Here is a 264,633-nt window from a genome sequence, read left to right as displayed (position 1 = left end):
GCATGCTGGAGGCCTTGTTGAGAAACTCCAGAGTGTGGGAGAAAATTCCTACAAAGTTTTGAGGATCCACCACTTCAATGAAATTTAGAGATTTGGGGATCCAAGGGAATACTTTTTGGTGTCTTGTTTAAGAAAGATCGCCGTATTTCCAAAATATTTTTTTTTAGATATTATTTTATTGCCATATTTAGAGCTGTGATCCATCTGGAGTTTGTGAGATTTTTGTTTTGTTTTATATCTGTGAGGCAGGGGATCAGTCTCCGTTGCTTGTATAGTGTTAACCGCTGTCCATAGGATGATTTTATTGGGAGGAAAAAAATGTCACTCCATTGCACCTTTCAAATCTTAAATTAGCTTATCTCTGTGAATCTCTTTAAGTCTGTCTCTTCTGACCCCTGTGCCTATTTTCTATTCTTGTGCCAACAGAACATTGACTTAATAACTATAACTTTATTGCAGTTTTTAATATTAATAGTCCAGCTTCTACAAAATTGTCTTGGCTATACTCACTGTTTGCATTTCCACGTAGATTTTTAGAATCTGTTTATCAATTTCCACTCAAAAATCTTCTGGGGCATTACTAAATTTGCATTGAATATATAAAGCAATTTTGGGAGAAACTATATCACAATAGCCCATAAACATGAACTATTATCTTTGCATTTATTGAGGACTTTAAAACTTTTCTGGCAATAATGTTTTGTATCACATCTTTTTTTAATGCAGGGCCTTCCTTATACTACATTCCCAGCACTACATCACATCTTTTGAAGGATTTATTGCTAAATATTTGATCATTTTTGATGCTACTATAATTATCTATTTTATATATCACTTTCTATTCTAGAATGAAGGTACACGATTCAATTTTGTATCTAGTGATCCTATCAAAGTCAATTAATTCAAATACTTTGCCAGTAGATACTTTCAGATTTTTAATGTACACAATTGTGTCATTTGTAAATAATGACTTATTTTTTTTCCTTTCCAATCTGTATCTTTCGTGTTTTTTCTACTTTATTGTGTTAGCCATAGCCTCCAATTGCATACTGAAAATACGTGGTAAGAATACATGGTTCTTCTTTCATTCTTGATCTCATGGGGAAAGTCAATAATTTACCTTATGTAATCCAAGCTCTAGTTTTTTTCATAGATTTTTTTTTTAATCAGATCAGGATGTTCCTATTTTACAGAGATGTTATCATAAATGGGTGTTTAATTTTATCAAACGCCTCTTCTTTGTAACTATTAAGATCATAGGACTTTTCACCTTTAAAAAAATTCTGGTGGATTCGATTGTTTTTCCTAGAGTTAACCCACCCTTTAAAAGTCTCACTTAGTTGTAACTGTTTCTTTTATAATACCACTTGATTCAGTTTGCTAATCTCGTGTTTAAGATTTTTGCCTTAACGGAGATGGCTAAGCCAGCCTTTTACAGTGAGAATATTTTTTACATGATCAGAGTGCGCTCTCAGGTGTTCACTTGGCAGGGTGCAGGCAGTGTGTGAGAGGTAAGTGGTGACTGCTAGGGTATTAAGAGGATAGGTGGAAATGGATAGTAGACTGACCATCATTTTAATGTATTTAATTAGAAATTTTCCTTAAGGTGATTTGGATATAATTTTTGAAGTTCTTTTCATTCACAATAAGAAAAAAGTAGACAGATAACCTTACATTCTCTGAACACCTCAAAATGAGATGGGTATTTCACACGCGCTGCTCCCTTTCCAGCCACCAGATGGCACCCAAGCTCCCACGACGCACTCAGGCCGCTCCCCCGGCTTCCCGGGGACTCGCACGGTTCCTGGGAGCGCGCACGTCCGTACCCGCGCGAATTGCAGAAGCCGTGGCCTTCCACATAGGGTACGTGCTGCACGGCCGCGCAGGTCCTGAGAAGCCGGACCCATGTGGAAGCTGCTACCTGTCGCGGGACCGGCTCGAGGTAAGGGTGGGAGAGAGATGTCGGGGTCCCGTTTTCCCGGAGCCCGAGCCGCGGGAAAGTCCCCTGAGCGGCGCTTCCGGTCCGTTCTGGCCGACTTCCGGCGCCTCCTTCATTTCCGCCCTGGGGTCTGGACGCGGGTTGCGGGAGCCGGGGGCTGGCGGGCGAGCCCGGTGTTCTTCCGGGGCGGCGCGGGGATTTGAACCTGGCTGTGGAGGGGCGGTGGGGCGGGCGCTTTCCCCGGCCCGCCACAGGCAGCCCTGGCCGTGAGCTGTCGCGGGCCGGACCCCGGGACCGCCGCACCTCACCCTGTCTGGAGCGCAGGGTTTATTTTTGGAAAGAAACACGCGGCAGTCACAGAAATGCGTACTTTGTTTTGTTTCAGACCCTTTCCCCATGACATCAGTAGAACAGGAAAAGTTGATTTCCCCCCTTCTTTGCACTTCAAGCAGTAGAAAATGTTTATCACATGTTCAGTAGGTTTCCTTTTGTATGGTCATTATGGGTTAAACGGGTACCTACGACTGGGTCATGTTCCCAGGAAGTTTACATTATGATTGGGAAAAAAAAGACCAGTGAAAAAAGGGGAAAACGCAAGAAGAAATGCATCCCTGTGGCTTGTAGCACCACAGAGGTAGGGCACAGATTTTGTTAGTGAGCAAGTAAGATTGAGTTCAAGAAACAGCTTAAGTTTTCCCCTTGGGTTTCCTGTAGTTGTAAAAGAAAGAAAAAAACTTTAAGACAAATTAAGTTGAGCAGTCTGTTTGAGGAAAGGAGGGTTCATGAGTCATGCATCACCCTGAACCACTAGCGATTCAGAGCGCTCCCACCCAGCACCTTGGCCAGGTAATATTGACATACAGGAAGTGACGTTACAGAAACATTGATTGGTTCCACCTTAGCATTTACCTTATTTTCCGGAATAGTGTGATGAAGTATTTACTGTATATGGGTGTGGTCTGATCACTGAATCCATTTAATCAGGTTTCAACTATAGCATTGCGATTTATTTGGTAGTACATGAAATTTATAAGTTATTTTCAGGGAGTACTGACTCCTCGAAAAATATTTTTCCCCTCTAGAAAAATGGTATAACTTTCCATCTATTTAAATGGTATCCTTCAGTGAGGCTTTGCTAGAAAACACAACTTTAATATGAAGTTGACTAATATTTAAGTAGTGAAATAAGTGTTTTATTTAAATATTTGTCATACCTATGTCATGGATATTGTACACATAGATATTTATTTGTATATTTCTGTGTGTTCAGTGTGCACTTTAAAAATTTTATATTTTTGCTTTCTCTTAGGAGAACCATGTAGACTTTTGACTGGTGTTGAGTATGTTGTTGGAAGGAAAAACTGTACCATTTTAATTGACAATGATCAGTCCATCAGTCGAAATCATGCTGTGTTAACCGCTAACTTTTCTGTAACTAACTTGGTATGTTTCTGATTTTATTTCTCTAGTTCACAGTAGGGGAGTTGAAATCACAAATGATTATCTCTAAGCAAATGTGAGAGAGTTCATAGGACCTTTTATGTCATGAAACTGTTTAGATTTCTTGTAGTGTTAACAAAATCAAATACTTGTGTTTGGGGCTGGAGTTGTGGCTCAGTGGTAGAACATGTACATAGTGTGTGTGAGACCCTGTTTGATCTCCAGCACCCCCCAAAACAAAAAAAAAGACATAACTGGCAGTGTTTCATGTGGTATTTGTTTATTTTGGTATTTGAATTTTCTCTTTTAGTATTATACACCTAAAGATTTAGAAACTCAGCGCAAGTAGGGGATACTTACTTTTAGTTACTTAGCGCTTGATGTTAGTCACTTTCCCTCAAAGTGATGGAATACCTACGATAAACAACCCGAAGGAGGGGAGGTTTATTTTGGCTCACAGTCTCAGTGGGTGGTTGCTTTGCCATGTTTGCTGTGGGCCTGTGGCAGCATCACACACCATGACAGGAACACTTGGAGGAGGCTGCTTACTTCATGGCAGCCAAGAAGCAAAGAGTGAGACAGGTCCCATTAACCCCTTTAAGGGTGTATTCCCAATACCTAATTTCCTTCCACTGGGCTCCATCTCTTAAGGGTCTGTTGTCTCTCAGTAGTACCATAAGCCTTTAGGAGAGACTACAGATCCAAGCCAAAGCACATTTGTGAATGGTTATTGTGTATCAGTCATTGTGCCAAGTCTGAGAATAGAAGAGTGAAGGGACCTTCGTGATTCCTGGTCATAGAGGTTATGTAGCTCCATGTGGACCGAGCCATTTCCCATAAAACATATGTTTGTTTCCACAGTAGGAATTGATATGTTTCACTAGGAAAAATAACTCTGTGTATGCCATGCTGCTCCTTTGAATTGCTTTGAAGTTGTTTCAATTAAGTATGAGTAATAAAAATATATAAAAATTTCTGCTTATAATAATACTTATGAAAAAAGGTTTATGGTACTAAAGAAAGAAAAGCCGTTATTTAGAACAGATTGTATATATGCAAAGGCTGGATTTGTTCAGTAATATTTTGGTTTTGTGTCTTTTTTTAGGCATAAAAAAACATTATTCAAATTGCTACACAGAAAGTAAACTACTATAAGACAGAAACTCTAACCAAAATTTATTCTTGTTGGACTAGTACTTACAATGTCACATTCATGATTTAAAGAGGAAAAGGCATTTTTTTAGAAATGCAATTGACATCTTATACCTGAAATAGATGGTATCAAAGCAAAAATTGACCAAATGTATGAAATTGAGGGGTCAGAAAAATCCCCATTGACTTATAAAAATAAAAAAAAAATTATGTTCTGAGAGGATTAATCCTGGATTAAGAAATTTCCTTAAGGGAAAGTTTAATTGCTGGTTGAGTAATCATTCCCTGAAGGCAACCAAAGAAGTAGCTATTGTCTGCCTAACTATTCCCCATTCAGAAAGTTAACTAATCATTTGTGAGCTTTTCCCCTGGAAATGATATTACTGAGTGATAAAAGACTTTACATTATTTATTGATTTTTTTTTTTCAGCAGCAAACAGGTGAAATTCCTACTTTAACAATAAAAGATAATTCTAAGTATGGTACCTTTGTTAATGAGGAAAAAATGCAGAATGGCCTTTCTCAGACTTTGAAGACAGGGGATAGAGTTACCTTTGGAGTGTTTGAAAGTAAATTCAGGTAAGGACTTCTTATATTAAAATGGATATCTTTATTTGACATCAACCAAATTCTAAAGGAAAAGTATATGGATAATGAATTGAAAACAATCCAGTTTTGTTCCTACTTGGCAAAGTAGTGAACTCGGTGCCCCATGGGGTTAGAGCATTTATCAGTCACAGGTAGTGATGAGGTTGAATGAGAGGTGAATGGTCCCTGAGAGCCTTTGTGGGACCTCAGTTGCTTGATTCCTCATAAGTGAAAATGTAATATTAACTTTGGTCTTTTTTTTTTCCTATTCATTGGAGCTCAAAACTTAGGAAGTAATAAGTTCATAGGTTAGGAAGTTTAATAACAAAAACTAACTATATGTATTGTGAGTGTAAAGATTGTCATCCCTACAATAATACAACTTTATGGAACTTATTTTCATTTACAGAGTAGAATATGAGCCTTTGGTTGCATGTTCCTCTTGTTTAGATGTCTCTGGGAAAACTGCTTTGAGTCAAGCTATATTACAACTTGGAGGACTTACAGTAAACAGCTGGACAGAAGAATGTACTCACCTTGTTATGGTATCAGTTAAAGTTACCATTAAAGTAGGTTGAATTTCTTTTTCTGTTAAATTCTGTAAACTTAAGCTTATCCACTGTAGACAGACTTTTAAAAAATTTTACTTTGAGACTATCAGAACTGTTACAGATTTCTGTCTTTCTTCTGCCTTTTTTAGTCCCTTTTCTTCTTTAGTCTGCCTTTTTCTTCTTCCTTTTTTAGGCTTTTCAGATAAACTGTTTATGTAAGATAAGAAGAAGCACATAAAATTATTTTCAGATTTTAATTAAACATTTTCAGAAAGGAATCATATCCTTTTACCAAGAAGTTTATTAGAGTTCATATTTTGTCTAAAAACAAAGAGACTAAAGATTAACTCCCCCCCTCCCATCTTCAAAGTTAGCATTTTGTGTCTCCTGTCAGGTTGTCTTCCTCCAGTTTGTTACCATTTTATGATCTCATGCTCTCTATTTAGTTTTTGATTTAAGTCCTTGTTCACAAAGATTTAAGTTCTTATAGTTTAATATTACCTTAACCTGCACAGTCTAGAGAAATGTGTCTGCCATTAGAAGATGCTATTATTTATTAAAACAGTGCTATTATTTTGATATATTTTCAGGTTTTGCATCTTTCTCAAATTTGTTTATGTCCAAAGCTAATTGAAGAATGACATTGGGAAGTGACTCATCTCCTTTTATGTAGGATGATTATAGATACATGGGATTCTTTGGGGTTAATATCTATATAGAAATGATTCAAAACTTTTAGTATTTGATATAATTAATTGAATGGAATATATGTATCATGCTAACGAGCGCCACAGAAGCTCTTGCTGCTCAGATTGAACCTTAAGTTAAATTTTTCCCTTGGTGGGATTATACCTGGACAAGAGTTTAATCTTTGCAAGTTTATGAAATTGATTTTATATATTCAGTGCCTGATTAGCCCCTGTAATATTAACATATGCTAATAAACCCAGAGATAGTAGATTCATAAATCAAAATGCCCATTGTTAATTTACAGTAGGGATACACCTTTCCAGTGATCAGAGTGTTTTGAGTGTGGGTTTCAGGAAATCCCTTTTATGATATTAAAGTAATTAAGAAATGGAGCAGTTATACACTTGGTTTGGTGGGTGTGAAACAAGATCAAAGGCAGGTAGATCATCCTGAGAGTTTTTACCAAGTCTGTGATAGACCTGGACATTATTCTAGTGACTGAGATGCTGGTGGCTGTTTGTGGATCTCTCCACTAGAGATAACAACATGACTTGGGGAATTTTTCATCCTTTTTCAGTCTTATTAGTATTTCTGATCTACTAATATGATATACCAAAAAAGAAAACTTTGTCATTTTTTTTGGTGAATTTTTTTTAAATGTTACTTTATGTCTTTAAAAACCACTGAATATTAGAACCAAAAGAGAACTTAGAACAAACTGAGGCAGACAAAAATTAAATAGCTTTCCCAGAGTCACCTGTGCACTAAGTCCATTGTTGAATTGCATATTTGGTAAAGGTAAAGATTTCTTTATACTAGAAGTTTACATCTCAAGTTGTGTTCTTGAGACATACCCTAAATCTGCTCCTGTTAGGCAATACCTTTTGTTACTAAAATCATATAGATATAAAGTCTTTAGTTGGATTATTTTCTAGTTATGACAAATCTTTAATTTTCATTTCCCACTGTAATATTTTCTAATCTTTTTAGATTTTGTGGTTGCATTTTGAGGCTCATAGCTTATTTACATAGTTTTCCTTTATATATTTAATACTGTATTGTTTTCTCATGCAGTAGATGTTAATGTTCTCCTTTCTACTGTATATTTTAATATTTTAAAATGTTTTTATAATTGGAATGCATTCTAAAATTCATTTATATTTTGTTAGGTTATTCCATCCTCTCCCAAAAGCAGTTTTTAAATTAATACTGTGATTTGTAACTTAAACTTAAGTGATTATATAGTACTTGTTTTCTAACCCTAAATAACAGTGACCAAATACTGTCTTCTATTTTATAAATTGTGCCGTTGTTATAAATTTAGAAGTATGAAAAGGAAAAAAGTGTAGAACAACCTTTTTGTAATTTATAACTTAAAACTTCTTTTTTAAGCTAAGGTATGAATATAAATTTACTAGTATTTTCTTTATTTTAGACAATATGTGCACTCATTTGTGAACGTCCGATTGTAAAGCCAGAATATTTTACTGAATTTGTTAAAGCAGTTCAGTCCAAGAAACAGCCTCCACAAATTGAAAGGTATATTGTATATTTTAAATGTAGTAATATATGACACATTGCTTTTATTTAGATTAATTCCCTCTTTAATGTCTCTTTCAGGATGTAGTAGTTGCTTTGATGGTGTAGTGTTATTAATGACAGGTTGTTTTCATTTTGTCAGCATATGGAGAAAGTATTCCCCAAATTCTTTGTTGGTTGTTTCTTATTTCCATGAGACAAGTGTTAAATAAATGCTAATGTTTAAGGAAAAAATTGAAGGACAACAAATGGCCCTGAAATGTGGCCAAAAGAGTTCATGTTTCAGTGCTAGGCATCTTGCAAGAGTAACCCCGGCACTGCACTGTACAGTAACTCTCTTCAGGAACCACCCCATCCAGGGCCTGGAATGTTAACAGCGCCATGGCCTTGAGTGTGGAGCCTCTTTCTTCTAAACATCAGCTGCCTCATTTTAAAAATGAGACTAATACTTGTTCAGGTTTTTTTTAAGTATTGAAATACAGTATTAAATACAGTATTTAAAGTCTGAGCATATCGTTTGGTATCATAATAAATGCTTGGCTTGCTAAAAAAAAAAAATTCATTGTTGCCCATTGTGGCAGCACACACCTGTGATCCCAGCACTGTGGGAGGTTGAGGCAAGAGGATCGCAAGTTCTTGATTACTGAGACTCTGTTTCAAAAACATTTTTTTTAATTCTCTTATTGGTACATTTTAGGTATACATTACGTTTGCATTTATCATTGGGTGCTGGTACCTGTACATGATGTATCTTGGTTCTTACTGTTTCCCCATTATCTGTGTGCCCTTCACCCCCTCCACCCTTCCCCATTTAGATAGACTTCATTTCCTTTTTTTTTTTCTTTTCTCATAATTTTTGCTTTCCCTTCTTTCCTTTCCCCTTCCCCTCCCACCACCCCTACTCCTTTGGACCTTTTCTTCCTATTTCAAATTATCAATTGTTCATTTTAATCATTTTAACCCTTATTTACACTTTCAGTTTCTTACACTAGAGAAACCAGTATTTACACTTGTGTGTCCTATTTATTTCACTTAAGAGTATGGCCTCAATATGCATCCATTTAGCTATAAATGTCTCTAGTTTCTCATTCTTTATGGCTGAGTAGTACTCCGTTTTATAAAAAAAAACACATCTTCTTTATCCAGTTTCCAGTGTATGGGCACTTGGGCTGTTTCCAAGCTTTAGCTATTACAAACTGTGCCGCTATAAACATGGGTGCACATATATCACTGTGGTATGCTCATTTAACTCTTTGGGGAAGATACCCAGCAGGGCAATAGCTGGGTCAAATGGGACCTGTAGTCCTAGTTCTTTGAGGTATCTCCATACTGATTTCCACAGTGGTTGTACCAGTCTGCACTCCCACCAGCAATGGAGAAGGGTTCCTTTCTCCCCACACCCCCGCCAGCATTTGTTATTGGTTGATTTCTTGATAGCAGCCATTCTTTCTGGAATGAGGTATAATCTCAGTGTTGTTTTCATCTACATCTCTCAAATGACCAGTGATATCGAACATTTTTTCATGTGTTTATTTGCTGTTTCTACTTCTTTGTGTGAGAAATGTCTGTTCATTTCAGATGCCCATTTTTGGATTGGGTCTTTCAATTTGGAAGGTCTGATTTTTTTTCAGTTCTTTATAGATTCTAGATAGTAGACCTTTGTCTGAGGAACAGCAGGTGAAAATATTTTCCCAGAGTATAGGTTGTTTCTTAGCTCTTGCAGTGGTTTCTCTTGCAGTACAGAAGCTTCTTAATAAGATGAGATCCCAGTTGTTGATTCTTTGTGCTAGTTCCCGTGCTACTGAGGTTTTGTTCATAAAGTCTTTTCCTGTGCCAGTGTCTTCAAGAGTTCTACCTAACTTACCTTCCAGCAAGTTTAGTGTTTCTGTTTTAATATTTAGATCTTTAATCTACTTCGATCTTAGTTTAGTGCGCGGTGATAGATATGGGTCTAGTTTTAATCTTTGGCAGGTTGAAATATAGTTTTTCCAGCACCATTTATTAAATAGGCTATCTTTCCTCCAATCAGGATGGTTGGCTCCTTTGTCAAAGATGAGGTGGCTGAGTATGTCTGGAGTTGTTTCTGCATTTTCTAACCTATTCCACTGATCCTCAGGTCTGTTCTTTTGCCAGTACCATGCTGTTTTTATTACAGTAGCTTTGTAGTATAGTTTCAAGTTGGGGATTGTGATACCCCCTGCCCTGTCTCTCTTGCTTAGAAATGCTTTTGCTATTCTGTATGGAACAGGGAAAGGGGACGTTACTAGAACCTCTGCAGTAAGTCCTAGTCTCCTGCGAGCCACGGCAGCACACAGTGAATTACAGGAAAGGTAGAAAAATGAGACTTTGAGAAGAAGCTGAGCTTTGAGTCTGATCAGTGCTGCTGTGAGCAGCAAAGACAAAACCCCCTAGCTTGCAGCACCTTTTATTCAGTACATGGGAGAAACAAATGTAACAAATGAATATGTAGAGTTCAGTACTTCACCTTGGGATAAACAAGGTGTAACAAAAGACTGGGGGGGCGGTGGAAATCTAAGAACAATGAGGAACTATGCAGATGAAGATTTGCTTCTTCCCAGGGTGCCTCCTGCAGGTGTGGTCTTGCCCAGGAGCATCACAGCATCACCTGATCACTAAGGCATCAGTTACGACAAGAGCCCAAAATGCAATTATGTCTCTGAATGCCATAGCTGGCCTATAGGTTTAAGAACTAGGCCTAATCAAATGATTTTTCCCTAGAACGTAGCATTGCTCCCAACACTATTCTAGGTCTCTTCTGGTTCCAAATGAATTTTTGAATTGTTTTTTCTAGCTCTGTGAAGTATATTGTTGGAATTTCAGTTGGTATTACATTAAATCTATATAGAAGTTTTGGGAATATGGCCATTTTCACTGTATTGGTTCTTCCCACGCAGGAGCAAGGGATGTCTTTCCATTTTCTTATATCCTCTTCAGTCTCTTTTTTCAGAGTGCTGTAGTTTTCAGTGTAGAGGTCTTTTGCTTCCTTTGTTAGGTTGATGCCTAGATATTTCATTTTTTTGGATGCTATTGTAAAAGGATTTGTTTCCCTAATTTCTCTCTCATTCAGTCTGTTATTTGTGTATAAGAAGGCTATTGTTTTTTGAGTGTTGACCTTGTATCCAGCTACTGTACTGAATCTGTCAGTTAAGTCTAGAAGTCTTTTGGTGGAGTTTTTTGGGTCTTCTATGTAAAGTATCATATCATCAGCAAATAATAACAGTTTTAACTTCTTCCTTTCTTATCTTTATTCCTTTTATTTCTTTCTCTTTTCTAATTGCTGTGGCTAATGTTTCCAGAACTATATTGAACAGGAGTGGTGATAGTGAGCATCCTTGTCTTGTTCCTGATTTTAGCATGAAAGTTTTCAGTTTTTGACCATTTAGTATGATATTGGCTGTTGGTTTTTCATAGATAGCCTTAATCAGGTGGAGATAAAGACCTATTCCAATTTTCTGTAGGGTTTTTATCATGAATGGGTTTTGGATTTTGTCCAATGCTTTTTCTTCATCTGTTGAGATGATCATATGGTTTTTGTCCTTGGTTCTGTTAATATAGAGTATTACATTTATTGATTTACTTATGTTGAACCATCCTTGCATCCCTGGGATGAATCGTACTTGGTCAGGGTGTATGATCTTCTTGATAACCCTCTGTATTCTGTTTGCCAGTATCTTGTTGAGGATTTTTGCATCTATGTTCATTAGGGAGATTGGTCTGTAGTTCTCTTTTTGGGCTGGTCTTGGAATCAAAGTAACACTTGCTTCCAGGAATGAATTTGGAAGCCTTGCTTCCCTTTCAATTTCCTTGATAAGTTTAAAGAGTAATGGCGTTAGTTCTTTAAATGTCTTGTAGAATTCCCCAGTGAAGCCATCACGACCTGGCCTTTTCTTTGTTGGTAAATTTTTTATTACATTTTCCATTTCGCTCATTGTAATTGGGGTATTTAGAATTTCTGTCTTCTTCATTTAACTTTGGCAATTCATATGTATCTAGGAATCTGTCCATTTCTTCTGTGTTTTCCATTTTACAGTACAGGTTCTTGAAGTAGGTATTGATCCTCTGGATTTCTACTGGGTCTGTTGTGACTTCACCTTTTTCATTCTTAATTGAATGGATTTGAGCCTTTTCTTTCCTTTTTTGATAAGGTTGGCTAAAGGTTTATCAATTTTATTTATTCTTTCAAAAAACCAACTCTTTGATTCATTGATTTTTTTGTATTCTTCTCGTAGTCTCCATTGCATTGATTTCTGTTCTGATCTTTATAATTTCCTATCTTGTACGAGCTTTGGGTTTGTTATGCTCTTCTTTTTCTAGCAGCTTGAGGTTCTGCATTAGGTTATTTATTTGACTTCTCTGTTTTCCTAATATGGGCATTCACTGCTGTGAATTTCCCATGTAGAACTGCTTTCATCGTGTCCCATAGATTCCTGTATGTTGTACTGCCATTTTCATTTCCTTATAGAAACTGTCTAATTTCTTCATTAATTTCCTGTGTGACCCGTTGTTTGTTCAGGAGGGTGTTACTCAGTTTCCATGTGTTTGTGGGGGTTTTGCCATTTCTTATGTTATTGATTTCCAATTTTACTGCATTATGGTCTGATAATATACAGGAGGTAACTTCAGTTCTTTTACATTTACTTAGACATGTCCTCTGAGCTAGCATGTGGTCTATTTTGGAGAATGACCCTTTTGCAGCCAAAAAGAATGTGTATTCTTATTTTTGGGGGTGGAACACTCTGTAAACATCTATTAAGTCCATTTGTTCAATAGCTTGGTTCAGTTCTAGAATTTCATTGTTAATTTTTTGTCTAGATAATCTGTCTTTTTGTGATAGTGGGGTATTGAGGTCCCCCACTACAATTGTATTAGTGCTTATTTTGTTTTTCCTGTCCATTAATATTTGTTTTATATAGTTGGGGGCATTCATATTTGGTACATATATATTTAGAATTGTCATCTCTTTCTCTTGGATGGTTCCCTTCACAAGGATGTAGTGACCATCTTTGTCTCTCTTAGTTTTGGTTTGAAATCTGCTTTCTCTGCAAATAAGATGGTTACCCCTGCTTTTTTCTGGGTTCCTATGGCATGGAGAACTGTTTTCCATCCTTTTACTTTTAGTCTATGAATTTCGTTTTGAGTTAGGTGTGTTTCTTCTATACAGAATACTGTTGCATTTTGCTTCTTAATTCTGCCAGTCTGTTGCTTTTGATTGGTGAATTGAGGCCATTAACATTGATGGTTATAATTCATAAATATTGACTCATCCTTGTCGTGATGTTTTACTTTTGTTGGCTCTTTTATTATTTTTTCCCCCTTTCCCTTTAGTTTCTTACCTTGCCTGGTGGCTTCCCTCTGTTGGGCCTCATGGAGTTGTGACCTTCATTGTTTTTTTCTAGGATATTGTTTAGAATTGCTTGTAGTGCTGGTTTGGTGTTCTTGAAATTTCTCAGGTGTTCTTTGTTGTGGAAGTATCTAATTTCCCCATCAATTCTGAAAGATAATTTTGCAGGATATAACAGTCTAGGTTGGAAGTTATTTTCTTTTAGGGCTTGAAATACTTCACTCCAGGCTGTCCTTGGTTTGAAGGTTTGTGTTGAGAAGTCTGCCATGATTCTGATGGGCTTTCCTTTGTGGGTGATTTGTTTCTTTTCTCTAACTGCTTATAGGATTTTGTTCTTCTGTTGGGTTTCTGGGATCTTAACTATTGTATGTCCAGGTGTAGATCTTTCTTCATCGTGATTAGTTGGAGTTCTGTATGCCTCACTTATCTGTATGTTCAATTCTCTGCCTCTGTCTAGGACATTTTCAGCTATTCTGTGAACAGTTTTTCTATGTCAATTGTACTTTCTCCTTTTTTTTCATGGACTCTTATCAGTCTTATGTTATTCTTCTTTGCATCAACTAGCAGCTGCTGGATTGATTTCTCATGGTCCCTTACTGTTTTTAAGAAATCTCTGTTTTCATGGTCCTTAACTGCAATCCTGACTTCTATATCTGATATTCTGTCTTCAGATTCCCTTAATCTGCTGTGCATACTTTCAGTGGAATTTTTAATCTCCTGAATATCTGTTTAAATCTGTTTCACAGATTCCATTTCTTTCTTTTTTTTTTTTTTTTTTTTTGGCACTGGGGATTGAACTCTGGTCCTTGTGCATGCGCAGAAGGCGGCAAAACCATTGAGCTAAATTCCCGGCCCTCCATTTCTTTCTTTCTTTCTTTCTTTCTTTCTTTCTTTCTTTCTTTCTTTTTTTTTTTTTGGTGCCTGGGATTGAACTCGGGACCTTGCACTTGTGAGGCAGGCGGTGGAACCATTGAGCTAAATCCCTGGCCCTCCATTTCTTTCTTAGGTCGGGCGATCATGGTTTCCATTTCTTTCTTATTACTGGGCATTCATAGCTTCTAGATGTTTCTGCTTGTCTATTTTTTCTTAATCTGTTTCTGTTCTAGAGCCTCTAATCATGTCTTTCACTCTGCCCACCATCTCTGTAGTTATCTGGGAACTTATTTCTGCTTTAAATTTTTCTAGAGCCTCATTCATCTGTTTTGTTACTTCCTGTGCTATCATTTCAGGGTGTCCAGGTTGTTGATTATCAGATTTTTCTACCTCCTTTTCCCCAGAATTTACCCTTGGTGGGGTGGAAGTCTGAGTTTGTGGTTTGCTCAGATGTCTTCTCATTTTTGTTTTTGGTACTGTCCTTGGTTTAATTCCTGGGTTGATACTTCGAAATTGCTTGTTGTAAGTATCTTTGTTGCTTGTAATTACAACCCCGTATAGAATGATTGCTTCTCAGAGGTGTCTTCCGGATATAGCTGGTCTTTAGGTTTTGAGTCTCTAATGACTCTGAGGCTGTCTCATTTTCATTATACCAGGAAGGACCACTGACTTCCATTGACTGGTCAATCACAACACCTTAACCCAGGTGATACAATCAGCAACACAATAGCATCAAGTACCTCTTAGAAAAATGACAGTTTGTGAAAGTTATTAATCTGTCACCTTTAACTGTTTGAATTAAATCAAAATCAAGGACCCACCCAACATATGTTGTTTATAGTGAATAAACTCTTCAGTATAGCAGCTTTACCCTTCGGGATGGGGAGTTAGAAGGAGTTGGGGAGGGAGGGATAGGTAGAAGGATAGGGGAAGGTTAACAGTGAGGCCAGAGAAGGAAAAAGAGAATCAAAGAAAAATAAGAAATCTGAATTAGGGCCAGAATAGGAACAAAATGGGAGATGAAGAACAGTGTGGGAGAACAAGAGAGTGAGTGAGAAAGGAAAGAGAAAAGAAAGAAAAAAAATAAGAGAAAAATAAAAATTTGAAAAGAGTAGGAAAAAAATTAAAAATAAGCAAAAAAGCCCAATAATAATAATTTTGGAAATAAAAAATGAAAATGAAGGGCCTCCTTCAGGGTCTGTCTCTGCTGTCACAGTAGATAACGTGGGCAGCAGTGTGCAGATATAAGTCAATGAGTCTCAGCAAGCTAGTCACAGCCTCGTGGGATTCAGGCAGATTTCTGGCGGCAAGTCCCAAGTTCAGCTCCCTGTCCTCCTGCAGGGTTGAACTCTGCAGGGTTATACTGCAGGTTCCAATTGCCCTTTCCCCGAAGGTAGTCCAGGTTCTGATGGGAGGTGATGATGCCTCCAACTTACCCAGTACGGTGGTCTGGTGTCCCCTTTGTCTTTGTAGTGTGGAACCAGGTAGCGGTGCAGCCAAGGGAGCGGGGGCGGGGGGGGGCGGTTAAGTGGATCACCGCCATGGGCGTGGCCAGTGGCTAGGGGTCCTCACCTTCTGGCTGGTCATCGCCAGTGTGCTTGGCATGGGCTGGATGGGGTGGGGCTCCTGGCAATCCTGGACCTCTCTCTCCAGCACCCCGCCGGTGTGCTTGGCGCGGGCTGGATCCTCTGTTTCAAAATTTAAGAAAAATTAAAAAGGGGATGGAATTTAACTGAGTGCAGACACTCTGGGTTTAATCCCCAGTACTGTCCAAAAAAATGTTGCTAATTGCAACAACATTTGGGAAAATTTGTAGTAGTTTTTTTTGTTGTCAACACTGTCAAATTGGTGAACCATCAGACTAGGGGATCTCTCTACTGTATATATTATGTTAGTGATGGTTTGAGGTAATATTAATTATGGTTGAAGAGGAAAATATTTGATACTTTTTTCAGATTGCATGATGAAAATGCTGGAGGCTTTAATGGTAGATATTTGTAGTTAATTTAATAGCAGGTGAACTTAAAAAATGTCAATAGAGTATAATCAGTATATCATAACAGATTGTGTATTTGTAAGCTCATCTTTATAGGACAATTTTTAGTATTTGAAAAGGTTTAAAAATTAACATGTTTTATAAGATCAGAGTTTTATGACCAGTTTTAAACTATTACTAGCTGTAATAAGCTATTTTTCCCAGTGCACAGTTTTTTAGGGACTATTTATAATTATATTGATAGTGGATATCTGCTTTTAACAGTAGCCAAAAATCAGATTTTTCTCTTGATAGGTTTGATCTGGGAGATTTCTTATATTTTATAACCTGGTTAACAGATAATTAATATTTTTTTAACTCTGGAAAACAATTCTTCAATTTTTAAATGGATTATTTCCATCTTGAGTCTTATATCCTGTGAAAATATGAAAACATGGGTCTCTCCTCAAGAAACTTTATTTATGTACTATAGACTTGCACTATTTCAACATGACATTTTGCCCAGAAGCATACTGATGGACCTGTCTGGGAGAGTCCATAATTAGTCTAAATAATAATCCCAGCTACAGATATAAGCCATTGTTAATTCTAGATTACTTGAAGGTGTAGGGTCTGATAAGTTTTTACTTAGACATAATGTCTTTACAAAGATGTAATGTCTTTTATGATCTTGGAAATTTTAGAATTTGTCATTGAGTCCACCCCTTTTTTTTTCAGATTTTCAGGTCTGTTTAACTTGAAGCTGTTTTTGACTATAAGTTCAGCGTAGTTTCTTTTGATTCAATTTCTGACACCACTGACGTACATTACTATAATAAAACATCTCTACTATAAAATTGTTCAGTAAGTTTTATTTGACTGTTGACCAAGAAAGACTATTACATTAGCCCATATTTGATTATGGCAATTGAGAATCAAATTTTCAGTATTATTTTAAAATACATAATCACTTGTCTTAATAGATTCCTATACCTATGTGGTTCCATTTCGGTATACTTGTTGAAGACTTATTTGACTGAGTGCTTCATTATTAATAGAAAAATAATTATTTTAAGTATTAACTGTAATGAGTTACAAAAAGGAAATAAATTGCAGTGACTCTTATTACACAAACACCTCCCCTTTTTATTCGGAAAAGGCATAATCACTAGTCCTGAATTTAAATTAGGATGCATACTATAATATCTTTATCCAGCAAAAAATACATACTGATTCAGTACAAGTATCTCTCTATCTCTACATGTTTGCACTGTCATCAAGCAATAGGGTAAGCCAGGGCCAGTGATTTAGCTCAGTGGTTCCACTGCCTGCTGTGCAAGGTCCCGAGTTCGATCCCTGGTACCAGAAAAAAAAAAAAAGAAAGAAAGAAACAGGGTAAGCCAAATTTACAGCTTCAGATACCTGGCATGATTTGTGATATCTCATTGTTGTAAACCATCCTGGTGTAGATGGCTATTCTGACTCCATTTAAAAGAAGTATTTACTTTAGATCATGTATACTCTAATAGGGGAAGTTTATTAAAGATATATGTTGGGCCAGGGATTTAGCTCAGTGGTTCCACCGCCTGCCTGGAAAGTGCAAGGTCCAGAGTTCGGTCCCCAGTACCAAAAAAACAAAAGATGTATGTATCTGAATGTGAGAAAATTACCACTTAGAAAAAAGGAGTTTGCTTTTAATTTTACAAAGTACCGCGTATCATGATGTGCTCTCTCAATTTATTTTGAACAAATGTTCTAGACCCTTCTCTGGGTCTCTTGCAGTCATAAACAACTTGCTGCATATGCCAGAATACACAGGCCCCACAGCCCTTTGAGCAGGCCATTTCTCAGAGTTAACTTCTGGATTAACAAATCTTGAAAGGTAAGGTAATGATTCCCTCCAGAGCCAAAGAACAGGCTGGCTTGTAGGTCACTATGAAACTTGCTGGTTCCCAAGTTCAGTGTTCCCTGTTCCTGTAACACAAACCACTGTGTGCATCTTTTATGTCTTCTGCGTGAAACTTGGTCCCAAGAGGAGACCTAGCACAACCTTTCAACCTTTTGTAATTTAGATAACTTTTGATTCATATGCATTTAGTATGTGTTATGATTGTCACCTTGGATTATTTTGAGAAAAACCAGTTCTGTCACGTATGGCTTCTGTCTCCATATTTCTAGAAAATACATTTAGATGCTTGTTATCTTTTTGTCCCAGATAACACTATTAAAAAACAACTTAGAGGGCTGGGGATATAGCTCAGTGATGCTGCACCTGCCTGGCAAATGCAAGGTTCTGAGTTCAATTCCTGGTACCATCCTATAACCCAGTACCTGGGAGGCTGAGGCAGGAGGATTGATGTGAGTTTGAGGCCAAACTGGGCTACATAATGAGTTCAAGGCCAGCCTGAACTGTAGTGAGACCCTGTCTCAAAAACAAAAATAAAAACTTCAAAATGGTATTATGTAAATTAATCTTTTATATTATGATATAATTGCTCCATTTATGAATTTAGTAAACATACAGAATAGTATATAATTACAGTATACTTTAATTATTTTTACAGTTTTTACCCACCTGTTGATGAACCAGCCATTGGAAGTAAAAATATTGATCTGTCAGGACGACAGGAAAGAAAACAAATCTTCAAAGGGAAAACATTTGTATTTTTAAATGCCAAACAGGTAATATTATAAGCTAAATTTTCCTAAAGACAACATTACAAACTCAGATGCATTAATACTCAGTGATAGTTGTTAATGCATTTTGTTTGGGGATTTCTTGTAGAAGTAGAAGAAAAACTGCCCAGGAACTAGAACCTACCTAGTTAGATCATATGTATTTGAGGTTTATGTAAATACATAAATGGAGAGGACACAAAACTTTTAAGTCCTAACTTCTTCAGTTAGTAAATTTCTATGGAATGCCTCCTGTGTGTCTTTTGTAGGAAAAAAAATCACGCATGTAATCCCACATTTTGAGAGCTGAGTCACAAATGTGATGAGGAAGGGCAACAGTGTCGTGGTTTGGCTCCAAAGGGTACAGGGACACTACTGACCTAGGGATTTTTCTCCTCAGTATAGAAGCTCATATTACCCAGTCAGGAAATAGAATGAATTCCTCTATTTATATTCCTTTTTTCTTATATAAGAATGGACTTGAAAAATTGTGACTATTACATTACCTTTAAAAAAAAGTTTCTTTCCATTTTCAGCATAAGAAATTAAGTTCAGCAGTTGTTTTTGGAGGTGGAGAAGCTAGGTTGATAACCGAAGAAAATGAAGAAGAAGATAGTTTTTTTTCAGCTCCTGGAACTTGTGTTGTTGACATAGGAATAACAAATACACAGATCTTAATTCCTGACTCCCAGAAAAAATGGATTCACTCAATTATGGATATACTCCAAAGGTACAGAATTATACTTTATTAGTTAAAAAAATGCAGTTAGTGGGGCCGGGGATTTAGCTCAGTGGTTCCGCCACCAGCTTCGCAAGCTCAAGGTCCCGAGTTCGATCCCTGGTACCAAAAAAAGAAGTGCAATTAGTAGATTTTATACATAATTAATTTTGTTAGATTCTGCTTATCAATATAAATGTAGATGCAGGAATTACTACTATAAGGGTTTTATCACATAGTTTACTTAAGAATTGACTGTGACTTGTATGCCAGAAAAGAGTATTTTTATACATAATAGTTTTATCTAAATATATTTTTGTTACTTGAATAGAATTTGAGGAAGTCATCAATTAATAAAGTAATACAAAGGTTTTCTGCAGAAAATGTTGAGGTTAAGACTCAAACTAAAATTTTTGAAATTACCTAGAACTGAAATGTTGATTATTACCCATTAAAAAATACATATATTGGGGCCGGGAATTTAGCTCAGTGGTTTTGCCACCTGCTGTGCAAGCACAAGGACCCGAGTTGGATCCCAGGTACCAAAAAAAGTGAAAAAAATATATATATTGCCAGGCGTGGTGGTGTAGACTTGCAGTTCCAGCACTCTGGGAGGCCCAGGCAGGAGGTTTGCAAGTTTAAGGCCAACCTGGGCAACTTAGTGACTTAGCAAGACCCTATCTTTTTTTTTTTGGTACGGGGAATCGAACTTGGGTCCTTGTGCTTGCGCAGCAGGCGGCAAAATCACTGAGCTAAATCCCTGGCCCACAAGACCCTATCTTAAAATTAAAAATTTTCAAAATAGATGGGATGGAGGCTGGGGATTTAGCTCAGTGGTTCCACTGCCTACTTTGCAAGCGCAAGGTCTCAAGTTCGATCCCTGGTACTAAATAAATAAATGGGATGTAGCTCACTGTGTAGACCCTGGGTTTAGTCCCCAGTAGTACTACAGGAGGAAAAAAAAACACGTAAAGATTTCTGTCGTTACATGGGTTACTATAGGAAAGCAAAGGAAAAAATATCAGATAACTTAGAATAGTGTTTGTAGTAGGGAGACTTACGTAAAAGAGCTACATCAAAGGTTTATTTTCTTAAACTATATTAGTATTCAATAGTCTTAGCATTTTTGAAACAAAAAAGTATTGTACAAATACCAGACTTGGACACTCAGATAACTAAATTTCTGTTCACCTAGCAAAAAGTAGTTGGGACCTAGAGTTTTATATGTCTGAAACACTCATGGTCAGTTCCCTGCCAAAGATTGATTTTTCCTAGCTGGACTTCTGACTATGGAATTCCTTTTTTTTTTTTTTTTTTTCCTTTTACAGATTTCTTGAAAGAAAAGTAAAATTTTAATCACGTGTTCTGTATGTTATTACTTAATAAAGATATATTAACTAATATTTTTTAAAATCTATAACAAAAATACAACAAAATGTACTATATTATTCTAGTGTCTTAGATCAAATTTGAGATTGGAATAAACTAATAAAAGATTAAGATCTGTGTACACAAAGTATAAAACTATAGAAGGAAATTTTAAGAGCCTAAATAAATGGTGAGAGATGCCATGCTTGTGAAGAGAAAATGATTAAAATTACGTAAATTACTCATTTTCCGCAAGTAAATTTACAGAGTCAGTGGAATTCCTAATCCAACAAGGCTTTTGAAAAGATAATACTAAACATGTACGAAAAAATAAAGGACCAAGAATAGTCAGGATTCTTTTGAAGAAGGGCAGAAAAAGACCTGTCACCAGCCATGAGAACTTAATCAAATTTACAGTAATTAAGACAATATAGTAAATACTTGGATACAAAGATACACAGATTTATCCAAGGAACAAAGCTAAAAACAAAGCCATGTGTATATGAACTTTGGCATAAAGTAGAATCTCAGATATATTTAAAACATTTCAACTCAGAATGTCAAAATACTAGTAAAAATTAGAACTATAGATATCTTTTTAAATCTATCAATAGGAAGAATTAAAATACAAAAAGTGACTGTAAAAAGGATAATAATTTTCACTGTATTAAAATTAAGACCTTTTTTTCTGGCAGTACAGTACTGGGGATCAAACACGGTACTTTTATACTCAGCCCTTTTTATATGTTTTTTTTAAATTCTCAGATTGGATCTTGCTAAGACACCCAGGCTGGCCCTGTGCTTGCAATCTTCCTGCTTTAGTCTCTGTAAATTCTGGAATTACAGGAATGGGCCATTATGCTCAGCTACAGGTTTTTTTTGTTTGTTTTTTGGGTTTTTTTGGTACCGGGGATTGAACTCGGGACCTTGTGGTTGCAAGGCAGGCAGCAGAACCACTGAGCTAAATCCCCGGTCCTACAGTTTTTATTTTTTAACACATTAAACAGGTTAAATTATAAAGTGTTAATAGATTTCCTAATGCACATAAGTGAAAAAAAGATTAACATTGAGAAAATACAGGTAATTTCTACAAGTCAAAAAGAATAATACACAAATATGTAATTAAAATATGTCCAACAACTGCACTCTTGGGTATTTATTCCAGTGAAATAAAAACTTATGTAAAAGAATGTTCATAACAGCTAAGTCACTAAGGTGACCACAGGATTCAGGATGACAGTTATTCCATTAAGTGGGACACAAGGCTAGTGGTACCATGTACAATGATTAGTGGTAGGTTACTTTCAGTTATCTACCTTGTATTCTGGATGGCAGATTGTTATTTTTGTACAATGCCGAGGGACTAGGAGAGGAGAGGAGACGATAAAAAATAACTATCTTAATAACAGGAAAAGCCTAAGGTAGTACGTATTCTCTGACACTATTACATGTGAATGACATTGTCTTTTTAATTACATTTTCTAGGTGTTTGTAGCATGTATTAATTCATCTCATATTCATCTTATATTCAGCCATTTTGCTAGACTTCTGATTATCTGTAATCTTTTAAAAAATAAATTATGTATATGTAATAGCTCTGTCTTCCTTTGTAATCTTTTTGCTTCTGATACCTCTTTCATTTTTATTGAGTTCCACCTCAGACCTCTAGAACAGTGTTGAATAGAAGATGAAATAGTAGCTGTGATTATCTTATTATTGACTTTAAAGAAATCCTTCCCATGTTTCCCCATTTGGTGGTATAATTTCTGTGTAGCATTATTATCCAGTATATGTTAAAATTTTTATTTTTATAACTAATATACATCAAATAAGAGTTTCAAGACAGGGAATGGGGAAAAAATGAGAACCAAGATACATCATGTACAGGTACAATCACCCAATGATAAATGTAAACGTATTTATACCTAAAATGTACCAATAAAAGAATTTACGCAAAAAAAAAGTTTCAAAAAAATCAGTAGGTTAATAAAATACTAGTTTAAATTGCTTGAATTATAAATACAGTAGGTAGGTCCATTCCGTTACTTGACTATAATGCTTTTTAAAAGTCTTATTCTTTTTAATATAAATGTTATAATTGTACATATAGTTGGACCCTATTTAAATTAATTCAGCCCACAAACACATACTAAGAATTTTACATTAATACAACCACTTAAGACATCTTTGGACTAATTATTAAAAGTTTTTTTTATAGGGCCTGGGATTTAGCTCAGTGGTTCTGGCACCTGCCTTGCAAGTGCAAGGTCATGAGTTCGATCCCTGGTACCAAAAAAAAAAAGTTTTTTTATAGCTCTTTAAAATTTGAGGTGTAGTTTCTATGTAGCATTGTATGTGTTACATTAAATGTTCTTTGTTTTATAGTCAATCATATTACAAAATATAGACTCTTAATAAGATTCCTTTAATAAAATACCTTAATATATGTAAACTTGATAAAAGGACTTGTGTACTAAACATACGCACACGTATAGATACAGCTTATGTAAGGTGATTTCTCCCTTCTTCCCCACTCCCTTCTTCTTTTAAGTTTTATCTTGGATCATAGTAATCATAGATTTGTTTGTAAAAGTCTATTTTATTGTTTCTGTTAGATAATACTGTTTTCTTATTCTGAAAATTATGAAATTATAGAATGTTAGAACTGGAAAGATCTGTATTCTTTCCCCTAGTATCCTTTGCTCATCTCATTTTATAGATGAAGTTAATTGAAGTATTTAAAAGTATGGACTTGTCCCAAGGTAACATTGCTCCAGTGAGTAAGCTAATACTCTATGCATTTTAAATTCTATCCATATCATAAAATTCAGATATCCTTGAAATAGGATAAAAAGGGGAAGGGTAGGAGATTTGGAAAGAAAGTGAGAAAAGAATTAAGATGTGTTATGTACATCTTGCAACTCCCCACAAAAATGGTAATCATGTACTACAAACATGTATTAATAAATACAAAAAAGATTGATTCAGCTTGATATCATTTTAATAAAAGTGATTATCTTTAATATATTGTCTCTTTTGTTTTGTTTTGTTTTGTTTTTGCGGTACTGGGGATCAAACTCAGGACCTTGCACTTGTGAGGCAGGTGTCACTGAGCTAAATCCCCAGTCCTTTAATGTATTGTCATACTTAAATTATTTTTCTAACAGGCAGGGTCTTAGACCTATTCCTGAAGCAGAAATTGGATTGGCAGTTATATTCATGACTACAGAGAGTTATTGTGATCCACAGGGCCAGCCAAACACAGGTAATTAAAGCATTATTTCGTTGATTCTTTAGCAACTTTGTTACGTAAATTGATAATAGACTGTAAGCACTTTACTGTTTTGTCAAATGTGACCATGTTTACTTTCTTTCATAACTCTATTTATACATTTACTTATTCAAGAAATATTTCTACCACATACAGTAGAAGTGGACCCTTGTGTTACAACTGGTCTGATGTACGAACATCTTTGGTTATGACCAGAATTTTAGTTTTAACTTACAACCAGTCTTGAGTTCTGACCTGAATGCCGGCCGCTTGTGCTTCCAGATGGTCTCAGATATAGATTTAACCCTTAAAGAGTTTTGGAAGGAACATTACAACATCCCTTTCCTGTGTGTGGTTAATTGAGAAATCCTGGACCAATGTCTCTCTGAGGACACTGAGATCTGCCTGTACACAGGAGAGAGACTTTGAAGGCTGTGTTGAGGAGCCTGAACCTTCAGTTGACCAACCAGCCCTCACCAACAAATTGAGTTAGTAAGTTAAGGATCCACTGTACTGGGAATTATTCTAGATAGTGAACATTCATTGGTGAATAAAATAAACAAGATCCCAAATCTTGTGAACTTTATGTTCTGATGCTCAAGATTCAAGCAATAAGCACACACACACATACATGTATTTGGGTACAAATACAAAAGGAAAGGAAAGCAAGGTGAAGCAGTAGTGTCAGGAAGTAGACTCTGCCAGGTAGCCAGGGAAGGTTTCATTAAAGATGTGATATTTAAGCTTCGTGCATCCTGAATGAGGGGGAAAGGCAGACCTGTGTGGATCTGCCATTGTTTCTGGTAGAAGGAGACCTGTGGTGTGGAGAATAGATTCTAGGGGTCCAAATTGGAAGTGGAGATATGAGTAGAAGGCTATTTTGGAAGTACTCAGAGAGACAGCCACTATTACCCTTCTATTGTGTTCGGTTCTTTGTATCCACAGGTTCCACATTCAAAAATTCAACTAAAATTGCTCAAAAATATTTAGGGGAAATGGATCTATATTGAATACACAAATTATTTTTTTGTATTTTCTAAATAATATAACAACTATTTAGCATTTATATGGTGTATTGGGTAGTGTAAGTAGTGAGGAGTTATATGTGTAAGTTATTTCCAAATACACCGTTTTATATAAGGGACTGGAGCACATAAGATTTTAGTAGCTAAATGGAGGTGAGGGTACTTTTGGAACCAATCCTCTGGATACATAGGGATGCTATATTCCTTTACCCTTTTTTTGGAAATAAGTTGATACTGCTAATATAAAAGGTGGTTTATTTTTTCTTTTCTTGCCTATCATTATTACTATTATTTTTCAATACTAGAGACCAAATCCAAAGCCTGGAGCATGCTAGGCAAGTGCTCTACCGCTGAGCTACATCCTCACCTGTTTTTAATTTTTTTTTTAGCTTTGAGACAAGATCTCACTAAATTGCCTGGGCTAGCCTTGAACTTGTGTTCCTCTTGCCTCAACAGGCACATCCACCATGCTTGACTTCTTTTCTTTCTTCACATCAGAGAGTTTTACATTTGTTTTTCATAGCAACTTTTCTCTTTCTTTGCATAGCTACCAAAGCATTCACTCTAGTTCTGTGCACATTTATTTGCTTCCTTGATTCTTTAGTTATTTCTTAGCATTTTCTGGACTTTGGTTAACAGAGAGAACATCACTACCTCATTTTACCTCTGCAGTCTAGCAGTGTACCGTTTGAGGGCTGTGCAGCCTTGAGTTAAATGGATGAGGAATATATTAAGCTAGATGTTAGGAGTGAGTCATTTAGAGCCTAGTGACCAGAAATTGATTAGGTATGTAGATCATTAAAATCATTATAATTTAATTTGCAACACAATCTGTTTAAGAGATCATATGCATTTATTTTATAAAGGAGAGAACTGATGTACAGAGAGATTAAGAAATTTGCCAGAGCTCACATAGCAAGTAAGTGATTCACATTGACTCTTTAAGTCAAAGCCATTGTGATATTACATTGCATCGCAGGTGGCTTATCCTGTATTTTGATGCTTGCAGTTTTGAGAAGTGATAATCTGGGATGATTGGGAGCACATAGAAATAGATGGCTATCTGATAATAAAATGTTTATACACCTAGCAGTATAGCTCACTGGTAAAGTGCTTGCCTAGCATGCATGAGTCCATGGGTTTGATCCCCAGCTCCACAAAGGCGGGGGGAAAAAAAAGAGGTGAAAATTAAAGTACAATAAAAAAATTTTTAATGGTACCAAGGTTGAGAAGAGTTAGGGATTTATAACTACTTCATAGCCAAGCAAATCATAAAATTTGGCTTTCTGACTACCGAACCAGCACTTTTTCTAATGTGTTATTTCATATAGAAGCAAAGTCATGAGGGTGAATGACATTGTAATTGATAGTATTATTTCTTTCACATATTCATAGGTAGATTTATGTGGGTTCCAAATTATGAGCCTCTGACTTAACAATTTTATAACAACCAGTTTTGGGAGAACATAATGAATGTGTGCCTCCCCCCTCCCCTTATTTCCTTTTTACTTTCCATATTCATTCCTTCAGTCAATAATTATTGAACATTTGTTACATAACAGTAATCATGCTAGGAATAAGGACGTGAGTAGATCATGTCAAATTTCTATGTTTGTGATATTTTTAGGAAAGAGAACATTATGTAAATAATCTTGTTAACAAACATTACACTAGTCATTCTGGGTCTGCTTCTTTTTAATGATTATTTAAACATAATTTTTATTCTCTACAAACTTCTGTCCAAGCTAAAATGAATTCCTAGAGGTAATGTTCCTTTAGCTTTCTAAGGAAGTTACTGTCAGGATTGTGGGAAAAGTCATTTAAATATCTGAATTTAGAATCAGTTAATAAACAGTTATTATCTTCTATATCATTACTACCTAATAATGTGGCATAAATACTTGGTGGATGTCAAATTTTAAAATTTTTCAGCTAACAATTTAATTTCTTTATTTATGTATACCAAATGTTGGCTGTAGGCACTAGAGATATAAAAATGAGAAATAATCTTTATTCTTAAGGAATTCCAGTCTAATAAAGGCAAATAGGGCCCGGGATTTAGCTCAGTGGTTTCACTGCCTGCTGCGCAAGCACAAGAACCCAAATTCGATCCCCGGTACCAAAAAAATAAATAAATAAAGGCAAATAATATAAAGTGAAGATAATGGTAAGAGCTGACACTGGCAAAGTGCTTGCTATATTCCAGGCTTTTTTCTGAGTGCTATCCATATATCAGTTTATTTTACTCTTAAAACAACTTTGTTGGAGGAAGCTATTACAATTATTCCCGCTTTATAGGTGAGGAAACTAAGGCATAGAGAAGTTAAATGTTATAGGTAACAGAGTTAGTGATAAATGAATTGTTACTACCGTTACTGGCAGAGTACTATGCAAGCAGAAACGAGGAGCACCTAATTCAATGAACTAGTGTACCTGTTGGTTTTCCCATCTCCGGCACAAAATACCTTAAGGAGCTCAGGTTTCATTTGGCTCACAGTTTCAAGGGTTTCAGTCCATGGTCAGCTGGCTCCAAGACAGTAACATCATGGCAGAAGAAAGTGATGGAGCAAGGCTGCTCACCTCATGGTGTCCAGGAAGCAGAGCAGGGGAACAGTGCCAGAGAGGTATGGACCAGGGACCAGATATAGTACCCATGGTCATGTAGCCATGAGTCACTCAGACACATCCAGAAATGTGCTTTACTGTCCCCTAGGTGCCCCCCGTAATTAAGTTGAAAATCCAGCTTAACGGTCACAGGGAAGCTCAAAAAATGTATACCAAAAGAGAAGTGCTTGAACTAGGTTGTTATTCTAGTAACTAAATGATGAAGTAACCATTGTAATTTGCTAGAATAGTAAAAAATGTCTAAATTGATGCAATATGCCTTCATTTCAAATTATGTGTTCCTTTGCAAAATAAAAGTCCTTTGGTTGTGATTTGTGTAGATGTAAGGTAGATGTACTTTCTGTGGGGAATAAATGTGAGCTTTTGGTCTGTTGCCTTGAAACATCATTTGAATTAGAATTTAAGTGGATTTTATTTTATTAAGCTGGTAATACTTCATAGCAAATATTTGATGTATCTTTAAAATAATTTTGTTTAGACAAATCCATCATAGATGCCAACATGCTAACAGGATACTGTAGATGATTTTGTTAAGTATTTATTAGCTCTGCTGACTGGAGACAGCCACAAGCTATATTACTTAGCATGCTATGGATGCTATAATCCCCTCAGCATGGCATAACCTGAACAGTTTTCAGTGATCAAATGTCCATTTGTGTTGAGCTGTTGTGATTTTTTTCTTTTCACTTATATGATTTGCAGGATTAAAGACAAAGACTCCAGGGCCGAGCCTTTCACAAGACTCGTCAGTCAGTGAAAAACTCACGTCAAGTGCTCCTGAGAACACTGCAACATATGTAGCTGACACAGAATCAGACCAGGCACATACATGGTAAAGCCCTTTGTTTACAAAATGTTGTTATTATTTTATCAACAAATTAGTACTATTTTCAAAAAGAAAAGTTAGTGTCTTTATCCACTCATCTCAGGAGATAAAGTGTGGATGAAAAGGACACCAGGAAAAGTATCTTAGGAGAGGGATTAGCAGATTTTCTGTAAAGAACCAGTGAGTAAATACCATGGTATTGTGGGCTCTTTGTCTCTGTCATCACTACTTAACTCTGCCATTGTAGCATGGAGATAGCCATAAACAGCTTTATTGAATAAGTATGGTTGTGTTCCAGTAAAACTTTATTTACAAAAACAAGTGACATATTTGATTTGGTTTGCAGGCTGTAGTTATCCAACTCTTAGGATTTTTTTTTTTTTTGGTACTTTGTAAATATACATGGAAGACTAAAAAGAATTGTAGTACTTCATGTGTGACTGGTGAAATAAGTTTGAAATACAATAGATTCCAATCATTTGCAGTTCACTTTCTGTAGTTTTAGTTACAATAAACCATAGTCCAACAACATTAAATAAAAAATTCCTGAAATAAGCAATTCATAAGTTTCAAATTGTGCTATGTATCATGATGAAATCTCTTGCCGTCATCCCTTTGTCATGTCCAGGCTGTATATGCTACCTGCCTGTTCGTCACTAATAGCTATTGCAGTTATCAGATCAACTATCTGGTATTGTGGTGTATACGTTCAGGTAATCCGTAGAGGTATCCTAACACTACGTCAGAGTGTCTATGTAATTCACCCTACTACCTTTCATCACTTCTGCCTAATATTGTTTCATATGGCAAGAAAAATGAGTATAGTACAGTAAGGTAATTTGAGAAACAGACCAGAATCACATAACTTTTATTATGCTATAATTGTTCTATTGTTAGTTATTGTTGTTAATCTCTTATTTGCTTAATTTATATGTTAAACTTTATGGTTGATATGTACATATAGGAAAAATTGTAATATATAGACAGCTAAGGACTATCATTGTTTCAAGCATCCTCTGGGGTTCTTGGAACAGATCTCTCACAGTTGGGGAAAGGGTCTACTGTAAATATTTTTTATATAGGGCCAGGGATTTAGCTCAGTGGTGCCACCGCCTGCCTCCCAAGTGCTGCAAGGTCCTGAGTTTGATCCCCGGTACCAAAAATATTTTTTTATATGATGCTGTCTGTATTTAAATATTATTTATAATTTTGGCAATGCTTTATAGGCTCTGCCTAGCTATCTAAATAGTTAATATTTGTCCATAAGTATAGTTTTTTAGTGGTTCTCTTATTTTGAGAGGGGTTTTATATTTCTTTGTTTCTCTTTTTGTTTTTAATGGAAAGGGTTAACTCCTTTGCATTTAATGATATTTTTTTACTTAAAGCAGTACATTTTATTTTAGTCCATAGTGAAGTATTCATACTAAATTACTAAATAATATCACTATCTTAGACTATTTATTTTAATATTTACCACATTCATGTTTTATATTGTAGCCAAATTTAACTTTAAAGAGAAACTCTTAATGTTTTGGAAGTTACTTGAACAACTTTATCCCTGTGATTTTTTTCTTTGTTGTGTGTGTGTTTAGTCATTTGGGTTTTTAAAAGCAGTATTTGTTCAAACGTATTGTCAAAGTCTGTGTGGAGGTTTAAAATTTTTTTTTTCTGGTAGTCTAGAGCTTTATACTAGAAACTGCTCTCTGGCTAGATAAATCAATTCGTCCAAAATGATGTAAATATTCTATTATATAGGATATTGGAATAACAGGAATTTATTTTTATTTTTTATTTTTATTACTGTACTTTTACATACATGAGAATAATTTAAAATTTTAAAATAAAAACAAAAATTGCATAGGATTATCACCTAATTTATTATAGGATAATCAGTTGATATTACATGTATGCTTGACAGTTGTTTGTAGGTGATAAAAATGTACTATAGGGGATGAAGAAGGGTAAGATATTCTTTGGGGCATGTAGATGACAAAGGATCTTCTTGGAATGGTAAAATCTATTTACTGAATTATTATCTAAAGATGATCTTCTAAAGTTATGTTACATTAGAACTATTGTTTCTAGATAAAAAGTGTTGCTAACCTGATGGTTTACCTTCTGTTCTTTTCTTTTGTTATAGTATGTATTCGAGTGAAAAGCCAAAAGAAACAAAAATCTCCAAAATGGAACAAAAATGTGGATCATCTTCACAAGAAATACCCATTATAAAAGAAGCCCCCAAAACAAGTTCCAGTAATAACTTAGCATCAAATACTCTGGTTAGGGCAAATATCCAAAACTATCAACTTTCACCAACTAAATTCCCAAGTGTAAATAAAAGTAGAGATCGTGCTTCTCAGCAACAGACAAATACCATTAGAAACTACTTTCAGCCATCTCCCAAAAAAAGGTATTTTTTAAGTAACTGTACTGTGTCTCTGAAAAACTTAGTATTTTTTATATTGTTGTACAGTTGTCTCCTTAGTCTTTCTGTTAAATATGCTTCTGTGGAAAGTTGTGGCCCTTGGGCTCATTCTCAGAAATGTACCAATCTCCTCCTCCACTGAGACCATTAGACAGCTTTTCCTTTTTTTTTCAACTTACCTGTTGTTTTATTTACCCACACACGAGTTCCCAAATCACCTTTCTGCCTTTTATCCTTGATCACCTTTCTCTTGAGGTAAAGAGAGTTATCTTATTACTTTTCCTCTATCACCCCAGGTTCTGATTGTCAGGGTCTTGTCAGTCCCTTGCTTGCCATCTATTTCTGTTGCCAGCTCCTTACTTCAAACTGATTACCTGAATTATTACAAACGTTTCTCAGTTGGTCTTTCTGTCCAGTACCCTGTTATTAGAACATCACCTTTCCTGTTCCAATTCAGCATGAATCCAGTAAATCCTAGAAAAAAGAGCCTCAAGCCTGTCTCCTACGGGCCTTGATACAATCCACTTAAATAGTGTTCAGTAGGTACAATATTGAGTAAATGATAGTGTTGTTTAAAATACTCTTAGTGATATATGCACATAACATTTGCAGTATACAGCTGGTGCTATATTCCAGATTTAGTCATCTTGTTTATTATCTTATTCCAGCTCTCATTAATCCATTAGGTTATATTTCTAAGTTAATTTTCTACGTTATAAAGTAAACTGCTGTCTCTTGGCAATAGGTCCTTTGTATTTTTCTCCTTTTTCCTCCACATTGATTTATCAACTAACCCTACTTCAGAGAAGGTAGAGTTCTCTATACTGTTTTAAACCAAAGGGGTGCTCGGTCCTATCCAAACAGCCGAATATATGAATTTTGTACTGTTTCAAATGTTTATTTTTTAATTGTTTTGATTTTTTTTTTTTTTTTTGGTACCAAGGATTAAACTCAGGACCTTGCACTTGCAAGGCAGGCGGTGGAACCACTGAGCTAAATCCCCGGCCCCAGTTGTTTGATATTTTGAGTTGAAGTCTCCATGTAGTTCACTCTGGTTTTGAACTCACTGTGTAGCCAGGCTGACCTCAGCGTCACAGTGATCCTCTTTCCTCAGCCTGCTGCGTGCTGGGATTGCAAGTGTGCACCACCATGCCTGGCTCAAATGTTTGTTGATTGCCAGTGTAATTAATTAATAAATCTGGAGCACATTAAAAATTAAATGGAGGGGGTCATAAATATTGCCAACTAAAAAAATTACTTAGCTGTATTCATTTTCTGGTTTTGTTTTGTTTTTTAAATTTAAGGGAAAGGAATGAAGAAAACCAAGAAATGTCTTCATCCAAATCAGCAAGAATGGAAATGTCTTGTTCTCTTTTAGAACAAACACAACCTGCTATAACTTCACTATGGAAAAACAAAGAGCAAAATCTATCTCAGAATGAACCTATGGACGTAAAATCAGAAAACTTACTTACAGATGATGAAGATTTAAAATCCAGTGTGAAAAACTCTGATAGTAAATCTGTTTCTACAGAAAGTCTAAGATCAAAAAAAAGAAAAGAAATTGATTTGGCCATAGAAGATGAACTGTTGGAGCAGTTATTCAAGAACACAAGAACAGAGTCAGAAATTGAAGTGAAAGTTGAAAAACAAGAAGATGTCAACATTAGAAAAAAGCCAAGATTGGATATAGAAACAAATAACAATTTTGATGATAAAATAATACCAGAAAGTGACAAAATACCTGTAAGTAACATTTTTAATAAGAAGTAATATAAATAGAAACTTAGAATGATAAAAAGCCTTTGAATTTTTTATTGAGAGTATGAGCATCCATTTTGTCTATTTGAGGAAAAAAGTCAACAACTACTGTTAAGTGTAAGAATTTATTGATAGATAAGGTAAATGTTTAAAATACAGTAATTCTTTTTATTTATAACTGTTCCAGGGGAACAGTGATTCTTTTATCAGTGTAAAATAAAATGACATCACATAAAACTATTATACATGAGTAGTATATATTTTCATAGACTTCTACATTAGTCTGTACAATTATAAAAGATATTTGACCATCATAATAATGACAGTAGATGCTTTAATAGAATAAATAGGCAAAAAGGGTGAAGAAGTTAGTATAACAACTACTGTTTCTGCTAAATAAATTTTTAGGATAAAGTAGATACAGTAGCAGTAGGAATTTTTTCTTTAATGTCCTATTTTCATAAATGTTGATAATTTATCTTACCCACTTTGGCTAAGAAAACTATTTGCTTTGTTTCCTATTTTCTGTATCAGTAAATTGGCATACTATGTCTAGACTGGTTAGCTCATTAGATGAGAGCAAAGATAAGATGAGATCACATTTTTCTGATCTTCCATCTGGGTATGGTGGTCCATGCCTGTTAATTCCAGCACTGCGGGAGGCTCAGGCAGGAGAATTGCAAGTTTGAGCCCAACTTGGGCAACTAACTTCTTCTTTAAAGAGACCCTATCACAAAAAATAAAAAGAGGAAGGCTAGAGATAATAGCCCAGTGCAAAGGTCCTGTGTTTGGTCCCCAGTATTGCAAAGAATAAAACGTCTGATCTCTTACATGGGTGCACTCTCATTCATGACACTGGTCATTCCTTCCTATGACAGCTACAGAAAAGGACAGAAGTAGGTGAAAGGGTAAAGACTAAATGATTAGAAATCAAAATTGATTTCCTAAAGCAGTTGAGAATCTAGTGTGTATCAAGCACTATGTAAATCTGTAAGTGTTGTTGAAAAAGGCTATGACCTATCTTACCTATATGTTGGTATACAAGCAAACCTTCATTATTTGTTACTTATGAGTGAATCCAAAATGCGTTTCTGTGCACCAGCTGCATTAGAGTCATCTGGTGACCTTTTTAAAAAGCTAGAGTCCCAGAGATTCAGTACAGTGAGTTTTCTCATTGTGTTAAGAATTCCTTTGATTTTTAAAACTCTATAACCAAGGGCTCAAGTAAGGGAGAGTTGGGGTTTTTTCCACCTATAAAAGAAACCTGAAAGTAGGTAATCAAGTTGCTATCCTAGATGTTTGTCTCTCTGCTCTTTGAGATTACACTTCTAGCTGTCAAGTCTGCCTTCCAAGTGCCTTAGTCCATTTTCTATTACCATAAAAGAAACTTGAGATGGGGTAACTTACAAAGCAAAGCATTTTAATTCAGTTTCAGAAGCTAGAACTCCAAGATCAGGCAACTTCCTCAGAGAAAGGCCTCATACTATATCATAACATGGTGGAAAAGTGGGAGGGCAAGTGGGTGCGTATGGAAGGGACAGAACACAAGGGTGGCCTTGCTTTATAACAACTCACTCTCTTATTAATCCAGTTCTAAGAAAGGGCTGTGAATCCCTCTTAGTGCGCTGGTCACCTTTTAAAGGTACCACCTCCCTAGACTGCCATAGTAGTAATCAAATTTCAACATGAGTTTCTGTGGAGTTTTTTGGAGGGTTGGGGGTTAGGTAGGGCCAGAACATACCATCTTTAAACTATAGTGCTAGGAAAGAGGAACATGGTAGGGATAGAAAAAAGGGCTGTCCACCTGAATCCTGCCCACTTTCTGAGGTGCGTTCTCAGAAGCCATACTTACTAAGTTCTGCTATTGGCCAGAAGGTAGTCATGTTCTATACTACTCCCCATTTTTCACCCCAGTCTAAAAGAATCTGGGAAATGTTTTAAAAGCTTGGCACATTGTTATTCCCAACAAAATTAAGAGTTATATTAGGAGGGAAGAAAGAGAGAACAGATGTTGAGATACCCAGTTCCATCTTGGAGCCAGTGTGGGAACCTCAGAGACAGTCATTCTATGGATGGTTGTTTAAGGGTTGTCTTATCCTTTTACAGAAGAGTTGATTGAATCAAGCAGATCTTGTATCTTATAACTCAGCTTCTGTAGCAATTTCTCCTATAGCAGAAAGCTAGGTAATTTAGTTTAATGGATGAATTGGTGCAATCCAAAGATGATTTGATATTTAATACACTTATATCTCTTCATAAAGCTATGTTTATTCTACTTACATTATGAATTTACATTTTCAGTTTATCTCCAAACTATATTATATTCTCTTCTCAGGTTATTTGATGTAAACATTTAGTCTAAAAATTTTGGCTTTTGCCCAGGTTTTTTTTTTTGGTTTTTTTTTTTGTATTAAATTCTTTTATTGGTACATTGTAGGTATACAACACAATTACATTTCTCATTGGGAATTGTACCTTTACATAATACATCTTGGTTCTTATTTTTTCCCCATTCCTAGCCCTCCCTTCACGCCCTCCACCCTTCCCTATTTACAAAGACTTTATTTCCATGTTTTCCATTTCTCAGCATTTTTCCTTTCCCTTCTTTCCTTTACCCTGCCCCTCCCACTACCCCTACCCCTTTGGACCTTTTCTTCCTATTTTACATTATCGATTATCCATTCTAATCATTGGTACATTTGAGGTATACAATATAATGACATTCATCATTGGAAATTTGCACCTTTACATAGTCTCTCTTGGTTCTTATTTTTTCACCCTTGCCCAGCCCTCCCTTCCACCCCCCCAGTCCTCCCTATTTACAAAGATTTTGTTCCTGTTTTTCCACTTTCTCATATTAATCCCATTCCCTTCTATCCTTTCCCCTAGCCCTCCCACTTCCTTCCCCTTTGTCCCTTTTCTTCCTATTTCACATTACCTGTTATACATTTAGTCCTTATTTACACTTTCAGTTTCTCACACAAGAGAAACTATTCGGTATTTATTCATGTGTGTCCTATTTATTTCACTTAAGAGTATCGCCTCAATGTGCATCCACTTAACTATAAATGTCTCTAATTTCTAATTTTTGATGGGTGAGTAGTACTCCATTTTATAAAAAAACCCATTTTCTTTATCCAGTCTCCAGTTGATGGGCATTTGGGCTGTTTCCAAGTTTTAGCTATTACAAATTGTGCTGCTGTGAACATGGGTGCACATATATCACTGTGGTATGATTCTTTTAATTCTTTGGGGAAGATCCCCAGCAGTGGAATAGCGGGGTCAAATGGGACTTCCAGACCTAGTTCTTTGAGGTATCTCCATACTGATTTCCACAGTGCTTGCACCAGTCTACACTCCCACCAGCAGTGGAGCAGGGTTCCTCTTTCCCCACAGCCCTACCAGCATTTGTTATTGGTTGATTTCATGATAGCAGCCATTCTTTCTGGAGTGAGGTGGAATCTCAGCATTGTTTTCATTTGCATCTCTCGAATGACCAGTGATGTTGAACATTTTTTCATGTATTTCTTTGCTATTTCTACTTCTTTGTGTGAGAAATGTCTGTTCATTTCAGATGCCCATTTTTGGATTGGGTCTTTAAATTTGGGAGGTCTGATCTTTTTAAGTTCTTTATAGATTCGAGATAGTAGACCTTTGTCTGAGGAAGAGCAGGTGAAGATTTTTTTCCCACATTGTGGGTTGTCTCTTCACACTGCTGGTGGTTTCTCTTGCTGTGCAGAAGTAATAAGAAGAGATCCCACTTGTTGATTGTTTGTGCTAGTTCGTGGGCAACTGAGGTTTTGTTCATAAAATCTTTTCCTACACCATTGTCTTCAAGGGTTCTACCTAACCTCTGTTCCAACTGGTTCAGAGTTTCTATTTTAATATTTAGATCTTTAATCCATTTTGATTTTAGTTTAGTGCATGGTGAGAGATACAGGTCTAGTTTTAATCTTTTTGCCCAGGTTTTTAAAAAATAATTTCTTTTGTGGTACCTTTTTCTCTAATGTTTATTTCTAATTTTACAGTCATTTTTTATTTTCTTCCTTTAGTCTCATCCTGTTACATACTTCAACCATTTTTAGTAGCCTTTTTTATTTTCCTTAAATGTTCTTCCAGGTTGGTCCACTTTTCCTAGTGAATACAGATCTGTGTGGCAGTGATTTGTGGTTTTGGAAACAGAACTCTTTGCTCCATCCTATATAGCTCCTAATTGATGTTCCTAAGTAGTGGACATTCTCCCAAAGCTCATGTCACCCAGGTGTTGATCATTGGCAAGTTAGGGAGCTGGGGATTAAGCTCAGTGGTTCCACCGCCTGTCTCGAAAGCACAAGGTCCCGAGTTTGAGCTCTGATACAAAAAAAAAAGGAAACCCGAAGTATAAATAAAGAGCAAAATAAAAGATAAATAATAGGAAACAGGGAGAAAAAAAAAAAGAAAGCAAGTTAGGGAAAGACAAGAACTGAACACCACATACCTTTGACATAGGCTCCACTAAACAGCCTTTCGTGGTCCATAAAAGAACTATCATTTAAAATCTATGGTTTACATGATGTATAATAATATCAGACAATATGAGTATTTTATTTTTACAGCATAATTTCCTTTTTACTTCTTATTTCAAAACTCATGACATTCTAAATGAAAAATTCAGTACGAACTAAAGTACTTTACTAGATGTTTGGAGAGTGATAGCAATTTGATTATAATAAACTTGAAGGTGTGTTAAAAGTGAAATCACTATTCCAGCACTAAATGTTTTTAATAAGACTCTAGTTACAGGTGTTTTGCTTTTAGTCTAAGAGATTCTTTTTTTGGTACCAGGGATCAAACTCGGGTCCTTGCGCTTGCACAGCAGGCAACGAAACCACTGAGCTAAATCCCTGGCCCTAGCCTAAGAGATTCTTAAATTTTTTTTTTTTTAATTTTGAGATAATTACTGATTCACATGTAAAAAGTGATACCCTTTATCTGATTTCCCGTAATTATTAGGACAGCTTGACTATCTATAGCGTAATATTATAACCAGGAAATTGACACTATATAGTTAATCAACATTTTCAGTGTTTTATTTTTATCATTATAAAATGTATCTGGAAATCATCATGAATACTCATGAGTATAGGAAAATAGACCAACAATTTGCTGATAGTTATACCTCCTTAAACAACCATGATTAATATTTTTGTGAGTTTTTTGGGGTTTTTAAAAAAATCTTATATTGTAGACCTTGAATCATGGTTATTACAATATTGTAGCCATTTTAAATTCATATTATTTCATATTGTTAGATATTAAATATATAAGTGTATGAATTTAGATGGCTTCTAATTCTTTGTTCTTATACTTTTTACTGGAATATCTTTTTCTGCATGTATTTTTATTTTCATATCATTTCCTTTTTTTTTTTTTTTTTTTTCTTTTTGGTACTGGGGATCGAGCTCCGGTCCTTGCACCTGCACAGCAGGCAGCGAAACCACTGAGCTAAATCCCCAGCCCTTCATATCATTTCTTTAGGAAAGATAGTTCTTAAGGAAGTCAGATATCTAGGTCAGAGGATAAATATCTGAGTTTCATAGAAGAGTTGGTTATTAGTAACTCCTGTGAGCAGTGTTTTTTATTTTATTTTTTTTAGCAAGAAAGTGAAGTTGGGAAGAAATGTGAGTTCAAGAAAGAATCACTGTGGTCAACTAAAGAAATATCTGTGAGGAAATTCTTACTTATTTGATTAAATTTTTATAAAGATTTGACTTATAATGATCATCTCATTAATTTCTGTCATTGTTTTCATTCCTAAATAGTTCTTTGCTAATTCTGGTCTGTTTCATTCATGTGCCTCTTCTAAATGGATAGATCATATTATAATCATTATGCAGTAGAAAGAGTGGAGAGAGAAGCCTGAGTGTAATTCCCTGCTCTCTCCTGCATAGATCGGTGACCATGAGCAAGTCACTTTCACATTAATGAACCTCAAAGTCTTTGTTTATAAAACAGTGTGGACACTTTTCCAACAGTGTGGTTGTTTATGTCAAATACAGTAATGGATATTAAATATTTGGAAAGAATTAGGCCATTTTTACTTTACTTGATTCTTAATTGTATTCTATCACTGTCAGATGAATATTTTCTTCTGGCTTTTCCCTTTTTCCTTTTCTTCCAGTCTGCATTTATCTTAGAAGTGTTAACAACTCCCTGGTGAACACAGTTCAATACTTAAAAGAATTAGAGGGCCTTGAGTAATTGAATGATAGATGAGAAGGTAAACTGCTTATTGGAATAATGTCTACTAGACCAAGCTATAAAATTAAAAATACAATACTGAATGGTTTTTAGCCTTTTATTACAAATCAGTGTATTATAAATGTTTTCAGAGATACAGAGCCACCTCAGTTACTGATTTTCTAGTTTTATGAAACATAGATGATTTGATTCTAAATACAAACTTCATGTACTAGAAATAAACCCTTTTAACTGTTCTTTTTAAGTATTTGAACTTTTTTCTGATAGATCCCTAAATAATAAGTAATTTTCCTTTTCTTACTTCTCCTTATCTATCCCTTTGAACTCCCTTTAAGAATAATGATGAACTTCAGGACAGCAGTGAGATGCTTCCAAAAAAGTTGTTAATGACTGAATTTAGATCACTGGTGGTTAATAACTCCACTTACAGAAATCTGTGTGGGATAAATAATGATCGTGGTCATCAACTCAAGAATTTCAAGAAATTCAAAAAGGTAGGTAGTTCTTTAACTGTATCACAAGAGGGCAGTGTTTGAAATGGTTTTAGACCTAATCCTGGCTCAAAACAGTAATAAAAGTATGTTGAAAACTGATGTTATTTCTTTTGCTTAAAATGGTTTTAAAAAATTACTCTAGGAAGGTCATGAACTGATAGATAATGAATATATTGAACATCTATATAGATGAAACAGATTTTACCAAGACTGAATTCTGTATAGGTAGCCATTTGCCTGGTTTTCCCCACCCTGAACATTGGATTTAAGACCATATGACAGGGTCTTTTCTTTCTGATGTTGATCTGTGACTTCCTCAACAGGTTCTTTAACTCCAGACTTCATAAAGAGAAAAGATTTGTGAAGTAACAGCACATGTAATATTGAAAACTATAGGTATTTTATGATTGCTTGTATATATAAAACAAAATATACATTGTACTCTGAGCATTATTGTTAGACCTGAGTTTCTCCTCATTAAGAAAATGCTCGGATATTATTTTATCAGTATGGCTAAAAGAATATATCTGACCTAACTGTATTCTTTTTAGTTTTCTCTGGGATATTGACTTCTTGCCCCAGACTACTGTTAACTACTAGTCTTTGCCTATGCATTTGATCCAAGTACAATTATTATTTCAAAATTGATTTTTTGTGGAATACTACTTTCAACATAATATATGTGTAAATTTTTGCTGTGACTATTAGGTAGTATAGCTTTTCCCTCTACTATGAACATTCACTGTTGATATTTCTCAGTTAAACTCAGTTTTCTACCTATCATGACACCCTTCCGTGGCATCATGATACTTTTTTAACACTGCTTTTGTACTTCACATCTATGACTCATGAATCACAACAGGACTGTTCTTACTGCATTATTACTTCATGTGTAATAATGTGTTAGAAAATGTCTTTATTTTTTAAAAAAATTAGGATTCAAAAGACATGCTGTTTTTTTATTGGTTAAGTTACTAAAGAAAAAGCAGTAATACCATTCGCACTGAAGTGGTATATTAATTATGAAGAAATGTAAAGTACTACAGACTTGTAGAAAATGGTTTAAAAAGATTTAAAACCTTCAAAACTATAGATACTCTTACCTAGAAATTTGTTTTCAAGCTATGTAAGAAATTCATTCTAAAATTTATATAGAAAAAAATTTAAGATTATCCCAAAGGAATTTGAATTTTTCTTTAAATTTCCAAGTTAGAGACTTGGCTCTTTTTATACTATTAAAATACCGATACCTGGTACCAAAAAAAAAAAAAAAAAAAAATATTGCTTAATGTTGAAAACTAATTTGAAATTCCCTTTCCACTTCACATATTGAAATTTCAAAAGCATGACAGGGTTTATTACTCCCTAAGTATGGTAATACTGGTGTGCTTAATATAAATCTTTACATAGAAGTTTCTTTTTTTGGTACCTCTTTATTTGTGAAAAAATTAAAATGTCAGTTAAAAGTATAAATTTTTGCTATCTCAACATCTGCTAAGAATCCTGTAAACTAGAAAGTTTAAAAAAACTTTAAATTTTCGTCAGTACTAGAAAGAGCTTGAGCTTTGAAATCTTTAGAACAAAATGCAGTGCTTTGGATTATAATGTGTGTGCTCACATTGAGTTACTTTAATTGCTAAAAGATAATCTGAGGCCATTTTAAAATAAAAAACTACAAAGTAAAACTCTTAAATTCTTCTTAGTATATAAATGTCAGTGACATGTCTAAATGTTGACCTTAATAGCTAGAGAAGAAAAGAGCAAAAACAGATTGTCTTAATCTGTTAATATGTTTAACCTCACTACTTTTATTATTTAACAGGTCACCTTTCCTGGAGCAGGTAAACTTCCGCACATCATTGGAGGATCAGATCTAATAGCTCATCGTGCTCGGAAGAATGCAGAATTAGAGGACTGGTTGAGACAGGAAATGGAGGTGAGTAAGAAGTGAGGCCCCACACTTGTGTGAATTGCACTTTGCCTCTTTGTGATTTCCCTAAAGCAAATTATCCTTACAACCAAACTCATGATAAATGACCTAAGGTCATTCATTCAGAAAAATTTGAGTTCCAAAACATTAAGATTAATTTATACCTTGCCATACATTTCTTTAAGGGAATTCTAGATTTATAGTATTAAAGAAATGTGTGCTTAAACAGATGAATTATGTGTATATCTTTTTCTTTTTTTTTTTTTTGGTACTGGGGATCGATCTTGGGACCTTGCCCTTGCAAGGCAGGCGCTGGAACTGCTGATCTAAATCCCCGGCCCCTGTGTGTATATCTTAATTGGGGGGAAGGGAGTTAATTCTCAGAAATGTTAAAGGAAACTAAAAAATTGCAATTAAAAGGATGGCTATATAATCACGTGGAAAATACTACAGATATATCAAGTGATATTCTGTAGTAATGAACAGGCCTTTCTCAGTCTAGGAATTATGTTTAACAATTCTAAATATTTCTCATTATTTACTTGAACATTTACCCTTTCCTGTTTTCTCTATTATCTCTTACTGGAATTCCAATTTGACATAAGTTAAATTTTCTCACTTTCTTTATCTCTTTGTTTCTCTGTGCTGTATTTTAGGTAGTTTCTTCAGATAGTCTTCTAGTTTACTACTTGTTTTCAACTCTGCTTAGTACTGCATTTATCCAGTGAGATTCTAATTTAACCTATTCTAATTTTTTTATTACTAAAATCTGTTTTATTCTCCTAAATCTTATTCCCTACTTGTAATTTAGCTTAATGATACTAGTCCCTACAGTACTTTATGGTCTTTAAATGTGAACTCTGTTTTCCTTGGAACATAATCTGTAGGATTTCCTTGAGTCTTAAGTTCGTATTTACTGTCAAAATGAAAGACTGAAGTCACATTCTCTTTTCTGTTTTGAAAGAATAATTGGTTTTATTACTTTATAAGTATACATTCCAAAAAATTGTGACAATACACAAAAGAATGAAGAAGGCCCAAAAGTATCTGTTTAAACATTGAGTGAATGATTTTCCAATGAAATTAAAACATCTCTATTGAGGAAGGACCTGAGGCCAAGACAGGCTTGGAAGAGAAGGAGTGAGATTGATAGAAGGAAGTTAAACTGAAGCTATTGCTGGATTGTGTAAATGTTTCTTTCCTCCAAGATACTTTATTTCCTGAGATCCCTCTTAAGATGAAGGGTGAAAATATGAAAAACACTGTGTAGCTGGAATCAGTTTTTATTTTAAATGGTATGTTTAAATTTTACATACTGTTTGTTGTTTGCCTTCCATGAAGAGTAAGGACATTATTTGCCCTTCCTCTCCTCCCTCACCTTACAACAGTCCTGTTTTTCCCATTTTTAGAGGACTTACATTGACAATATATGAGGTATGATGAAAAATATGGTGACTTTAATTATTTTCATTTATTACAGTAAAAGACACATAGACAATAACTCCCCTCAAAATATTCTCCCACACTTTAAACACATTTATCATTCCTGCCTTTTTCTGAAACACTCTAGAAATCCTTTTTCATGTCTTTAGTTGTTACTGTCATGGCCGCCTTGATATTCTGAAACAATTCAAAACATTTACTTTTCGTGGTCATTTTGACTTTTTGTTATGATCCAGAAGTTACATGCTACCAGATCCATTGAATAAGGTGATTGATGACAACACTGTGATCAAAAAACACAGTGAATGTTTAAATTAATTAATGTTTAAAAAATTTTCTATAGTAAAAGACATTGTCATTAATCCCCTTAAGAATACTCAAGGGCAGGGGATTTAGCTCAGTGGTTCTGTTTCCTGCCTTGCAAGCGCAAGGACCTGAGTTTGATCCCCGATACCAAAAAAAAAAAATACTCAAAATACTTCTACCCCTTGCTTTAGACACACCTTGTCATTCTTGGCGATGTCTTTTGCTGTAAATTTTTTTTTTAATTTAAGCATTCAGCGTATTTTTTTGGTCATACCTTGTATATCAGTCTTGTGATTATTCCCATTATTCAGTTTTTTCTGAAATCCTAAAGCTATTTTGACTGGCAGGTGCAGTTCTTTATCATTTCAAGAAACTTCTCCATGATGTTTTTAAACTTTTTTTCCTTTCTTGAGTTTCTGCTTGTGAGGCACGGCCATCTTTCTATTGGCTCACCTTTGCCCTCCTAAAGACACTGAGGAAAAGGAAGGGTTCTGCTAGAGCTGTGCACATATCTTACTGAAAAGCTGGACCAGCTCTCTTCTGGGATTCAAATTAAAGATTCTGTACCAACGAGTGTATCCTCGGCAGAAGAGAATAACAGCATTTTCGATTGCTCACCTCACTTGTCAGGCACCCCTGGGGCCTATGCCTTCAGTCAGTGTCCATCCCACTTCAACTCCTGTGCCATTCGTCCCTTTCCAGCAGACCACTAGTAGTTGTCTTCCCTGCTTGGGCTACTTCTTTCCCATACTTGGGACATTAAGTGAGAATTTTCCGGTTTTGCCAGTTTTGTAGCACTTTTTAATAGGTTGAGGTAGTTTTACAGATCAGGTGCATCAGAATCTTTCAGTTCTTTACTTAGCTCCATCTTTGAAGTCTGTGGTATGGAGTTAACTCTTCTTGGTCAATTACTGCTGTTGGGTCTTACTCCTTGGTTTTGGGTGGGAGAGGAGCTGGAAGAATGAGGCAGCTGCTGACTTGTTTATTAGGAATTAGAGGTGCACACTGTGTTCTAGATTTGTACTACCAAATCTCTTATTTTTTATTAAAAGCAGTTTAGGAACAGTGTAGATAGGATTTATTTGGTAAAGCAGACTTGGTCCTGCTGCATGGCTACTGCTTATAACCATAAATGTAGATTGTATTGACATCTCTATTCCTTGGGTTTGCCCTCATTACTCTTTTCCCAAACTCCCTGCCTTTTGTTCTTTTCTGGCACTCCTTTGTCTACTTCTGATGCAGACTAGTGTTAGTTTTCTTAGTTAGTGTGCCACTTCCTGAAATTTTCTTAAATTTAGGATATTTTCATTTTGGGGTTTGGGTATATAGTTCAGTGAGAGAACACTTACCTAGCAAGCATGAGGCCCTGGGTTCAATCCCCAGCACCAAAAAAAAACAAGCAAAAATGAGAATATTTTCATTTTGCACATAAAACATTCTTTTTATTCTTTTGAATGTTAAAAGACTGTGAGATGTGACTTTTAAAACCTTGAAAAGTTCAAAATATGAGGCAGTTCTATTTCTTAATACTGTCTTAATGTTTTTATTAAAATATCTGAAATAAAACTGATTTTTTTTCTCATTGATTTGTCTTTAATGTGCTGCACCTTTAAAATTAGCATCCCCGGGCCGGGGATTTAGTTCAGTGGTTCCAGCACCTGCCTTGCAAGCGCAAGGTCCTGAGTTCCATTCCCGGTACCAAAAAAATAAAATAAAATACAGTGTCCCCCATCAAGCCTCTAAGAATATTTAAAATAATACTAGCAGCTTTTCTGACAACTACTTTATGAAAATCATATATCTAACTGTTTATATTCTGCTATCTACTATCCCAATTAGAAAATATAAAAAGAAAATAGGCAATTTCATTTTGACGTTTTACAACATGAATAGAAAATCAGTGTATATAACTGAGTCACTTTGAGAAATCTCAGAAGCAGTGTGACAGCCTAAGAGCAGATGCTCTTAACAAGAGCCAGGAAGTTACATGAAGACTGCACGAGGTTTTTTAAGTGAAGAGTTTAAGGTCATACCAGGAAATATGTGCACTCAATTATTAGCAGTAAAAATATGCAGTGATTACATTTTTATTAACACATTAATTGTACATTTTAATAGGATTTAGTGTGATATTTCTATACATGCATTGATCATATCCAACCAGTAGGGATTATATTCTAAAGTCAGTTTGTGAGGCAAAAATAGACTTTAATAGGAGTTAGTCTTAACCATCTTAAGTACCTGTATTTAATGAATGTATGATGTTTCCATGAGGATAAAATATATATGTAAATAATTACAACAGAAGGTAAAAGTTGATAAACATCCTGGGAGTTGTGCAGCTGAAGGTTTTGTGGAGCTCTTCATAATAGGCATTGTATTTAAAAGAAGCTTTTATTAAGGAGTTGAAAAACATGTTCTCTGACACATACCAGTATTAGGCACTAAATATTTCTGGGCAAAGAGAATTGTGAACAAAAAGAAATGGAAGGCGGGAGGATGGAAGGGGAAGGAAGATGACATAAAAAGAATTAATGTGTGTTATGTACATGTACAACTTCCTGACGAATATAATCATTCTGTGCTCCAGACATGTACTAAAAAAAAAGTAAAAGTCACAAGTTAAGCAGTGAAATCAGGTTTTGGTTTGCTTTTTGTTTTTGCAATTAACAAAACAAGCATACAGAGTCTATGAAAAGGAAGGGAAGAGTGACTGGCAAAGTAACATGGAGCCAGATTACGGAGAGCTTTGCATATTTTAAGGGTCAAACTCAAGAGTTTGTGTTTTCTTTGGTAGACAGAAGTCATCAAAGGCTTTTGAATGGCAAATGATAGGATCCCAGTTGAACTTTAGGAAGATACATTTAGCATAAAGTTTCTCTGATCCTCTCTAAGGTACTGTAGGAGTCTGTTGGATTTGTGTTTAAAGTTATTTGTAGGTGAGGTAATTCAGCAGCAGCCTCTAAGCCCCACTTTGGAAGCAAGAGGAAGGGCACCTGTTGGCCTGCAGAACTGCTCTGGTTGAAGGTGGGGTGCATATTGGCATTTCTGTTTCATCAGCTTTCTGATCTCAGAGGACTGAACTTTGATTTAATAAAAGGATTCTGCTGAAAAGGATGTTTAAAAACCCAACAAGTGGGCCTGGGATGCAGCCCAGTAGCACCGCGCCTGCCAGGCAAGCATGAGGCTCTGAGTTGGATTCTTGGTTCAAAAAAAAAACCCAACAAGCTAGCAATATATATCAGTTCCCTTTGAGAGACTGGCTGGAGAAAGTTGTTTAATTAGAACACTTTGCAGTAATCTTAGTGTAATATGATAATAAAATCTGAATAGGATAGTGTAGAGGCAAGAACTTACAGACTTAGTAATGTGGATGTGACAGTCTCAGCGATGATTGTAAAACCTATCAGTAGAAGCACTTCATTACATATTCACTACTAAGCAAATGTTTGAATTTATCTTAATTTTGACAGGTACAAAAGCAACATGCAAAGGAAGAGTCTCTTGCTGATGATCTCTTTAGGTAAAGTTTGACTTCATCTTTTTCACATGCCTTTGAGAGATGTGTAGATAATTCAGATTCTGTTCATATGTACTAGATATTTGTTTCTTCTGTTTTATAATATATACCTAGTCCTTCACCAAAAGAATTTGTTTTTAATATATGTTTCTTTTTATTACTTGAGCACCTCTTAACTGGGTTTCCTGCATATAGCTTCAAGGTTTAAGGTTTGATTCAGTTGTATCATATAAGATACTTAAAATTTGGAAAGAAAATTTGGAAAGGATTTAGGCAAAAAAAAAGTTCCTAAACTGGGTGAATTTGACTGGCACACTGTGAGATTTTCAGTTCTGAGTAGAATTATGAATTGATTTTTTAATTCAGACAAGTAAAATGCCAGACCATTTGTTTATATTTAATTAATACATGACAAAAACAAAAATCTAGATTAAAGTTTCAAAGCAGGTTTTTGTGAGAGATTTTAGAGGAATTGTAGTGCGTAATTATGATTTAATTATAATTTAGCACATTTTCAGCATTCCAGCCCAGTTTAAAACCTATAATTGTCTCTCAAATATCAATAAATTTTTAAAAATTAGTAAATAAAACACCAGTACTAAAGAATAGTAATATTTTTCCAAACTTAAATATTTTCCAGCCAAATTTTTGTTCTCTAATTTAATAATTAACAATGTAAATCACTGTTGAAAATCTTGAAGAAAATATTGATTTTTTTTTTTTTTTTTTTTTTTGTACCAGGGATTGAACTCGGGTCCTTGCGCTTGTGCAGCAGGCAGCAAAACCACTGAGCTAAATCTCTGGCCCCCTGATTTTTTATATGTAGCCAAATGAGACTCTCTGGCTGCCCACCTATATTTGTTTAATTGCTATAGGAGAAAATTTTGTAAATCAGAGTTAGTAAATTAGGGTTTCTAAATTTTGTAAATTCTTGTCTTTTATGTGAATGGTATACTTTAATTTGAGGTTTAAGATGACACTAGGCCTATTTAGCCACACTCAAATTTTTAAGCTGTTGTTTTACTTATTTTGATATGTTATGCAATTTTTATTGATCATGTTTTGTTTTTACCAGATATTCATAAAAGTAACATTGAGGGAGTACAATGGTAGCTTGGTTCATGAACTTAATTTGTTCTACAATTTTGGAAAAGATGGCCATGTTTGTGTTTGTGTAGGAAAGATGTCTATGGTCCTACGTCAAGTCTAGAAACCTGATCTAGAGTTTGCAAACAAAAACAAAATTTTGCCAGACACTTCTGTTTACAAACCAAATTATTTGCAAAGAAAAGTGTTCATGTACCAAGGTACCACTGTAAATGAAAATACAGAATTGTCAGTGTTTATTATCTGATTCTGAGGACAAAATTTGCGTTCTCAGTTTCCCAAAGTGTGAATTTTATAAATAAAAGAAATAGAATCTGTTCTCGAAATGTTATTTAACCCCATTTCTTTATTTGCAGGTATAATCCTAATGTTAAAAGAAGAAGATAATTGAGAACTTTAAAAAGCAATTATGAGGGCCGGGGATTTAGCTCAGTGGTTCCGCCGCCTGCCTCGAAAGCAGAAGGACCTGAGTTCGATCCCTGGTGCCAAAAAAGAGAAAAAGAAATTATGAGTCGTCGCCTGCCTCACAAGCGCAAGGTCCCAAGTTCGATCCCTGGTACCAAAAAAAAAAAAAGGAAATTATGAAAACAAGCTTCCCAGCAAGCATTTACTTCAGGCCAAGATACATGAATACAGTGTATGGAAGAGATTTAAGCTTTTGTGGCCCAAATTTGTTAAATAAAGTGTATAATACTCTTTATTTCTTTTGTGTGTGGTAATGAATACCTTTGCCCTGGTTTGTCTTTGTCACATCATCTCTCATGATTAGGCTTTTTTCATTTTTAATTAAGTCTCCCCTTTACCACTCTCCTGTTTTATTCCCCTCAGAAAAAAATGTACACTTATTTCTTGTTAGTCTTTCCAGATTTTTAATTCCTATTCCAATTCTTATACATACCATTTTTCAGTAACTCCTAATACAAATGATAGCATAACATATGCAGTGTTCTGCACCTTCTTTTTCATGTGATAGGAAGTTCATAGGCATATTAACATTTTTTTCTATTGTGTTATAGTCTGTCTAAACTGATGTGTTCCAAGTGTTCAGTTATGAACATGTCAGGTATTCTAATGTTAGAAAGTGAAAACAGTATGGAACACTTCATTAAACTTGTAATTGGATCTCATCAGAGATGAGTAACAGAAAATTAGTCATTTTTCAGATTTATTAATATAACTCTAGCTGTATGTTAGAATTACGCTGAAGTTGTATTATCAACTCTACAGGCTGATGATACATCTGTGAAAGTACAGTAAGTCTTTTATAAAGACTAAAAGCATCTTGGTCCATATAAATTCTGCCACCTTTTTTAGGTGGTTACTATTTTTATAACCATATTTTTTTTAGGTGGTTAGACCATGACATGAAAAAGCATAGCATAAGTTAATTATACAGTTGCTAGATCTTCACGGAAGATTCAGTGTTCCATACGTAATCAAAAAAGTTCACTACATTTAAGTATCTGGCTAAGATACTTTGAACCTTTACCTAACCTCAAAACACACTATTTCTGTGGAGATAGTCAGCAAATGGCATAGGCTTTTGTTTCCTTGTTTTATTCACACTATTATAGTTTGAAATTCTTTAAGCAACATTATTATATAGAGTGGACCCTCAAGTTAGGACCAACCTAACATACAAACAACTTGGGTTAGTGCTAGCTTCAGCAGCACGTATACAAACAACTTGGGTTAATGGAAGATTCATTTGCCTCTTGTTATCTATAGTGTGTACCCAGGTAAACATCCAGCTCTCAGCTATATTGACTTGCAACCATCTTGAGTTACAGCTAGCCCTTGGGAACTGATTGAGTTTGTAGGCCAAGGGTCCTGTGTGTGTGTGTGTGTGTGTGTGTGTGTGTGTATGTACACACACAAAGCATTGTCCTCCACAACACTGAAGGAATGCATAGATTGATGAATAAAGGTCTCTACTGTGGGAACTGACTGTTGTAAAAATTCCCTCTCAAGTTTTATATAGCATCCAATATATTGTGTTTTCATTTGTTTGTTTCATTACTGGGGATTGAACTTGGCCCCACACATGCTAGCAAACATTCTAGCACTGAACTACACCGCCAGCCCTTTTTAAAATTTTATTTTGAGGAGAGCTATTAGACATGTGGGCAGGAAGGGAGTGAGCCACCCACATCCAGAGAAAATCCAAGCTATAGGTGAGACAGATCCAGAGACCCTGAAATTTATCAGATACATGGTCCCAGCCAACTCCGCATGCATGGATTCTATGCCCTGCTTGCAGCTACCTGCCAACTAAGCCTACTTTGTGTTTTGTTTCCCCTTGGCACAGGGGAGCAGAGGTGCCAGCCAATCTGATCATAGATGAAGCCAACATGTGGAGAGAGAAGGTAAGCCCAGAGAATTGGCAGCTCCAGGGAAAAATAACCAACAGAGCCAGCAGTACTATACCAAGAAAAGTCTATGGCTAGTGTAAAAAAGTGTGGGCTTTTATTCCAAAAATGACTCCTTATACACAGCAGGCTAAAGTTGGAAAAGAATTCCAGTACAGTGCCTGCCATATTTGAGAGGGTTTAATCAGGAGCCATTTGGGGAATAGGTTAAGAGAGCCACAGAACAACTTCACTTCAGGGTTTCCAGTGTTACCCTGCCACAGTGACTATGTAAGAGACAGTCATGAAGAGGATGCAGTCTAGATGTAGACCCCATGAGAAGTTTAAATTTGGGCTGAGAAGAGGGTGGCCTCCTCCCTTCATGATGAGAATCCAGGTCAAGCATGTGTGACTTTCCAGGGGAACTGAATCTTAAAGTGCTGGCATTAAGTTCACCGGTCTGCTTGAACCCTCACCCTATTGCTTCATTCCACACAAAGTAATCTGCTTTCTCCATCTATCAGTATGAGGAAGGACATGCCTCAGCTTGGTTTATTGTTGCAGCCTAGGGTGTATGGACAGAGGAGCCTCTAGAGCAGAGGGCCAACTCACAAACCCACAGCCATTAAGCTAGGTAGAAGAAAACATTAATTTGCTGAATACCAAAACTACAGATCCTGGAATGCAATCATTCATTCAAAAATGCAGAGGAATTGTTTTTGACTCACTTTTTCTTTCCTTTATTGTTTTTTTTGAGGGAAGGTGGGTTTTTTTCCTCCTTTTTTCTTTATTTACCTGTTACACCCAGCGAGAGAGAACCAACCAGAGACCAATATTAAATCCACACAGTTTATTACCGGCTGGGACCCGAGCCAAGCATCGGACTCGAGCCCCAACTGGGGGGAGACAAACATGTTTTATACACCTTTGAGGCCAACAGTTTCTAGGCCCCTCTATGGGATAGAACTAGCAAAGCAAGCAAAAGGTACAGAAGCGGAACGTCCTGCCCTTAGAACATTTGTAAAGCAATAGTTGATTAGTTGTTATTTCTAAAGGGACCTTTTAAGGGGAGGAGGTTTCTAAGCTTCTTCCTTCTGAGTTCATCTAAAGGACAGGCAGGTAGGTCAAGCAGCAATATGGAGTTTGTCTTGCTAACTAGGGTCCTTCATTCCTTTTAATTTTTTCTTTTTCTTATTTTTCTTTTTCTTGTTTGTTCTTTTCTATTACTTTTATCTAATATTTAATCTCCTTATTATGATCCTGTATCTCACTTTTCTCCTTGTCTTCCATTGCTTAATTTTTCAATTTTACTTTATTCATGGTCCCATTTCCCACCTCTATCTATATATCTATTAAACTTTATTAATCGTTAGTTAACTATGCTATTATGGTGGAATTATTTTCTATTTTTAGTGGAGGTATAGTTGTTAAATATAGTAGATCTTTACTGTATGTCAATATTTGCTTATACTGTAACTATAGATCTCTTTTCTACAATTAAGGATGGTACATTATTGGTACTTAATATCATCTGTCTTTGATGCTATTATTGTTTCTGATTTTGTTGCTATTGCTAGGGTGGCCTAGATGTTGCTATAATTGGTTACCTCGATGTGCTAATATCTGAACTGTCTTTGTCGTTAAAAATACTGCAGCCAATTTGAGTAAGAACTGCCTAGCATATTTGTAAATTCTGGGTTTGTTTGTAGATGACTGAGATGTAGGCATGAAGACTGAGCAGGGGAAGACCCACCCTGAATGTAGATGGCAGCAACCAAAATAGGCTTGTCACTTGGACAGAATGAAAAAGGAAAGAAGTATTTCCCTTTTCTTCAAAAGAGCTCTGGTCTTCCCCATTGCCTTTGGAAGTTGGTCTCCTGTTCCTTCAGAGTTCCACAGCAGACTCTCTAGCCTTCCAAAGCATAATCTTAGATTTTCTAACACAAACTCATACCAATGACTCTACAGTGAGCTTCCTGGCCTTCACACTTTGGCTGCTACTAGATCCTCCAGCTTTCCAGTGCACAGGTGGTCATTTTAGTCTCTCCTGGTTCTGATCTAGTAGTCATAAGGACTCTTCTGATTCTGATCTTATAATCTTACCTAAATCCCCTTGTATAATCATACGTACATTTTAGTAGATGTGCTGCCGAAGCAAGCACCCATATGTATATTTTATACAGAATCTGTTCTGCTAGAGAGCCCTAGTACTGATTTGGTCTTGGAAGGTATTGGAATTGGGGCCATTACTTTGACTCTTCCAGACCATGTGGCTCAGAAGCTTTTGGAACTGGTTTGTGGGAGTAGTTTAGAAATGTGTGGAGATGCTGGCTATAGAAGGCACACGGTGCTGTGAGCCAAGCTTGACAGGAGATTCTGGTTAGAGCTCAGAAGACCAGAATATTGGCAGAAATGCAGAGAGTAAAGACAGGGCTCAGGCTCAGGTTTCAGTTGGGAACATGAACTCCATTGGCAATTAGACTTGAAACTGTGTTACACTGCCAGAAAATTTGTCTTCCTTTTGCTCATGTCCTGAGACTTTGTGGGAGACTGAGATTAAGGGAGACAGACTAAATTAATCTAATTGAGGGAATTTCAAGACAATAGGCTATGGCATGGGTACTGTTGTTGGCTTTCAGCCAGGTCTACATTGAGAATGAAGAACAGACAACACAGATGAATGATTTAAAAGTTTTGAGTTTGACCAAAAAGGAAATGGCTGCAAAATTGGTGCCTTGGAGAGCAAAATTGCTGAAAAGATTAAAAAATGAAGCCAAGTACTTTCAATAAAAACAATAAAATACCTTGAGGGTATCTCAGGAATCAGCACCACTCCACCCTTCACTGGCTTGGGTATAAAAGGGTAAAAGTAAACTTTTAAAGAAAACTTTTCTTTGAGAAGAGAGCCCCAGGACACCCTGCTCCAGAAGGGCCACCTAAAGAATTGGTTCCCCAGAATTCAGTTCATAGTGCTCAGCCATCCAGATACTTGGAGGCCCTACAGCCATGATCCAAGGGGACCTGGGTACTGCAGCTGGCAGCAAATCTTGGTGTTATCCATGTGGTGCTAGTTTTACAGAAGTGCAGAATGCAAGAGTTGTGAATCGGGGAGGCCTCCACCCAGAGTTGAGAAGAAGGCCTGGAAGGCCAGGCAGTGTGCCCCTAAAACAGCAGTCCATGACGCTCTGAGGGTAAAGCTGAAAGTGCAGCGGAGACCCCAGGAATTTGGAGGATGAAGGAAGGTGGAACATTCATGAAAAAAGTCATAGGCAGTGAGCAGAGCCAACCCAAGAGTGAGGCTGTGACAGCTGCAACTCACCATGGCCTAGAAGTGGGGCTGCCCAAGCTGTTTGAAGCTCATATCTCACTGAAAGTTTGCCCCATGTGCTGAATACAGACCTACAGGATTTAATGCTTGCCCTTCTAGGTTTTGGTCTTATTTTGGTTCCATTCCTTTCTACCCTATTTCTCCCTTTTGGAATGGGAATGTTATCCTGTACCATTATATGTCAGCAGTATTTAACTTTTTTATTTTTACAGTAGCTTACAGATGAGTTTGTCTTGAGTCTTAGAGGAGACTTTGGACTTTGCAGTAATGCTGGAACTGTTAAAAATTTGTCAAATCTTAGAGATGGACTAAATGGATTTCACATAGAGATGTGTGTGTCGTTTTGGGGCCAGGGGTGGAATCTTGTGGTTTATATGTAGAAATATCTCCCAAAGGCCTTGGGTTCAGTTTGGCCTTTAAGAAAACGATTGGATTTTGGGGACTAGATTATAGGTGAGTATTCTCTTGGGAGGTAGAGCCTGGTTTGAAGAGGTGGGTCATTGGGAGTGTGACCTGCAAGGGTACATCTCTGTCCCTGGCTCCTCCCTTTGAGCACTGCTTCCCGACATGAGCAGCTTTTTCTCAGGCCCTTTCACCATGTCATCTTTTTCCATTTGAGCCTACTGAACATGGACTGGAACTTCGGAAACTAGGAGCCAAAATAAATGTTGTGTCGGTGTTTTGTCTTAGTGACAAAGAAAGTGACTAAGACAGTTCTCTTCCACTATCCTCCATTGTTTTCATCAGTGTCGATTTGTTCAGTTATTTATATGAGACAGGGTCTCACTGTGTAGTCCAGGGTGGCCTTGAACTCACTATGTAGTCTGGGCTGCCCTCAAACTTGTGGTGATCCTTCTACATCAGCCTGCTGAGTGCTAGGATTATAGATATGTACCATCATGCCCAGCTTCAGTGTTCTTTATGCTGTTAAAATTATTCAATGAAGTTTTCATTTAAGAATATATTTTCAGCTATAGAATGTTTTAAAATTTTTCTTTTCAGATTTCACTCATTCGCCAATTGTCAACTTTTTGGAATGTATATTAACTGTTTAAAAGTAATTGGTGCTGGGGATTTATCTCAGGGGTTCCACCACCTGCCTCACAAGCACAAGGTCCTGAGTTTGATCCCCGGTACCAAAAAAAGTAATTGGTCATTCCAACATTTATGATTTCCAGTTCTGCTTTGCTTTTTCTTTCTCCTGGTTGCCCTACTGTCTGCACATCTATTTTATTATTGCTGAACATTGTGGCTGTTTTTGTTGGGTCTAGATATTGTCCTTCTTTAAAAAGCAGGGCCAGGGATTTAGCTGAGTGGTTCTGCTGCCTGCCTCACAAGTGCAAGGTTCTGATTAAGATTCCTTGGTACCAAAAAAAAAAAAAAAAAAAAAGCATCATTTTGTGTGGGCAGGTAGTTGATTTATTGGAGAGTCTTGCTCCATTGGGTGGCCAAAACTCCAATGTCTTCCAGAACTGTATACCTCTCTTATTTGGTCCCTATTTTATACTTGCTGATCTCTGCCAGCCTCTGGATTTGTCACCCTGAACTATTTGTCATTGAGCCAGACTTAAGGAAATCCTTATGCTAACTTCTGGAGGGGTTTCTGTGCAACTTCCTCCTCTGTAATACCCTGCCTTACAAATTCCAGCCAGAATCTTTAACTGTGAGGTCTTCTCCTACCCAGACTCTTCCATTAGTTTGCATGGTGCTCTGAAGCAGAGAGGGGCAGGATGATTACAGAGATCCCTGAATAACCTGCATGAAGGGTAATTCAAAATCAGAACAACTGTTTAATCCTTTTTCCACATCTCTCTTCAAACTAACCCTGGGTACCTTGGCCCTTTTCCCTTCTAGAAGTATATTCAATGGAGTTAAAAAAGAATCATGATCTGATATGATCAAAATGGCTTTACAAAACAAGGCATCCTGTAACCAAGTTAAATTTTTAAATGACACATAAATTCAGTCTAACTTTATTTAATTCTGAGCTCCTCAGTGCTCCAGAAATGCAAATGAAATAGGACTTGCTTTTTATTTAATTGCAGGATTTATTTAGAATTTTGCACCACTTCCAATTGACTACATAATATTTTTTGTTTGTTTTGGTACCGGGGATCGAACTCGGGTCCTTCTGCTTGTGAGACAGGCAGCGGAACCACTGAGTTAAATCCCCAGCCCAACTACATAATATTTTAAAATACCTTTCAAGGTTTTAAAAAAATCTGTTACTAAAATTTGATGCTATGGAAACATATTACATAAAGTTTCTTTGATTTTGAAAATAAAGTTGGGTGAGGGTCAATACTTAGGCTGCAAAAAACACAAAGTACTGTAAATCAGATTTTATTGTATTTTTTAAAAAAATCCCCAATAGATTGTGCTTTATAAATATGCTTTTAACAAATATTAAGTATGATTTGCATATGCCAAGCTAGGAGGAATAGGAAGATGTTTGCTTACCCTATGAATAGTCAAGTATTTAGTAATTTTCCTGTCTTTTAAATAGCTAGTCGATTCTTAAAAGTATGAGAAATCTGGAATTATAGGGTAGAAAATAAGACTAACGCATACAGGAATATAGTACTGTACATCAGAGAAATGCCTTGCATGTTACATGCTACACAAGATAGCTAGGACTGATGAAGACTTGGAAAATTTGAGATTATCAAAGAGGAAGTTATCTACCAGGCTTATTTAGGACTTTACTGATTCCCTAAAGTAGTTTTTAAAAACGAATACTCATAAAAATGTTATTGGTTGTTAAAGCAGACTTTTGAGATATACAGAGACGTCAATAGGTCTTATCCTTCTCTAGAAACCATCTTTATAATGATGTCATTTTCAATTTAGAAGTGACATACTAAGTATCCAATCCAACTGATTCAGAGTTCAAAAACAGGCAAGCAAGAGTACTGGGTCAAGTGCAGTAAGAAAATGTCATACCATTTCAATTAAGATGTGAGATCAGTTTGAAAATTATATAAAAGGAAACTAAAAGTGGATTGGTTTATAAAATCACATTAATCAGGCCTGACAGTTACCGAGATTCCTAGAATTCACCTAAGTGATTAGTTGATAGAAATAAATAATTCTAAACAATTATATTTAAAGTGAATTATGATCCTAGTAAGCCAGCATATAGCATTGCAAGATAATGGACAGAAAAATACTGACATGTTTGTCCAGTTTTTAGTTCTAAGAAGAACAGAACTAGAAGATTAAGATGAGGGGGCTGAAAATTTGTTTCCAAGGCAAACTCGGAAGACTGTTTTTGAGACAGGGTCTCGCTATGCAATTCAGGCTGGCCTCAAATTCAACACATAGCCAAGGCTAGCCTCAAACTCTCAGTGATCCTCCTGCCTCAGCCTCCCAAGTGCTGAACTACAGGTGTGTGCCACCATTTCGAACATTAATATTTCTAGAGTTGTGTGGAAATACAGATATTAAGCACAATAAATATAAATGAAGATTAGAGCAAATAAAACCAATAAAAACCACAGTATGAGCTGTTGCCATCTTCGATAAACAAATACTATTAGAGATCTCAAAGTAATAAACACCCTAGAATGGAAAAGAAAATTTTAATTTGACATTCCACATTAAGCTTTAATTCTGACAATACCCAAATAGGGTTACAATTTTAGAAATACTTTCCATGCCCAAATCTTAGTTTCAGTGACATTAGCTCAATATTCACACAGTGGTTAGTAGTTTCATCCACAATGTATTGAACTGCAAATCAGATTAATTAGATGTTATGATGGTTAAGGGGAGAATAAACCTCTGAAAAATATCTTGGTGGGTTCTTGGATGTCACAGCATGTAACATTATTGGAATGTTTAAATTATTGGAAGTTACAAATATGAAGCACCTGTCAAGGTTTCAACAATAAAAATATTTTTAAAAGACCATCATATTTGGTAATAAGTTAGATTTATACAAGTGATAATTTCAAAATAAATAAAACCTGAGTTGAAAATGCCTACCCTTATCCCACCCCAGCATACTTTATAACCCATTATCATTTAGATCAGCATGTCTCTGAAACTTTAATACACAAACCTACCCCTGAGGGATCTTTTAAGAATGCAGTTTCTGATTATTCTGTGGGGCCCGCAGAGTGCCTACACTTCTAACAAACTACAGATGAAGCTGATGCTGCTAGTCCTTAGGGTCATTTTTTGAGAAGCAAGGTGGCCTAGTATGTAAGAACAATTTCTGCCTTACATAATAACTATGGTTTTTATTGATTTCACATTGCACTATTTTAGAATAAAAAATAAAAAATAACCAAAAATGATCACAAAAAATGACTTGGAAGAAAAAGAATGCTTTAGTTAAGAGAAAGCTTTAAGTATACCAAGTTGGCCAAGTTGGCAGTGTTTCTATTTGTTTGACAGTGACACTTTTGATACATTACAATATAAATCAGGACACTAAGTTCTGATAACCATAAAAAATGAAGTTACTATAGCTTGAGGCTCTCCAGTTAATACAAGTCCAGAAAATTCAAGCTAGTACACTGCAAAACAACTATTAAAAATCTTTAGTTAACTGTCCATTTAAATTACTTGTAAACTTCAAGCTATTCCATCTCCTCCTCCTCTTTCAACAAATAAATGCTTTTTCTTCTGTCTTATAGCTAAACAGCGTGTAACACCTAATGCTCCTCCCTTTAAAAATCGAACAAAATTGTCTCCAACCAGAGGACCCAATGCAAAAAGGTTGGCTTCTTTAACACATTCATAGGTATACGCATCTATTTCCACAGGATTATTCTTACATGTGATCGGCTGGCTTGAGTTATGGCCAAGGTAACACCCTTGTTCTTTCAGAAAAGACAGATTAGGATGAGAACCTATCAATACTACTGCTGCAGACAGTTTAAATATTTTCTTCAATCCAGAGACATTTTGAAGAACACATTTCATGTCCGACTTAAAGGAAAGCACATGGTGCTCAGGAAAACTAGTATAATCAGATGAAACATTTGAGTCTGTAGAATATGACTGAGTACACATCATATGATAGACTTTATGATATTCAGGATAGAGCTTTTTGGGAAGCTGTTTGAAAATTAAGCTTGCATCAGTTACTCGCCTGCGAAATACATGGATCACAGGAATATTATTGTTATAAGCACATAGTACTGCATCAGCTGCAGTAAGCCCAGAACCTACAATTAACACCGGATCCACTTTGCCATGCAATTTTCCTTTGCTTATAGCAGCTCCAAATTCAGACATTGAATGAAACACAAAAGGAAAATCTTCCCCTTCAATTTCCAGATGGGCCGGAGAATCCAATGTTCCAGTTGCTAGAGCTACATTTTCAGCAAAGAGGCAAAAGGGAACATGAGAACCATCCGCTATTTGCTGATAACCTCTGATTTCCCAGTTTCTCTTGACAAATTTTAACTTCTCGATTTGTAAATGTTCTGTTGAAATATCTCTGTCTTGACCATCACTGTCATCTTGATCTCTGTACAGTCTTGATACAGAGGTTATGTAAGTATTTTCTCTGAAATTCTTCTGAAGTCCCATGACTTTTACATAATGTTTATAGTAGCGAGCTATTTCCTCTGGCATAACTCGATCCCCTTTTAGGTTCCTATTAAAAGAAAAAGTATACTATAAAGATAGTACTTTCAGTTCCATGATTACTAATCCTCCATTTGATAAACATTTATAACTTTTAAATTCCTCTGGAGCACCTTACATAAATATCATTCTAACACTTTACAAAGGAAGTCTGATATTTTTTATTTAAGAAAATATCAATAACTTAGTTTTAGCAACAGAGAGAGTCCCTATGAGGGCAAAGACTGTACTTAATACATTTTGTCATTCACATTATATGCTCAAATAAGTGCTTGATGATTTTTATTAAATGAATAAAGGGATTAAATGCAGATATCTAAAAACTATAGACTTTTTAACCTTATAATTATTTAGAAAATAATCACATTCATATTTAGATAATAATCACTAAGAAATTACAGATCTAACTGGAATATTCTAAATGTATATTAGTACATTTTTCATTTTATTTTTTTCCGTTTGAATTTTAAAGCAAAAGTCAGAAATCTCCCTAAAACCCATTTTTAATTAGAAGTACGTTGCAATAAAATCAAACCTAATTGGGCTGGGTATTTAGCTCAGTGGCGCTGTGCCTGCATCCTAAGTCCAAGGTCCTGAGTTCAATCCCCAGTGTACACACACACACACACAAAATCAAACCTAATCATTTGACATAATTTGTTATAACTTGTAACTAAAGTCTGTAAAAATTTTTCTCTTTAAGGCTTTTCTTAAGAATTTGAAGATAAAATATTAATTCTCAGTATTTACAGAAAATCTCTGTAGTAGTTACTATTATGATCTCCATTTTGTAGACTAGGATACTGACAACTAGTTTACTTGCCCATGGTCACAATATGGGAAGTTAGGCAGGACTCAGGACCTACCACTCTCCAAGAGACAAGAGTCTGCTCTTAACACTATGCAAAGGCAGGAACTAAAGCTAGTATTTATCACGATTCATTTTCACATATTATTCAAGACACAATATGCACAATTTAGGAAGATGACTTCTGTTGCAAAAACCACAAAGCTTTCCCATTTCTTATTCATTTTACAGAGGGAAGAACATGCTGAGCAATTTTACTTGCTTAATTATAAAAATCAAGAACTTGTACAACTTTCCTTTACAAACTGTAAGTTTCAAACCTATATATAAATCCTTTTTTAAAACCTAAAAAGATTTTTTGGGGGCCAGGGATTTAGCTCAGTGGCACAGAGCCTGCCTCCCAAGGGCAAGGTCCTGAGTTCGATCTCCGGTACAAAAAGAAAAATTTTTTTTGAAGGTTTAATCTCTACTCATGATGCTCTCATTTGCTCTCCTATCCCAAGTAAAAGAAAATCTCTTTGAATTAACATGGCTTCTATTTAGCAGGAAGTCAAATACTCAAATGTTACATCCCTGTCCTTAAAAGGTTACTTAATTAACTCCACCAATTAATTTCCTGCTTTTATCTTGTTTCCTTTAATGGTCAATTAGAGTTGATTCTCTGCATTAGTAATTCCTATCTAATTTCTATTTACTATTCTTGGAAATGATAGGGATTTTTATAATCTCTTTTTAAATTTTTGGGTTCTTTCTCCCCAAATAAATAAAACTCATTTTTTCTCAAGATGATATTTCTTTTGTTACTCCTATTTCATATTTTTAATGAAAATACTTACCTTCATATCCAAGTTAACTATTAACTATAAATTAACCATACTGGAGATTCTAGTTTATGTCATCATTCTAAGTTATCAACCATATAATAATACACTCTTTTTTTTTTGGTACCAGGGATCAAACTCGGGACCTTGTGCTCGCGAGGCAGGTGGTGGAACCACTGAGCTAAATCCCTGGCCCTAATAACACACTCTTTAACCTGAAAGTCAAGCACTGTAGATATATATACATGAGATAAGCCTAAGTGAAGTTACATATCCATTCATAAAAATAAGTAGATAAAAGTGTCAAAAATGATATGTGGGTAGTCAAGAAAGTAGAGAAAGTAATTTAACAGAACAGACATAAAGCCATAGTTAACAAAGTCATAGGAAACCAATCTGTAAATAATCCTCTGCACTTAAGTTTTATAACATCTTTAAATGAAAACCATCTCATTATAATCAGTTTCAAGGAAGCATTTTTATTTGAAAGACACGTACATTCATATTTTTCATTCAAGTCAGGATCACAATTATTGTGAAATTTCCAACAGTCTCTGTTTCATCATGCACCAAAGAATTTTAATAACGTTTGATCTTTACCTTCGTTTGCTAGACACCCAATCTTTAAATTTCAGTCCAGGTAGCTCCATCCAATTTCCAAAGCTGATTGTCAACATGGAGCCTTCCATATTCTATCAGAATTAAAAAGTAGAGTTAAAAAAATGCAACTAGGCGTAACATGAATTCTTTGTAAGTCAAATACATCCTATTTATAATTAAGACTCTGGATCAAGTGTGCTTAAAGCAGTCTAACTGGTTGTACAAATTACTTTTAAAACTTTATTCCAATAAACTTTTATACCCTTCCATCATTTGGTATTACCCATGTGTATTTCTTTCATATAGTTACACAATGATAAACAAATTTATATTATTATTCAATGCCTACACAGTGCTCATAGCTTTGGCCTGTGATCAACATGGTAATTCAGATGTATATGTTAAGAACAAATTTAACATTTCCACTTTATAAACAAAAGGAAAAATGTTCATTTCTAAAGCCCTGAATGATTTCCCACTTTAATATTATTTACAAATTTTCAAAAATTAAAAGAAATGGATTTTTTTTTCATCAATTATAATTCTCAAGTCTTGGGTGATTGGATATAGCAGCATTTCTTCCTAAGAACAGAAAAATAAGCAGTGGTTGACTGAGAAATAGATTCACTGTTGGGCTAATGTGATCAAAGTGAGTCCTTCAAGCTCCCCTGATCTCCTTATTTCTGCTTTGCTAAAAAAAAAAGCGGGGGGTGGGGGGTGGGGTGGAGAAAAGCCCAGGGCTGAAGGTACCTATCCCAATGACGTATTAACCAACTCTTCTAGACAATAGCTTCTTTTCACAAAACTCTTCTTGCTCTATTTCTGTATGGCCCAGGATCGGGAAATGGGGCATATTAGTCCTTACTTCTTATTAAGCTCAGAGAGATATTATTTGTGTCAGAACACAGATAATCCCAGGGAAAGAATCCAGCAAGGAGCCAATGCTTAGAGGCAGACTAGCCCTGAAAACTGGATCAGAATCTAGAAGCTCAATCACTAAGAGGAACTGTTAAGAATTTTATATATCTGACATTTTTTGAACCATAACAGTCTTATCTAGAACTCTAAAACCTTCATGCACAACTCCACTTTTTGCTATCAGTCTCTTTATCACCTCTGCATCAGTTCTTCCAAGTGGTTGAGAGCCCTAGTCCCTTGAACTCTTCATTTTGCTCCCAAATGGCCCCTTTTCCCCTATGCCAACCTATATGCCATGTCTGCTGTCATGGAGACTGTAGTATAATAAGAGAAGCAAACCAGAAAGAAGTACTACAGGGACATGCAAATATCTGTTTCTTCAAGGATAATAATGGACATTAAGGAGAATACCATTAGAAAGGAAGAATACTGGGATTGGGAATGTGGCTCAGTGTAAGAGCATTTGCCTAGAAGAGTACTTGCCTAGAAAGGGAGACTATTGCAGGCCAAAATAAAAATTAGTATGACAGCTTCATAATGTGAAAGAACACTGCATGTCCTACAAGGCATTAAGATACTGAGCTCCATGTAAGAAAGGATAAAGTCAGCAGGCCTGGGTTACTCTAATGGTTCACTTTACTAAGAAAGGCTTGTCTTTGGGAGTAAGCCTTGTTCACTGGCTCATAGGAGATAATCTCAGAGCCAAGCCTTTGGGATACTCTACCTGATGAGTGTAATTTTTGTATGTCTGAGGTCCTGGCCATGCTGCACGAGTGCAACCATGTACATTTATCTTAACAATATGATTTGTGGTGAATACCAATTTTTGCTTGAGAGGTAGAGGTCTGAGTGGCTGATGTTAGCCGCATAGGCACTACTGACCTATGACTACAGGCCCACACAAATCCCTGTGCACCAGGCATGAGTGGGGTTCCCTGTTCCATGGTTGTCAACTCTACACAGCATTCTCATAGACTGTCCACGGCTGGGAGATTAAAGCACTTCCCTACTTGGTTTCTCCTTGATTGTTTCCCAGGAGGCTTTTCCTATTGCTAATCTGTATCCATTTATTCTAACAAATTGTAAACGAGTATACCATCTTTTCTGAGCCCTGTGAATATCAGCCAAGCATTGAGCTTAAGAATGAACTTGGTCTCCTTAATACAAGCCTGCTAGAGCACAGAATGTATGAGAGAGAAGGAGAGGGAGGGAGGAAGGGAGAAAAGGGTAAAGCTAAGCAGGGGTTAAATCATGCCAAGTATAGTGAAATAATATTAGGGAGTTTGCATATTATACATTAGTCAAATGAGGACTAATTCAAACGGTTTAATGCATGCATACAACATTTCAGATGTGTGTCTTAGACAATTATGGCTTTGGTATGTAGAGAGACTGAAAGAAAAAGTGAGTGAGAGACTCATTTGGAAAAATTTTACAAATTGGGTAAAAGGAGTAGATGGACTAAAAATATATTTATAAAAAAAAAGGATGGGCTGAAGGTCCAGCTCTATGATAAGAGCATGTACTTAGTACTGGATCCAAAGGCCAACAAAAAGAACAGGACAGGAAAAGAAAGAACAAATATAAAAGGAAAGAAACCCCTCTAGGAAGCTAAGGCAGGAGGATTACAAGTTCAAATCCAGGCTGGCAATTTAGTATCTTAGTGAAACCCTATCTCCAAAAAAAAAAGAATAAAAAAGATCAGAAAAGTGAGAGCTGAAGACAGAGAAACCAAGATTCTCAGAATTCTTGACTTGAATAACCATGTAAGAGTGCCATTTAATGATAAAAGAATTAGATGACAAGATCAGTTTTAGACATGCTGAGTTTCTGGATACTTTTGCAATTATTAAGGGAATACATCTAGTTAAGATATATGAGAAAGAGTGATAGGAATCACAAAGTTCTATTTGGGAATCAATCAGCATACATACCGAAGTCACTGCAACAGATGAGATGACCCAAAGTATGAAAAGATGACATTGGGTTGGGATAGTGTCAGTAGAGCAATGTTTTACTTTTATTTATTTTTTGAGACAGGGTCTGAGTATGTAGTTCAGACTAGCCTTGAATTCACTACTGTAGCCCAGGCTTGTCTTGAACTACTGGCAATCCTCCTGCCTCAGCCTCCCAGGCAGGTACCATCAGGCCCAGCTGTAGAAGCAATGTTTTAAAGTGCAAAGGCAAACAAAGGTTAATTGAAAAGGAGTGGCCAAAGAGGAAGAAAATCAAGGTGGCTGAAGGATCAGAGAACCTGACACAGCCATTAACAATGTCAAATGCTGTACAGCTCAGAAGTTTTGAAACTCCACATCTAATTAATCAAAAATAGGACTTACTGACCTTTAAAAAGAATAGTTCCTATGGAAAACCAGCGACAGGCTAGAGTGAGCAAGCTAAGGAGTGGGAGGCAGAGGCATGGAGACAATGTGGACAGGTGATCTCAAGAAGCTGCCTCTAAAGGAAAGGATACAGATAGAGTGACACCTTAAAAAGTTTAAGAAGAAATAATTTTAGCATATTTACATACTGACCAGTAACAGCTGGCAGAGAAACTGAAGATGTAAGAAGAGAAATAAACAATGTCCTTAAGAAGACTGGGATCCAGAATATAGCTGGAAGGTGAGCCTCTTCCATTGTAACAAGAAACTAAATACCATGAATACAGATAAGTTCCTAGGTTTGACTGTGAAACTGTGGAAGTTCTATCTTGATCAATTCTATGTTCTCTGCAAAATGAGAATTAAGAGTATTTCTAAACACAAAAGAGAAAAAGAGGTTTGAGAAGAACTTACTAAGGAAACAGAGAAGGTTGTCAAGTACTGTTTAGGGCCCAATTGAGGCTTCTTATCTTGTATTGGTGGTTTCTCTGTTAGAGATGTTTGTCATGACTCATCAAATCATACATTTGAAACAGATGCCACTTTTTGCACTAATATAGAAACAGTCAACTGAAGTTTGTACTAAAATTTTGACATCAAATATGTTAAAGTTCCCATGAAGTATATATTTCATAACACTGCAAATTAAATTAACATTTGTACAACATATGAACACCCACTACACAGTGACAATGATAGATACAGTGTTAACTGCTAAGGACATAGGAATGAAGAGTATTTATTAGTTACTGGCCTCCTACCTAGTGAAGTACTGGATGAATCTTTATTTGTTCTCTCCTCTGCTGTGGACTAAATTGTGTTGCCCTGCCTCCTGAATTCTTATGTTGAAGTCTCAATTCTCAATTTGATTTCATTTGGAGATAGAGACTTGGGAAATAATTAGGGTCAGGTAAAGTCATCAGGGTCGGTCCTTATGAGGGAATTAATGGCTTTATAAGAAGAAAACCTGGGTGTGGTGGCACATGCCTGTAATCCTGGCTATTTAGGAGGTGCAAACTCCTAGTAGGATGCTCTCACAATAAAAAATAAAAAGGGCTGGAGATGTAGTTCAGTGGTAGAGTGCTTGCACAACACATATGAGGTCCCAGGTTCAAGTCCCAATACTGCAAAAAGAAAAAACAAATACTATAGGGAAATGTCTATTCTAAGACTATACCTGTAATAAAATTTGGCTTAGCTACTATAGACAATAGACCTACACTTAACTAAACTGTACAGCATTAAAATTCTCAGATAAAAATGTACTATGGATCACATATAATGGTATTATCATACTTAAGAATGTTAAAATGAAGTTGGTTTTATCAAGACAAGTAAAATAATTCACATACAATTAAAATACTAAGAAAAATATACTCACATGCCAAGCCCCACCAGGTGGACCTTTACCAAGAACTAAGTGAGGGATATAATGATGTTGCTCTAATTTCCAATGCAAAATGGATGGACAGTCATACCCAAAGTCAGCATCTGGATGAAGAAGTGTATCAAAAAGTACTGCAACTGGATTGCATGATCGGCCCTCAAGGCCCTCAGCCAGGTATTCCAAGTTCTAAATGGGGAAAAAAACAAGGTTTGAAAAAGGCCGAAACAACTGGTACATTAGTAAACAACATGAGAACAACTGTTACATTAGTAAACACCATGACTCCAATTCAGTACTTTCCATAGAAGGTGTCACAGAATATTGATGTTCCTTGAGATCTTTAACAGATTTTCTGGTCAAATAAACAGAAGAAGTGGTGGAGTGCACAAGCGCAAGGAACCGAGTTCAATCCTCGGTACCAAAAAAAAAAAAGTGGTGGAGAACCTATGGCACGTATGCCACAGCTGGCTGTTTATGACCACTGAAAGCTCTAAAAGGTTCGCCATCACTGGTATAAGGTAACCAATCCTTCTGTGAACTGCAAAGGCAAAAGATGATGTTTGTATGCAAATGTCAGTTGTGATGCTCAAATAATAAAAAGTGGCACACTTCCCAAACTTATTTGAGCATAGAGCACCAATTAAAACTCCACCAGAAAATAATATGGGAAATTCTGTGCTGATAACTTCAAGAAAATAAATCAATATTCCCTGGCAGAATATATTTATGAATTTAAAATGACAGTAAGTTTTATTTAAAAGAAAGCATTTCTAAGAAATCATGTTTATAATGTTCATTAAAAACTTTTTATTTCAGCATAAAACAAATTTTAAAAATTGACATGTAATAAATTTACCTGATCCACAATGGAGAGATGTCTTGCTTCTTCTAATTTACTATGCAAGATTGTATTTGGGTGTATTGCTTCTGATGATAAATATGGTCGGTAGCCTGATAACATATATGAAAGGCATATTCCTGAGGGTCCGTTTCCTATTTTTTTAAAGAGTGGAAAGGATACATTAATATTCTTGTTGCTTGGCTTTACACCTACTTTGAAGGGGGGTTTTCTTCCCCATCTATTTTTTTCTTCTCTCACAAGATTCTGACCTTTTTTAAAATTTTCTTTTGAGAATCTCATCTACTCAAGGCTTCAACTATCTCAAAATTAATTCTGTTGTCTAACTGCTTTTTTAAGAATATAACTCACATTTTATATGCAAATATTTCACTCCACCTGACTGGCCCTCTAATAACAAACATCATGTGATCAAAAACTCATATATCCTTTCTTTTAGTGCCTTTTTAAAACTTAAATCCCATTCCATCTCAAAGTATGGTTCTAATTAAATTCTGGATCTAAACCTATTCTGCCACTTATATCCAGTCAGCTGTCTTTGGTATGCTCACTTCTGTACACTCACTCAGAAAGAAACAAAAGGTCTTCTGTTTCTCCTTTCTCAGACTCACCCACTCACAAATCATCTCCCATACTGCCTTCAGATGAGTCTGGGTTCCCACCATCCTCATCATGTCATCCTCTAAAAGGCAAACTGCTTGTTTCTTCTTCAGTTTTCTCCATGTTCTTTCTGATCTCAACCATCTTCCCCATTCCAACACCTAATACTGCCTTCCCATAAGTATGTATCCTTTAACTAAAGTCAAACTGGATTTCTTGTTAAACCTTGTTGAACTACTTTCATTTATGTAATTCTTTAGTCTGGGTTGCCCTACACTTTATTATCTCTATCAAAAATTGAATCCAACTGAGACAACTGCTAGCTATGAGTGTTCTCCCAAATCCTTTTCCTTGCCCTATATATCAGCCCAAATAAACTATGCACAAAAATATAAACAAAAAAATTAAAACCATAAGAATACTAGAAAAGAGGCAATATTTCTATCTTCTTATAATACTAGTGTAGGAAAGCTTTGACCATGACAGAAAAGCCAAAAGACAGAATAGAAATTAAATCACTAACTTGATAAAAATTGAAAACAAATATCATATGGGAGTTAGGATCTGAGACAAAGAGTTAATCTCTTTGAATAAATAAAAGAAAACTCAGATGTTAATATCAATACATGCAAAAAAAGCATGTAATAAAATCCAATTTATCCATGACTTTAAAAAAAAGCTCTCAACAAATCAGAAAGAGGGGGAACTGCCTCAACATGATAAAGAGCATATATTAGACACTTACAACAAACATCATGCTTAATGGTGAGACACTAAATGCTTTCCCTCTAAGGTCAAGAACAAGACAAGGGTGCTGCTTCTCACCCCTTCTACAACTCAACTAAACAAATGTTCTAGTTAATGCAGTAAGGAAGGAAAATAAAAGATACAAAGATTGAGAAGACCCATCTTTGTTTACAAATGCCACGATTATATATAGCAGATATGCAGACAGTGAATTCGAATGTAACTGCAGATTTTAGTTAATAATAATATACTAATATTGATTCATCAACTAGAGCAAACATACCACACCAATGAAAGACACCAATTTTAATAACAGGAAAGTGAGGCAGGGAGAAGTACAGTATATGAGAACTTTGTACTTCATCTTCCTATAAACTATTTTTTATGTATATTAATTAAATAATTAAACAAGCAAATAACCAAAAGAGGGATTTAGGATCTGAGGCAAAGAGCTGAATTCCTTGAAATAAAAAGATACAGTACTTAAAAGACAATAGGTAAAAAATACAAACAGGCAGTTTACAGAGAAATAGGTTTGTGGTAGGCAGAATGCTCCCTCTTCCACGGTCCTAACCCCAGATCTTGAGAATGTTACCTCAGAGAGCAAAAAGATTCTGTAGATATAAGGACCTGAGATGGAGAGTAGCCTCGATTATCCAGGAAGGCCTGTTGTAATCACAAGATCCTTAAAACAGAGACCAACAGAAACCCTTTCTTGCTGTGCTGAGAGGGAGGGATGATTGAAAAAGTTTAAGAAAAGTTACTGGATTTGAAGATGCAGAAGGAAGCCTGGAGCAAGGAATGTGACTAGTCTCTACTAAGCAGAAAAGGCAAGGAAATAAATTCTTCCCCAGAGCCTTCAAAAACTTAGCTCTGATACCTTGATTTTAGCACAGTAAAACCAATATTGAACTTCTGACTACTGAACAATAAGATAACACATTTATGTTGTTTAAAGCCACTACATCTATGGTAATGTGTTATAACAGCAACAAAAAAATACATATATAAGAAAATTAGTTTTTTTGCTCAGGCTGGTGGGACATCTGCCACAATAATGGTCCTCTATACTTCAGGTTAATCTCCTAATGGGCGAGATAAGGCAAAATAGGGGTGGACTTTTGACAGGAGTGGGATGGACAGGTGTAGATGAAGGTAGCTTTTCTTTTCTGAAAGAAGATAGGGTTCCTTTACTCATTCCTAGACAGCGTGGAAGGATAGCCAGGGTTGGACATCAAGGCGGAAATGAAACATGACATTTGGTTCCTGAGATGTAACTTGGACGAAAACTACTATAAAAATTAGGGGCCAGGGATTTAGCTCAGTGGTTCCACTGCCTGCCTTGCAAGTGCAAGGTCCTGAGTTTGATCTCCAGTACCAAAAAAAAAAAAAAATCATCTCTCATTCCCTAGAGGGGAATCTAGTAAGAGAAGTCTTGATCTCCTCACTCTCCCCTCCTTCCTGGTCACATGCTAGTCAGAGGGCTTAACTTTAATTTCCTTCCTACTAACTTTTTTTTTGGTACAAGAGATCGAACTCGGGTCCTTGCACTTGCGCAGCAGGTGGCGAAACCACTGAGCTAAATAACCAGCCCTCCTTCCTACTAACTTTGAAACAAGCTATGAAAGAGCCTCAGTAAGTTGTACACTACTAAGGCATTCATGTTTCTTTTGGCTTGGCCTCATATTATAGTACTTATCTGACTTCCTTGAGTTTGAATATTATATGGAAAATATACATGACAGGTAATTAAATGCATAAAATTACAGAAAGTTTCGTACTTCTGCAATAAATTTTATTAATATTTTATGTAGCCAGGCATGGTTCCTAGCACGCTGGGAGACTGAGGTAGGAGGAACACGAATTTGAGCCTAGCCTGGGCAACTTTGTGAGATCTTGTCTCAAAATAAAAAAAATTTTTAAAAGGGGTAGGTATTTAGCTCAATACAAAAGCTCTGGATTCAACCCCCATTACTGCACCCCCCAAATTCACTATTTTATATGCCTATATGTTGAGGTGGTACAAAGGATATGTAATAGTAATTTTATGATTAAGGTAATTACAAGCATGACTGCAGAGTACTACAATATTGTTGCCAGTTGAACATTAATTACTAGTGGCACAAGTCATTCAATAATATACATAAATGTTCTATACAGAGCTCCAGTATTATCATGGCACTGTCTTACAGTTAATACAATGGATATTATCAGTTCTTCAGTAATAGATATTACATTCTAACACAGATGCTAACATCAAATAATCTAATTACTGTCTCCAAAGATTTGGTTATTAGTTATTTTAACTAATAATTTAATATTTTTCTTTTAAAATTATAACTAATTTCTTTATTATCCTTCCTCATCCATGGAAGCTTCTTCTTTATACATTATTTTTAACCTTAAAAATTGTTTTTTAATTGACACATGGGGTACAGTGTGACAATTCAACACATGTATACAATGTATACTGAATACAGCATCCTACATGGCTTATCTATCATCTGAGACGACCTCGTATATCACTTCTTTGTCTTGGCAACATTCAAAATCCTCTTTATGAGCTATTTTAAAGAGTAGTTTTCAATACAATCCTAAGAACTTTGATTACCTAACTGTAGATTTATAAAAGCATTAAGGGCAGTAACTAATTTTCAGAAACAAAAAGCAATAACTTACCTATTATCACCACAGGCAAAGTCACTGATGAATCTTCAAGTAAAGAAGTTTCTTCAACTAATGGCATCGCTTTAACTTTTCGCACCAAATTATCATCAAAATATTGCACTAAGGAACTAAAAATCTCTCCTTCAGTTTCGGTGTCACTGTAATTTCTTTAAAGAAAGAGAGAGAGTCAATAGTCTTTAGAAAAATCAATCTTTATTCATTTTATCTAGGCTATAAAATACTCAATAGTTTCATACTGCCTTCAAATTACTGGTGCGGTGTATGTCAATTACATCACTTTAATGGCCATAAATCCTCAGTAAGTGTTTATCTCTCATTGCTATCTTGTAGGCAAGTTCCTACTAGTATAAAGTTCTCTTTAATGGTCAAAAGACAGCATTATACTGGAGAGATTTTATAATTCTGAGATCTCTTAGAAAGGCAAGTTTTTTCTTTACTTTTTCCTTATTAAAAGTTGACTGTATTAAAGAAAAGTCTTGTATATTTCAAGGAAAATTTACTGTACTTATTACAAATTGGGCATTTTGGTAAAAGAAATGAGGTTTATATATTTTTATGGTCAACATTTTAACATAAGCTCTTCAGGTTGATTTCCAATCTTTATTTCCCAACTGCCTCTCTACAAACTAGTTTTAACATTTTAACACATTCGTGGAATAAACAGAATATCCCTGAACATGGTTAATGCTGTTATTTTTATAGATTACTTCAGAATAGAGTAAGTGAATTATTTTTCATCTTCATATAGTCAGCACCAGCCAGAACGTCTGGAAGAATGACACTTAGTAACTACTAGTAAATGTATCTATTACTCTTCTCCAACTGATAAACATGAGAGGAGTCAACTCACTAATCCCAGAGGCTGACAAATGGAATTTGGCAGAGACAGAAATTTCTGCTTTCCTGTAACCTTCGGACATCCCAATCTACCTTAGGATGTAGGACGAGTTCCTTAAGATACAGAGTATTCCTATACCAGAAGATTCCTTTCCATTCATGGTCATGTTATGAGTAATGACAGATTTTCTAAGAAATGCGCCAAACCATTCCAGCACTGCACTAATGTCACAAAGTATATTTTATGCAAACTAAGACAGCTATAATGTCACTAGGCAATTAATCTTATGGGACCACTATCCCACTTCAGTTTGTCACTAAAACATTATGCAGTACATGATTATATTTAGGCCTTTTTAACTTTTTTTTTTTTTTTTGAGGTAGGCTCTCCCTGCTAGCCAGCTGGTCTCAAACTCAAGATCCTCCCTTAATCCCAGCACTTGGGAGACTGAAGCAGGAGGATCACTGGGAGTTAGAGGCCAGCCTAAGCTATATAGTGAGTCTGAGGCCAGCCTGAACTACAGCGAGACCCTGTCTCAACATTCATATCGCCCCCCCCAAAAAAACATTCTCCTGTCTCAGCCTCCACTGTGCTGGGATTACAGGTGTGTACCACTATGCCCAGGTTATTTAGGCCTTCTTTAATTTTTTGCAACATTTCCTAGTTTTTCAAGATACATAGTCTTGCATTTATTAAATTTATTTCTAAGCATGACATTATTATTGTTTTGTTTTTTTTTTTTGGTACCGGGATACTACCATAAATGGAATTATTTTGTTAATTTTATTTTCAGATTGTTCATTGTTAGTATCTAGAAATACAATTTACTTCTGTACAATGATCTTGGATCCTGCAATACTACTGAATTCATTTATTGTTTAGGAGGTTTTTTGTGTGTAGACCTCAAGAAATGTGACTCTAGTATGTCCCAAGAGTCAAACAGTGTTAGAAGAGCCAAGTTTTAACATATTTAAAAATCACTACAAACTGGCTTACCTAAATTTATATAGTATAAGTAATCTGTTTTAATTTTTTGGTACCGTGGTCACTAGTGCAATCTGTTTGTGTGGCAAACTATTTGTAATAAACTTATACACTGTATGGTAATTTAATAGTGGTTTTACAGAAATATGAAAAACCCTGAATCAACAGAACAAAAAAAACCAAAACTATGTTAACTGGTTTTACATAAAGCAATAGTAAAACAAGGCCTACCAGTAACTTTGTAAAAAATTCAAAGGTTAAGGTCTGTATTTAGCATTGCTGTATGTTTTAGAGTATCAGACTACAGTGTTAACTCACACTCAGATTCGTATTCTGAACATTCTATTTAAGACAGGAACTTATTTTGAGTAACAGAAATCAACTTTTCCTTTCTTTGGAAATTAAATTGGAAAATATGTCTAATTTAGGAAACAGTAAAGAACCGCACCACACACATGCAGAAAATAGTTATGATAATGTCAGGCTTCAATCAAGGTAGCAGACATCTGAGATGACTTTAGAAGCCTTCCTTTTTTTCTCTTTTGAAACACTACACCCTCAGTTTTCAAAACACATTTTTAAAAATGGTGCAGACTTCATATCTGGAGAACAAAAAGACTTTTTCCATATCATAGCAATACTTCTTTAAATGGTCAGTCGAACTAAAACAAAATGCTTTATTACCTTAATTATATTTTATAATCTCTGGAAGCAGGATTTTAAATTTCACTAAACTGATAATGCCACAAGAAGGTGCTAAGGTCATAAACAAAGTCAGTCACACTTTCATCTTTCAGAATAGAAGTATGAGGTTTGCTCTCTTGGAAAGTTGGTGGACAGCTCTTGCATAATTCTTATCAATTCAGATATTACACAAATCCTAAAATGTAGAAGTTGTCATAATCTGTTTTAAACTATGTGTTTCTAATAGAACTGCACAAAGAACTGCATTACTAAATTAGAAATACATTCCTAAAGGAGCTGGCAAACAAAAAAAATTTAGACACAACAAAACTATTTTTACAGTGATAATGTAGCAGGCTTGTTTTCCTTTCTCTCAAAACCAAAATACGGGAAGTACTTTTGTTTCCACCCCCAACTCCAAATTTTTGTGCAGAGATATGCAGACTATTTACCACCCAGGATTAGTGGAAAGAATGAGTCCCAAACTGGCCCCTTAGTGTTCAACTGTATACCGAAGGTATCAAAAGGCTTTTGGACAGTATTTTCTATAAGGGTTGTTAATTTCTCAGAAGCTTAACTTAACACATTTTTACAAGAGGAACCGGATTTCTAAAACTCTTCAGCGAATCTAATACTCTCAAACCGCAGTTAACAATTTGTCAGAAGCTATAACTCAGCAGTCTATTACATAAGACCTTTTTCTTTCTTGGTTACTTGTGGTGGAACCCAAGGGTGCTCTAGGCCTGACTACTCCTGGGCCACACACCCCCCCTTTTCTTGAGAAAAGGTCTCACTTTTGTTCAGGCGGGACTTGAACTTGTGATCCTCCTGCCTCGACTCCCCAACTGCTGGAATTACAAGCATGCACCACCTCATCCTGTTCAACATGGCCTTCTGTAACATTCAGAATTTAGCGACTCATAAAAAAACTCACTGGGAAGCCTAGTTTGTTGCTATTACAACAGGAGTCCTGAACGTTTTCTGTGCCTTACATCTCTTTGGTAAAGCCTGTGGACCTCTTCTCTGAATAGTGTTATTAAACATATATGGAACTTAAAAGGAAACCACTAAAATATACTTATTTTAAAAACCCTCTAGACATACGTGCATATAGGCTTCTCTACTGCACTGCAAGTTCAGTGAAGTGTAATACTGTAATTTTAAAGAAACTATTAACAAATAGCATTTCTGGATACCTGCAACTACAGTGATAGAAAATATGATTTCTATTGATGACAGCCACAAATACTTTCATTTGTTGCTTGTATTCATAACTGATGAAAATGTTAGTTTCTGGAATTTAGTGAAAATAATCTTTCTTTCTATTCTGCATTTTATCAATTAACTGCCTCCATTCTATCCAGTTCATTAAAGAACTCTTGAGGAGAGTCGCCAGTTTTACCAAAAAAAGGTAAGTGTTACACGCCATTATTTTGGAACATTCATACATGGAAAGCAAGGATTTAAGTCTACACAGTATTAAACTCAACATTTCTTTACCCCAGGATTAAAAAAGTTTCTGGTATCTCTCCTCTTTTTCCTTTTCATTGAAGTACAGCACAATACTCCTCGATCTAGAAAACACCTTCACTTTTATTTTAGAACTACATTAACTTTATCACCCCTAAAAACTTTCCCTATCATTTGAATGTAAAATTGCCATCTTTCCTATTTCTACACCGTAACATGGCTTACACTGATTGGCAAACTTAAAACTAGTCAGGACCTATTTGTAACGAGATCGTGACACCAAGACGTACTTCCCTACCTTCCTTCAACCCAGTAACTTAGATTTTCTTTTTTTAAGTAATAAAAATGTAAAGGAGGCCCTTCGTAGAGCCCAACCCTAAAACTTGGTACTACTTGGAGGTTTGGGCTTGCCGGGACCCACTACCCGGCCTAGCGGTCTCACAGTCCCGTGACCGGCGCGGCCCAGAGCGGGGACGGGGACCGCGGAGCGGGGATCCCCGAGGAGGACCCCACCCACAGGGCGGCGGGAGCGGGGATACCTGCGGCCGGGGCTCGGCCCCCACCCGGCCCGGCTCGGAACTCGAACACCCTCGCCGCGCCCCGTCCCCGCGCAGGAGTCACCTGAAATGCCCGGCCAGGGAGCAGCGGCAGCACCACACCGGCATGAGGCGCGGCGCAAGGGGCGCCCGAGCGCGGTCGCTACCGCGGCGGCTACCGCCGCCCCTCCCCGTAGGGATGCCTGCCCCGGGCGCCCGCTCGCTCGAGGCTGCAGGGTCTGCCGGGCGCCCCCGCCGCGCCTCGCCGTGTGCGCGGGGCCCGCCGGAGCTCGGTCTCGCTGGAGTTCGGCTCAGAGCTGCAGCTTCCGCTCCTCGCCCGCGGAGCCCGGCGCGGCAGCGGGGCCTTGGCGCGCCGCGAGGGGGCGGGGCGGGGCGGGCCGCGGCGGCGCGCGGGCTCCTCCTCGCAGGTGCGGCGTGCGCGAGGCTGGTGATTGGTGGAGCGCGACCGCGGCGGGGGCGTGGTCTAGCGGACGGGGCGGGGCCTCGCGGGGCTGGGCTGCGCAGCCTGGTACTTCGGGGCCTGTACCCCAAGACGGGCGCGGGGCTCGGTTTGGCTCCGAGTGGGAGTTCTCAGCCTCTGGGCCCGCGGGGCCCCGGCAGCGGGACGCCCTGCGCCCGAGACTCCGCCGAGGTTCCCAGGAAGCCCGAACTTCCCGCCCCTGGGAGCCCAGCGTACCGCAGCTCCCCGCGATGGCCCTGGACCCTGCATCTCAGCAAACCACAGGCGGCCGGGCCCCACTCAGGTTCAGATTGTGGAAGTCCGGCTTCCTGGGAGGGCTCAGCTGCCCTCTTTTAAGTAAGTGGCTCTCAGACGTCCACCTCGCAGCCAGCTCCCGCGGACCTCCCGAGTCCCTGAGGGGAGGGGAGGGAAAGGGGAAGAGGGAGGGCAGGAAGGCAGGTGGGAGCCCAGGGCGCTCCAGGTGATTGTGATGCAACTGGGAGTTAGAAGGATTGTGATAGGGAGTGTCCCTATTTGTCAGAAATTAAAAGGAGCACTGGAGCGGAAGGGGACGGACCACTGGGAGGGATTGATTGCATGCTCTTCTACCGACCTCTTTCCACCTTTCCGAAGACCTTTCCACCCCATTGTTGGGAGGGGTGGGGAGGTGCTAAAAATAAAAGCTAGGTATGTTTATAATATGTGGGGTGGGATTTCTTCCTTTCTTTCCCTTCCTTTCTCCATTTCTTTCTTTCTTCCTTTCTTCCTTTTTGTGTTTTTGGTTTTGTTTTGCTTTTGTTTTAGGAGACAAGGTCTCCCTAAATTGCCCAGGCAGGCTGGTCTGGAACTTGCCTGCCTCAGCCTCCCAGAGTGCTGGGATTATAGAAGCACACCACCGCGCCCAGCTTTTAAATATAGTTTTAAAAACAACAGCTCCGGAGGTGTGTTTGCTGAGTGTTGTTGAATACACTTGGCATTTGCAGGTATTTTAAATTCTGGGGCACTTGCAGAGAACTCTAGGATTATCCAATCTAAGAGTACTGTATATTCACCAGGTTTTTAAAAATCTGTTTTTCTGCTTAGGGTTACTAGAGAACATAGAGATATAGATGATATTTAAAGAATTTACAAGGTAGGCTCACAGTGGCAGCTTGCAGAGTCAGGTGTGGAAGAGTGCAAAGGGTTGTCTGAGCGCTGAAGAGCTGCAGAATCCAGTCAGAAGTCAAGTCTGTAACTCACTGTAGAGTCCCTTCAGAGTCGAGTCAGGAGGAAGTCTGCGTGGGAAGGCTGGAGAGGTACATCCAAAGGCAACAGGAAGACTGGTGCTTCTCCAAAGATGCAGAAGCCAGACTTCTTGCTTCCCTTTTTATTCCATCCAGACCACAAGCCTATTGGACTGTGCCACCCACACCCAGAGTAGGTCTTCCCTCTTCGGTAAGTCCCTCATCTGTGGGGAGAACTGTGCTAAACTAATCCTCTAGGCATTTCTTATTCAAGTGGACACCACAATTAACTATCACACTCCTCTTGAACTACAGACAGCCTGACAAGTTTATTTTATTTTAATGTAGGTTCTGAGAGTGAATCAGGGAGTAACTTTTCCCTTAGTATTCGTACAATCATTTTAAAGGTCAGATATGCCAACCTAATACGGGGAAGAATTTAATAACTGACACTATAAGAATGTTTACAAGTGTTCTGTTATACATTTTTTCTTTACAGCTTTGTTTTCATTTTGAGTTTTCTTGCAGTATTTTCAGAACAGATAATAAAGTGGGTGGAGTCACATTTTGGGGTTCATGTGGTTTGTATTTAACCTTGTGAACGTGCTATCATAATTTACATTTGATAAAGGCATTTGATTAAACTAGGTCAAGATAACTGTACAGGATATTTCTAATGGTAAATGGGACATACCAGAATTCTCATATTTTTATTTTGAATTAGTAGGTAAAGTCTTATTTAAATTTAAAAAGCCAAGGTCACTGAGATGATAAGGAAACAGTGCGAGTGTAAATTGGTGTGTAATAATCCCAAGCTCTCTTCTCCCTTACACTTCAGGAACTCAGTCCTCCTTTCACGAAGTGTGCACGATACAGTATATATTTAGGATGGTGCTTATAGCACCATTAATGGTACCATCTGAGTCTGCAGTGTCACCTGGTTGTAGAATTCTTACCTAACACCCTTCTTAATATTCTATAATGTGCCAGCATTTTATATATTAAATTGTAATGTGGGGGCTAACAGGATGGCTGTCCTGGAATCTTCACTATGCCAGCTATGTGACCTGGACACATTACTTAGTATCTCTGACCATTGCTTCCTGGTCTGTAACATGAGGATAATAGACCTTACCTCATTGGTTGTGAGGATGAGGTAAGAAAATGTTTAAAAACATCACCATGCCTGGCTCAAGCTAGTTGACAAATAAATGTTATTTTTGTTATTATCACCAATATTGTAAAATATGTTTTTGTTTCCTAAGAGCAAAATCTAGAAAATATGTGCTATGAACTAAATTGTGTTCCCCTAGATTTGTATGTTGAAGCCTTAACCTCCAATGTGACTGTATTTGGAGATACAGCCCATAAGAAAGTAATTAAGTGAAATTAGTACAGACAGGAAGGATATTAGGGATTGAGGAATTCACTCTCCTCTGCCCACTTGAGCTCCATTGTTGCCTTAGCAGCATTCCATATAAGCCCAAACCAAAGCATGTGCAAGCTCTTTTTTCCCCTCCTACTCTTGAGCCCAGGATCCTCATTGTCTCCATGACCTGCATTGTTCCTTTTCTGTCATTCATTTGTTTCTGGCCTTCAATAAAAGTTGCTGCTTTTTCTTCACCCCTGAGTGTACGCTTTGCAATTCATTTCTTGCCATACACAGGAACCTGGAACCTGCCTGTCGGATCCACCATACAGTAACAAAATGAGGCTGTGAAGTTGGGGCCCTAATCAGTTATGATTGGTGCCTTCTAAGAAGAGGAAGAGAAACCAGAGCTCACTCTCACCAGTGGAGGGCACAGGATAAGAATGGGGCAAGCTGGGAATAGAGTCCTCACTGGGACCCAAATCAGCTGGCACTCTAATCTTAGACTTCCAGCCTTCAGAACTGAGAAAGCAAATTTATATTGTTTAAGTTAACTAGTCTATGGTAGTTTGTTATGGTAACCCAAGCTAAGATACTATATTTTTGCATTTTCTAGAAGCAAACAAATTATGAGTGCATGTGAGTATGTACGGTATGTGTGATACTGGGTATCGAACCCAAGGCCTTCAAACTACATCTACAGCCTTTTTAAAAAAATTCTTTTTGTATTTTGAGACAGGATCTCACTAAGTTGGTAAATGCTCAGGCTGGCCTGGAACTTGCGATCCTCCTATCTCAGCCTCCCAGGGTGCTGGGATTACAGGTTTGTGCCACCACACCTGGCAAACATAATTTTAATGTCAGCCACTCAGAATAAACTGTTGTGTTGCATAAACTCTACACAAATCTGTCAATGGGCCATGTCATAAAAGCCAGTAATTTGGTAGTATAACATGAGGCTTCTAGAAATCATTCTAGAGAAAGTTACATCTTTGTTAGCTTGAAACTTTGGGAAGCTCAGATATCTTTCAGGGTCATTTCCCACAAGTCCATTGATACTTGCTGATTACAGTATAATACCTCTGGTTAGCTGTGAGCTTGAAATTCTCATTGTATCAGTTCTCTACCTAGATGAAAAATAGAAATGCTTCCCTGTGTGTGTACAAAATTGGGGATGGTAGCAATGTTGGGCTCTTAAAATGAGGTTTGCTGCTGTAGTTTGATCTTAGGGGACAAAGAAAACTACCAAGAGGGCTTTCCACTAAAAAAAATTATAATTTATTTTGGTGAATATTGTAGCAGATTCAGTTGCAGAGAACAATTCATAGAATTTACTTTAGCTAATCTAAAGAATAATTTCTTTGGGATATTATGTGTTCTGCAGAATCATAGGAGGGCTGAAGAAACATAGTAAAGGAAGGACTCAGAAAAATTTCTAAAGTTGTATTGCAACTCAGAAGGGAGCTGCTGCCCATCTGTGAACAAGAAGTCCCCTTCCAAGTCAGAAAGCTGCAACTGCAGCTGCCGACTCCAGAACTCTGCCTGACATGCACTATTTTAATTTTATAAAATTTTGCTTCCGTTTACTACAAAGTAAGGAACTTCTCTGTTCACTGCTGTATACTTGTCATGGTTTATATCTAGATGCTCTCTCTCCAAAGCCTCATGAGCTCATAGGTGGAGCTTTTGGGAGGCAATTGGATCATGGGAGCGTGACACCGATCAGTGGATGAGTCTGCTGATGAGTTTATAGCTAAATGTGATTTGGGAGGTGAAGCATGGTCAGAGGAGGTGGGTCACAGGGGATGTGGCCTGGAAGCATCTATCCTCTTTCCTCTCAATCTCTACTTCCTGACTGCTCTGCTTTGGAGCCAGCTGACTCTACAAACTGCCAAAATACACCTTTCCTCCTTTAAGTTATGAGTGTTATGTATTGTGTTTCAGTGACAAAGTAACTAAGACAATACCAAACACTAAAAACATCTTGCTTTGTGGTAGGAGTGAATCCAAGCAATCACATAACACTCAGAAATCCAGGAGGACTAACATAGGGTAAGCCTTGAACTAAGTAGAAGAGATGAACATTAGTTATGAGAGATTTTTCTGTCTTACTGCCTATAAGGTCAATTTGTAGGCACTGTTGCATTACAGCAAGATTAGAGATAAGAGGGAAGTAGAGAAAAACAACATAGGACAAAAGATGCCATAAGAAGTAATCTAGGTTTTTACTGTTAGAATAAAAGTCCCAGAAACAGAAAGATGATAGTTGGATGAATCCTATTTAGCAAGAAAACAGTTTGTTGACTTGTAGACAATTTAGGGAGATATGGGTCTACAGGTGTACTGAGTGCTGAGCAGGAAAAAGGAAGACATGCACATGTATATATATATTATGAAATATACGGATAGCAAGAATGAAGAGATGATTCTAAAAGTTTCCCAAGCACACATTCAGGTCCTATATAAAAGAATGAGTCAGGTTGGCAACAGATTTCTCATGAACAGGACTGAGTATTAAGAGTTTAAAACTTCCAAAGGTATATTGCTTTAAACCTGGAGTTCTCTCCCAACTCAAGCATATCAACAACATGGAGGCAGAATAAAAAAGGAAAATATAAACCTAGAAAGCTTTACCTCCTGAATATTATTATCTTAAGATGTTATTTAAGAATCAAACTAAGGGAATTGTCGAAGAAACTGGAGCAGGTTAGATCTATGAAGCAGTAGAACTAATTCAGAAAAAGCAATGATGGCAAGATTCGGGTGATGGTTTTATAGCAGGGGGCCTGGCCTATCCAGATTGAAAGGCTGCAGGGCTAGAAGAAAGAACTGCCTGTAGGGGAAAAAGTTACTGATTTTCAAGTTTACAGTTCACCTGTAGACAGTAAGAATCCACCTCTAGACAAACTAAGAATCACAACTATGGTTATAGTACAGGTTGTAAATGTTTAGCACTATAATGTAAAAGAGAACAACCAAGATGGAGAGAAGGATATGGTATTTAAAATTCTTGTCTGACTGCTTAGAGTTGAACTGAGAAATCTGCCTTTAAATATAGTATTTAAGGTCACAGATGTAATTAATGAGAAAACTAACAATAGTAACATAATTTATTAGTGTTCCAAGTAAACACTTGAGTGGTTTAATGTAGTTAAATCCTTATCTTTCATGACAGAGAGGTATGCAACATCTAACACAGATATACCAAGAATTAGCATTATAAGCATATTATATACAGACAGAAGAGAACTAAAAACAATGAGAAGTGATTGTTTCTAAAAAGAAAATTGAAAGGGTTTTGAAAAGATGCGTTGGGGACCCGTTGCTTTTTGCATTCGGCCCACTTGAGTTCATTCATGTAACAAATATCTATGAGAGGCACACAAAAATGAAATGGATTTTACTGAAGATTTGAGGTAATAGGATATTTTCTGTCATGGTAATGGTAAAACTTCAAAATGCATAGTGTTTGTTTTGCAAACTTGGCATTCAGCAAATTTGATGCCAACTATGTTGCTACCCTTGTCTCATTATTCCTTTTATATTCTCATTCTCTAACAAACTTTTCGGGCTTCTGGCATTCACATGTTGTGAATGTGTTTATTGATGTTATGGGAACAACATAAATGAAGCAATAAAAGAGAAATGTGGCCTAACTTTTCCCTTCTAATGAGGTGGATAGGAGCAGTCCCAAGACTTCTGCAGAGGGTCTGTGGTTTCTGAGTTCCAGATAATGACAGTGGTACACCAGGAATGAGAAGCACATTGAACAGATTACTCAGGAGCAGGAATGAGAAAAAAAATAAAATCCCTTTTTCACCTATATCAGAGTACCAGTTCTCAACCAAGCTGCATATCAAAATCACCCAGGGATCTTTTGAAAAATACCAGTGCCCAGCTACTATTGAAAGCTCTAAAAGATTTGCCATCACTGTAATAATATGGTAAATATGGAGTCTAATTTTGGCATAAATATGTGGCACTATATATGACATATAATTTCTGCTTAATTGATAGTGTCAAACCAGTGTGTGAAACATTTTCATTCTGATACTTGTATAGTTAAAACTTGTATAGTTAAAAATCTCAGAAAAAACAACACTAATCTTGAGCATGTGGCCTCTTAAGTTATGGCATATTTATGGTGTAAATAGAGAATATATAACTTTTATTTCATTAAGTTAATTCAATGGTTAAACACCCCCTCAATTTATAACTCTAATGTTATTCTTAGTCTATCCCCTAGGATTTTGTGTTGCCTGTTCCTCCACCATATACACATGGTTAACTCCCACATCTCAATGAGGCTTATCCCAGCATTGCATTTACAATGCAACCTGCCCTTTGTGTTTCAAAATACCTCTCCAGAAATCACTGACTCTCCCCAATTTTATTATAGTACTTACCACTTTCAAACATACGATTTGTCTGCAAATATCTATTGTGTTAATGTTTGCTTCCTCCCACTGGAATATAAACCAGTAAGAGAGTTTTTTCATTTTACTCACTAATAAAATTCAAGTGTCTGAAATGGTGTCTAACACCAGTGAGCACTCAATAAATATTTGTTGAGCTTAAGTGGCCTCCTAAATTACATTTAGCTCATTATCTCTATAAAAGATATGTGGTTAGCCATATTAGGTAATATGTGTTTACAATGTGCTAGCATTTCACTGTTACATAAAGTCTTTGCAGCATTATAAATCTTCCCCAGCAAATGTTTTGTCTCCTAGTGAAGCCTGCTGGGTATCTGGGCTGGGAGTCAGATCTGGGCTTTCAACCCTCCCTTGTCTGTTAACTCAGTGTGTAATACTGAGCAAGTTATTTCCCTCCTCTGAGCCTCACTTATATAATCTATAAAAGAATGAGATAGGAATAAATTAATTTGAAGTTTTCTTCTTTTATACAGTATTTTGTTATCAGTTTTGAGTTTGAAGTAAACTGTTATTTTGTGTTTACTATTTTCTTATGAGAGCAGCTAAAACATACAGAAGTCTACATATCTCAGATTGAATTTGGTGTAGTGGTTGAGTTACCTCTTTGGTATCAGATTGTGTTTATTTTAATCCTTGCTTTACTACTTATCACTTGAGTATCAACAGGTTATTCACTTTAACATCTTAGTCTCAGATCCTTCATTTGTAAAGCAAACATACTGTTGTTATCAATTTCAGTATCATTGTATTTATTGTAAAATTAAATTAGATAATCCATGTAAAACATTTAAAACAGTTCATAGTTCAGAATAAGGATGTAGTAACTGTTAGCTATCAGCTTTTTATGAAATGCTATTCTTAGCAATATTTTCTGATACATTGATGAGTTTGTGGAAATGAATAAGGACATTCGAATAGATGAGAAAAGCAAAGGCTATTTTTTCTGACCTTGAGATTGCAAGGTTATCACTCGCAATCTGGTAGAGACTCAAGGCATACAGAAGAGAGGAAAGCTTCAGGTGAACCCTGGTTGGAGGCTGTTGGCATGGGGAAGCTTAAACACCTGTTTATGTGACTGGTTACTGGATTTCTCCAGTTGACTCTAAATTGGAACTGGGGACAGAAATCAAGGGAGCTGTCAGTTCCTAATCAAGTCCTTACCATTTGGGACTGATCATTATAGAAGTTATTATGTTTAGCTTCCTGGATTGTCACTAGAGATAGCAATTTGACTTTCTGCAAGTCTGACTAGAGAAAAAAATGATTTTAGCTTTTTTAATAAATCAGTTTATTTGATTTAAATATTGCTACTTTGTTCATGCTATGTAAACCTATATGATCACCATATTGCAAAATACTTTACCTTAATCCATTTTATCTATAGTAAAAACAATTTTAGATATCTTTTCTAACTAATCATCCTTTTCAATGCTTATTTAGCTATTAAGTGAAGAAAAATGTTAAGATGCATAGCAAAATATTTTTGGAAAAGGACTCATCTCCCACCTGAGCCTTCAGAATTTTAAATTTATTTTAGCAAAAAACATCTTTTTAGGGCAGGGGATTTAGCTCAGTGGTGCCGCCACCTGCCTCGCAAGCACAAGGCCCCAAGTTCAGTCCCCAATATAAAAAAACAAACAACTTTTTATGAAGGCACTGATTATTTTTCCATTTTAAGTATATTTTGTTATTTTGCTTTAAGTTTATTCTCTTTTAGTTTTCAAGGACTAATCTCTCCAGTCAATAAAAGGATTTTATGACATAGCAGTTCTTTTATGCATATAGTAGTATTTATAACCATTATTAAATTGCTTATGGGCTTGGATCTGAGTCACAAGAAGTACTTAATAAGTAACACTAAACTTTTTGAAGCCTTATTAAATATCCACTGTTGTTTTGTACTTATTTCCATAGAATAAAAAAAAAAAACTTGAGTGTCAAATACACAAAAGATCAGATTATCTGGTAGGAAACTTGAATTTCCACCATTATATAATTTATTGTTAATACATTTCCATAGTACAAGAAGAGTTGTTTCCTTGACATTTTAAGGCATTTTAAATTGTAAAACTACTTTATAGGTAACTTGCACTTAGGTAATACTGATATTGGCAGATATTTAGTATTATTAGAATAACTCTATACTTGTTCCCCATATAGAAGCTGATTTTTATGAATTTTTTTTTTTGGTACTGGGGATCGAACTTGGGTCCTTGTGCTTGTGGGGCAGGTGGCAGAACCACTGAACTAAATCCCTGGCCCATATGAATCTTGTACATATTCTATTTTTAAATTTTGTTTTTCCAGTTCCAGGGATCAAACTCAGGACTTTGTGCTTACAAGGCAGGCACAGCGCCACTGAGCTAAATCCCCAGCCTAATACATATTCTTTTTAATCATAAATATAAGTAGTTATTTCTTAAATTTTGTTTTAGAATATGTTCTGATTATGACATAGTTAAAATAATTATTTCACTGATTAATTACCGGTTTATTGTTATAACTAGAATATCTGATATGGATATCTTTTTGTAGAATTTCCAAGAAATATGTTAATTTGTATATATTTTATATTAACTTATGCACCATCATAGAAATTAATGAACACGCATGATAAGCATGTTACAGATTTAGTGGGGGCATCCAGATCTCGAAATTGGAGTTTGAAGTAAATTTTCAAAAAAGCATGAAAATCATCTAGGAGTCCATGTGTAATTTCAAGGGGAAAAATTAATCTTCTTTCCTGTTTAATAATTCTGTATTTGCAAGAGTTAATTTCAGAGTTAAATAACACAGGATGCCAGAGCTTTAGATGAACTAATAAAAGAGAAGAAATTTGAATTCTTTACTGTTTTTTTATGAGAATATATTTTATTTGCAAAAAGACTCTGTTTGGCTCTTTTATAAGAGCCTGCTCTTATTTAAAAATACTGCCTTGTTCTTTTATGATGATTCATACCCCTTCCATCTTTATAAATATTTATTTCAAAATATCTTTATAACTAGGCTATCATTGCTCTAGTTTTTCATGCACAAGTTCTCATATTTGTGTCTGCTGATACTTTCTCACAGTGATTCATTTCCTCAAATAAATTATAATGTACAACTGTAAATTCATCTCCAGCAGGAGATGTGTGCTATATACATAGGATATTGAATCTTAACTATAGGGCAGTTTTCCATTTGCCTCTGCCTAAATTGGATGAATTTTGCCATACATATCTGGACCAGTTATAATGTAAACATCTTAGTTTAGGATAATTTGAGCCCAGGAGACAGAATGAATTTGGACTCCACAGCTACCCACAGTCTGAGGTGCTGGCTTCCGGTGGGTGATGCTTTTTCCACTAGAGAGCCTACACAGAGAATAAACGTCCTTGCAGTTTCCTAGACAAGGTCAGTCGCCAAGGTTTTTCCATTTCATGGAATAGTCTTCCCCCATGACTCCTGCTTGTGCTCAGAAAAATTATAGTTAGGTCTTTTGGCCAGGGCACTTTTCATGCATGTTTATCAGTATCTTGATGTACCACTATTGAATTGAGTATAATATCTAGTTTTAAAATGTCCATTAGCTGGGCCGGGATTTATCTTAGTGGCACCGCGCCTGCCTCGCAAGCTCTAGGTCCTGAGTAAAACATGTCCATTAGCCAAGACGACCTTGTAATTTCAAAGTACTTCAGAAATTGAAAAAAAGCACATTATTATTCATTGCTTTGGAGCAGCAGGTATAAAACAGTCCTATACGTGTTAAACTAGCACATACATTGTCGCCCAACAGTGTCAGCTATTTTGATTTTGGTTCCAGCTTACTAATCACTGTGGCCCCATATTACTTGTTTCTTCTTAATTTTTGGAAGTCCAGAGATTTTTCTGTCAATTGCTAGCTTGACAGTATATTTTAATCTTCCGATATTATGTTTGACCCATGTGTTTATATTGGGAGGAAGGGGATCCTTCTAATATTAGCTTCTATTGATGTGTTAACCTAAAATTTATGGATTTCATTAATATGTAAGTCTTTATAATCTTTCGTTGTTTTATTACTTCTTATAAGTTCTCGTATTTATTATTTTATCATAATTAATTTACTTGTATCATGGATAGAAAGATGGCAAGTAAATAATTTTTCTTAAATTTTCACCTTTAAATTGCTGGCTGAATCTTATATTGTCTGTTTTCTTAATAGTAATCATTCCTAGGGTACAGTGAAATCTTTTTTTTCTCTCTTCACTACTGAATTCACTACTAATAGCACCGTATTATTTTTTGGGATCTTATTACTGCCAATAAAACTACTTTTGGAAGAGAATTAACATATAATTACTGATCAAAGTAAAGATTTCATTCTATGAGAGCAGGAGTAGCAAAAGCTAAGAAAATTCCAAATGGGCCAAAGTACCAGGAAAACTAACTGGAAATAACACTGACACATGGAACAAAAAAGTATGACTATTTTAAAATCTGAATTAAGTCAAAGTGAGCACTAGAGTTTTGCCCTGTACTAGAGGCCTAGTTACCAGAATTGGGGCGCAAGGTGATTTAAACTGAACAAATCTGGCAGAATCCACATGTGCTGAGTTTAGACATACATGGCACAACCATAAATTAAATGAGTCCAAGTGGGTTATATGCTTTTAGAGAAAGAGTTAAAGCCTATTGAAGAGGATTCATTGTCTACTACTTGCTGTTGATTTCTTTAAATAGATCCTTTTTTTCCAACATGGTCTTTGGTTACTTCATTTAGGTGCTACAGGCCCAGGCAGAGCACTTAGGACTGCCAAGGAACACTTGGCGAAAGGCAGTAGTTGGCAGTAAGCCTTCATTTTTCTAAGTTGGCTTTCTGGGAACAGTTCAGCTGACTGCCTCCCATACCTCCTCTGCTTTATTGGTCCCAACTTTTCCCTGGTGACAATGATCCAGCTTCTTCTTACTGTATATTTCCATCTGGGTCCTTCTGATGAACAGCCCATCCCCAAGCCTTTGTTCAATAAATCTTTTTACTTTTTAAATTGAAGATGGTCTATAAACTCTCTTTTTCATTTATGTATTACATTTCTTGGCTATGTTTTATGAAGATTACTTTAGAGCCAAAACATGACGTAAAATAGAGTTAAGACTTTATTTCCCTTGACAGAAGAAAATATTATGTTCTTTTATTCTCAGTAGTCCTTTTTATGTTTTTAATAGTCCTTTGATTACTTGGAAAACTATCATATTTTGATAATATCAGCAGAGTCACCACTTCTTTGTAATAGTGTTCATTTGAACATTGAAAGAGAAACTGTACACCTCATGCAAACACACAGAAACTTCTTGGAAGCATATTTGTGGGTCTGTTCTGTCCAGTGTATTTAAATCACACCCGCTGGAAAATTATAATAGATACCACTGTTCACTTCCCTGCTTTGCACTCCCAGGTATACCAGTACAGGTTTGGATTCTTTGACAATACATCAACTCATGCATTACTGAACAAGTATTCTCTATTAATTTCAGTGTCTGTCTGTTTGTCTAATGCAGCTAATTGTAGAAGTTGGAATCATTAAGAACCTAAATCTTAAGTTTCAGCATCGCATACAACATATGTGATTTATTTTAACTGCTGCCTGTCTTATAAAACCTCCAATGACTCCAAAATCCCAGTAATTGTGTCAATTCAGCAAGCTGTTTCTTGCTCTTATTTTGTTTTTGTTTTGTTTTTTTGGTACAGGGGATTGAACTCGGGACCTTGCGCTTGCAAGGCAGGCAGTGGAACCACTGAGCTAAATCCCCAGCCCCTAGCAAGCTATTTCTTATCTTGAGCCTTTGTGCCAGTTGTCTTCTTTCCCTGAAATACCCTTCCTTTTATTACTGAGTAGAATATGAAATATCACAATCTGTTTATCATTTAGCAAACACTGGAGTTGTTTCCATTTTGAAGTTATGAATAGAACTTAAAAAACAAAACTTCTTTAAACATTTGCATACAGGTCTTTGTGATACATGTTTTTATTTTATTTGGGGAAATACCAAGGAATGTTATTGCTAAGCTATAAGGCATGAGTGGGCTGAAGAAATTTCCCAACTCTTTTCCAAAGTATATTGCCAGGTATGCATGAGTGTTTCCTTTGCTTTGTATCCTCACCAGTATGTGGTGTTTTCAGTCTTTAATTTTAGACATCTGATAATATGTAATGGCATCTCATTGTGATTTTATTAACTCGTGACATTAATCACTCATAGTGATTAATGTCATCGAGCATCTTTCTGTTTATTTTAAATTCATATATCTTCTTTAGTGAACTGCTTATTCATACCCTTTGTCCATTTTATGAGGATTTTTTTGTGTATTAAATTCTTTTATTGGTACATTGTAGGTATACAGCACAATTACATTTCTCATTGGGATCTTGTACCTTTACATAATGCATCTTGGTTCTTATTTTTTCCCCATTCCTAGCCCTCCCTTCACTCCCTCCACCCTTCCCTATTTACAAAGACTTTATTTCCATTTTTTCCATTTCTCATCATTTTTTCCTTTCCCTCCTTTCCTTTCCCCTGCCCCTCTCACTACCCCTACCCCTTTGGACCTTTTCTTCCTATTTTACATTTTCGATTATTCATTCTAATCATTGGTACATTTTAGGTATACAATGTAATAACATTCATCATTGGAAATTTGCACCTTTACATAGTCTCTCTTGGTTCTTATTTTTCACCCTTCCCCAGCCCTCCCTTCAACCCCTCCAGTCCTTCCTATTTACAAAGATTTTGTTCCTATTTTTCCATTTTCTCATATTAATCCCATTCCCTTCCATCCTTTCCCCTAGCGCTCCCACTTCCTTCCCCTTTGTCCCCTTTGCCCCTTTTCTTCCTATTTCACATGACCTATTATACATTTAGTCCTTATTTACACTTTCAGTTTCTCACACCAGAGAAACTATTCGGTATTTACACGTTTCCTATTTATTTCACTTAAGAGTATCACCTCAATGTGCATCCACTTAGCTATAAATGTCTCTAATTTCTCATTTTTTATGGCTGAGTAGTACTCCATTTTATAAAAAAATATGAGGTTTTTTTTTTATTATTGAGTTATAAGAGTTCTTTTAGGTTCTGGATACAAATTCGTTATCAGCGAGAAATTGCCTATATAAGGGTAAATTCAACTAATTCCTCTTAATATCAACTGGTGCAGTAAATATAGTGCCAGAATTTGTGAAGGAATGACAGTAATTGTTGAAAATGAGTTATGAGAATCATACCACTAAATATAACTACTGTTAACATTTTGTGTATTCCTTTCTATAATAAATATATATGTACTGATAGAAATACATAGATATTTACACACATATATACACTTAAAATCCTTTGAAAATAATATTTTAATAGTTTCCTAACAGTATATTCTATATTTTTATATCTTATCATATTTAATTGTATTCCTTCCTGTTGAACATTTACAAATAAAACAGAATTTAGGAACTTAAATATTCACACTGGGAAAATTCCATTCTGTACTTGTGCGTGTGTGTGTGCCTGTGTGTGTGTGTTTGTGTCTGTGTGTGCATGCGCATGTGTGTTTATCCCAAATGCTGTGCAAGTTTGGGCTGGTGCAACATTGACCTCTTTTTTGTATCAAATCCAGTTTTCTCTGGAGAAAGCTTAAAGTTCAAGGTCCAACGTCTATTTCAGCACTGTTCCTGATCTCCAAATATGGCTATAATCTCTCAAAAAGTTCTTTTTAAAAAAGAGGAGAAAGCAAACCATACTATATTCTAATGGATGCCATACTTTCACAGATTCTGTTAGACATCGGTCTGGGCAGTGCTTTAATAGGGAGTTCATATAAGGTAAGTGGTTGCTTACCAGAAAAAACAAGTTCTTTATCTGAAATCAAACAATCTTGAAATGAATTAAATAACTAGAGGACACAATGTTTTACTTTCTACTGAAAGTATATTTAAAAACTTCTGAAAATGTATATATAGAAACACCAGCTGGAAAAAAACCTAAAAAATATTTAAGAACCACATTTCCTTTATATTTTTGGAAAAATCAACCTCATAGTTGTGTAAATAAGACAAGGCTTGATGACTGCATAGCTAGTGTGAAAATAAAATAATCTAAATGAAAATTTAGAGATGTAGTTGGTAATGGGAGCATAAAGTGCTGGAAGGCATGGGAAAGGGACTGAGGGGAGTCACAGTACTCTTTTTCCCAAAGTCTCACCAAGTCCTCTTCACTCCCTATAGAAATTGGAGGAACATTCTACAAGGACAGGTACTGGGTTTGCACCAAGAATATATAGCCACTTCCAGATACCTCAAATGTCCCACACCCAGTCCTAGAGATTGCAGAGATGAGATTCTCTCTAAAGATCCCCCCTCAGATGAACCTTTAATGGGATCTGGGATAATTTGGAAATTAGACCAATGGTATCACATCTTGAGATTGCTGTCCCTTACATATTATGTTAGTGTAGTGAAAGCATTTATAAATAATGCTACAGAGTATATGGTTGACATAATTCTAATTAGTAGGTTTGAGGAAGAGGGCATGTAATAATACTTACAGAGTACTTGTCAGGCACTCCTGAAGCATTGTAGATATTATTACATGTAAACCTCATAACAATATCAAGGAAATTTTAAAATAATAAAACATTTTATTTTTAATTATACATCTTTTTTGTATATCAACCATCGGACATAAATAAAGCAGAGTAGGACCCAATTCTTAAGTCATATGCAAGTAATAGAAGAGGAATATAAAAACAGTTGTTGAAAGGTGAGTGGACTACAACATAAGGGCAGTGGGAGGATGTCTTAGTTCTGTTGGTTTGTTGTAACATAGCGGAGGACCTCACATAGAGCATTTGTAAGTACGCCAAGTGGTCCATGCTTCAGAGGTCAAAGATATAGGGTAGACTTAATTTACAACAACCTGCTCTCAGGTAATTAATCCAGTTTTAAGTATGGGTCTCCTGTGAGATGGACATTAATAATTTCTGAGAGTGATGTTCCCATCATTTGATTACCTCCTGCTAAGCCCTAACTCTTAAAGGTTTTACCGCCTTTTAATATGGTTAACTGGGAACCAACCTTATAATACATGAATCTTTGGGGGACAAACCATAACCAACCATAGAATAAGATGTGGCTTGACTAACTCCAAGAGCTACCAGGCTGCTTATTTACATTCTGAGAGCAATCAAGGATCAAATATGTAGTTAGGCATATGATGGTTGCAGCTGTATTGAACACGTACAAAGCTTTTTTCTTCTCATTATTCCCTGAACAATATAATAGGTATTTATATAACATTTATATTGCATTAGGTGTTTTAAGTAATATAGAGATGATTTAAAGCAGTGGTGGTGAACCTATGTCGTATGTGTTACTGTGGTGTTTTTTTTTTTTAAACAAAAGATGTTAATGTAGAGTTGTTTTTTTCTAAACTAGAACCTCAGTATTCAGGTTTAATTGTAGTGTTGGACTTTGAGATAAATAAGTGGGTTTTAGGTTGCAGTTTGGCACTCAGTCTCTAAAAGGTTCACCATCACTGATTTAAAGTATATAGGAGGATTTCATAGCTTATATGGAAGTACTACACCATTTTATATAAAACATGTAAACATCCACAGATTTTGGTATCCCAGGGATCCTGAAACTAATTCCTATGGAAACTGAGGCAAATTATACAGTTCAGTATATATAGCACAGTGAGATTTAATTATTTACCCAATATCACACAACTCAGAAATGGTTTAATCAAGAGTCTAACCTTCAAAATCTGGATCTTCATTCCACACACTAAGCCTCTATACTGTGAAAACAGTTCTAATCCCACCTAGTTAGACACAGCATTATCACAATTAATCACAGCATTATCTCAATTTATGTTTTTCTTTTCTTGATTCACCTATCTTAGAAAGTTGTTCAGTGTAGGAAATTATTTTTTATTGCTTTAGGAGTAAAGCTCTAGCAATTGTGAAATCTTTTAAAGATGATGTATCAAGATTTCCTTTTACTACTGATGAGACTCCCAATGCTGATTCTTTTTTTTTTTTTTTTACAGCCTAGGACAAGACTAGGGAAGTGAGCACTGAGCTGGACATCCTGTACTTCTTGGTTTATATTGGGGTCAATGTAAGAGGTGACTTAAGGTGCTTCAAGTCAAGAGGAGTTTGGTTATGCTTTTGAGTTGATGTTGTACTGGCCTGTGGTCTGCTTCTCTGTTTTTTGTTTTGTTTCTTCTTAAAGTCGATGGCTGCTACTACCTCTGCCATGACACTTCTGATAGCCGTGGTCCCTGCTCTGCCACGGGTTAGTGCTAAGTGTTAGGGAAAAATTGGTCACTTGTGAGAGTGAGGAAAGTTCAGAGTTAACACTGTGAACTAGGACTAGAAGCAGTATATCCTAGTAAAAAAAAAAAGTGATACAATAGTAAGCATATGAATAATAGAAAAATCTGTAAACAAATAGCCATAATATTAGACAAAGAAGATAGGACAATTGTCTTACCATCATGTTCCCTTGTTGCTATGGTTGGGATATGTGTCACCACAAGGGTCCGAATTAAAAGGCTTTGTTCTCAGGGAGGCAGTATTGAGAGATGCTGGGGACCTTTAAGATGGAGAGCCTAGTGGAAGGTCCTTAGGTCACTGGGGACATACCCTTGGATTGTAGGATCTCAGTGTTCTTTCTCTCCACTCCCCTCTCCTCCATTCCTCTCTCCCTCTCTCCCTGTTTCCTGCTGCAAGATGTGAGCACTTGATCTGATACATGCTTCCACCATGATGGGCCCCACCCTCATCAGAAGGTGCTGCCAATGGTGCTGCCTAATCTTGGACTTGCACCTCCCAAAACATGAGACAAAACAAACTTCACTTCATAAGTGCCCTGTGTCAAGTATTTTGTTATCATTACAGAAAGCTCATGCATATTCAGTCATTTGCAACAGTTCTTAGACAAGTAACTGATTACAATAAAATAATAACCAAAGGAAAACACACAATCTGATTAGTTTACGTTTTTCCATTAAAGTTTTTTGTGTGTGTGTTACTGGGGATCAAACTCATGACCTCGTAGTTGTGAGGCAGGCGGGGCACCACTGGGCTAAATCCTCGACCCTTTTCCATTAAAGTTTTAATCTTCTTGTTAGCATTCTGATGATGACTATCTAAATTTTAAGTATTTTGGTGAATATAACCCCATAATTTCTATAATTGTTAAGACCTAGAATTGAATTTTTAGACATCTAAAAAAAGCAAAAATCCCAATATTCTTCTATAAGTATTTAATTTTTGCTATTTTTATTGTTATACTAACTGTTAAATAAATTTTAAATGATTGTTTATTCATATGCTTCACTTTTGACACGCACTACAGTTTTGATTCTTTTTACATATTATACTTAATAATTGAGATTTAAAGGATTGTATAAATAGATGTTTGCAAGAGTCAACATGTGAAGAAGACAATTTAGAAAATTCCTGTAGAAGTTTTCCATTGTTTTCTAAAAGACAAAGTATATTTCATTGTTTACTTTAGTTGTAAATATCCTATTAATATTATATGAGATGAAGACTACAGGACTTCGGATGTATAAGGGATATAAAGGCAGGGAAAGTTTGAGGAGCAATATAAATGATAAAATTTCCAATGTAAGGTTAGTTTAGTTATTTCATCAGTCAGTTGATGTATTGGTCAGTATCTTGTTGCTAGAATAAAATATCTGACACTTTATAGTTATAAGGGGAAGTGGTTCACTCGGCACATGGTTTCTGAGGAGTCAGTCTACGATCAGCAGGGTCCAAGGAAGAAACATCATGGCAGAAGAGCATGGTGGAGACAAGTTGCTTAGTTTGTGGTGGCCTGGAAACACAGAAGAGTAACAGCAGCAGAGAGGAAGGGGACAAGGACCCCAAAGTCATGCCTTTATGACCGATCCAGACATACCCAGAAGTGTGCTTTATTAATCTTCTCACAGCTCTCAAGCAAATCAAGTGGACAAGATTAGCCATCACAGTTGTTATTTCCAGACGTAATGTGTCTAATAATAAATGCAAGCTTTTAGCATTTGACTGTTTTGGAGAAAAATAATTCAATTCCAAAGGCAAAAGAATTTGTCATGTGTTAGCTGAGTTTTAATTAAAACTCTGATATTTTTAGGTATAACCAGTTTTTGTGTGTGTCTGTAGTCCTCAGCCATATGAACATTGTGTTTATTAGCTTTATGTTATATTCCATTAACAGAATAGACCACCAACTGCAATTAAATAATGCAATAAATGGATTAATGTACAGAATTTCTGGGAAGATTTGATGGCCACATGCAGAAGAATGTAACTAGACCCTTGACTTTCACCAGTTACAAAAATCAAATCAAAATTGAGTAAAGAATTAAATGTAAAATAGAAAAATTGCTTCAGGCCACTGGAATGAAACTCCAATGAGCAAGGATTTCTTTTTTTGGACAAGACTCCAAAAAAAAGGTAACAAAAGCAAAAATAAATAGGTGGGATTATGTCAAACTAAAAAGCTTTGTCACAGAAAGGGAAACAATCAACAGAGTGAAGAGGCAACTTACCAAATGGGAAATAATAGCAAATTACACATCTGAAGGGTTAATATTGAGATACAAAAGACTCAATAGTAAAAAAGTAAGCAGCCAATTAAAAAAATGGACAATAAACCCAAATAGCATACAAAAAAGCTTTCTTTAACTTCATTTTTTTCTGGAAATTTATTTATATTTATTCAAAATATACCATTCTCATAGCACTGATAAAGACTTTAACATATCCAAAGAAATGGAAATCCTGTGAAGTGTTTGCTCTCCAGTAAGTTTACATCAGAATTATGAAAAAAATTTCGTGTTCAGAATGTTTACATTTCAAAATTGTAGAGAAGGGACAGTAGAACTATAATAATGCCACAAGGCCTCAGTCATGGCATAATATTTTTTAATATAATTTTTGCTTATATAAAATTAAAATAATTTTAAAAGTAGTGTTTTTTTAAGCAAAACATTTGTTGGAACATTTTAGATAACCAACAATAATATTCATCATAGGGAATTTGTACCTACACATGATCTTCCTTCTTTTTTTCCATTCCCACCTCCCTTTGATCCCTCTTCCCCTCATTTACAAAAGTTTTGTTTCCAATTTTTCTTTCTATTCTTTTTTTCTTCTCCCTTCTTTCCTTCCCCTTACCCCCTTTCTTGTTCACCTTCTCATTTGAACATTTTCTTCCTATGTCCCAATATCTATTATACATTTTGGTCCTTATTTACACTTTTGGTTTCTTACCCCAGAGAAACAATGCAGTATTTAAACATGTGTGTCTGATTTATTTCACTTAAAAGCATGGTTTCAAAGTGCATCAATTTAGCTAGAAATGTCTCAGTTTATCCCTCTTTATGGCAGAGTAGTACTCCACTGTATAAAAAACATATCTTCTTTATCCATTCATCCATGGATGAGCTTTGTAGTATAATTTCAAGTCAGGGATTGTGATGCCCTCTTGCCTTGTCTTTGTTGCCCAGAATTTCTTTTGCTATTCTAGGTCTCTTTGGGTTCCCAATGAATCCTGGATTGTTTTCTCAAATTCTGTGAGATATGCTATTGATATTTTTATCATGATTGCATTAAATCTACATAACAGTTTTGGAAGTATGTCCATTTTCACTATAGTGGTTCTTCCTACCCAAGAGTAAGGGATATCTTTCCATTTTCTGATATCCTCTTCAATCTCCTTTTTAAGAGTTTGTAGTTTTCCATGTAAAGGTCTTTTACTTCATTTATTAGATTGATTCCTTGATATTTTATGCTTTGGATGCTATTGTGAAAGGTGTTGTTTCCCTAATTTCTCTCTCAGTGAGTTTTATTTTTATACTGGAATGCTATTGATTTTTGAGTATTGACTTTGTATTCAGCTATGCTACTGAATTTGATTATTAAATCTAGAAGTCTTTTGGTGGAGTTTTTGGGGTCTTCTATGTAGAGTATCATGTCATCTGCAAATAATGATAATTCAACGTCTTCATTTCCTATCCTTATTTCTTTTATTTCTTTCTCTGTTTAATTGTGCTGGCTAATGGTCCCAGAACTATATTGAATAAGAGTGGTGACAGTGGAAATCCTTGTCTTGTTCCTGATTTTAGAGTGAAACCTTTCAATTTTTTTTCATTTAGTATGATGTTGGTTGTTGGTTTGCCATAGATGGCTTTTATCAGATTGAGATAAAGACCATCTATTCCAATTTTCTGTAGGGTTTTATATCATAAATGGGTGTGGGACTGTGTTAAATGCTTTTTCTGCATCTATTGAGAGGATCATATAGTTTTTGTCCTTGGCTCTGTTAACATTTATTGATTTGTATGTTGAATCATCCCTGCATGCCTGGGATGCATCCTACTTGGTCATGGAGTGTAGCCTTCTTGATGATTTGCTACATTCTGTTTACCAGTATCTTTTTGAGGATTTTTGCATCTATATTCATTAGTGAGGTTGGCCTGTAGCTTTCTTCTTTGGTTAGATCCTTCTCTGGTTTTGGTGTCAAGGTAATGCTTGCTTCCAGAAATGAATCTGGGAGTATTGCTTCCCTTTCAATTTCATTAGAGGTTTTTGTGGTTTTTTTTGGTACCGGGGATTGAACTCAGGACCTTGCAAGGCAGGCGCTGGAACCACTGAGCTAAATCCCTGGCCCTAATTAGAGTTTGAAAAGTAATGGCATTAGATCTTCTCTAAATTTCTTGTAGAATTCAGCGGTGAATCTGTCAGGGCCTGGACTTTTTTTTGTTGGTAGGTTTTTAATTATTCTTTTTGTTTGTTTGTTTGTTTTTGGTACTGGGGATCAAACTCAGGATCTTGTGCTTGCAAGGCAGGCATGGGCACCACTGAGCCAAATCCCTGGCCCTTTTAATTATTCTTTGATTCATTGATTCTTTGTATTGTTTTCTTAGTCTCCATTGCATTAATTTCTGCTCTAATCTTTATAATTTCCTCCCTCACATGAACTCTGGGCTTGACTTGTTCTTCTTTTCCTGGGAGCTTGAGATTCAACATTAGCTTGTTTATTTGAGCTCACTCTTATTTTTCTGATATGGTAATTTACTGCTATAAATTTCCCTTATAGGAGTGCTTTCATTGTGTCCCATAAGTTCTGGTATATTGTATTGGCATGATCATTTAATTGAAGAAACTGTTTAATATTTTCTAAATTTCATCTGTGACCCATTGGTTGTTCAGGAGGGTATTATTTAATTTCCATGTGTTTATGAAGTTCTTGTGGTTTCTTTTGCCATTGATTTCCAATTTCATTGCACTATGGTCTGAGAATATGCAAGGGATATTTTCAGTTCCTTTGCATTTACTGAAGCATGTTCTATGATCTAGTATGAGGTCTATTTTGGATAATGTGATGTGTGCAGCTGAGAAGAATATGTATTCTGATGTTGTGGGGTGAAACACTCTGTAGACATCTACTGTCCATTTGTTCAAAAGTTTGATTCAGTTCTGATATTCCTTTCTTTTTTGTCTAGTTGATCTATTTGTGACAGTAGGGTACGGAGTCCCCCATTACAAGTGTATTAGTGCTTATTTGATTTTTCATGTCCAGTAATATTTGTTTTATATAGTTGGGTGTGCTGGTATTTGGTGCATATATATTTATGATTGTTATCTCTTCCTCTTGGATTGTTCCCTTTACAAGGATGTAGTGACCTTCTTTGTCTCTCTTCATCATTCTTGCCTTGTGTATCAGTCAGTATTTACTAGAGAAACAGATATAACAAAAGATATACAAGTATCCATGAATTTACAAGATTGACTTATAATGGCCACCCACAGTGTGGGTTGAGGAAGAGTCCAGGGGCCTGTCTTCACACTGGAGACCAAAGGATTTAGTCGAAGGTCTGGAGCTCACTGCAGTGTCCTATGCAAGTCTGTATCAGGAGCCCAATGAGTCTGCAATGGAAGGCTGAGGAATCTATGCTGGAAGGCTGAAGGATCCACACAGGAAGCTGAAGAGTCTGCACTAGAAGGCAGGAGATGATGTCTAAAGCAAAGACTGGGGCTGCTCGGAAGGAACAGAAGTAGCAGCATCCTTCCTCATTTCCTCTTTATAACATCCAGGCCAGGAGCTGCCCTAGGGTGGGTCCTCCAAATGTTAGGGTGGTGGAAGAGCCACCCTAGGGTGTTCTCTCGGGTATGGAATTGTTGAGGCAATTTAGCTAAGCTTCTATTAAACAAACTTCTCAAATTGACACAATCAGTCAACCATCACAATTTGAAATCCAGTTTGTCTGCAAATAAAATAGCTACCCCTGCTTTTTTCAAGGTTCCTGCTGCATTCAGTATTGTTTTCAATTCTTTGAGTTTCAGTTTATGACTTTCTTTTTGAATTAAATGTATTTCTTGTATGTAGCATATTGTTGGATCTTGCTTCTTGATCCATTCTGCCAGTTTGTTTCTTTTGATTGGTGAATTGAGACCATTTACATTGATGGCTATAACTGATATGTATTGACTTATCCTTGTCATGTTATTTTCCTGTTGTTGGTTCCCCCTTTTCCCCCATGTTTAATTGCTTGCCTTGCCTGGTGAATTAATTCTGTTGGGGTTCATGGAGTTTTAGTCCTTGTTATCTCTTTCTAGAGTGTCGTTCAAAACGTTTGAAGTGCTGGTTTGGCAGTCATGAATTTCTTCAGGTGCTCTTTGTCATGGAAATGTATTACTCCATCAATTTTGAAAGATAGTTTTGTGGGATACATCAGTCTGGGTTGGAGATCTTTTTCTTTTAGGGCTTGAAATACTTCACTCCAAACTTTCTTTGACAAGAGGGTGTGTGTTGATAACTCTGCTGTGATTCTGATGGGCTTTCCTTTATAGATGATTTATTTCTGTTCTCTAATAGCTTTTAATATTCTGTTCTTGTGTTGAATTTCTGGAATCTTGAGTATTATATGCTTTGATGTAGATTTTTTTTGATCATGGATAATTGGAATTCTGTATGCCTCACTTATCTGTATGTCAATTTCTTTTTGCCTGTTTGTGCGTTTTTCTGCTACTATTTGTGAACAGGTTTTTTTTATGTCATTTGCACTATCTCCTGCTTTTTCATAGACTCTGATCAATTTTGTTATTCTTCTTTGCATCATCTCACAGCTGTTGAATTGAGTTTTCATGGCCCCTTGCTATACTTAATAAATCTTTCTTTTCATGATTGCTAACCACCATCTTGTCTTCTGTCTGATATTCTGTCCTCACACTGGATCATTCTGCTGCTTATACTTTCAATGGAATTTTTAATCTCCTGGATATCTGTTTGAATCTATTTCATGGAGTCCATTTCTGTCCTATTTTGTGTGTTAATAGTTTCCATCATTTTCCTAAGCTCTATTTTTTCTATGTGTATCTGCTCTAGAGTTATTATTCATGTTTTTCATTATGGTCACTATCTCTGCAGTTATCTGAGAAACTATTTCTGATTTGATTTATTCTAGAATCTCATTCATCTGCTTTGTTACTTCTGTTATTACCACCTCAGAGAGTCCAGGTGGGTGAGTTTTGAATTGTTCCACCTCATTGCCCCCTGGGTTTGCCTTTGGTAAACTGAAAGTTTGGGTTTGCATCTTGCTTAAATGTCTTCTCATTTTCTTTCTTTTCTAAAATTTTAATTCCTGGATTGATACTTGTAAATTGCTTATGGCAAGTAGCTTTATTGCTAGTATGGAGAACCCGTAGGAAATGACTACTTCTTGGAGATGTCTTCAAGGTGTGGCTAGCTTTTGGGTTTGAGTCTGTTGCAAGATCCTACCTCTTCAGTTTACTGGGGATGAGAAGTTTCTGCCTATTTGGCCTAGCCCCTGGTTCTTTGGCAGTGGTCTACAGTATTATTTATGACCCTTAGGCAATCTTATTCTTGACATGCTAGGAAGAACAATGGATTAGAACAATTATGTCACCTTGGCTAAAGTAGTACAATCAATAGTAACAATAGCATCAAACACAGCCTAAAAAAAAGACAAACTGTGGTCACTATTAATTTGCCACCTTTAATCATATGAATTAGATTTGTAGTTATATAATAAAATCTAAAAGAAGTCAGAAAATTATATACAATAACTATACCCTCATATTGTGATTTTACCCTCAGGGGAGAAAATTTAAAAGGGATTGGGGAAAATAGAGAAGTAGAAGAAAAGGGAAAGATTAGAAGCAAGCCTGGAGAACAAGGAAGATTATGCAAACTTTAGGAAACTGGTGAAGAAGACAAAAGGGAAAGAGAAAAGGAAGAAATGAAAATAAGAACAGAACAGAACAACAATAAAAAACTAGAAATAATATTCACACTAATATAAAAAGAACAAACAAGAACAAAACAAAACAAAACAAAAACAAGAAAAAAATGAATAAAATAAGAGAGAGAGAAAAGTCCACTTCAAGGGGTGTCTCTGTTGTCACTGGTAAAGTGGCAGAAAGAGTCCAGATTGCATCGAGAAAGCCATAGATTTATAGCAGGATACTGGATAATCCCAGCATGCTTATAACTTTAGTTCTGAAGCTCAGGCTGGTTTCTGGCTGTGAGGCTGGAATTCACTTTGGTCAGCCTGGAACACTTTGTATGTCTCCTGCTGGCTTGAATTTGGCTCCTTGACCTCTTGCCTACTTGAACTTGGTTCTACCTCACCCTGATAGAGCCATCCTACAGCTGCTCTGAGTTCCAAGCTCAATTGGCCCCTCTTCAAGATGGTAACTGGCCAATTGCCCTCTCCTGGGTGATGTCTGAACCCAAATAACTCATCAGCCACTGCAGTCTGCTGCATCTACTGGTGTATCTCTCTCTCTCTCTCTCTTTTTTTTTTTGTACCAGGGATCGAACTCAGGACTTTGCACTTGTGAGGCAGGCAGCGGAACCACTGAGCTAAATCCCTGGCCTGCACTGGTGTGTTTCTCCATGGAGGACTCTGGGGTCACCAGTAGTCACCATGTGTCTGCAGGTTTGAACTGGCCTTCCCACACAGTGAGTCAGGGCTCAGGGAGAAAGCACCACTTGCCAACTCCTTCTTCATTGCAGTTGCTCTTTACTCTCCCTGTGGACTTCAATTCTCACTTCATATCCTTGCTGAGTCCCAGAGACCTACTTCCTTCCTCCTTCTCTTCCTCATGTTGCTACATTCCAGACAAAATAGTGTTTATTAAAGCTAACTATTTAGAAGGAGAAAAAATTTCATACCTATCCTTTTTAAGAAATGTGCATCTTAGAATAAAAATATGCAATAATTTCAGGTATATTGCAAATATTGACAAATATTGATATATGTTCACATTTAAAGATACAACTGTTTATTTCCAATTAACTCTGTACAACACTGATACCTACAGTCACCTACTTAATAAATATATGACTTACTGAGATTTTCCTTAACTACAGCCAAAACCAAAGTGTGAGAAGGAAATGTATGAAATAAGATTGGCAAAATATTAGTAATTATTGAAGTCAAATGATGGAAGTTCATTATATAGTCTCTACTTTTGTGTATGTTTTGAAATTTTCCTAACAAAAGTTTTTTTTTTTTTTTTTTTTTTGGTACCTGGGATCGAACTCGGGTCCTTGAGCTTGCTAGGCAGGCGGCAAAACCACTGAGCTAAATCCCTGGCCCAATAAAAGTTTTATATACAATGAATAAACTACCCTTTGAAAGTCTTAAATATTACATAATTCCTTTTTCTCTTTGAATTCAGATTTCCATTCTTCTTTCCTTTCATACTTTTCTGTAAATATAAATTTTTTTCTGGTTCTGATTATCAAACCTAGAAGCTTATGCATGATAGGCAGGTGCTCTACCTACCACTGAGTTATATCCCCACCCCCTTAATGAAATGTTTTTTTTGGCAGTGCAGGGGACCAAACTCAGGGCCTCACATATGCTAGGTAAACACTCTACTGCTGAACTACAACTCCAGCCTTTATCCTGTATTCTTATCCCATTTTCCTGAATCTCTAGATGTGGCTTCATCTTAATTTGACTCAATTGTTACTGCTCTGACAATTAAAGAGACACAATTTTAGAAAAATTGTGATGCTCTCATTACAAAGCTGATAGGGTGAATATATGTGTTTTTCTTTGCTACAAATATCTTTTCAAAACAAACTTTTATTGTCAATAAAACTATTTGTTTGGTACCTATTTTCCACAAGGTGAAGGATAAGTGGACATTTATCTGAAAGTAGTTTTAAAATAAATATTAACCCTTTAATGAATTTTTATATTTTATGCTATTATAGTTTATCTTTCAATATATTCTGTATTTGATAGAATTTTAAAATTTTAAATTATTGGGCTACCGTCATATATTGCTTGTTTATAAACTGATAGGACACCTTTAAGAAGTTGTCATGCAATGTGTTTTTTGAATCTAAACTGTCATGATCTATTCTGGCTTCACAACTCCACCTCCATTTCCTTAGTATCTTAGCTGATACCAAGAATTAAATTGATGTGAAACATATCAGCAGGACAAAACTATTCAAATGTATTTAATACAAGCTTTACATGATGAGAGAGCCTTTGTAAAGAAATGATTCTAAAAAGCAGTTATATTCAATTACCTATATACTAAATATGACAAAGACTAGGAAGTTGTGAAGAAGCAACTGAATTATGTGGAAAGCTTTAAAAGATGAGTCATTTTAATGAGTTCCTTAAGAAATCCTCTTGTCTTGACTCCTTGTCCTTGAGAATAATGATGTTGTATCTTCCATATGGGAATCTCATCTTTTGCTTTCAAGAAATAGCAGGAAGGTCATAGTGAACTTTTGTTTTTTAAGTGTCCTTAAATAGACAATAATCAGAATGTAATCTTTTTAACTCCTTCAATCTTAAGATGGAACTTTACACTAAAAAAGAAAACTGCCATATACTTTGATACAATAATTTTTTATAATTTATAATATTTGTTTTAAACTTATTGAGTTATTTTAGACTTTTTTGGACATGAATATTTATAATCTATACTTGTGTATGTATAAAAAAATAAAATAGAAGGAAACATCTCTATATGCAGAATCCAACTCTGGATCACTCTTGGAGTTCTAATCATATTTTTCTACGCAATTTTGTCTTCTGTGCCACTTAGGGTAAAATGTTGTCCTTCCTTCAAAGATAGCTCCAAGTGGCTAAAACCCATCATGGTTGAGTTAAATTTTGAAACATATACTTTCTTGATCTTGCCAAAAGGTGTCAATAGAAAATTTTCAGAGAATAACAGAGATCATTTCTTCTTTAAATGGTTCCTAATGGGCTTTGTGACTGATGGAGTGTCATAGTGATCCAGTTGTTGCCATCAGTTATAACCACTGAGTTCACACATGCAGAGGCAGTGACAGTGATGTTTAACACTATGGGTTATACGTTGTTTCCCAATTTTGGAGACTTTTTAAAAGTGAAAAAGCATGCATAGTAAAACAAGTGAAATATAGTTTCTAATGGTGAATAAAACTTTAAATGATTTATATCTTTTGATCCTCTTGCTAGTAGCAATTTGGTTGTTAGGAATCATTCTTGAATAAATAATAAATGGAGAAAACTGTGTTCAAAGATGTTTGCAACAATGTTACTTATACTCATAAAAATTAAAATATTATCTATTTTTTCTACAGGAGAATAGTTAATAAAACATGGTAAATTCACACAAAACAAAACAGGTATACGGTAAGATTTCAATTTTATATAGATAAAAATTCCCAAACATTGTGTTTGGGAAAAAGATAGGAAAGAAATACATCAAAATGTTATTGTGTTTGGAGTGTTTGGGAAATACTTTTAGTGTTTTTTAGTATGGTGAATTTTAAAAATTTTCTTTCATTGTTGGTTTAATGTTTTTATTTTAAATTATTTCATGAAAACCACAACCCATGTTGAATAAAACAGCTTTAAACACTTAGATTTTCCTTCATTATCACATACTGCAGGGATTTTAATGATTGAAAAAACATGTATATTAAAAATATTTGTCAAACGTAATCCCTCTATCCCCAACCTCCTCCTTCTTCTTTTGTGGTACTGGGGACAGAACCAAGGGCCTTAAAACTAAGCTACACCCCTAGCGCCCCCCCCCCCTTTTGAGACGAGGTGATGCCTAGGCTGAACTCAAATTTGTGATCCTCCATAGTGCTGGGAATTACAGATATGCACCGTCACACCCGGCTTTGTTAGACTGTTTAATACATCTGGTCCTTTCCAAGATCTTTCGCTGACTACTGACAGCATAAAATTTCAATCTGAAAGCTCCATTGCAAATTAGTTCAGCTGCCTTTTTTAGTTCCAAGCGTTTTTCTGTCTCCTCGGTGATCTGGAATTAGCAAGGCATGTTGTCATTAAAGTATCATTTGCCTTGTCCTATGAATATATGAACAATACATACAGACTTATCCAAAATAAATTTTGCCTTTAACTTTCCCCTGGCATTTTTAATACCTTTTCTGTTAACATTATCATTTTTCCTCTGTATATCTCTAAATTATATTTTGTTGTGTTTTTCTTTTTTGGGTACCGAGGATCGAACTTGGTTCCTTGTGCTTGCGCAGCAAGGAACGAAACCACTGAGCTAAATCCCCAGCCCCTCTCTAAATTATATTTTGCAAAAAACAACAACCACCTATTTTTAGATAATCTTCATTTTTAAAATCTGTTCTTTTATTCTCCAAAACACATTTATCTCATTTTGAGATTTGGAAATTTCAAACCCAATAGTCTTTTTAAAAAAATATATATATATTTATTGGTACATGTTAGGTATAAAATACATTTACATTTATCATTGGGTGTTTGTACCAGAACATGATGCATCTTAGTTTTTATTTTTACTCCCATTACCTGTGCACCCTTCACCCCCTCCACCCTTCCCTATCTACACAGAGTTTGATTCCATTTTTTCTTTCTCATAATTTTTCCTTTCCCTTCTTCCCTTTCCCCTTCCCCTCCTGCCACCCCCAAACACTTGGACCTTTTCTTATTTCAAATTATCAATTATTCATTTTAATCATTTTCATCCTTATTTACACTTTCAATTTCTCACACTAGAGAAACTATTTGGTATTTACACATGTGTATCCTATTTATTTCACTTAAGAGTATGGCCTCAATATGCATCCATTTAGCTATAAATGTCTCTAGTTTCTCATTCTTTTTGGCTGAGTAGTACTCCATTTTATAAAAAAAACACATCTTCTTTATCCAGTTTCCAGGCGATGGGCATTTGGGCTGTTTCCAAGCTTTAGCTATTACAAATTGTGCCACTGTAAACATAGGTGCACATATTTCATTGTGGTATGATTCTTTTAATTCTTTGGGGAAGATTCCCAGTAGGGGAATAGCTGGGTCAAATGGGACCTGTATTCCTAGTTCTTTGAGGCATCTCCATAATGATTTCCACAGTGGTTGCACCAATCTACATTCCCACCAACAATGGAGAAGGGTGCTTTTCTCTCCACACCTCTGCCAGCATTTGTTATTGGTTGATTTCTTGATAGCAGCCATTCTTTGTGGGGTGAGGTGGAATCTCAGTGTTGTTTTCATCTGCATCTCTCGAATGACCAGTGATGTCGAACATTTTTTCATATATTTACTTGCTGTTTTTACTTCTTTGTCTGCGAAATGTCTGTTCATTTCAGATGCCCATTTTTGAATTGGGTCTTTGAATTTGGGAGGTCTGATTTTTTTCAGTTCTTTATATATTCTTGATAGTAGACCTTTGTCTGAGCTACAGCTGCTAAATATTTCTTCCCACATTGTAGGTTGTCTCTTAGCTCTGTTGGTGGTTTCTCTTGCAGTACAGAAGCTTTTTAATATGATGAGATCTCAGTTGTTGATTCTTTGTGCTAGCTCCCATGCTACTGAAAATTTGTTCATAAAGTATTTTTCTATGCCAATGTCATCAAGAGTTCTACCTAACTTATCTTCCAGCAAGTTTAGTGTTTCTGACTTAATATTTATATCTTTAATCCACTTCAATCTTAGTTTAGTGCATGGTGATAGGTATGGGTCTAGTTTTAATTTCTGACAGGTTGAAATCCAGTTTTTCCAACAGCATTTATTGAACATGCTATCTTCCCTCCAATGATGGTGGTTGGCTCCTTTGTCAAAGATTAGGTGACTGAGTATGTCTGGAGTTGTTTCTGCATCTTCTAATGTATTCCACTGATCCTTGGGTCTGTTTCTTTGCCAGTACCATGCTGTTTTTTATCACAGTAGCTTTGTAGTATAGTTTCAAGTTGGGGATTGTGATGCCCCTAGCCATGTCTCTGTTGCCTAGAATTTCTTTTGCTATTCTAGGTTTCTTCTGTTTCCAAATGAATTTTTGGATTGTTTTCTCTAGTTCTGTGAAGTATATTGTTGGAATTTCAATTGGCATTGCATTGAATTTTTATAGTAGTTTTGGAAGTATGGCCATTTTCACTATATTGGTTCTTCTTACCCAGGAACAAGGGATATCTTTCCATTTTCTTATATCCTCTTCAATCTCCTTCTTCAGAGTGGTGTAGTTTTCAGTGTAGAGGTCTTTTGCTTCCTTTGTTAGGTTGATGCCTAGATATTTCATTTTTTAGATGCTATTGTAAAAGGAATTATTTCCCGAATTTCTCTCTCAATGGGTCTGCTATTTGCATGTAAGAAGGCTATTGTTTTTTGAGTGTTGACCTTATATCCAGCTACTCTACTGAATCTGTCAATTAGGTCTAGAAGACTTTCGATCGAGTTTTTTGGGTGTTCTATGTAAAGTATCATATCATCAGCAAATAATGACACTTTCACTTCTTCCTTTCCTATCTTTATTCCTTTTATTTCTTTCTCTTGTCTAATTGCTGTGGCTAATGTTTCCAGAACAATATTGAACAGGAGTGGTGATAGTGGGCATCCTTGTCTTGTTCCTGATTTTAGTGTGAAAGTTTTCAGTTTTTGACCATTTAGTATGATGTTGGCTGTTGGTTTTTCATAGATAGCCTTAATCAGGTGGAGATAAAGACCTCCCATTCCAATTTTCTGTAGCATTTTTATCATGAATGGGTGTTGGATTTTGTCAAATGCTTTTTCTGCATCTATTGAGATGATCATGTGGTTTTTGTCCTTGACTCTGTTAATATAGTGTATTACATTTATTGATTTACAGATGTTGAACCATCCTTGCATCCCTGGGATAAATCCAACTTGGTCAGGGTGTATGATCTTCTTGTTGACACTCTGTATTCTGTTTGCCGGTATCTTGTTGAGGATTTTTACATCTATGTTCATTGGGAGATTGGTCTGTAGTTCTCTTTTTGGGTTGGGTCTTTCCCTGATTTTGGAATCAAAGTAACACTTGCTTCCAGAAATGAATTTGGAAGCCCTGCTTCCTTTTCAATTTCCTTGATGAGTTTAAATAGTAATGGTGATAGTTCTTCTTTAAATGTCTTGTAGAATTCAGCAGTGAAGCCATCAGGACCTGGGCTTTTTTTTGTTGGTAAGTTTTTAATTACATTTTCAATTTCACTTATTGTAATTGGGGTGTTTAGTATTTCTATATCTTCTTCATTTAATTTTGGCAATTCATATGTATCTAGGAATCTGTCCATTTCTTCTGTGTTTTCCATTTTATCAGAGTACAGGTTCTCAAAGTAGGTATTGATGATTCTCTGGATTTCTGCTGGATTTGTTATGGCATAGCCTTTTTCATTCTTAATTGCATGTATTTGAGCCTTTTCTTTCCTTTTTTTGATAAGGTTGGCTGAAGGTTTATCAATTTTATTTATTCTTTCAAAAAACCAACTCTTTGATTCATTGATTTTTTGTATCATTCTTAGTCTCCATTGCATTGATTTCTGCTCAGATCTTTATCATTTCCTTTCTTGTACAAGCTTTGGGATTTTTATGCTCTTCTTTTTCTTGGAGCTTGAGGTTCTGCATTGAGTTATTTAACTGAGATCTCTCTGTTGTCCTAATATGGGCATTCACTACTATGAATTTCCCATGTAGAACTGCTTTCATTATGTCCCACAGATTCCTATATGTTGTACTGACATTTTCATTTACTTGTAGAAACTGTCTAATTTCTTCTTTAATTTCCTCTGTGACCCATGGTCAAACCCAATAGTCTTTGAAAAGGAAAGAAATGAGATTTCTTTCTTTTCTTTTCTTTTTTTTTGGTACCTGGGATCAACCTCGGGACCTTGTGCTTGTAAGGCAGGCGGTGGAACCACTGAGCTAAATCCCCAGCCCAAGAAATGAGATTTCTTTTGAAATCAAGATAGCGAACTGCCTATCCTGGCTTTGGATAACAAGGTATTGTTATTAATTTTCAGAATATTAGCAACATCCATATTCAAATGTAGATATAGAAATACATTACAAAGTCTAAGAAAATTTTTTTCTCATTTATAATCTATTATTCACACTAATGTTACCTCCCATAGCATATGAAATAACTAAACTATACTATTTTTCATATATATTCAGCTAAAGAAAGTATGTTGGTGATAATGTGGTTATTAGCACATAGAACTTATGACTGAGTTTCTTTCCTCACCTTTGGCCAAATGATTTTGGTGGCAGTTACTTAAATTCCACCAAGTTTAGTTTCTTCAGTTATAAAATGATAAAGTGTTATCAGAGAAAACAGTAGGCCTTTGAGTGGATCACTACAATTAACTTCAACAACAGCTTGATAAAACATCTTACCTTTATGGTCTTATAGTTGTACTATTCATATTCCTCAGTAACTTCACTTCTGATCTGGAAATACCAGACAATTCTTCTTGGCCTTGAAAATCTTCAAAGTGTGTTGTATTACAAAATAAAATATGCCTTATGAGTTAGATAAAGGTTTCCAAACTGGTTTTTCCACTAAAGTGCCTGGGAACACTATGTTTATGCAGCTGTAGATGTCAAAAACATTTGCAAATATGGTAGCCAGGGCACTATCTTGACCCTGAAAGCAACTTCAGGAAAGCTCTTCTTATTTTACCACTTAGCACATATTGCTGCCTTTACATGAGCAAGAAGATCTTATAATCCCTTGATAATTAGAATTTTATATGGAGCTTCATGTGTAAAATTGGTAATAGCTTGTGAAGTTTGGTCAGAGGAAATAAAATTATGTATCTAATATATTATATATGATTTTTTGTAATAAATACTGCCTTTACACAAACTTCCAGACCACTTTCTTCTTTCCATCTTAATTTGTGTTTTCCTTTGATAGGAATACAAACTTTTCTGAAATGTGCTAATACCAATAACAGAGTGAAAAAAATATCTTGAACAAAGTGCTGCTCTTTGGAGTCACAGCACGATCAAAACTCACTAGGTTGTCTCTCAGTTTATTAGATAAGCCACACCTTACCCAAATCAAAGCATTTTTAATAAAAAATTAGGAAAAAAAGAAAATATTTGGCTTTGCAGAGTAATTTCATTTCAAAATCTTATTTTAGGTGTCCATGAACATTGACTTCAGGGTTCCCTGAATCCCTTTTTCTTTAGAGAATTTCACTGCCTCCTCCCCCGCCAGGCTAAGGAACATTCTGTGTGAATAGGGATCCTTTATAACTCCGGGAGCTGACTTTCTGAGTTAGCAGAATCCAGGTCAATTATCTGGAAACGATGCTACCAATGTTGACAGCTTGAACCCAGAAGCCTGGACAAACTTCAGAAAATAGCTGGCATCATCAGTTCCCTGAACAAGCAACAAGTGGACGTTCCATTCCAGGGTGGAACTGAGTGACCTCATGATCCTTTCTCAACTGTGAGAAAGTTACATTTAACTCAGTTATTAGGAAACAAAAGAAGGTTTATGTTTTGTGAAAACTAGTTTGAGTATTTTTCTCTTTAGGAATGACTTTTGTTGCTTAAGGAAAACAAAAAATGTTTTAAAATACACTTCGTTTAAAATATTTGTATTTCTATATATTCAACAAATGAAAAACTTAATTCTTTTATCAAAACTTTATTGAGCTCTAGCTATGTGTTAGGAGTTGTGTTAAATATAGGAGATTCAAAAATGAGTAAGATCTTTTGTCCATAAGGAATATACAGTTTAATAGATGAGCGTATGTGTATTTTATTTATAACTTTAGACCCTCTGATCATTACAGTAATGACAACTAACTCTGTATATAATATGGAGGGAATAGCAAGGCTTTGGGGTCCAACAAATCTGCGTTTAAATGATAAATCTATGCTAGTGAGGTGTGTGAACTTAGATAAATTATTTATTTTTAGTCTCAGTTCCTCATCTATAAGTTGGAGCTATGACACTTTATCTCCCATGCTGTTGGAAGAGGCAGACATACGTAAAGCATTTACCACACTGTATGGCACACAGCCAAACAGCAACAAAGTGTATCTTGTATTAACCTTATGACTTTGTACTAGTCATAATCACAATATGGATTAACAACCTCTCCTCGTCAGTCTAAGCACAATCAGTGTACCTGTGATACAATGGTGTCTATTAAACCAGTCCTCTGGGCTTCTGGCCAGATTGCCATCCTTAAGGCCTCCTGTAAAGAGGATTACCCTGATATCTTGCTTTTAAAGTATCAGTTTCTTCATCTATAAAATGAAAATAATACAACAGTGACTTGCTTTAAAAGGTTACTGAAAGGATGAAATTATATATGTACAACTATAAACAACAGATTTTACCTATGGTTTTCAACTTCTCACCTACTTTCAACTTTGTCATTGTTCAAAGAGCACCTTTCTGGGCCCCATTTTAGACCTGCTGTCTACAATATGTGAGAGCGGAGCTTAGGGATCTTCATTTTAGTCATGTCTTTCAGGTGATTCTTACACACATTGGGTTGGAGAGCTTTTGGTTTATTTAAATGTTTTATATAATTATTAAAATATTGGATTGCACATGGGCAAAGAATATCTTCAGATCTGAACTTCAGAAGTAGTAAATGACCTGCCCAAAGTTACTTACCAAGCAGTGGAGGCAGGGCCACAATCCAATTATCTATGAAATCTAGCTGTCATCATGCAATATCAAGTTGTTTCTTATGTAAAAGGATTATACAAGTGAAAAGCCTTATTGTTTTAGTTAGTGGGAGACACTAACTGCGTGTCAAAAATGGTCATTTGAAAGGCAGGTGTTGTTTTTGTTTTGAGAGGTTGACAGGGAATATTCTGCTAAGTGGTGAGTTCTCTATGGTACAGGGCAAGAAAATAGCAGAGGTGAACCTTAGCATCATTTTCTTGTCCTCCCTCATGAATAGGTCTCTTCCCAGGGCAACTAAACAAAATTTAGAAAATGGATTAGTGCCTCTGAACTTACTATCAGGAGAGTTCAAATTCTGGTGAGAGAAGAGGTGATTTTATGGAAATTTTAATCTCTATTCCACAAGTTGATTCCTGGTAAAAGCACTCATTTTTTTCAAGCAATAAAGACAGCAGCCAATAAACTGATATCTAGATATTTCTGGGTCCACCTGGCCATGAGAGAATTACTTGGGTCAACGTTGCCCATTGGTGAACAATTCTTTCTTCCTGGCAATAAGAGAATTGTCCCCTATACCTCTTCTATAGTTGAGCTCAAGATTTTCCTGGATTCTTGGGCTTTATTTCTTCCTGGGAGTCTGTACCTGAGACAAAGATTGCTCACTTCAGCTGTATCTGGTTGGAGGAAGCAAACAGGAAAGGAAAGGCTGCTCCCATAATCCCATGCTCACTGCTGCTTCTCATGTGAAGATACAGAGGATTTAGTTTCAAGGTTTTGTGATCACTCAACATAGAGGTTATTTAGCATTTATTACATTTTCCCCTCTCTGAGACTTTTTGTTCACAGATATCTCTTGCAGTGTTTTTCAAGAAACAAAAAATAGAAACCATAGAAACTGGACAAGAATTTGTTTCATTGAATGGTGAGAGGTTGCTATGGGTGGGTAAAGCACAGGGCTCAGAGCAGCTATGTGGAGCTGAGTGCCAAATTCTTGGCTATCTTTCTGGGCTTCTCATTTTATGAAATGGGACTGATAGTGCCTAGTTCAGAGGGGTTCTAAAAAGACTTAATATATGTTAAGCAAGTGATATCACTATGCTTGCCACATTTTCTTCCCCCCCCTATTTATTAGTATATGTTTGTAATACATAATAATGACATCCATTTGGGGGATTTGGTACACATACATGTTGATCATTTTTACTTTTACCACATTTTAAATATCCATTAATCATAGTCATTTCATTAATTAAGTATTGTTTAAAGATTAGTTGTCAAACTTTCCTAGGCATCATCTTTTGTGTTGAACTACATGTTGTATTTGTATTTGTAATATCAGAAAGCAGAACTCACATAATGTCTTGAGCTTTAAAGTAAAACCAATTTTGTCTCTATTTTATCAAAGGAACTATTTTGGCCACAAATTACTTGACTTCTTCCTACATGTGGACTTGACCCTGCTCTGTGGAAATCCCTCCAAAACATATGATCCTATCCTACCTCCACCCTGCAGTGTATGCTATGGAGAAGCCATTTGTTTTCTTTCTGTACTCTCAGCTCAAATATTCAGGGCCAACTTCCCCAGCACATGTCTGGGATATTTTATTCTATCTTAGCTCATATTCAGAATCTTTTAATCCAAAAATTACATATGTATTCCCTTATACCTTTTCTGACCAACCCTTCTTACAGGGATTCTCCCCATTTGGAAGTCTTGTAGTAGTTATGGTCTACGCTACTTACTTAGCACATAGAATATCACAGAGTACTAGGTCTTACTTTTCCATTATTTCCCTATTTATAGTTCATCACCCCAGCTACATTGTCAGCTCCATTTCTGCATATGGACCCAGTCAAATAAGTAGAGATTCATTAATTACAGTAGTTGAAATCCAAATTACCTGAAATAGTGTCTTTGACTTTTGCATACCTATTGCACAGGGTCTTTCATGTAATAAATTTTTATCAAATTCTCGATAGATACTTCAGATTGATTACAAGGGCTCACTGTGTATGTTATGTACTTGAAGACACCCAGATGAAAGGGATTATATAAAATGTCAACTATTATCCTAAATTAAATTCTATAATATACATGTATTATTGTTTCTCCAAAATGAATTTTGTTACAGTATATTTTACAAAAATTAAGTAAAAGCTTCTCTTCTGTATCCTTAGCATATGCTAAGTCTAAAGCAAGAGATACAAAATGATTGATCCCCTTGATAAATCACTCTACCATTCTAGTAAACTAAAGGGTCAGTAAAACAACTATTGCAAATAATATATTTTCCCTACTTAACAGTGTGTCAGGCAATATTCCATGCTTTAAGTATGTTAATTTATATACCTTAGTTCCCTCTTACCTACCCTTCCACAATTTCAGATACCTACATTAACCATGGTCCAAAAGTATTAAATGGAAAATTCCAGAAATAAGCAATTCATAAATCCTACATTGCATGCTGTTATGGGAGTGTGATGAAATTTTATACTATCCTGTTTGATCCCTTTGTTCAATGTATCTACATTGTTTATGCAATCGCAGTTATTAGATCAACTGTTACAGTATTTCACTGCTTGGGTTCATGTAACCCTTCTTTATCTTTTTTTTTTTTTTTGGTACTGGGGATCGAACTCAGGATGTTGCGCTTGTGAGGCAGGCAGTGGAACCACTGAGCTAAATCCCGGCCTGACTCTTATTTATCTTAATGATGGCTCCAAAGCACAAGAGTAGTGATGCTGACATTTTGGACATGCCAAAGAGAATACATAGTATTTCCTTTAAGAGAAAAGGTAAAAGTTTTCAACCTAATGAGGAAAGAAAAGAATTGTATACTGAAACTGGAAAGATACATCATAAAAATGAATCTTTTATCTGTGAATTTGTTAAGGAAAAGGTATATTGCTATAATTTGTCTTTTTTTATTAATTATTGTTAATTGATTCCTGTGCTCAATTTATAAATTAAACTTTATCATAGATTTACACTATAGGAAAAGATGTATACTCAAGGTTCAATACTACCTGCAGTGTCAAGCATCCACTGGGCATCTTGAAATGTGTCTCTCTCAGAAGAAGAAGGATCACTAAACAATAACAATATGAAATAGGTGGCATTTGTATCCCTGTTTTATAGATGGAGAAACTGAGGACAGAGTTTACAGGACTTGCCTCAACATTAGAGCTAATGTGGCAGGCTGAAAAAAGACCTCTCAAAGAGGTCCACGTTCTAATCCCCAGGATCTGTCAGTGTTACCTTACATCATCAAAGGAATTTACAAATATGGTTAGGGGCTCTTGAGATTATCCTGCACTCTCCAGGTAGGCTCAGTATAATTGCAATGACTCTTGAAAGAGGTAGCCAGAAGCATCAAAGATGATGACAGGAGGTTGGCTTATTGGAAAGTTAGGGTCAGTTTGGGCTGGGCGCTGCTCTGCATTGTGAGGCAGTCTTGGCTCTTGAGTTCTCCCAAGAAGACTTTCGAGGAGGGCCATGAGCAACACTCAGAGACAAAGGAATTAGGAGTTTAAAGCAATTTATTAAGGAGTTAGCAAGGCTGCTTTAGGAGGGGACCTACACTTCAGAGAGATCCAAGGGGACAGGAGCAATAGGTCTAGAGCAGGATTTCTTTTGATGCTTTAGAATTTGAGGAGAGTTTGGGGCTCTATGACTGACAGTGTGCTTTCCTGTCAGCGATGAGTCCCCACCATCATGTTGGGAGAGAGAGTTTTTAATTTATCTGGGCGGGGTTTAAACTAATCTAGTGTCCAAAGACTGGAGATGGGGGTGGAGTGGTGTCAAAAATCACAATGCAAGTGCAAGTAAATGAGGTCTCAGTGGGTCGACAGGGTCACCAGAGTGTAACTTGTGTCCCAAGGTGTGACTGAATGGGATTAAAAGGTGTCAGGCTGGGTAAGAGGGGAACTTGTGAGGGGCCTAAAGGTCTCTGGAAGCCTGGGAAGTACAAACTCAGGAAATCTGGCCTTTCAAAGAATCTTCTTTTAGGACCCTGCTGCCAGTTTCCCAGCTCCAGCTCATTCCAGGCTTCCTACCCATTCTATAAGAAGGAGCAGTAGAGTTGCAGGTTGGGGATTGTGATACCCCCTGCCATGTCTCTGTTACCTAGAATTGCTTTTGCTATTCCGGGTCTCTTCTTGCTCCAAATGAATTTTTGGATTGTTTTCTCGAGGTCTATGAAGTATGCTGCTGGGATCTCAATTGGAATTGCATTAAATCTATATAGCAGTTTTGGAAGTATGGCCATTTTCACTATATTCATCCTTCCTACCCAGGAGCAGGGGATGTCTGTCTATTTTCTGATAGCATCTTCAATCTCTCTTTTCAGAGTGTCATAGTTTTCAGAGAAGAGGTCTTTGATTTCTTTCGTTAGGATGATTCCTAGGTATTTCAGTTTTTTGGATGCTATTGTGAAAGGAATTATTTGGCCTATTTCTCTCTCAGTGAGTCTGTCATTGGTGTAGAGGAAAGCTATTGATTGTTGTGTGTTGACCTTGTAACCAGGTACTTGACTGAATTTTGTTATTAAGTCCAGAAGACTTTTGGTGGAGTTCTTGGGGTCTTCTATATAGAGTATCATGTCATCTGCAAATAATGACAATTTGACTTCTTCATTACCTATCTTTATTCCTTTTATTTCTTTCTCTTGTCTAATTGCCGTGGCTAATGTTTCCAGAACTATATTGAACAAGAGTGGTGATAGTGGACATCCTCGTCTTGTTCCTGATTTGAGTGTGAAGGATTTCAGTTTTTGACCATTTAGTATGATATGGCTGTTGGTTTTTCATAGATGGCTTCTATCAGTTTGAGGTAGAGACCATCTATTCCAATGTTTTGTAGGGTTTTTATCATAAGTGCATGTTGGATTTTGTCAAACACGAAATTAGAGACATTTATAGCTAAGTGGATGCACATTGAGGCAATACTCTTAAGTGAAATAAATAGGACACACATGTGTAAATACTGAATAGTTTCTCTGGGGTGAGAAACTGAAAGTGTAAATAAGGACTAAATGTATAATAGGTAATGTGAAATAGGAAGAAAAGGGGCAAAGGGGAAGGAAGTGGGAGGGCTAGGGGAAAGGATAGAAGGGAATGGGATTAATATGAGAAAATGGAAAACTAGGAACAAAGTCTTTGTAAATAGGGAGGACTGGAGGGGTTGAAGGGAGGGCTGGGCAAGGGTGAAAAATAAGAACCAAGAGAGACTATGTAAAGGTGCAAATTTCCAATGATGAATGTCATTATATTGTATACCTAAAATGTACCAATGATTAGAATGGATAATCGATAATGCAAAATAGGAAGAAAAGGTCCAAAGGGGTAGGGGTAGTGGGAGGGGCAGGGGAAAGGAAAGAAGGGAAAGGAAAAATTGATGAGAAATGGAAATAAAGTCTTTGTAAATAGGGAGGGGTGGAGGGCGTGAAGGGAGGGCTAGGAATGGGGAAAAAATAAGAACCAAGATGCATTATATAAAGGTACAATTCGCAATGAGAAATGTAATTGTGTTGTATACCTAAAATGTACCAATAAAAGAATTTAACAACAAAAAAAAAGAAAACACTATCTTTTCCTCTACTCTTGAATTGAGTCTATATTCTATAAAATGTTAATGTTAAATAATCTTTCAAAACTCAGTGCACCATATATGTGTGGTTCTATTTCTAGATTCTCTGTTTTATTCCAATGATCTATACGTCTTTCCTCACACCAACACTGCCTTGATTACTGTAGCTTTAGAAAAAGTCTTAAAATTAGGTACTAAATGTCTTCCAACACTGTTGTTTTCTTTTTACTTTTCTAGTTCCTTTGTACTCCTACATAATTTTTATATTTCAATATCCAATTCTTTATTTATACCAAATATAGATGGACCTAAATTTTTATATATACCTTGTGTTTTCTAATCCTGCTAAATTCAAATACAAGTTCTAGGTGCTCCTAGAGATTTCTTAGTATTTTCTCTGTAGATGATCATTTCATCTACATATAAAGATTTTGCTTCTACCTTGCCAATCCTATCCTAATTGTGTCATTTTATTGCCAGACTATTTTTGTTTAGGCCTATGTTTCAAAGTCTAATGGACAGATGAAGAGTAGGCATATCTGCCCTTCTTCCCCACCTTAGGGAGAAAGCATTGTATCTACTCCATTCATATAAGGCATTTTTGCTGGAAGTATGGAGTACATGTATTTGATCTGTTGAGAAGGTTCTGTTCTACTTCTAGTCTCCTGATAGCTTTTGCCATGAACAGCTGTAGAATTTAGTCCAATACTTTTTCTCCAACTAATGACAGGATCATATGGCTTTTTCCTTTCCTCTGTTAAAACGATGACTTTTGGGGGTGGATCTTCCAATGCTGAACCAACACTGCCATCCCTATAATAAAACCACTTTCTACATACTGCCAGATCTGACTTCTAAGAGTTTGTTTTATTAAACAAATTTCTATCTATGTTCATACTTTTTTTTCTATTATCTTTATCCAGTTTTAGGATTAGCACAATGTTGATTTCCTCAAATGAGGGGAGAAGTGTTCCTTCTTTTTTCTGCTTTAGATTTTTTATATAATTTGTCAGTTAAAATGTATATGAGCCTGTTTTTGCCATATAGGTAAGTTTTAAAGCTAGGAATTTCTTTAATAGGTGCTATTCAAATTTCATATTTCTTCCAGAGTCAGTTTCATTAAACTGTCTTCCAAGGTACTTCTTAGAAGTTGTCAAATTTATTTCAAAAATTATTTTTGTAATATGCTTTCTATATCCTTTTAAATTCTGTAAAATCTGTGGTAATGTCTCCTAGATCTTGATACTGTAATTTTAAAAAGGTATAATTGATATTGTGTAATAGGAAGAAATGGTCTAAAGGAGCAGGGGAAGTGGGAGGGGCAGGGGAAAGGAAAGAAGGGAAAAGAAAAAATATGAGAAAAGGAAAAAAATGGCAACAAAGTCTTTGCAAATAGGGAAGGGTGGAGGGGGTGGAGGGAGGGCAGTGGAAGTGGAAAAAATAAGAACCAAGATACTCATGTAAAGGTACAAGATCCCAATGATGAATGTAACTGCATTTTATACCTAAAATGTACCAATAAACTTAATGGGAAAATACATACAATTATCAGTTTTTAAGTATATCTATATTATTGTCACTAGAGGGAGCTCAGTATTTAATTTGTATTCTAAGAGTGCAGCCCACTGGCAGTCAAAACTGCAGTTTGCATCCCAGTGTACTGTGTGTGAGAGGCTTTCAGATAAACTGACCCATTATCTTTTCCCAGAAAGTGAAAGTGACAGTATTAGCTCTCATGCTTTTCACAGGATATGGGGCAAGTACAAATGCCCTCATCTCTGTGGCACCACTGTCAAAAAGACACACACACACTTCCTTGAATGTGGCTCCAAAATACCCCATGCTTTTCTCAGGGATCTGAAACAGAATGGAGTAATAGCAATCAGATCATGAGGCAGGGTAGAAAGCATAATGACCACTTCAGCGGCAAGATCTGGCCTCAGACGATTCTCCACCTTTCAATCTGTATTAGCATAACATGTGAACTGCTCATTTTACATCCCTTGTGACAGGTAATTTTTTAATAAATAAAGGAAACCCCCATTTTGTTACCCCCATTTATGGCCAAAACTCACTAAACATTAAAGTGGAGCTGTTTTTTTAAAAAATAAGTTTAGATGAAACATCTAGAAGAAAATAAACCTTTGTCAATTCTTGGAACTGAGTAATATCAAGCACAACTAAAAGCCAGTTCCAAGCCTTATAAGAATTGAAATGAATGAGCCTGTAAGTAAAAATTAAAAGCACAACACCACCACACATATATTTTCACAAACCTAATTTCTGTTGCAGAAATTAAAAAAAAAATAAGAGAGTCAGGCATGGCTTTTAATTCCTTTGTCAAGAGCTAGTAAATACTTTTGCTTATTTGCACATCCTGAGGAAAATGTTGAAGTTCATAAATCATAGACTCTTAATCTGGAAGGAACTCAGGAGCAGCTGTCTATCGTCTCTATACAGAAACCCCTCTTGCCCTCTTTGGCCCGTCTACCTTCTTGGACAGCTGTGGTGTTCACCCAGTGGAGAGGGAACCACCATGTGTTAAGCCTCTTACTGGATGGCTCTCATTTTGCCAAAGAAAACTTCTACCATAATAACTGGAACGTTATACTGTATAACATCAAAATTTTATTCTGTTTCTGCCCTTCTGCAGGAGGTAAAAAAAAAAATTTTTCTCAAGAAAGGTGTTGAATTTAAACATGGATATCATTTCCTCCAATTGTTTCCTTTTTCCCCACCCACAAAGACTTTTTATATCCAGCCAAAATATTAGAGGCCTATTTACATTTTTATTAAAATGATCTTTTTTTCATTTTTCCATTATTATATGTTTGTAGAAAAATTAGAAAATTCAGACATGACAAATGAGGAAAGCAATCTTAGTACTCAGAAGTGACTTTGGTTACCTGTTTTTCTATTAACATATACATCTTTGTTAATTTTTTCACAAAAATTAGAATATTATTTATTGTTTCTAAACTCTTTTTGTATAAACAACCAATAAATCATCTATAGTAAGAGATAACTAGAATACATCTCTTAAGAATATAATTTAACTGTAGTTTATTAAATTTTAAAATTAATACATATGATAACTCATAAATTTTATAAATTTATTTTACAGATATACTGAAACATACAAAATAACATGTAATAAGATAAATACTACAATTTGTTTATAGTAGCAAAAGACTGGAAACAATCTAGATATCTCCACTGAGGACAGTTAAACACATTGTAATATCTTGAAATGGAATGTTGGAATATGATGTGATAAAAAGAAACAGTGGCAGTATATACTAACATGGAGTCATGTGAATAATCCCCAAGTCTTAGTTACTTTTCTCATTGCTGAGACAAAATACTCAACACACAAAGTTAAAGGACAAAAGGTTTATTTCAGCTCACACTTTGTACAGGTTTCAGTTCACAGTTGGCTGGCTCTAAGGCAGGTTGGAATGGTACAGTGGCATCACAGAGGAGAAAGAGCCCATGGTAAACAGGTAGACAACACAAAGAAGAAAGCAGCAGCAGCCTGCCTCTTCCTTTCACCCCTTCTAAGCTACCTGCCTTTTGGGTGGTGCCACCCATACCCCTGTTGGTCCTTCCCATTATGAACACCCAGAACTATGCTAAACTACAGTGGACTGATTTAGTAATCATGCACCCTTAATCTCATCATCACACCTTTAATCCCAGCATCACACACCCTTGATCAGCCTGTCTCCTTGGGACCTTTTCTTTCTGGAATATATTTTCTATCCCTTCACTTTCAGTCTATATATGTGTTGAAAGGTGAAGTGAATCTCTTAATCCATTTACAGTCAAAGTAATTACTAGTAAGTGAGGACTTTAACTGCAGTTTTGTTAATAGTTTTCTGGTTGTTTTATAGGTTCTTTGTTTTTTCTCTTATGGGGTCTTCTTTCTGATAGGTGATTTTCTCAGTGATATGCTTCAGTTCCTTACTTTTTATCTTGTATATCCATTTAGGCTTTTGTTTTATGGTTACCATGAGGCTTATATGAAATATAGACATAACAGTTTATTTTAAGCTGATGAGAACTTAACTTTTACAGTATAAAAAAACTCTACATGTTTACTCTCCCCCCTACATTTTCTGTTTTCAATGTCAAGTTACAACTTTTGATATTGTGTGTTCTTTAACACATTCCTACAGCTGTTACTTTAAAAATGTCTTTTAACCTTTGTACTGAAGACATGATTCACGTTCCACCACTTTAGTTTATAGTATCTGAATATGCCTGTATACTTACTTTTACCAGTGAGATGTATACTTTCACATATTTTTGTGTTATTAATTAGCATTCTTTTCTTTCAGCTTGAAGAATGCTGGTACCATTTCTTGTAAAACAGGTTTGGTTATGATAAACTGCCTCAGCTTTTGTTTGTTTTACAAAGTCTTTAGCTTTAAGTTCTGAAGGACAACTTTTCTGGGTACAATATTCTTCGCTGTGCTTCTTCATCTCTTTGGCTATATCATCACATTGAATCCTGACTTATACATTTTCTGCTAAGACATATCCCCTGCTAGCCTTAATGAAAGTCTCTTATATGTGATTTCCTTCTTTTTTTCCCTTATTGTTTTTAACGATCCTATTTTTGATTTTTGGCAGTTTGATTATATCTTGGTGTAGCCTCATTTGGATTGAATCTGATAGGAAACCTTTGGCTTTTCTGACAAATACTTAGATGTTTATATCTTTCTTCAGGTTTGAAAAGTTTTGTATTATTTTATAAATAGTTTTGCATGTGTTTAACATTTTTTCTCCATCTTAAATTCCTATACCTTGAATATTGGCTCTTCTGATGTAGTTCCACAAATCTTCTAAGTGTTTTTTATTCTTTTAAAAAATTTTCTCTCTTCTCTACTTTAACTATATATTTATTAAATAATTTGTTCTTGCATTCAGAGACTCTTCTGCTTGATCATTCTCCTATTGATCCTCTCTATTGCATTTTTATTTATTGTATTTTTAGCTTCAGTATTTTTGTTTAATATTTTAAATATTTTAAAATTTTCATTTAGATTATTTATTGTTTTCCTGGCTTGTTTAAATTGTTTCTCTATATTTTCTTTAGGTTTACTGGGCTTCCTTAAAACAATTCTTTTGAACTTTTTGTCAGACAGTTTGTATATCTTCACTTCCTTCAGCTGGTGTTCTGCTCCCCTGATGGTGGCATGTTTTCCTGATTGTTCTTTGTGTCTGTGTATTGCCTTCTGTGCATTTGATGAAGAAGGATTATAATCTCGTCTTTGCAAACTGACTGTCTGAAAAAGCTCTTTACTTGCCAACTCATGCAGTCATTCTGGGCAAGAATCCATGGGCAGGCTAATTTGGATTCATTGGGTAGACCTGTTGATTAGGTTAGTGGAGATTAGCCTGGTGATTGATCTTCCAGGGTGCTCCTGCAGCTCGTACCTGCAAAGGTACTACCCTGATGCCTGGATCCACATAGGCAGAGCTTGCTTTTGGCTAACCTTGCACTGAGTCTTCAGGGATGGAGCCAGGAGGGGCCTGGTGCTTGGGTCCATAGGATGGATCTGAATACTGCATCCATAGGTACTAGCACTATCCCACAACATATCCTAATTTCTTCTCTGTCTTCCTTTTCTTCCTCCTTTCTTCTTTCCTTTTATCTTCCTTCCTTCCTTCCTTCCTTCCTTCCTTTCCTTCCTTCCTTTGTTAGCATATCCTTCAAGTAGATATTTGGGTTCAGGAAAATTATTTTAAAGTTTCAGGTACCCTAGAGGAATACTTCAGTAAGTAACTGAAAAATACCATGATGCACTGGTATGGAGCACCTCAGTACAGATTTGCTACTGAATAAAGAAAAATATTTTAGCTCTCTCACTCAGGTCATTACATCTGTAGGAGAAAGAGATGCTAGGCATGCTGTTTACCAGAAAGCTGTTCATCAGTTATGGGTACTGTTAAAATATTCCCAAATCTCTGATTTTACTTACATTAATGGGCCTTGATACTTCTAAGAATATGACAAAAACAACCTATTTCTAACCCTTTTCATGTTCACTTTAGCATTTACAATTAGTATTGGTAAAAATTGCCAAATTTTATTGCTGGAGACACAGGAGAATTTACCCTCAAGACTTAACTAAGGAATTTATGCATTTTAACTTTCTTTCTTTCTTTTTTTTTTTTTGTACCAGGGATCGAACTGGGGACCTTGTGCTTGTGAGGCAGGTGGTGGCACCACTGAGCTAAATCCTCAGCCCCGTGTATTTTTAACTTTTACAAGCATTTCCACATGTGTCATTTCATCTTCCCTATTAATTCACAATATTTATTTTTCAACTGGGTTTTATGTAACCAGGTATCGTCCACTGAAAGGATAGTGCCTGAAGCTGTGGGAGTAAAACTGGAAGCGCAGTAGGACTCTAGGAAGTTAGAAATAGCAGAAACACAGATGTCTGCGGAAGAAAGTTGCAAGCCATGAGTGGAGCCAGCCCAAGAGATTGGCTGTGTGTGGGGCACCCAAGCCCTCTGGAACTGACATCTCACCATGTGGCCTGGATGCCAGATATGAAGCTGTAGAACTTAATGTTTGCCCTGTTGGATTTTTGGTCTTGCTTTGGTCCTATTTTTTCTATCCTTTGCTTTCTTCCTTTTGGAATGGAAATATTTACCTTTTACTATAAGTACTTTGGATTATGTAACTTGTTTTTTATTTTTAGAGAGTTTCACAGCTGAGTTTGCTTTGTATCTTAGTAAGAGACCTTGACTTAGACTTTTTTTGTTGTTGTTGTTATCAGGGATCGAACTCGGGGTCCTTGCGCTTGTGCAGCAGGCGACGAAACCACTGAGCTAAATCCTCGGCCCCAGACTTTTGAAAAATACTGGAATTTCTGAGACTTTGGGGAAGGGAATATTGCCATTTTGCTTATATGCCAAATAGTTGTACTGTATAGGTGGAATTATGAACTTGCTATTGTCTTTATTTGGAGATGAAATATAGTTTAAGGAAATGTGTTTGAAACTCTAGAATAAATTCAAATCGATTAACAGCACTCACAAAAAATTGCATGATTTCAACATAATTTGATACAGTGATCAAATGAGAATAAACATTATTTAACTATTTATTCACTAATTGACCATCTACTGCAAAATACTCATTCTGAGATAATCATCTGTTCCAAAAAGTACATTTTAAAAGGTAAAAGCCACACAATTGGAAATTACAAAATTATCTTCATGTGAATAGCATGCGAAAATAAGTATTATAGACAGCAATCTAATACATAATATGCATTACTTTTGGAGTAAATTTATCCCTGACCTTTCTGTTGCCAACATTCTTAGGATGGTATCACAAAGTATAGAGCAGCTGAGCCTCTCACGGTTGCCATGTTTCTCCCGATCGCTCTGTTAATTAATGCTCATCCTGTTGGAGAACCGGGTCCATGTCTGTTTTCAGTGAGTCTTTTCCATCTTCGCATGGGTTATAATGTGGGTTTTGAGGTTGTTGGATTGCACAAACCTCTTGTTGCAGTCCTGGAAGGCACCCGCGAAGCGCTTCTCCCCGGTGTGGATGCGCACGTGCGTGCGCAGGTTGAAGTCCAGGGAGAAGCGCTTCCCGCAGGCCGAGAACGTGCACTGGAAGGGCCTCTCTCCGGTGTGCACCAGGAAGTGCCTGGTGAGCTTGGAGCTCTCGGAGAACGCTCGCCCGCACTCTGCGCAGACTTGGTCTCGGAGTCTGTACACCACCAGGTGCTTCCGCAGGGCAGTTTTATCCCTCAGCTTCCTTGTGCATCCACTGTGAGAACAGTCGAATGTCTCTGGAGTGCCCCAGTCTTTACTGTCCGGGGGCTTCTTTGCAGCAAATTCGCCAAGCTGTTTGGGATCCCATAGGTCAAGGCCAGGGATCTCTCCAGCAGGAAACTTCTTGCCTGTCATGTACTCAGAATACCCAAGGTGTGAATCCTCTTCAGCTATCAGTGGCGGGGGCTTTGATTTAGCTCCATTGCTGCCTCAGGGCCTTGGGTAGCCTGGTGTGGGCTTGGTTTAGCTCCCCCCAGGCCTCATCCACCCCAGCCTTTCCGGCCACTTGTCCTGGCCCTTCTCTTCGTCTGCCGATTCATGTCGTTCTGCCCGCTGCCTTCTTGAGGGTTCACACCAGGACTACCAGTCACTCCCAGGCACCAGTTATCCCGGTAAGTTGTCTTCAACACACACCCCGCCTGGGCAGGCCCTCTGGGGCTCCCTGCTGTATTTTCTTTCAAAAGGTGAGCAGGACAGCGCTGCAGCTGCAGTCAACGAGGCCGCGTGCTCGGCCCAGGGTAGCATCCGCTCCCGACACCCGCGTCCTGACCTGGCGGCTGCAACCCGCCCCTTGCGCTCGGGGGCTGGAGCCGGAGAGTTAAGGAAATGTTTTTGAGAACGAAGTTAAGAAGTAGGAGGTTGCAGTTCTGGTTGAGTGTCAACTCAGTCGACTTTGGGATCTGCCCTGGGAATTGGTTGAGTGCACTTTTGGGTTTACCTGGGTAGGTCATGGACACTATACCTGGTCCCTCACTCATTCCTCTCTGGTGCCTTTCTCCTGTTTTACTTCCCAGCCACCACGAACTAAGCAGCTTTTCTCTGTGATGCCCCTTTGCCCTGATGTTTCTGCCTTAGAGCCAGCTAACCATAAACTCCATCCCCTGAAACCATGAGCTAAATTAAACCTCCCCTCCTTTAATTTGTGGACCTTGGATATTGTTTGCCAGCAGCAGGAAAGCTGACTAATAGATGTAGGTATGAGTGAGCCACTGAGTCAAGGTCTTTTCCTTGGGACCCTTTTGTTATTGTTCAACAAATATTATCAGAGGTGTGGTATATGGTATATGTAGCAAAGACACAGGAAGAAAAGGAGACAAGTCCAAATTTAGGAAAATTAAATATAAACCAGAAAGCATCGAAACAGGAGCCAGTCTGAAGGGAAAAATGGATAGTGTACCATCAGCAGTCCTCAGAGCTGGGCATGATTACTTGAGTATTTTATCATCTCTAGAAAGGAGATATAGTTTATCCAACACTTCCTGTTCATCTCATATATGATTTTTTTCCCCCAGTACTGAGGATTGAGCCCAGGACCCTCGCACTGAGCTGTACTCCTAGCCCTTTTTTATTTTGAGACAGGGTTTCACTAAGTCACTAAGTTTTCCAGGTTGAACTCAAACTTACAATCCTACTGCCTCATCCTCTCAGACGGCTAGTCATACATTTTACACAAAGACTTTGTGTTAATTACTGTATTGTTGTTTAGTTATCATTCAATAAATATTTATTGAGACTATCATTTGTGTAGTGTTGTTCTAGGCAATGAGGATAGGTTGAGTGTAATGCAGAAAATGATTTCTTCTCTCAGGAAACTTACAACCTGGAAGGAAAGGACAAACTTGAAATTTACTAGGCGTAGTAAATTTTTATTAGCTGATATCAGCTAAATTTTACAACTGATATCAATCAGTCATTGGTGGGATATAATTTGTTTTCAGATTATAATGTCATGGAATAATTTTTTTAATGGTTTGATAAACACCAGATACTTCATTTACTGGCATTCCCAGATCTACCAGTCTGATGACTTCTCAAAATAAGGAAGTGAAATAACTGAGGCATGACTTGTGTGACGTGAATTCATGCTGACTTGAAGTGATCACTGCTTCCCCTTTTTCCAACTCATCTTCTTATTTTAATTTTTTAAAAGTCATTTTTATTTTTTACAGGTTGGGGATTGAACTCGAGGCCTTGTATGTGCTGTGTAAGTGCTCTGCCACCTCCTAGGACCTCAATACTGGAATAATCCTAAGTGTCTTTATTAATGTTTAGTGCCTATCTGCATTTCATTTCTTTATAGTTTTAGAACTCCCTGAAATCTCTCTGAAGATGTTAAATATACTTATTTTTAGCACTTTATTTGGTGCCCTATATTGTGTTTGTTAAGGTTTTAGTTCTGCTGTTTGAGTTTGGTACTGCTATTTCTGTCTTCTTGGTATCTCTTGATTATTTGGCCATATTTGTAAACAGGATACTAATTTGAATATTAACTTGGATACTAATTTGAAGGAGTGTAAGAATTCTTGTTTATGTGGCTGCTAGATAAAGTCTGGATTAAATCAGCTGAAGTGGCTGTATGTGAATTTTACACGAGTATGGCTTTTTAAAGGGTACACAGGTCTCATTTGCCTGTGACAAGGCCCTGACTCTCTTGACCCGATGTCTATTTTGAGTCTTATGTAAAACCTCTCATGGTGTAATCTGGGATTCTCAAGGGGATCAACCCTTGGGAGGTATGAGAACCAGCTTTTCCTTTATTACTTGTCTTGCCTCTGCCCAGGGCTCACTCCTTCCAGCCAACACTTATTGATTTTGATTGTGAAGTTTTTGCAGAATTCTGCTAAAACTTTTATTTTCAAAGTTCTTTTTCAAGGGTTGGACTTATGTGTAATTTAGTTCTGTTATGTTTCAACAATAATATATCCCCAAAATTTCTCAATAGATTCTATTTCCTAAAACTTAATTACTTCTATTTAATTTTCTCTTCTGACATTTGTATAGGATTTGCCAAGAAAGATCAATACCTATATCCAGTCAGTGTTAGCAGGAAGCCATCCATACCTTTCTGTGGTGAGCAATTATTAGGGAACTCCTCTGGGGATCTCACTCAGTGTGTAGTTCCTAGAAGACAGATGGTTTTCTGTTTTTAAATTAGCATATGACCATATTCATTCTCTTGTGTCTCTCCCAGTCTCTACAGTTTTTCAAGACAGTCCATTGCCGATGTGAACAATTCCTAACTTTAGTGCTCTGGAAAGTACTTCACTTGAACAATGAAAATAACTAAAGGATCTTATTATTCCCTATCAAATAGAATTTAGCTCCATCTTAAATATGCTTGTTTTACTTTTGAGTTATTGGAACTTTTCATTGAAGTTTTTTTTGATAGAAAAAGAGAAACATCAGACACAAGTTGTAAGGTTCTACTTTATTTTTCCTGTTAAATACTGTTTCGCCATGCGTAATGATAAGGAATCCCTTTGTCTGTTGTCTTCAAACTTCAGTTGTTCTAAGGTCTACACTCATTTAAAGAATTGACATTCTTCGCATTTTTCATAGAAGTCTGGCCAGGACTCTCAATTTTTTTTTTAATTTTATACTTCTGCTACTAATTTTTATAGCAATCCTTCCAAAGTTTGAGGTTTTGAAATTTCTACATGCACAATGTTGGTAGCTTAGGCAGTTTAACATAGAGGATAAAATAAAAGGTCAGGAAGTAAGTATTGAATCATTAGTGATGAAATACAGGCAGTATGACCACAAATTCTAAAGATTCTGCTGGTGAAATTTGTAGACTTCACAGCTCCTCCTGCTTAGGCGGTAGATTTCAGTGGTCAACTTGCTGACGATGCTATAACTCTTCTCTTTTGTGAAGATGGGCCCAAAGCCCCTAGACCAGTGAAGTTTTCTCCTGACTCCTGTCAAGTACACAGTATTTTATTGAATCCAAAGCTCTTTCAGACATGTTATTATACTGAAGTTTCCTTCTCTTATCATAACAATTATTTGAAAGGGTCCAAGGAAGTAGAATCAGGGAGAAATGACTGTTTTCAGGCACAGAGGAAGGAGCCAGGAGAGAAGAGGCAGGTCATTAGATGGAAACATACACTAAGTTCCCTTTCACTATTCCATTTATATGAAATATCAAGAATAGGTAAGTCCAGGCTGGGGATTTAGCTCAGTGGTTCCGCCACTTGCCTCACAAGCACAAGGACCCGAGTTTGATCCCCGGTACAGGAAAAAAAATAATAAAAAGAATAGGTAAGTCCTATTCTTGGATATAATCCACAATAGTGACTTTCAGGGACTTGAGGGACAGCAGAATGGAGAGCAGCTTCTTAATAGGTCCAAGGTTTCCTTTTGGGGTAATGAAAATATTTTTGAAACTAGATAGAATATGCTAATGGAGACTGAACTGCTCACCTTAAAATGGTTACTATGTAATGTAAACATCACCTTGATAGAGATATGTAGCACATAAGCCTGTTGTCTTAAAAAACATGTACACCCACTTCTACTTAGGTTAGCTTTGTAAGCAACTTGAGAATTCTTCATAACAAAACACTACTTCTAAAATTACATGACATTACTTCTAAAATTTCAGAGTATAAACTCTGAAACTTTTTGCTGCAGGTAAAGGTCCAAGGCTTACAGCTGGCTGTGATGAATACAGTCTACTCAGCAAAAAATCTTCAACCAGGTTTAAGTATATGCAGACTACAAATGGTTGTACATTTTAAGTACACTTCTGCTTGGTAACAAGTTAATTGTATTAACATGAGATGAATACAATTTAAATGGAAATTAGAGAAACAAATGAGAGCTATCTTGATTTCTTGACCCTTTCACAATGATTTACAAGAAATTATATAAATATCATTTTAAACAAATACACCGTTTAAGACTTGTCTATTAAGCACAGCCCACCAATAGTGATATTCAATGCTTTTTACAACTGCAGAAGTAAACATTTGAATAACACAGGACTTCCATATTTAAAGGTGGTTACTATAAATCTTTTTTTTTTTTTGGTACCACGGATCAAACTCAGGACCTTGTGCTTGCAAGGCAGGTGCAGTGCTGCTGAGCTAAATCCCCGGCCCTGTCACTATAAATCTTAAAAAACCAGTAGACCTCACATCAACAAGATAAAATTTCTTCAAAACCTGAAAACTGGCAATACTTTTGAATAAACCTATTTTTAAAAATTATGTATTTGTGTATAGATTTATATATGAAAGCATAGAATATTATACGGAAAAATGTTAAGTCTTTATTTTTCTACTTAACTGTAGTGAGCTTATTTTATGATTATTTATAATTTAATCTTGCTTTTCTAATTGTACATTTAAACTTTCAACAGTGAACATATATTATGTGAATAAAAACAGTTTTTAATATTTTCTATACTTCTATATTTAACCTTTTCTTCCTATGCAATCTCTGGCACAATCCTCGCTCCTGGACTTTATTGCAGAGTATTATTAGGGCAATGGCTTTTTCTAGCATCCTCTGGACATTTTGGGTTACTGTCTTCCTTGCATTCTTCAGTGATTTTTTGCCAAGCTGTGTCACTCCTAGGTATCTCTGCCAAATGTATGTGACCTTGAGGAAAAGAGGAGCAATGTAAGGACTCCAGGAGAGCCATTTGCGGTTCTCCTTTCGTTGACATACTCAACCTCAATCAACTGTCTCTTCTTCTTGGTACCAGACCTAAAGCTGCACAGTGGAGCTTTCTACATCTTCCTGACTCAATAGAATATCTTCACGTAAGGGCCTGCAGTAGGCACCTTTTCCCCCCTTGAAAAGAATTATATTTGGACTTATGAATTCTTGTTAAATTTAGTATCCCCTAGTCTCTAAAGGCATAAATTTTAGACAGCTTTAGAGAGTAAGACCTTATGAATTACAAAAAATTGTCCAAAGTCACATCACTGAAATGTTATTCCCACAATCCAAACTCTACTTCTAGTGCTAATTCTTCTTAACCATAGAGGTGTGGCAATGAAATCTGATTCAGGAGCAATCTCCATGGCAAACTATTGGCTTAGTTAGAGACATAAGAAAACATGACAAGGCATGTGTCACCTAGTTCTACTTAAATGTTCAAGTTCCTCATCTCGAAGGATTTTCTAGATGACCGCTAACAGTCAGGCTGGATGATTCACAAAGAGTATTTATAGAGTTCGTAAAAGAAAGATTCTGGGGATTTTCTAGAAATTTCTACTTTCTTGAAAGCCTTGCATTTACTCATCTTTCTCTTTCTGCTCTTATACACACACACAAGTTCTTCTCTTTCTACTGTCTGCATAGGAGCAGGATATGTTGACAGCAAGTTCAAAGTGAAACCATTTCTTTGCTGTTAGTGGTCAGAGAACACTAGCAAAAGAAATTGATATTAGTTTATCATGAACTACTAAAATCAATGCCTGAGGGTAGAGTTGTAATTTCATTTACTTATTTGCTTTTACTATGCCAACATTATCTATTAACTTTCCTTTAGTGAGCTTAAGATCATAAATGAGGACTCTTGATATTAGGTATGCATCCTTCTGTAAATATTGTAGATACTAATTGAAATTTCATGTTAAAATAAAACAAGATAGATACAGACCCAAAATATGTAATCAAATATTTACAACAGGTTAGTAGTAAAGTGAATCAACTTCTCCGTAGAAGGATTATTACAATACAGGAAATAACTGATATAGAAACTATGCTATTGGTGGGCTGGGGATTTAGCTCAGTGGCACTGTGCCTGCCTTGTAAGCGCAAGGTCCTGAGTTTGATCTCTGGTACCACAAAAACAACAACAACAAAATTAAGCTATTGGCATGTCAGAGCTGTTTTGGAATATTGTACATGACTAAATATTCATCGAGTTCTACTTAGCTTTTCTTCTGTTTTCTGTTTTCTTCTATTCAACATTCAGATACAATAGGCAAGAATGTATTTTATTAGTGAAGCTAGAACATACACAGAAGAACAAAACATGAGAAGTCACATTACTGAAAAATAATTTTGGGAAATGTTAACTCTTAAGTACTGTATTGTGAATATGACTCCAAGAGGCATTCAAGTGGACATTCCCCTCATCTTACTTTAGAATATGGAATACCTTTAATTAAAAACCTCGATGAAGTAAAATCATGATTTTCTTTGGGGGGAAAAAAACCATGATCATATCAGGCTTATTAGACATTGTTCTATCTTCTATTTTTTATGGTGAAATTTCCTCCTTTCTTCTTAGGAGTAGAAAAAAATGTAGTTATTACCTTTTGTAAATACTGTAATTAAGATTATCTTTAGAAAAGGGGACAGTAATGAATAGGATCACATTCTTGAGTTATGATTCAATGCTATTATTTGTCATAAGAAGCAAACTGTTTCCCTGTCTTATGTAAGAACATCTAATTTATTACTTTTAGTGCTCAGGGGATAAATTGGCAGATTTTCACTTTGGAGGTAAGAATTATTTCAGTTTGTCCTGTACTGAATTAATATTGACGTTCATAAACAAGACTAACAATAGGTATCAGGGTAATAAGTAATTAGCTCAATGAGTAAGAAAGTAGAAACTGTTTTTTCCTGTAGGGAGTTATTAGCTAGAGTTTGCTTATCTGTAGAAATCACAGAGTGAAATGTATATTGTTCTTCCTAGGAAGGAAGGAACTTTTGAAACACAGTATGTTGGGTTAATTGTCATCACATCTGAGTGAGAATAAGATGATTGTTTCTATTTTACTGATAAATAGAGTAATCCTCAGAGAAGACAAGCAAGTAGTAGAAAGAGGATACAAACTCATCTTAATTCAAACTGTAGACTTTTTCTACCTCACTTTCTTCTTTCCTCCCTTTCAAAGTTTTGTTTCCTTCTACTCAACTCTACCCATTTCCAATTCTGAGGTATAGTTCTGCACGTAAACGTATTTCAGCACTTGGTTAGCGTGACAGGTTGATTTTAGTCTTCTGTTTAGAGTATACTGAAGATGAGGGAGGAGAGATGCTTTAGAGTCACCTTTTCTGTCCATTACACATATTTTCCTCTCCCTGGAACCTGAAAGAATGCCATGAACATACTTTAAGAACTGAAAGCTGTTCTTGGCTTCCTTCATCTTCACCTCTTTGTCTTTTCCATTCTTTATTCTGGCATTAGAGAAGAACTGGAGAGAAATCCTTACAATATACTTTTTCAAGTTTCCCCTATTTTTTAAAATTGTGGTATAAAAGATGTAATATAAAACTCCCCCTGTCAACCGTTTGTAAGTGTACAGTTTACTAGTACTAACTGTATTGTTGTGTAACATATCTCTGGAAATTCCTCATCTTACAAAACTGAAGCTCTTTACATTTCAAACAATAAGTTCCTATTTCACTTTCACTCAACTCTCTGGAAACCACCATTCTACTTTCAGTTTCCATGATTTTGACTATTCTAGATATCTCAGATAAGTGGAGCTTATTTCATTTGGCATAATGTTTTCAGGGTTCATCCATGTTATAGCACATGACAGATTTCCTTTTTTTGTGTGTGGCACTAGGGATTGAATATAGGGCCTTTGCACTGATCTACATTCTCAGAGCCCCACATCCCCATTTTTGAGACAGGATCTCTCTAAGTCACGAACCTGCCCATGCTGGGGTCAAACCTCAAACTTGTGAGCTTTCTGCTTCACCCTCCCAGAGTGCTGGGAGTATGGGCATGTGCCAACATACCCAGCAATTTCCTTAATTTTTAAAGAGCTAGATTTGATTCAATTGTATGTATATGCCACATTTTCTTTACTCATTTATTTATCAATGGACATTTGAGATGTACATTTTAGCTATTGGAAATAATGGTACAATGAATATAACTGTATAATTACTTCTTTAAGATTTTGTTATATATATATTGTTTGATATATACTCAGAAGTGTGATGCTAAACTATATGGTAACTAAATTTTTAATCTTTTAAGGGATATCCATACGTTTTTGCATGACTGCTGCACTATTTTTATATTTCCACCAATAGTACGCAAGATTCTGATTTCTCCACATCCTCACTAATATTTTATTTTCGGGTTTGTTTTTTTTTGATAGTGGTCAAAAATCCTAACGAACACAAGGTCATATCTTGTAGTTTTAATTTGTATTTTTCTAATGATTAGTATGTCCTTTTAAAAACAAATTCAGAAGTACATTCTATGTTCCAAGTACAGGGCTAACTGCATTGCATGCAAAACTTTTAATAACCATCCTATGGCTTAAGTGGTTAGTCTTATTCTGCACCAAAGAAAGAACCAGAGTGAAGTAATTTTTTCTGAGGACTGAGAACTTTCAAATGATAAAGCTGGCATTCAAAACTAGATCTAACACCAGAACTCATACTAATTGAGCTATTCTTTTTCTGACTTTTTCTTTGTCCATTTGATTTTCTAAGGTGATATTGGTGGTTAACATGTCTTACAAAAAGGAAAGGGGACATTTTTGGTTTTAGGCTGGAGACATTGCTAAATGCTTTCGAATGTGTATGTGTGCATATGTTTGGGGGGGAATTGAGAAGGGGAAGTCTTTTTTATTTTACATATACAATCATGTTCTCCATTTATGTGGTTACCATTCTGTGAAACAGTACGATATGAACAAAGGCAAGCTTGGGTTTTTTACCATAGTCTTTGTAAACATAAAGATTGTGTTTTAACTGGAAATTATACTTCCAAGAAATATGCAGAAATTCTGTACAGAGAAATTCCAATTCCAATTAAGGTGTTGGTTTTATCAGTAGAAAAATAATATCACCAGGAAAAGGGTACACAAGCAATAAACTATGGGAATGTAGAGACTTATCAAAGGACAAGAGGAAACAAAGACAAAAATGCAGCCTCGTGGACTATTCCATCAGACTGTATTCCACTAGATCTATCTTCCCCAGCACAAGAGGCTTACAGCTTCTATTATGCTCATGTTGTTCTACTCCATAACATAACATAACATAACATTTTTATTTAGTGATAAAAGCAATGGTGAGATTTATAAATTTAGTTTTGGTTGTGTAATGGTAGGGTATGAGCTGATTGTGACATTTAGGATGACCCTAAGCCCAGGAAATTTGGGCTGTGTGAACACATGATTCAACTGTCTATGGGAACCCCCTAGTCCTAAAATTTTTAGCCAGATCTTCACTTGATCATGAAAAACATCAAGTGAATGTGAAACTAAAATTATTTTGACCATGCATTACAAATAAAAACCACATCAACTTTTATCCCCAAATATGTGAAAAAATAGATTGGTATCTACTACTGCAATTTTTTGTTTACAGCAGCAATTATAAATAAAAAACATCTCTATCTGGCTGTAGTGGTGCATGCTTGTAATCCTAGAAATTTGGAGACTGAGCCAGGAGAATTGCCATCAGTTTGAGGCCAACCTGGGCTATATAGTGAGTTCAAGATCACCTTGGAATTCACATGGAGACCATTTCTCAAAAAAAAAAAAAATCATAAAACTCTCACCTCCTCCCTCTCTCAAAAACCCCTCTAGATAAAAGAGTACAAATATCCTAATAAACTTATGGAAATGACTGTTGCTATTTATAATATTTGTTGAGTGCTGCTAATTATGCAGGAACAAATGGGCTAGGTAGTATTTGTAGCCATGTGTGAGACCATCCATAGGCTTGTATCACTTAAGACATGAAGCAGTGGAGGAAGTGCGGTGATGTGTTTTACATCAATGATAAGTCCATGAGCCAGAAAAAAAGTTATGTTATTTTAGCATTTCTAAATTTTACAGATTTAGAATTTTTGAATTGAAATGAAACTACTGAATGTACTAAATGTTGCTCATGGATGTCCTATCTGGAATCCTAGCTATCTATGAATTATTCAGAGTTATTATTCCATTTCATTGATGCATTTCATTTGTTCTCTTTACAAACTCTCATTCACTCATTTTGCTTTCCTTTCCTTTTTCATGATTTAAAAAAATAATTTCCTTCTTTCGTACTTTATAGTTTTATACTTTCTTAAATAAGTTTAATAAATATATATACTTTGTTAAATAAGTTTTGTAATGAAACTTCATTAGGTCTTTTCTCACAAAAACATGGCTTATCATGGTGAACTCTGAATGCAGTGTAAGACAACAAAATGAGAGTTGTAACTTCCTCAAAGAACAGCATTTTAACTTTTTAGTTTTAATTCTTAAGTATCATTCATTGGGAAGATTGTAGAGTTATCAATTCCTGCAAACACTTGCTAACACAGTAGTGGGTTCTATCAGTTATTCCAATGATGAGATATTCAAGTTAATCCATAGGATAAAGTATATTGCAAACAAGGTGACAATTTTTTTTCTTTTTTGGGGTTTGGGGGATCGAACTCAGGACTTTGCGCTTGCCAGGCAGGCACAGCACCACCGAGCTACATCCTGGCCTGACAATTTTTGAGAATAAATGACTTTCACATGAATATTTTAATGGGACATTCTAATAAATTTTTTTTTCCAATGTTGAGTGTTGAACCCAGGGCCTCATACACAATAGGCAAGCACTCAGCCAGTGAACTATAATCCAGACCTTATGTATTTTGAGACTCAATCTCACTAAGTTACTCAGCTTGGCCTCGAACTTGTGATACTTTTATCTCAGCCTCTCAAGTCTCTGGGATTTCAGACATGCACCACCATGCTTACCTCCAATAAAATGTTTTATAATAAATCAATTCCAATTGGCAAAGAGTTGTTCTTACGAGATAGAATTAATGCTGTTGATTTTTCCAGTTAACCAATGAGAAACCATAGGCTTAGTAAGGTTAAAGGAGAGGCCAAAGGTCATACAGTTCAAAAGTAATTAATGTCGTTTGGATAAAGATCAATATATTCCAGTCTATTTTTGATTCAACATGCTATGCAGTAGTCCTTTCTTGTATATTGTTTTGTTTTTCAAGGTTTCAGTTACTAGTATAGTATAAAAGTCTTAAATGGGAAATTCCAGAAATAAACAATTCCCAAGTTTTAAATTCAATAGCGTGATGAGATCTCATGCCATTCCATCCTGTACTACCATGGCACATGAATCATCCCTTTACTTGGCATATCCATAAGGTACTTGGCAGTACCTTACCCATCTATTAGTCACTCAGTAACTGTCATAGTTATCAAATTGTAATACTGTTGTAATATCTCAGTTCAAGTGACCTGTATTAGGGGGAGAGAGAGAGAGATAGAGGCAGTCCACCTGGGCAGGTACCATGTGAGCAACAGACTTGTTTAATGGTTGGGCTGGTGAGCAGGCTGAATCTGAAACAGGACCCAGCATAGAGTTGGCAGAGAACAAAGTATTTGAAAAGGAAGGAAGGGATTATGGCCTTGAGGAATTTAGGCAGATAGAATGAGGACACGTGTTTTGGGATAGGTGGTGGTTGTAGATGTCATCAGTCTTCCTGGAACTGCAGCAGCTGGGACATGATTTACTGTCTATGTTCACATCTGCTGCAGAGGCTTGATGATGCTTAGGCCATTCTCAGTGCTGTGCTCTGGCCCTCGCAGTTGCCTTACCCATGGCATAACATTTATTTTAATAATAATGGACCCAAAGTATAAGACCAGTGATGCTGGAAATTCAAGTCCCAGAAAATTTATATATATAACTCGAAAGTTTGCAACTTAGTAAAGACAAAAGATTGTACACCATGATTGTTATGGTCTACAGTAAGAACAGATCTTCCATTCATAAAATTATAAAGGGAATATAGTTATAATTTTTCTATTTTATTCCTACTTGCTGTTGTTAATGTATTATTCTGCCTAATTTATAGATTAAACTTTACTATCAGTATGAATATATAGAAAAAGTATAGTATACAAGGGGTGTAGTGCTATCTGCAGTTTCTGACAGCCCCTGTGGGTTTAGAATGTATCTTCTGTGGATACAGGGGGACTACTCCTCTATGAAGGTTATTTTACATTATGTTATATTAATTTAAGAATTCTATCCAAATATTTTTGTGTTTTATATGGATATAATTTTTATAAGCTACAAGATTCTTCATCTGGTTGGTGCATATTTTCTTTAACTGGTTTTTGTTGGGAGCAATTCTACATGATTTTAGGGAAAAATCATTTCATAACTAAATCATGATTAGGGCCTAATTTTCCTGCCTATAGGCCTGCTATGATATGCATATACATAACTCCATTTTTAGTTCCAGTCGCAGCTAGACCTCAATGGTCCGGTGATGCTGTGATGCTCCAGGGCAGAACTACACCAGTTGGAGACATCCTGGGAGGAATCCAATCTTCCTCTGCATAGTTCCTCATTGTTCTAGGATCATTGACAAGACACCCTCTGAGTCATTTACTACTTTCGTTTCTGCTGATGTTCTGAATAAAGATGTGTCAAGCTCAGGGCCTGGAGTCTTTGCTGCCCAGAGTAGCATTGATCAGGCCAAAGCTTAGCTTCTTCTTTAAGTCTCATTTCTGTCTATATATTAATTAATTCACCTTGTGCTATCATGGCTCTCTGGAGATTAGGACCTGATACAGAGGTTCTAGTAATGTACCCTTTCCCTGTTCCCTACAGGTTTTGTTTAAAAAATATAGTTAACATCACCACACTTATCTTTTTACTTCTGTTAAACTTTATTTTCTTATTTGCATAAGTAAATGTTAGCTAAAGACTGACTTTTAAAAAGTTATATTTGTGTCTTGTGCGTATTTCTTTTGTTTAAAAAAATTAAGGGCTGGAGATAGAGCACTTGCCTAACATGTGTAAGGCCCTTGTTTCAGTCTCCAGTAACACACACAGACACACACACAGACACACACACACACACCTGCACACACAGCAAAACAGAACAGAACAAAACCAAACCAAACTAAACAAACAGTAAAATTCTATGAAACCACATCAATAAGGAATAAGTATATGATAGCTGCAAAATCCTCAAGTATTATAGTGAAGTATTTTCAAATAGCATATATTGTACCTGTCTATTTGGTCTTGGTCTTTCATGCCATGATTTCCTTAAGTACATTAATCATACAGTTGAGAGCCAAGCATGAAACCTGTAGCCAAAGGAATGATAGTTAATGAGTTGAAAGATGTCTTGTATCAGAAAAGAGATCATGACTACTATGCTGTAATGAAACAAAAAAATGTATCAATAGTGTTAGATAGATGAAATTTTAAATTCATTGGTATAAAATTCCAGGATGGCATAAACATTCACAAGGTATATAGTCATATTTACTGTGTTATGATCTTTGCTTAAGAAATTTTATAATGTTCCTCATAGATTAGTTACTATATTTTCATCAATTGAGACTTTCAGTTTCCTACTCTGGCAGACTCTCACTCAGAAAAACCCTTTACACTAGTCTCATTTCTTGTGATCATGAACACTCCTCAGCTTACTCATTCCCATAACTATTGTTCATTCATTTATCCAACAGATATATGATAAGAGCATGGTTTAAGACAAGAGCATGGTTTAAGAAACAGATACCTGTTTCCATAGTTTTGTTGGAGGAGGTAGATTGTACAAAGTGAATGAATAGGATGAACAGAATGAATAGAATGTGGAGATTGATTAACAAATACCATGAGATAGCAAAACAAGGAGAGACAGTCATACGCTTGAAAGGTGTGTTGGTGGACAGCTACCTAGGATGATAATGAGAGGCTTTGATATAGGGGGAAGAGATGCAACTCCCAAAACTACTAGATATCCAAAATGTGAGTTTGTGTTCTCTAAAATCAAAGAATGAATTCCAGGAACAACGGAGGTTAAGAGTAGGAAAAATTTATTAGGAGGAGAAGGAACACCTGAAAGTAGGTTGCCCACTCACCCCACTTTTCAAAGATATTTTATACAGCAAAGCCATGTGGTGAGGTGGGTACAAAGTGGGACAAAACTATAAGACCCAATGGAAATTTACAAGGTGGGCATGAGATGGGGCAAAACCATGACCAACCAATAAGATTACAAGTACAGTCACCCAGGTAATATTGATTAAATGGGGGTCAAATGGGGGAGCAAGTCACATAGCAAGCGTACAAGGATTTTCAGTAAGGGTGGGTCAGGGATATTTCCTAGAAAGGCTGGGTAAATACTTTGGCCCCCCTACCCAGATGATTGATACCTATTTAGAATATCAATCACTGCTATTTATCCTACATGGATGAGGTAGTTTCTCTCCTTCTACAATGCTGGCCTTCAGTGAATGTGTCTTCACTGTCTTCTGTGTTGGTTCCTTGTGGGCTGGCCCCGTCTAACTGCCTACAAGATATCTAATTAACTTACCTCTCTGCAATAGCTTCTCAAAGTTTTTGAGCCAAGACCTGAATGTTGAGGAACGAATACTCCTGGCAGAGGCAACAGTAAATGTAAATGTAAATATAAAAGTAAATGTAACTGTCCTAGGAGAAGCAAGAGCTTTTTTTCCTGTAAATTAGAAAGAAGGCCAGATGGACAAGAGTAAGTGGTTGTGGCAGGATCTGAACTTGTAGCACTTGTCAGGGACTAGTCAAGTTGGGCAATGTGGGTCATGCAAAGAACCTACAATAGTAACTGTGCTTGCAAAAGGAACTCATTTTTGCAAGTTATTGAATGAAAGAATGAAATGTGATTTCCTTTAAAAAAGCCTATCAAGTTGCTGTATATATTATCCACAATCAATCCCTAAACCCATTGATTGTTATTACATCCAGTTTTTAGCACATAATAAGTATCCAGTAACTAAGTACAAATTATCCATTTTATCTGCAATATCTTCTCCTATGAAGTCTCTCATTAGCTATCCTTTTATCCCCTGTTTCTCTGACCATAGGAAAAAATTCCTGTTCATTATAGCTCAGCTAAAGCACCACTTTTCTGGGAAGGCTTCCTAATCTGCACAGCAGAGTGAAGTCCTCTCCTCTATACCCAGTTTGGACTTTGTGTTCACTTCTATTGTCTTGTATACTGATCACATTTTGTTGTCATTGTTAGTTAAGTTGTCTCACCCTCCATATAATTTTTATGTGGCTTTTTTTTTTGTACCAGGGATTGAACTCGGGACCTTGCACTTGCAAGGAACCACTGAGCTAAATCCCCAGCCCTCCATATAATTTTTAACAATAGTTTTTCTTATTCATGATCTTCAGTGACTGTGTTAGATGATCTGCACATGTTCTGGTCCAGCAAAACTGAACTGTCACTGTAAATCATTACTTTTACCCAACTAGACTCCCTAGAGTCTAGACATGACTCTAGAAAACTCTAGAAACATCTAGAAAACTCTAGATGACTCTAGAAAACTTTTGTGTACCATGCCCAGCTTATTCTGCACCCTTTATTCATTATTATAGCTTCATTCTAGATAATTCTAATTTTGCACTAAAAGTAGGTTTCTAACTACCTATTTTTAATACTAGGCATGAATTCTTTGGGGTCAAAGTTGTGTCTAACTTATTTCTGTAATCGCAGCCCCTATTGCCATGTGTGGCACAGGCTCAGTGAGTGATAATTAGGAGTCTGACATTCTCAAAGCCATGAGCCACAGATGTTTTCTATAAAGGCAAGCTGCATTTGTAGAAAAGATATGAAAATCCTCCATTTTTAGTGTTTCCAATGAAGAAATAATTTTCCATGAGAAAATTTATTTTCATCTTTTCAGTTATTCTTATAAATAAACCTTCATATATGAAAAAGTAGTCAAGATAGAGACTTTAGTTATTTATATTAGGGAAAAAACTCAGTAGTATCTAATAGCAATCTATCTTTCACTTCTTAGTTGATAATGATGTTGAAATATAAAAGCACAGAAATGAGTTTTTCTAGCTTTACCACAGGGTAGATAGCCCTTATTTCAGATGTGGAAGTACACCTAAGGGCCAAACTGACTGAAATGAAGATTTAAATAAGTCTTTATCTTTTACTCTTGCTTTCAAACACATGGCTAGCTAAAATGGAAAATTAGGAATTGAGCTAAATAAATGTCCAAAACTCTACTTTCATGGTTGGAAGAAAGCCAGCTGAATGATAATCTGAGAATAGACAAGAGATCAGCTTCTCTAGACTACTTCCTTTTCCTCTATTCTCAAATTCCTAAAACAACAACAAGTATAACAAGAGCATATAGTTCTACATTAGTCAGTATACAGGCAGATGACTTTGTAAGTCAAAATTATTTATTGGAAAAAAACAAATGCTAATATAGGCAAACTGTACTTAAGGTTATGAACTCAAAACTCTTGAAACTCTAATCAAACTCAAGAAGAACAGAGGTATCTTTGGTTTGTTACTGTCCACTCAAAGGGATAGAAGTATAGAGGACCTGAGAGAAGCATGTGTTGGTTTAGACTGTGGCCCGCAGGTCTCTGGTCAGTCTCTGGCTTAGGCTCTTAGGTCTCTCACATATTTAAGAAACTCTAAAATGTACTGTTCTTATTTTAAATCTGGATGAATATCTGTGAATATCGTCAGATAAATGAACATAGAAAATGACAAGGACAGGAGATTTCTCATCAATAACTTTTTCTGTATGATAGACATCAGATTTACCTACACTGAAGAGAAGAGCAAAGACTTGTATTATTCCACATGGGTCCTGCTTGAACTGCAAGGCAGATGTCACTCACTTGAGCCTATATAAGAGAGCCAAAAAAACTGGGCACAAGAATCAAAGGCTTTAGCTGTCATCAGCTCTATGTTCTGCAAACACAGCAACTGGGATTTCTCTATAAATATGCATGGCAACATAGGGAGAGAAATTCAGATGGCACACATAATGATGTACTTTTTCCCCCTCCTTACTGCTGTAAAATCAGAGACCACTCAAAAATAAGACAGTAGGCCAGGAAATCTACTCATGCTTGCCATTTTGTTTAGTTACTTCTTTGGAATAAGGAGAGAGGTGTGTTGAGAGCAGATAGAACCAGTGCGGCCCATAAGGTTTAACACAACCACTAGATAAGACAACCAAGAGGGAATGAAAAACTGGAGCCAAATCATTTTTTCATTGGACGGAAAAAGATTTAACTCATCACTAGCAAGAGAATCCATTGTTTAGTAGAAAAGCTATAAATGCTGGAGGCAGAGGACATAAGAATGAGTCTGGAGTTTTGCTGGTTAGTGGCATATGGTTTTGTGTAAATCTCCATTTTATCACCCTGAACAAACTGCCTTAACTGATTTGAAGACAAGGATAAAGATATTCTCAGCAACAACAATTTCAAAAGATTTATTGTAGTAAATGAAATAAGATTAGCAAAGCTAATTTATTATTATTATTTCAATAAATTTAGACCAGACCCAAATGATTGTTAGAACCACTCCATCCATCTTTACTATTTACTATCTCAAACTAGAAACATCACCAGCAAATCTTCTTTCAACCATACCCATGCACTAATATCCTTTGTCTCTGCAATTATATTGCTGAGTGGGTTTCTTCTTGCCTGACACTATTCTAGCAAGTGTAGGGCAGCTAAGATGGCCAACCAAAGAACTTGCAGTGAGCAGATAGGACAGAATCTTAGGTACATTAGGGAAGATAGTGTGCATGAATATTGATTTTTCACAGCCTGCTTTGCTGTGCTCATCAGTTGGCTCTTTTCCCTTTGTATTCATTCACTCAGCACTTTTCCACATTAGTACTTTGGTGTGTAATTGTCCTGACCAACAACTGCAGTATGTTATGCAGTATGTACAGTATATTATGTGACAGAGCTGCTGCATACTTTTGTACATCTTGGAAAAGGATTTGAGTCATATAAAGTGGGTCATATTCATCCAGAACTAGTGAAAAAATTTTACTAAGAAAGTCTCTATTTTAGTATTTGAAATCCTTTAATCAGGTTTATTGTGAAATCAAGATAAGGAAGTAATCAAATGACTTGGGTGCTGTTCATTAGCATCTCTGAACATAGAAGCGATTTAGTATCTCTTAGCTGAACTTTTGTTTTCCATTAAGTTTATTGGTACATTTAAGGTATAAAATACAGTTACATTCATCAGTGGGATCTTGTACCTTTACATGAGTATCTTGGTTCTTATTTTTTTCCCCATTCCCCTGCCCTACCTTCACCCCCTCCACCCTTCCCTATTTGCAAAGACTTTGTTTCTATTTTTTCCCTTTTCTCATATTTTTTCTTTTCCCTTCTTTCCTTTCCCCTACCCCTCCTACTTCCCCTACTCCTTTAGACCTTTTATTCCTATTACACAATATCAATTATACATTTTAAAAATTACAATATCAAGATCTAGAAGACATTACCACAGATTTTACAGAATTCAAAAGGATATAGAAAACATGTTACAAAAATCTTTTTTGAAATAAGTTTGACAACTTCTAAGAAGTACCTTGGAAGACTAATGAAACTGACTCTGAAGGAAATATAAAATTTGAATAGCACTTATTAAAGGAGGTATACATTGAGCAACTCTATGGAAGAAGAAGAAGAAGGTGCTTGTGGTGGTCAAGGTCAGATTTCCACAGTGCTTTTGGTCACTCTTGGCGGAATGCAGTTTCCTAGTTATACTGTCAATCGGAAAACCCAAATCTTCCAAGACAGAGAGGATCTTATCAGATATGCAGCGGCTGCACACGTGCTGAGTGACATTTCCACCATCTTGGCCAGTGGGCACTGGGAAGAAGCTAAGGAGCTCTCTGACAGTGCAAAAAGGGAGTGGAACGAACTGAAAAACCCTTTCCCTGAGAGGCCTGGACAGTGGACATTCATTTGGCTGTTAGCCTGCCAGCATCTTTCAGGGTGTGGCCTCCCTGAGCACTGCAGAGCTGACTTTATGTGTGAGTGTGAAGACTAGGTTTGTTCTGCTGATGGAGACTCAAACCTGTGGCGTTCTGAAAAGACAGATCAAGTGAACATTCACCTTCCAAGAGCACAGTGCATATCTCCTGTTGTTCTAATAAACATTAAATACCTGCAAAGAAAAGAATAAAAAAATAAAGGAAGTATATTCCTAGCTTGGAAACCTACCTATATGACAACAACAGGGTCATATACATTTTAACTGATAAATCATGTCAAACATTTAAAGTAGAAAAAAGAAGGAACACTTCTCCCCTAATTTTAGGAAATCAACATTGTGCTAATACTAAAACTGGATAAAGGTAATAGAAGAAAAAAGTATGAACATAGATAAAAATTTGTTTAACAAAACAAACTATTAGAAGTCAAACTATTAGAAGTCAGTATGTAGAAAGTGGTTTTATTATAGGGATTGCAGTTTTGGTTCAGCATTGGAAGATCCACCCCCAAAAGTCATCATTTTAACAGAAGAAAGGAAAAAGCCATATGATCCTGTCAGTAGTTGGAGAAAAAGTATTGGACTAAATTCTGTAGCTGTTCATGATAAAAGCTATCAGGAGACTAGAAGTAGAACAGAACCTTCTCAAAACATAAGCCATGTACTCCATACTTCCACCAAAAACACCATATATGAATGGAGAAGATACAATGCTTTCTCCCTAAGGTGGGGAATAGGGCAGCTATACCTACTCTTCATCTATCCATTAAACTTTGAAACATAGGCCCAAACCAAAATAGTCTGGCAATAAAATGACACAATTAGAATAGGATTGGCAAGGTAGAAGTAAAATCTTTCTACGTAGATGAAATGATCATCTACAGAGAAAATACTAAGAAATCTCTAGGAGCCCCTAGAACTTGTATTTGAATTTAGCAGGATTAGAAAACACAAGGTATATAAAAAAACTCAAGTCTATGTATACTTGCTATAAATGAAGAATTGGATATTTAAATTTAAATGTTATGTAGGAGTACAAAGGACCTAGAAAAGTAAAAAGAAAAAAAACCAATGTTGGGAAGACATTGAGTACCTAATTTTAAGACTTCCTCTAAAGCTACAGTAATCAAGGCAGTGTTGGTGTAAGGAAAGACATATAGATCATTGGAATAAAACAGAGAATCTAGAAATAGAACCACACATATATGGTCCACTGAGTTTTGAAAGATTATTTAACATTAACATTTTATAGAATATAAACTCAATTCAAGAGCCGAGGAAAAGATAGTGTTTTCAGCAAATGGAAAAAAATTGATAAATGAGATTCCATTAAAATTTAGAACTTTAAATGACATCATTAAGAAAATGAAAAGTAGTCCTTAAATAGACCATGTTTATAAGGCATATAACCTATGACCAGAATATATAAAGAACTCTTACAACTAATTAATAGACAACCCAATTAAAAAGTAGACACAAGAAGATGACAAATAGCCAGTACAGCACAAGGAAAGGTATGCAACACTAGAATCAGAAAAATACTAATCAGTACAATAACAAGATTGAATTATACACTTATTAGGGAGATGACGTTAAAAGTTTTAAAAGAACAAATGTCAGTTTAAGCGTGAACCAGTTAGAACTTTCTAATACTGCTAATGTGAATGTAAAATGATAAAACCATTGTGGAATAATATAGAAATATTGAAATTTCTTGTATTACTGTTAAGATCCAACAGTTCTGTTCTTAAGTTTTTACTTAAGAGGAATGAAAACACATGTTCACAATAGATTTGTACATACAAGTTGACTATCTCTTATCTGAAATTCTCTGGACCAGAGTGTTTCACATTTTCATTTGAAATCCACTTGATCTGCAAAGAGGATAGCTTACTCCTGCTTTTTTTGGGGGGGGGGTTCCTGTCACATGGAGCATTGTTTTCCACCCTTTAACTTTCAGTCTATGAGTTTCTTTTTGAATTAAGGGTGTTTCTTTTATGCAGCATATTGTTGGATTTTGCTTCTTGACCGATTCTGCCAGTCTATTTCTTTTGATTGGTGAATTGAGACCATTAACATTGATGGTTATAACTGATACATATTGAGTTATCACTGTCATGACCTTTTCTGTTTATTGGATTCTCCCCGTTTGTGTGTAATTTCTTGTCACACCTGACAGATTCATTCTGCTGGGCTTCATGGGGTTGTGATCCTCATTGTCTGTTCTTAGGATATTGTGTAACCTTTTTTGGAGTGCTGGTTTGGTATTCATGAAGTTCCTCAGGTGCTCTTTGTCATGAAAGTATCTTATTTCTCCATCAATTTTGAAAGATAATTTTGCAGGGTACATCAATTTGGGTTGGAGGCTGTTTTCCTTTAGGGCTTGAAATACATTACTCCAAGCTCTTCTTGCCTTGAGAGTTTGCATTGAGAAGTCTGCTGTGATTCTGATGGGCTTTCCTTTGCATGTGATTTGTTTCTTTTCTCTAACTGCTTGTAGAATTTTGTTCTTCTGTTGGGTTTCTGGAATCCTAACTATTATATACCTATGTGTAGAATTTTTTTGATCAAGGCTAGTTGGAGTCCTATATCCCTCACTTGTCTATATGTCAAGTTCTTTTCCCCTGCTTGGGAAGTTTTCTGCCATCACTTCTGTGAACAGATTTTTTTATGTTATCTGAACTCTGTCCTGTTTCTTCAGTGACTCTGATCAGTCTTATGTTATTCTTCTTTGCATCGCCTAGCAGCTGCTGGATTGATTTCTTGTGTTCCCTTACAATTTTAAAGAAATTTTTCTTTTCCTGGTCACTAACAGCAATCTTATCTTCTATATCTGAAATTCTGTCCTCACATTGGCTCATTCTGTTGCATAGACTTTCAATAGAGTTTTTAATCTCCTGGAAATCTGTTTGCATCTGTTTTATGGATTCCGTTTGTTTCCTGTGTTGGGATTCCATCATGTTCCTTGGCTCCTCTCTTTTTTTTATCTGTTTGCTCTCTAGATTTATTAACCATGTCTTGTGGTATGGCACAGTCTCTGCTGTTATCTGAGAAATTATTTCTGATTTCATTTTTTCCAGATCCTCTTTTATTGCCAGTTCATGGAGTCCAGGTGGTTGAGTATTCCAGTGTTCCATTTTGTTTCCCTTTGGGGTTGTTTTAGGTGATCTGGAAGTCTGGTTTTGAAACTTGTTTATGTGTCTTCTCATTTCAATGGTGTGGGGGGTGCTGCTAGTGCCTGTGTAGCTCACCTCATCTATGCTGGCAGGTTGGTCTCTTTGCTGAACTTTGAAAGGATCAATAGTGCAAGTATATTTTTAAGAGCTTGGGTCCTATAATAATTAGTGACTTCAGTTCACTAAAAGAAGACATTGCCACTGTAATAAGAATTAGCAGCTGAAGATAGCCAAGAACTTTATTATCAAGTGTGTAAGGGGAGGGAGATAAGAAAATAAAATAATTAATGGAAAAAAAGTCATTACTAAGTATGTCAAGTTTACTTTTATCACTAATTTAAGGATACACAGATTGAAATAAAATAAATGGACTCAGTGCTACTTATGAAATTGATAAACTGTACTGATAATATCAAAATTTGGCCTGTGATGATGATCACTATGGTTTACATAAAGAAGTATCAATAGACTGTTACATTATCCAATTAAAACCTAAAAGAAATGAAATTAATACTTATATATGTTTATAAACATCTCTCTGGGTTCTTTCTCTCAAGTACCAAAAACTACATTTATAAAGGTGTATTAGGTCACATGTGCTAGCATATTAGGCCTCAAAATATTTTTGTTCCTTTGTTCTTGATTTTTACAGAGATTTAGGCTATTTTATTTATAAAACTGGAAAGTCTGGGGGTACATATCCATAACCCAAGTTACTTGGGAGGCTGAGGCAAGAGGATCACAATTTCAAGGCCAGCTGGGCAACTTGGTGAGACCCTGACTCAAAATAAAAGAAAAAGGGCCAGGAATGTAGTTTAGCAGTCCTTGGATTAAATTTCTAGTGCTGCAAAAACAAAAGAAAACAAAATTTTAAAACCTATCCAGTTGGGAATCAGTCCTAAGAATATCCAATTATCTAATCTGGAGTTTTCCAAAAATGGAAATAAAAGTTTAAGAAAGAAAAGGAATGAACCCAGCCTGCCATATTAGGATATTGTGGACATAATCTCTGATACAATTCTTAGCAGCCGGCTTCCTCATATGAATTTATTGTAGACATAGTCTTAGTTTGTTGGGCAGCATTTTGGATAAGTTAACTGAATGCTCTTAAAAACCACCCAGTTCACAGGAAGAGTAAGCAAATATGAGTGAGAAACTTCCATCTATTAAACCTGTTGACTGCTTTGGCTGTAAATAGATTAGATTACCCCAGGAAATCTTCTGCCTATTTTTGGTGGACTATTCTAACTTGCCAAAGGGAATCAGAAGCACTCTCCTGATATTTTCTGGTATGAATAGGCTGGTCTTTGTCTGATAACTGTGATAATAGTGATCATTTATTACTGATCTGAAGTTAGTATAATAGTAAGGTCTTTAATTACTATATATGTTAGTCAGCTTTCTTTCTCTGTCCCAAAATGCCTGAGATAACTAACTTGAAAAGTGCTAAGGTTTATTTTGGCTCACAGTTTTGAAGGTTTCAGTCATGATCAATTGGCCCCACTGCTTTCGGCTGGTGGGGAGGCAGTACCACATGGTGGGAGCATGTAGTGGAGGAACCTGCTCATCTCATGGTAGTTGGGAAACAAAGTGGGGAGAAAAGATTGGAGTCCCAGTATCCCCTTCAATAGCATGGCTTCAGTGACCTTCCTCCAACAAGGTCCCAGCTTTGATAGGTTCTATTATCTCTCAATAGTGCCACAAGCTTGTAGCCACAACTTTAACACTTGGGCCTTTTGGGGACACTTATCCAAACCATAGTACCATACCAAACTCTGTTGTAGGCCTTAGATGCATTTAATCTTCATAATGCTCCCATAGAATTATTTCCTTCATTTTTTCAGAAATGAATCTGGCACAAAGAGAGACAAATTATACATCTCCACTTATTAAATAATCTTAGTAGAGGGAGAAAGCAGTAGATTATTTCAAATTGCTACAGCAATAGAATCACTTGCCAAGAGAGCAGACGTGTCTGCGATGATATATCAAGTCGCAATAGTTAGCACATAAAAAGCGGTAAGTAATGAGTATGGGTAAAAAATGGCCAATAGTAGGTTCCTAAGAAGAAAAAAATATAAAGGACATTATAACATTAGAAAATTTGAAAAATAACCCAAGGATGTTAGAATTTCATTCAAGAGGAATTTTTTGTTTTTGTGGTCAGAGGTGGTGATTCTCTTAAGAATTTAGAGAAGTTTCTCCAAGATCTCTCTCTTCTGCATTAAGAAAATGTAATACTCAAATAAAACAACCAATGTGGGCTTTGTTTTGAAAAAGTCAGTTATATTTATTTTTTGTGCAAGCATATTTATAACTAAGAAGAGTCATTAAGCTTTTCATTATAGATGATTAATTCCTTTTCCTTGCTTAGATGATGTAAGAAGAAATTCTGAGACATTACCAATGTGACAGGCAGGATTTTGACCCCTAAGATACATTCTACTGTTATGCTCATGAATACGTCACCTTATAGTGAAGATGTTGAATTAAAGGAAATTAAGATTGCAGATGGAATTATTGTAGCTAATAAAACTGACTTTAAGTTAGAAGATTACCCTGGATTATGTAAAGAAGAGGTAGGAGAGATGGAAAGTGTGAGAGGAATTTATGTGTTCGTGCTGGCTTTGAACCTGAAGGTAAGGAAACAGAAGCCAACAAGTGAGGGCAGCCTTTAGAAGTTTGGAACAACCCTCAGCTGCTAGCTGCATGAAAAGGGAATTTCAGTCTTATGAATGCAAGGAACTGAATTCTGGCAAGATCCCAATTAGCAAATAATCGGTCTCCTATAAACCCTGGCCACACTTAGAATTTAGCCTGTAAGATTGCATGAGACTTATGAACTACAGAAAGGTGAGATGACAAAAGTGTGCTGTTTCAATCATCTAAATGTTGGTCATTTGTTACAGCAGCAAAAGAAAATTAATACCAATCACAAAATTCAGGCTTTACCCATGGATTCTAGGCTCCTTCAGTAAATTTTCTCTGGCAAAGACATCACTTCTTACTATAACCCTGAAGATTCCCAGTTATATGCTAGCACCTGCTCATCACTGAATTCATTCAGAATATATTGAGTGCCTGCTACATGCCAGCATTACATTAGGCTCTAGACTATATAACAATGAGGAAGAGACACTTTCAGTTTGTAGTTTAGAGGAACTTAAACAAATGTATACCCAGAATAGAGTGATAGAGGCAATACCCAGTTTTATGGGAGCAAAAAAAGAAGTATGAATGGTTTCAAGATGTGGGCTCAGGAAGGTTTGCTAGAATTCATGATCAAGCAAGAATTGGAAGGATAAGTAGGAGAGTTAAGCATATGCACAAAGGTGGGCACGAGTGGCACAGACAGTGATCATGGTATGTGCAAAGTCCTAGAATATCTTTAGCCTCTCTGCTTTAGGCCCCTCACTGGTCATCTTCTACATAGCAGCCATAGTGATCTTCAGACATAAATCATGCACTCATATAACTTCTTTGCTTAAATTTATCCAATGGCTCCATTAAAAAAAATGTGGAAAGTTTCTCAGAGTCCCTGAAAAAGAGTATTTATTAGGCTAGAAGCACATTTACCCAAACAAGTCATGCCAGAGAAATCACACTAGCCAACTCATCAGAAAGTTAATGGAAGCAAATTTCAGCATTAGAAGGAACTTTCAAAACATTTAAAGAAATGGTATATTCGTGGTACAGAAAGTGATATAGTTCCTATTCTATTTTATTAAGACAAACTTAAGGTTTGATAACCTAGGCAAAGCATAGTTCTGCCCTTGTGAAAATCAAGAGCATTAAGTCACTCAGTTTTATCTTAACAAATCACATAGATATACAAATACAAAATAGCATATTATTTCTGATTGCTAAAGTGCAGGAAAATAAATCCATATTAGATCCAGCGTATTTTTATGTTTTTTCTTATACTGGAAATTGAACCTAGGACCTTGCTCATGATAGGCAGACATTCTGGCACTAAACTACATCCCCAGCCTTTGAAAAAAAAATATTTCTTTAGAGACAAAGTTTCAATAAGTTGCTAAGGCTGACCTCAAATTTGCCATCCTTCTGCCTCAGCCTCCCAAGTAGCTGAGGTGATATATGTGCCCAGTTATTTACATTTTTTTGACCAACCAGAACATCTAGTGATTTAAGCCACACCTTTCTTTCTTTCTTTTTTTTTGGTACCAGGGATTGAACTTGGGACCTTGCGCTTGCGAGGCCACACTTTTATTTTCTAACCTGATCATAAGTCATGAAAGAACTATTCGATTGAAAGACAACCAAAAGTTTTGAATACAAATACATAAGATATGCCATTTGGTTTTTAAAGAGTTGTTAGAAATTCCAAAAAGAGAAAAACAGTTGAATAGTTCTGTTACTGTGGTTGGTAGCTGATAAAAATAGTCAAACTTCTTTCTCTTGGGGAAAACCCAGTCCTGCACTCTCTGCTGTCTAATTTGAGTATGCCATGAGTAGAGTCTGACAGCAGTGTTATATCCACAGCAGAGCTCTCTGATCAGCTGAAGTAGAGTTGTCTTCTCAGGCTTAATCTTTTCATGATATAATTGAAAATCCCAGAGCATTGTTCAGTATTGTTTTTCTATAACAGGGTATAGACAGTCTTATATCTATATTTAGGAAGAATGTGTGAGAGAGTGGTTGTAGTTTGGGACAGAAAATTAAAAAAAGAAAAGTATACATGTTTTTCCATATGCAAAATGATTTTGGTTAGTGAAGAAATCTACCAGTTGGAGGAAGAGGAATCAATAGTAACTCTCACTTTCCTGTTTTCTTTATGGAACTTCAGTTCAGTATTAGTCTTATTGGCTTGGCTCTTAGAAGCCAACTCCTTCGTAGGCTACTAAATATAGCTTTTATTGCTCAAGGACTGTCTCAGTCACTTTCCTGTCACAAAATACCTACTACAACTTAAAGAGGAGAGATTTATTTGGGATTAAAATTTTTAGAGGTTACAATTCATAGTTTGTTAGCTCTAAGGCAGAAACAGGATGACAGAAGACCACAGCAAAAGAAATGTTGATCACATAATGATTGTCAGAAAGCAGAGAGAGAAGGAAGGAGCTGCGGAGGGAGATACTCTTCCAGATCACATACCAGTGACCCACCTCTCCCCAGGCCCCACCTCCTAACAGCACAATCAACTACTGAACTCATTAGTGGACGAATCCATTGATGAATATAGCACCCCATGATCTAATCACCTTCCAAAAACCCTGCCTCTGAGCTGATAGGAAGTTTGGGGGAACATCCTAAATCTAAACCATAACATTTCAACTCTGGCTCCCAAAAGACTCATGCATATCTCTATGCAAAATGAATTTAGTGTATCTGTAGTAGTTGCCAAAATTTTAATAGTTCCAGCATTGCTGAAAAGTTCAAGTCCTAAGTTTCCTTTGAGATTGAAGGCAAACTCTTAGCTGTGAGCCCCTATAAAAATCAAAAAGAAAGTTAAACACTGTCAACATACAATGGTATAAGGTAAACATTCACATTACAAAAGGGAGAAGTAGAGGGAGAGAAAGAAATAAGACCAAAGCAAGACTGAAATTCCACAAGACAAACATTAAATCCTATAGATTTAATGCACCTAGAACAAGTTGTGGTGAGATATGAATTCCAGAGTTGGGTGTCTCAGATCCCATGCCCTCCCTCTTGAATTGGATCCACTCACTGATAATGGCTTCCTTTAGCAGATGTTCTACATTCTCAGCTTCTCAAAATCTTAGGGTTTCCACTACACTTTTGACTTCACTCTCATAGCTTCATACAGTGCTCTCTTCAGGGACATACTTCCTAGACTTTCAGGCTTTCCTTTGAAATCTAGGTGGAAACTCCCTGACCCCATAACTCTTCCATTCTGCATGCCTGAAAAACCAGTACCAGGTGGATAATTCTAAGGTCCCCTGCCAGCTAGAACAGTAGCCAAGTCCCTTTAGATTATAGCTACAAAGACCACTGAGTGCCTTGATGGTTAAGCACTATGAACTGAATCCTGGGGAGCCAATTCCCTTGGCAGCCTTTCTGGAGCAGGGGACCCAGGGACTCTCTACTCAATTGAAAATTTCGTAGTTTTGCTCCTTTGAGCCTGTGATAGTCACAGTCTTATATATTTCTGAGACTTCCCTCAAGGCGTGTTTCCTATTGTTCTGATGCAAAGTACTTGGGTTCTTTTTAATGCTAATCTATTCAGCAACCTTGCTGTACAGGACTTCAGGTTTGCAGGCTCTTTCTTTCTGTTGAAACAGCAAACTTCCTAATATCTTTTGGCTGTAATATCTGCTCCTGGTTCTCACTGTAAATCTGGCTAAAATCATCAAGTAGTAACCATGCCACAGCCTGAACATTGGGCTGTCTTGAAATTTCCTCCATCAGATTAATTAATTCACTGTACTTATTCTCAGTCTCCTGCTAAGTCTCAAGACATGAGCAAAATGTAGACAAATTTTATTCCAGAGAATAACACATATAGCTTCTAGCTCAGCTGCCAATAGAATCCTTGTTCCCATGAAACCTCCTGAACCTGTATTATACTGTCTGCATTTCTATCAGGATTCTGGTCCTTCTGAGCTCTAACTAGAAACTATCATCCAGATTGACTTGTAGTATTCTAGGTCTTCCCTAGTCAACATCTCTAAATCTTTCTAAATTTCTCCCACAAACCAGTTTCAAAGGCTTCTAAACCACATTGTCAAGTAGAGTCACAATAATGAAACCCCATTCTTGGTATCAAAATCTATCTTAATCACTTTCTCATCACTGGGACAAAATATACAATACAACTTAAGATGGAGAGGTTTATCTGGGCTCACAGTTTTTAATTAAAATTTAGGGGTTATAATCCATATTTTGCTGGCTTAAAGTCAGAAACAGGATGGCAGAGGGGCATGATAAAAGAAGGGCAGGCTACTCACATTATGGTGATCAGAAAGCATAGAGCAAAGGGAGGAGTCAGGGAGGGAGATGTATCTTTCCAGATTATACCTCAGTGACTGCCTCTAACTAGGCCCTACCTACTTACAGCACACTCAGCTGCTAACCTCATTAGTGGATAAATACACTGATGTGTGTAGCATCCTCACAATCCACTCACCTTCCAAAGCCCTGCCTCTGAAGGCATGACAGTTTTAAGAGACATTCTAGATTTAAACCATAACAAGAACATTTTAGTCCAAAGTGCACCAATGCTATTTCCTTATGACTGCTTATGTTATAAGGCACATGATGAAAGAGACAGAAACAAAGAGGTATGATTTTTTTCTTGCTGGTAAAAGGATGCTAATTCCTAAAGAGTTCATCTGAAGAGATTAGAAATAATAAGTACTGATCATGTCTAACCATGAGGAATTTATTGTATCTAACTGATCTTCTATTTAGTGATTGCTAAATTGACTTAGTAAAGTAAAGGTGCATTCTGCCATTATCTATTACCCATGACCATGCAAAGTATTAAAAAGAAAAATGGAAAGGGGCCAGGGACTTAACTCAGTGGTGCCTTACCTGCCTTAAAAGCACAAGTTCCAGTCCCTGGTACCAGGGGGGAAAAATGAAAAAAAACCCCAAAACCTCAAGCTCTTCAAAATTCATCTCTATTTTCCCCCACTGGAAATCAATATCTCCTTCTTATTTTTTTCATTTCAAAAGTATGTTATTAAAAACAACATTCTGCTTTCAAAATTAACTGCTGGTTCTTCCATTTATTAGCTTTGGATAGTCACAACCATTTACTATATGTATTTTAGTAAATTTTATTTATCCAGTTTTCCCTTTTCTCATTTCTGGAGATCTCATCTATTTTCATAATATTAAATAATATCTATATATCATCCATATATTGATTCCCAAATTTATTTGTCTGGTTCAGGTTTCTCTGATCACAGATTTGTGCTCTACATTTTCAGACTTCTGACAATTTCTAACTTAATGTACCCTAAGTTGAACCGTTGGTTTTCATTTCAAACCTGGCTGTCCTAGGTATTTCTATCTCAGAGAATTACAATCTAATTCAACCACATTTTAAAGCTAAAATCTTGGAGCTTGTCTTGACTCCTCCTCCCCTCCTTACTCCCATATTTTCATAGCTTATAAATGGGCAAATCTTGTTCTATCTCCAAAATTCACCAGACTCGACACTTCTGCGTATCTCCACTCTTGAGACCCTCCAAATGACCAGACTCCTATCAGCACTACTGTAACAGACTCCTAACTGATATTACCTCCTTAACTTCATATTTGCAGATAGAAGCCTTTGTGATATTTAAAAATTAAAATAATCACAGAATTACTTCTCTAAAAACCCTTCATGAAGTTCTCCTTGCACTTGCAATTGTATGAAAATTCCTTCCTTGTAAGGCTTGTATGATCTTTCTCTTCCCTATCTCCTCTTACAGTTACACTGACCTTATTTTTATTTCTCAGAAAAATAAAAATACTTTTTCCACTTGAGACTTTGCATTTCTTGATCTTTCAGATTAACTAACTTGTAATATCCCAGGAAGACTAGCTCTTTCTTCTCATTTAGCATTAATTTCAATGACACCTGTTTAGGGAGGCCTTCCCCAATTACTCTATTTAATATAAGCATTACCATTACTAATACATTCCCATTAATACTACTCCCCAATTGGACATAGAAGCTGTAATAACAATCTATATATTGTCATATGTTGATTCTATTTATTGTCTATTTGTTTCACTATAAAGGAGAGATGTCTCCTCTCATTACCATTGATCCACATGACTTAGTAATAAAGAGCTGGTACTCAATAAATATCTGTTAGTAAATGATAAAGGGACCCTCACTTTATATCAAAATCTTGTATTATTTAATATGAGTATTCAGTACAGACATTTTGGACTGAATATCCCAACAGGTGTACTTTTAATCATGCTGTGCTTATCATGAAAATATATGTTCATTTCTTGATTATGAAACTAAGGAATTTATAAAATTATCTTAAAATATTTGATAACTATGTAGAAATTTTAATTAGCACCACTTTCTGATTAATAATACCATTTTGGCTTTGAGCATACAGTTTGTTCCTACTTTCATTATCTGTGGAACACTATTTCTTATTAGGAGGAGTACTGTGATATTGACTGATGGCCAGCTCAAATGTTGTTAGAGAGCATAGTGTTTAAAACATCACAAAACAAATATCTGTTCATTGTAGAAACAAATTTAATACAGATAGCTTAACATGTTAAAATGATCATTGTTGTGCATAGTGACACAGGTCTATAATCTCAGCACTCTGGGAGGCTGAGGCAGGAGGATGGCAAGTTTCAGCCCAGCCTGAGCAACTTAACAACTTAGTGAGAGATCTGTATCAAAATTAAAATAAAAAAGATCTGGGGATGTAACTCAGTACAAAGGTCCTGTGTTCAATCCCTATTACTGACAAGAAGGAGAAGGAGAAGCTGAAGAAGAGGAGAAGAAGAATAAGGAGAAGGAGAAGCAGCAGTAGCCAATATCTAGAGGTCATTGTTATTTTAAAAATTTGGTGTATTCTACACATAGAACACATATAATTTATGAAGTAGATGTTACATTTATGAAAACTCATAATTTTCCCTAAACATATTTCATTTAGTTTTAATCACATAAGTGTTTTTTCTATAATTTCATGTTAATAATATATGTATTTCACTATGGAAGTATGCCATAATTTATCTAACAATTATCAAGAAATATAAATTAAGCACATTTTGGCAGGGACTTTGCTAGGCTTATTGATAGTTATTCTAAGACATCATTCTTGTCCTCTAAGAGTTTATGGTTTAGTGAGGATACAGATCAACAATAGGTGGTTGTAAGACAGGGAATTAAAACTGTAATGAGGTGGATTTATCAGTTTTCTATTTGCTATTATAACAAGTTATCATGTACTTAGTGGCTCAAAACAACATAGATTGATTCTCTCTCTATTCAGGAGGCTAGAAGTCTGAAATCAAAGCTAAGGGGTCTGGAGAGCTGGTTCCGTTTGGAGGTTTGGGGAGGGAAATTAGTTTCTTTGTCTTTTCTAGCTTCTAGGGGTATATTTGTTGACTCTTGGATGCTTCCTCCATCTTAAACATAACAGCCTAGCACCTTCAAATCACTGATCACATACTTTCTTCTCAAAGAAAACCAGTCTCTTTCAGGATGTTTGTGATTACATTTAAGAACCACTCTCAAGGTACTGGATAATCTCCCTATCTCAAGATCCTTTACTTAATCACATTTGAAAAATGTCTTTTGTCATACAAGATAACACTCACAGGTCCCAGAGGTTAGCATTTGGATTTCTGTTGGCTTTTATTTAGAAGTGGGTAAAGGGAACCAGTGATAGGTAAGGAGAGCTGTACCCAGAGGAAGAGACCATAACCCAGGGTTGGGCAAGCCTGGTTTGGTGGCAGATTTCAAAGGTGAGACTTTTATTTTTTTTGGTACTGGGGGATCAAATGGGTCCTTGTGTTTGTGAGGCAGGCGGAGGAACCACTGAGCTAAATCTTTGGCCCTCAAAGGTGAGACTTTTTAGAACAGTTTGAAGTATCTTGAAATGGAAAGAGAATAATGGTCTTATTAAAGTAGAAGGAACCAGAGTAAGTTGAATCTCTGAAGTGAGCTGAGGTTTATGGGAACTACTGACGGCTTGAGTGAATTCAAAAAAATGATTATGGGAAAGGAGAGGAAGAAAAGGAAAACAGAAGCTAGAATACAGAGGCCTTTGTGTCCCACCATCAAGGGGTGGTAAAAAGGGCAGCCAGAGTCATTTGCTATCCATGGAGCTAGTGTGGAAAATATCCCCTGCTCTAGTGCTGAAAGGGAAGGGAGTAATCATTCATTCATTCATCCATTCATTCAAATTGAACAAATTGCCAGGCATGGTGGTGCATGCCTGTAATCCCAGCTTTTCAGGAGGCTGAGACAGGTTGATCATAAGTTTGAGGCTAGACTGAGCAACATAGCAAGGTCTTTTCATAAAAAATATAATAAAATCAACAAATATTTTTGAACTACTAGGAAATGCTAAGTCCCAAAAGTACTTAGAATTAAGACAGATATAATTCTCACTTACACTTGTGGTAAGTTAAAGCCAATAGACAATAAATAATACAACCAAATATTTGTACTTTAAAATACGGTACAAAAGGACAAAAGGATACATAGGGTGATGTAAGAAAGAGTAACTGGGAACCCTACTTTAGATATGTTGCTCAAGGAAATGAGATTTAAACTGAAATTTCAAAGTTGAGAAGAACCCAAAGGATATCTGTCAAGAAAGTTCTGTCTTGCAAGAGGAAGGGGCTTCTGGGCAGCCATTCCACCGCTTGCAGCTCAGAGAAAGGCACTTCCGGGCTTCCATTCCACTGCTCCCAGCTCAGAGAAAGGGGCTTCTGGGCCACCGATCCACCACTCTCAGAACAGAGGTAGGGGCTTCTGGGATGCTGTTCCACCACTCCCATCTCAGAGGAGGTGAGCCATGCAGGTGCCAACAGCAGCCACCCCAGTCCCCTCCTCCATCAAAATGAGAAGACATGTAAACAAGTCTCAAAACCAAACTTCAAGATCACCTACAGCAACCCCAAAGGGAAATGAGATGGAACACTCTGATACTCAACCACCTGGACTCCCTGAACTGGCAACAAAAGAGGATATGGAAAAAATTAAATCAGAAATAATTTCTCAGATAACAGCAGAGGTTGTGCTCCTAGTGAAAGATATGATTAATAAATCTAGAGAGGAGCTGAAGAACATAATGGAATCCCAACATAGGAAACAAATGGAATCCATAAAACAGATGCAAACAGATTTGCAGGAAATAAAAACCTCCACTGAAAGTCTACACAGCAGAATGAGCCAATGTTAGGACAGAATTTCAGCTATAGAAGATAACATTGCAATTAGTGACCAGGAAAAGAAAAATTGCTTCAAAATTGTCAGGGACCATGAGAAATAAATCCAGCAGCTGCTAGATGATACAAAGAATAACAAAGACTGATTGGAGTCAACGAAGAAATAGGAGAGAGTGGAGATGACATAAAAAAACTGTTCACATAAGTGATAGCAGAAAACTTCCCAAGCAAGGGAAAAGAAATTGACATACGGATAAGTGAGGCACATAGGACTCCAAATAGCCTTGATCAAAAAAAATCTACACATAGGCATATAATTGTTAAGGTTCCAGAAATCCAACAGAAGAACAAAGTTCTACAAGCAGTTAGAGAAAAGAAACAAATCACATACAAAGGAAAGCCCATCAGAATCACAGCAGACTTCTCAATGCAAACCCACAAGGCAAGAAGAGCTTGGAGTGATGTATTCCAAGCCCTAAATGAAAACAGCCTCCAACCCAGATTTATGTACCCTGAAAAACTAGTTTTCAAAATTGATGGAGAAATAAGGTACTATCGTGACAAAGAGCACCTTAGGAACTTCATGAACACAAAACCAGCACTCCAAAAATTTTAGATAATATCTGAGGAACCAACAATGAGGATCACAACCCCAGGAAGCACACCAGAATGAACCCATCAGGCACAGCAAGAAATTAAATGTAAAGAGGGAGAATCCAACAAAAAGAAAAAGTCATTACAATGATAAGTCAGTATGTTTCAGTTATAACCATCAATGTTAATGGTCTCAATTCACCAATCAAAAGAAATAGACTGGCAGAATGGGTCAAGAAGCAAAATCCAACAATATGCTGCATACAAGAAACACACTGAATTCAAAAGGAAACTCATAGACTGAAAGTTAAAGGGTGGAAAACAATACTCTATGTGACAGGAACCCTAAAAAAAGCAAGAATAGCTATCCTCTTTGAAGGAAATTATAAAGGTCAGAGCAGAAATCAATGCAATGGAGACTAAGAGAATGATACAAAAAAATTAATGAAACCAAGAATTGGTTCTTTGAAAGAATCAACAAAATTGACAAACCCTTAGCCAAACTTATCAGATAAAGGAAAGAAAAGGCCAAGTCCATGCAATTAGGAATGAAAAGGGTGAAATTACAACAGACCCAGCAGAAATCCAGAGGGTCATCAATACCTACTTCCAGAACCTATACACCAATAAGATGGACAACACAGAAGAAATGGACAGATTCCTAGATACATATGAATTACCCAAGTTGAACGAAGAAGACCTAAAAATTCTGAACAACCCAATATCAACCAATGAAATTGAAAACATAATTAAAAACTTACCAACTAAGAAAAGCCCGGGTCCTGATGGCTTCACTGCTGAATTCTACAAGACGTTTAGAGAGGAACTGCTGCCACTACTGTTTAAACTCTTCATTGAAATTGAAAGGGAAGCAATACTCCCAAATTCATTCCTGGAAGCAAGCATCACCTTGATCCCCAAAGCAGAGAAAGACCCCACCAATAAAGAGAACTATAGGCCAATCTCACTAATGAACATAGATGCAAAAATCCTTAATAAGATAATGGCAAATGGAAGGCAGAAGAACGTCAAGAAGATCATACACCCTGATCAACTGGGATTCATCCCAGGGATGCAGGGATGGTTCAACATACGCAAATCAATCAATGTAATACACTATATCAATAGAGCCAGAGACAAAAACCATATGATTATCTCCATAGATGCAGAAAAAGCATTTGACTTTTTAAATGCCAGATGAATGTTTAAGCCGCTGCAGTGATCTGGTAAAGAGGTGCCATTGATCTGAAATATGTCTTCGCAATGGGGATGGAAATAGTTGTCAGACTGAAGATATCTGTTTGTTTTTAGAGACAGGGTTTTGCCATATAGTTTCAGCTGGTCTCTTTTTTTTTTGGTACCGGAGATCGAACTCAGGACCTTGCGCTTGTGGGGCAGCCGGCAGAAGTACTGAGCTAAATCACCAGGCCTGAAGATATCTTTTGAAGAGAGAATAAACAGGACTTGTGATTCACTGGGCACAATTGGGACTTGTGACTAGAGGATAGAGGGGTTGAGGACAGAAGAGATGGTGAAAAACACACAGAAGGAAACCAAGGTTTGAGTGTATGTTGCATTAAGGAATGTGGAGGTTTTTGGAATGTGGAGTTTCCTGTGGAACAGTCATGTGGGTGAGTCGAGTAGGAAGTGAATCTGTTCAGGAGAAAGAGCTGACTGGCAGCCATGGGTGTCTGGATGATAAGACCACGGAGGGATGTGAGGTAGAGTAGGGAGATGGTGTGGACTGAAACTTGAGTAAGAATAATATCTAAAGCACTTAACAGGAGAAGACCAAGATGTAGGTGGAAAAAGAGGAATGTGTGGTGTCACAAAAGGGAAGGGAATCATTAGTAAAAATTGAGTGGTCAGCCACATCAAATGGGAGCAAGACTGGAGAGCTTCCTCAGCTCCCCAGCTTCCCCAGCTAGGAATATGTCTTCACTCATCCTGGGCAAGAGCAATTTCAGGGAAGTGGTTCAGACAGAAGGCAGATTAATGGCTCAGGAGTGAACAACGGAAGGACTAGAGAGGAGCAAAAGTGAGAATTGCCATAGACAGCTGTCTCTGGAGGTCTGGTCATAAACCACTTAGGTTTTAGTGAGGATGTAATAGGGAATTTGCCAATATTCACTGGCATTTAAAATGTTTGTAATCTTTGACTTAAGAAATTCAGTTTCTAGACATGTGCCATAATAGTTTAAAAGTGTGCAAAAGTATATGTACATACTATTAATTTGTTTCTAATCACAGAAAATTGGAAAAATTAAAATATCTATTAATGGGAAATAGGTTAAATATTGGTATATCATATAATGGAATAACATATAGTGGTTTAAAACAATGATGCAAATTTTAGATACTGACATAAAAACTTAAGATGCAAGTTCTAGATCAGTATGTATAGTTAATAAAAAACAAACTCTGGAAACCTAATTGCCATACTAAATTGTGTCTGTTTTGATGGGGCTTATATTCACTTTGTATATTCCACATGACTGCAATTTTTAATTTTTGTCCTTTGCTTTAGAAAGTAGAAGGAAGAAACACAAGAAATCTGGCTGTAACGGAGAAAGGAACTAAGGAGATGTAGAGGAAAAGATATTTTTATTCATCATGAGAAAGTCCTGAGTAGGTTTATCTGTTACCGAAAGGTAACTGCATTGTATACTGTGGTTCAAGGAGAGTGAAAGGGAAAATCATGCTAACAAGCAGGAGGATATATGCAAAGGATTAGTCTGAGAAGGAGGAAGAATACTTCTGCCAACATACAAGAAAATAAGGGGTCATCTCCCCAATTTTGAGTCTGTTAACAAGAATTGTATGAAATCTCACTTAATGGTCTGGAGGGTCATTTGATGATTTTTCAAATCTTAAATATTTGACATTTTTATGTTGTTCCAAACTTTCTGTTGTTTTAAGTCAGCATTTCTCAGAGTCAGCATTTCTCAAAGTATTAACCAAAGATTCCCTATCTCCGTTCAAAGAGCCCAGGAGTTCTAACTTATTTTCCTCACAATTCTAAAATGTTATTACATTTCTCACTTATTTTCTCACAGGTGAAAAATGGAATTTTCCATGGACTACAGGACATTTGCTCTTGCAGAGAACTGAATGCAGAAGTGGGAACCCAGCTTTCTTTTACATAAAATATTTAAAAAGATCTGCTAAATTAAAAAAAAGTATTTTTATCACCAATTTTTGTTTCATTTTATAAAATATATTTTATAAATGTGTATGAACATGTAATGTGCATGGTATTATTTTTAAATAAATTAATATTTTTTGATTTCTTTGTTTTAATTTATACTATAATCAACAAGGATGGATACAACCCACAAAAACAAAAAGACTTTTGGCTCCTCAGTAAGTTTTAAGCAATATCACAGTGAATGTCATCATGGTTTAATGTTTATATTCTCCTATTATCCTTTCCTTAGAATAAATTCTGTGATGTTGAATTGATGGATTAAAAAGTTTGCAAAGGCCTATGGAGATAGAACAACTAAATGTAAATTAGAGTCCTGGATGAGGTCCTTGAGCAGAAAAAGGACATTAGGTAAAAACTAATGAAATGTGAATCAAATATGAATCTAGTTGATAATGGCATATCAACATTGACTCATTTATTGTAAGAAGTGTATCATACTAATGTAAAGTGATTAATAGGAGAGACTAGATGCAAAATATGAAGCATCTCCATACCAGCTTTTTAATTTTTCCTGGAAACCATTAAATTCTCCAAAAAATTTCTAAATAAAATCTATTTTTAAATTGTAGTTTCTTAGTGAGAAAAAATTTTCTCATAGCTTTGGAGGGCAGAAGTCCAAAATGAAGATATCTGCAAGGCCATACTCCCTTATAAGGGGAAATCTTTGTTCCTCCTACCTTCTGGTGGTTCCAGATCATCCCTGTGTTTCTGTCTCTGTAGTTTTTACTTTTGCCTTCCCATGACCTTCACCTTTGTTGTGCCTCCTCCTGTCTTTAATAAAGACACTTGCCAGTAAATCCAGTATAGTTTCATTTTGATATTCTAATGTAATAACATCTGCAGAGACCCTTCTCAAAATAAGGTCACACATTCAAGGTGTTAGGACTTCTAAAATATCTTTTTGGAGGCTACCATTCAATATACTACTTGGAGCAATAGGGTTTGTGTGTTGTATTTTTTTGGTACCAGGGATCGAACTCAGGACCTCACGCTTGTGAGGCAGGTGCCGGAACCACTGAGCTAAATCCCTGGCCCCTGGAGCAATAAGGGTGAAAACAAGAATATAGCAATCAAAAGCTGAAGATTGCACAGAAATGACAATTCTAGTTGTAGAAGATACAATCTGACCTCTTCTTTCTCATTGTACTTTGCTACCTTGGTTTTTGTGCAAACAATTCTGAAATTGGGATCACACAGCTATGTAGTCTGCAAGTAAAAATTTAGGAGGAGCAAGGGATCTGTCAGAGATTAAAAAACAAAACAAAACAAAACAAAAATGCATGAAAGAGACTGAAGAGACTTGCTTATGTGACTCTTTTCTTTCCTGATATACCCATATACCAAGTCCAATGAACAGTGCCTGGTACAGAGGGTATTCAGTGAATATTGTCTAATGAATGATTGGTTTCTCTCCAACACTCTTTGGCAGGCATATCTCTATGTAGTTATATATCACTATACCTAGCATTTTAGTTCTTCAATATGTTTATATTTTCCCCTATAGTTAGAACATAGGTACTTTGACAATAGAGGTTCACCTTGTCCTTTTTCTTTATAGGCATATAGCGCCAATCATAGAAAATTCTATACAAGGGGCCTACTAAAGACAAATTAACACTACTATGACCACTGACTGATTTATCTGTGTCTGGGTCAGTCAGTCCCTTTCTCACCCCCTTGACTGGGATGGCAATGCTTCTTTTAGTGTAAAAAACCAAAAAACCTTTTAGTGTTGGGTTTCATTAAAGGGATTCAGCAGAGGAAAGAAGAAGAATCTCTTTCGTAACAAAAGAAGGTTAAGAAGATTATAGTGGAAGGGACAGAAGGGGCAGAGCCACCCAAGCCCCGAGGAGCTCACAATTTGCCACAGATTGCCTCAGATGGAGGAAGTGGAACTGTGGAATGTAATGTTTGCCCTGCAGGATTTTGGTCTTACTTTGGTCCCATTCCTTTGTATCCTCCTCTTTGTGCCTTTTGGAATGGTAATGTCTATCTGTGTCATTGAATGTTCAAAGTGTTTAACTTTCTTTTTGTTTGTACAGGGGCTCACAGGTTAGAGTTTGCCTTAAATCTCAAAGGACTTGGGGCTTGGACTTTTCAGCAATGCTGAAACTATTAGGACTTTGGCAACTCTTAGAGATGGACTACATGGCTTTTTGCATAAAGAGATATGCATAAGTCTTTGAGGGGCCGGGGTGGAATGTTACAGTTTGTGTTTAGATGTACCCCCAAAGTGTCATGCAGATGAGGTGGGACTTTCTTTTTCAGAGGTATTTGAATCTGGAATGTGTGATGCTGGGGTTAAGAGCATGTGATCCACTACACCTGAGGGGTTGATGTGAGATCATCCTAATCCCGGTAGTCAGAATAAGATAAAAGGGGAAGAAAGATGCTGTTAAACTCTCTCTTGTTGCCTTCGCTATCTTGTGTACACCATGTTGTTTCTCCTTTGTAAGGCCTGGTTGTCATCCCTGTGTTGGCGTCAGCTGATTATGGACCGAAACCTGTACGAACTGTAAGCCAAATCTCTTCCCTTAAAGAAAAGATTATAGTGAAATCACTGTGGAGGTCAGCAGTGTTCTTCCTAGACTCTGTAAGTTGCCAGTTGGTCCATGTTGGACAAATCACTAAAATCTCAGTATGCTGTGGGATGATGATAATAGCACTACCCTCACAGCGTTGTTTCCAGGATTGTATTAGATAACATTTGCAAACACTTGACCACATTAAGTCTTATACAGGGTAAGTATCCAAAAACTCTTACCTTCTATGTTATTAAGCAATTCTAATTTTAAGACATATCTTTTTGCTAAGGTCTTTTAAATTCAAAACTCTGATCTGGTGGCCTTCTATAATCTCTAAACAACTCCCTCCTTAATATCTTCGATTGGTGTCTACAAAAGCTTCTAAAATGTATAATATCCACACAACTTTTTTCATTTCACTTCCCAAAACTATTTAAATAAAATAAAAACACAACTTCCTAGTCTTTTTCCTATTTGCAAAGTTACTCTAGTCCAAACCCTAGGAATCATCCCCCAGCCCATCCCCTCTTTCATTTATAATCCAATATCAAATTCCGTTGGTTCTAACTCTGAATTATAACTCTACATTTTGAATGTTTATGTCTAAACCAGCCCACTCCCCTCTCAGCCTTCTAAATGGAGTCTCACAGTCCAACTCTTGCTCCTCTCTCTTCCATAATCCTCTTTTCATGGAACCTTCTGTGTTTTCCATCTTGTTTAGAATAAAGTTAAACTCCTCACCAGAGCTTAAGTGTATTTTGGGTTCTGGGCTGTATTATCCCTCCTACATCTCACACCATCCTCCCCACTGCCTTCCAGCCTCATTGGCCCACGCTCTTCTTTTCCCTGGAAAGTTCTCTCCCCACCCTTCAGCATGGATGTCCTGTCCCCTTTGTAGTAGTGTAGCATAAGCATCGCCATCCAAGAGAGGTGCTCCCTACTGCCCCTTTCAAATTAATTCTTTTCACGTCTCATACAAACTCTCTCACCATATCATATTTGTTTAATTTCTAGCTCACCCCATAATCTATACTTGTCTTCTTTTGTTTGTTTACTGCATCATTATTTCACATAGCCATAAAAATATGATTCCTGGAAGATAAAGTCCTTTTAAAGATGATATTACTTAAAAAACAAAAAAAGAAAAAGAAAAATGAAGAGCAAGCAGCTAGTTTCCAGATTTCTAAAAATGCTTAATTTTTTGTAATCAGTGTAAGGTCAAATATAAATTAAAAATAGGCTTATTTCTCTCTGTTGAAAACACTTTCTTCTTTTGTTTTCCATTTATAGTATTTACTTTAGAAAATTTATAGTTGTAAATATTTTCTCATCTTTTAAAATGTTTCTGTATCTTTTTTTGATCACTTTCATTAACGAGAAAGTCTTTCTCCAAACCTGGCAGTCATTTTTTTTTTTATGTATATAATGTCCTCATCAACAAAGATAAGAGTCTCTATCTCTCAGTTTCTGCTTGAGGGTAGGAGTCTAAAGTTAGGAGGCTGCTGGCTTCCAATTACACTTCTAATTTCTTTTTTTGGGGGGGGGTACTGGGGATCGAACTCAGGACCTTGCACTTGCGAGGCAATCAGCAGAACCACTGAGCTAAATCCCCAGCCCTACACTCCTAATTTCTATGATAAAAACAGGAATTTCCTTGGATAAAGCTATTATTATTAGCTATTACAGATGATCACCTCAGTTGCCTAGTAAAGTTATGATGAACTGTGTATGACAAAATGGCTTGGTCTCAAGGCCTTTTACTCAAGGACTAGTTTTTGTTTATACTTAAAACATGCATGTAATGAGTTGAATCTACTTGGTGCTCATAAAAAGGAAAAATTTGGCTTTGCACTATTTTAGCACTTTGCTTATGATGGGCATCACATTTTAATTTAATGGTCATTCAATAAACTGCTTTTGGATTATTTCTTTGTTTTTCTTCTCTTATCTCTTCTGGGTTGGTAGATTTTGTTTTTAATTACATTTCTCCAGTATCAATAGTAAAAATAATGAAATTCAAAGAAAAATTTAATTGTTAAGTGCAGTAATGTCTCTTGGCAAATATAATATCTAGTTAATTGATTTTGTAAATTCCAATTTTCTTTAGTGGTTACTCTGTCATCAGCCAGGGTGAGTCCTTACTTCAGTGGTAATGGAAATTAAAACTAAAGCATTAATCTTCAGGGTAAGACTTTAATTGGAAAGTTAAAAAAAATGATAAGGGACTGTAGCTTAGGGAGCTAAAATCAAGGTGGTCCTTAACAAAGGAAAGTAAGAGAAAATAGGAAAAGGACTCCAGCTTGAGCAACTGGAGGGCATACAATTTAGGATCAGATTGCTCCTAAAACTGTTTTTTACAGGTAAAAGATAAAACATTTCTTTCTTCAGAGATACTTCTTCAGTAAGTATGTATATCAAGCATGATTTTCCCTAAAAAACTCAGGAACAAGGTATATTTACTTATGTTTCTAAATTAAAGCTGCCCTGGGCTCTTGCCTAATAGAGTTGATAGCAAGTCTTTTTATTTTTAAGTACATATTGGCTATATACATAGTGCTCATATTCATCATAGGGAATTGGTACCTGTACATAACACATCTTAATTCTATTTTTTCCCCATTCTCCTCCCCTCCCTTCAACTCTTCTTCCTTCCCCCATTTACTGAAGCTTTGTTTCTATTTTTCCTTCCAGTTTTTAAAAACCCCTTGTCCTTTCTTCCCTTCTCTGACCCCATCCCTTGTGCCCTTTCTCATTTGAACGTGTTCTTCCTAGGGTAGGACGTCAGGTGAAATGGGAGAACATTAATGCTCCAAGAACCGCATTTTAGGTTGCAGAACTCACTGTCACTCCTGTGTTCTTTCCTCTGCATGCTGGTACTGTTCAGTGCTGGGCTTTCCTAAGGTGGGCAAGTCCAATTTGCCTCTTTTCAGTCTTCCTGTTCCTATTCTGGCACTTCTGGGGTTCTGTGCTTGAATTGGTGCGATCTCTACAACCCAAGAAAACTCCCTAAACCACACCAGGGAGGCTGCTGCACAATCAGGGCAGCAGTAAGATGTTTGTGGGTTTTAGAGATGAATACCTTTGTAGGCTCATTTCTCCATAAAAACACAGAGAAAAGAATTTTACAACTGTACTCTTATAGAGGTACATACATATAATTCAAGCTGTATTCATTGTTATCTGGAAGTCATAACCACATCTCTTTTGGTTCTAACTATAACGCATGGTTTCTTTTGGGCACAAATTTAAGGTTTTCAATTTTTGTGCTCTGCTTTTTGCCCTATTTTCTCTATGAACTAAAAATAGCCATATCCATGCCACACCATGAATGTTGACTGTTCTGAAATTTCCTCTGCTAAGTTAATTAGTCTACTGCTTTGCTTTTAATCTTGGTCTTCTAAGTTTTATGGCCTGGGCAAAATATAAATGGGCTTTAATCAGAGTATAACATACATGGCCTCTAGACCAGCAACAAATGGAGTTCTTGTTCTCAACAGAAACCACCTGAGCTTGGCCATTACTGTCTTTATTCCTATCAGCATTCTGGTTCTTATCTGCCACCAGAATCAACCATCAGGTTATGCTTATGGCATTTTAGGGCTTCTCTAGCTAACCTCTCCAAACCTTTCCAAACTCTTCCTGCAAAATAGGTCCAAAGACTTCGAAATAACACGGTCAGGTATAATAACAACGATTCCACTTTTCTGGTACTCATTTTATTTATTAGTCAGCTTTCCTGTTGTTGGGACACAATCAATACCTGACACCCACAACTTAAAGGAGAGGTTTAATTTGGCTTATGGTTTGGGGGATTCAGGCTACAGTCACCTGACTTCACAGGGCATGGCAGAGTAAAGTTACTTAATTCATGGAGGCCAGAAAGCAGAACAAACCAGGGCCAAAGAAAATGTGCCAGGGACCAGACATAGATCTCAAGAGAGACACATGCAGGTGTGCTCCACCAATCCTCTAAGCAGAACCCAAAATCAATCAAATTGACAATCCACACTCACTGCCACAAAGGGTATTGGTTACATTTATTTTCAGGTTTTCTTCTGTTTAGTCTTTAACTTTCTTAGTATTCTTTTATTTTCAGATGTTGAAGTTTAGGCTCTTTCTGCAGTTGGTCTCCTTAAATCATGGGGTTTTTTGGTGGGTGGGGAGACACAGCTCCTTGCACCTAGATATCATATGCAGGTTGTGAACAACAACAGCAATATTGTTTCTGTATAAGGAGAGGAAACATGTCTAATTTTTAATATTTTAGCAAACCTGCAGGAAAAAATGTGTTTATATTGAAGTAAATTTTAGATGAAAAACAGACCAATGGTTTAAAAACTGACCATCTGGATGAAACTTGTAAATTTTGTATTCTTTTATGTTAAAAAATTAAGCTCAAATATTTCAATTGGAAGTATTATCAATTAAGTGATGGTTGTACCTAAGAATTATGATTAAAGTTGGTCATGAGTACAAGGGGAGATCCAATGATGTTGGTAAGTCTACCAGGAAGCATTGTGTTTAGTCATGGGTGCCATAATTTAAGAGGAATATAGATGAGTGTTCTCTTCAGCAGCACATGTACTAGAAAAAGGGGAGTATAGACAATAAATAAACATCAGAAGCATAAGAGTTGGCTAAAACATATAAAGGGCTGTCTTATGGAGAAGGGTTTAGATACATTTTACCTTCCATCTCACTGTTTGGAACCGGGCCCAATGTGTATACACTATAGGGAAATAGATTTTGAATATCAATGTAGGAAGATATATACGGTACTCTCTGGAAAAGAGCTAACTTGCATGAAGAGGCCGTTAGTTCCCCCTTCATCAAGGGAAATGATTAATCCTAGTGTACTTGTCTGTTAACATCTCTACTCCGCTGGAATTAGAGGCATCAGATGCACACTTGTTCCTTTTAACCCACTCATTAGTTAATAACAACAAATTTTAAACAGTTTACAATGAAACTAGTAACAAAGTTAGAGGCAATGTAAAATAATTTTCCAGGGAATTGATTAATAGGAATAGACAAGTCAAGCAAAAGAATTTTGTTTTTAAGGGAAGCTATGAATGTTTGAGATTGAAAGAGATGATTCAGTGGAGAGAGAAAAAGCAAGAGGTAGTTTGGGAACTAGGCTCCGTGGGAAATGAGTTGTTATTTATTTACCTGCTTGAGAAAAGGTTTTGCTCTGTAGCTTAGGATGCCTTGAACTCATGATTCTCTTGGACAGCCTCCCAAGTGCTAGGACTACAGCCATAAGCCACCATATTACTGAGAGATGTGATTTTTAGAAAATAAACAAATTTCTGAAAATGAGATGTTTGTGAGTTTGGCTCAGTGTGAAACTATGAATATTCCTTCTTTCCCAATTGAACATATATTTTCTGCATATTAGGAAACAGAATATTGACGGAGGGTGTTTAGGGTGGTCAGAGGATTGATGATGGAGAAAAATAATGAACTTCCACTTCATGATACTCTGGCTGCCATCTCACTTTTTCTTTTTTTTTTTTGGTACCGGGGATCGAACTTGGGTCCTGGCGCTTGCGCAGCAGGCAGCGAAACCACTGAGCTAAATTCCCGGCCCTGCCATCTCACTCTTCCATAGTTACATGAATTTCTTTAGTATAATTTTCAGCCCAAGTGGGTCCTATTTCTTGTGCTGTTTTTCCCACATCGACTTGGTTCTTCCACTGTCATAATTCAAGTGTTTTGTCTCCCCTGAAGACCTTCCTGAATAAACTGAACAGTCTAATATGCTTTGACTATCACGTCGCAGTGATCTTTTGGAAATGCAAAACATGACTAAAATTGCTTTGGGAATTCACATTGAATGTAAAAGTAAAACTTTCCAATCAACTCAGAGGGTGTACGTTCTAAAGACAAGTATGGGAATCAGACATTAGGAAGTCAAATATGTGAAGCTAATAAAAATTATTTCTTGTTCAGTTTCATAGTGTTTCTTGAAACAAGGGTCTTGAAATTTAGACTGGATAGAAATTGCCTAGAAGGTCTGTTGAAAGGAATTCCTGGACATGATCCCCTGAGAAAGGGGTCATAGATTTGAATTTTTAACATCCTCCAAGTGATATTAATACAACTAATCTGTGTACTAAATTTTTAGGTAGCAGTCATAAAATGCACTGCAAAGAATGTGATTTCTGATGCCCTACCGAGGTCCCCAGTCATGTGGAACATGCCGAATCAGCCCGCTACAGACAGGCAAGTCTATGCATAACCTACCAAGGTCCTAAGACGTGCAGAAGATGCCGAATCACTCCGTTGCAGACAGGCAGGTCTGCCCACGCCCTACCGAGGTCCTGAGTTGCACAGAACATGCAGAATCAGCCCTCTGCACACAGGCAGGTCTGTGCACGCCCTACTGAGGTCCCGAGTAGCCAGAAGATGCCGAATCACCCTGCTGCAGAAAGGCAGCCACCTAGTACCAAACTACAAAGACGCAGAGGACACCAGACCACCAGACCAAGGTACTGAGTCCCGCTGCTCCCAGCCCAGAGGTAGGGGCTTCTGAGCCACCGTCTTACTGCTCCTGGTCCAGAGGAAGGGGCTTCCCGGTCACCATCCCTCCCGCTGCTCCCAGCCCAGAGAAAAGGGCTTTTGGGCCACCTTCTGTCCCACTGCTCCTGGCCCAGAGGAAGGGGCTTCTAGGCCACCATCCCTCTCACCACTCCCGGCCCAGAGGGAGGGGCTTCTGAGCCACCATCCCACTGCTCCTGGTCCAGGGGAAGGGGCTTCCTGGTCATCATCCCTCCCGCTGCTCCAAGCCCACAGGAAAGGCCTTTGGGGCCACCATCCCTAACGCTGCTTGCGGCCCCTGTCCCACCTCTCCCAGCTCAGAGGAGGTAATCCGTGCAGGCACTAACAGCCCCCTGACCCAGTCGAAATGAGAAAACACGTAAATAAGTCTCAAAACCAGACTTCCAGATCACCTACAGACACCCCAAAGGGAAATGAGATGGAACATTCTGATACTCAACAACCTGGACCCACTGAACTGGCAATAAAAGGGGATCTGGACAAAATGAAATCACAAATAATTTCTCAGATAACAGGAGAAATTGTGCCCCTAGTGCAAGATATGATTGATAAATCTAGAGAGGTGCTCAGGAACATGATGGAATCCCAACATAAGAAACAAATGGAATCCATAAAACAGATGCAAATAGATTTCCAGGACATGAAAAACTAACTCCATTGAAAGTGTACACAGCAGAATGAGCCAATGTGAGGACAGAATTTCAGATATAGAAGATAAGATTGCAATTAGTGACCAGGAAAAGAAAAATTGCTCCAAAATTATAAGGGAACATGAGACATCAATCCAGCAGCTGCTAGATGATGCAAAGAAGAATAACATAAGACTGATTGGGTTCAATGAAGAAACAGGAGAGAGTGGAGATGACATAAAAAAATCTCTTCACAGAAATAATGGCAGAAAACTTCCCAAGCAGGGGAAAAGAGCTTGACATACAGATAAGTGAGGCATATAGGACTCCAAATAGCCTTGATCAAAAAAAATCTACACATAGGCATATAATTGTTAAGATTACAGAAACACAACAGAAGAAAAAAGTTCTCCAAGCAGTCAGAGAAAAGAAATAAATCACATACAAAGGAAAGCCCATCAGAATCACAGCAGACTTCTCAACACAAACCATCAAGGCAAGAAGAGCTTGGAGTGACATATTCCAAGCCCTAAAAGAAAACAGCCTCCAACCCAGATTGATGTACCCTGCAAAACTATCTTTCAAAATGCATGGAGAAATAAGATACTTTCATGACAAAGAGCACCTTAGGAACTTCGTGAATATCAAACCAGCACTCCAAAGAATTTTACATAATATCCTAGGAACAGACATTGAGGGTCACAACCCCAGGAAGGAAGGCAGAATGAACCCATCTGGCATGACAAGAAATTAAATGTAAAGGGGGAGAACCCAACAAAAAGAAAAAGTCATGGCAATGACAAGTCAATACATTTCAGTTATAACCATCACTGTTAATGGTCTCAATTCACCAATCAAAAGAAATAGACTGGCAGAATGGGTCAAGAAGCAAAAGCCAACAATATGGTGCATACAAGAAACACACTGAATTCAAAAGGAAACTCATAGACTGAAAGTTAAAGGGTGGAAAACAATACTCCATGTGACAGGAACCCCCCAAAAAGCAAGAGTAGCTGTCCTCTTTGCAGATCAAGGAGATTTCAAACCAACGCTGATTAAGAGAGACAAAGAAGGACACTACATCCTTGTAAAGGGAACACTCCAAGAGGAAGAGATGACAATCATAAATATCTATGCACCAAACACTAGTGCATCCAAATATATAAAACAAATACTAATGGACATGAAAAGTCATATATCCACTAATTCAATTGTAGTAGGGGGCCTCAACACCCCACTGTCACAAATAGATAGATCAATTAGACAAACAATAAGTAATGAAATACTAGAACTCAATTGAACTCTTGAACAAATGAACTTAAGAGATGTTTATAGAGTCTTTCAACCCAAAAAATCAGAATACACATTCTTCTCAGCTACACATGGGTCATTCTCAAAAATAGACCACATACTCACACATAGAACATGTTTAAGTAAGTGCAAAGGAATTAAAGTTATCCCCTGTATATTATCAGACCACAGTGTGATGAAATTGGAGATCCATAGCAAAAGAAACTCAAAAAATTTCATAAACACGTGGAAATTGAACAACACACTTCTGAATAACCAATGGGTCACAGAGGAAATTAAAGAAGAAATCAGACAGTTCCTTCAATTAAATGACAGTGACAATACAACATATCAGAATCTATGGGACACAATGAAAGCAGTCTTATGAGGGAAATTCATAGCAGTGAATATGCATATTAGGAAAACAGAATGAGCCCACTTAAACAACCTGATGCTGAACCTCAAGCTTCTAGAAAAAGAAGAGCAGGCCAACCCCAGAGCTCATACAAGGGAGGAAATTATAAAGATCAGAGGAGAAATCAATGCAATGGAGACTAAGAGAACGATACAAAAAATCAATGAAGCCAAGAGTTGGTTCTTCGAAAGAATCAACAAAATTGACAAACCTTTAGCCAACCTTGTCAGAAAAAGGAAAGAAAAGGCCCAAATCCATGCAATTAGGAATGAAAAGGGTGAAATGACAACAGACCCAGCAGAAATCCAGACGATCATCCATACCTACTTCCAGAACCTATACGCCAATAAGATGGACAACACAGAAGAAATGGACAGATTCCTAGATACATATGAATTACCAAAGTTGAACGAAGACCTAAAAATTCTGAACAACCCAATAACAACCAATGAAATTGAAAATGTAATTAAAAACTTATCAACTAAGAAAAGCCCAGGCCCTGATGTCTTCACTGCTGAATTCTACAAGACATTTAGAAAGGAACTGCTGCCACTACTGTTTAAACTCTTCAATGAAATGGAAAGGCAAGCTATACTCCCAAATTCATTCTTGGAAGCAAGCATAACCTTGATCCCCAAAGCAGAGAAAGACCCAACTGAAAAGGAGAACTATAGGCCAATCTCACTAATGAACACAGATGCAAAAATCCTTAATAATATAATGGCAAATAGAATGCAGAAGATCATCAAGAAGATCATACACCCTGATCAAGTGGGATTCATCCCAGAGATGCAGGGATGGTTCAACATATGCAAATCAATCAATGTAATACACTATATCAATAGAGCCAAGGACAAAAACCATATGATTATCTCCATAGACGCAGAAAAAACATTTGACAAAATCCAACATCCATTATGATAAAAACTCTACAAAAAATTGGAATAGATGGTCTTTACCTAAAACTGATAAAAGCCATCTATGAAAATGCAACAGCCAACATCATACTAAATGGTCAAAAACTGAAATCCTTCACACTGAAATCAGGAGCAAGACAAGGATGTCCACTGTCACCACTCTTGTTCGATATAGTTCTGGAAACATTAGCCACGGCAGTTAGACAAAAGAAAGAAATAAAAGGAATAAAACAGGAAATGAGGAAGTCAAATTGTCATTATTTGCAGATGACATGATACTGTATATAGAAGACCCCAAGAACTCCACCAAAAGTCTTCTAGACTTAATAACCAAATTCAGTCAAGTAGCTGGTTACAAGGTCAACACACAAAAATCAGTAGCTTTCCTCTACATCAATGACAGACTCACTGAGAGAGAAATAGGCCAAATAATTCCTTTCACAATAGCATCCAAAAAACTGAAATACCTCGGAATCAACCTAATGAAAGAAATCAAAGACCTCTTCTCTGAAAACTATGGCACTCTGAAAAGAGATATTGAAGATGATATCAGAAAATGGAGAGACATCCCCTGCTCCTGCGTAGGAAGGATTAATATAGTGAAAATGGCCATATTTCCAAAACTGCTATATAGATTTAATGCAATTCCAATTGAGATCCCAGCAGCATACTTCATAGGCCTCGAAAAAACAATCCAAAAATTCATTTGGAAAAAGAAGAGACCCAGAATAGCAAAAGCAATTCTAGGTAACAGAGACATGGCAGGGGGTATCACAATCCCCATCCTGTAACTATACTACAAAGCTACTGTGATAAAAACAGCATGGTACTGGCAAAGAAACAGACTTGAGGACCAGTGGAACAGATTAGAAGATGCAGAAACAACGCCAGACACACTCAGCCATTTCATCTTCGACAAAGGAGCCAAACAACCTCACTGGAGGAAAGATAGCCTCTTTAATAAATGGTGCTGGAAAAGTTGGTGTTCAACTTGACAAAGATTAAAACTAGACCTATATGTCTCACCATGCACTAAACTAAAATCAAAATGGATTAAAGATCTAAATATTAAAGTAGAAACTCTGAACCAGTTGGAACAGAGGTTAGGTAGAACTCTTGAAGACATTGGTGTAGGAAAAGATTTTATGAATAAAACCTCAGTTGCCCATGAACTAGCACAAACAATCAACAAGTGGGATCTCTTCTTATTATAAGGCTTCTGCATAGCAAGAGAAACCACCAGCAGTGTGAAGAGACAACGCACAATGTGGGAAAAAATCTTCAACTGCTCTTCCTCAGACAAAGGTCTACTATCCCGAATCTATAAAGAACTTAAAAAATCAGACCTCCCAAATTTAAAGGCCCAATCGAAAAATGTGCAGCTGAAATGAACAGACATTTCTCAGATAAAGAAGTAGAAATTGCAAATAAATACATGAAAAAATGTTCAACATCACTGGTCATCCGAGAGATGCAAATGAAAACAACGCTGAGATTCCACCTCACTCCAGAAAGAATGGCTGCTATCATGAAATCAACCAATAACAAATGCTGGAGGGGCTGTGGGGAAAGAGGAACCCTGCTCCACTGCTGGTGGGAGTGTAGACTGGTGCAAGCACTGTGGAAATCAGTATGGAGATACCTCAAAGAACTAGGAATGGAAGTCCCATTTGACCCCGCTATTCCCCTGCTGGGGGTCTTCCCCAAAGAATTGAAAGAATCATACCACAGTGACATATGTGGACCCATGTTCATAGCAGCACAGTTTGTAATAGCTAAAACTTGGAAATAGCCCAAATGGCCATCAACTGGAGACTGGATAAAGAAAATGTGGGTTTTTTAATAAAATGGAGTACTACTCAGCCATAAAAAATGAGAAATTAGAGACATTTATAGTTAAGTGGATGCACATTGAGGCGATACTCTTAAGTGAAATAAATAGGACACACATGAATAAATACCAAATAGTTTCTCTGGTGTGAGAAACTGAAAGTGTAAATAAGGACTAAATGTATAATAGGTAATGTGAACTAGGAAGAAAAAGGGTGAAAGGGAAGGAAGTGGGAGGGCTAGGGGAAAGGATAGAAGGGAATGGGATTAATATGAGAAAATGGAAAAATAGGAACAAAATCTTTGTAAATAGGGAGGACTGGAGGGGTTGAAGGGAGGGCTGTGCAAGGGTGAAAAATAAGAACCAAGAGAGACTATGTAAAGGTGCAAATTTCCAATGATGAATGTCATTAGATTGTATACCTAAAATGTACCAATGATTAGAATGAATAATCGATAATGTAAATTAGGAAGAAAAGGTCCAAAGGGGTAGGGGTAGTGGGAGGGGCAGGGGAAAGGAAAGAAGGGAAAGGAAAAATGATGAGAAATGGAAAAAAATGGAAATAAAGTCTTTGTAAATAGGGAAGGGTGGAGGGCGTGAAGGGAGGGCTAGGAATGGGGAAAAAGTAAGAACCAAGATGCATTATGTAAAGGTACAATTCCCAATGAGAAATGTAATTGTGTTGTATACCTACAATGTACCAATAAAATAATTTAATACAAAAAAAAAAGATTAACTAGTCTGCCACCCTTAATCTTAGTCTTAGGAAAAGTGTCTGGACACAAGCAAAATGCAGCCAAACTTTCTGCCATGGTATAACACAAAATTTCTGGAGTCCAACAGCCGGTGCAGTTCTTCCCAGCAGAAACCTTCTGACCCTGGTCTTTACTGGCAGGTTTTCTATCAGCCTTCTGGTCTTCTAAACTTTGACCAGAATTTCCCATCAAGTACAGTCTAAAGCATTGCAGCTCTGCTTTTTCAGCTGGCATCTCCAAACCTTTCCAAACTCTTCCCACATGCCAGCTGCAAAGGCTCCTAAACCACATGGTCAGGTACAGTCACAGCAACAATGCCACTCCTCTGGTACCAAATTCTCTTACTTTTCTTGTTGCTGGGACAAAATACCCAACACTCAAAGTTAAAGGAGGAAAGGTTTACTTAGCTCACAGTTTGTACAGGTTTCAGTCCACAATCAGCTGGCTCCCAGGATGAATGGCAGATAGGCATTACAGAAGAGATAGTTCTTGGCAGGCAGAAGGTAGCAAAGCAAGTACAACTCTTTCAATCCCTTATATCGTATCCTGGGTACTTAGGGTGGGTAGCACTCATACCCTTAGTCCTAGTATTGCATCATGAATGAATCACACACTAGATTCAGCCACTTCTGAAAAAGCCCCACCTATGACTGCATGAGGCTTTGGGGTGGACATCTAGACACAAGCCATAACATAAACCTACTTCTTTCTAGAGAAGTTTTTTGGTACCTGGGATTGAACTCAGGACCTTGTGCTTACCAGGCAGATGCAGTGCCACTGAGCTACATCGCCGGCCCTACAAACCTTTCTGTGGGTCCATCAGAGAAAAGATTTACTGTTCCTGTGGTCTAAGAAGTTGATTTATACAAATCAACCCACAGTACTAGGTAGGTCCTAATTGGACTGTATCCAGGAAAGGGAAATGCTTTGCACTTTCAAACTCATCACCCTGGCTACTTTTGCATCTTACTTGGGCCAGATGAATACTCTGCAGATAATTGTTCTCACTCACATCCATATGCCTGCCTCCCTTTCCTTAGAGGCAGCGCAGTTTATCACCCAATACACCTGCCTTTAGAACAGAGATGGCAAATCTTTTGGAGACCAAGTGCCCAAACTGTAACCCATAACCCACTTATTTATTGCAAAGTGCCAACACTGCAATTAAACCTGAATACTGAGGTTTTAGTTTAGAAAAAATAATCTTTTGTCTTAAAAGAAAATCACAACAACAGAGTTTTCAATGATACAAATAGCCCTCTGTGACATGCATGTATGGGTTCACCAGGACTGCTCTAGAAGCTTGATATGGATGCTATCTTCTTTCTAGAGGGCCATCTGGACCAGATGCCCAGATGCCTTAAGACATTCTAGAAGAAACTGTCAATAATTTACTACCAGTTTTAGATTTAGACATGAACTATCTGTCCCACTGAACAAACACTGGTTGGCTAACACACCTGGATCAGAGGGCCATCATCTGGACAAAGTTAAGCCCACAGCCTCTCCAAGTTCTACTGGTAAACACTGCCATCACCCTCTAGACCCTGAACTTAAGAGACCTGTGGGATTGCAGACTCTATGCTACGCTGCCTGCCCTGAACTGCTGCTCCCAGCTTAGGACCTTCTGCTTCTATAGGAAACATATCACTATGTCTGTGCAGGAGGACCTACTACAGCACACTTCCAGGCTGAGCCACTTATGCCTGGAGCTGTACCCTGTCTCTCAGAAAGGTATTATGGCTAGGGTGCTATGGCCTGGACAAAATTTTCCCAACTTCAGGCTCAGCTGATGGCAATACTCAGGGACTTAAAACAGCTAACAGCAGTACTTTTAAATGTTGTCCTCTGCCCCCAGTGTGGCTGCCATGCAATCTACAACCCATGTTCAATTCCTGTCTGATACCTGCTTAGGTGGGTGCATATATAAAAAGCTTTCTTCTGGTACCTAGAAATGAAAGTGAAGACATAGGTCCATCATAAGGGAATTGAGAAGCCATCATTTCAGACATTGCCTGAAATGCTGAGTGGGAAGAAAGGTAACGTAGGGATCTGGATTAGAGGGGAGTTGTGTCTTATGGAGTTAAAGTTATTCCTTCATGGGTTGCCCTGAAGAAATGGTCAGAAGTAAATAGGACGTCAGTGTTAAAAACTGTAATCTGGGTAACAGAATTTAAAATGAATAACCCACTGGTGAATATTTGAATCTCGGATTATAGTAGGAATGCTGTACTGTGATTTGTGTATGAAGGGCATATATTTCATCACGTCAAATTCCATCTTGGCAAGTAATAAGTAATATACAAAGAAAGTGAGTGTGAAAATAGTTTCTGTCAGAAATACACAATACCATAAGATACTATTATATACAAAAATATAATTATAATACTAAAAATAGTTTCAATTAGAGACATGAAACACCGAACCATGTAGCAAAATGAAAGTTTTACTTATATTAATTTAAGAAATACTGCAATGTCATAGGAGACTAATATTTATCCCCCCAAAACTTCAGTAACACTTCTAAAACTCATGGATTTTATAAAAACATCAAAGTGCCAGGGATATAAATAACCATTTATAAACTTACTTTCTTCTTGAAAAAGACACACTTACAAATTTTTATTTTGCACGAAATTTAAAGATGGTGACCTAGAAGTCATATGTATTTCTGGATAAGGATGAAGACCCATCTGTTTGTTATCTTTCAACTTTTGTACTATAATTTTGGCAAATTCTTCTCCATGGATATCAGTGGTATCCAGTAATTGTCTGACTTTTGAGGTCCTTGTTGGTTTGGTACTAATAAGTTCATAGTCCTCTTTCATGAGCAAGTCCCTGGACAGAAGGGCATCCAGTGATTGGTTAAGGCAGGCTTCAGTCATTTGGCTGACAATGTCTTCCCTCTTGCTCTGGATCCATTGCTGGGCTATACCAGGCTGCAGGTACTCTGCAGAAGAGCAAGGGATGAACAATTAAAAAGGTAGGAGCATACCGAGGTCCCAAGTCATGCAGAAGACACCGAATCACTCCGCTGAAGACAGGCAGCCACCTGGTTCCACACTACAAAGATGCAGAGGACACCAGACCACCAGACCAAGGTACGGAGTCCTGCTGCTCCTGGCCCAGAGGTAGGGGATTCTGGGCCGCCATCCCACTGCTCCTGGTCTAGAGGAAGGGGCTTCCCAGTCACCATCCCTCCCGGTGCTCCCAACCCAGAGGAAAGGGCTTTTGGGCCACCTTATGTCCCGCTGCTCCTGGCCCAGAGGAAGGGGCTTCCGGGCCACCATCCCTCCCACCACTCCGGGCCCAGAGGTAGGGGCTTCTGAGCCGCCATCCCACTGCTCCTGGTCCAGAGGAAGGGGCTACGTGGCCACCATCCCTCCTGCTGCTCCCAGGCCACAGGAAAGGGCTTTTGGGTCACCATCCCTAACGCTGCTCGCGGCCCCTGTCCCACCTCTCCCAGCTCAGAGGAGGTAATCCGTGCAGGCACTAACAGCCCCCTGCCCCAGTCGAAATGAGAAAACACGTAAATAAGTCTCAAAACCAGACTTTCAGATCACCTACAGCAACCCCAAAGGGAAATGAGATGGAACATTCTGATACTCAGCCACTTGGACACACTGAACTGGCAACAAAAGGGGATATGGACAAAATGAAATCACAAATAATTTCTCAGATAACAGGAGAAATTGTGCCCCTAGTGCAAGACATGATTAATAAATCTAGAGAGGAGCTGAGGAACATGATGGAATCCCAACATAAGAAACAAATGGAATCCATAAAACAGATGCAAATAGATTTCCAGGACATGAAAAACTCCATTGAAAGTGTACACAGCAGAATGAGCCAATGGAGGACAGAATTTCAGATATAGAAGATAAGATTGCAATTAGTGACCAGGAAAAGAAAAATTGTTCCAAAATTATAAGGGAACATGAGACATCAATCCAGCAGCTGCTAGATGATGCAAAGAAGAATAACATAAGACTGACTGGGCTCAAGGAAGAAACAGGAGAGAGTGGAGATGACATTGAAAAATCTCTTCACAGAAATAATGGCAGAAAACTTCCCAAGCAGGGGAAAAGAGCTTGACATACAGATAAGTGAGGCATATAGGACTCCAAATAGCCTTGATCAAAAAAAATCTACACATAGGCATGTAACTGTTAAGATTACAGAAACACAACAGAAGAAAGAAGTTCTCCAAGCAGTCAGAGAAAAGAAACAAATCACATACAAAGGAAAGCCCATCAGAATCACAGCAGATTTCTCAACACAAATCATCAAGGCAAGAAGAGCTTGGAGTGATATATTCCAAGCCCTAAAAGAAAACAGCCTCCAACCCAGATTGATGTACCCTGCAAAACTATCTTTCAAAATGGATGGAGAAATAAGATACTTTCATGACAAAGAGCACCTTAGGAACTTCGTGAATACCAAACCAGCACTTCAAAGAATTTTACACAATATCCTAGGAACAGACATTGAGGATCACAACCCCAGGAAGCAAAGCAGAATGAACCCATCTGGCATGACAAGAAATTAAATGTAAAGGGGGAGAACCCAACAAAAAGAAAAAGTCATGGCAATGACAAGTTAATACGTTTCAGTTATAACCATCAATGTTAATGGTCTCAATTCACCAATCAAAGGAAATAGACTGGCAGAATGGGTCAAGAAGCAAAAGCCAACAATATGGTGCATACAAGAAACACACTGAATTCAAAAGGAAACTCAAAGACTGAAAGTTAAAGGGTGGAAAACAATACTCCATGTGACAGGAACCCGAAAAAAAGCAGGAGTAGCTACCCTCTTTGCAGATCAAGTAGATTTCAGACCAACACTGATTAAGAGAGATGAAGAAGGACACTACATCTTTGCAAAGGGAACACTCCAAGAGGAAGAGATGACAATCATAAATATCTATGCACCAAACACTAGTGCACATAACTATATAAAATAAATACTAATGGACATGAAAAGTCATATATGCACTAATTAAATTGTAGTGGGGGACCTCAATACCCCACTGTCACAAATAGACAGATTAACTAGACTAAAAATAAGTAATGAAATACTAGAACTCAATCGAACTCTTGAAGAAATGAACTTAAGAGATGTTTACAGAGTCTTCCACCCCACAAAATCAGAATACACATTCTTCTCAGGGCACATGGGTCATTCTCCAAAATGGACCACATACTCACACATAGAACATGTTTAAGTAAGTGCAAAGGAATTGAAGTTATCCCCTGTATATTATCAGACCATAGTGTGATGAAATTGGAGATCCATAGCAAAAGAAACTCATAAAATTTTATAAACACGTGGAAATTGAACAACACACTTCTGAATAACCAATGGGTCACAGAGGAAATTAAAGAAGAAATCAGACAGTTCCTTCAATTAAATGACAGTGACAATACAACATATCAGAATCTATGGGACACAATGAAAGCAGTCTTATGAGGGAAATTCATAGCAGTGAATATGCATATTAGCAAAACAGAATGAGCCCAATTAAACAACCTGATGCTGAATTCCAAGCTTCTAGAAAAAGAAGAGCAGGCCAACCCCAGAGCTCATACAAGGGAGGAAATTATAAAGATCAGAGGAGAAATCAATGCAATGGAGACTAAGAGAACGATACAAAATTTCAATGAAGCCAAGAGTTGGTTCTTCGAAAGAATCAACAAAATTGACAAACCTTTAGCCAACCTTGTCAGAAAAAGGAAGGAAAAGGCCCAAATCCATGCAATTAGGAATGAAAAGGGTGAAATGACAACAGACCCAGCAGAAATCCAGACGATCATCCATACCTACTTCCAGAACCTATACGCCAATAAGATGGACAACACAGAAGAAATGGACAGATTCCTAGATACATATGAATTACCAAAGTTGAAAGAAGAAGACCTAAAAATTCTGAACAACCCAATATCAACCAATGAAATTGAAAATGTATTTAAAATCTTATCAACTAAGAAAAGCCCGGGCCCTGATGGCTTCACTGCTGAAATCTACAAGACATTTAGAGAAGAACTGCTGCCACTACTGTTTAAACTCTTCAATGAAATTGAAAGGGAAGCAATACTCTCAAATTAATTCCTGGAAGCAAGCATAACCTTGATCCCCAAAGCAGAGAAAGACCCAACTGAAAAAGAGAACTATAGGCCAATCTCACTAATGAACACAGATGCAAAAATCCTTAATAAGATACTGGCAAATAGAATGCAGAAGATCATGAAGAAGATCATACACCGTGCTTAAGTGGGATTCATCCCAGGGATGCAGGGATGGTTCAACATACACAAATCAATCAATGTAATACACTATATCAATTGAGCCAAGGGCAAAAACCATGTGATTATCTCCATAGATGCAAAAAAAGCATTTGACAAAATGCAACATGCATTTAGGATAAAAACCCTACAAAAAATTGGAATAGATGGTCTCTACCTCAAACTGATAGAAGCCATCTATGAAAAACCAACAGCCAATATCATACTAAATGGTCAAAAACTGAAATCCATCACACTACAATCAGGAACAAGACAAGGATGTCCACTATCACCACTCTTGTTCAATATAGTTCTGGAAACATTAGCCATGGCAATTAGACAAGAGAAAGAAATGAAAGGAATAGAGACAGGTAATGAAGAAGTCAAATTGTCATTATTTGCAGATGACATGATACTGTATATAGAAGACCTCAAGAACTCCACCAAACATCTTCTAGACTTAATAACCAAATTCAGTCAAGTAGCTGGTTACCAGGTCAATACACAAAAATCAATAGCTTTCCTCTACACCAATGACAGACTCACTGAGAGAGAAATAGGCCAAATAATTCCTTTCACAATAGCATCCAAAAAACTGAAATACCTAGGAATCATCCTAACGAAAGAAATCAAAGACCTCTTCTCTGAGAACTATGGCACTCTGAAAACTATGGCGTTCTGAAAAGAGAGATTGAAGATGCTATCAGAAAATGGACAGACATCCCCTGCTCCTGCGTAGGAAGGATTAATATAGTGAAAATGGCCATATTTCCAAAACTGCTATATAGATTTAATGCAATTCCAATTGAGATCCCAGCAGCATACTTCATAGGCCTCGAAAAAACAATCCAAAAATTCATTTGGAACAAGAAGAGATCCAGAATAGCAAAAGCAATTCTAGGTAACAGAGACATGGCAGGGGGTATCACAATCCCCAACCTGCAACTCTACTACAAAGCTACTGTGATAAAAACAGCACGGTACTGGCAAAGAAACAGATTTGAGGACCAGTGGAACAGATTAGAAGATGCAGAAACAACGCCAGACACACTCAGCCATCTCATCTTGGATAAAAGAGCCAAACACCCTCACTGGAGGAAAGATAGCCTCTTTAATAAATGGTGCTGGAAAAATTGGATAAAGAAAATGTGTTTTTTTAAAAAATAAAATGGAGTACTACTCAGCCATAAAAAATGAGAAATTAGAGACATTTATAGCTAAGTGGATGCACATTGAGGCGATACTCTTAAGTGAAATAAATAGGACACATATGAATAAATACCGAATAGTTTCTCTGGTGTGAGTACCTGAAAGTGTAAATAAGGACTAAATGTATAATAGGTAATGTGAAATAGGAAGAAAAGGGGCAAAGGGGAAGGAAGTGCTAGGGCTAGGGGAAAGGACAGAAGGGAATGGGATTAATATGAGAAAATGGAAAACTAGGAACAAAATCTTTGTAAATAGGGAGGACTGGAGGGGTTGAAGGGAGGGCTGTGCAAGGGTGAAAAATAAGAACCAAGAGAGACTATGTAAAGGTGCAAATTTCCAATGATGAATGTCATTATATTGTATACCTAAAATGTACCACTGATTAGAATAACAATGCAAAACAGGAAGAAAAGGTCCAAAGGGGTAGGGGTAGTGGGAGGGGCAGGGGAAAGGAAAGAAGGGAAAGGAAAAATGATGAGAAATGGAAAAAAATGGAAATAAAGGCTTTGTAAATAGAGAAGGGTGGAGGGCGTGAAGGGAGGGCTAGGAATGGGGAAAAAATAAGAACCAAGATGCATTATGTAAAGGTACAATTCCCAATGAGAAATGTAATTGTGTTGTATACCTAAAATGTACCAATAAAAGAATTAAAAAAAAAAGTTAGGAGCTGTATATAGCAATGAACATAATTATATGAAAAAGAAATAGACACAATGCTCAATTTTGTATGATTGCATTACTATGAATACTAGTATTGTGAATGCTTTTATTTTTTCAGGAGACATTCAGGTTACCTCCCCTTTACTTTTCAGAGAAAACACTGCCTTTTTTCATGCTATAAATCAAGGGCAAAAACTACTTCAGTTTTCAATTTTTGCTTTTTGGTTTGTTTCAAGTGTAAAGGAAAATAGTTTTGTTTTCAATAACATGTTAGGTAATACCTCCTCTTAGCACTCTCTGCCTTAGTTTGATGGTCCTGAATGCCACCTGGGCCTACTGCACTGAAATGCCAGCACTGGGCTTGGAAATACTTATCACATTGAGGAAATAGAAACAAAGAAAACTTATTGTATTCTAAATCTATTGAACATGTATTTATGAGGTAAATAACATCATTTACAACATGGCTTACAGGAAGCATTTACCTGAATTTCCCTCAGCCAAGAGTGGATTTATTACTGTTAAAGAAGACGGGGCGGTGCTGTGACCACACAATGACTCCCCTGGAATTGCAGAAACAATATTATCCCAACTGTGATTTACTGGACAGTGATGCAGCTTCACAGAAGAGCAGTCTTGAGTTTTTACTATAAAACACAATATCTTCATTAGTAGAATAATCCTCAGATACTCCAAACAGCTAAAATACCAATATTTGGGTCACACCGAAGGAAGACTCCAGGGTCTCACTGTTATTAAAGCTACTGCAGAAACCTAATTCTGCAAATACTTTTTAGCAAAAACAAGGATTTAAACTGAACATTTTTCTGTCTGTGCTCAGCTTCCTATGTATATAATAAATTATGGAATTTCAGTTCTTTTATGTCTTCTTCTACCTTCTACACTTTAAGTGTTTCCTTTATATAAATGTGTGTCAATATATAGTCAGTGCAAAGACTTTTAAATGTGTCATATCTATGTACAATATAAATCATCTATTTTCTCCTCCAGCAATCCTATCCAACCTCAGGGCCTCAAGTGTTCATCTCTATTCTCGAATCTGTGTAATTAAACTTTCTGTCTTCATTGACTATTTTGTCTTATGTTTCTACAGCCCAGTGTACATACCCTATATGCACCACCAGCACCCCAAATTAAAGAGAAAAATATTAAAACCTTAATCATCATTCATCTTAACTCTATTTACTTGTTCATCTCTAGAGTACCGGGAATGGAATCCAGAGCCTCCTTCATGCCAGGCAGCTGCATAAATCTACCACTGAGCTTTTTATCTTTTGAGACAGGGTCTTGGTCAATTCCCAAGGCTGTGATCCTCCTGCCTCAGCCTCCCATGTAGCTGGGATTATAGAAGTGAGTTTGGTTGACCATTCATTTTAGCTCTAAAAGCTATTTCAACTCTTATTTTTGTTAATAGCACCAATCTTTTCCAAGTGACTAGGCTTAATAATGCATTCAGTTTTATTTCTTTTTTTTCCACTCTCTTAATCCCTTCAAGTGAACAGTTATAAAATCCTATTGGTGAGTCCTCCATAGTATTCCTTACACCACCCTTCCCTGTTTTCACTCTGGATCATCTGTTCTCATAATCTCTCACCAACACTATATTAACAGTTGCCCAACTGGCCTCCCCACCTCAAGCCTCCTTTTCCTTTCAAAATATCTTACATATTCCAGCCAGGATGAATTTTCCTAAAGCAAAAAATTTCATTGTGTCATATCCTTGCTCAAATATTTTCAAGAGTTATTCCCTACTCAAGTTAGAAAACCCAAATAGCTTAGCAGAGGGTTAGAACTCTTGGTGATATGGTTCTCCCCTATTTATCTTCTTCTATTCATCCTCTTCACAGGCTAATCCAGATCACTCACTGTTCTCTAGAGTCTGCACCTCCATTTTCCTTTACCTGGAATGTCTACCCCTTGTAAGTAGAAGTCCAGCCTTTAGCCAGAAATAATGTCTTCATGATGACAACATAGTGTAGCTGAGTGATATGAAAGTATTTATCCAAAGACCTGGCTCTAGCTGCTAGCTATGTGATTCAGTGTGGTACAGAGGGTTCTTAATCTGTAAAACAAGGACACCTCCCTTGAAATGCTATGTTGTGAAAGTATTCTGTAAACAATGCTATTCTTTCACGACACTATCACAGCTCTAGATCCATCTCTGTTTTCTACCTTATCCTTATGGTAACATTTCTCCTCTTATAAGAGATTATTGTGTCTAACACAATACCTTTAATATTTAAATGTATTTGTTGAACATGCTACTGCTATCTAAAACATCTTGTCATTTTAAAAAATGGCCATGGCTGGGTGTGGTGGCACATGCCTACTGGTGGCTGAGGTAGGAGGACTGCTGTGAGTTCGAGGTCAGCTTGGGCTACCTAGCGAGCCCTGGTCTCAACAACAAAAACAAAAACAAAAAAATGGGCATAGTGGCCCATGCCTATAATCCCTGCACTCTAGGAGGCTAAAGCAGGATTAAAAATTCAAGTCCAGCCTGAGCACCTATGCAACTTGGCAAGGCCCTGTACCAAAATAAAAAATAAAATGGGCTGGAGTTGTGGGTCAGTGTAAAGACCCTGGGTTCAATCTCCAGTAACATACACACACTGCAAATGAAAGACATGTTCCATACAAGCCACGACTTCTTGCTAAGCAAATGATCTTGAAAGAAAGTGGGAAACTTGCAAATCAATACTGACTGGAAAATTAACATACCAGGTAAAAAATCTTTGTTTTGAGGAGCTGACTGAGACCTAGAAGTTCCCAGAGAAGAACTGCTTTGATGAAGCTGAGAGAATCCACATGACTCCTAAAGTAAACAGAAGATAAACAGGTGTAGAGAACCCTTCCTGGAGGTTAATACAAAATCATTTAAAAATTATATAGCTTTAGCTTCTAAGCTATTTTTGCTTTTCACTTGCTACAAATAATGCCTCAAATACTACAAAGTATCACAGATGGAATTAAAGAAACAACATATATAGAATAATCCAACAAACATAAACTTTACTTCTTTATCAAATCAATTGGGGGAGATGAGGCAATAATTATATCCTAGACACAATCATTTTTCAGTGTATTCTACATGATCCCAGAGGCTCTGTCCAGTGGTTAGAACTGTGAATGAGGATTACTAATTCTGTAACTTTATCTATTGATTTAGAGCAAATGCTTGTCCTTTGCTTCTTTCAGAATTGTCCTGGTCCTTGTTCTTTCAGATTGAAGCGGGTGGGGAACCTTGAAGAAGTAATGGAGATCATGACTGTAGCCCCAGCTCTGTCAAAGGACTACTGACTTACCTGCAACACGGCAGTCAAACTCTCTTTGTCTTGGGGTCCTTGTCTGCACTGTCTATCTAAAATGTGCCCTGAGGGCTCAGGGATCAAATGCAACAGTGTACAAAAGAGATTCAGAAACTAAAGCTCTTTTGAGTGTATCATTACTTGTCTGACTCTGTAAAGTGAACATTTATATTCTTTTTTTTTTTGAACTGGGGATCGAAGTCAGGACCTTGCGCTTGCGAGGCTGGCGTGGTGCCACTGAGCTAAATTCCCGGCCCAAACATTTATATTCTTTTTTTTTTTGGTACCGGGAATCGAACATGGGACCTTACACTTGCAAGGCAGGTGGCGGCACCACTGAGCTAAAGCCCCAGCCCCCAAACATTTATATTCTTAAAGATGACCTATGAATGAAGACTACTGAAGAGACCTATCTTCTTGGAGAAGAACAAAAACAGATTTTCCTCTTATTAATTACTGTAAGAAGAACAAGATAGCATAAATATAGTGGTAGAATTATAATCAATAATTTGTCCATACACTACCATATATAAAATAATGCCAGGGACGGAAATCAGTACCCAAAAGCAAGGACTTTGACTTAACTGGATGGACAATGAACAGAGAATTAGAACTGGGTTTCTAGTTAGTAGCTAACAAATTCTAAAAGGCCCCTGGCCTTTGTTTCCCATCTGCAAAAGAAGAGGGTAAATGAAATGGCTCTCTCATATTCTTCTCACATTTCAAGTTTAACACACACATGTATACACAACTACATATAATTTATGTGTCTGTGATATAAACATATATTTTTTTCTTTTACCTCCTGTGGACTATGATTTACAGGTGTATTCAGGGGCGACTCCATTTTCTTTTTGTCACATAAGTGAATAGTACTTGAAGTACTCTGTAACTGGAATGAATACAAATACATACTTTAATTAGAAGTGTTTAAAACTACTGAAGCAAAATATAATCTACTTAACATTTATTTTATGTATTTATACAAAAACAATGGAAATAAAATCTAAATCAGTTTAGAGTATAATACATACAGTGCAAAGTAGGGGAAATATCTTTAGAGAAACAGAACTTGAATCCCGCCTCATATTAATTGGTTGACTTGAGCAAATTATTGATCTCTCACAGTCTTGAAGCTCTGTCTTTAAAAGAATACTTGAATGATAGATTGTTCTAAAGATTGAGATTATAAAGTGCCTGGTGCTTAATAAATTTTGGTATGTGTTCTATTCATAATAATTCCACACTGACTATATGTCAAGTACTATTATTATTTTCATTTTATTGCTAAGAAACTGAAGCTTGGACTAGACAAAGGAGGTAGCATGTTTAAGGGAATGGTGGAGGCCATGCAGTCAATCAGATCTGGTTTAGTATCCCAGGATGTCTGTTTGACCTTGAGCATGAGAATCAATCTCAGTTTACTTATAACTACCTATTTTGCAGTAGAACTGTAAGGAATTTTACAAGTAATAATGAAAAAAGACTTAAAGTTTACTTGTAAAGAATCGGTAAATAGTGCTGCTAAGCAGATAATTTTTTAAATGCTATCCTTTTGTATTAAATTATGCAATTTATTTGTGTGCCATCATTACTGAGTGATTTAAAAACAAATATGAACATCTATTTTTCTTCCCTAGAACAGCATAATGCCAAATGCTCTTCAGAATTTTAGAAATGAGTAGGGTCTGCATCCAGCTCTCCATCATTCAGTTACAACTACCTGTTCTGTTAGGAAGAAAAGCTTATCTATCCATGTTCACAATGTACTTAGCACACAGTTCAATAAACATTTATGAATATATTCTATGTGAACTTTTACAATTAGGTTTTGGTTATGTCTGTATTATGTAAGGTTTTTCTGGGCTTTACTGAAATCTTGCTTGCTTGCTTTCTGCCTTTTTTTTTTAAATTTCTGAGAGGCATAGACGAGCTCATTGAGCAGAATCAAAGAAGTACACACACCAAAGGACTGTGGGTTCTTGAAGGGCGAGGCTCTTTATTGAAACATTTCTGATGATGCAATATCCTTCTATTAGTAACACTGTTTTTCATAACTGATGAGATATGACAGACAACACACTGTTTATGAACTAGTGAACTAGTCCCAAACAAGAAATGAAATGAAATATTAAAGAAAAAATGCTTTCATTCAAGTTTTACTCTTTAAGAGACAGAAAGTGTTTAGCTGAATAAAATGAATTATAGCAACTTGGTCAAAGAATTTTTTAAAATGTAGGTAACATAAAACAAGTCACTCTAAATAATGATCTTTGTTTTTAGAAATTTAGAAAATTCAGCAGTTTAGAAAGTCTTATTGTATTCAGAGACAGGGTCGCTCTGTGCTGTGTATGTTTCCCATGCTAGCCTTGACTCTTGACTTTCCTGTCTGTACCTCTTGAGCAGCTATAACTATAGGCATCAGTCACTGAGCCCAGCTTTTTTTTGTTGTTGTTGTTTTTTTGGTACTGGGGATCGAACTCAAGACCTTATGCTTGTGAGGCATGCGTGGTGCCGCTGAGCTAAATCCCAAGCTCCCCAGCTTTTAAGCTGAGCCCTGGCTCAGCTAGCTGTCTAGGGTGTAATGTAAATGACTAACTTCCTTATGCTGCAATTATTTCATCTATAGAAATCAGATAATATTCTTGCCTTAGCAGTTTCACAGACTTGATACATGGATTTAAAAAGTAAAAAAAACCCTACAGCTCCTTTAATTGAAAACAATACTCCAGTTTAAAAAGAAAGTAATGTTATTGCTAAATGATATTAAGATATACGAAAAAATATACTTTAAGTCTTACATATAGGATCCTAGTGTTTAAGTTGTTTGGAAATAAACTAAGAACTGGAATGTTTCTCTTCCCCTTCCACAACCAAGACAATGGCCCTTCCATCTAGTTTTGTTTAAAAGGAGAAAAGAGAAAGTTGTGAGGAGACAAAGCAGGAACTGAAAAAGACAAAAATATACTCAGAAGTTTGTATTTACTAAGTAAAGAAACTGGTGTGCTCTGGACCAAAGACTTCATCCCTATTCACAAGTGGGAGAGTCAGTAATACGTTATCAAAGGGGTCCCTCTTCTTTACAAAATTCAGGTGCCAATATTGCTACCATCAATTTTAGTTTAGTTATAGTTGTTTCTTTTGGATTCTTCCTTTTAAACCAAAGGTTAGATCAATAGTTCCAGCAAACCGCAAGGGACAAGGTGTATCATTTATTTCACTTGTTCATAATTCAAAATTTTGGCTAACTGGTGGTTTTTACTATCATATATTAAGTACAATTTTTAAATAAAATCTAACAAGTGCTACAACTATACTGACTCTGACCATAGTTGCTTTCTGAATACGTCTTGATAATATTAAGCAAACACTAGTAACAGGCCCCTTCAATTGCTCTTCAGATTCACAAGGGCCAGACTGATGAGACAGTTGCCCTAGGTAAGTCACTCTAACTTCTGCTACTTTTCATGGAGTGTTTAAGAAAATGAAATTTTAAAAAGCAATAAAAATGTACACTGTTATCAGTTATATTAAAAATTCTATAGCTTAGCTTGGCAACAAATCTCAGTAAAACCCATGTTCACTAAATAAAAAAAAAAGAGAAGTGTAATAACTCAGATATCTCTTACTCTTCAGGCATTAAAACTTTAAGAAGGTAAATGTGATTAACACACACACACACACACACACAAACACACACACACACACACACACACATATCCCCTGCCTCACCCTTGTGATGATTCAGGGGCACTCACTGTCTACATTTGGCCTTCATTACCCATTTTATATTTACATCTCATATATGAGAGCTCTGGAAATGTTAAATCTGAATATGGCCATTTGAATGAAGTAGAAAAATTCTTTGGAGACAAAAGGTGGTATTCATAGTCTCTGATAAACTCGCACTTCAAAACTAGTCTATATTTGTGAAAAGTACATAAAAACTAAACTAAATCAAAAACTCATGAATAATGGGAGTTGTTTAAAGTTCTAATTTATAGCATTTCATTTGGTAATTTACCTTTGTTTTCTTTAACTGGATAACAGCTTCAAGAAAAGTTATCTCTTCAAATGTTCTCAGAAGTGGTTCAAGTTCTATCAAACATTCTAAATTAAAAAAATAAACAAAAAGTGGGTTTCAGATGGCTTCTAATAAGTTGAATGCTAACATTTAACTCATAGGGTCCCAAGTAATTTTTCCCCCAAACTGATGACACAGACTGTCTTAACAATCTTTATTACTAACATAACAGACCTAAGAATCAATGGAATGGGATTCACCTACTGATTTTCAAGAAGTGAGCTCAAGCCAATTCAATGAAAATATGGTCTTTTTTTTAACAGATGGTGCTAACAGTTGTCCACATGCAAAGAGATAATACCATACATAAAAATTAACTTGAAATGGATCATCCACCCAAACGTAAATAGGAGAAAATCTTTATGACTTTGGGTTAGGGAGATTTCTTAGATGACATAAAAAACAGGATGTATTAAAAACTGATAATAATATTTCATAATACTGAAAATATGACATTTAAGAAAAATGGAAACATAAGCTGAAGACTGGGAGAATATATTCACATGTTACACATCCATTAGAGGACTTGCATCTGAAATATGTAAAGAACCTGGACAACTCAATAATAGGACAAATAATAATTTTTAAAATGAGTAAAAGGTTTGTATACATTGTTTATACTTGTCTCTACTTCCTTCCCTCTAATTAAATTCTTAATACTGATCATTCTTCTGTTTTCATTTCTCCACTAATTACATTTGTTAGCATTACTATGATGACAATGCTTGTAAATTTTGCTTATCTTGTTTGGCCTTTTGGTAGACTGGACATCACTGACTATTCCCTCTTTGAAACTCTCCCTCTGGTGTCTTCCAAGATATAAGAGACGACATCTTCTACTTCCTTCCTTCAATCTTGTTTCTTTTTCTCCGTCTACTCAATTTCTAAGTTGAGGCATGTTTCAGAGGTCTAATATGGATCTTTGCTATCTATATTCCCTATTTATAGATGATCTAATTCAGAACAGTCTACATGTTAGTGATACTCAATTTGGTATCAGAAGCCCTAGCCTCTTCTTTGAAAAACAATTTTACAAAAGATTGTTTCTACTTGTTTTCTTTCTGAACAATGTTGCTATCATCCACATCTAAGTCTCTGTGTGAACAAATTTTAAATTCTCTTAGATAACTACCTGTGAGTGGAATTTCAGGGATGAATGGCAAATTTATCTTTTGTTTGTTTCTGAGACAGGGTCTTGCTATGCAGTAGGCTGGCCTTGAACTTGCTGTGTACCCCCGGTGATCTCAAACTCAAGGTTCGCCTGCTTCAGTCTCCCGAGTGCGGGACTCACAGGGATGTGTCACCAGGCCTGGCTATCTTTCATTTTTAAGAAACCACCAAACTCTTTTCAAAAGTGGTTACATCATGTTACATTTCAAGTGTTTCATTTCTTCATATCACAGTCAGAACCTGTTATTTTGTCTTTTTAATTACAGCTATTTTGGTGGGCAGGGAGTGGTATCTTGTAATTTTAATCTGTATTTTCTAGTAGTGTTAAGCACTTTTTAGTCATTTGACTCTTTTGTTGAGATTCAAATTACTAATTTTTAAATTATTTGTCCTATTGAGCTCTCAAAGTTCTTTATATTTCTACATTACACATCCTTTAACCAGACACGTGATATCAAAATACATTCTCCCAGTCTATGGCTTGTCTGTTTCAGTAGTGTATTTTGAAGTGCAAAAGTTTCCAATTTTTTTAAAGTCCAATTACTTATTTTTTTGGTGGATTCTGTTTTTGATGTCTAAACTGAGAACTCTGCCTAACACTAGTCATGAAGATTTTCTCTAGCTTACATTTAGATGGATGATCTATTTTACCTCTGTAGTATATCTTAATTTTGTATTTTTTACTTTCAGAATCATCACCCTAATTAGACAATTAATAAAAGTTTCCTAGCTGCTCCTTTGCATGTACTTCCTGCCTTCCTCCAGTTTTCCACACAGCAACAAGAGTGATTTCATCTAAACTCAAATTAGATCATATAACTTACCTGAAAAACATTCTTAAAAGGTTTTCAACTGCATGTGGAATAAAATTCTAATCTTTTATGACAGTCAACAGCTTCCTTCTTTGCTCATTATATTCAAGCTATATGGGCTTTCACTTTAATCCTTACAAATACAAAATCTTTTCCTCTTCTAATCTCAGAGCCTTTACTGTTGCTATTTTCTCTGTTCAAACTACTCTTTGGTCAGGTTTTGAATGACTGGCTCTTTTTCAAGCTTCACATTTCAGCTCAAATGTTTGCTGTCCCACTCTCTTAACTAGTTAATTATTACCATGCTTATTTCCTTATAGGACTTCACGGTCTGCATCTGGTTTGTTTTCTTTGCCTTCTCAACTAGAATGCGAGTTTCCAGAAGTTAGTGCCTTAGATGATCTTGTTTACTACTCTATTCTCAGTACACAGTAAGTACCAGCACATGGTAGATGTTTATTTAATAAATTAATGAAATTGTTACTCCTTTCAAATGATTTCTTTTCTGTAGGGAATTCTCAATTCATTTCTAGAAGCAGCTACCTGCATATGAAGGCTATGAATAACCAGAGTGAAAAGAATTTATACAACATTTTCAAGCTACTCATCTAACTGACAGTTTTCAAGGAGTATTTTATTTACAGTATGTTAGCTATTTCTGTATTTCAAAAGCTGCATATTAAAACTGTGTACTCACTCAAGAAAGATGGTCGTTCATCTGGGTTTTGTGCCCATCCACGTTCTATTAGTGAGATCATCAGAGCTCGATGAGGTATATCAAGTGGCAAACTTTCTTCATTAGTGTCAGGTCGACGTCCCTGTGATACACTATACATGATCTGCAAAGGATTGGTGACTTCTGTCCAAACAAATACATTTCATTAGACATATATTATGATTCAGTGTATTAAATTTCAACATTAAGGAAAAGTAGGGAATCTTGACTTTTAAGGACTAATTACTACTAATAATTTTGAGGAATAATTCACTATTCCTTTTCCTATAAAAGGAACATCCCATTTCCTATAGGTACATCCCACGCAGTGTCAGACTTGCTGCCTCCTATGAGAGGAGTTCACATCCTCACCTCAGGAATTCTGGGCTTGGCCATGTGATTTGACTTAGTCGGTGGGATGTGAGTAGAGCAGAACCTGACAGAATTCAGCAGAGCTGAGTAAAATCTGGTAAAACCAAGAAGGGTTTAGCAACTAATATCTAAGGTAAATGAGAAATAAATGTGTTTTGTAAGTGGCTGAGATTTTAAGGTTTTTTTTATAGCAAGCTGTACTATAGAAGTGTTAAAAAATATAAACAATATCATCAAGCAATGAAAAAGATTATTCTTCAATGGGTGCTTCTCTTTGTAGAAGAAATATTAATTAAATTTCCATATAAAGTTTTATAGTTGGAATGGATCTTCGAAATAAAAATTCCTAACTTCATAAATCTCATTTTGCAGAAGATAAAAACAAAGACTTGTAGAATTGAGTAGTTTGATGACAGGGCCAATTATTGACAAAATAAGAATTAGAATCTAGGTTTTTCTGACCCTCAATCCAGTATACTTTTGGTATATATTGAATTCATAACTGATAAATTGTTATTTTTTATAGTGTGTCCCATATAAAATTAATGAAAGGTAGATTAAAAAGATTATTGCAACATGATATTATCTAGAATAAGGAAGTCAGAGTATACTGACCTTCAAAAGGCTGTTTTCTGGATAACACTTCCCATGTGATAATTGCATAGCTGTTTAAGAACAGTTATATATTATAAATAAATTTTGAATAATAAGCTAAAATACATAGCACAATTTAACAAGCTGATTGTAGAGATACCTTTTTTTTTTCCTTTGGTACCGGGGATCGAACTCCGGTCCTTGTGCTTGTGAGGCAGACAGTGAAAGAGGTACCATTTTTGAAAGCAATAAAGTAGTGAAATGCTACATGAAGAATCACATACACAACCAAGATGAATGCTCATATACTTAGAAGGCAATTAACCTTTGTTTTGAAGGACAGTGAATCTTAATTCCAAAAATTAGGAAGTTAATAACAGCTTAAAGTTGCATGCAAGGATAATGTTTTGAGGATAACTTAACAGTTGTGCTTGAACACTCACATACGCCATATCCTCTGATTATATGATTCTATTTTTCACACAAAATGAAGAGCAATAAAAGACTTTCTCATGTAACTCTATGCTACTAACTTTTTTCTAGTTTCAGTATTGTCTTCTTTCATAGAGAAAATATTTTGCCTACAATTGAAACATCAGTTGTAAATTACCTGGTTAAGGTGCAAAGAGTTTATGTTTGGGATAAATGATTAAGTAGGGTGCAGAAATTTTGCCATGTCATCAAATTGACCCCATGTTCAAAATAGACACATGGAATTGATTAGGTAACAATATATCATTTTAGAGGAAGAGTGAGGATTATAGAGGAAATTTCTACCCAAATCAAGGAATATGGAATATTTCTTCATTTTCCCTGACAGAGAATACTAACATAAAGACGTAATTCACAAAGGAACTAAAAGTACACTTAATCTGTTCTGCTTTTATAGAATCAAACTAGCTTTGAAGAATTGTTGACTAGAACACGGAATTTGCCATAGAAGATTTAACTATTTTTGAGTACATCATTCAAAATAAGCTAAAGATATCAGGAAATAGAACATATGAAAACATTTACTCATATAATAATGTGAATGCAAAAGATAGGTGTCCACTAAAGTAGATTGGCTGGCACTGGATTTGAGCTATTAAAAATTAAAATATTTAGAAAATAGCTATATGTAGTTTACTTAACTATATAATGTTGTTGAAGATATACTGTTAAAAGTGTATTCATTTTTTTACTCAGTTTATTAAAGACAATAAAAAGTTATTTTAAAGACTATAAAATATGGTCAGAGTAAATGTAGTAAGTCTGATTTTACATTCATTATTTTAAAAGAGACAAATGTAAGTCATATATGAAGTGAATGTCCCCACTCCCTAATGCTGAGCATTACAAATTTTCATCCTCCTTTCTCTGGCAAAATGATCAGTACTGAAAATGCTACATTATGTTTATTACTGGATCATGAGATTTTAAGTAATATGCACCTGAAACATAAAAATATGATTTTACCAAAAACATTGATTTGTTGGTTGTATAAAAGATTCACATATATACAAATATTAGGGGCTCTTTAAAATAGAAACATCCACAGTAGCTTTAAGAGGTTGTTTATTTCTCTAAAAAGATGTATAGGTAACAGAGACTGAAAGGGTAAACAGGATGAGAAACTTAAAACTGATAGCTTAGAAATCAGTTTCCCTCTGCTTCTCCCAGTAACATATGATAAAAACTCTTTAACATTATATTTCAAATTGATAGGACAAGACGATATGCTCAGAATTTTTAAAAAGTATTTAGAAGTTTCTCACAGCAAGAGATCTTTGAAAAATATTAACCACTGTGACTTCTCATTTATTTTTACCACAGTTAAGCAAAAAGAATAAAAATCACACCTTAAAAATGTAGCTTTAAAATTAATCTTATGTTTTAAACAAGGTTAACTGTGATCAAAAGTAACATATTGTACCTATATATATCATGTTTCACGCTGGCCCTTGTTTTTTGTCCAGGTTCATAGTTCTCAGGTGGCATATAGATAATTGTCCCTCCCTCTGGTGAAGGCTTGCTACCACGTGACTGTGAGAGGGACATCATGCGCCATTTTGATAAACCAAAATCTGCAATCTGTAAAAGAAAAGAGTAAATAATTGATTTTAAAGTTTTTCTCTTTAAAAATTTCAAAAGTTGACTGTCATTGTGCATATATATAGAGGTATCAGACCAGACATATATATATATTAAGTATATATTAATAACTTCTTCTTATATATATATTTCTGTTCTATTTTTTCTTTTAGTAATGGGGATTGAACCCAGGACATTTGCAGTGAGCTACATTTGCAGCTCTTTTTAGTTTTTGAGACAGAGTCTGGCTAAGTCACTAAGTTGGCTAGGCTGGGCTTGAACCTACAAGGCTTGAACTTGCAAGGCTGGGCTTGAACTTTCTGCCTCAGCCTCCCAGAGTGCTGTGATCACAGGGATTCATCACGATGCCTGAAAAATTTCCATATATTTTAGCAGCTGCTTACCAAATTAAATTCCATAGCACTGTGCCCAATAACTCTAGAAGCAATACATACTAACTTGAGGTTTAGCATAAAATTACAAAATTTTAAAGGGAGACTAACAGTCTTTGTTTTATATTCTGCATAAGTATACACACTGAGTACTATTTTTTATAAGTACCTTTATAGAAGGCATGTGTTTTCCAAATCCAGATACCTCTCACAGAATTATTAAGCCTATTTATACATTGTATTATTGTTCCTGGGCATTGTTTATAACTCAAGTTCATATGGGTCTTATTCACAATGCCTTAAAAGCAACATCCTTAAATTTTCAAATAGCCAAAAATCTCAATAATAATAAAAGCATTATTGTATGATTTATGTTTGCTATTAAAAGCATTGTATTGGTGGCAATAGTACAGTTCATATATAAATTAGGGGACATTTTTGTCCATGACAATGGGTATCTAAAGAATTATCAGTAACAGAAACTGTACTTTTGACGCGTCCTTTACAGTTTTATTCAATTGCAAATCTTGTGCAGATGTTATATAATGTTTTACAACTCAATATTTAAAAGGTTCCTTAATTTAAATGCAAAATGAAAGAACAGAAATAATACTTAGTGGACAAGAAAGTATGAGATGGCTTTAAAGACATTTAAATTATTTAGACTTTGTAAAGCACAGTGAAATAGTCAACAAACAACAAATGTATACATGCCTCAAATTATACTGTGTCCCATGAATATGTAAAAATATTACTTGTCACTTAGAAAAAAAATGGAAAGGAAAAGTAAATGTTTAGTCTGATTTTTAAAAAGAAAGAAAACTGCAAATCTACAAACTAGTAGGAAACTATCTTTAAACCCTTGTGTAAAAAAATTTATAAATGGTTATTAAAGGGATACTTCATAAGTAATCAGAAAATGAGACAGGGCCGGGGATTTAGCTCAGTGTTTCCGCCGCCTGCCTCGCAAGCGCAACGTCCCGAGTTCGATCCCTGGTACCAAAAAACAAAACAAAACAAAACAAAAAACAAAAACTAAAGAAAATGAAAGAAAAAGAAAAATTCATGAAAACCAAATTATATCAGACCCATATTTAATTTCAGACCTCATATAATAAAGTTGTTGTTCCATATGTATTTACTAAAAGAAAGACCAATTTTGTTTCTTTTTTTTGGACAGTTATTACTACTATCAAAAAAGTGTGTGGGCTGGGGATTTAGCTCAGTGGTTTCTCCGCCTGCTGTGCAAGCACAAGGACCTGAGTTCGATCCCCAGTACCAAAAGAAAAAAAAAGTGTGTGTGTATAATGGTTTATTATAAAATATTCTGATATATTTTAACAATAACACATTCAAATATTAAATTAGGAGACCTATCTGATATTTGCAGAAGTTCTGGAATTCATTCTTTTTTTTTGGAATTGGGGATCGAACTCAGGACCTTGTGCTTGTGAGGCAGGCATGGTGCCACTAAGCTAAATCCCCAGCCCTCATTCATCTGTTTATGCAATGAATAATTGTCAAATGAAAGAACATGCTTCTACATGGCATATGATGGGCAAGTGGCAGTTAACAGATTAAATTTGTCTTCATAAAGATTATATTCTAATTGGGGGAGGTGGCCAAGAAACACATTAATGAAAAAAATCACATCAGCTGGTGAAAAATGCTATGGAGACAGATCAAGGTACCTGAAGAGGAACTTTGGTGAGTGGTAAGGAAGAGGTGCTCTGTTATGAGGGTGAAGTAGGTCAAGTAGGAAGCCCAAAGCTATCTGGGAAAAGCAGTCATGCAAGGACTTCCATATGGGTATGGACAAAATGCAAATATATGACATGTAGAAAAATACCTTAGGAATATTTCAATCAAACCGAATGATTATTTCCTAAAAGCGCTGATGAACAAAAGCACTGATACGGATATGGAGGTTCTTAGTGCTATGTTGTGCTGCTCTGATCTGAGCTTGGTACTGGTTAATATTTAATCATAACTAAGGGTACCAAAGAGACTAGGTCATCAAATTTGAGGATGATACACATCTTAGAGAGAAACTTAAAACCCTCAGACTACAGAAATAACTTCTTAAATATATATAATAACTTCTTAAACTTCACTGCACCTGCCTCACAATTGCGAGGTCCTGAGTTCAATCTCCGGTACTGGAAAAAAAAATAGGGCTCATTTGCAAGGGATGTCTCTTTATAACCATGATAGAACTTGTATTCTGGATCGGTCTTATTTTTCGACAAATACAGTACATGAGGGATAAAGGAATCATAGCTATCGTCAAATACTAGAAAAGCTGCTGTGTCAAAGGAGAATTGGATTCACTCAGTTTATCACAAAGAAGTGAATTAGGATCAATGAGCAAAAGCAACAGGGAAGGAATTTTGATTGATCATATAAGAAAATGTCATAGGCATTCAAGTAAGGATATTGACTCCCCTGTCACAGATAACTGCTTGGGAGACAGAGACAGTTGCACTGAGGCTTCAGAGGACTAGCACTAGGATTTAGAGATCATTAAGGTACTTCTATTTGCCAGTTCTATAACTGATGAGATAGATTAGTATGTTTCTCTGTTCCTCTCTTCTCTCTCCATTTTAATAATACTGAGGCAGATCCTTGCTTCTCTTTTCTTTTCCCTACGATTTATCCTAGAGAAAGGAAGTGTCTTCAATAAAGGGATTTTCTTAACTTAGTTTTTCTCATACTTTTGTGTTAATTTTTCTATTATTTCGATTTTTTAATTATTGAATTCTTTGTATATTTTAAGATTTATAATAATATTATATTATTAAAAGAAGTATATATATAAAATGATACAAAAAGTAAAGTTAGGTACACTTTCTGTTAGTTACTTGGCGACTTTTTATTCATTGTGATCAGTTAGATATAGGGTAGCTAAAGTCATTACTACATCTGGCACCTTTAGCACCTCAGTCTTGCATTTCATACAAAAGAAAATTTGAAATAGTTAACAGATTTCAATGTAAAATATGAAACCCTTAAAAGATAACATAAAAGAGAATCATCAGTACCTAGAACTTAGTGAAGAGTACTTTGACACTACAATAAAAGTAGGAGGATTGAACTCAGTGGTTCCGCCTGCCTCGCAAGCGCAAGGTCCCGAGTTTGATCCCCAGTGCGAAAAAAAAAAGTATAATAAAGAAAAAAAGTGATAAATTGATAAATTAAACTTTTGCTCTGTGACAGGCTCTGTTACAAAGATGAAAAGACAGGTCTGGGGATTCAGCTCAGTGGTGCCATGCCTGCCTGGCAAGCACAAGGTCCTGACTTTGATTCTTGGTATAAAAAAAAAGTTAAAACAAAAAGATGAAAGACAAACTGAGGAGTGGGAAAAATATTTAAAAAATTATACATTTGATGAAGGACTCACATTTAAAATATATACAAAATTCTCAATAGTCAAACAATGAGGCTGGCGTAAAATGCTTAACTAGCATTTACAGGCGTGGAGTTCCACTCCTAGAACCACAAACCAAACCAAAGCAAACCAAAGCAAACCAAACTAAACCATGCCAATCCAAACCAAACCATCACCAACAAAAAACCAGTATAAAAGTCCGATTAGAAAATGGGCTTAAGACATGAAGAGATATTTCAAAGAAAAGGCTGTATGGGTGGCAAACATGTAAATGAAAAGGAGCTCAACACCATTACCCATTAAGAAAATTCAAATTAAGACCATTATGAGATATCATTATATACCTATAAACAGTTTAATAACAAAACAATGATAATAACGTGCTAGTGAATATGCTGAGAAGTTGGACCACTCGTACAGTATTATGGAGCATAAAATGGTATAGCCACTCTGGAAAATAGTTAGATATTTCTTAAAATACTAAACATACCCTTACCATAGGACTCAGCCGTTACATTCTTGGACATTCATCCCTGAGGATCTTCACTCATAAATCAGTACAACATTGTTTATAGGAGCTTTATTATAGTTTCTAAAAACATGTTAAGAACTAAGAAGTCCCTATTAGATGAATGGTTAAATAATGGTGGTACAACCATACCATGGAACACCATTTATTGATAAAAACTATTGATACAAATGACAATTTTGATGTATCTGAAGGGTATTATGTTCAGTGAACAAAGCTAAACTCAAAATATCACATTTTTTTTCAAAATATCACACATTATTTACACAACATTCTTTTTTTTTTTTTGGTACTGGGGATCGAACTCGGGTCCTTGCGCTTGCGCAGCAGGAGGCAAAATACACAACATTCTTAAAACGACAAAATTACAGAGATGGAACACAGATTAGTGATTGTCAAGGGTAAAGGACAGTGGGATTGAGGAAGTGGACATGATTATATAGCAGTAACAAGAGAGATATCTTTGTGATGACGGAATAGTACTACACTCAATTGCTACGATGTATATACAAATCTACATGCATACGTGATAATATGACACAGACCTACACATACACATTGTGCTAATTTCTGTCAGATTCCTGGTCTTGAAACTGAGCTATAATAATGCGTTGTGTAACACTGGGGAAATTGAGTGAAAGGTACATGGGACTGCTGTATTATCTTTAAAACTTCCTGTGAATCTATAACAATTTAAATAGAAAGTTTAAAAAAAGGTATTGACAATGTCAGCTAAGAAACATAATGACTTTGTATTTTGTAATTCTGTCTCAGAAGTTTGGTAATAGTTAAATCACTGCAGCAGGAAGAAGGGGACTGAAGATAGGAAATAAGGGATAGGGAAAAGGGAAAGATACTAAATTGACTAGGTAGAAGAAACTATTAAGCACAAGGGTACACATAAACTTTCTTTTTAAAAAAAGTCATTACCTTAACGTGGAATTCATTATCCAACAAAATATTTTGAGTCTTCAAGTCATGATGGAGTAGAGGAGGATTCATATTGTGTAGGTAATTTACACCAAGTGCAATTTCATGCAGGATGCGAAATCTTAATGGCCAAGCAACATCAGGATATTCAGTTTTCTTTATACATATGAAAACAAACAAAGTGAAAATTAGTATCAAAATTTTACTGTATTTCATAGTTAGAAAATTAAATATTCCACAAAGAAATACAAACTTAAGGTCTAAACATGCTCATTTTGTTAACATAGCATTATTTCGCTATTAACATTCTTGTACTTACTTTCTTCATATTTTAGAAAAAATACAGTAATGATAATTTCCTTTAAGTTTATATTATTCATGCAACTACATGATATTGGCTCTTCCTTGTTCAACTGACACAGGTTTCAATTACTGTGTATGTATATATATGGATATTCATACCTTTACTCGCACCCACTACCTGACACTATGGCTTCATCATGTAACCTGTGCACATTTATATGCACACACACACACAAAATTGCACACATTTTGTTTCTGATGAGTACCAATCCATTCATTAAAAATTTATATTTTAATTTTGCTATTAATATAAAGCCATATTTGTTATAATAATCTGCATCAATTATGACATTACATTTATTTGAATCAATATCTGTCTCATAATCATATAATTAATTGATCTATATTCCCTGTTGAAAAATTAAGACTTTGAGGATTTTCTTTTTGTAAAGGGGACCAAGATCATTTTTGTTTTTAAACCTATACAACGGATACTTTCCAAACATATACATTTTTAACTAATACCCATTTGAGCTTTCTTAAATATTTTCTCAACATAAAAGTTAACTCTGTTTCACAAGACAACTTGGCAACTTGGGAAGACTGACAATAAAGCATCAGGTGTTATACTCCTGGATACATTTTTCTAACTGCTATGAAAAAGTCTTCTATTGAAAGTCTTTTTACTGAAAGCATGAAACTGTTTTGAGAATTCTTCAAATTGGTTTACTTATGGTTCAATGATCAATCTGAGCAGGGGAGTAATTCTTCAAATTGGTTTACTTATGGTTCAATGATCAATCTGAGCAGGGGAGTGGTTCAAAATATAGACTGTTTACATGTATTTCTATTTTTTTTCCATTGATCTTTTTTTGTGAAGTTGGGAGGGGGGTGCTTCAAGGTAAATCCTATCCCAGATAATACAATATTGCAAACCAAAAGAAACATCAAACACTAATGTGGAACATTACTTCTTCTGGTATACACATAGCCCCATCCCCTGGAATAACTGAATCTTTTAATCTATAAAAAGGCAACTCTTTCTGAAAATTATACAGTTTAAAGGAGTAACTGGGCCTCTGTGTAAAAGGTGTTATATGTGGGTTTTTGATCACTGAGACATGGTAGAGTTTTATTTTTTAATTAATTTATATTTTTTGTGTTACTGGGGACCAAACTCAGAACCTTGTGCTTGTGAGGCAGACGTGGTGCCCCTGAGCTATAACCTCTGCCCTGAGACAGGGTAGATTTAATTTGTGATCATTTTCGGAGTTAACAACAATCCTGGAGGAGTCTACAGACTTTCCAGTGGGTTCCAAATTTGGGTGCTAGAGAACCCACGGGGTGGGGGACGGACATGATTTCTCAAAAAAGAAACTATGCTTTACTAATATTTGTATCTTGATTCCTGTGGTAGTTACACAAACCTTACACACTGACACCAGTTACTTCCCTCCATCTTTGTTTCAGATGGGTCACAAGTCATGAACAGAATGCGTTGTATTCTGAAACAAAGAGGAAGTTACTCCATGAGTGACTGACCAGCAGCACCCACTTTTCCTTGGTCACAGAGCATGTGACATATTATAATTTAGGGGTGTCAGTAACTAGACTTCAGAGATTACATTATTCAGATTTCATTAAACCAATCCTCATAAAATGGGCCAAATAATGTAAGCAGATTTCTCAAGGGAAATAATGCACACTAGAGATAATAATATAAGCTCAAGAAAATAGTAATAATTGAATGTATGTATTTAGAAAATGAGGACCTCCAAATTTGTTTACTGATTAGATTCACAATCAAAGCCAGAGTAATTGGCATCTTGAAAAAAAGGGTAAACGGTTTACACTGCTATCTACTATTGGACAAGGTAATGTATCTGGCACTTGGAGATCATTAATTTGGCTTGTTAATTCAGAACATTAGGAACTGATATTAGTGACACTTAATTTGAGCCCTAATTAACCATTAATATAAAATATGGCTCAGCAGTGGATTATATAGTACGCAAAGTTTATCTTTTCTATTTCCTATTTCTGCCTGTGTGTATATGCGTAAGGATATTGGGAATCAGTATCAATGTCAGGGACAGCAATCCACGCAAAAAAATGTAGGTCCCTTTGAACAGAAGGCTTGACTCCACAGGATTTTTTAACGATACAAATAAAGCCACAAAGGTTTAAACTTTATCACTACAACTGTTTCTCATTATTTTTACTTTGATTCATTTATGTACCCACAAAAAAATCTGATTGAATATGAAACCAAAATACTATATAATTTGAGTAACAGAAATTACAGTACTTACCCTGTGTAGGAGTTCGTTCAGTGATCCGTTTGGCATGTATTCAGTAACTATTCCCAAAAATTCAGGCTCAATGCAAATGCCCAAAATTGGAAGGATATAACTGAATCTGGCTTTGTGTAAAATTTCAGCTTCTCTTAAGACATCATCTCTTTCACTAAGAAAAAAATGCATAATTATTTCAGGTAATTTAAAATATATAATTATTAGCCCAAAAGAATAATTAAGCCTGGATTTAAATTAATTAGCTACATGTTTACCTGTAATATTCTGTAATTGCTCTCTCCCTAGTTTTACCATATTTAAAGAGAGATAATTGTTACCCATGTATTTCACAGGTCTATTTGGAGACTAAAATAATGCCTATAAACCACTGAGAGGTGAAAGTGATACACAAATTATTATTGTACTTCTTGTAGGAAAAGGAACACAAGTGTTCTAGTAAGTTCATAATGCCTCTCTATGTCAGAACAATTGGTGCTTGAGCTAAGTTTATTTTGTATTAAACAGATTTAATCTGTCTAAAATAAACAGAATTTTATAAAGAATGCCATGTAAAATTTCCCCCAAAATTCTGAATTTTAAAATATCTAATTAAATGTTCTAGATTCAGAGGATTAGATGATAATGGCTGCATAAAAGGCGCTAATGTGCATACCTGAACTCAAGAAGAAAACACTGAGAACAGGTAAGAGCTCATAACACATCCTTGGTGTAACTCCGGATACCAGGTTTATTTGCTTATTCATAAATACAATAAATATTTATTTTAGTATGAATCAAGAATTTTGCTCAACATAATGGAGAATATGGTGAAAATAAAAAGACAGTCTTTGCCTTCAAATTATCTAGAAATCATTGAAAAAAAAGCAGAATGTGATAAATGCTGCCTCTCATATACATGTGAAGAAAGAAAAAAGCCAAAGACAGTTCGGAGAAAAGAGTAAATTTTGCACTAGGGAGCTGAGTACAGTCTTCAGAGAAGCAGGATTTCAGCTGTAGCTTAAGGATAAACAGAGTTTCAGCACTGAACAGAGGGCAGCTAAGACGGGCAAGGTCCCCAGAGAACCTTGCGGTGCTTAGTAGATCATGAATATACAGATTCCAGGAGTTATGTGCCAAATGAATTCAAGGAAGTGAAAGCGAAGGCCTGTTTGGAAAACTGAATTCTTTAATATGGATCAGGACACGTAGTAGAATGTATAAAAGGAGTGAAAACAAATAAGACAGGCTAGGAGGGCAACAGTGCAAGGGTCCTAAAACAAGTTTAGGGTGGTTAAGTTGTGACCAAAGGTTTTGAGCAGGAGAATGACATCAGTAGAACAAGATTTTAGGATTTTAGGGAAGAGTTTGAAAGTCAAGTATTAGGTAATTTTAATACTGGTTAAAATGTGAAGCTAGGAGAGACTAAAACTATTAAGGCAGCAGTGGAAATTGAAAGGAAAACACTAGCTGAATAGAATGTTCTGGTTGTGGTGACTGACATTATGGGGGATTAAAAATAAAAATAAAAGAAAGGAAATTGGAGATGTCATCAGGTTTTACCCTGGATGAATGGGTGTTGGTAGAAGTAACAAAAATAGAAATGTCTCTAGGAGAAGCCTATGAGGCAAGGGATGATGATTAGTTGACTAGTAAGCCACCCACACTCTGAATGAAGGGTTGTTGAAATAATAATAGCAACAGCCATTCTTGACCAGACTACAAGGCTTGAAACAAAACAGAAAAAAACAAAACAAAACAAAAACCCCCAAACCCACTTACTCATTTATTTTTCAAGTAAGTAACATATTTTATGTTTCAAAATTCAAGAGTTACAAGAAGGCATAAAGTGAAAAGCTTTTCTCTCTTTTTCTTGTTCCTCAGTCACTTAATACCCTAACTGTGAGGAAACCAATTATATCGGTCAGTGAGACCTTTTTAATTAAACTTAAATTCCCAACGTTCAGACAGTTTTGTATTCGCCTCCAGAGATGTGAGCCAACAAGACAGTTCTCAGGTAGCAGCACCTTCCCACCGAGACATAGAATGAACCTAAGATTCCTGGATACTGAAAACTATAGAGGGCCTGCTACAGAGACAGGATATTTAACACACACCTTCTTCCTTCCATAAAGAGCAGGAGGCATCCTTTCTTCTATCACAATGCTATTTATTATGTGCCAGCCACTTTAAAAGCACTATCATCCTAAAATCAACCCTCTAAAGTCAGTTTCATTATCTCTACTTTATATACTGTATAAGGGCACAGAGGATTAGAAAAATGAGCATTTTTCTACTGACCACTCCCTCTCCCAAATGACAGGGGGGATCTAAACTGCAGTCGTGCTATTCTAAAGTCTGCTCTTTCCACTCCATTGCTTAATCAGAGAAGCAAGTAGGATAGTTTGTGAAGTCAGATTTCAGTTAGATTGAGTATGTGTGTGTGTGGATAAAGACAAAATATATGAAAAAGTAAAAATGTGAAATATAGTTTCTGCAAGACATATTACTAAAATTATCCAACTCAAATTTTAATATAAAGTTATACTACCTACAAGGTACTTGTATATCAATTGGATTCTTTACTCATAAGGGGTGGGAAAATTGTGTGGAAGGTCCATTGGTCAGATAGAAGTTGGGTTATGGAGAATGACTAATCAGTTAAATAAATGTAATATTGCATAAAGTTATTTTTCTTCCAGGTGATCCCAAAGAACAATGAAAATATTCAAACCACAGCCCAAGAAGTATATGTTCAGTGCTTATTGTTCACATGTTTTAAGTGAGGAAATAGGCATGCTCAGAGTCAGTTGCATAAGGCTAACTCTACGCTCATACTATATGAATACTGCTAATGTTAAGGTCTTAGGCAACAAGCGGGAGAAAAGAATATGATGCTGTAATGTCGACATTTCACTGGTCATATGACTTCTTTGAAGATGAACTAATTTCTCACCAGGTTAGTGAAGAATTTTATAGTATGAAAGTTGTTAATGAGCATGGGAAGGAAACTCCTTTTACTCCTTGGCTCTCAAAGAGCACAAAGCTTGGGCAGCAGTATCCAAAACAGGAGGCTTATTTGGCTTTCGAATATGTAATGATCCATCAGTGCTATATTTCTATGTAATATTTTCATATTCATATTTCATATGTAATATTTTCATATGTTCAAAAATATACTCACCCTTTCTAACCAACCACTACCCTTTATAAAGTTGATTACATATACACATTTGGACAGCACTTGCCCACAGAATAGAAGGTCCAGAGTAAACAGATACCACATCATGTGGCCGGGGATTTGGCTCAGTGGTTTCGCCGCCTGTTGTGCAAGCAGAAGGATCTGAGTTCGATCCCCCGGCACCAAAAAAAAAAAAAAAAAACAGATACCATGTCTTGAGTATCAGTGAAGCTGGACTTTGGTATACAAAACTATCTCTAGAGGTGTCTCAAATCTACTATGCCATCTAGCCCACAGTAAAAGGAAATCCACAGGCAAATGCAAGTTCAAAATCTTGGCACTGTTGATGCTGAGATTTATCTGATACCAGATATTAACTTCTGGCCGATCACTTACCTATCATGGTACAGTTTCACATTAGATACAGGAGAAGGGCAAGGGAATACTGCAATTATGGGATGAATACAGTGCCTAATAAAATCTCTGTTGGAAGGAAAATACACAAGACTATGGTTGGAATGTTTTCCTGGAAATAAAAATGAATGCTGGTCTTTTCTTAGAATTAAGACACTGTGCTGCAATTATCCCATGAGAGATATTCACAACTTTTGGTCGTTTAAATGTCTTCTGATTAAATTTATTGTTAGCAAAAATAACTCACACTTCCTCTGGGGACAGTGTTACCTGTGAGTGGGAGAGAGAAACCACTAATGTAGAGTTGAATTATTTCAACTTTCAGGACTACACATAATAAACCGCAAACAAAACAAAAACAGCAAGAACGAAACCAAAATATCCAGAGCACCACTGTCTAATAAAAATATGGTGTGAAGCGCATATACAATTTTAAGTTTTCTAGGGACCACGTTCAAAGTAAAAAACACACGAAATAAAATTTTAACATCTTATATGTAATTCAATATGTAAAAATATCATTTTGGCATGTAAGCAATGTAAAAATATTGAGTTTTTCCAGTACTAAATATTTAAAACCCACTGTGCCTTGTACACATACACATTTCAATTCCGACAGCCACGTTTCAAGGGCTCAAGAGCTCTTGTGGCTAAAACGTAGCTACTGGACAGCACAGACCGAGAGTCCCATTGCAAAAAATAAGTAAGTAAATAAAGTAAAAAAAAGCAATCAAAGCCCACCCTCACTCCATAAACACGCATCAATTTCAGTAAGCGGGGCTGTCAGAGTTGGGCTGTGACTGGTGATCTTTGGGTTACGGGGGTCAGACACCCAGGACAGTAGAGTGAGGGCGAGAAAGGGAACCTGCAGCAGTGCTTGTCTGCACCGGGCCAGCACCGGGCCAGCCCCGGGCGGCTCGGAGGAGGCCGCGAGGTGACAGCGCCGACCCCCAGGGGTCGCTGCCGTCGGGGCTGCGCCGGGGACCCGCGGGGGCGCCCTACCTGTCGAGCAGCGGGGTGTGGATGTGCAGGTGCTTCACGGCCACCTGGACTCGCCAGTCAGCGTGGCGGGCGGCCGACACCGTGCCCGAGGCGCCGCGGCTCAGGTAGCGCAGGTCGGCGAGCTTGTGGGACGGGATGGTGGGCAGAGCGCTGCAGATAGGCTCCCCGTTCATGGCGACGGCGGCGGCGGCGCGGGTCCCGCCGGACGCTAGGTCACCAGGCCGCCCATCCCCCGCCGTCCCCGCCGGCCGCAGCGTCCCGGGCCGGAGCCTTCGCCGGCCTCTGGAGCCCGAGTCGCTTCCTCTCGCGCCCCGGCGGCCGCGCTCCGCCCCGCGCAGCTTCTCCCACGACGTAGGCGAGGACGCGAGGCGGGGACGGCGCGGCCCCCTTAGCGCCTGGGGCGGTCCCTCCCGTCACACCGGGCGGGGAGGCCGGGCCGCCTGTGCCCTCTCCCTCGGCTCCGGTTCAGGGAAGCTTCCTTTCGGGAAAGCCCCTGTGGAGGCCGTCGGCCCGGCCTGAGTCTGTACGGCCTAGCCGTCTCTTGGGGAGCTTTTCTTTCTGGGTCGCGCTTTTTCCGGGTGTCGCCAGATTCCGGCCTGCGCGGGAAGCGCTCTGAGGGAGCCGGTGACTTTCTAGGTCCCCAGGATTGTCTGGACTCAGTCTTCCCTCCCTTCCTGTCACTTCAGGAGTGAGGGGTGCGCGACAGACCTTGTTGTGGTGGAACAAGTGCAGGTGTTGCTGCTGTAACGTGGGCCTCGCCAGGAAACTGCCCCCTGTCAATGAAAAAATCCATTCCTCTGACTCCAGGAGACACCAGATTTCTTTCTTGTACAGCTGGGAGGATGCAGTGTTTAATGCCGACCAGAAAAAATACTTTATCTTTCCATTTTCCACATTTTCTACTTAGATGACTATTTTGTGGGTTGTGTGGTGCAAATACCATCATCTCTTGGAATCTAGTGTTTGTGGGGACTTGGTTCCAGGACTCTCCACCCACCATGATACTAAAATCTGACTAAAATGCTCCAGGCGCTTGTATAAAATTGTCTAGTACTTACAGGCACACCTTCCCCTATGTTTGAGATCATTATAGTTTTCATCAGTATACCTTTTAAAAATAAACTTTCTTAGTTATATATGGGAATTAATCAAACTATGTATGTATTCCCAACTAAGAGTACATATTTATGAAATTTTTGTATATATATATTTTTTAACTTCCATAATTAATTGATCAAAGGCAGAAAGCTGAAGGAATACTGATGATGAAGCATAGCGATGAAACAAGAAACAAAAAACTATGCAAATTAGGCTTAAAATAAGCATCTTATCTATAGGTTGAATTTATTTATTTGAAATTCTATAAAGTTCCATCAAAATTTGTTTCCTTAGTTACTGAGAATAAAGGTTATTGTTACCTGTATGTGTTATTTTAGGAAATAGCGGGTCTAAATCTTACATCTCTTCAATTAGAAACGAGACAGAAAATTGAAAAACACTTAAAATAGTACAGTTCAAGAATTCCAAACCTCTGATATCCAAGATGTTTCTATTTTTCAGAATAAAAACATCTAGAGGGCCAGGGATTTAGCTCAGTGATTCTACCACCTACCCCACAAGTGCAAGGACCTGACTTCGATCCCCAGTACCAAAAAAAAAAAAAAAAAAAAAAAGGCATCTAGAAAGTTTAAAAAATATAAATGCTGGGAAGTCCCTATAATTGCATAATGAATGGGGTATATTTGTAGTTCTGTCCCAAAAACCTTCAAAAAATCCTGCTATATTTAACGATGTTTTCTATCATGACGAAGAGTTAGAAAAGTACTCATATTTGCTTTTTAGGAGTACAATCGTTTTTCTTATTTAGCCATTCTATATTCAATCCTGATATTGAACATAATGTAATTTTAAAATGCTTTTTTCTACTGTTACTAAGCTAAATTAAATGATGCCCATTGGAAAAAATTTCTCATTAGAATTAGCAGTAAAATTATATTAAAATCGTCTTTTCAGTGTACTTACTAATATATTTTTCTGAAACGTTTTTCAATCTAAAGTCACATTTTTATCCTTTAGCATTTTTAAAACAGTGAAAAGTTAATGTGCCTTTCAGTGAAAGTGCTAAAAAGTAAAAACCAAAAAAACTAAAAGAAAAACAAAACCTTGGAGATAACTAGTACAATCTTCCACCTAATATTAGTATCTGATGTTACTATAGTTTGAGCAAGCCCTTCCAATAGTTAGAGATTTTTATTGTAAAATATTAGAGATATTAAATATTAGAAATTTCTTCTGACAATATTACCTTTTTATGAGTCAAATTCTTCTAAGACAATTTAAGCTTTGTCATTCATTCATACCACTTTTTAAGATGGCATAAGGAGTTTAGAGATAAATACTTTGAAGACAGATATCATGTATCTTTGTGCTTAGGTGTCTTCATTTGCTTCCACTCACTTCTCAGACTCACAGTGGTTCTCCTGTATATCCATTTTCCTTCATCAGCATCTCCTACATCCAAACAGACTAGAAAATTCCATATATAATCTGACCAGCAAGAGAGATTGTGGCTGTATCTGACTTTGATCTGAATCTATTAATGCAATGGAAACAGCATCTAATTAAAAAAAATGCTCTCAACAGTTAATTTCAGTTGAGCCTATGATTAAAACTGAGGTTTTCATTTGTTAGTTTATTTTCTCCCTTCTCTTCTTCCTGCTCCCATCCACTACCTCCTCCTGTTCTTTCTCCTCCTCCTTTTAGTATGAACTACTTTTAAGCCAGGTTTCTTTTCCTCCTGTACTTGGCAATGTATTATTTCAGATCAAGTGTCATGGATTGAATTGTGTATCCCGCCAAAATTTGGAAATCCTAACCCTCAGTACCTAAATTGATTAGGATGGATTGTAATCTAAGATGGCTATGTTCTTTTAAAAGGAGGACATTTGGACACTTGACAGGCATGCATAGAGGGAGGATACTCTGAAGACACAGGAAGAATGTCATCTCCAGGCCAAGGAATGACTAAGACTACCATAAACTAGGAGAGAGGGGTGAAATACATTTCTCCCTCACTGCTGTCAGAAGGAACCAACCTGGCCAATGCTTTGATTTTGGATTTCTAGCTTCCAGAACTGTGAGACCACGATAAATTTCTCTTTAAGCCATCCAGATTGTGGCTTTTTATTGTGGTAGCTCTAGGAAACTAATAAACCCAGGTACATTTAAAAAAAATTTATTTGAGATAATTGTCAATTCATAGGAAGTTGCAAAGGTAACACAGAAAGTTACTAAGTATTCATCATCCAGCTCTCCCCTAATAGTTATATCTCATAATTATAAACTATATCAAAACCAGTAATTTGGCATTTATCCAGGGTATATACATTGTTTGGTGTCATTTTATCATTTGCATAGAATTGTTTAACCATTTACCTATTGAGAGAAATGTTAGTTGTTTCCAGTATCATATTTTATAAGTACAGATTAACTGGTTAGAGCACTAGGCAGAAGGGCCCAGGAATGTGACCCTCACAACCCTTCTCCATGTATCCTAAAATAGAAGTCTTGGATTTAAGATTGAACTGACTGGATTAACTCCTTAATCATTTCTTAATAGTAAAAGAAAAAGTACATCCAATGAAATTATACTTTATTTTTCACATAGTACATAGTAAAATCGTGTACTTTAACCCTATGCTTAAAGAAGAAAGGAATCTGAACAATATTCAGTGTTGACTATTCTACTGTTACATATTTATCTGCCTATATATGTTCAAGTAGCATTTTCCCCTTTTTGTGTAAATATGATTTTTAATTAAAAAGAAATATATGTACCAGTGAGTATGGTAAGACATTCAAACAGTTTAAAAAGGTATATACATAAAAATCTAGCCTTCCTTATATTCAAGATTTTCAGTCTACCTATCCTAAGGCAATAAATACATTTTACAGGTATTTTATGTGCCATTATGTTGTGTTGGAAACACAAGGATAACAAAATGCTTTGAGTGTTCTAAGGGAGACAGACACTGGAACATACTATTACAGTGTGATACATGTTCCAATACAGAAGTCTAGGGCTTGATGGGGAACCAGAAGATAGTCCCTTATAATAGAGAGAGTCTGCTTGATAATTTACATGCTTAAAAATTTAATGAAGGGCTCAAGAGGTTAGGTAAATTGCCAGAAGTCATAGTTTATTAGTTACAGAGACAGGATTCCTGAACAAATCTGTTTGAATCAAAGTCCGTATTCTTTCTGGGAACTGCTTCAGTTCAGTAAAAAACAATGAAGTGTTCCATTTTCAGTTTCACTTTATATAATGTCTCAGAGAAATTTAATGACTAGGGAATTTCCTAGTTAAGATAGTATGGACAAAGATTTATTATTACAGAAATTTCATGGGAAATTCCATTTTCCTCTAGGAGTTTATTTGGCAGGTTTCTGAGACTGTGAAAAAATATGTAGCTCAGTCTGTATTTAAAACTTTTGACCTCTGAATTTGGCAGAATATTTGCTTCCAAAAATTTTTGCAAAACTTAAAATAATTTTTTTGCCATCTGCACTCCTAGGTTGTAAGCAACATACACTAAAATATATTAACTTTTTAGGCAACACACACACACACATGCATGCTTTTTTTTTTTTTTTTGGTTTAGGAAGTTACTATGTGAAAGGGGTTATAAGAAGTCAGTATGCATCCTGCTTTGGGGAGGCAGAGACATAGTTGTGGAAAAAGGCAGAACTTTTCTCACTGCAGCATCCCATGTAGTTTATAAGAGAGCAGGCTGATGCAATTGTTTGGAAGTGGAAACTATGACTGAATCAGGAATCCAGTGTCAGCTGCTGAACACATTGTTAGGGAGAACTCTAAGGTTTATTGGGAAATAAGCACTCTGTGACTCACTTTTCCTACTTGTCAAAAGGAATAGAAATGTCTACCCTCCCAGAGCAGTCTTGTTGCACAACTCCAGGGGGCATTATTCACATTTAAGAGGTGTCACTCACATGAAATAACAATAGGCATGGTCCCTGGAGTTGAGCAATGTGGAGGCTTTTTGGCCTGCTTATTCCCCAGGATTGTTCCAAGAGTTTCAAGTTATATAATGAATGTTAAAGAACTTTATAAGCTGTACCAGTGACAATATATGTAATGACAATAATTATTGTTATTTTCTTGGCTAACCCTCCTCTCCGAGGAAAACATTCTTATCTACTTTGAGAAATAGAAAAGCAGTCCCTGCTAGCTAGGAGCTGACCCGCCACTCACAATAATGATGTGATGTTCTCCTGTTGAATATAAATACTTTCCTAGAACAACTGCAGACAAGACTACTTTGTGTCTGTGGTGGAGCAAGGCAAAAATAAGGTCTTTATGATTATATTTAAAGAAAATTGAGCATATTGTCTAAACCATGAAAATGAGAAAATACCCACCCCCCCTTTCCTGGATAATAATGAATGACTGCTGCTTCTTTTTGAATTACAGCATTAGACTTACTTGATGTCTTTTAATATTTAGATAAGAGTGTTTAAGATACCTTATCAGAGAAGTACCCCAGCTTTTGGATAACATCCAATCCAGGGAGGATTCCCATTTCCTTGAATGGAGTCCAAGCCAAAAATCTATGATATGTTCTTCCTAACACTGTTGTATTGAGATATCTCATGGTTCCACATGGTATTTGTTTCTTCTCATTGCATTAACACAATAAACCCAGGTTTCTAGAACTGCAAATGGGTTCCTGTGCTCTTTGGCTAGAGGATCTTGATGAGTTCATGGAGTAGTTATTGTCCAACTAGGAGCCCACATTATATTTCAGGTAGAGAGTTTGCTCCTTTGACTTTTCTAGGGCCTTTTCTATAGTATTGATGCTATTTCAGAGCCAAGACTTTGTGAGGAAAAGGTGCTATAGCCGTATTCACATTATTCATGTTGTTTATGGAGTATAGGGGACCTCAGTACCCCAAATGTCACTGTCACAAATGAACTGTCACAAATGAATAGATCAAGTAGACAAAAAAATCAACAAATAAATATCAGAGTTGAACCAAACCTTCAAACAAATGGATTTCATAGTGATCTTCAGAGTGTTCCATTCAACAACAAGAATACACATTTTTCTCAGCAGCATATGGGACTTCCTTTAAAATAGACCACATACTAGCCCATAAAGCATGCTTAAGTACATCCACAAGAATTGAAACTATCCCATGCATATCATCAGATCATAGTGAAATGAAGGTAGAACTCAATGGCAAAAGACACCTTATAAACCATGCAAACAAATGGAAATTAAATAATACCCTCATGAGTAATCAAGGGATCTCAGAGGAAGTTAAAAGAGAAATTAGGGGCCAAGTATTTAGCTCAGTGGTACTGCACCTGCATTGCAAGAGCAAGGTTCTGAGTTCAATCCCTGGTACTGAAAAAAACAAAGAGAGAATTTAGACAGTTTTTACAATCAAACAGTAATTCCAATATGATATACTGGAACCTATGGGACATAATGAAAATAGTCCTAAGAGGGAAGTTTATAGCAGAGAATTCCCACATCAGAAAAACACAGCAAGCTCAAATAAATAACCTAGGAGTGTACCTTAAGGTCCTAGAAAAGTGAGAACAATCCAAATGCAAATCTAATATGAGGATGGAAATTATAAAGATCAGAGGAGACACTAATGAAATTGAGACCCCTCCCCCCAAAAATGAAGAATTAATGAACAAAAGAATTGGTTCTTTGAAAGAGTAAACAAAATAGACCAACTCTTAGCCAATCTTGCGAAAATAAGGTGAGAAAAGACCCAAATCCATGCAATTAGAAATGGTGACATCACAATGGATTCTGCTAAAACCCAGAAGGTTATCAGTAGCTACTTTGAAAACCTGTACTCCAATAAACTGGGAAATTCAGAAAAAATGAATAAATTCCTAGATACATGTGAAGTACAAAAGCTGAATCAAGAAGATCTAAAAATCCTTAAAAAAATCTAAAATCAGTCAGTGAAATTGAAGAATTAAAAAACCTACAAACCAAGAAAAACCCAGGTCCTAACAGAGTCACTGCCAAGTTCTATAAGAACTTTATAGAAGATCTAATGCCAATATTACCCAAACTGTTTAATGAAATTGAAAGGTAAGTAATAGTCCCAAAGTCATTTTGGGAAGTAAGCATTACCCTGATTCCAAATTCAAAAAAGGAACCAACGAAAAAAAAAAAAAAAGAGAGAGAGAGAGAGCTACAGGTCAATCTCTTTAATGAACATGGATGCAAAAATCCTCAATAAGATATTGCCAAACAGAATGTAACAAATCATCAAAAAGATTATAAACACCATAATCAAGTAGAATTCCTCCCAGGAATGCAGGGATGGTTTGACATATGCAAATCGATATAGATAATACACCACATTAACAGATCCAAGGACAAAAACCACATTATCATCTCAAGAGATGCAGAAAAAGCATTGGACAAAGTCCAAAACACAGTCATGTTAAAAACCCTAAAGAAAATAGGAAGAGGCCTTTATCTCAATCTGATAAAAGTCATCTATGACAAACCAACAGCCAACATTATACTAAATGATCAAAAACTGAATAATATCAGGATCAAGACAAGGATTCCCACTATCACTACTCCTATTCAAAATAGTTCTGAAAACATTAGGCAGAGCCATTAGACAAGAGAAATAAATAAAAGGAATGTGGATAGGAAAGGAAGATGTTAAATTATTATTATTTGCTGATAACATGAACCTCTACATATAAGACCACCAAAATTCCACCAAAAGACTCCTAGAATTAAGAACCAAATTTGGCAGCATAGCAGGATACAAAGTCAACACTCAAAAATCAATAGCATTTTTGTACACCAATAATAAACTCACTGAGAGAGAAATTAGAGAAACAATGCCTTTCATAATATCATCAAGAAAAATGAAATACTTAGGAATTAATCTAATCAAGCAAGTGAAAGACTTCTACATTGAAAACTATAGTACTCTGCAAAAGGAAATCTAAGAGGATATCAGAAAATGGAAAGATGTCTCCTATTCTTGTATAGGCAGAACCAATATAGTGAAAATGGCCATACTTCCAAAGCTTTTTTTGTTTTTGGTACTGGAGGTCGAACTTGGGACCCTGTGCTTGTGAGGCAGGTGGCTGCACCACTGAGCTAAATCCTCAGCCCCTCCAAAGCTTTTATACAGATTTAATGCAATCCCAGTCAAAATGCCAATAACATTCCTTACAGAACTAGATAGATAAAGCAATTATAAACTTCATGTGAAACCAGAAGAGACCTAAAATATCAAAAACATTTCTGGGCAATAAGGACAAGGCATGGGCATCAAGATCTCAGACTTCAAGTTATGCTCCAAAACTAGTGATAAAAACAGCATGGAATTGGAAAACAAAACAAAACAAAAAACAAAACCCAGACCTGTAGATCAATAAAATAAAGGAGCTAAATCCTTTTGCTGGATGAAAGATTGCCTCTTTAACAAATGGTGCTGGGAAAGCTGGTTATGTACATGCTGAAGATTGAACCCAGATCCATATCTCTCACCATGTACTAAACCAAAAAAAAAAAACAAACACGATTAAATATGTAAGCATGAGAACAGAAAGACTTAATCTACTGAAAGACAAAATAGATAAAACACTTGAAGACATAGGTTTAGGCAAAGACTCCTTGAACAGAACCCTAGTTACCCAAGGAATAATACCAAGAATTGACAAATGAAATCATGTCAGATAAAAAGCTTCTGAACAGCAAAGGAAACCATCAACAAAGTGAAGAGACAATTTACAGTTTGGGAAAATAATTTTCCAGCCACTGCTCAGAGGACTAATATCAAGAATAAATAAAGAAGTAAAAAATTAGAACCCCCCCCCCCAAATTTAAAGACCTATTCAACAAATAGGCATCTGAAATGAACAGACACTTCTCAGACAGATACATGAAAAATTGTTCAACATCGCTGGTCACTCAAGAAATGCAAATTGAAACAATGCTGAGATTCTATCTCACTCCAAGAAGAATGGCTATCAAGAAGTCAACCAGGGCCAGGGATTTAGCTCAGTGGTTCCAGTGCCTGCCTCGCAAGCGCAAGGTCCCAAGTTTGATCCCTTGTGCCAAAAAAAGAAGTCAGCCAATAACAATTGCTGGTGAGGCTGTGTAGGAGGGAAGGAACCTATATTCATTGTTTGCTGGAATGTAAACTAGTACAACCACTATAGAAATTAGTATGGAGATTTCTCAGAAAAACTAAAATTAGAAATTATATTTGAGCAGTTATTTCCCTTCTAGGTATCTTCCCCAAAGAATTAGACATGATACCACAGTGATGTATGCATATCCATGTTTATAGCAACATAACTAATTAATTATATTAACATAATTGATAATGGCTCAATCTTCGAAGCAGCCTATATGTCTATCAACAGATGAATGGATAAAGAAAATGTGGTATTTATACACAGTGGGGTACTACTCTGTCATAAAGAATAGATGTGAGTCATTTGTAGGAAAATGGATTCACCTTGAAACTATAATGTTAAATGAAGTAAATCAGACACAGAAGCTTAAATATCACATGGTTTCTCTTATATGAGAAGCTTAATATATAAGTAAAATGCAAAATAAAAGACAGGGAAAAAAGAAAAGTTATTGTATTTTATCATGAACAATGTATTTTAACATGTACCTTGATTTAATGTAATTGTTTTATATGTCTTTTGGTCTATTAGTCTGGTTGTTAATCTGTATGTATAATTAATTTTATAAGGACTTATAAGATGAATAAATGTGATGCTGGCAAAAAAGGGGAGTGGAAGGGAAGGGGGAAGAAGAAGTGCACAACCTAGATTCTTCACATGCAGATTCTTCACATGCTCAGTGTACCCATGAGAATCTAGTGCTGTTTCTGATCTGAGAGGATGTGAAGTTCAGGTGGTAATGGGAGTGTGGAGAGTGGCTATAAATACAAATGAAGCTTTGCTTGCTTCCCCACTGCTCATTTTCTGCTGTGTGGCCCAGATCCTAAAAGGTCGTGGACTGGCATGAGTGCGGCCTTGGGTTGATGACCCCTAGTTTCAAGAAATGTGTTTGAGTGTCAAGTTCAGGAGGGGTTGTAACAGGTAAGCTTCATTGCATCAACCTGTTTTGATTGGGAGCCACCCAGGGAATTGGTGGAGGACATTTCTGGGTATGTCTGCATAGATTTTGGGAGCATGGCTTTGTATACTATATCTGGCCCCTTACCCTTCTTCCTTGGCACTGTTCTCCTGCTCTGTTTCCCAACCACCACAAAGGAAGTAAGTATCTTTGCTCTGCCCCCGACTCTTTCTTGATATTTTTGCCTTGGAGCCAGTCAACCATGGACTGAATCCCCCAAAACGATGAGCTACATTAACCTCTTCTCCTTTAAATTGTAGGTATCAAATATTGTGTCTTTCCAACAAGAAAGCTGATTTATACAGCATTGCTAGAGTACTTTTTTTCTCCCTATTGTACTAGGAATTGAGTCCAGGTCCTTCACGCTGAGCTACATCACCAGCCTCCTACTTTTAAAATATTTTTGAGACAGGCTTTCATTAAATTGCCTGGGCTGGGCTTGAACTTGCATTCTTCCTGCTTTAGTTTCCCAGGATGCTTGGAAGGAATATCTTTTAAAGAAGTACAGTCTAGCAATCTTAATGTGTTAATGTGTCTCTTTAGCGATAGTTTGCTGTTAGGAATGATTTTATGTGTAATTAGATTTTCTCTTTTTGGATTTAGTCAAAACTCAGTGATCTGCATCAATGAATAAATACATTTTTAAAATTTACTATGAAATAGATGCATTAAGGAAATGACAAAATAGAAATATGAACTTATGCATAAAAGGCATTTTTATACTGTAACAAATTTTAGGGCAATCTTGTAATTATTATTATCTCTGGTGTGATATCATGAAAGTAATAAAACATTCTTCTGATATCACTTACAACTAATGGAGAAGTAAGCAAAAGAGTGTGAATGGAGAACAAAATGTCAACTTTATTGCTGAAGTCTGGAGAGCATGATATGGATGTATTGAGAAAGTGGGCTTGCTAATCCTGTGCCAACCTAACTACAGGAAGGACAAACCCAGGCTGTCCCTGTGGAGGCCTGTCCCTGGCAAGCTTATTGCATAGAGGAACAAGGCAGGATGTATTCTTTATGAAGACAGGAAGATTCCAAATAGAAAAGGGATGAACTACCATGTCCCAAACTCACAAATCAAGGAAGACCCTCCTGCCCCCCCCCCCCTTCTCCTTCTTCTTCCTACTCTGGCTGGGGAGGCAGTGTGGGGATGAATGTGACAGAGAGAGGCTAAGAGAGTTATTCCAATAAAAGAACTCTCCTGCTGGAAGGAAATATTCAGAATGGAGGGAGAGATGGTGTTAAGTGTTTCCCCATCAGGTCTCAATTTAAAGGAGGTAAATCTGAGCCTAACAGCAGAGTGATTAGCCTCAAATGATACAAGTAGTAAGTGATAGAGCTGGAAGTGAAAGAAATAATCTAATTCAGGTTTATTACATGAGAGAGTCTGTATTAATTTAGTTCATGATATAGTGTCCTTGAGTTACAGTAAAACTAGTACCTATGCATGTAAACCTAAGAGCCAAATGTCCTAAATTTGAAACTTTCTATTGGCTTTGTGATAGGTGGTGAACTCAGAATAGATGTATTATATTTCTTTTTAGTGAGTATCCCAATGGTGCACACATCTGAATTAAATAGCTGAGATATTTCAGGCATTAAACATCTTGCATTGGAGACATAGAAGAGTGTACATATACATATGCCTACAAATACATAACAGCGACATGATGAAAAGATTCAATAATATTCATGCTAAAGTGAGATTACTAGAAAGCTAGTAAAAAAGGAATTAAACTGGTAACATTTTGTAGTATATAAATGATTGGGGAAAAGTTAAGGAAAGAAGTGTTCTAAAGTAGCAATTTAAAGAAGAGGACCAGTTTTAGTATCATAGACTAGAAGATCTTCCAGAGTCTGTATGGTACATCTTAAGGAGAACAACCAAGAATGACAAGCATGTTATTTGGGACCAGTTGTGGTACTGTATGCTGTAATAGTTACAGTGAATTGAGTCTGTATGCTCCTTCACTTGGGACAGTAAAGTGTACTAAGAGTTGAGTGCCACAAATTTGTGAGTTCTAATCTATAATTTGTAGGTAGATGGGGAAATGCTCTAAAAATCTATATTTATGCTTGGGCTTACTAACACATATAAAAATGTGTTGAGGATCATGCTTACTTTCAGGCTTGGTCTCTCTTTTGGTATCTACATTGCCTATCCTTGCTGAAACTTGCTTTTATCATTTATAAGAGTTAACACATAAATGAATGAGATAACACAAATGCAAACACTTCAGGAGTTAGGACACATGAATTTATTTTGCTCTGGAGTTTTCTCTATTTTAGTTTGGTGTTGTTTTGATGTTGAACACTGCGGCAGGAATGTATGGGAAAATACCCAAGCATCTTGCCTTCTAGAAGTCCCAAGAATGAACCATTTTTTAAGAAGCTTAGCAATTATTCCACCCTTGGATATTTTCCTGTTAATATAGCTCCTAAAATTACTCATCTATGGGAAGTTCAATAAATATTTCTCTAATTAGTAACATATGACAAGCAGATCAAGTGATTGGATATAATATGTTCAATGTAGCATGTAATCTTACAAATGGAAGTTGGAAAAAATATGCAAAGAGTAATCAAACTGGCTTTCAGGATCTAGTCGTGCCAGTTTGGTTTTACATTATTATCTCTCCTATGCCGGTTGTAACCTGTATTTGTTTATATAATCTCATGTAGAATATCTAATCTTTTACCAAGAGCTTAAGACATACTCTGAATGCAGGTAAACCACAACCTGATTAAGGAATTGTTTGTAATGCAATTCTTTACATAAATCTCAAAACATTCAGAGAATTCTAAAACTCTTCATTTCCCTTCAGAGCATTCATGCAAAAGGCTGTGTGCCTTGGCTTTATGGACCAGTTGCTTTGACTGTTGAGGTTTCCAATATTACAAATACAATGAAACAATAATAAAACAAGTTATTCAGAAAGTGCAGATTCAACATTTTCCCACAAAAACAATGATTGAGCTATTTCATTAGTTATCTCTTAAAAACGAAACAAGATAATAACTGTTGATCTATGTGATAAAAATTCCTGTGAATTTCATATGCATTTGGAAAGATAAATATTGATGCCAATCCACTGGTGATGGAGTGGGAGCGTGGGAGGGTGGGGCTGAGACTAACTGGCAGGCATTGTCTGAGTCAGGACACCAGGCTGGATTGGGTTGGGTTGTATTTGCCTTTTGACTGTGTCACTGACCATAGTCCCTGTGGTATTACTAAATTTTGTGAGATTTCAGAGAATGCATGGAGTAGATTTTTATCCACGTTGGGCAGCTATATAAAAAGTACTATAAAATGGTTGTGCACTTGCCCAGCCTGAAGTTGGTGCTCAGGATGAGGTACATAGAAAGAAGCTGAAGGAGCAAGTTTTTGTGCCATGAAAAAATCCTGAAGTAGTTTTACACGTAGGGTGTGTGTGTGCGTGTGTGTGTGTGTGAATGTGACAGAACTGACTAGAGTTTATCTTGAGCTCTTAAGTATAAAAAGAGCAGAAGCCTAATTTTACCCTTTGGCACTTTGGGTCAGTAAAGACAGTCTTATATATACTCATACATTTCTAGCTCATATATCTGCATTGTATAAAGATTAGAGGACTCAAAAGGGCATATAATGAAAAGGCAGCCACCAACCTTCTCATATTTCCCAGTCACCCAAATTCACTCCTGGAAGGTGACTATTATTGCCCTATTCTAATCTTTCCTTTCTTCTTGATTTTTGTTCTAGTGATAACCCCTCCAAGCCTAAATACTCCTTCCCAGAAACTATAGATTCTGGATTTTCCTGCCTGGTTAAATTGACCCTTAGTTATCTGTCTTGCAAATCCTTAATGCTTTATTTATTCTTCTTTAATCTCCTTTTCTAGTTCTTAATAAGCTCGTACATTTTATTCCTACATATACTGTTCCATTTTTCAGTGCCATTCTTGTTATTTCTTCTCTGACCCATCTGAAATTTATCTTTCTTTGAGACTGAGGCCTGACCTCATTTCTTTTAACTGTTCCACCTGCATTCCATTTTATTCTTCTCTGAACCTCTACATTTTTATTTTAGTCTGGAACAACCGGTCAGACCTTGACCAAGGTGGTTATTTGAGTTCTTGTTTTCAGTATTCCAAAATGATCAAAGTATGTTAAAATATTTTGGCTGGAAGTAAATGAATCAAAAAAGAGGCAAAGAGACTAGCAAAAAAAGCTATCAGATGTTACAGGAAATTTGTCTTTGTTTAATAAAAACAAATAAATTAAATTATTGAAGATAAGGTCTTTGGAGGTAAAAAATGTAAAAGAAAAATGTGATGGAGAAAAGTTTTGAATAGTTAAATGTGCAAACATTACCACATGTAATTCACTGGTAGAGTATAATTTTTGAAATCAGTCAGACCTGAATTTGCCACTTTCTATTTATGTAACTTTGGAGAATTTGCATCATTTTCTTAGTTCTTGGCTTCTTACCAAGGAAATAATTGAAGTCAAGTAATGAATTAAACATGCCACATAATAAGTGCTTAATAAATTTTATGTATTATTATTATTGTGGTTGCATCTTATTTTCTATTTTGAACGGGATACCCAAGAAATACCAAGGGCTTCCAAAAATAAGCTGGAAAAGGTAGGAAAATGGACTCTTCCCTAAATTGGTGTTGTTTGAAACCATTAAGTTTGTGATAATTTGATAGAGTAACAATAAGAAATACGTATTTCTAGCTAGGTGTGGTGGTGTACACCTGTAATGCCAACACTCTGGGAGACTGAATCAGAATTGCAAGTTTGAGCTCAGTCTGGGCAACTTAAGAAGTTGGTGAGGCCCTGTCTCAAAAAAACATAAGAAAGGGCTGGAATGTAGCTCAGCGCATAGGCTCTGGGTTCAGTCCCCACTACTAGGGGGGAAAAAAAGGTAATATTTCTTCCTAGCAGGACATTTTTGAGGACCAATTTTATATAGATCATTGTATGTACCCTAAGTGGTGGATGTAAACATAGATCAATAGAGTTACTGAGGGATCTAGCAGAAAGGCACATTTATAATTTGCTCATTTTTCGTGGGGAAGAGGAGCCAGAGTTGCCCATTAGCCAGCTCTCTTTTTAAGTATGGATTTCCATTGCAGTACAAGTTAAAAATACTTGGGAATTCTCCATTTCATTGCCAAGGACAGATTTTAATTGGCACTAAATTTATCCATAGCCTAGTAAGGGTTTTTCCCTTGGTATCCCTGTCTCCCATAATTACATCTAGTTTTCAAGATCAATAATAGTTATCATACATTGAGCATACACTGTGTGCTGGGGTTACGCTAAGTGCTTTGAATATCTTACTGTATCTAATCCTGACAAAATTCCTATAGTGGTAAAAGGAAACATAGTTCCTTGGTTTTTAAACTTCAGGACATGACTCAGTCAGTCTTAATATCAGTTTTGTGGGGAATGACTTGATGTGAGAAGGATTCAAACAGCTCTTGCTGGCTTTTAAGGTGGAATATTTATTTTTATAATTTTTTATTAGAATGTGTTTGCAGATTACATTTAATGATTACATTTATCATGGGGAGATATACAGGTACATCTCAATTCTTTTTTTCGTCCTTTACCCCTTCCATCCCTTCCTGCTTCTTTCAATTCTTGGTCCCCTTCCCATGTAGAAAAGCTCTAGTTCCATTTTGTCTTCAATTCTTTTTTCCATTTCCTGTCCCTCCCCTGCCTCCCCTTGCCTCTATCTGTTGTTCCCCTTCCTATTTGAGATGGATCTCCCTACTTCCTATTATCTATCTTCTATTTTATTCTTTATTTATATTTTGTTTCTCACATAAGAGTAATCATATGATTTTAAGCTTGTGTGTCTGATTTATTTCACTTAATCTTATAGTCTCAAGGAATATCCATTTATCTATGAATGACTCAAGTTTATCTTTGTTTATGGCAGAGTAGTACTCCATTACGTATAAATACCATGTTTTTTATCCATTCATCTGTTGATGGACATAGACCATTTCCAAGATTTAGCTATTATAAACATGGATATGCATATATCACTGTAATATGATGACTTTAACTCTTTTGGGAAGAAATCTAGAAAGGGAATAGCTGAGTCAAATGAGATTTCTCTTTTTAATTTTTTGAGGAATCTCCATACTGGTTTCCATAGTGGTTGTAGTAGTTTACATTCACACCAACAGTATAGAAGGTTTTCTTTTTCTCCACAGCCTTGCCAGCATTTGTTATTATTTGATTTATTGATGATAACCATTCTTAAAGAATATTTATTTAAAGAATAAATTAGAATTATAACAATGCATTGCATGAAGTAAATGTAGTTTCATTAAATTGTAGTTTCAATGATGTATATAAACATGTATATAATGTTCACATAAAAGGTGTGTGTAATGGGCTGTATAATAGAAAATATGTCTTACTACAGGTCATTGTAAAAAATGTTTCTTACAGTGAGTCATGTTTAAAAATGTAAAAGCCAAGCTGGGTATGGTGGTGCACACGTGTAATCCTACCATTCTGGGAGGCCGAGGCACGTGTATTGCAAATTCAAGCCCAGCCTGGGCAATTTAGCCCCTTAGTGAGACCCTGTCTCAAAAAGAGAAGTTCACCAACAAAGTGGTTAAGAATATAGAAATACAGACTCTAGTCAGGACTACCCCTGTTTAATCCAAACTCTATCCTACCATCTTCACGATCTTGAGCATATTGTTTAGTCTTTCCATACCAGGCCTCCTTTGTAGGTTCTTTTTTGAGGAGTAAATGTGTTAATCCAAGCAAGGTACTTTTAAGAGTGCCTTAGTAATTAATACTCAGTTATTGTTACTTTCTCAATGTCCCATGGATAAGTTGCAGAACTAGCAAGATTCCTTTCTTCCTGTCACAGTCTTGTCTCTTAGCTATTGATTGGAAATCAATTTATCATGTTACTTTAGATATTCTCTCAAAACAAACAACAAAAGAAGTCTCCCTTAGTAATACATTAGCAGTAAGTTAAAATACTAGGGGCCCTCATCTTCTTGGGAGCTTGGCCTTCTTGTCATCCTCTTATTGCCGATATAATACAGGTTTTGTGACTTGTTCTGCTCTGAATAGCTAGAGAGGAATGCGTGGAAGGCATTGCAAGGTTTGACATATGTAGAACAAACTGATGGCTCACTCACCCCCGAATGGTAAGGGTACTGTATATATTATTCATCTAAAGGAAATCAGGTCCAAGAAGAAATTCTGTAAGAACCTGGAGGGAAACCTTCTGTCTAGAAGCTTATTAGGGGACTGGGATGTTGCTGTTTTCATTGTTACTGTTTTTGTCTTTTCTTTTCCTGCTCTATTTCCTCCCTCTGCTCCAGTGGGCAGTTGTGAGTATTTGATAATTCCCTTAAAATATTCTTGACTTTACCTGGTAATTGAAATATATAGCCAGGCTGTATTGCTTTTATAGACTCTGAAAACTTAAGAAGTAAGGAGGCTAATGTCTCTCTCAAATTTTAACTGAAAATTATTGTGGACCTTTAGATAATCAGTTTTAGTATTTAGCTAATATCCCATTTAAAATGAATTCCACACCACTTCCAAATTGCTTGACTGTAATTTTGTGGCCAGTTATTGTATTGCTGGAAAATGTGTTTTTAAGCTTTATGATTTGGGAAAGGTGTGAGTCCAGCCTCCCTAACAGAATCTAGCAAGTAGACAGCAGTTTTGAACTGAGAGGGAAAGGAAAGAAATGTATTCAGCATTTCTTTCCCATGCCAGTGTATCCATTTCGTTGTTGCAACCATGGTAGTCTTTCTTGTGTTAATTCTTGTTGGAATGTTGTTTGTGGCATATGGGCCTGCTGTATGAGAGCTATAAGCAGAAGGGAAAATAGTGCCAATAATTCCCGCATACAAGTGTCCTTTCCCTCTTTTTAAATTTATGAATAATCCTCAAGGTCATTGGTAGCCAAAATAAATAAGCAGGTTATATGTGGTAGTTTACTGGTGTAATTCTGCAAGAAACCAGTCGTAGCTGGTTATTAACTTCTAGGCAGAAGATTCTAGCAGCTAATTCCAAAATTCTACAACCTCATTTAAGAATTTGTGAAAAACCTAGGGGAGCTGAACTGTGTACCTCATTGGTCTCTTTCTGGTGAACAGGTACATGGGAATTGCATGAGGATTGGGGAAGTGACCTCACAATAATGCCTATGGAGATTTCTGATGCTTTGAAATATGGTGGGCGGCCATTGTTTCTGTGAGAACAAAGAGCACACAGAAGTATATGTGGGAGCTCAGTGTTCCTTTCTGCCAACCATAGTACCCTTTCAGGTCAGCCTTTCTGGGGCAAGAATTTTTGTACCAGAGATATTCTGAAGGGAAAGGAGTTAAAAGTCAGAGCACATGTTGGATGGTCTTTGGGGACATATCCTGTTAAGAGCCTGAAGAAGTTGTTCAATCTATTGAGGCTGTTAGAACAAAATACGGGACACCTTGTAAACAACAGAAATTTATTTCTCATAGTTCTAGAGTATGGGCAGTCCAAGATCAAAGCATTAGCAAATTCAGTGTCCCTTTAGGTCCTGCTTTTTTAGTTCATGAATGCTATCTTTTATCTGTGTCCTAAGGGGCAAGGAAGCTCTCTTGGTCTCCTTTTATAAGAGCATTCATCCTATTAATGATGGCTCTGTCGTTATGAACTAATCAGCTTTCTGAGGCCATACTTCCTAATACTATCACACTGAGTACTAGATTTCAACATATAAATTTTGGGAGGAGACAAATATTCAGACTATAGCAACAGGCAAATGTGAAGTCTACAGGGATGTCATGCCTCACTGCCCTCCTTTGCATGTTGCATTTAGAGGTATTTTTGGCTTATTGGACAGATGCTATTTACTGGCATATGCAGAAGAGCAGGAGAAACTGATGCAGTCAACATGACTTTTACAAAGAAATATAGCTCTCTAAGTCATTTTAAAATGAAAATTTTTAATGATGAAAATGTCAGGGTTTGAGAGTAATCAATAAAAAATAACTTCCTTTTCTTGAGCTTAGGGCCAAGTGAGGGATAAACTCAGTAGCCAGCAGTAGAGATCAAATGCCAGCTCTGGTACCCATGAGGCCTGTATTGGAGCACATGGCCTGAAAGTGTAGATGTAGTGGACACAAGAGCACTGGCAACCTACATGGAGGGACAGGCCCCTCACTACATATAGCAGAAGGCAGAAGGCTTATTAACTTATTCAAAAAGTATTCATTTATATAGTACTTGGTGTATGCTAGGCATTATTTAAAATGCTGGAGACACAGCAGTGGACAAAGGAGATAAGTCTTTGTTCTTTGTGTGGTTTTATTTTCTTGTGCTCATTAAGGTCAGGGGTCAGGGAACTAAGAGGTATGTCACAGATGCTGAAGTCAATAAAGAAATGCGTGCCTCAAGTTAACAGATTGGCTCAAAATGGTTGAGAGAAGACTTGTAAGAGTATTCATTTCTTGTTCTAACGTAGATATCAGATAATTCCTGGGGAAGAACCTGTAGAGGAAGGAGAGATGAATGAAATATGAGTATAGTCTCTTTAAGAGGAAGGGGGCTGCAGGTGTCCCCCTCTTTTTTAATATTCTCAATAGAGAAGAAAGTTTTTATTTAGCAGCCATGCACAAATCAGAATCAGAATCTGAACACATGCAGGTGCCCTTTTGATATATTTTTTTTAGTCACATAAATTCAACAGATATAGATAAACTTTCCTCAAATCTCCCACAGGTAATCATCGTTAATATTTTCTTGTATATAAATATGTTTTCTGTGAACATTAAAACATAATATTATGCATACTTACCCATTCAAAATTATTGCTAGATATAATGTAAATATAAAGTGAAAAAAGACAAAATACATGAATGCACAGAACCTGTAGGTGTCCTAATTAAATACAACTGTTAATTAATAATATTTTCCTTAACTTTCATTTTTTTCTTCCTAATATCAGGATGAAACTCTCTTAATATTTTAATTTTCTTGAATCTACTGTAATTCCAGACCTTTAAAAGTCTTGAATTTTTGCCTCATTAATTAAGTACCTTCCATTCACCAGGCACTGTGTAAAGTACCAAAAATAGAAACGGTAATAAACGCCAGAATCCTTTCAAAGTTCACATCTGTATCGCCTATGTTTCCAGGTCAGCTGCTTTCCACTGGGCTGCTGAGGACCCTTCAGGGCTGTTTTCTGCATCGCACTGCACTCTGATTGAGAGTCCTCCCTCTTGGTGTGGTGTTCTCACTCCCCTCTTGCTCAACCCCACTAATCATCTGGTTCTTCTCTTGGAGCAGAGAGGCTTTAATGCTCTCCTAGGAGACTTCACCTGATGTCTCTTATCCCTCACATTCTATAGTCCCTTTTCTTACTTTCTGAAATAGAAGGTTGGTGAAATAAAGTTCCCACTTCATTTTTCTTTCTCTGAATTTGGAAAAAGTTATATATTAGAATTATGGTGTTAATTTACTTCTTACAGTTTGGTTGTTTAAACTATGTCAAAGGTTATTTTGTGTATAACAAATAAAAATTACTCTTTAATTAGAACTTTAAACTAGCACAACTTTTGTAATAAACTTTTATAAAGGCTGGGTTTAGTGACTTTAAAATAAAATGGATTCAAATCTTATCCTTTTTTTATGATAACAAATATGGTCACCACTTTGAGAAGAAAACTCAGTTTTCCTCACAAATTAAGAAATTACCATAAAGAACTGGAATGACGCAGTAGGAAGGATTTCATCATAGTGGAGGTGATTCATAACCAGGAGAATGAGGGCTTCTTTAGAAACTCTAGAGTGGCGGATTGGTTATGAGTTGGCCAGGATTAACAGCTACATCATACATCGAGGATAAAATGATTTTTTTTAGCTTGTTGAAACTAAGTAGAAGAAGAAGAATATGATTCCCAATGTAGGGATAGGGGATTATAGGCAAAAAACCACCCCCAAAACAAAAACAAATCTCATTAAGCTTTATTAAAGAAACTAATAGGAAACCGTACTAAAGGCAGATTTTGCCTCTGTATTTAAAAAGACAAACGTAAAAAAAAGAGAAAAAGCAGACCCAAAAAGGCCCCAGATAACACAATTAACATAAGAATTTAGCAGGAATAGTCAACAGACAAAACAGAGATGTAGCCAGAAACATAAAAGACCAGCATCAGCCCCCACCTCTACTTGATAAAATACATAAAACACAAGGGACAGCTTCCAAAAGACTCATTTAATATATAGAAGACACACACAGCTGTACATTTATATGTATATTTTCACTTTAGCATCACTATACCACTGCACCAGATACACACATGCCCCCTTTACTTAATTTCTAACTCTAAGCTGCCCTTCTCTGAGGCTCCTCCTCCCCACAGTTACCCATCACAGAAGGACAAGATGGAATCAAATGGCCAAATGAATATAGGCAGAGTTACCAAGGCTAGGTCACAGACACCAGAGAGCCAATCAGATTGTTACAAGTTCCAGGTGGCCGACATGGGGCAGGGACACCAGTTTTAATAAAAAGGAGCTGAAGACAAAAACCCATGAGTATTTGCTTTTTGATGTCCCCTACTCTTCCAGAGTAACTATCTTCTCTTTTTCTGCCCTTTCCCAAAGAAACCGTCTTCCTTTATTTTAAATTCTGCTTCTTTATTTCATTGCTGGTGCTGAGTTTATGATCCAGGTAGGATCCCACTAGCTGCATGTTCCAGCAGAGCAATGTTGTGGCGTGGTGTACACCCCTAGACATAGCACCAGCATCTCTGGTTTGCTTAGTTGGAGCCCTTTCAATTGTGAGCTATGAATACTATTTCTTCTCTTCCCAAGGACTCTTTGCCAAAATTCCTCTTCTGAGTCTGCTTTTATTTTGTTACTTTTCTACTCTGGTGCCTGATTGCGCTGCATCATATTTTTGAAACTTGAAACCCACATTTTATCTGTAATTTCTTATCCCAATTCATTATTCAAATTACTGTTATTCTAATTCTTCTTTTCCTTCATTTTTGTACCTCCACTTCAGTTGAGTATTTTCCTGCTTCAATAAAAGATTATATGAAAGATTTCTAAAAGAGTAGAACAAATATCATTTTACTTATTCTTGGCATTTGATAGAAACTTTAGATGTGTATATCTTTACAAGGACAAGATATTAAATTGCTTCTCTTTCGGTTAAATGTGCCCACTGCTATATGTACTAGGTATTCAGGAGAATACTAGAGAAAGCATTTTTAAACTAGACCCTACATTTAATGAATGACCTGCATCTTGTATTTGTTCTTCTGAAAATGTGGTGCCTGGGTCAGCATCATTAGAGTTAACTGGAGAATTTTGTTAGAAGTGCAGGATCTTACTGAATGAAAAGATTCCCAGGGGATTCACATACTCAATAAAGTTTCAGAAATGCTATCTTCCAGGACCCACAGAAATCTATGGCTAGAGTGTTGCCAGTGTCCAGAATTTCATCATTAATAATGGCTAATTTAGTGTATTGGAAGAAGAACTGGACACTCTCTTGATGGCTTCAAAGAGTTAATGTTACATAGTATAAACTACAGCCTCAATAGTGACAGTAAAGAACTTGATAAATGTTTGAGGGTGTTTTAGTGGGGGTTATGGATATTCTATGTTGTTCTCAATAAATAATTGTTATATTTATGCAATAATTGATACAGCCCTGCACATGCTACAATTGTTATAGCTCCAAAAATAAATAAGCAGTATATTTTTATACGCATTATTTGAATATCTGACCAGTTGGGGAAGCTAGACTTGTATAACCAGTTCATTCTTAATCAAGTTCAGAGAATAACACATAGACTTCTGCCTAGTTTCTTCCCCATGCAAAGCCTCCTGTGCATTGGATAGTGCTACAAACAGAAGCTGGGAGTCCAAGATTCTCTAGGTGCTTTTGTGAGTCATGTCACCCTACTTGTGTGTACCTTTGCAGCCTTTTAATATTGAGGGGAATTTAGAGATGAAAAGATTAGAGAATTTCTCAGCCCATTGAATTATAGGCTGTTATCTTTTTATGAAGACTTACTTTCCAGGTACAAAGTATTTTCAGCACTAATTTTTATTTTATCATATTTTTGCTTTAGATTTTTTTTTGTACTGGGGATTGAACTCAGGACCTTGTGCTTGCAAGGCAGGTACAGTGCCACTGAGCTAAATCCCTGGCCCTTTTGCACTAGATTTTGAGCACTCTATTCATGAGTGTTTTAGATATTGTGCTTTGTAACTAGGAAGCACAATGGGAATGCCTATTAGTATCTCCAGCCACATCCCTACTAGCGACTGAAGGCTCTCAGACCACGACTCACAAAATTCAGGCTCCTTTTTCAATGAACTTGACTGATAGTTTTGGGTGATTGTGGAAATGGTCTCTTTTTTAAAAAGGGGAAATTGTTCACAAATATAATCCTATGGACAAATATCTAAAGATACAGAGACATTGCCCCAAGCTTTTTTTTGGTTTTAAACCAGAATGCTGATGCTCCTTAAAAGGAAACCTATGAACTTCCTTATTCACCACTACTTTGATCCTTTGCAGCCGGCAGCAAAGTGAGGCTCTGTTGGGGGGAGAGGCCACTCACTGGATCTTGCAGCCAGGACTTCTGTTATCTGCCCTCTGAGCTTCTCCCTAATCACATTTGCCACCCCATCCTAGCACTAGGGAAGATGTTGAAGTCTCTATTTTCAGCACCAGGCTTAGCTAGGGCATGAGCCCTTCCTAAATTCCCCATAGCACCCCTGAGACCATACTGTAGCCACTGATACCCATTTACCAGATGTATGAGGGATAACAACAGAGAATACAGTATTATGTACCTTGCTTTTCATAGGTTCAGAACCACCTCTACATTATAGGAGTACAGACAAGAAGAAGGTAATTTGGGAAGGTCCATTTGCTTTAATTTCCCCCCACTGCTGCCACTACTTTTGTCTCTCCTTGGCATTTTCCCTCCTCTCACTTAAGAGGAGATAGTTCTCAGATAATTGATGAATCACTTCTTCAAGGTCTCGAACTCACAAGCTTATCTGACTTGAGGGAAGAAATGTAATAAAACAGTGTGAACTCTTGAAATAAAATGCCTTGAGGCTTTAGAGAGACACCTGCTATTGCCATTCTCAAAGAAAAAGCTCAGTAGTGCGGCCCGGGATTTAGCTCAGTGGTTCTGTTGCCTGCCCTGCAAGCACGAGGTCCCGAGCTCGATCCCCAGTACGAAAAAAACAAAAAGCTCAATAGGTTGCATTTGAGATGCTAACAGGCAACCAAAGCTAACAACTTCCTAAAAAAAAAAATCCAGAATAATCTGCACACTGTGCATTCACATGCCGAAATTTCACAATGAGAAGTGTTTCTCAGAATGTGTATTATCTGTGTGGTGTACTGCTGGTGAGGGTAGTTGTGATGTGGGCTGGATTTTCCTCCATTTATTTACCCAAACCTTTATTTGGAAAAATTGGGGGATTCTCTATAGTGAACTAATGATCTATCTGCTGGATAATGTGCTTTAATTTATATGAGTATACACTTGTCCTTTGGTTTTCATGTGGAATTTGTTCCAGGACCCCCGTGGACACCAAAATCTGTATATGCTTATGTTCTTTAAATAAAATTAGGTAATATTTGAATATCATTTACTCATATCCTCCTGTATGCTTTAAATCAGTGGTAGCAAACCTATTCCACATGTGCTGCAGTGGGCTCTTGTATCATTGAAAGCTCTAAAAGGCTTGCCATCACTGCTTTAAATAATCTCTACATTTTTTGTAATACCCAACACAATGTAAATGCTTTGTAAATAGTTGTTGGACTATTGTTTAGAGAATAATGGCAAGAAAAAAAGTCTGTATATGTTCAGGAAAGACATAGTTTTTTTCCTAAATATTTTTTATCTGTGGCAGGTTGAATGTGTAAATGTGGAAACCATGGATAAGGAGGGTTCAGTGTGTTCAGTTATATATGTTTTTGGAGGTAGGTATTGTGGATGCCAGCCTGTGGCCATTATTAAGAAGGCACGTAAGATAAAATTGGGAAACAGAAAGGCCTTCCTGGGTTTCCAGGAGGTTGGAAACTCCAACTTGTACTTGGAGCATTGCTGTCTGAGTCCTGAATCTTCAACATGCAAAATGCAAAAATGCAGATTTCTGGACCCCAGTCTACACTTTCACATTTGGAATCTCTGGGGGTAGGAAGGGAAACTGGGTTTATAATGAAAATCAGGTAATTCCTTTGCCCAGTGAAATTGGAGAACCATTAGTTTAGAAATGTGGCACAGACTTTGAGACCAGAACTTTCTCATTCCTAATTATGTTACAGAAGAAAACATACACAAAAATAACTTAGTAATCTTGATTTGAGTACAATCAAAAGTCCTTCCTAGGACTCAAAATGTATGAATTGTAGGGGAAAACAGTAAGAAATTAATTGAAAAGAAAAAAGTTTAAATATTATTAAGAAATAGAAAAGGCAAACTGCAATTAAGAAGAAAACATTGACAAAATGTCTCAGATGAAGGGTTTGTATCTATAATATAAAAAGAACTCATATAACTACTTAATAATAAAAAGATAAAATCCGATAACAGATTTTGAAAAATGTATAGATACTTCACCAAATAAATTATATGAAAAATAAAAATATGAAAAGATGATCAACATTATTAGTTATTAAGGCAATGAAAATCAAAGCCATAATAAAATATCCACACAAAGAATGATATGCAAATATTTATTTTTAATAGGCAAAACTCAGACAAATACACAATATTCCTCAACTGGGGATGAATAAGCAAATTGTTATATATTTATACACAGAATTCTACTCAAAAATAAAAAAAAATCAATAGATGTAATATGGTAGGTATATGTCAAAAGCATTCTAAGTGAGAGAAACCATTCTCAAAATATCACATAATATATAATTCCTTTAGTCTGAGGTTCTACAAAAGATAAAACTATAACAACAGGTTGATTGTTACCAGGCTTCAAGCAGAGGGATGGGAAATGGATTGACCACAAAAGGGCAAGAGAGAACTTTTTAGATGTTGGAAATATTCTATATCCTATCTGTGATGGTAGTTACAGGACTGTGTTTTGTTTGTCAAAACTTATAAAATTGTATACTTTAAACTGGTGATTTTTTTGTTGAATGTAAATTATACCTCAATACAACTAATTGAAAGTATTCAGGAAGAGTTGTCTGAGATAGAAATACAAATTTGGGACTTACAAGCATATAAATAGCATTTAAAGCTATGGAATGGGATGATGTTACTGAGAAAAATACTGAAAAAATATATATGGAAGAAAAGTCAAAGATTGAGTTATTAGGCACCCAAATATTGAGAAGCCAGCAAAATAAGAAGGATGTAGCAAATATGATTCAAAGATACTTATGTGGTTTCCTGGAAGCCAAATATTTCAAGACAAAAATATTTCAAAAATGAGTGAGTATATCCAATGCTGTTAATGCACGACAAATACGAGTTCTGAACTTTTCTTGTTGAACTTAATGATCAAATATGAAGTGAATTCATATTTTCTCTTGACACAAGCAGTTTGTCTGGGTCTACTGGGAGTTAATTCAAAAAAAGAGTGAAAACAGTCACATTAAAATCACTGAAAATAGACAACCCCAAATTAGGAGGTTTGGGGTAAAGGGAAGGAGTATAAGGAATGTATACTGGGTGGGAAGTAAGGTAATGAAATAGTTTATTATTATTTTTAAGATGGTAGTAATGTTATCATATTTTTATGCTTAGAGGAAAGATTCAACAGAGGAAGAAACATATATGACATATGACAAAGCGGGAATATTTTCAGGAGTGATATTCTTGAACTGAAAAGTGTTGATGACATCTAGTATACAAGTTGGGAATTTGCCTTGGATAGGAGCACATAGGTAATAACAATGTGGGTAGATGTGGTGGGATCTTATGGGGCTTCTCTTCCATTTAAATCAACTTTATTTTATTTTCTATAGTATTTTTAGTTTTGCAAATCTCTTTAATTCATGGTTTAATGGAAGACAGCTGGATACTCTCCTACCTGCTTCTGTATTCAATCTATCCCAATGTGTTGTTTTTGTTAAAGTACCAGTATATGGAAAATATCTGGCCCAATACAGATATATAGTCTGAAAAGGGAATACTATTTTATTATTTATTTATTTACTTTTTAATGTATAACTTTATTATCATCCACTAAACACAAATATATACAAAAATTAAAATTATTCAAAGAAAAGCAATGCAAGAGAAAAAAACTATAATAATATTCAAATATAATAGAACTCAACCAAAGCAAAACTGAAAAGTACTTAAACATTTTTCCATATAATTAAAAAAAATCTCAAGCATTAATAAGACATCAAAGGATGTAATTTGTTTTAGAAAGATTTTCAAAACTAATACTGAACAAATAGTGGTCTGGAAAAAAAATTCTAATTAGTTAGTAGACCCCACATAGGCCAAATTTTTAAATTTAAATTTCAATACAGTCATGTGACATGTGATGGAAATATAATCTGAGAAATATGTTATTAGGCAATTTCATCTGTGTGTATCACAAAGTACCACACAGAGTGCCAACTTCTAACTGCAAACTGAGAAAGGTATACGTCAATCATCTGTGATGGCCCCTTGATATTATCCAAATACGCATTTAAACATGAGATACATGGGGCTACCATTGGCATAGCAGCACGCTGTTTTACAGTAAACTCTTTTATATAAGTAGGATTATGCTCTAAAGGATGAAAAGCACAGCATGTTATGGTAAGTATATAAAACAGTAACAGTCATTTATCGCACTATCGAGTACTGTGTACTGTACATAGTTGTATGTGCTTCTTCTGGAAGCATCTATTTTATTAAAGACAGGAAGAAAGATTATCAGCTGAAAATCAAGATGAACAAAAAGTTATTGGAGGTTTGAGGTCAGAATAGAAGATATGAAACAGTTATATTGAATGTGAATGTGAATGAAGTTGGAAAATAATTTGATTGTCAAGCAGCATTAAGAGCCCACATGGCCATAAATTTAAAGGGAGATCTATCATCATGGTAGTGTGTTTTTCATTCAGCTACAAGAATGCAAGCACAAAGTAGATGTAAAGATTATCTTTCCCAATATTGGGGTTTTGCCAGGAATGAATGAAAGTGAGAGAGGGCAAAGGAGTTGGAAATATGTCCAAGAGACTGGTTATAAAGATGAAGTGTAGATTTAAACTGAAAAAGTGAGAACGTGAAGGGAACAATGGGAGTACAATGGTGGTAGGAAGAATGGCTAATAGGATCCAGTAGAATGAAAAATTATTAAAATTGGGGTATTTGAGTAAGTTTGAAAGACAGGAGGCAACAGTTAGTGAAGAGATTTCTTAAAATTGCAAGCAGAAAAAGGGTAATGACAAGGCTAAGTTTCAAAAATGAGGGTGAATAACAGGGATGGGTAGACTACAAAATCACTTCAAGACGGGAAGTTGCAGCTAGCAGAGTTCATGTTCTGAGTCACATTCATTGGCGTGCCTTTGATTTCAGCAGCTGCTGGGTGAATAGTTCCCATGCTTCCTAATGTTCTCCCACCTTGAGCCCCTACTTGTCCTTGCTTTTCTGTGTTGGAGCTTTCCCCAGAGCCTTTTAAACTCTTAATCCAGGCAAAGCAGTCTGAAGGAGTGGAGGAGTTTATAATTTTGGTGACAAATCTAAACCAGTTGGGGAGAGGAGTTGATGGATAAATGTCCTAGGTTGTCTACCTCTGGAAGGGTGGCTCAGGTCATCATGATTGCTCAGAGTGTCCTCAGTGAGAGTGAGTTGCTATTGTTATTATTATTCTGTTAAATAATACAACAGCATACATTTTGATCCCACATTGCCTACTTCCTCACTGTGATATCCCAGGATAATCTCTTAAATAAACTATCAGCATGTATTTGTCTTAGAATCTGGTTTGGAAAAATTTAGACTGAAGAGCTGAGATTCTGGATCACTCAAAGCATCATTTTGGTGGCTATTTAGAAGTTAATAGAAATGGTGGAGTAAATGAAATAATCTAAGAATTACAATCTGCAAGAACAGGAGAACATTACTTAGCACTTAGCTTATGCCTTGCATTTGGTAACAATTGCTATGCATTGGTTGAATAAGCAATGGATGGTGCACACTCATCTTTCACTACTTCATTCTTGTTAATTTGTTTCCTACAATATGAACTTCTTGAAGAATCATGCTGGCATCCAATGTATGACAACTATACTACATTGATCTGACCAATAGAAATTGTAAGACAAGCCTCTACTATTGAATAGGAAAATCAGGCCACTGCAGACAGGCAGGTCTGCCCACGCACTACTGAGGTCCTGAGTCATGCAGAAGATGCTGAATCACCCCGCTGCAGACAGGGAGCCACCTGGTTCCACACTACAAAGACGCAGAGGACATCAGACCACCAGACCACAGTACTGAGTCCCACTGCTCCCAGCCCAGAGGTAGGGGCTTCTGAGCCGCTGTTACACTGCTCCTGGTCCAGAGGAAGGGAGTTCCCGGTCACCATCACTCGCGCTGCTCCCAGCCCAGAGGAAAGGGCTTTTGGGCCACCATCCCTACCGCTGCTCCTGGCCACTGTCCTACCTCTCCCAGCTCAGAAGAGGTAATCTGTGCAGGCAGTAACAGCTCCCCACCCAAGTCGAAATGAGAAAACATGTAAATAAGTCTCAAAACCAGACATCCAGATGACCTACAGCAATCCCAAAGGGAAATGAGATGGAACACTCTGATACTCAAACACCTGGACCCACTGAATTGGCAACAAAAGGGAATCTGGAAAAAATAAAATCTGAAATAATTTCTCAGATAACAGGAGAAATTGTGCCCCTAGTGCAAGACATGATTAATAAATCTAGAGAGGAGCTCAGGAACATGAAGAAATCCCAACATAGGAAACAAATGGAATCCATAAAACAGATGCAAATAGATTTCCAGGACATAAAAAACTCCACTGAAAGTCTACACAGCAGAATGAGCCAATGTGAGGACGGAATTTCAGATATAGAAGATAAGATTGGAATTAGTGACCAGGGAAAGAAAAATTGCTTCAAAATTATAAGGGAACATGAGAAATCAATCCAGCAGCTGCTAGATGATGCAAAGAAGAATAACATAAGACTGATTGGGCTCAAGGAAGAAACAGGAGAGAGTGGAGATGACATTGAAAAATCTCTTCACAGAAATAATGGCAGAAAACTTCCCAAGCAGGGGAAAAGAGCTTGACATACAGATAAGTGAGGCATATAGGACTCCAAATAGCCTTGATCAAAAAAAAAATCTACACATAGGCATATAATTGTTAAGATTTCAGAAATACAACAGAAGAACAAAGTTCTACAAGCAGTCAGAGAAAAGAAACAAATCACATACAAAGGAAAGCCCATCAGAATCACAGCAGACTTCTCAACACAAACCATCAAGGCAAGAAGAGCTTGGAGTGACATATTCCAAGCCCTAAAAGAAAACAGCCTCCAACCCAGATTCATGTACCCTGCAAAACTATCTTTCAAAATGGATGGAGAAATAAGATACTTTCATGACAAACAGCACCTTAGGAACTTCGTGAATACCAAACCAGCACTTCAAAGAATTTTGCACAATATCCTAGGAACAGACATTGAGGATCACAACCCCAGGAAGCAAAGCAGAATGAACCCATCTGGCATGACAAGAAATTAAATGTAAAGGGGGAGAACCCAACAAAAAGAAAAAGTCATGGCAATGACAAGTTAATACGTTTCAGTTATAACCATCAATGTTAATGGTCTCAATTCACCAATCAAAGGAAATAGACTGGCAGAATGGGTCAAGAAGCAAAAGCCAACAATATGCTGCATACAAGAAACACACTGAATTCAAAAGGAAACTCAGAGACTGAAAGTTAAAGGGTGGAAAACAATACTCCATGTGACAGGAACCCGAAAAAAAGCAGGAGTACCTATCCTCTTTGCAGATCAAGTAGATTTCAGACCAACACTGATTAAGAGAGATGAAGAAGGACTACATCTTTGCAAAGGGAACACTCCAAGAGGAAAAGATGACAATCATAAATATCTATGCACCAAACACTAGTGCACATAACTATATAAAACAAATACTAATGGACATGAAAAGTCATATATGCACTAATACAATTGTAGTGGGGGACCTCAACACCCCACTGTCACAAATAGATAGATCAACTAGACAAAAAATAAGTAATGAAATACTAGAACTCAATCGAACTCTTGAAGAAATGAACTTAAGAGATGTTTACAGAGTCTTCCACCCCACAAAATCAGAATACATATTCTTCTCAGCTGCACATGGGTCATTCTCCAAAACAGACCACATACTCACACATAGAACATGTTTAAGTAAGGGCAAAGGAATTGAAGTTATCCCCTATATATTATCAGACCATAGTGTGATGAAATTGGAGAGCCATAGTAAAAGAAACTCAAAAAATTTCATAAACACGTGGAAATTGAACAGCACACTTCTGAATAACCAATGGATCACAGAGGAAATTAAAGAAGAAATCAGACAGTCCCTTCAATTAAATGACAATGACAATACAACATATCGGAATCTATGGGACACAATGAAAGCTGTCTTACGAGGGAAATTCAGAGTAGTGAATATGCATATTAGGAAAATAGAACAAGCCTAATTAAACAACCTGATGCTGTACCTCAAGCTTCTAAAAAAAGAAGAGCAGGACAACCCGAGAGCTCATACATGGGAGGAAATTATAAAGATCAGAGGAGAAATCAATGCAATGGAGACTAAGAGAATGATACCAAAAATCAATGAAGCCAAGAGTTGGTTCTTTGAAAGAATCAACAAAATTGACAAACCCTTAGCCAACCTTGTCAGAAAAAGGAAAGAAAATGGCCAAAACCATGCAATTAGGACTGAAAAGGGTGAAATTACAACAGACCCAGCAGAAATCCAGAGGATCATCAATACCTACTTCCAGAACCTATACGCCAATAAGATGGACAACACAGAAGAAATGGACAGATTCCTAGCTACATATGAATTACCAAAGTTGAACGAAGAAGACCTAAAAATTCTGAACAACCCAATATCAACCAATGAAATTGAAAATGTAACTAAAAACTTATCAACTAAGAAAATCCCGGGCCCTGATGGCTTCACTGCTGAATTCTACAAGACATTTAGAGAGGAACTGCTGCCACTACTGTTTAAACTCTTCAATGAAATTGAAAGGGAAGCAATACTCCCAAATTCATTCCTGAAAGCAAGCATCACCTTGATCCCCAATGCAGAGAAAGACCCAACTGAAAAAGAGAACTATAGGCCAATCTCACTAATGAACATAGATGCAAAAATCCTTAATAAGATACTGGCAAACAGAATGCAGAAGATCATGAAGAAGATCATACACTCTGATCAAGTGGGATTCATCCCAGGGATGCAGGGATGGTTCAACATACACAAATCAATCAATGTAATACACTGTATCAATAGAGCCAGAGACAAAAACCATATGATTATCTCCATAGATGCAGAAAAAGCATTTGAGAAAATCCAACATGCATTTATGATAAAAACCCTACAAAAACTTGGAGTAGATGGTCTCTACCTCAAACTGATAGAAGCCATCTATGAAAAACCAACAGCCAATATCATACTAAATGGTCAAAAACTGAAATCCTTCACATTAAAATCAGGAACAAGACAAGGATGTCCACTGTCACCACTCTTGTTCAATATAGTCCTGGAAACATTAGCCATGGCAATTAGACAAGAGAAAGAAATAAAAGGAATAAAGATAGGTGATGAAGAAGTCAAATTGTCATTATTTGCAGATGACATGATACTGTATATAGAAGACCCCAAGAACTCCACCAAAAGTCTTCTGGACTTAATAACCAAATTCAGTCAAGTAGCTGGTTATGAGGTCAACACACAAAAATCAATAGCTTTCCTCTACACCAATGACAGACTCACTGAGAGAGAAATAGGGCAATTAATTCCTTTCACAATAGCATCCAAAAAACTGAAATACCTAGGAATCATCCTAATGAAAGAAATCAAAGACCTCTTCTCTGAAAACTATGGCAGTCTGAAAAGAGAGATTGAAGATGTTATCAGAAAATGGACAGACATCCCATGGTTCTGCATAGGAAGGATTAATATAGTGAAAATGGCCATACTTCCAAAACTGCTATGTAGATTTAATGCAATTCCAATTGAGATCCCAGCAGCATACTTCATGGACCTTGAGAAAACAATCCAAAAATTCATTTGGAACAAAAAGTGACCCAGAATAGCAAAAGCAATTCTAGGTAACAGAGACATGGCAGGGGGTATCACAATCCCCAACCTGCAACTCTACTACAAAGCTACTGTGATAAAAACCAGCATGGTACTGGCAAAGAAACAGACCTAAGGACCAGTGCAACAAATTAGAAGATGCAGAAACAATGCCAGACACAGTTAGCCATCTTATCTTCAATAAAGGAGCCAAACACCCTCACTGGAGGAAAGATAGCCTCTTTAATAAATGGTGCTGGAAAAATTGGGCTTCAACTTGACAAAGATTAAAACTAGACCTATATGTCTCACCATGCACTAAACTAAAATCAAAATGGATTAAAGATCTAAATATTAAAGTAGAAACTCTGAACCAGTTGGAACAGAGGTTAGGTAGAACTCTTGAAGACATCGGTGTAGGCAAAGATTTTATGAAAATAACCTCAGTTTCCCGTGAACTAGCACAAACAATCAACAAGTGGGATCTCTTCTTATTATAAGGCTTCTGCATAGCAAGAGAAACCACCAGCAGTGTGAAGAGACAACCCACAATGTGGGAAAAAAATCTTCACCTGCTCTTCCTCAGACAAAGGTCTACTATCCCGAATCTATAAAGAACTTAAAAAATCAGACCTCCCAAATTTAAAGACCCAATCGAAAAATGTGCAGCTGAAATGAACAGACATTTCTCAGATAAAGAAGTAGAAATTGCAAATAAATACATGAAAAAATGTTCAACATCACTGGTCATCCGAGAGATGCAATGAAAACAATGCTGAGATTCCACTTCACTCCAGAAAGAATGGCTGCTATTATGAAATCAACCAATAATAAATGTTGGGGTGGCTGTGGAGAAAGAGAAACCCTGCTCCCCTGCTGGTGGGAGTGTAGACTGGTGCAAACACTGTGGAAATCAGTGTGGAGACACCTCAAAAACTAGGACTGGAAGTCCCATTTGACCCTGCTATTCCACTGCTGGGGATCTTCCCCAAAGAATTAAAAGAATCATAGCACAGTGATATATGTGCACCCATGTTCATTCCAGCACAGTTTGTAATAGCTAAAACTTGGAAACAGCCCAAATGCCCATCAACTGGAGACTGGATAAAGAAAATGAGGTTTTTAAATAAAATGCAGTACTACTCAGCCATAAAAAATGAGAAATTAGAGACATATATAGCTAAGTGGATGCACATTGAGGCAATACTCTTAAGTGAAATAAATAGGACACACATGTATAAATACCGAGTAGTTTCTCTGGTGTGAGAAACTGAAAGTGTAAATAAGGACTCAATGTATAATAGGTCATGTGAAATAGGAAGAAAAGGGGCAAAGGGGAAGGAAATGGGAGGGCTAGGGGAAAGGATAGAAAGGAATGGGTTTAATATGAGAAAACGGAAAACTAGGAACAAAATCTTTGTAAATAGGGAGGACTGGAGGGGTTGAAGTGAGGGCTGGGCAAGGGTGAAAAATCAGAACCAAGAGAGACTATGTAAAGGTGCAAATTTCCAATGATGAATGTCATTATATTGTATACCTCAAATGTACCAATGATTAGAATGAATAATCGATAATGTAAAATAGGAAAAAAAGTTCCAAAGGGGTAGGGGTAGTGGGAGGGGCAGGGGAAAGTAAAGAAGGGAAAGGAAAAATGATGAGAAATGGAAAAAATGGAAATAAAGTCTTTGTAAATAGGGAAGGGTGGAGGTTGTGAAGGGAGGGCTAGGAATGGGGAAAAAATAAGAACCAAGATGCATTATGTAAAGGTACAATTCGCAATGAGAAATGTAATTGTGTTGTATACCTACAATGTACCAATAAAAGAATTTAATAAAAAAAGAAGAAAATCAGGCATGCTCCTTTGTATGCACTGTAGGAAGCAAGGCCTGGATATTTATTGAAAATGATCAAATTGAAACTATTCTTTGTAGCTTAGGGAACTGGAGTGAAATACTCCAACCTCACTCAAGGTGTGCTTCCTTACATTTTTCTTCAAATTGTGTCCAAATAACCTCTTTCTGGGTACACTTACTTTCAAATGATTCTTTGCTAGGATATAAAGGTCTTTCTACGCTGTAGTTCTTTTGTATCAAAGGGCTCTAAATTAATGAACCATTACTGTAAATTCATTAAAAAATGCATTTATAGTTTTGCTATTTGTGTTCCCTAATGTATGCCTAAATGGTTCTTGAAAGCTAAACAGTGATGTAGGCAGCTGATTAACTTTTAAAATTATATCTAAATGAAACACAGCATATTTATAGGAAGAGTTGATTAATATTGAATAAGAAAAGGAGAGGAACTGATGAAAATATTCAGCAAGGAATTACACCTGAGATGCTAAGTTTCTAAATGTAATGACATTTCTTATCTCTATAATGAAAATTGTCATTAGGAAGATAGAAGAAGTAGGCTGTTACTGTGGGTTATGAAGTAATACATAAAACACTTGAGAATATATTCATAAAATTGTGTTTATTAGTAGAAAAGAAAATTGGTTCTTTTCTGTTTTAGAGAAAGACATTAATATACATGTTAAAGACAACATATTCTATTAAGTGTGTATACAGAATCCTCCCTCCCCTGTACTGGGAATTAAACCCAGGGCCTCATGCTGAGCTACATATTCAGCCTTTTTTATTTATCTTGAGATACAGTCTCACTAAATTGCCCAGAGTAAGCTTATAGTTGTGATCCTCCTCTTCAGCCTTCTGTGGTGGCAGATTAGAGGAACATAAACAACAAACCCAGGACAAAACGCAGGACTAACATAAAATCATCACATGCTTATCTGTGGTTGATGATTGTAAGATCATCACATGCTTATCATGTACCAAATGGTTGGAAAAAATGTACCATACTATAACCATTATTAAAGTTTTACTCACATTTACTATATTCCAGAAACAGGCTAAAACTCTAATTGTCCCAGCCCACACCAATCAACAAAACAGTTTGCCCCTATAAGTATGTACACATCTCATACTCATGGCCCATCCCAAGCGGGATGCCCCCTATCTTGCAGCACCACTCTGCTAAGATAGCTTTTCTTCCTCTTCCTCTTCCTCCTCCTCCTGCATTTGCCACATTTTAAGTAAACTTTTGCTTTGCACCAGTCTTGACTCCCCCATTTCTTGCTAAGAGCCCACTCCTCCACTCTCTGCTGGAGGGAGGGCAAGGACCCAAAGAGAAGTGGAGGGTCATTAAGGGTACAGCTCGCCCAGACAGCTCTGCCTCCAGGCCCCCACTGGACACAACACTTCAAAGGGCTGGGATGATTACAGACACTCCTGGTAACCACTTGTTTTTAAACGGTGACTACCACAAAAGAAGATGCTTTACATTTAAAATTTACTTTGGATAGTGTGGTGGATTGACTAATGGTCAACTTGTAACACCCAGCTGAACTGAATCAGCGTGGTCTGGGCATGGAGGATCCATCTGAAGATTGTTACTAATAGCCATAAAAAGAGAACTGGAGGGGAAGATCAGCCTGTTGATTTTCCAGGAGAAGCTTGCTGCGGATGGTTTTCCTGATTCCAATTAGGCTGTTCTCATCGAAGGAGGAGCTCGGGAATTTGCTGTCACTGGGATGGCTGCTGTTCTTGTGACGGGAGCTCTGATCATCACTTCTTGGCCCCCTCAGCTTAGTGGCACAAGTCTTTCATCTTACCCGCGGAAGTTTTCTGGCTTGCACCACTGGCCTTTGGGCCTTCCAGGTACAGATCCTCAATACGGACAAGCGTGAAACACTGCGGTGGGCTCTAGGCCAGTGGCTGGACTTGAGGAGGACATTGCTTTGGATTCTAAGCCTTTAGCTGGACTTTTGTGAGAAACTGCTGAGATCTAGGCCCTCAGCTGAATCCTTTGGGCTTCTAGTGTGCGGTTAATCTCTTGTACTCCTTTGTATTTGACTTTTTGGGTAATTATCATAAAATAAACTTATAAGTTATGTGTCCTGTATTTAATATATTTCCTTGCCAAATCCTGCTGACTACAACAGATAGTTTTATACAGTAATTAGCAAAATGGTACAGATTCAAAATAAATTACTTGGTCTGTCAGTCTCTTTACTGATATATAAAGAAAGAAGTATTTCTGAAATATCCTGGGTATCTAAATTTCATTGTAGAATACAAGGAAAAATATATAAGTAATAAAAAGAAAATTTAAATCACCCACAACTTCATCTCAGAAATCATTATAATCAGAATATCACATTTTTGGAGGATATTTTAACAATTTGTATCAAAAGTCAGTTTATGTCGAGAGATATACCCTGTTCTTAACTCAGAATAGGATTTACCTTGAGAGAACAGTTAGCAAGTGGGTGTTGTCATACCATCTGGGCTGCCATAACAAATTATCATGAATTAAGTGGCTTATAAACAATAAAAATTTATTTTTCACACCTTTGGAAGTTGGAGAAGTCCAAAATCTACATGTTGGCTGACTCCATGTCTGATGAGAACCACGTTCTTGTTTATAGAGGGACCTTCTCTTTCTGTCCACACATCGTGGATATTTATTTCTCTGAAGCTCCTTGAAAAGAGGCAATAAGCCTATTCATGAGGGCTGTCAGACCAACGTTCAGATCAAAGCATGTATCTACACTATAAGTGCTGTATGCTTTTAAACCTTAACACACATATAAAGCTACTTGCTAAATTCATTATGGTCTAGCTGTACAAACATCAAATAGCCAATAAGAACTACATTGTAGATGAACATTTAATGTCATTGAAATATCTTCTATGTACATCTTTTAAAAAGAGCAGTTGAGGTAGAAATAGTAAATCTATTGTGATGTAAGTATGCATATGCATGTGTATATGCATATGCATAGGTACAATTTGGTAAATGTGTCTGTGCATTGAAAAGCCTATAGGTATACACACATTTTTGTAATGATTATATCTGTGTGGTCAGTGTTTCAATTTCCCTTCTTAAAAAATTTTTACAATAATTAAGGTCTTGAAAAAATAAATTTAAGCAATTATGAGTAAGAAAAAGTGCATACACACCTTAAACCTTAGTCAAAGTGGAGCTAAGAAGTTATGAAAGCTTCCGGGGAAAGACATATTTATCAAAAATTTGATAACTTCATCTGTTATGGCTTGTGTCTAGATGTCCCACCAAAACCTCAGGTGGTCATAGGTGGGGCTTTTCAGAGATAGCTGCATCTAGGGTATATGATGTTGGGATTAAGGATGTGTTGCTGAGATTAAGGGTGCTCCACCCTGGGTCTTAGTACTACCGACCCTAAGGCCAGGTAGCCTGGATGGAATATAAAGGACAGAAAGTGGGCTGCTGTGGTAGCTTTCTGCTTGCTACTTCACTGCTTTGCTGCCTTCTTCCTGCCATATCTGTTTCTCCTCTGAGATGCCCCTCATCTGTACTACCTTGCCTTGGAGCCAGCCGATTATGGTCTGAAACCTCTATAAACTGTGAGCTACAATAAATCTTTCCTTTCTAACTTAGAGTGGCAGGTATTTTGTCTCAGCAATGAGAAAAGTTACTAAGATGTCATCTTATAAAAAGCATTATAAGAAGCCCAATATCTGAATATTCTTATAAAGTCTTTACCAGAAATTAGAAGAATAAACTTGAAGGCAGGTGAAGACCTCAGAAAAGGAGATATGGTGACAAATGAAAAGAATTTAGTTTAAATTTGTACTTCAGGCTAGAAGTAATATTTTATGCTTTTTCACACAATTGATAGGAAATGAGTCCTTTTCAGAAGTGGGTCCCCAGAGGTGTTGTGTGGCTGGCTTGGGCTCACTATCCATTCTATCATTCTTCTTTAGAGAGTCTGTGATAGAGGCTGAGAAGCCAGGGATGTGACTGGGGTAACCACAAACATATTAGTGTTCTTCAGATATTATTCCAATTTGTTTACTTTAATAAGCTAAAAATTTTCTCTCAAACCCTTCTTAAGACAGAATGAATCTAATAGTAAAATTTTACCATAAAATAATCATAAAATTTAAATTATAAATTATAAAGTTTACCATAAAATATTATATTTTCTACTTTCTCAAATTACATTACATGTAATTTAATGCCTGTAACTGAGTATTTTATGGGAAAAAAGGGTACAGTAGTAACAGAGGGGGTTATTGGTGGTAGTGGGAGCAGCAGGGGGCTTTGATCAATCAGAAGGATAAACTGATACCTGAGGTCTCAACCTGATACCCAAAGAACAGTTCCAGAACATGAGAGAGTATACAGAATGGGTTGACAAAACTTTTTATGTAAAAGACCAGATAGTGGATATTTTAGGCTTTGAGAACCATATAATCCCTCTTGTAACTACCTGACTTCATTGCAACACTCACACAGCAGTGGACAATGCTTTAATAATGAGCATTTCTGTAATTCTGTGCCACTAGCAAAAATAAGTGGCAGGCTAAAGTTTTACTTCCAGGGTCTAATTTGCTGACCCCTGGTCTACACTTAAGAAAGTTATGGGTAAAATGTTAATAATGCTGAGAAACCAAAATGTACATTGTGTCTTTAATCTTTGCAGTAAGAATATTATACAAAATTGAGAAATCATTTTAGGCTTTAAAAATTATTCTTATTTAGCAAAAGAGTTGCCACAACATTGACAAATTTGTGAAGCTTCACCATTTATCTATGTTATTTCAATTTTGACTTACACAAATGAAGAGGTCAACCAATTTTTCTCTCCAAATTCAGAGAACAGGTTTACTAGCTGTTATGATATAGATGTAAAATGTCTCTGAAGAGTCTTATGTTCAAAGGTAGGAGTTTGGAAAGTGGCTGGATCATGGGGGCACAATGCTCATCCATGGATTAGTTCACTGATGGGTTCAGAGCTGACTGTGCTGTTTGCAGGTGGGGCCTGGTTAGAAGAGACAGGCCACTGGGGTAGTGAACTAGAAGGGTGTACACTTGCTCCTGGCTTTTCCCCAATCTCTGTGCTTCCTAACCACTTTGTGGTGAACAACTTTCCTCTGTCGTATTCTGAATGGCATTTCTTCCATGGAGCCAGCCAAACGTGGTCTGAATCCACTGAAACACTGAGCCAAAATTAACCTCTCCTTGAAGCTTTGTATTTCAGGTATTTTGTCCAAACAATTGGACAAAATTGATACCTTAGAGATTGATACCTCAGAAATTGATACCTCAGAGATTGGGGCTATTGCTGTGAGTGTACCTGACCATGTGGTTTAGAAGCCTTTGGAACTGGTTTTTAGGAGAAAGTTGGAAAGATTTGCAGATGCAGGCCAGAAAAACCTGACAATGTTGTGAGCATTGCTTGATGTATAATACTGGTCACAGCTCAGAAGACTAGAATGGTGATAGGAGTGTGAACAGTAAAGGCCGTGCTCAGGCAGTTTCAATTGGGAATATCAACTCTGTTAGCAGTTAGACTAGAGGCCATATGTATTATGCTCTGATAGAAAATTTGTCTTTATTTTGCCCATGTCTTGTGACTTTTCAGAAGACTGAGATTAATGGTGCTAGACTAATCTGACAAAGGACATTTCAAAGCAGCCCAGTGTTCAGGCTATGGCATGGGTATTGATGGCTGCTTTCAGTCAGCTATACAGTGAATATCAGGACCAAAAAGTAGAGCTAAATAATTTTTAAAATTTTGCTAGTGGCCAGAAGTGGAGTATTTATAAATTTGGGGCCACAGAGAGCTTGGTTACTGAAAATATTGGCATTAAAGGAAGCTAAGTACTTCCCATAGGGACAATAGGAAAGATGGCTTGAGGGCATGTCAGGAATTGGCCAGACTCTTCGTTTAGCAGGCCCAGTATACAAAACTATGAAGCTTTCATTTGAGAACATAGTCCTTGTGCCCTCTCTGCAAGAAGGGCCTTCTAGCTAATTGGTTTCCCAGGATTCATTTCAGTATATTCAGCCAGTCAGGTACTTAGAGGCCACTGCCAGCCATGGTTCGAGGGGGCCTGGTACTGCTAAAGCTAGAGATTGACTTGAGTTCACCCATGTGGTGTTGGTTTTTCAGGCATGCAGAGTGAGAGTTATATGGTCAAAGGTTTCCACAGAGATTTCATAAGGCCTGGGAGACCAGGAAAAAATGTGTGACAAGGCAACAGTCCCTGCCAAGAACTTATGAGAGGGAAGTGCATGAAGCTGCAAAAGTGAAGCAGAAGGTTCAGTGGAGACTGCTGGAAGTTGGAGATGCCAAGAATATAGAATATCTGTTCAAAAAAGCTGCAGGTCATGAGTGAATGGAGCCAGCTTAAGAAAGCTGCCTTGTGAGGTGCAACTGGCAAGGCCATTGAGGTAGGGCCAGCCAAGCCCTTTTGAATTCACATTTTACCACTATGTGCCCTGGATTCTGGACATGGACTTGTAGAACATAATGTTTGTCCTACTGGATGTCAGTATTGTTTTGGTCCTATTCTTTTCTGTTCCTCTGTTTCTCCCTTTTTTAATGAGACTAATTTCCCCATGCCCTTATATATAGGAAGTGTTTAATTTTCTTTTTGATTTACACAAGCTCATAGCTAAGAGTTTGTTTTGAGTCTCAGAGGAAATGTTGGACTTGAACTTTTCAGTGATGTTGGAACGATTAAGAGTTTGGTGATACTTAGAGATGGACATGAGTCTTTTGGGAGCCAGGGGCAAAATGTTATGGTTTGGAACCAAAATGTCCTCCAATGTCTCATGTTCAGTGATGGGGCTTTTTGAAATATATATATTAATTGGTACATTTTAGGTATACAATACATTTACATTGATCATTGGGTGTTTGAACATAAACATGATGTATTTTAGTTCTTTTTTTTTTTCCCATTACTTATACACCCTTCACCCCCACCACCCTTCCCTATTTACATAGACTTTGTTTCCATTTCTTTTTCTTTCTCATAAATTTTCCTTTCCCTTCTTCCCTTTCCCCTTCCCCTTCCCCTTCTGCCACCCCTATGCCTTTGGACCTTTTCCTATTTCAAATTATCAATTATTCATTTTAATCATTTTCATCCTTATTTACACTTTCAGTTTCTCACACTAGAGATACTATTTGGTATTTACACATGTGTGTCCTATTTATTTCACTTAAGAGTATGGCCTCAATATGCATCCATTTAGCCATAAATGACTCTAGTTTCTCATTCTTTATGGCAGAATAGTACTGCATTTTATAAAAAACCCCACATCTTCTTTATCCAGATTCCAGTTGATGGGCACTTGGGCTGTTTCAAAACTTTAGCTATTACAAACTGTGAAGCTATAAACATAGGTGCACATATATCACTGTGGTATGATTCTTTTAATTCTTTTGGGAAGATACCCAGTAGGGGAATAGCTGGGTCAAATGGGACCTCTAGTACTAGTTCTTTGAGGTATCTCCATACAGATTTCCACAGTGGTTGCACCAGTCTGCACTCCCATCAACAATGGAGAAGGGTTCCTTTCTCTCCACACCCCAGCCAGCATTTGTTATTGGTTGATTTCTTGATAGCAGCCATTCTTTGTGGGGTGAGGTGAAATCTCAGTGTTGTTTTCATCTGCATCTCTCAAATGACCAGTGATGTTGAACATTTTTTCATATATTTATTTGCTGCTTTTACTTCCTTGTCTGAGAAATGTCTGTTCATTTCAGATGCCCATTTTTGAATTGAGTCTTTGACTTTGGGGGGTCTGATTTTTTTTCAATTCTTTATATATTCTAGACAGTAGACCTTTGTCTGAGGTACAGCTGCTAAAAATTTCTTCTCATATTGTAGGTTGTCTCTTAGCTCTGTTGGTAGTTTCCCTTGCAGTGCCGAAGCTTTATAATAAGATGAGATCCCAGTTGTTGATTCTTTGTGTTAGCTTCCATGCTACGAAGATTTGTTCATAAAGTCTTTTCCTATGCCAATGTCATTGAGAGTTCTACCTAACTTATCTTCCAGCAAGTTTGCTATTTCTGTCTTGATATTAGGTCTTTAATCCACTTTGATCTTAGTTTAGTGCACGGTGATAGGTATTAGTCTAGTTTTAATCTTTGGCAGGTTGAAATCCAGTTTTTCTAATACCATTTATTGAACAGGCTATCTTTTCTCCAATGAGGGTGCTTGGATCCTTTGTCAAAGATGAGGCGGCTGAGTATGTCTGGAGTTGTTTCTGCATCTTTTAATCTATTCCACTGATCCTCAGGTCTGTTTCTTTGCTAGTACCATGCTGTTCTTATCACAGTAGCTTTGTAGTACAGTTTCAAGTTGGGGATTGTGATACCACCAGCCATGTATCTGTTGCCTAGAATTGCTTTTGCTATTCTAGGTTTCTTCTGCTCCCAAATGAATGTTTGCATTGTTTTCTCTAGTTCTGTGAAGTATATTGTTGGAATTACAATTGGCATTGCATTACATCTCCATAGTAGTTTTGGAAGTATGGCCATTTTCACTATATTGATTCTTCCTACCCAGGAACAAGGGATATCTTTCCATTTTCTTATATCCTCTTTGATCTCCTTTTCAGGGTGTTGTAGTTTTCAGTGTAGAGGTCTTTTGCTTCCTTTGTTAGGTTTATTCCTAGATATTTCATTTTTTTAGATGCTATTGTAAAAGGAATTATTTCCCGAATTTCAATGGGTCTGCTATTCGTGTATAAGAAGGCAATTGTTTTTTGAGTGTTGACTTTATATCCAGCTACTCTACTGAATCTGTTGATTAGGTCTAGAAGACTTTTGATCAAATTTTTTGGGTCTTCTATGTAAAGTATCATATCATCAGCAAATAATGACAGTTTCACTTCTTCCTTTCCTATCTTTATTCCTTTTATTTCTTTCTCTTGTCTAATTACTGTGGCTAATGTTTCCTGAACAATATTGAACAGGAGTGGTGATAATGGGCATCCTTGTCTTGTTCCTGATTTTAGAGTGAAAGTTTTCAGTTTTTGACCATTTAGTATGATATTGGCTGTTGGTTTTTCATAGATAGCCTTAATCAGGTTAAGATAAAGACCTTCTATTCCAATTTTCTGTAGCATTTTTATCATGAATGGGTGCTGGATTTTGTCAAATGCCTTTTCTGCATCTATTGAGATGATCATATGGTTTTTGTCCTTGACTCTGTTAATATAGTGTATTACATTTATTAATTTACGGATGTTGAACCATCCTTGCATCCCTGGGATAAATCTGACTTGGTCAAGTTGTATGATCTTCTTGATGACCCTCTGTATTGTTTGCCAGAATCTTGTTGAGGAATTTTGCATCTGTGTTCATTAGGGAGATTGGTCTGTAGTTCTCTTTTTGGGTTGGGTCTTTCTCTGGTTTTGGAGTCAAAGTAACACTTGTTTTTAGGAAAGAATTTGGAAGCCTTGCTTCCCTTTCAATTTCCTTGATGAGTTTAAAGAGTAATGGTGATAGTTCCTCTTTAAACATCTTATAGAATTCAGCAGTGAACCCATCAGGACTTGGGCTTTTCTTTGTTGGTAAATTTTTTATTACATTTTCAATTTCACTCATTGTTATTGGGGTGTTTAGAATTTCTATATCTTCTTCATTTAACTTTGGCAATTTGTATGTATCTAGGAATCTAGAAACATATATTTCTTCTGTGTTTTCCATTTTGTTAGAGTACAGGTTCTCAAAGTAGGTATTGATGATCCTCTGAATTTCTCCTAGATCCGTTGTGGCTTCACCTTTTTTATCCTTAATTGCATGGATTTGAGCCTTTTTTTTCCTTTTTTTGAAAAGGTTGGCTAAAAGTTTATCAATTTTATTTATTCTTTCAAAAAACCAGCTCTTTGATTCATTGATTTTTTGTTTTGTTCTCTTAGTCTCCATTGCATTGATATCTGCTCGGATCTTTATAATTTCCTTTCTTGTACAAGCTTTGGGTTTGTTATGCTTTTCTTTTCCTAGGAGCTTGAGGTTCTGCATTAGGTTATTTAACTGAGTTCTCTCTGTTGTCCTAATATGGGCATTCACTGCTATGAATTTCTCTTGTAGAACTGCTTTCATTGCATCCCACAGATTCCTGTATGTTGTACTGGCATTATCATTTACTTGTAGAAACTGTCAAATTTCTTCTTTAGTTTCCTCTGTGACCCATTGGTTGTTCAGGAGGGTGTTATTCAGTTTCCATGTTTTTGTGGGTGCTCTGCTATTTCTTATGTTATTGATCTCCAATTTTATTGCACATTGGTCTGATAATATACAGGGGATAACTTCAATTCTTTTACATTTACTTAGATTTGCTCTATGAGCTAGCATGTGATCTATTTTGGAGAATGACCCTTGTGCAGCTGAAAAGAATGTGTATTCTGATTTTGTGGGGTGGAACACTCTATAAACATCTATTAAGTCCATTTGTTCAATAGCTTGGTTCATTTCTAGAATTTCTTTGTTAATTTTTGGAGTAGATGATCTGTCTATTTGTGATAATGGGGTATTGAGGTCCCCCACTACAATTGTATTAATGCTTATTTGATTTTTCATGTCCATTAATATTTGTTTTGTATAGTTGTGGACATTTGTATTTGTTGCATATATATTTAGGATTGTCATCTCTTCCTTTTAGATTGTTCCCTTTACAAGGATGTGATGAATGTCTTTGTCTCTCTTAATTAGTTTTGATTTGAAATCTACTTTGTCTACAAATAAGCTTGCTATCCCTGTTTTCTTCTGGGTTCCTGGCATGTGGCGAACTGTTTTCCATCCTTTTAGTTTCAGTCTATGAATTTCCTTTTGAGTTAAGTGTGTTTCTTGTATACAGTATATTGCTGGGTTTTGCTTCTTAATCCATTCTTTCAGTCTGTTTCTTTTGATTGGTGAATTGATGCCATTAACATTGATAGTTATAATTGAGAGATAGTGACTCATTCTTGCCATGATGTTTTATTGTTGTTGGCTTTTTTATTTCTTATTTTTCCCCCTTTCCCTTTAGAGCCTTACCTTGCATGGTATCTTCACTCTGTTGGCCCTCATGGAGTTGTGACCTTCATTGTCTTTTTCTAGGATATTGCATAAAATTGTTTGGAGTGCTGGTTTGATATTCATGAAATTTCTCACGTGTTCTTTGTCGTGAAAGTATCTAATTTCCCCATCGATTTTGAAAGATAATTTTGCAGGATACAACAGTCTAGGTTGGAAGTTATTTTCTTTTAGGGGTTGAAATACTTCACTCCAGGCTCTCCTTAATTTGAGGGTTTGTGTTGAGAAGTCTGCTGTGATTCTGATGGGCTTTACTTTGCAGGTGATTTATTTCTTTTCTCTAACTGCCTGTAGAATTTTGTTCTTCTGTTGGGTTTCTGGGATCTTGACTATTATATGTCTAGGTGTAGATTTTTTTTGATCATGGTTGGGTGGAGTTCTATATTCTTCACTTATCTGTGGGTCCAATTCTCTACCTCTATCTGGGAAGTTTTCTACTATTACTTCTGTGAACAGATTTTTTGTATCTATTGTACTTTCTTCTGTTTTTTCATGGACTCCTATCAGTCTTATGTTATTCTTCTTTGCATCATCTAGCAGCTGTTGGATTGATTTCTCATGGTCCCTTACTATCTTTAAGAAATTTCTGTTTTCATGATCCTTAACTGTGATCCTGTCTTCTATATCTGATATTCTGTTTTCAGATTCTCTTAATCTGCTCTGAAGGCTTTCAATGGAGTTTTTATTCTCCTGAATATCTGCTTGAATCTGTTTCATGGATTCCATTTCTTTCTTATGTTGGGAGATCATGGTTTCCATTTCTTTCTTTCTTTTTTTTTTTTTTCCATTTCTTTCTTATGCTGGGCATTCATGGCTTCCAGCATGTTTCTGATCTCATCTATTTTCTTATCTGTTTCTGCTCTAGAGCCTCTAAACATGTCTTTCACTCTACTCACCATCTCTGTATTTATCTGGGAGATTATTTCTGCTTTGAATTTTTCTAGAGCCTCATTCATCTGTTTTGTTACTTCCTGTGCTATCAGTTCAGGGTGTCCATGTGGTTGATTATCAGACTTTTCCACCTTATTTGCCCCAGAATTTCCTTTTTGTGGTGTGGAAGCCTGCATTTGTGCCTTGTTTAAATGTCTTCTCATTTTTGTTTTTGGTACTGTCCTTGGTTTAATTCCTGGGTTGATATTTCAAAATTGCTTAATGTAGGTATCTTTGTTGCTTGTGTTTAAAACCCTTGTGGAATGATTGCTTTTCAGAGATGTCTTCCAGATATGGCTTGTGTTTAGGTTTTGAGGCTCTAATGACTCTGAGGCTATTTTATTTTCCTTATACCAGGATGGAAAATTGATTAGATCAATCACAATATGTTAGGCCAAATGATACAATCAGGAATACCATAGTATCAAGCACAGTTTAGAAAATGACAATTTGTGGTCGTTATTAATCTGTCACATTTAACTATGTGAAGTATAATTCCCTGTGCCTCCGTAGTGTGGGACCAGATAGCAGAAGAGCCAGAAGGCAGGGTGGGGGGAGGAGGGAGGGAGTGGAACTGGGCCTTGCAGGTGGCCTCGCTGGATGGAGGCGGGGCTCCAAGCTGCTCCTTAGACCTCACTGTTGCATGGCCAGGAACTGGGACGCAGTCAAGGAGCTTCTTGCTGCTTGGCTTACCCGCGGAGGCGGAGAGGAGCACCGGATTGAGGCGGGGCTCCAAGCCGCTCCTGGCACCTCACCGTGGCGTGGCCAGGAACCAGGACGCAGCCGAGGAGCTTCACACTGCTTGGCTGACCCCAGTGATGGGGCTTTTGAAAGGTGATTGGGTTAGTCCACTGACAAGTTCATAGCTGACTGTGCTTTTTGGGGATGGGGCCTGGTCAGGAAAGGCTCACTAGAGGTGTGAGTTGAAAGCTGATATTGTTATTCGCTTGCTCTTTCCTTCTCTGTGTTCTTCCTAGACACTGCATGGCAAACAGCTTTCCTCTTCTGAGCTGTTCTTCCATGCTATTTCTTCCTTTTATCCAGCTGACCATGGGCTAAATCCACTGAGCCTGTGAGCCAAGATAAACCTCTCCATCTTTAAGTTGCAGGTGTTAAGTATTTTGTCCCAGTGATGGGAAAGTGACTAATATGGTAGCATGGTGCTGCTTCCTTTCTGAAGGCCCTCGGTTGTCAATGTCTTTTGCTTCAACCTAGGCTGAAATAGTTCATTACCATGCTGCTTTTAGAAAACAAGGCTTGGGGCGGGGATTGAGCTCAGTGGTTCTGCTGCCTGCCTTGAAAGTGCAAGGTCCTGAGGTGATCCCAGGTACCAACAACAACAACAACAACAACAAAATGAGGTTTTCAAGATCTGTTCTAGCATGGCTCTTTTTCTTACTGTACAAAGCATGTTTCAGTTTCTGTTGTTGAGCCTGTAAAATTTACTTTCTGGAAGATCACTCCACTGTATATATGTATGTGTATGTATTCTTAATTTTTGTTTCACAAATGAAAAATGTGTAAGTTTATCATATAAAGCATGTCTTTAAATACATTCTAGGTGTACTTTAAATCCATCATATTCAAATAGTGGGGAGAATATTCTTGTGACAGTATTCCTCATTGGAAGAATCATCTCTTGTTTCAAATCATTTTAAAGAGCCACTTGCATGTGAAAAGATGGGGCTCTGGGCTTGGTCTGGGAGGAGGTGTAGATGAAAGGGTGACTGAATGGCTTTGAATAAAAAATGAAGGGATGTTGTGACTACTACACAATGAGTGCTGTTGTAAGCACTGGGGATAGAGTGGGGAGCAGGACTGTAAGAAGGGGTTCTTGCTTTTAAGAAGCTTATTTTTAGGTTAACTGGAATGAGTAAAAAAAGAGCTGCAGGTGCAGAGAAGGTGAGAGAATCCAGCGGAAGCAGGATATGATTGCAAGGGATGAATAAGAGAAATTTAAGATCTGCAAGGATCATTTGTGCCAGGGATAAGGGGAAGGGATATAAAAAATAGTGCATTTCTTCATCTGTGTAGCATGGGCTTCAGCCAAGACTTAAACATGAAAGAATGATTTCAAAAGGCCAGAGCATATGGGGACAGCTGACTTTGGATTACACATGGTAATCCAAGACAGCTATTATTTTTTCATCTTCTTTCCTTTTACTCACCCTTTTCCAACACCATCAAGCGGCACAGTATTGGATATTCTCTAAGATCTTGATTTAATTAATGTTGGAGAGATGCCACTAGTGGTGATTATGTTACATAAGCATGTGACTGAAATGAGATATACTTGCTCAGGACCACAGTTATCTGATTTAGTGCTGTTCTGTTACCAACACTTTAGAAATGGGCTAGATAAATGATACAACCTTCTACAGCATCTTACACACATCAGTGTTTTGTAGTTGGGCCAACATAGAAGCTTGCTTTCTGCAGTTTTGAATGTAAACTCTTCAAAGGTAAGTACCCCATGTTATGAAATTTCTTCCTGAAATGAAACAATGCAATAGGTTCTTCTAGTATATCAGTTGTCCTGGGATGACTTATGGTGAACACCAGCAAGCTACATTCATTATTTGTTGCTAAAGCACCTCATTAAAATTTTTGTTTCTTCATTTAAAAAAAAACTTCTAAAAGTTAAGACCATCTATATGAAACTGAAAAATAAACAAAAAAATCGATTAAGCATTTCTTGCTTCAATAAATAATAGTAGTATGAAAGTGAGTCATTGGGAAACCTAGATGCTTCTACTTAAATGATGATTTTATTAACTACCATCTGAATATGGGTTCACTTCCAGGTGAAGTCTATGTGCTGAAATTCTCTAGCTTCATCTAGGTACACATCATAAATGAATAAAATACAATTTGAGCAGTTTGTATAGCATAGCTTGTTTCTGCACTTTAACTTTGTTATACTATTGTGAAGGTGCATATAGAGATGACTTTGAAAATACTAGGGCCAGAAACCGTTGCTTTTGTAAAGCTGTATAATTTTTTCATTGAAAATGCACATCAACACGTTTGCCACTAGATGGCAGTGGTGCAACACATAGAGGGAAGCATATACATTCCATCCTTGGAAGAGCTGAGAGAAGGTTGAATATGACAGCTTCAGGTTAGTAGCAATACATCTGTTCAAAAAGTAAATTTAAACAAAAGAGACATCTTACTGCAATGCAAGTACAGTTCTTCTGTCACTCAAGGAACTTGGCATCAGGCAGTATATTTTGGGGGTTCTTATTTTGGGTAATTTTAAATATGTTATTAACCATCCGTTTTCCTAAGTATTTAGGTTCTAAAACCTAAACATTTTTTATAGTTTATATTATACCTATTTTTAAGACTTAAATAACTTGTGCATTTTCTCATACTTTCCTCTGTGCTTCTATGGCTTTGACAAACCTAATGAAGGTTATGACTCAAAATATACAAAATGAGGGAGGCATCCTTTTTATTTATTCAAATTACCTTCACAATAAATTGGTCTAGAAGGGGCTTCTGGGCCACCATCCATCCCGCTGCTCCCAGGCCAGAGGTAGGGGTTTCTGAGCTGCCGTCCCACTGCTCCTGGTCCAGAGGAAGGGGCTTCCCAGCCACCATCCCTCCCACTGCTCCCAGCCCAGAGGAAAGGGCTTTTGGTCCACCTTCTATCCTGCCACTCCCGGCCCAGAGGAAGGGGCTTCCAGGCCACCATCCCTACCACCACTTCCGGCCCCTGTCCCACCTCTCGCAGCTCAGAGGAGGTGATCCACCAGGGCGCCAACAGCACCCCCCTGCCCCCCAGTCGAAATGAGAACACATGTAAATAAGTCTCAAAACCAGACTTTCAGATCATCTACAGCAACCGCAAAGGGAAATGAGATGGAACACTCTGATACTCAACCACCTGGACCTACTGAACTGGCAGCAAAAGGGGATATGGAAAAAATAAAATCAGAAATAGTTTCTCAGATAACAGGAGAAATTGTGCTCCTAGTGCAAGACATGATTAATAAATCTAGAGAGGAGCTGAGGAACATGATGGAATCCCAATATAGGAAACAAATGGAATCCATAAAACAGATGGAAATAGATTTCCAGGAGATGAAAAATTCCATTGAAAGTCTACACAGCAGAATGAGCCAATGTGAGGACAGAATTTCAGATATAGAAGAAAAGATTGCAATTAATGACCAGGAAAAGAAAAATTGCTTCAAAATTATAAGAGAACAGGAGAAATCAATCCAGCAGCTGCTACATGATGGAAAGAAGAATAACATAAGACTGATTGGAGTCAATAAAGAAACAGGAGAGAGTGCAGATGACATTAAAAAAAAAAAAAACTCTCCACAGAAATAATGGCAGAAAACTTCCCAAGCAGGGGAAAAGAACTTGACATACAGATAAGTGAGGCATATAGGACTCCAAATAGCCTTGATCAAAAAAAATCTACACATAGGCATATAATTGTTAAGATTCCAGAAACTCAACAGAAGAGCAAAATTCTCCAAGCAGTTAGAGAAAAGAAACAAATCACATGCAAAGGAAAGCCCATCAGAATCACAGCAGACTTCTCAACACAAACCATCAAGGCAAGAAGAGCTTGCAGTGACATATTCCAATCCCTAAAGGAAAACAGCCTCCAACCCAGATTGATGTACCCTGCAAAACTCTCTCTCAAAATGGATGGAGAAATAAGATACTTTCATGACAAAGAGCACCTTAGGAACTTCGTGAATACCAAACCAGCACTTCAAAGAATTTTACACAATATCCTAGGAACAGACATTGAGGATCAAAACCACAGGAAGCAAAGCAGAATGAACTCATCTGGCATGACAAGAAATTAAATGTAAAGGGGGAGAACCCAACAAAAAGAAAAAGTCATGGCAATTACAAGTCAATACGTTTCAGGTATAACCATCAATGTTAATGGTCTCAATTCACCAATCAAAAGAAATAGACTGGCAGAATGGGTCAAG

At 36.6% G+C, this 264,633-nt stretch overlaps 4 protein-coding genes and 1 pseudogene across 11 annotated transcripts; 2 read left to right on the top strand and 3 right to left on the bottom strand.

Annotated features, from left to right (window-relative positions):
* The first annotated feature begins 1,767 nt into the window (after nucleotides 1-1,767).
* Nucleotides 1,768-48,544, top strand: Nbn (nibrin). Of its 3 annotated transcripts, none has more exons than XM_087190565.1 (16): nucleotides 1,768-1,942; nucleotides 3,249-3,382; nucleotides 4,965-5,110; nucleotides 5,529-5,688; nucleotides 7,796-7,899; nucleotides 18,674-18,791; nucleotides 19,322-19,515; nucleotides 24,039-24,136; nucleotides 28,495-28,624; nucleotides 30,759-31,028; nucleotides 32,348-32,789; nucleotides 38,440-38,508; nucleotides 39,380-39,538; nucleotides 41,361-41,474; nucleotides 46,691-46,740; nucleotides 48,201-48,544. In XM_087190565.1, exons 1-16 carry the CDS (start codon nucleotides 1,906-1,908, stop codon nucleotides 48,229-48,231), a joined length of 2,256 nt encoding a protein of 751 aa, XP_087046691.1. In that variant the 5' UTR covers nucleotides 1,768-1,905; the 3' UTR covers nucleotides 48,232-48,544. The 3 variants fall into 3 exon arrangements, with proteins under 3 accessions (XP_087046691.1, XP_087046689.1, XP_087046692.1); XM_087190563.1 differs by having other exon boundaries at nucleotides 4,962-5,110; XM_087190566.1 differs by lacking the exon at nucleotides 38,440-38,508 and having other exon boundaries at nucleotides 4,962-5,110.
* Nucleotides 48,545-57,084: 8,540 nt separating this feature from the next.
* Osgin2 (oxidative stress induced growth inhibitor family member 2) lies at nucleotides 57,085-76,326 on the bottom strand. Of its 3 annotated transcripts, none has more exons than XM_013071195.3 (6): nucleotides 76,140-76,326; nucleotides 70,922-71,076; nucleotides 66,893-67,029; nucleotides 66,031-66,222; nucleotides 61,351-61,442; nucleotides 57,085-59,131 (listed from the first exon to the last, which is right to left on the bottom strand). In XM_013071195.3, exons 2-6 carry the CDS (start codon nucleotides 70,986-70,988, stop codon nucleotides 58,102-58,104), a joined length of 1,518 nt encoding a protein of 505 aa, XP_012926649.2. In that variant the 5' UTR covers nucleotides 70,989-71,076; nucleotides 76,140-76,326; the 3' UTR covers nucleotides 57,085-58,101. The 3 variants fall into 3 exon arrangements, with proteins under 3 accessions (XP_012926649.2, XP_004842022.3, XP_087046697.1); XM_004841965.4 differs by lacking the exon at nucleotides 76,140-76,326 and adding an exon at nucleotides 75,528-75,820; XM_087190571.1 differs by lacking the exons at nucleotides 66,893-67,029; nucleotides 70,922-71,076; nucleotides 76,140-76,326 and adding an exon at nucleotides 64,612-65,773 and having other exon boundaries at nucleotides 66,031-66,193.
* On the top strand, nucleotides 75,570-178,543 carry LOC101708968 (uncharacterized). The gene is made up of 3 exons (XM_087190410.1): nucleotides 75,570-75,574; nucleotides 75,640-76,259; nucleotides 172,298-178,543. The coding sequence occupies exons 1-3, from the start codon at nucleotides 75,570-75,572 to the stop codon at nucleotides 172,336-172,338; spliced, it is 666 nt and encodes a 221-aa protein (XP_087046536.1). The 3' UTR covers nucleotides 172,339-178,543.
* Nucleotides 124,825-126,020, bottom strand: LOC101709344 (uncharacterized; annotated as a pseudogene).
* Nucleotides 178,544-180,996: 2,453 nt separating the features above from the next.
* Nucleotides 180,997-212,470, bottom strand: Ripk2 (receptor interacting serine/threonine kinase 2). 4 transcript variants are annotated; one of them, XM_087190570.1, is made up of 12 exons: nucleotides 212,298-212,452; nucleotides 207,722-207,875; nucleotides 206,837-206,914; nucleotides 205,107-205,262; nucleotides 199,710-199,867; nucleotides 197,816-197,865; nucleotides 196,811-196,972; nucleotides 194,072-194,157; nucleotides 190,850-190,939; nucleotides 189,461-189,554; nucleotides 187,207-187,368; nucleotides 180,997-181,518 (listed from the first exon to the last, which is right to left on the bottom strand). In XM_087190570.1, exons 4-12 carry the CDS (start codon nucleotides 205,176-205,178, stop codon nucleotides 181,181-181,183), a joined length of 1,212 nt encoding a protein of 403 aa, XP_087046696.1. In that variant the 5' UTR covers nucleotides 205,179-205,262; nucleotides 206,837-206,914; nucleotides 207,722-207,875; nucleotides 212,298-212,452; the 3' UTR covers nucleotides 180,997-181,180. The 4 variants fall into 4 exon arrangements, with proteins under 4 accessions (XP_087046696.1, XP_087046693.1, XP_087046694.1 ...); XM_087190567.1 differs by lacking the exon at nucleotides 206,837-206,914 and having other exon boundaries at nucleotides 212,298-212,470; XM_087190568.1 differs by lacking the exon at nucleotides 206,837-206,914 and having other exon boundaries at nucleotides 187,207-187,284; nucleotides 212,298-212,470.
* Between the last annotated feature and the right edge of the window lie 52,163 nt (nucleotides 212,471-264,633).

The sequence above is a fragment of the Heterocephalus glaber genome, unplaced genomic scaffold (assembly GCF_053883595.1).
Source record: "Heterocephalus glaber isolate CG9 unplaced genomic scaffold, H.glaber_assembly_v1.0 deba00001553, whole genome shotgun sequence".
NCBI lineage: Eukaryota > Metazoa > Chordata > Mammalia > Rodentia > Bathyergidae > Heterocephalus > Heterocephalus glaber.
The sequence above is the reverse complement of the archived record's forward strand: the minus strand, read 5'-3'. Positions and strand labels throughout refer to the sequence as shown.

Bases quoted from the DNA above. Each gene is read 5' to 3' on its own strand.
- Nbn (XM_087190563.1), top strand. From the start codon at position 1,906: ATGTGGAAGCTGCTACCTGTCGCGGGACCGGCTCGAG. The intron at 1,943-3,248 runs GTAAGGGTGGGA...GCTTTCTCTTAG, and splicing joins TGTCGCGGGACCGGCTCGAG to GAGAACCATGTAGACTTTTG. The intron at 28,625-30,758 runs GTAAAGCCCTTT...CTTTTGTTATAG, and splicing joins TCAGACCAGGCACATACATG to TATGTATTCGAGTGAAAAGC.
- Ripk2 (XM_087190567.1), bottom strand. From the start codon at position 212,470: ATGAACGGGGAGCCTATCTGCAGCGCTCTGCCCACCATCCCGTCCCAC. The intron at 189,555-190,849 runs GTAAAAGAAAAA...TGTTTACTTTAG, and splicing joins TAAATCATAGTCCACAGGAG to GAGTCATGTGGATTCTCTCA. The intron at 187,369-189,460 runs GTATGTTAATTT...TGTGTTTTATAG, and splicing joins AAACAAAGATTTTTTACCTG to TAAAAACTCAAGACTGCTCT.
- LOC101708968 (XM_087190410.1), top strand. The intron at 76,260-172,297 runs GTAAGTGGCTCT...CTAAATTTTTAG, and splicing joins GCTCAGCTGCCCTCTTTTAA to GTAGCAGTCATAAAATGCAC.
- Osgin2 (XM_004841965.4), bottom strand. From the start codon at position 75,571: ATGCCGGTGTGGTGCTGCCGCTGCTCCCTGGCCGGGCATTTCAG. The intron at 71,077-75,527 runs GTGACTCCTGCG...CTTTCTTTAAAG, and splicing joins TCCCTGGCCGGGCATTTCAG to AAATTACAGTGACACCGAAA. The intron at 59,132-61,350 runs GTAAAGATCAAA...TTCTTTTAATAG, and splicing joins TGGGTGTCTAGCAAACGAAG to GAACCTAAAAGGGGATCGAG.